This window comes from Lissotriton helveticus, chromosome 4_1, assembly GCF_964261635.1.
Source record: "Lissotriton helveticus chromosome 4_1, aLisHel1.1, whole genome shotgun sequence".
NCBI lineage: Eukaryota > Metazoa > Chordata > Amphibia > Caudata > Salamandridae > Lissotriton > Lissotriton helveticus.
Window position 1 is genome coordinate 2,002,473,986 of NC_136063.1, and position 288,358 is coordinate 2,002,762,343.

The 288,358-nt window shown below is 44.6% G+C and overlaps 1 long non-coding RNA gene across 1 annotated transcript; it reads right to left on the reverse strand.

Annotated features, from left to right (window-relative positions):
* Nucleotides 1–104,637: 104,637 nt before the first annotated feature.
* Nucleotides 104,638–240,506, reverse strand: LOC144827769 (uncharacterized). Its single transcript, XR_013610356.1, has 3 exons — nucleotides 240,402–240,506; nucleotides 236,816–236,984; nucleotides 104,638–105,144 (listed from the first exon to the last, which is right to left on the reverse strand). It is a non-coding gene; the product is annotated as an uncharacterized LOC144827769 (long non-coding RNA).
* Between the last annotated feature and the right edge of the window lie 47,852 nt (nucleotides 240,507–288,358).

Genomic DNA, 288,358 nt, shown 5'->3' on the forward strand with positions numbered 1-288,358 from the left:
GTGAGGAAACAAGAGCAAAAAAGTCAACAACGAGGAGATCCACAAGTGTTGGCAGCAGTAAGCTCATAGAAAGTTATTTCAACGTCTGGAGGTCCGGGGGGAAATGGTAGCTGCCTGCAACTTGCTGGAGGTCAGAACTATGTTTTCCAGAATGCTATGGACCATCTACTTTTGAGCGACCCCTCAGAAGACCTGATAGCTAGCTATTCTTTCTGTCTGGTACGTTGTTTTTATCTGTGGTGTGCAGGGGACTAGTGGCACTAGTCCAGGGGTGTCTGCAATTGTCATGGACTCTGAAAGAGGTCCTTCTGTCCGAGGGAACTCGTCTATAGTCCGAGGTGAATCACAGTTCCAGGAAGGTTGCCATAGGTGCAGTGTATCATGCCTTTGGTTTGTGCAGCTCCTGTTGTCGGAGACTCTGGTCTCTTTTTGAGCCCTTTGTTGCAAATCAGATCAGGACTGAAGTTCAGGTGTCAAGGGTAGCCCTTAAATCCTATAATTAGGGGTGTAAATGGTGTGAGTGGAAGTGGCCAATGGTCTACTAGCCCCAGAGGCTAATTTGACCCTGTGTGTCACTTTTTCAGCCCAGAAACCTCTATCCCGCCTATTTTAAAAGTGGCCAAAACTTTGTCAGCTGTACAAGCCAGGTAAACCAACCTGGAGGCGGGGCTAGCCTTCTGGGGGTGTACACCTTCTAAATACCTAATTTTCCCACCTGCCCAGGTGCAAATATGCCTAAGGGCAGGAAGAAGGCTGTTTCTTACTTTGGGAGGCAACCTGGTTGAACATCAAGGGGGGTGATGGTTTTGAGGCTCACCGCCTTGATGTGCCACTTCACTAGCCATCCTGAGAAGGTTCACACCTCCTGGCAGGCGGTTAGATTCCTGTCATAATGGCAGCAGCTGCGGATTGGCAGCTAGAGCACAAGCAAGGCTGGTACAACCAGGTGGGTAACCTCGAAGGTAGTCAACTGGGTGCATGTCACATCAACATATTTAGTGCCACCATAATTGAGCTGGTGACTTCAAGTTTGTCCAGGTGCCAGCCCATGTTATTGTATGGACTGCTTATCTCTTATAATAGCATTTAATGTTAAAGGCCACTATACTCCCTCACTGTTAATATAAGGCACCCTGCCTCCTGGGCTCAGTAGGCCTTCCTTAGGGGTGACTGGTGTACATTAAAATAGTGCATTGACTTTGTCCCACATGGCGAGGGCAAAGTTGAGTTTGAGCACTTTACACTGCTCCTGCAGTCTGCAATGGCAGGCCTGCTGTCATCTGTGTACTTTGGTCACTTAGAGTAACCCAAACAGTGTTTCATGCCATGATGACTCATTTAACACCCATGCCCTGGGTATCACTGGAACCATATGCTAGGGACTTATAAGGGGGTTAAAGTCCTTGCCAGTGGAGTTGCTAATTCACATATATCAGTTTTAGGGAAAAAGCACTGGCACTGGGGCCTGGGCTGCAGGCTCCATTGTACTTTCAGTGTCACAACCATATGCATTGGAAAACAATGTTGGTTGGTGACCATATAGAAAGAGCACTTTCCTACATCGTCTTATAATTCTTGCATCTAAAATCCGTGCCCCTCATACTAATGTTCTTACTTCACATTCGCATAGGATGTGAATTGAAACATGTCTTTGTCGTCATAATATTGCACAGCAGGTATGGTTATAACGGGGCAAGATGGAGTCAGCGTGAGTCCCACGTTCACGACCGCTCACACCAGTCACCAGACACTGAGACGATCGGCTAGCTGCCCTGCGCACATCGGTGATGCTTGGTTCCCAGGAGCACAGGCTGTCAGCAACCTCGAGGATACGGAGGACGCCGCGGGTCTCGTTGGGAGGTGCAGGATTGCTCAGGACATTTTCCGAGGCAAAAGAGAGGAGCTGGAGAAAAGGGAATTGTCCCGTAGACCTGCGTGCCTCATCGGCTGTGAAAACTGAACTTTCTCTCTCACACGCGGCTTGCGTGCATGAGAGGGAGTCACCCCAGGAGTGCACCGACAGGCGCTGTGCTGAGCTTCAGTCGCTTTTTAAAAAAAATCTGAGCTCTCTGCTCTTGGCTGCTACAGCGCTGGTAACTGCACACGGGCTTTGGGGCCGCCCTGTGAACTCGGAGAGAGCCAGACTCGGTGATTTCACCAACCAGAAATTGAGCAATCGTGGAGTCAAGAAAGGGTTCAAACTAAAGACACCTATTTCAGGGAAGGACCCCCCAGCAGGAGACGACACTGGGAAAACTAAGCCTGACCAGGTCAGTGGGCCTAAAAAAAAAGCTAACCTTGGGAGGACAGGGGCAGGGGTAGGAGCTCTCAGTAAAGACTGTAAAGATCCTGGCTTTATTATTTTTTTTTTTTTTTTTTTTTTATTTATGCATTTTTATATAGCGCGGACTTTACCCGAAGGCGTCAGAGCGCTTCACAATAGGAACAGAAATGAAACATAATGAGAAACATTACACAAGAACAGATTACAAAAGCATACGTTACGTTTCATAAGGTAATAGTGACAATTGTGAGCAAACAAAATACATGAGGTAGTAAAAATTGTGAGCAACCAAAAATACGTGAGGTAGTAAAAAGTGCACAAGAGGAAAAAGTGACAAGTGTGCAGTTACAAGAGAAAACAAATTATAATTTGAGGTATAATACTGCAAAAGGTGCTAGACACTCAGGCACAAAAACAAGCGTTACGAAGGCAAAGGTGGCACTTGTGCAAGTATCAAAGGTAAAAACATGTGAGAGGTAGCAAACCGTGTGATACAAGGGCAAAGTGGTGTGTGCATGTTACAAAAGGGCACCAAACACAAGTACATGGAAAATACTGCAAAAAGGCAGACACTCCAACCACAAGAACACACTGGGAAGGCACTTCCATGGTCATGGAAAGTAGAAATTTTCAGTAGTGGGAAGTCTTCCTCCAATAACATGAGGACGTGAATTACTTTTGGAGGTGTCTCTGGAGGAGGAGAGCTTTGAGATCCCTTTTGAAGGCCTGGGAGGAGGCGGTGGTCCGGAGATGAGGCGGGAAAGAGTTCCAGATTCTCACTGCGTTGCAAGAAAAGGATTGGGCCATTGTTCTCTCCTTCTTGAAAGTGGGAGGTTCAAGCAGTAGATTCTCCGCATTGTGTGAAGGTCTAGAGCCTCCAGAGAGTTTCAGTTTATTCGCCAGGTAGCGAGGAGAGGAGGAGTGCAAGGCTTTGTGGGTGATACAAGCGGTCTTGTAGATAGCTCTAGCCTCGAAGGGAAGCCAGCGGAGGGTGGATAACATAGGAGTGATGTGATCGCTTCTTTTGGCCCCATAAATGAAGCGAGCTGCTGAATGGAAAACAGACTTAAGTGGGGACAGGTGAGATTTAGGGAGGCCAGTAAGAAGAGAATTGCAGTAGTCTAGTCTGGAGAGGACCAGCGATTGCACCAGGGTTATAAGGTCCTGCTCTGGGAAGAAGCGTCGGATTCCCCAAAGAAGGCGCAGTTGGTAACGAGCAGATTTTGCAATGGAATTGATGTGGGGAGTTAGATTTAGTTTTTTGTCTAGAATAACACCAAGGGATTTTGCGCTGTCGACAATGATGGGTTTATTGTTTAGTAGATTCATCTGATCCATCCATGATTGAACCGGGGGAGGAGAGAGTGAGGAGGAGAAGAGGAGGAATTCAGTTTTGGAGGGATTCAGAATCAATTGATGAGTTGCCATCCAGTTTTGGATGGAGTCAAGAGTAGAGCTTAGGATGGAGAGATCATGAGTGGAGGCAACCTTGAGGTAGAGTTGAGTGTCGTCTGCATAGAGATGATAGTGAATCCCGGATTTGCTTAGGAGGTTTCCCAGTGGTTCTAAGTAGAGATTGAACAATGTGGGTGCAAGTATAGAGCCTTGGGGAACACCTTGACCCACCGCCACAGGAGAAGAAAGATTGTTCGCTATTTTGATCATTTGAGATCTGTCAGAGAGGAAGGATGCAAACCATTTAAGCACAGTGCCCTCCATGCCCATTCTCTGTTGAAGGATATTGAGGAGGGTGTTGTGATTGACAGTGTCAAAGGCTGCAGAAAGGTCAAGGAGAATTAGCAGACAGGACCCCCCTGAGTCGAGTATCCTCAGCGCATCATCAACCACTTGCAGTAGGGCTGTTTCAGTGCTGCAGTTTTGGATGAAGCTGGACTGACAATTGTCAAGAAGATCATTGTCCTTGATATGATGAGAGAGTTGTTTAGCTACACATCTTTCTGTGATCTTCGCAAGCAAGGGAAGGTTCGTGATGGGGCGGAAGTTGTTGAGGTCCTTCGCATCAGCAGTGGGCTTTTTAAGCAGAGGGGTGACCTGCCCAGTTTTGAAGGAGACAGGCAGGGAGCCTTGCCAGAGGGAGAGGTTGATCAGAGTGGTCCAATAGGAAAGGGAATGGGTATAGAAGTCAAAGGCAATGGCACAGGGGATAGGGTCAAGAGAATGGTTGGAGGGCTTTGTTTCGCGTATACACTTGAGAAGGGCATCTTCAGATATGGGGTCAAAGCTCTGCCAAATGGCTACGGATTTGCGCTCCTCTGGAGGTGTAGGATGAGCGACCTGATCCACAAGTGATTTCACTTTTTCATCGAAGAAAATAGCGCAATCCGCTGCTCTCTTAGTAGAATCCTCCACCTCGGAGGATGGGGGAGAGCAGCTCGGAATCTTGATGAGATCGAATAGTTTTTTGGGTCTATTTTTGGCGGAGTCAAGGAGGGTTTTGAAGTGCGCCGCTTTCTCAAGGAAGATATGCTTGTGGTACTTGGATCTTGCTGTGCGAAGCATGGCTAAATTGTCTGTGGAGGGCACTTGCCTCCATTGCTTCTCCAGGAATCTTAGCTGCTTCTTTTCCTCATAAAGGGATTTGTTGAACCAAGGTGCTGAGGGAGTGGGCCTTATCCTTTTGCTTTTGAGTGGAGCGACGTTATTAATTTCAGCTGCAAAAACTGTGAGGCATTGGGAGGTGAGGTCGTCAACAGCTATGTTCGGGTCTAGCCTTGGAAGTGATAGCAAAGCTGACTCACAGAGGGGACCGACATCAATATTTTTGGCATCACGGAACCAGGAGATGGCCCTCTTGGGTTGGCCAAGAGTTATAGAGTGTGAAAGTTGAAGAGAGAATGGGATGAGGTGGTGGTCAGACCAATCTACATGAATTGGGGTAGTGGTAGAAAGCATGCCTGCTTTAGAAATAATAAGGTCCAGGATTGCGCCCTTAGAGTGGGTTGGTTCAATGCAGTGTTGGATAAGATCGTTTGTAGAGAGGAAGGTGGCCAGAGAGTTCGCAGAGGAGTCTTGGGGTACGCCCCAGTGGAGATTGAAGTCACCCACGAAGGTCTGATTGTCACTTTGTGTGTATTGGTCGCTGATGAAGTCAGTGAGATCTTCTATAAATGAAGGGCCACTACGAGGCGGGCGGTAAATGATATGGAATCTGAGCGGTGAACGGTGTTTCAATTGAAGCTCAAGAGAAAGGCATTCAAAGGTGAGGGAGGAACTGATTGCAGAAACCTTAAGTTGGAGGGCGTTTCTAAAGATGACTGCAACACCTCCCCCCGTGTTGTCAGTTCTGTCATTCCTAAAAATGGAATAACCTGTGGGTAATAGGAGATCAAACATAGAGTGAGAGGTATCTTTGAACCAGGTCTCTGTGAGGAAGAGGAAGTCAAGTTTGTGAAGGGTGATGGTATCGGAGATTTCAAGTTTGTGTTTTACTGCAGATCTGCAGTTGTGAAGCATACAGCGCAGCTCTGTTAAGACTGTTTTGGTGACGGGGGCACTTGGGCTCTGAAGGGTGATCGGGATATTGTACTTATTTGGGGGTGCTCGGGAAGGTTTAGGTGGATGCTTTGTTCTGACAGAGGTGATGGTTGGAATAGTGTAGATAGTGGGGTTGCTAGGGTATGTCTGTTGAAGAAGGGTGGCGTTCAAGGGCTTGTGTGAGTTAACGACATTTGCAGACAAGAGGTTGAGCTTGGCTGTATTGGGGTGAGGGGGCGAGGTGCATCTCATGGGAAGTTGGGAGGGAGTAGAGGTGCATGGATGGGTGGAGATCTTAGAGCATAAAAGTGAAAAGGCAGCTGTAAGCTGGGAGATGGAGGTGATCAGAGAGCCTAGCGTATTTTCCAGTGAGAATGAGGCAGAGTACGGAAGGTTGGGTGGCTCGATTGAGACCAGGGGGGGTGGAATTGGTGGTGGAAGGCAGGGAGAGGTGGGGGGACAGGAGGTAAGTTGGGGAGAGGTGGGGGGACAGGAGGTAAGTTGGGGTGTGGGGTTCACAGGTCGAGTAAATGAATTGGGCGTTAAGGGAGAGTTGTCATTGTTGGTGTTGCATGAGGGAGAGGAATTAAGGACAAATTTAGAGGGAGAAAGGTGCGGAACACGGCGGTAGGGAAGTAGGAGGGGGGAGGCCTGAGTGGCGTCATGGGAATGTAGGAGGTTTGGGAGCAAAAGATGTGCAGTGGTTGTGGAGGTCCTGTCAGTTAGGAGAGGTGGCAGTGAGGGAACTGTCATCTGGCAGAGTGAGGGGGGTTGAGAGAAAGGGAAGTTGAGGAAAGGAAGTGGTCCTGCTGGGCCCGAGGGAGGGAGATGGAAGGGGTTACTAGGAGGGGAAAGGGGGTAGTGCAGCAGTACTGGAGGAGTAGGAGGGAGGAGAGGGATGCAGTGGGAATGTGGCAAAAACGGGATGAATGACGAGGGGATGAAGCGGTAGAGAGGAGGGATGGAAGGAGGGATGAGGGGAGCATAGGGAAGGTTAATTGGGGGAGAGGGTTGGAGGAGAGGTGGACTAAAAAGGGGGGTGATAGGAAGAAGTATGGGGGAGGAGAAGAGATTGGAGTATCGTGATAGTGCAGATGGGACGAGGAGCGTATTAGCTAGTGGTAAGGCTGAAGTAATGTGGGAGGGGACATACTGTGAGGGGGAGGAATAGGAGATGAGGTAAGTTGGGGCGGGGAGGGAAGAGGGCCGGCCTGTGCTTCTCGGGAGTGCAGCCAATTGGAGTGGGGTGGGGTCGGCGGAGGAGAAAGGGAGTAATGGGTGGAGCTGGAAGGAGAGACAGGGGGAAAACCGGTTGCAGAGGAGGGGAGTAAGGAGGGGAAGAGGTGGTCAAAGAGCGAGAGGCAGGCGTCTTTGCCTTGGATCATGACAGTACCGTTGTTATAGAGTGAGATAGTGAGGTAGCTATTAAAGCACTCAGAGGGGGACATTTTTAGTTGTTTCCCATAAGGGATAGAGGAGGAGGAGGTGACGTTAAGGGAATTGTAAAAACTGTTGGACCAAGAGGGGGTGTCGCGAGTGAAGAAAATGAAATCGTTTTTGAGCCTCCCAAGACAACCATTGTAAAATTGATCAACAAAAAGGGAGTCCGGGAAACGTTCAATAGTGTTATGCTTCAGTCGTTTTATTGTAGCTTTAGTCTGGTCGGGAGGATAAATGATTTTGTAGCAATTGGCTCCAGACTTAACTCGAGAGGTGGCCATGTTGGGAAGATGAGGCGAAGAAGGGTGGGGGAGGGATGAGAAGGATGTTATTGGGAAAGCGATGGTGAGGAGAAATAAAAGGGCAAAAAGGGGGCGCATAATCCAAACGTTTATGGTGAGATAACCCAGTTAATGTGCCGTCAGGGAAGTGAGGTGGGAATTTGTTGGGCCCTTCATCTAGGAGTATGAGGTGCCACCTAGCACTAGATAAAAGTTACAAGGGAAATATTTGCAAATAGTAGGGACCCATCACAGAGCAAATACAGACACAGTAGAACAGAATAAAAATGACTACCCAGTGACCATTGGAGAACACTGAACTTAGTACCAGCCTGCTAATAGAACCATATTCGGTACCAGCCGCCATGTATGCCCAAGTTCTCAAGAGACTACTATATGACCCTAAGCTCCTGTGAGACACTAACGTTAGGGCAAAGAGCATAGGGTGGATCACAAATTGATTAGCAATGTCTAGAAAATGCACAGTAACCTCGTCATCTTCAGACCACCTCTGATGCAGCAGGAGTCATGACTCAATTTGAACTGTCCCCACGGATAAAGTTGCTTAATAGGTGCAGCAGGCACTACTAGATGTGCACCTGTGAAAAGGTCTAAACAATGCAGCTGGCAATACTTGCTGTACATCAGATTGATGGCCTAAACGGTGCAGCTGGCACTACTTGCTGCGCAGCTGTAAAATGCCTAAACGGTGCAGCTGGCACTACTTGCTGCGCAGCTGTAAAAAAGGCCTAAACGATGCAGCTGGCACTACTTGCTGTGCAGCTGTAGGAGGCCTAAACGGTGCAGCTGGCACTACTTGCTGCGCAGCTGTAAAAGGCCTAAACGGTGCAGCTGGCACTATTTGCTGCGCAGCTGTAAAGGTGATAAAAATAAATACCACACAGTTAAAGAGTTTAACACCCCCCCCCCAGCCAAGATTTTCTTGGTAGCCAAAACCCAGGCTGCCAACACTAAAAAACAGTGTAGGAAAAGCACATTATTCTACTTTATTTGATGCTTCTTTGCAGCAGGACAACGCTACTGCCGACAGTGGTTAAACCATCACTAACAGCTCGGGTACTGCTAACGCCCCCCCCTGTCTCCCAGGCAACTCATCATCAGAGCCTTCTCTCTCCACACATACTCCGATCAAGGACCAAGACCACACGGCCGATTCTTCTATGCCCCCAAACCCTCTCCTACCCGTTCCACCCACTGAACTCGGGCATTTGGAGTCAGCTGAAGGAATCATCAGCAACGGGCCTGTGCACTTTCTGAGACTCCCAACGCTAGGGAGCAACCTACAGGGACAGAAGGAGCTATCCGAAATCTGGAAGTCCCCTCTGGCACCCCTACCCCTTAGACCCCAGAAATTGGTCACGAGGATTTTTATTCAGTCTCAGACAGTACCCCGAGTTCTTCTGAAGATCGGGAGACAGAAGACGAGGACCATACCAACAGCGCCAGTGAAGAGGACAGTGAGGCCTCCCGTGTCAACCCTGGCACAGTGGTTCGCCCCAAAAAATCATGAAACAAGACCAAGCGGCGAAGTCAACTCAAATGGGACTATTCGGATTCGCAAATGTCCTACCACCTGGAAGAAGACGAACCAACTCAATCACAATCACAGTGGCACAGCCCAAGAAAACCACAAACAAAAACAACTGAGACAACGGAGCCCTCACTCGCTGCCATACTCACTTCTATCAAAGACTTCCAGGAGGAGGTGAGAGCTGATAATCCGACAGCCAAGAACGCAGCAAAAAAATTACAGGGCGGCCTCAGAAGGCTGAACAAAACGTGTACAGACATCAGCGACCGAGTGGGTATGGTTGAGGCCAGGACGGAACATCTGGAGACCGAAGTAGTGGCAGCCAAGCAGACAATTGAGTCTAACTCTGCTGGCCTTACAGACCTAATGGTCAAAATGGAAGAACAAGAAAATCGACAACGCAGGAACAACCTCCGCCTGCTTGGTATTCCGGAAGGGAAGGAGGGGGAAGATCCCAGACAGTTCATAGTCAAGCTACTGCAAGATTCTTTTCCGGAGCACCCAGACTGGGATTGGAACCGTGAAGTGCAGAGGGCCCACCGTTTCCCTTTTTTTGTGAAACAGCAATATAACAATGGCAATTCAACTGAAGGGCAGCCTCGGGTCTTCCTCGTGTACTTCGGCAACTTCCTCTTAAGACAGCTGGTGTACGATAAGGCTTGCCCTAACTCTAAAAAGGGGGCTCATGGAATGACTTTTTTTGCTAAACCAGACTTCTGCACCGGACTGTGGAGCGAAGGTGGGACCTGCGGTAACTGATCCCTCCCTTTCAGCACCTAAGCACAGAGGTGTATCTTATGAACCCGGCCAGGTTGAAGGTTATTCTGCATGGCACCACTAAGGTTTTCTTGTCCGAAATTAAAGCCAGAGAGCACCTGGAAGAAGCTAAACTCAAGAAGGGACATAAAGACTAGAATTACTGATTGATTGATTATTATGCTTCTGCTTCCCTCTGTCGGTAACCTTGCTACTTACCGATACTTCTCTCTTTTTTAATGGGAGAGAGAGTAATCTCTGATAGACGCAGCCTCTCCTGCGTACATACTCTTTGGTGTAAATGTAAATTGATACTTGTATAGCGCACTACTCACCCGCAAGGGTCTCAAGGCGCTTGTACGAATACCGCTGTAGAACCCATCCTGGCTTTCCCTGTGAGGTGTCCACTCCTGGGCACCCCCAAGGTGGAGGCCAGGCATCCTTAGCGTTGTGGGGGCTGTTGTGGAGATTAAGCAAGCTATTGCCCAGAGTTGCAGAGTGGGACTCCATGATTGGAATAGGCACAGAGGCAAGAATTATTAGGTCCGTGGAATTTTTTAGCTCAAGACCCGCCGAGGCAAGGAATTGAACCCTGGTCCCGGGCTAGACCTCTGCATCAGGGTCTGCCGCTCTAACCATTGAGCCACACTTCTCCACTTCTCTCTCTTTTTTTTTCTCCTTCTCTTTATTATGGATTTTGACTTCTCTTGGTGGAAAAAAAGGGGGAAAAATATATTTAAAAGGAAAAAAGGGGAAAAGAAAAAAATCGGATAAAAGAGGAATAAAGGGGGGAAAGACTGCAAAAATTAAAATAACCACATACTCACACATTTGTATTTGACACTTGACATTTAACTTGAGCATTTCATTTGAGCACAGCATCATGAAAGGCAGGTCCTGCTGCCAATCACAAGACCATAGTCATGTATTCTTTACTCTTCTGCGACTGGCGTGGCTTAGCGGCCGTGGCTCATGACCGATCTCCATAATTCAGGCTTCACCTGATTGCTCACACAAGGGGGTGGGTCGGGAGGACAGGGGGGTGGCTGGGGGGAGGGGTGGTAGGGGAGGGTAGGGTCACAGGAAGTACACTCAGGCGCAAAACACACACAACCTTTAACTGTTAGCTTTGTTTAAAAAAATCATCTCACGGACTCTTAATAGGCTTTTTACTTCCATACCCTCTAGATGGCTAAGCTAGATCCATTACGAATTGTCTCAGTTAATGTATGTGGTCTGAATGACGCTTCAAAGAGGCAAAAAGTGGCTCTGGGTTTGCAAACACTTGGGGGGAACATCATATGCCTACAAGAAACCCACGTAGAACAGTCCCAAAAGCACCTACTAAACACTTTAGGGTTCAAAGCAGTGGGTGCTACCACGCAAGGAGCCAAAACAAAGGGAGTGGGAGTCTTAACTGACAGAAGATTTACTACCAGTAATCCACGGACTAAATCTGATGCGTTAGGGAGGTGGGTCATTACCCAGATTCAACTCCCTAATAATTCCTCCTTTACCCTTTGCTCAATATACGGGAGTAATGTTGACAACCCTGGGGCCATCAATCAGGTCTCTGGCGAGTTAGTACACTGGCCCACACCCGTAGTGCTTTGTGGGAACTTTAACATACATTTACCCAGTGATTGGGCCACTAACACAACCTGGAGCTACAAAGGTAGGAAACCGTCAGTTTTTCAGGCCCTAAGCAATCTTATCCAGACTCACGGATTAATAGACTGCTGGGCAAGCAAAAACCCTTTGCAACCCGGGTATACTTTTTACTCTGCCCCACACCAAGCAAGGAAGGTCTGCCTCAACTGTCCAGCTTCCCTGTTCCCTCGTTAGAGGAATTTGTTATCTTGGCAAATAGTGTGTCATCAGGATCACCGCTTGATCCAATGCCTCATAAGATCTGGAAGGCCTTTCAAGATGAGCTTTTTCCTCCGTTGCACTCCATCTGCTGTCAATCATTGACCACAGCGACAGTCCCAGACAGTTGGAAGATGGCAATTGTAACACCTTTGTTGAAAAAGGCTTCCTTGGACCCTCTCTGTTCGGCTAATTACAGGCCGATTTCGCTATTACCATTCGCGATAAAAATCCTTGAGAGATGGGTCACAAGAACTTTATCCAACTTCCTGGAAATAAATCTCTGTCTGGATGCTGCACAATTTGGCTTCAGGCCAGCTCACGGCACCGAGACGGCCTTGGTCACCGTGTTGGATGATCTGCGAACGCGAGTCGACAAGGGCAAGTCTGCCTTTTTGGTGTTACTTGACATGTCGGCCGCGTTCGACACGGTGGACCATGAAGTATTACTTGGCCGTCTTCGGAATGTGGGAGTGAGCGGTCTGGCCCTAGACTGGCTCGCTTCTTATTTGGACAACCGACAACAAGCCGTGGCATTACCACCATTTCAATCAGCCACTCGGCAGGTGAAACAGGGAGTCCCTCAAGGATCGGCGATTAGTCCAATCCTATTTAATATATATCTCCGACCCTTGGTAGCACTGATAAAGGATTATACCGGGATACGAGGCTGAGAACTACTGTTTAAAATACTGGCGACACTGCAAGAAGGTCAGAATTTAGCGCGTATGAGATTGGAATAGTCAACGCAGATCAGGGCAATACATTTCAGTTCTATTTAGTTTTACTTGAGGAATTAACGTCCACTAGAGATCAGCCCCTGATGAAGGCACACCCTTTGTGCCGAAATGCATTGGGCATGATATGAAAATGTGAAAATCAAGTACCACATGTTTTGCGTTGTGATGATTTGAAAACAAAAATGTTTCATGTATAGAATTGAGAATCACAAAATTATATCTTCAGTTGATTTATTATTGCATTTTGTAAAAACGTTCAGATGATCATAAAAGCATTAGGTTATGAATTAAAATAACTGAAGTTTTTGCTTGGTTTTGTGTTTACATTGATGAGTGTTGGATAACACATAGTGAACAGTGCGCAACTAGCTGAGATTCCTTCTCACCTAAACTAGCATTTAGTCACAGGCGTGACACACCTGATTAGTTGCAGCACCGATTATACAGGTTGAATATATTGTTTATAACGGAGTGCTCCTCACAAACCCATTAAACTTTACTTTTTCACCGTTGTATGGCAGCAACAGCAGCATGGTTGCGAGCCAATGCACTGCAATTCAATGGGTCAAAAACAGAGGTACTATACTGCTCCTTGGACCGAACTTCCCGTACACTTCCGGCCGATTTCTGGCCAGCGTCCATTCCGGGCTCGGTGGAGGCGGCAGTTTCAGCTCGCAATTTGGGAGTTCTATTCGAACCCAATTTGCAGCTTGATGCTTCCGTAAATAGGACGGCAGCGACGTGTATGGGTCTGCTCCGCGCTCTACGGAAAATTCTGCCACTTCTTCCTCGGGGCTCCAGAGCTGAGGTAGTGCGTAGTTCCATTCTCAGTAGGATAGACTACTGTAACGCACTACTTCTGGGTGCCCCAAAGACTCTGGTCCTAAAGCTTCAAAGGATCCAGAATATGGCCGCCAAATTGGCCTTGTCTCGACCGCGGTCTGCCTCTTCATCGGCAGCCCTGGCCGATTTGCATTGGCTCCCAGTCCAGCAGAGAATCGCATTTAAAGCTCTATGCCTTGTTTTTAGGGCCCTGTATGGACTGGGACCAATACCTCTTCAGAACCTCTTTTTCTGGTATCAGGCAGCCAGACCTTTGAGATCGTCTTCGGCGTTCTTGGTAAAAGTCCCTAAAATAAACAGAGTGAGAATGGGTGGTCGTGCCTTTAGTTTTGCGGCCGCCAAGCTGTGGAATACCCTTCCTCTAGCACTGAGGAGTTGCCCTGATTTGCCTATTTTTAAAAAGAACCTTAAGACTTACTTGTTCCCCAGAGTAATGTAGCCTAGGTAACAGATGTATGGATAGGTCTCAGCGCCAGGATACCCTTTGGGTGACAGCCGCGCTCAATAAGAAATAAATACATTACATTACATTACCAAGTTCTAGTTAGACTGGACTACTTTTTCATCTCCGCCTCATTTGCCAACAACTTTACTATTGATATTGCACCCCGCTTTTTATCCGATCATAACCCCCTCATTCTTACCATCAAGGGGTTGGGGCAACCCAAAGAGGCTACCAAATGGAGTTTCGAGAAAGCACTACTGTATGACAGTAACTACGTAACCCACATGCAGTGATGGATTCAGGAGTTCCTGGAGATAAACATGGCTCCGCTTCTCAAATGATAATCTGGGACACGCTAAAAGCAGGGATCAGAGGTGAGACTCTAAGGTTTTCCGTTCAGAAAAATAAAGGGGAAAAACCCTAATTGGGGATCTTCAAGAAAAACTAAGAAAGATAGAAACTAAGCTAACTCAAGCAATTCATGCAGGATTAGACTGCCAGCCAGCTCAGCAAGAAGCAGTTTTGGTCAAAGCTGAAATAGGAGCTGTGTTTATGGAAGAAATTGTGGCTAAGTGGGCAGCGGCAAGGGAAAACATTGGGAACCATTTAGCCGTTAGGATAAGACAACAGGTTACTAGCAGTGAAATTCACACAATCAGACTTTCCTCTGGCGGGGAGGTCACTGATCCTAGCCTTATCCGGAAGGGGTTCCAGGAGTATTATGCCAAGCTATATACGGAAGAAAGTTGCTCCGTGGCCAATGTCTTAGACAGGGAGATCTGTAGCTACCTTAGTGAGATCGAGTTAAGTCAACTTAGTCCAGAAGATAGCGAGCTCCTAGATCTTACCCCTACATGGGAGGAAATTCTGGACGCCCTCACTAGCCTCCCGGATGGGAAGGCCTCCGGCCCTGACGGCATTCCTGTCTAATTTTTTTAAGTCTTTGCCCATCAAATCAAGGCCATATTTACTGAGATAATTACATCCATATTTAACAGAGCCTCCCCTCCGGCCTCCTTTCCATCTTTCTAAAAAAAGATAAATCCCCGCTAGATATGAGTTCTTATAGACCCATAACTCTCATCAACTGTGATTCTAAAATATTCTCCAAGGTGCTAGCTTCCAGAATTTCCCGAGTAGTAGAATCCCTTGTCTCAGAGTGGCAGCATGGCTTCATACCCAAGAAAGGGACCACCGAGCATGTCAGGAGAGTTATTACTCAGTTTGATGCCGCACAGGCGATTCCTTTGGAGGGTAATGGGCAGAATGGGGTTCGGGGACAGGCTTATGCAGGCAACACAGGCACTCTATTGCAATCCAACAGCTAGTGTCACCATAAATGGACAGCTTACCGATCCCTTCAAAATATCACGAAGCACCAGGAAGGGCTTCCCTTGCTCACCTCTACAGTTTGCCCTCTACCTGGATCCCTTCATCAAGCAGATAGAGAAAAACCACAATATTTCTCCAGTGACCTATTTCCATAATAGCTGTAAAATCTTGGCCTATGCAGACGATCTTGCCATCACCTCTCCAGACCCTGCCCATACCATATCGGCACTTGAAGGGGAGGCCCAGAAATTTGGGAGGCTATCCGGATATGCCCTTTTTTAGTTTAAAGGAAGTTTATTTCAAGAAAAGATTGCAACCAGAAAACATACAATATAATCAAAATACAAAATAAACAGCAATCCAATATAGATTAATAAAGCACAATATAGAGAAGGGTAAAGGGAAGGGAAAAGAAAGAAAATAGAGGAAAGAATGAAAGAAAGAAGAAAGAGATAAAGAAAGAAAAGGGATGGGGCAGGAAAACAGGAACAGATCATTATGCAAAATGTCTAAAATATATTTAAAGAGATAAACGTTGCTAAATAAAATCCCTTACTGTAAACACTGAGAAAATGCTTATATAATACAAATATATATTGCTATAGAAACAATAACAACATCATGGTGGTTTAGGGACTTCCTCAATAGCAGGAGTATGCAAGGAACGGGAAGAAGCAGAAACATCAAGAAAATTAGTAATTGGTAGCCATAAGAGGTCATGTTTAATAGCAAGAGATAGGAGGGAGACAGAAGCTCTATCCAATCTGTGATTATAGCAAACACCATACCACCACGCTTGAAAAGAGACGTTTGATGTATCTTTCCAAGATTTAGTGATCTGTTGAAAAGCCACCGCCAAGAGCAGGTCAATAATAGAAGTATTAATGAGCAGAGAGGACCAAACTTCAGACAAGCTACCTAGGAAAAGGTGAGTGATAGAATAGGGAAAATGTGTAGAAAAAATGGAATTAATTTGTTGCCATACTTTAGACCAAAATAAATGAATAAGTGGGCAAGTGAAAAGCATATGTTTGAGATCTGCACATGGATTGGAGCAGGACCAACACGTGGAGGGGATAGATGAGTCAATAGTGTGTAATCGGGCAGGAGTGATCAAAAGTCTGTTGTAAATAAAAAATAAAGTCTGAGTAGTATTAGCTGCTTTAGAAGATCTTCTTATTTTCTTCCATATGTCATGCCATAACAAACTAGAAAAAGTGTCAGCCAAATCAGATTCCCAATCAAGTTCTGTCTTGGATTTATCTCTATCTAGAGGAAACTCATGTATTTTTTTATAAATTTGTGAAGCCGAAGGGGAAGACAAAAGGAAAGGAAGAGTGAGAGAAGAGGATAAAGGGGGAGAAGAAGGAATAGGAAAAGAGTCATAAGACGTTTGGAGAGCCACGCGTAACAGATTATATTTATTAAGAAAGGAATGAGGGAGAGCAAAAAGAGATTGAAGGGACGAGAAAGGAAGGCAAAGGCCATCTTGAAAGAATTGATGAACCCAAAAAAGACCACGAGAATGCCAATCCTTCCAGATAAACGTTCTGTTATGAATTTTAACAGAAGGGTTATACCATACGGGCGATTGCAAAAAGTGAGCTCGATCGGCAAGACCATTACGGAAAAAAGGCAAGAAGAGTTTCCTAGCAATTTTAAGAATAGGAAGAGACATCTTATATGGAACGCGAGAAAGAGAAATAAATTCTTTGAAAGTAAAAGGGTGGAAGAAGGAGGATTCAAGTGCAACCCATATCGGAGGGTGAGGAAAAACCTGACTCCGAGTCTAAGAAAAATGGAGTTGAATGAGAAAGGAAAAACGAAGAGTGGTAGGACGCGAAATCCGGAAAGTTAACTCCACCCAGAAACTTGGGACGTTTAAGTTTGGTAAAAGACATCCTAGCTTTTTTATGTTGCCATAGAAATTTTGAAAGGACAGAATAAATGGTTTTAAAACAGGACTTGGGAAGGTTAACAGGAAGGTTAGAAAGAAAAAATAAAATTACCGGAAGCAACATCATTTTAATAGAGTCTAATCTACCCCACCAGGATAAAAATAGGGGGTGCCATCTAGTCGTGGAGGCTGTTATAGTGTCGATTAAGTTTTTAATGTTTAAAGCCACTGTATCTTTAATAGAAGGGGTAAATTCAAGACCTAAATATTTGATTTTATTGGGACTCCAATGGAAAGACGAAAGCAAAAAATCAGCATGGAAACAGTATTTATTAAGAGGGAGAATTTCACATTTATCAACATTAAGTTTATAACCAGAGACTAATGCATAGGAAGAGACTTCGGATAAAAAAGCCGGAATAGATGTGTGAGGGTGAGAGATAAACAGAAGAATATCGTCTGCATAAGCAGATAGCTTTAATTGTGCGTCTCCATATGGAAATCCAGAGATATCTTTATTTAATCTAATTTTTGACAAAAACGGTTCTAAAGCAAGGATAAAAAGTAAAGGAGAAAGAGGACACCCTTGACGAACACCACGGAAAAGGGGAAAAGAAGAAGAAACAAGACCGTTAGCAAAAATAAAAGACCTTGGAAAGGAATATAGGAGGGAGATGTAAGATATGAATTTAGGGCCAAAACCAAACCAAGAGAGAGTAGAAAGCATAAAGGACCAATTAACTCTATCGAAAGCTTTCTCTGCATCTAATGCAATCGCAGCTAAGGAATGTTTGAAAGTGGGGGACCTGCTAAGAACATTAAAGAAAAGACGAGTATTATCGGAGAGAAGACGTCCCTTGATGAAGCCACATTGTTCCGGACCTATCAGGAGTGGAAGAATTTTATCTAAACGAAGAGCTAAAATCTTAGCAAATATTTTGTAATCTAAATTAATTAATGAAATAGGCCTATAATTTTTACAAAGAGTATGATCCTTGTTGTCCTTAGGAAGGAGACAAATGAGAGCTTCTTGAAAGGTACCTTCGGATTTTTGAGAGGATATAAAAAAGCTAAATATTTGGTGGAGTTTGGGAACAAGAAAAGAAGAAAAATGAGAATAAAATTCTATAGAGAACCCATCAGGACCCGGTGCTTTACCTTTTTTGAGTACATGAATAGCGTCCAAAATATCTTTGGGGAGGATATCTTTATCTAAAGAGGAAAAATCCACATCAGTCAATTGAGGACGAAGAATAGAGGATAAGTAGCTATAAATATCGGAGGGTACAGGAGGAGATTCTGGAGTATATAGATTTTGGTAAAAAGCAGAGAATTCGTTTAAAATATCCTCATCTTTATGGAGTACAGTATTAGAGGAAGAAACAATCGAATGAATTTTCGTTCGTTCTTTTTTGATTTTAAGGTAATTAGCAAGAATATTCCCAGCCTTGTTTTGGGCAGAGTAAAATTTCGCGCTAGACTTAAGTAAAAACAAGTTGGCTGAGTTGGTAGTTAATTTGTTAAAAGAAAGTTTAGCATTAATGAGTTGGGTAAGAACCGATTGAGATTTGGTGGAATGATAAGAAAGCTCCAGTTGTTTAATCTGAGATGTTAAAGAAGATAAAGATTGGTGTGCAAGGCGACGTTTCTTGGCAACATAAGAAATAATAAAGTCCCTAGAAGCAGCTTTAAAGGTGTCCCAAATTAATTTAGGAGAAGAGTGAGGTGTTTCATTCTCTGCAAAAAAGCGTGGTGCAAAGTCAAGGAAAGCAGAAGTAAAAGATGTATCTAAAAAGGAGGGCATTATTAAAACGCCATCTTCGTGTGCCTTTAACTGGAGGGAGTAAATCAAGACCTAATGAAACAGGGGCATGATCGGAAATTAGGATAGCTCCAATGTCAGAGTGAGTGATATGTTGTGTGAGATTCTTAGAAATAAAGAGATAATCAATACGTGATTGGGAGGAGTGGACGGGTGAGAAATATGTATATTCTTGTAAGGTGGGATTGGAAAGTCTCCAGGAATCAACAAGAGACCTCTGGGAAATAGTGGATGTGAATTGAGTATGAACCTGAGAAATGGAGAAACGAGACGTGGATTTCCTATCAATAAATGGATCTACAATCATATTACAATCTCCTCCAAGAATAAAGTAGTCATCATTATAATTCATAGTGGATTGAAGGATGGTGGGCCAAAACAATTTATCAGGAACAGTGGGGGCATATAAGTTGAAAATGGTTAAAGGAATTTTATTGACCAATAACGAAACCACCACCCATCTACCGTCTGTATCAGTATCTTGGGAAATAAGTTGAATGTTTAGACGTTTATGACATAAAATTGCAACCCCGTTACGCTTCCCCGAACCTGGAGAGGCATAAACATGACCTACCCAGTTTGGCGTAATTTAGAAATTTCAACATCTTTAACATGAATTTCTTGCAATAAAGCTATATCAGCCTTCAAATGTGCTAAATGTGAAAGAACACGTTGTCTCTTAATTGGGGACCCCAAACCCTTGACATTCCATGAGATTACATTAATAGACATTTAAGCTTATCAGCAAAATCGAATAACACAATAATTAGCAACATTAACATGAGTAACCAGCATAAAGTACAACTTAACCACAAGGTAGCAGAGGAAGCAAAAGATAAAGGAGTATAGATCAGAAATGTGAAGGAAAATGAAGGAAGAAATTTTGTACAGAAAAGAAGATGATTAAAACATAAGAAAAAGGAAAAGAGCGAAAAAGAGAGAAGAAAGAGAAAAAAGAGAAAAGAGAGAAAAGAGAGAAAAAGGGGAAAAAAGAAATCGAAGGAAAAGGAAGGGTACAGAAGAAAAAAAAGAGAAAAACGTTATATGAAAAACATACCACTGGGAAACAGAAAAAATAGGGATGGTGAAGCCACATGAGGGAGATGGAACGAAAGACAGGAAAACTCCACGACGAGACGGCGGAGAAGGAAACAACCTCAGGAAACATCGCAACAGATGAAAAAACAATGTGGGACCATATACGAAACCACCTAGAAGAGGAGAGAAAAAGGGGAGAAAAAACTTGAGTAACAGGGGAAAACTTACAACGAAACTTACAAAAGGAACACAAGCAGAGCTACAACCTTCGTAAAGGTGAGGAATTACGTCAGACAATAAATATCAACAAAATGAAAGACAACAATCACCAATAAAAGGAGACATTACAAGAGACAAAAGGGGAGCAAAAAAGATGAAAAAATCATGGTGAAAAAATCATGTTGAGGAGGCATCAGACTTCATGGTTGAGGAATGTCCATTGAATCCACTCTGCAGCTATTCAGGAACCGTTGAAGAAGAGCAGGGTCTTCGTAAGTGGTAGTTTTATTGTTATATGTCACTTTGAAAAGGCAGGGGTGGAATAAACCGTATCTCGCATTCAAACTGCGCAACGCCGGCCTCATATCCAGGAATTTCTTACGCCGATCCGCCATAACCTTAGAGTAATCTTGAGCAAAAAATAGTGTAGAGCCATTCCAGATGATTTTCCCTCATTGTTTAGCAGCTTGCAACACACGGAGTAGATCAGTATATTCAAAATAACTCCCCTAGGCTTAGGAGAGGATGTTGAAGACGATGTACTTGGACCAAGACGGTGTGCTCGCTGAATATTCAGAACTGGAGAGTCAGGTAGGCCAAGAAGTGTTGGCAAAAAGGTTTGAAAAAAGGAAATCGGTGTTGGACCCTCCAAACCCTCTACTAGGCCATAAATGCATAGATTGTTACGCCTATTACGGTTTTCTAACTGTTCAACCTGTTGTTTAAGTAATGCAATCTCTTTAGACATGGGTGGAATCTGGTCCGTAATGTCTTGAATAAGATCAACACGATTTTCTAACACTCCAACTTTCTGGTCAGTGACGGACCAATTGGACTCCAGGTTAAGCAAACGCAGATTAGTTTCCTCCATGTGAGGTTTGAGGGCACGGAGTTCTTCAAGAATGAGGTCTGAGGAAGCCAAAGAGGATTATGCAGGAGGTGGAGATGGAGGATTCACCTTGACTCGCTTGCCTTGTACAGAGGATGAATTAGGTACATTAAGGGGCGCTTTAGTGTTTTGCTTAGTGGTCAAGCGGGACACCGAAGAAGCAGACCCCTTAGAAGTAACAGAGTCCGTGAGGGAATCCTCTGTAGATTCTTGTAAGGCATTAAAAGGATTAAAGTCCTCCAAATTTGTTTCCTTTAGCTGAAAAGACCCATTGCGGTTAGTACGTGCCTTAGCCATTATCAAAGTGAACCACTGCGTAGTAAGTAAAGAGAAATTCTGCAGTGTCTGTCTCAAAAAACACCCATGAATGCCATTAATAAGCAAAAACGGCAAAGAGAGGAAGAAACTAACCTTATGGCCGAAAAGTAGAGGGTCCGGTGAGAAATTATGAGGTAAAAGCATCAAGTAGAGGGTCCGGTGAGAAATTATGAGGTAAAAGCATCAAAAAACGGGTGTAAGCGGGAAAAACGCGGACGCAACGCTGCTGAGGAGAGCGGCAGCGATAAACATTAAAATGAAGGGGAACTGCTTACAAAAAGCGATCGTCGTGGCAGCAGGGCAGGCAGCATCCTGTCCGACGTCGGAAAAGACCAAATTCCAGGTCCGAAGATAAAATTGAAGTCCTGGAGGCAGCTCGGACTCCTACGTCCCGGCGGAGCTCCCGTGAGTCGCGGCCATCTCCAAAGGCTCCTAAGCCACCATCCGGATATGCCCTTAATAAGAACAAAACACAGATCTTAGTAAATAATAAAATTACTTGGTCCGACGCCAGGGTGGTGCCCAAGGCTAAATACTTGGGTGTGCTGGTCTCACCCAGGCTGAAGGAAATAGTCACAGACAACCTGGCTCCTCTTGCCGCCCAGACAAAGAAGGCATTAAAGCAAATCGACAATCTACATTTAACGCTAGTGGGCAGGTGCAATGTCATCAAAATGACTTATTTTCCAAAACTACTGTACTTTTTTCACAGTATACCTCTTGAGTTTAGCAAAAAAAGCTGTCTCGAATTCCAGCAAATTTTCACCCAATTTATCTAGGCTTACGCTCAGCCCAGACGCGCATTAAAACAACTCACACTGCCAAAAGAAAGAGGGGGCTGGGCTTTTTCCAATATCACCCTATACTACTGGGCAGCAGTACTACAATATAGCTCAGTACTATTAAGAGACACCTACGGCTCAGCAAATGGGCTATACTTGCCCTCACCTTTTCGGCTCCTACTTGGTGATCAACACTGGGGCTGCTTACTCCGTGAAACAACATACGGGTATTACAATCGGGTACAATTCAAGACACTAATGAACTCCTATAAAGTCTTTTGACATGTCCGAAGAATCTTCGGTATTGGTAGATTTAATTTTTACTCTCCCATAACTAATAAAAACAACTTACCAGCTATTTTTAGTCCATCTTATCTTTCTGAGTGGCATAGGGCCTGGATAGTGAAACTTGGGAATCTCAATACAATCAGGGGGATTGAACCTTTTTCAACTCTTCAAACTAAATTCAAGTTAAAAAGTCATGATTTATTTAAGTACCTGACTATCCACGGCTATCTATCTAGGAAAGTGGGTGGAGCTACTGGGTTCGCTGAAGTTGAAATTGTGCATGCTTTCCGCAACATCACCACCCCTCGCATTGGAGGCATCTATCAAATGCTTAACAAGCAAACCCCAGACGATCTAGAATCCATCTCCACCAAGTGGCATGTCAAACTTGACTCGCCTCAAAGCTTTTTTTATAATTCTCTGCTTTTATCACAACAGATCCTAATATCGGCCAAATTACAGGCACAGCGCTTCAAAACATTTTTTTTCTTTATATGACACCCAGTAAAATTATTAAGTGGGGATCCGGGAAAGGAACACTATGCCACGTTGTTCCGAAGTAGGGGCGGACTCGATACACATGTTCGCGACCTGCCCAACACTTAACCCCACTTTACTTAAAATACAGAATCTACTCAGCAAAATAACTAACCAATCAATCCTAATTAATTTCATTATGTGCCTTTTTAGGGGTTCATCATCACATTGTATTTAATATAGTCCTGAAGATGGTCTTCAATATCGAATAAGAAGACTGAAACGTCGACCGTCAAGTCCATCTCTACACTTTCAATTATTTTTGTACTTGATCCTCTCTATTATTTAAATAGGAGTGTTCATTTTCTATTCATTTTGATTGGACTTGTGTTACTCAAATGTTCATTAGGATAAGTCGATATCCCTTGGTTCATTTGTTTTTATGATTAAATCTGTATGATCGTTGCCCTTTTTTTTAATACAAAAATATAAAGTATAAATTCTTTGGATACAAACTTTCCCCGTGTTGCCTTTTGTTTTAATTTACACATTTGTCAGTGAAATAATAATTTGACAAATAGTTGTAATTTTCAAGAGTAATTGTGCAGATTCCAAATTACGTTGGATCAGAAAAAATGAGATAAATCTTAACTCTGAGTTCTGAGATTCTCTTACAAACAGCACAACATTTATAATCATCTTTCGCTCAAAGCTTCTAGTGCAGATTTCTGACTGTCAACTACCTCACAGAGGCCAACAGAGGTAGAGACACACCGATTGACAGGAAAAATACATGGATGATGACATTCATTCAAGGAAAGGCATATTGCTAATAAATTAATGCTGCACATTGTTGCGGGGATTCTGCTCATACACAGAACTCTGCACAGAGACCCAGGACCTCAGTGAATTGTGGTGGACCAAAAAACTCACCTCAGTACCCAAAACCCCTAACCAACTAGCATCAGTGTCTCATTAGCTCTCCGTCCTAATGCAAAGTTACCAATGATTAGACAACCCAGAACGTGCAACGTTGGGTACTCTCAGGAATGGTGGTAATCAAGAACACTCTTTCGTTTTTATTCTCATACCAGTCCACAACGTGAGTAATTAGAGACATGGAAAAGTTTAAAATGTTTATTTTAACGATGCAGTATTTTTGCTAACATAAGCAGGCATATGATTAAAAATAATACGATCAGCATTGTTACAATTCCATAAAACACAAAGGGAGAAATCATGTTATAATGATAGTGGAAATAGGTCCTGTAGCACCTTGCATACCACCCTCCCCTGCTAGGAACTAGGTTTTACAATATTAGAAGGTCTCTTAGGCTTGAATGGGGAACACCATACCTCCAAGATCAGCAGAAGTGAATCACATCAGGATCTGCAAAGCTTTTTCTCTCTGGAAAAGGATTTTCTCCAAGTGCCCTAATCATGCATGCAGTGCAATATTAAAGGCGCTAGAATTTCAGTTAGCTGCAGCTGTGTGCATGTTGTGTCTAGAGCTTGGGCCGATCAGCCAGAATAACAACTAACATTGTTATGGTATCCTTGGAGGTTTCTGCACTCACTGTACAGATTAAAGTCGCAATGTAAGTTTAGGGATGTTAAAAACAAGCCGTTCTCATGTGAAGCAATTTCAAGCAGTCTAACTTACAACAATAGTTACATACAGTGTTGTGTGCAAAAGCTGCAAAAAGGCAAAATGGTGTTTAAACTTCTAATAAGCCTATGCTAACATAGCAATTTGTGCAAGCAGGGCCCTTCCTTCACTACACCCTCCCTTGATCGGAACATGTACAAGAAGGGAGGCAATTTAGGAAGGCAGAGTTCAAGTTCGAGTGAGACAGAATCAAGTTCCAAAATAGCCATGAGAACTTGAAAAAGCCAATAGGGGAGAATATACTACCCAACCTAAAATAAGAAAAAAAGTAAAAAGTGTTCGAGCAGATGCTGCAGTGAAGACGGACAAATGCCAAATCAATCCAACAGTGTATAGTCACAGTACGTTGCAACCGCCTCCAAGAGGAAGTCATTGTTATCATCAGAAAACATTTCAGCCATCCAATTCAATAATGTGAAGGAACATACATGTATTTCAATAGCCGGAGCCTCTGGCACCATCAGAGGACAACTCGGGTATTCTTCAATATAACTGCGTGCCAAGAAGTAATCTGCAGCCGCACATATATTCCAATTCCCTAGAACTCCATGCGCCACTGCACAGGCCATAATCCTGATGCCAGAACATTCCAACTCATAGGCAACTAAGGGACTCATCAGTTGATCATAATCTGGGTTGGGAGACACCGTATTGCAGAGACACAAATCAAGAACCCATTCAAAACAGCAATTCAGGCAATGGAAAACAGGCTGCACGCATGTAAAGTATGAGAACCGGAAAAATAATCCATACGCTACACTCAAGGTGCCATAGGGTAGCGTTCCATACTATTCAAGCATCCGGTGTCTTGTGACATGGACTGTGCAGCCATTTTTGAGCAAGCAAATCATCATCAGTGCACTGACAGCCAAGGCGAGAATTAACGGTAAACTGCTGAAGAGGATGGAAAAAATAGAATGAGAAAATGCCGGTATCACACCAAATATAGTTTGGAATGAGGTCACAAGGCCAGAACTTACTACTTTAAAAAAAATTGCCAAGCCTGTCGTTGATGAGGCATTGACTATAGTGTGAATCAAAGCACCGAAATGCAGTGGGAGATCAGTATTTAAACGGGCATGCACCTCGGTGCAGGTGTTTGCCACGTGAAAGACAAATATTTCACGGGAAGAAGTAAGGGCAACTTCTTTCAAGGACAATAGAGCCCTTATTCGACTCATCTTGTTGAACTCTGCTTTTAAGGTCGTAATGGAAGGCCAGAGGGACACATCGAGCTTCCCATGCGGAGGCGGGAAAAGCACATTCTTACAGCAGACGACACGTTGGGAGACGGTTACAATGTACAGAATCCCTGCCAGCATATCGCAGCAATCTTCAATATTTAAAAGCAAATAGCTACCATTAGTCAGCAACGTGAAAGTTGGTGTTATAGCTGGCACTGGATTAACCTTTAAAATGTAGGCTAAGTTCAGAGCTAGCGTGTTACAAGAGCCGTGCAATTGCATGTTATTTCAAACCAGTGAGTGATCAGGTGTAGACGTGCAATCTTCTCCTTTTAAATAAACTTCTTTACCCTCCCTCAGACACCTATAGGTAAATGGCAGAGACTAAACTTCATGGAGATAGGCGCTTCCCAACGGTTTATATCTGCCTATGGCATAATGTTTCATGCATGAAACGAATTTAAACAAGGGGAAGGGTAGTGTTATTAACCCATGAATAAGCCACACCGTTGAATTAGATTAAACTTTTCAATATGCAAAAGTGAATATGCAGCATCCTTCATAGACATAAATTGTTGTTTTTCAGTCAAATTAAATGGTAAAAACAGAGAGGATGTATTCATGTAGTCCCAAGGCAATTTCCCAGATTTCAAGGTTTGTAAAGTCCAAGCAAACTACATAATGGAATGTAATTGATTTTGACCATGGTACAAAACAGACACTTCATCCTGCACAATATCAACAACAGATGAAACAATATTATCTAATGTGTACGTTCGGGAGGAAAGGGTATTAATGCTATTATCAACAACTGCAAGCACTTTTTCTAAATTAGCCTGATCAATAGCTCTCAACGAGAAGCAGCTTCAATTTGAGACAGTTTCCAAACTTCGTTGTAAATAGCATATATCCATCTTTTTGACCTGCCTCCTACAGGGTCTTTAACAAAGTAATTCACGTCAACATCGTTAGTCAATTTGGACAAATTAAGTTTAACTGACGCTAACGTGGAATGTTTAAGGCAGTTCTGACATAACTTGCCTATTGAATAGGTAGTAACAGAATGGGAGGTTTCAAAATGGGGACACACCCTAACCTGTGTATAGCCAGGGGTCAGACCCAGTAAACAACGTCGGCATGAATCTGAACTTTTTTTCCATAACAACCACCCTTGGGATCCAAGCTGGAAATATTAGAAGAGGAATTTAATAATAGGGACTGCAAATCATTAATGGACATATCTGTGTGATTGTACCATGTAGGGTATTCACCCAAATCAGGAATGGAAGGAGCAATTAAGTTTTTAGGCGTAGCCAATCCAAAGCAAGTGGTTTGTGAAATAGTCAAATTCAAAAACAGCATATGGTTCGGGATGAGACATGCACGATGCAAAGCCTCAGTGCCTTGCACTTGCCAGCTTTTAGAACCCCAAACAGATTTAAGATCAATAGTATCTTTCCACAGCTTATAGCCCCCTATGGCTAATTTTGATAAAGGACTTCGGATACAGTAATTTAGTGTGAGTGAGTCTAACTTTGGAAGAGGACTTAGTAGTCATCTTAAAATAAAATGTGTCAGGATTAGATTGATTAAAATCAGTACAATAAATAAACTTTTTCAAAAGAGTTTTCGAGCTGCCTTCAACGGGTGCTGCACAATGTTCCCATTGTGTATAATTAATTAATCACATTTCTAAATGTGCTTGCTTTATGCAGAAAATGATTGCCATAGTGTTGATAGCGGAATAAGTCTGCATAATTAACCAAATCTAAGTACAAATCTTCAGCATCAAAAGCAGCATAATATTTCAAATCAGAAAAAAGAGCCTCCACAGCTTGGACATCGCAATCGTCAGAGCGTATGTTCTGTTTTACAACATCCCCTATTGAAACACGAAGTACATTGGGGACATTTATAACCTCTGTAGGGACGTGTATCTGAAATTTGACAGCATCCCACATAATCCCATCTAATACAGGCCAAGCTGTGATGTTAACAAACGTCTGGGCCCTTTTCATTGTCTGAGATGAGGAGTGGGGTGCCAAAAGTGCCATCAATTAACCAAATTGTAGAGCTTTCTTTAACATAATATCCATTTAATAGACGGAAAAATTCAACTACAAATCCAACTGACATGAATAAAAAAATTAAAAATTGCACCAGCCAAATGTAAGTCTGTGGTGGTATTAAAAATTGTCTCTTAAACCAAACAGTAAAAATAGAAACTTTCGATGAGGACCTCGATGTTGCAGAGTCAGTGTCAAATCAAAAGCGTGAATGGTAAACTGCACTTGTTTGCACACCAGGCAACGACACATCAGTTGGGTAAGTATACTCAGTATCATCATTGGGATCACCAGCCTGTGGATTCAATAAAGGATTAGTAACTGTATGCATCTCGTTCGCAATGTCAGGCCCGTTGGTAGTCGCCGGAGCAAAAACAGAATTTCTCAGCATCGCTGGACAAGAGACCGCTGGTGTCATACTAAGAAGAAACAGCCGCTCGCTGTAGTTTGACATTGTCAATGGAGATGTACCTGTTATCCTTGCGACCGGGAAGTGGAGGTAAAATGACTGTTGTTGTGCCCGGCACTCCAAGCACAGGGACTGGTGCATGATATGAGGGCCAAACTCCTTCTTATTCTCCACCTTCTTACGAACCATGTCACAGACTCGGGGTAGCCAGCCAACTACCGGAATCTAAAGAGCAGCATCAGATGTGGGGGGCAAATGTTCCTTTGCAGGACCATCTATGGTCTCTTGTAGTTTCTGTAATACAGCAGAATGTTCACCTACATCAAAGGGTGCGGCAGAAGCCACCGTGTCTAAACCCTCAAGGTCTGGAACAAACATTTTGATGCCAAAGAGCATTTCGTATGGGGTAAGTCCACCCAGAGACCTTCTAGGGAGATTATTAAGTGCACGTTGAACGCTATACAGATGGGCCAGCTAGTTCCTGCCAGTTCCTAAAACCCTAGCTGTCAAGGATTGCTTTAAGTCACGGTTCATTCAATCCAAAACACTATTGCCCTCAGGCCTCTATGGAGACAAAAATTTGATTTGGACCACCAATGAATCCATGGCATTCTTGTACCCCTTAGAGGCAAACTCTGGACCCTGGTCCGAATGAAGGGCACCGCATGCAGAAATTCCCAAAATGACACAAAAATCCCTGATGAAAGTTCGGGCATCAGCACTCTGTTGTGGCCAGAGCCAAATAAAGCATGTGCATGAATCCACTGCAACTAAGATGTACTTATACGAAGTATCTGAGTAGAAAGGACAACCGTGATCTAAATAAACACAGCCAAGTGGTTTATTAGAAATGTACAACTGTGTTTGTGGTGGCCGAGCAGCAGTTGAAGGTTTTATCTGCTGGCATATGTCACAATGAAGGACATAATCACGCATTTGTTTGTACAATCCATGCCACCAGTAACGCTGCTGTAAGAGAGATACAGTCGCCGAAACGCTGGCATGAGCCAAGGCCATACCGTCGTGAGCGGCTGTTATCAAAGTTTGTCTGCGGTCCGCATTGGGAATCAATCTGTCACTAACGTCATTAATTCTCACATAGGGAACTTTATCAGGACTTAAATGCTAAAAGTATTTAGAAGGGAAACCTCTAGGGTAATTACCTCCCTTCTGTTGCAGCAATGGCTGTCAAGATGTCATCATCAATCTAAGTTTTGGAACGTGTAACACCTGCTACTACATATGTTGCTACTGCTACCTTCGCTGCTTCATCAGCAAGACAGTTACCAACAGCGTGTACCCCTATGCGCTGATGACCAAGAGTATGAATTACAAACATGAGCGGCAGCCGTTCTTTAAGCTCTGCCACTCGAACCCATAGCATTTTGTGTTTGATTGTGCTACCTTTGGAATCACGAAATTCATTTTGAGTCCAAAGGAATAAATTGTCATTGTAAGACTGAACACAGTAGTAAGAGTCACTTTCAACAAGAGTAGTCACACAAGGGTTAGCATACTCCAGTGCAAACACCAGAGCACCTAGCTCTGCCAATTGGGCGGTACAGTCCCCTAAAGTCTGTGTATGCACGACATCGGACTTGAACTCTCCATTCACCATTGTACCTACCACTATTGCGCAGGCCGCTGAATAAGCATGCTTTGATGCTGTCGCCGGTTGCGCCAATCCGTCAGTGAAAATGATACAAAGGAAATCATCCAGCGGGCGCAAGGTCAGAGGATCCGGATGAACGAATTCATACTGTAAGTACTCCTGAGTTTGCAAAAAGGAATCAAAAATAAATCCGACATCTGGAGACGTTAAGGGTGTGGCACATTGTATCCAACAAGGATGCAAAGCTTTTGAATTAGGTACACTGGCTTTCGTCACAGTCTCTAGTGCAGAATACAGTGTAACAACCAACATGCGTTTCCCTTGCAACAAAGCTCTCTCCTTCAGAATCGCTAACTGTACTGCCGTCAAAACTTTTTCGACAGTGAAAAAACGCATCTCAGCCGAAGTGTACAAGTGTGACTAGTAAGCAATAGGAACTGTGTCACCTTCATTAAAAGTCAGGTACGTGAAACCCACCGCCCCAGGTACAATTCTTATTACCAGGTTGGAGTGTTTGTCACGAGTCAGCAAGTATTTAGATTCAAGAAGATCAGCCTGCAAAGATTGTAAGATAGCTGAATGTTCAGGCAGCCAGCAAGATTTGGAGAAAGTTGGTTGTACCAAGGCATATGGCGGCTTGATAAGCTAAGCTAATCGGAAATATAAGTACGCCCGAAGTTCAAAAAACCCAGTAAAGATTCGAGGGGCACATTAGCAAGTACCTCGTTAAAATTATCGCCGTTTTAGCAGCAGGAAACTGCAGCTAAAGCGGCAATAATGGGTTTGCTAATGTGCATTATAGAATTCCAATAGAAGCCCGGGTTCGATGTCCTGCACATCTAACCTGAGAATCTATTGGAATTCTATAATGCATATTAGCACGCCCATTATCGCTGTTTTAGTAGCAGTTTTCTGCTGCTAAAATGGCGATAATTTTAACGAGGTTCTTGATATTATGCCCCGTAGTTTCTTCAGAGTTGTAGGAACGTGCAACTGTGCGCATTTCTCCAGGAAGTGAGGTGCTAAACCCTGACCTTCATGTATTTGAGCTTGTAAATGTAAATGTATTTGAGCTTGTAAAGCGCACTGCTACCCGTCAGGGGTTTCCTGGCGCTGTATAACTCTGGGGAACCCGTCCTGGCTTTCCCTGTGGGATGGTCCCTGCTGGGAGTCCCCAAGGTGGAGCCAGGCATCCCCGGAATTGATGGGGCCGTTGTGGAGATTAGGCAAGCTAATGCCCAGAGTTGCCGAGTGGAACCCCTGATTAGAGTAAGCACCGAAGCGAGAATTATCGAGTCCGCTGACCCACGTCCACGACCCTGCCGCGTCGGGAATTGAACCCTGGTCCCGGGCCGACTTCTGCTCCCGGGTCTGCCGCCTCTAACCAGTGAGCCACACCACTCCACTTCATAGTTGAGCTCATAGCCCAGGAACAACACTGTGTACTCTGCAGTGTGTGATTTTGCAAAGTTAAATTTATAACCGAAGTCCGCAAACATACAAATGATGCGGTCAACGCGACACAGATGTGCCCATAATTCATCATCTGTGAGATAAAAATCCTCCACATACGAGCACGCATCTGGGTCGAGTACCTCCAAGAGAGAGACTATGCGAGCGGCAAAGATACCTGGGCCGTTTTTGGAGCCCATGGCTAATCTTTCAAACGGATACTGTTTGCCGCCGGAAGTGAAAGCTGTCCATTAACTACTAATAGAGGACAGGTTATGTCTAAAAAAGCCATTAGATATGTCAAGTGTGGTCTTAAACCCTTTACACATGAGACTATCCACAAGGGTAGAACTGTGAGTGTTCTGTACAGCGCCGGTTCGACGATGAGAGTTCATGTGTCGGTAATCCATAACTAGGCGGTATGATCCATCAGGTTTGGTCACAGCAAAAAGAGGAATATTCATCGGTAACACACATGTTTCAATGACACCTTGATATTACAATTGTTCAAGGATTTCTGCAACAGGAGTGTGTGCTTCACGCCGCATGGCATATTGGGGTTGTGGCTGTGGCATAGACCGCAATGGAATCTCATGTCTGGGCGAAAGTTTGACCCATCCACATTGAGTATGGTACAAAGCTGGTGCAAGCACCGCAGCCCACTCTTCTGCAAAAATGCAGGGCCTGCTCCTTTGGTACAGTGTGGGGGAAACTAGGGAGGATTACTTCCTGCCCTCTCGGAGCGGCCAAAACGAAAGGTGAAGGCCAGTCTGCCTCCCCTAACAAAATGTCTTAAGTAGTAGTCAGATTTTCCCAAAAAATCCCTTTTATATTATGCTGTATGTCGCCTTCAATTACAAGGACTATACCTTAAAGTCTGTCAGGGGGAGCCACTCTAGTGTCAGCTGTTCCAACATCAATGAACGTGTAAGTTGCTTTCGCCTTCAGATACGGACGCAGTGATTCCCGCACTACTGCAATTTCCGCCGCGCTGTCGAGCAGCATCAGCGCCCATGTCAGGTTCCGAAGCTGTGTTCTCACTATCCGTGGCATACCTCGCTGTTAAAGCGGCAACCTTCTTTTTCTGAAACTGGGGTTGTTGACGTTGAAAGTCGTCCTGATTGCCTTTACCCTCCGTCTGGCGGGGATGCTCATGACCTTGGGGGGCACCCTGGCCTCTGCTGCATTCTCCTCCACCTGTTTGTGAGACCGATATTTCCTGCAAAGAACGAGGAGAACGTTAATCAGGAACCCGAAAACTATCAGGTGACTTAATACTAGTGTGGTCCCGCAAATCATATGTGCGCTCCGAGGACTCAGGTATTGGTGATGCAGGACGTGACCCATGGTTCTGTTGCTGCTTCACCTGGTTCTTACTTTTCCAATTCTGTTTTGGAAAGATTGGGCGTTCATCTTTAGTAGATTGTGCCGTTTGAGTTTGCTGCTGTGCTGCTGTTTTAGCAAAAGACTTAACACCCAAACTATTGCTGCCAATGGTCTTATAAGCCTCCGCAATGATTCTCGGTAACTGATGGGGCTTATCGGCATGGGGACATCGCGTGAAGCATTCGACACCTGAAAGTTTACTGCATCCCCCTTGACATTAGCAAGGACTAGATCGGACACTACGTCAAACACTCCAACGAGTCTCATTCCCAATTCAACAGCTGCCTCCGGACCTTGTTGATCTTGAACACGTTTGATCACGGAGGGCAGACAGACATAGACGGCGTGCCAAAGCACTTCGACTAGACTGTCGCAAATACTTTACCCCAGGTCTCACAATCAGCTACCTCTGGTACTAAGTCTTTCTGCAAACTAATGGTCAGAATCTTGTGTTTTTCAACTGGAGTCGTGTTAGGAAACACTGCTTCCAGTTGGTCCAATTTCTCAGCAAGCCAAAAAAAAAGGCATATCGTCCTTATCTTGGGGGCGCTTGCCCGTAACCTAATTCACCATGACGGGACTAATCTTCATCCCGGCCGGTCCAAATGGTTGCGCCACAACTCCAGGTGCCCCCACCTGGATGTTGCGGGAAACGTATTGCAGTAAAGCCTTGAGCACCCCTACTACAGAGGCATAAAGGACTCTCAAGTCCGCAACAGGGTCCTTAAGGTAATGTGTATGAGGAGTAAACCCGGCCAAAACAGGCCATGTAGCCCCAGGAATTGACAAGGGACCCAAATGAACCGCTGTTACCGAGTGGGGTAGGGCGCCATCCAACCAAACTCGATGCTGCCAGCAGAAATTGGAACTTCCTGCGTCCTCCCTGTCGTATACACAGCAGGCACAGCTGTGTGTGTAAGTATGGAACATACCATCATCTGCATTAACTGCAGGAAAGGTAACTCAAGAGTAGAAAAGCTCAAATGGGTGTGTAGGGTCTGCACTCACCACAAAAACAACCGCCATGCCCTCAAGGGAGACCCCAAAAGCTGTCAAGTGATTTCGAAGGGGCACCCAACTAGGCGGGGCGATATCAATATCAGCCATAAGGACACAGTAGAGAAAAGACAATGCAAATGAATTGTAGCACAAATGGGTAGTAATTCAAATTACAAACCTTTTCAAAATATCAAGCTTGAATAAACATATACTTAATCCATACAGGTAGGTTAATCTGTCACAACCGTCAACCGGAAACAGAAGTGAGGGTGTTGTGGACTGTTATAAGCACTACTCGAGAGTCTCAAATATAAGACCACATCGTTAGGAGCGCCATGTTGCGGGGATTCTGCTCATACACAGAACTGTGCACAGAGACCCAGGACCTCAGTGAATTGTGGTGGACCAAAAAACTCACCTCTGTACCTAGAACCCCTAACCGACTAGCCTCAGTGTCTCATTACCTCTCCGTCCTATAGCAAAGTTACCAATGATTAAACAGCCCAGAACATGCGACTTCGGGTACTCTCGGGAATGGTGGGAATCAAGAACACTCTTTCGTTTTCATCCTCATACCAGTCCACAACATGAGTAATTAGAGACACGGACAAGTTTAAAATGTTTATTTTAAAGACATGCTCTAAGATGAAGTATTTTTGCTATCATAAGCAGGCATATGATTAAAAATAGTACGATCAGTATTATTACAATTCCATAAAACACAAAGGGATAAATCATGTTATAATGATAGTGGAAACAGGTCCTATAGCCCATTGAATACCCCCTTCCCCTGCTAGGAACTAGATTTTATAATAATAGAAGTTCTCTTAGGCTTGAATGAGGAACCCCATACCCCCAAGATCAGTAGAAGTGAATCACATCAAGTTCAGCAAAGCTACCTCTCTCTGGAAAAGGATTTTCTCCAAGTGCCTTAATCATGCATGCAGTGCAATATTACAGACGCTAGAATTTCAGTTAGATGCAGCTGTATTCATGTTGTGTCTAGAGCCCAAATAACAGCTAATATTGTTATGGTAACCTTGGAGGCTTCTGCACTCACTGTACAGACTAAGGTTGCTTTGTAAGTCTAGATATGTTAAAAACAAGCCTTTCTCATGTGAAGCAATTTCAATCAGTCTAACTTACAACAACAGTTACATGTAGTGTTGTGTGCAAAAGCAGCAAAAAGGCAAGATAGCGTTTAAACTTCTAATAAGCCTATGCTAACATAGCAATGTGTGCAAGCAGGGCCCTGCCTTCACTACAGCATTATTATAGGTCAACTCTGGTAACCAGGGGCCAGATATAGGTAAATGCATGTTTACGATTCCTTAATAGCAATTTTTAGGGAATCGCTATTAAGGAATGACAAAATACCATGTAGGTAGGAATCGCAATATTTTTTGTGATTCCTTAATATTCGATTCGCAATTAGGAATACCTTCCCATTCATTCCTATATGCCGAGAGGCCTATAGAAATGAATAGGAATTGCTCCCGCAATTTGCGAGTCACCAAGAGGCACTCACAAATTGCGGGCGCAATTTCAAGGGTGCCAGGGCTCCAAAAGAACACCCTGTTGCAACCCTGAAATGTGCATGTATGCACATGTGGCGCACATACATGCCATAAGGGCATAAATGGGTGCCACATGGCACTTAAAAAAAGCAAAAAAGTGCTTTTTTACAGGAAATCGCTAATTACCACCAACTTGAAGCTGGTGGTAATTAGCGATTCCTGAAGGCGAAAGTCCACTTTCTTTTGTGCTACTTACATTGGAATTAAGGAATCACAATTTTGTGATTCCTTATTTTGCTAGTAGGTTTCAACTTACCTGCATTGATTGATGCCAAATAGCGATCGCAAAAGCTGAAATTCTGCGAATTTCAGTGATAGCGCTCGCTATTTGGCCACCTACATCTGGCCCCATATCATCTTGCTCAAGTCCGCTTCTTGTGCTAATTTCTGGTATATCAGATACTATTTATTACACTTAATCAATCTTTCTATCTGTCCACCTGTTTGAGTATGATAACTAGTGGACAGATATATTTCATATTTTATTCCTTACATATTCCTTACATAGAGCAGGTTAGTACTCCAAAATAAAACTAAGATCCTCTATAGGTAACCAAGACCTATGGAACACCATGCAGATGTATACATTGATTCAAAGAGTTACAACAGATTTGTTGTACAACATAGTATTCAAGGCACATATATAAGATGCTCTATTTCAATCAAATGATCCAAAACCACAAAAATGAGTTTACAAACTTAGGAACTCAGTAGTACAATCCATTGATACTGTATACCAAGATCTAGGTAAAACAGGTAACGGCCTAAATAAATAAACAGACTTCTTATGTGAACTCTTAATTTGAGCACAGACGAGCATGTTTGTGCAGCAATGTTAACATCAGAAATATATTATTACTGCATACATGCCATAAGGGCATAAATGGGTGCCACATGGCACTTAAAAAAAGCAAAAAAGTGCTTTTTTAAAGGAAATCGCTAATTACCACCAACTTGAAGTTGGTGGTAATTAGCGATTCCTGAAGGCGAAAGTCCACTTTCTTTTGTGCTACTTACATTGGATTTAAGGAATCACAATTTTGTGATTCCTTATTTTGCTAGTAGGTTTCAACTTACCTGCATTGATTGATGCCAAATAGCGATCGCAAAAGCTGAAATTCTGCGAATTTCAGTGATAGCGCTCGCTATTTGGCCACCTACATCTGGCCCCATATCATCTTGCTCAAGCCCGCTTCTTGTGCTGATTTCTGGTATATCAGATACTATTTATTACACTTAATCAATCTTTCTATCTGTCCACCTGTTTGAGTATGATAACTAGTGGACAGATATATTTCATATGTTATTCCTTACATATTCCTTACATAGAGCAGGTTAGTACTCCAAAATAAAACTAAGATCCTCTATAGGTAACCAAGGCCTATGGAACACCATGCAGATGTATACATTGATTCAAAGAGTTACAACAGATTTGTTGTACAACATAGTATTCAAGGCACATATATAAGATGCTCTATTTCAATCAAATGATCCAAAACCACAAAAATGAGTTTACAAACGTAGGAACTCAGTAGTACAATCCATTGATACTGTATACCAAGATCTAGGTAAAACAGGTAACGGCCTAAATAAATAAACAGACTTCTTATGTGAACTCTTAATTTGAGCACAGACGAGCATGTTTGTGCAGCAATGTTAACATCAGAACTATATTATCACTGCTGACAAAGTCCTAGCGATTCCAGAATGCCAAACCACTTTAGAATCTTGAAGCCAATTCAAATCATGTTGTTTTGTCTGATGGTAAATATTCAGCCTTTAAATTACACAAGTAATCTTTTTTAATGACCATGGGCCAGATGTAGGTAGGCTTTTACCGGGTGGTAACGGCCGAATTCGGCCGTTACCACCCGGTAAAAGCAATTTGACATGTAGGTCCCTGTAATTTACAGACTCTGTAAATTTACCGGTAGGTAAATTTACCGAGTATGTAAAATACCGAGTCGGTATCATTACTGATTCCGGACAATTGGTATGTAGGTGGGACTCTTCTGAGTCCCACAAGCAGTACCACATCGGTATTTTACCATCAAATACTACTTGATGGTAAAATACCGTTTCTGGTGTGCATGCACATGTGTGCATGCACACCTATGCCATATGACAGGCAGACCTGCCCTTAGGGCAGGTATGCCTGCCACATGGCACCCGAGCCTCTTTTGGGGGTGCCAGAGGGTGTCAAAGTGACACCCCCTGCACCCTTGTGACAGTCGGTATTTTCCGATGTGGTAAATACCGACCGGTATATGCCCAATCAATCCTATGGGCTTCAAAGCCCATAGGAATGCATGGGCATTAACTGGTCGGTATTTACCACATCGGAAATTACCGACTGTTTCCGATTCGGTAATTGCACATCTGCAATTACCTACATCTCGGTATTTTTATTTTCCGACCTCTTAAATACCGAGTCGGTGTGACTCGGTATTTAAGAGGTCGGTAAATAAAAATTACCTACATCTGGCCCTAGATCTCTTTATTTCCAAGCTTACTTTCTGCATGTACCTTTTTTGACAAAATGTATTCTGCAATTAATCTAAGCTATGGAATAGTCAGTCAAATCTTTCTGAGGTAAAATAATGGTGGGTATTTGATCACATCTTTTGCATTTCCCAACTGATCATGTTATAATTAGGCATCAGGCATCCCAGTCTTTTGGCCTGTCTTATAATTAATCACAAAACCATAGTCAGAGCAAAAAAATTTCCTTTGAGTAGTCTAGTTGTAGGTTCTTGGTTGAGTTCCAAAACTGTACGTTTCTGTTATCAGTGTATACCTCTTTAGTTTGTTAAACCCGAAACAAATATTGCTTCAATGTCTCCCCAAAATTATTTTTTGTCTCAATCGTATAGTTTAGCTCTGCTGGTAAAGATGTCGCAGAAAAGTAAGCTACTGTGTGAACCTAGTGAGTCTTTGGATTTCTCTTAAACAAAACAGCTGTTGTTAGCCATTTAGACAATAAGTACCATCGGATTCAACAATTAAAGAACACCTCATTTAGTTGCAGCAAAACCTGGGCACTAGATAAATGCTCCTTCATAAAAACAAATTGCCTTATCTGCTCCTTTTGACCAGAGAAAGGGTACTCCCATCTATAATACCTTGGTTATGGGTCATACTTTTTCAGAAAATGAATGAATGAATCACTCAAAAAATGGCACAGCCCAAAAAGGTTTGATTTTACATTAACCGAAAATATAGTAGGCCACTGTAGCATCGCCTCTGCTATATTTTTACCCATCTCTAAACCTGCAGGCGTAATGATATACACTGAAAATGGTATGAAGAAATACATTTATCTATCTTAGAAAAATGAGGATGCTCTCTCAAATGTTTCAACACTGACTTGAAATGTGAAATATGAGCCTTAAAAGTATCAGAGTAAATCAAGATGGCATCTAAGTAAACATATTCAAGCAACAGCTACTATCCTGGTCAGGGTGAAGTACAATAAGTCACCAAAATACCCTCTGCTGTACCCTCTGGTGGATTGGCACAGAAGCTGTATGACTAAACTTATAGGCAATGCATACAGTATCTATGCAGCACACAAAAAGAAAACAAGTGAAAACACACAACACAAAAAAAATCCCACACCAATTTAGAAAAAAAGTAAAATGTAATAAATTATGTGACACCAAAACAATAAAAATTGAACCAGTAGAACCAGATATATGCAATATTAAAGCTTTAGGTAACAATAGTGCTTAAAAGCACAAAGCACCAACTGTAGTCATCTGGTTGCTCAGACAAGGACGAAGTCATAAGCTCAAGCTGACTGCCAGTAAGCATGAGAGGGATACACGGACTTATTTAGGCCTGTGTAGAATTGTACCTTATGCCCTCAATGTGGGGCGTTGTGCTGCAAAGCGGCAGATCCAAGGGAGGCAATGCAGGGCCCTGCATTGAGATACATAGTGCAGCATCGGTTCTGATGAGTGATGCGGGGTCCAGCTAGGAGATGAGTTGCGCTGCATCAGTTCCAATGAGTCCATTGTATGTGAGCTGGGCTCGCATCTTTGAAGTACATGTGTGGTAGGTGACAGCTCTACCCCCTCCTCCTGTCTACACCCAGACCCTCTATTGTGATGTTGTCAAGGAGGAATACACAAAGACCAATTGCCAACTGCATCTACTCATGTGACCCAGGAAAAGGCTACAGGCACCAAGCAGTTAGGAAAAGAAATTGCTAACATTCCAAAAGTGTCATTTTCAGGATTGTGACTTAAAACCTGACTTTACCTTTAAAGATAGCTTTGAATTACAATCCCTCAGACACTAAACATGACTTTCCTACCTTTTAACAATAAAATTTTTACCACTTATTAAATGTAATAAGGTAACACAATGTGATCACAGTGAAGAGGTAGGCCTCATAGTAGTGGAACACAAATGTGTGTGTTTTTCACTACCAGGACATGTAAAATCTAAAAGTGCATGTCCAACTTTTTTACTACAATGCACCCAACCCTACGGGCTATCTAGGTCCTAACCTAGTGGTGAAGTATGTAATAACGAAGTGAGTTTAAAGCTTGGTAAGGTTTTTTTATCTAGGTGAACTGGAAGTTTAAAACTGCTAACAGGCAGCAATGGCAGAACTAAAGCATATTTAAAATGGCTACCCAAGTGGGTAACACAATATGTGCTACAGGACCACTAGCAGCATTTAAATTACAGGCTCTGGGTACAAGTAGCACCACATCTCATAGGAACAGTCCAGCCTAAACTGCCAAGTCAGGGCGTCCCAGATTTTCATGTGGCTGTGTCCAAACTGGTGTGGCGTAGTGAGCAAAAGAAAAAATGGATTTAAACCATATCTCTTGAGTGTGGGTGAATGTTGGATTTATTCAGCATTCCGTTCAGCATTTGTTGCTGCAGCACTGATGTGAGGACTTTGTCTGCTGCAAAATTTTAATTTTAATTTCTTCCACTTAGAGGTTTTTCCACCAAAACCAATAGCTTCAGCAGTAGTTTGTCCAGCAGCTACATGACTTTGAGAGGACTTTGGCAGATACAGCCTACAAATGTACCCTGCTGGAGAATTTAAACTTCGATTTCATAGACCAAGGGCTTGATTTACATCTTAGCATTTGTTTTATCCAGTCTCAGTGACAGAGGTTTCAATCTGTCAGTCATGCTAGTGTTGGTTCTCTCACTAGATTTATATCTGTGTGTGGCTTACCTTGTTCGTTGGGTCGCGCGGTGGTGTTGCAAGACTTCTTGAAGTTTCTCTCCGATGCTGAACTTCTGGCGTAAGCACATGCCTAGAGCCGCTCGGCATGGCTCTCCCCTACATGCTGCCATTTTGCAAGTGTTAAGCTGCGCCTGTAGTGTGCTTTCCTTATGACAGGTGTTGAGTTCGCTCTTCAGGCCCCGGAGAATGTTTGATTTTGTGGCGCAGCTACACACACACTCTGAAGATGCGCCACAAAGGGCTCTGCATCAATATCTTACTACTGCGCTGTGTACTCTGTGTTGGCTTTGGACTGCTACACCACAGAAGGACCAGTAACTGCAAAGCATCTTAAGGCACCTGGGAGTTGTGAGGGACTTCGGGCGAGGAGTCGCTCACCGGAGGGAAACACCAGTCTCCTCCATGTTGTAATTTCTAATGTTAATGCCTTACCGCTTGTTGTGCCCTGCATTTGGAGTGAATATTTTAATCTAATGTTCAATGCTTTATTGCTTGCTGTGTCCTGCATTGCTAGTGAATATTTTAATCTAATGTTCAATGCCTTACTGCTTACTATGTCCTGCATTGACAGTGAATACTTTAATGCTGACCTATGGTCAAATGTTCAATGCTTAAGTGTTTGGTTTTGACGTTTTGCTCTAATTCTTCGCCGGAGCGGGGAGAGGGGTCTGCAGGCACTCCGTTCATTGTTACCTCACAGTCACAAGGAGATTTGTCTGAACTTACAGTTGACCCTTTTGAACAGATATCACTTCTTACGTCTTTTGCAGAGTTGCCCTGCGCACAGCAGGTCGCAGAAGTGATTGATCCAATAGTTGCCCCGCTGCCTGACCCAACACTAGGAGGTGGGAAGGCCACCCGAGAGAGCCAGAAATGCAGGGAAAAGAAACCTGTACGTAAACAAGCTCATAAATCAGCCTCCACTTCGGCAGCTTTGCAGTCGGACCCTGGACCCAACCCACCTCTCTCTGGGCCACCACTATGGGCTACTCATTTGTTAATTGACCTTCAGGCCTACTTGGAACAGCTCATTACCTCACATTTCAAAACACTGTCCTCCAGGATAGATAGGTTAGTGACACTTATTAATAGCAAAGGTGTGGGGAAAGTACAGGCTCCTAGTGTATTGGGGAACTTGGATGCAAGATCAGGCTCTGGTCCCAGTACGGCCACTGTCTCAGATGCTAGGCGGGGTAATAGCATCCTCCCAGCCAACTCTTCAAATCCTCCAGTACATGTAGTAGCAAACAAATCCACTAAACCACCCGCCAACAATGGACCATTATGGCCCACTAATGTGCATCCCGCTGCACCAGGCAGGTCGATAGGTGATCATCTTCCCCCCCTGGTTTACCATGGGCAGCAGCATGAAACCTCTAGCAGACATAAATCTCCCTCCTCTCCCGAACCCCAAGAAACTAGTCAATTAAAGCCTCCTCCTTGCCCTCAGCTTCCGCCAGAGGCAGCACCCTATGTGGTGGTTCTCACAGGCATTCCACCTCTTGATAGCAATCGTGGGGAATCCTATCATGTGTTGAAAAATAGGGTCATTTTTTGGCTAAATAGGCACAGACCCCTGTTGGGACAGGGACAGGGGGAGATCATGTTTGCACGCAGGGTTAAATGGCTGGGTACTAGACCTAAAGATATTGAGGGGGATTGCATTATTGTTAACTTTAGGGACCCCGCAGCTGTTAAGCAAATATTGGGGAGAGGTGGCCCAGTCTTTCCCGGTACAATTGACACTTGTCACTTGGGTTATTTCTACTGTTTGAACCGGGTACCAGCCATGCGAGAACAGCCCTTTCCCCCCTTTGTTAACCGTGTCCCAGAGTTTAACATCCCAGTTGCTAACCGCTTTGGGGCCTTGAGCAGTGTGGATTGACTGTCGTTATCTTTGGGCGCTTCCACATTGACCCAAAGCCTTGGGGTGAGTCAGGAGGTGGAAGGCACCTGTAAGGTGGTAGAGTCCCTGCCACAGACCTCTAGTCTAACTATGCATGGCCTATCTTTGCCAGATAATAACTCTGTATCCAAGGTTGAAGCACAGGCGCTGGACTCCCCCCCCCGCATAACACCTATCACCCTTGGGCAAGCGCATCTTATTGTAGCACCCCTCGAGATAGCGGCCGCCCACTCCACGATGATCGGGTCCTGGAACATGGCCGGACTGGGGCCTAAGCTACAAATCCCAGAGTGGGGGGAGCTGGGGATGCCTTTGACCTTTGCTTTTTCAAGAGACCTGGCTCTTTTCTGCACCTGTGAGGGTAGGTTTTGCTTCATACCATAGAGTGGCATTCCAGGGCCCTAGGGGAAGACCCTCGGGAGGGCTCTGTACATGGGTGGCTGCTCACCTGGGGTGCGTAGTAAAGGTAATTGATACCAATTGTCCAGACATTCTGTGTATAACACTCACATTTAAAGAAGGATTGGTTCTGGCGGTGATTAATATTAACTTACGCCCCGCCCCTATTCAGAAGGGCCTTTTCACCCTGGAGGCCCTGGAAGCGCTCCTTTCTACCTTCCCTTCTTCCTACCATAAAATTATTGGGGCAGATTTTAATTGCCACTTTGAGCCACTTATTGAGATTCCCTCTATTACGACAGAAGAGGACGAGTCTAGTTCTATTCTGGAGTGTTCCATGTAAGGCGCAAAGCGCTTGACGCCGCTGGCACTCGCTGGCAGACTCCCCCCAGATGTACCAGGTGCTCGCACCTTTAATAGGCCAGGGAAATGCACAACAATTGACCACATCCTTGTAAATGTGGATTTTTGGGCACGACTTAAAGCGTTTGTTGTAATACCAAGGGTTGATAGTGACCACAATTTATTGTCACTTTAACTAGTCAACCCTTTGGGGAACCACTCGACACAGGATCAAGTGGGGACCCCATCCGCTCTAGACCTGCTCCAGGCATCGGGAGGCAGGTGGGAGAAGGTGGCCCAAGCCCCAGACACGCTGGCAGAGATTTATAACCTTGTAGCTGGAGCACTTGCAGCGGTTAGTGATTTGAGGAACAGCAACCATGAGTCCTTACACTCTTTGGCCCTGCAGGCTACCCATATCTCGTTATTTAATTCTTTGGCCGATTCTTTTGTAACTCCCAATCGTGGTAGGGTGAGGGCACCCAAGCAAGAGCACTGGTTCAACCAAAGTTGTAGGGAGGCCAAAACTACCTTGATAAAGGAGGTGAAATGGGGCTCTCAGTTGTCCATCAGAAATGCCCGGCTAACCTACAAAAGTCTCATCTGTGCGGCCAAGTCTGAGTGGGAGGCCGACAGATGGGAAAAAATGAGAGACGCTCTTGACGCTCGCGAGTTCAGGACATTTTGGAACCTGGTTCGCTGAGGCTCGGCCACAGGGGTCTCCGCTATTAATCTTAGTGAAGAGGTGTGGCTTGCCCACTTCAAGCCCCTCTATTCATTAGACTCCGAGGAGACCTCGGTTGTTTTATTTGAAGCCGCTGATTCAGCCCCCGCAAGTGGTAGGGACTACGATGGCTATCCTATAACGATCTTAGAAATTAAGGCGGCCAATAGGAGCTTGACCCCGGGGAAGGCCCCGGGTCTTGATAAGATTCCTGGGGATTTGTACCGAAATGAGGAAAGTGTGTGGGCACCATATATCTGTATATTCTTTAATGCCATCATGCAGGGCCTGGACATTCCCCCGACTTGGTTGGGAGCGGTAATTATACCCATTCACAAGAAAGCTTCTCCCCTGGACCCGGCCAACTACCGCCCCATAGGTCTGATTGATGTCCTCCAGAAACTCTTTGCCAGGGTCCTCCTAACTAGGTTGCAGAGTTGGATGGACGACGATCACATCCTAACCTCCCTGCAGGCAGGATTCCGGGCAGGGGTTTCTACGATCGACCAGCTGTTCAGGTTACAGCTGGTATGCTGGAGGACTGTTATTCTTGGGGGCGGTAGCCTGTATTTGATATTCGTGGACCTTCGGTCCGCTTTTGACCTGGTCCAGAGGGACAAGCTCTGGGTTATCCTAAATGAGATGGGTGCCCCGGCCTATCTGTCTGAGCTATTTAAGCATTTGCACCAGGGCACGTACGCTAGGGTGAGGTTTGGGAGGGGAGGGCATTTGACATCCCCATTCCCAGTGGAAAGGGGAGTGAGGCAAGGGTGCGTTCTAGCCCCCGCGCTTTTTTCCCTATTCCTCAACGGTCTTATTGTCCACCTATTGGGAGCGAATAACCTGGACTCCCCTACACTAGCTGGTAGGAAAATTCAGGCCTTGATGTTCGCCGATGATACCCTCCTACAGTCTAAATCATTAGGGGGTATTCAGCGCACTCTAGAGACATTTTCCAGCTTCTGTAAACTAAGGACCCTGGAAATTAACTTCTCTAAAACGAAGTATATGGTGTACAATTTGAATCACCCGAATTGCCCCCATCCGCACCTGGATGGAATAGCTCTCAATCGAGTATCCACCTTTGAGTATCTGGGGGTCACCTTAAATGACAGAATGGAATGGGGCTCGCAGATCACTAAAGCTAATTTGAAGCTTGCTCAGTCCTCGGGTGGCATCCTAAAGGTTTTTAATGAATCTTCTCTCAAACTGATGGGACCGCCTATAGAAATTTACAAGGCTCAAGCTAGAGGTGGCGCACTTTACGGTGTGGAACTATGGGGACATGCAAGCGTGGCTCCTCTATCCCTCACAGAGAATAGTTTCATGAGGCGCCTTTTGCGACTCCCCCGGAGTACCCCCCTTGGCCCCCTAAGGCTGGATATAGGCCTGGGTCCTATCCAGGAGGTCGTCTCGAATCGTCCACTGCTATACTGGAGACGGCTTTGGGCTCCGCCGGAACTTGAGTTATAGGGAGGACCTGCGGGACTTGCTAACCAGAAGGGGCACGAGGAGGATCCCATGGTTAAAGTACATTCAGCACCTCTCTCAGTCTATGGGTAGGGGGGACCTTTGGTCCTCCCCGGAGGAGGCTTGTGCCTTGGTCCCCAGAAAAACCTTGAGTTTGGCGCTGAAAGAGCATGGCAGGGCACTCCTATTATCTAACTCTTCTTTGGGCAGGCTCACTAACACCTTCTTAAAGACCAAGGTCCACCCTAATTTTGAAACATTCCTGGACCACATAGAGCCACCCCTGGCCAAGAAATTATATGTCCAGTTCAGACATGGCTCACTCCCCCTTCAGGGAAGCCACTGACAAGTGGTTAAAAGTCCCAGTCCCTGTGAGCACTTGCCCAGGATGTGAGGGCAGCAGAGAGACAGATCTACATGTTCTGCTCTTTTGCCCCGCCTATTCCAGGGCAAGAGCCAAATGGTTAATTCAATTCTGCAAGTACAGTGGTATAAGGGACTATAGAGAGGCTTTTAGAATTTTTAAAACCGATACGACCTGTCTGGCTGTATATGCAACTTCAAAATTACTTTTGTCCATGTGGTTCACAAGGTGTGCAATATTAAAGGTAAACAAAAAAACATAACATGGGAGATCCCCCCTCATTTTAAACCTCCTAGGCGGTTCAGTAGGAAACCCTTGTTTTTCTGTTGGATACCTACGTATGTGTCTTTTTTTTTCTTTTTTTTGCTGCCTGGATTTTATATTTAAGCACGTTGTCCTTTGTGGTCCTTTTAGCATTTCTTAATATTTATATGTACATAGTATTGCTGTTTGAGAAAGTTTTAACTATGTCTTTTTATTGGTTTTTAACCAATAATAAAAAGCTTTTGACTGACTGATATCTGTGAAGGAAAGACCTCTGTCATCCTATGTGGAGTTTGTTTTCAGTCAAACCTGCGGTACACTCTGTCGGCGGCATACAGTCATCTGCTGTTGGATAATACTCCATCAGCATTAGAGTGGAGGTTTAGCCCACACCTGAATTAAATGTTTCCATCTTATCGGCAGGCTTGCAGGGTGTACTGGTGAAGTAATTATGTCACGGTCTTATTTTACTTTCCTGTATACAAATGTCTTAATCATGGGCACGGATGTCAGTGACCTGGTCTTAATGTGCAAAGTACTTACACCTGCACACCACACTATAAAAACATCCCTTTAAAAATCCAAGCGGGATATTATCAAGAAACGGCATTAAATATATCGCTGCTTTAGCGAACAGGTAGTAGAGCACCCTAAGAAATCCCGTCCTCTCGCTCCTTCTGCATTTTCTGATACCTCCCTTTCCCCTCTTGCCAACTGCATGAGGCGTCGCAACGAAATCCACAACCGTTTCTGTTGCGTGCAGGGTTCAGTCCCTGAAGGGCCTTCACCCAGCCTTTACTTAGGGCCTGAACATTTGGGCAAAGGGTTTAATTTAACAAAAGTATCCTTTTTTTATACATAGTGTATCATGTTCTTCTGCGCTTTGACGCGCTCTGACATAAAATAACAGGAATACATCAAGGTTGAAGTATGGGTAGGTCATGGTTGTACATGGGATGTGATGACTGCTGTCACTTTGCAGACCCTGAGGTGCGTGCTATGGGTTGTAACAAAGATGAGAGGCGTTTCCTGCTGGGTCTCAGATTCATGGACGTCATTTCACCAAACTGTCAGGTTTAGCAAAAGTTGTCGCGGACCCCTAAAAAGGAGTGGGGCCCATAGGCTGGTGCCTACTTCGCTGATTTGGTAATCCCCGTGTCTATACTCATAGCCCGCTGACAGTCTCCTGTTTGATGCTGAGGGGCTACGACCTGGGCAAGTACCAGACTCTAATGAAAATAGGAGGGCTGTTAGCCATGTTAACTCTCTGTTCCTTCAGCTAGCTGCATGGCACATGATAGCAGCACAGAGAGGGCAGGAGTACCAGACAGAAGCGCTGTATAAAATGTTTTTGCAAGACCACTGGACCATAAGAAGGGCCGACAAATAGCCAAAAAAAAAGCACTGGCATAGCCAATAGGTCTCGCCTTTGGGACCCTATAAGTGTTTAGCCAAGGATAATGTGCTGGATAACTAAACACTTATAAGGTCCCAAAGGCGAGACCTATTGGCTATGCCAATGCTTGTTCTTAAATGGTGTAAATCCGTTCAGTAGTTTCTGAGAAATTAAAACAAGAAAAATATTGATATCTTAGCACCTAGGAGCTGCGACTCCTCCCGGGCACAAGCTTCACTCTGATTGGCTGCCAACACTCATAATCAGTACAGCCATGTATTTGTAATCATTTGTTTGTACTGTACTCTGAGTATTTTATTTGGTTGGCTCAGCACTAAAGGGATTAGGACCCTCAAATGAAGCTTAGGATCAACACTCACTTGCGGAATATAGTCACTGGGTTCTAACTAGTTGGTAATAAAAAACTTTTTTTTTTTTAAACTGTATCATCATAAATATTGGCTGCAAACACTCCATACCAGGAAGTGTTGGCAGCCATCTTGTGACTCGGTAACCGGGTCACAAGAAAAAGGGTAACAAAAAGATGAAAAACAAGAAAAGGGGGCAGGGTAGAAACAGCCTCACCTCCTAGGCCTGCTCAGGAGGTCCCACAGGGACCGCAAGGGTTAAAAAATGCATTTCGTTTTTGGAAAACAATCGGCAGAATTCACGCTGGGTGCGCCAATCCTGCTGAGAAAATATTTTAAAAAATAAAGCGCGGGCTCCCACGCTTCATTTTAATGAGCCCCGGGTGGGCCAGGTCCGGGGGCAATGCCGAAATTAAATAGCAGGGGCCAGCTTGCCCCACCACAGCCCGGGGACCGCCACCTCCCTGGGGCAATGATAATTATATGCAGGGGCAAGCGGCCCCCCTGCAGCCCCGGGGAACTCCACCTCCCTGGGGCTTCTTTAATTGGACGTGGGGTGGCTCTCAGGTCCCCCAAGCCCTGGGGGGCCTGAGAGCCTCGGCTCCCCCCCTCCTGCAGGAGGTGGGGAGCTGACAGGACCATGGGGGCATTGGGGCACCCCCACAGTCCCCACCAGCAAACGCACCTCTTGGCGCACTGCTGGTGGGACGATGAGGTTCTCTTTTGTCCATCCCCCAAGAAGCAGTGCGCCAGAAGCTGCGTTTGCAGAGTGGTGTAAAAAGGGGGTGACGACTCTCAGCAATCCAGATGTGTGGCACTTACTAGAGGTACCTGGTGGACTAGTTGCCCCCAGGGACCCTCAGGATTGAAGGGGACTTAATACCCCAACTTAGATTGCCCCAGGAGGTGGGTTTGCAGAGTGGTGGGGAAAGGGGGCGTAGCCTTTGTCCACCTCTCAGCAATCCCACTGTGTGGGACTTACTGGAGGTAAGACGTAGGCTAGCTGGCCCCTAAAGGACCCCCAGCAGCAAAGTGGACTTCAATCCCCATCCAAAAGTGCAGCGGGGAGCACATATGCAGAGTGGTGGGAAAAAGGGGCATGGCCTGCTATGAGAACTGCTGTGTGGGACTTACTGGCGGTAATAAGAAGGGTAGTCGGCCCCCAAGGTTGTATTTGGGGCCAACCAGCCATCTTGTTACCTGCACTAAGTCCCATTCAGGGGGATTGCTAAGACGTCTAAGGAGGACATGCGCCCCTTTCTCCACCACTCTGCAAACGCTCCTCCTGGCAGACTATGGGATGGGGGATGAAGTCCAATTTACTCTTGAGGGACTTTGGGGGCCAAGAAGCACTCTTGGTACCTCCTCTAAGTCTAATGCATCAGAATTTCTGAGCGCTGGTTGAAGGCCCAGCACCCTTTTTCCACCTCTCTGCAAACATTACTACTACTTAAAGAAGCATCTTTCTGCACCTCTGACTGAGAAGTAGTTTTAATCCCCCTGCCCTATTATGTACTAGGGCCTTACAGAGTAGGTCATGCCAATCACAGGGGTACCCCAATGCATAGTGTTCCCTAGTGTATGTAGGCATTTTCACTGTAGTGTTTTTTAGCATAGCACTGGCTCTAGGCCTGGTTAGTTAGAGTCAGTTACCACCAGTACCCATTAGCAAACAGTTGGGGGCACAGGATGACTTTGCAACAAGGCCTCTTTCTGCTCCTCTGTTGGTTCTTTGTGCACATCTCTTGCTTCTTTCTGCACCTTTCATAGATTTCATTCGTACAAAACCAGAGAAATTTGGCGGTTATAGTTAGTTGAGCCAACTATAACTCGCACCCCTGCAACGTTCTGCTGATGACGTCACATATTACATCATTCATGACATGGTCAGTGACATCACTGATGACATATCAAATGATATCACTGACGTGCAAAGCAGGCGCAAACACCTATTGCGCTCTAAGGCTGTTCCATAATACGGCCCTAGGTAGTAGTTGAAAAGAGGCAGCCGTAAATAAGTAGAGACATTCATGCATCATTGTGGGGCAGTTCCAGATTACCTAATAGGCAAAGTAGGCTCTGTGCTATGGACCCCACTCCTTTTAAGGGGCCTATGACAACGAATCAACACAATATTAATTTGATCTTGAAAGAAAACAGCAATCAAGCTTTCTCAGATATTGATAGAAAAACATGAATTAGCTCAAAGAAACGAAAAATTGACATTAAAGACTCTATAGAGAAAATGTGTGGGTAGGCCTAGTGCTCTCAAAAGAAAATGTGCTATGCAAACAAATGAGGGACGGAATGCTGAATAAATCATACATTCACCCAAGGCAAGAGATCTGGGTTAAATCCATTGTTCTTTTGCTCACCATGCCACCCCCATTTAGACCCAGCCATATGCAAATCAGTCTTGACCCTATGCCTCATGGGAACAGTCCAGACCGAACTGCCAAGCCAGGTCCTCCCTAGACCAGAAACAAGCATCCTGGGACAGGTTTCTGGGTATTACCCTTCATCAGCCAGGCTAGCTTGAATCCAGTGGCACAGAGCAAGGGACCCACGTCTGGGCATACCCATCCCACTTAGGGTGAAAAGTGCTACTCAAACAAATGATGGACGGAATGCTGAATACATCATACATTCACCCCCAGTCAAGAGATCTGGGTTCAATCCATCGTTCTTTTGCTCAGCATGCCACCCCAGTTTAGACCCAGCCATATGCAAATCAGTCTTGACCCCCTGCCTCATTGGAACAGTCCAAACCGAAATGCCAAGCCAGGTCCTGCCTGGATTGGAAACAAGCATCCTGGGACCGGTTTCTGGGTATTATCCTTCACCAGCCAGGCTAGCTTGAATCCAGTGGCACAGTGAGCAAGGGACTCACGTCTGGGCATACCCATCCCACTTAGGGTTAAAAGTGCTACGCAAACAAATGATGGACGGAATGCTGAATAAACATGCATTCACCGCTAGTCATGAGATCTTGAAATGGGCCAAAATGCGACGTGCACACATCACATTTTTTTCCAATGAAAACTGACCCTTTTTTGCAAAGTTGATAGCTGGGGATTTTAGGCTGTAGCTCAATTGGCACCTCAGAAATCGTAGCAAACCTGTAAATTTTGTAAAACTAAACACTAAACTGAGTCCAGATTGGGGTGATATGGATGACTCTCACCAGCTTTTCTTACACAGAAGCAATGCAAACCGTAGATTTTGACAACAAAAACCTAATTTTCCTCACATTTCTGTGATGGAACGTTCTGGAATATGCAAGGAGCCACACATGTCATACCACCTAGCATTCCCTGGAGTCTCCAAATAAAAAAGGTGCAACACTTGTTGTGGCCAAGCCTATAGTCCGCAATAGAACATGCCAAAAGCACAACAAGGACATCACATTTTTCCACTAAACCTGAACCCTTTTTTGCAATTCATAATCTGTGGCTTTTGGGCCCTAGCTCATCCACCAAACAGGGAATCCTAGCGACCCTGTACATTTTTAAAAAGTGGATATCAGTGGAAATCCAGGGTAGGGTGACTTGTGTGGCACTCACAAGTTTTTCTTACCCAGAAACATTAGAACACCTTAATCTTTGACTAAAACAAACATTTTCCTCATATTTCTGTGAGAGTCACAAATGTCCTACCATCCAGCATTTCTTCAAGTCTCCTGATAAAATGGCACCTCACTCGGTTGGTTAGGCCTAGTGCTCCGTACAAGAAACTTCCCAAAAGACAACATGGACCCATCACATTTTTCCCATTTAAAATTTACCTTTTTTTGCTATGTCAATAATTGTAGATTTTGGGCCCTAGCTCAATCGACACCTAGGTAAACCTAGTAAATCTGTCCATTTTATGAAACTAGACACCTAGGGGAATCTAGGGTGGGGTGATTTGCATGGCTTGCATCATCCTTCCTTACACAGAAGCTCTTACAATTCTCAAAGTTTGACTAAAAAAACAAATTGGTCCCACTTTTCTGTGATGAAGTTCTGGAATCTGCAAGGAGTCACCCATTTCCTGCCACCTAGCATTACCCAGAGTATCCCCCAAAAAATTGTACCTCACAGTTAATTAATCACTGTCAATTCAGTATTGGCGAATGTTGTGAAGTCGACGTTTTGACCCCTCAAATGTGTTACTAGTCCAATCCTCCCCACTCCAATCCAATCCACCCCAATCAAAACCATTTTAGCCCAATTCAATCCACCTCACTCGATCCCAATCCACCTCACTTAATCCCAGTTCCCTCCAATCCAATCCACCACAATCTGCTCCAATCCAATCCACTCCATACCTATCCAATCCAACATCATCCAGTCTACCTCACTCCAATCCCCCTCATACATATCCAAGCCACTCTATCCCACTTGACCCCAATCCACCCACTCCAATCCAATCCACCACAACCCACCCCATACAATCCAATACAATCCAACTCTCTCCAATCGAATCCCCCACTCCAATCCAGCCCACATCACTCCAATTCACCTCTCTCCCGTCTAATCCATCCCATTCAAGTCCAAGTTCACCCTAGTAGAATCCAACCCAACCCAACCCACCCCACTCCAATCCCATTTCAATCTACTCCATTTCAGTTGAACCCATCCAACTCCAGTCCAATCCAATCCAACCCACAACACTCCAATCTAATCCAAACCAATCAACCCATTCAAATGTATACCTCTCCATTCCAGTACACCCCACTCCAATCCAATCCACCACAACTCAATCCACCCACCACACTCCAATCCAACCCTCTCTAATATAATCCATTTTAATCCACCCACTTCAATCCAAACCACCCCACTCTAATACAATCCAACCCATTCCAGCCCCACCCGATCCACTCAGGTCCAATCCAACCCACTCTAGTCGAATTTAAACCACTCATCCCAAATAAATTCACCGTAAACCAATCCACTCCACCCCACTCCAATCCATCCTACCTCAACCTAATCCTCCACAATCCACCCCGGCCCACTTCAATCTAACCCACCCCACTCCAGTCCAAACCAACCCACTCCAGTCCAACCCAACCCACTCCAGTCCAATCCACCCCATTTCAGACCAATTCATTCAAATCCAGTCAACTCTACTCCAGTCCAATACACCCCAATCCAATCCACCTTAATCCAATCTACTCCATCCCACTCCAATCCATCCTACCTCATTCCAATTCACCACAATCTACCCCACCCCACCCCAATCCAACATCATTATTTGAACCAAATCCAATCCACCCCACTCCAGCAAATCTACCCCTCTAAATCAAATCCACCTGACTCCATTCCAATCCACCTCACTGCCGTCTGCCTGAGCCATATCGATACCCTCTAATCTACTCCACTCAATCCAATTCACCCCAGCCCAATCCAATCCACCCGCCTCAATGCCATTGACCCCACACGAATCACCTCCCCTCTAATCCACCGATGCCCAATCCTCCCAAAACCAATCCAATACTACCCACCCACCCCAATCCAATCCACCTTGCCCCACTCTAATCCACCCCATCTCACTCCAGTCCGCCCCACTCCAATCCAATGACCCACTCCAGTCCACTCTACCTCATTACAGACTACACCTCTCCAATCCACTCCACCCAATCCACCTCACTCCAATCCAATCCACCCCACTGCAATTCATCCCACTCCAATCCAATGCAACCCACTCCACCCCACTACAATCCAATTCAACCCACTCTAGTCAAATCCACACCAATCTTCTTCAGTCCACTGCACTCTATTCTAATCCACCCCACCCACCCTACTCCACTCCACTCCAACCCTCTCCACTCTAATCAAACCCATCCCCACTCTACCCCAATCCAATGTACCCCAAAACAGTTCAGTCCACCACACTCTAGCACAATCCAATCCATCCAGCCCACCCTACTCTAATCCAATCCACGCACGCCACCCCATCCAATCCATCCCCCTCCGATCCAATTAACCTTATTCCACACCACTCCAGACCATTTCAGTCCCTCTTAATCCACCCTCTCCAATCCAATCCATCACGCTCCAATCAAATCCACCCCAATCCAGTTCACCCACTCCACTCCTTCTACTTCCATGCCAATTTAATCCAACCTACTTCATTCTAATCCACGCACTCTAGTCAAATTCACCACAATCCACCCCACTCAAATCCAGCCCGCTCCACTCCTACCCAATCCACCCACTGCAACCTACTCTACAAAATCCATCCCACCCCACTCCTATCTAATCCACCCCAACGCCTCCCACCCCACTCCAATCCAATCTACCACAAACCACCACAATCCACCCAATTACAATCCAATCCAACACTCTCCAGTCTAATTTCCTCACTCCTGTCCAGCACACATCACTCCAATCCACCTCTCTCCAGTCTAATCCACCTCATTAAAGTCGAAGTCACCCTACTTGAATCCAACCCACGCCACACCAATCCACCACATTCAAATTGAACCCATCCCATACCACTCAAGTCCAATACAATACAAGCCACCCCACTCCAATTTAATCCAAACCAATCCACCCACGCAAATGTAGCCCTCTCCATTCCAGTCCACCCCACTCCAATCCAATCCACCACAACCCATTCCACCAACCACACTACAATCCAATTCTCTCCAATATATTCTATTTTAAACCACCCCACTTCACTCCAACCCAGCCTACCCCACTCAAATCCAATCCAACCCACTCCAGTCCAACCCAACCCACTATGGTCTAATCCAACCCACTCCAGTTGAATCTAACCTGCTCCAGTCCAATCTATCCCATTTCAGTCCAGTTCATTCAAATCCAGTCACCTATACTCCAGTCCAATCCACCCCAAATCAATCCACCCTAATCTAATCTACCCCACCCCACCACAATCCAACCTCATCCATTCCAACCAAATCCAATCCACCCCACCCAACTCTTTCAAATCTACCAGACTCAATCCAATCCACCTCACTCAATTCCAGTCCACCTCACTCCTGTCCACCCCATTTCTATCAAACCCCTCTTTTCCAATCCACTAAATCCAATTCACCAGAGTCCAGTCAAATTCACCTAACCAATTCAACCCACCCCACCCTAATCAAACCTGCCCAATCCATCCCACTGCACTCCACTTCAAACTAAGCCACCCCACCTCACTTCACTCCAGTCCACCCCAATCTAGTCCACCCCATTTGAATCCACCCTACTCCAGTCAAATTCAGTCAATCCTACTCCAGTGGCAAAACAGAGCACAAGTGGGCAAAGCAGAGGATAGAAATGTAGCCAGGAAAACAAGCAGAAAGGAAAAACAGAGCAGAAGAGGGAAAACAGAGTTAAAAACAAAGAGGAAAGGCAAATGGAGGGCAAAACAATGAACTTGAAAGACAAAACAGAGGGCAGACAAATGAGCAGAAACATCAAAACAGAGGGCAGAAAAAAGCAGAAAAAAGCAAAACACTCTCTGGCACTGAAATATGGAACTCAACTCCCCTGCACTCAATTCTTCAACAGTCTACTTCCCCTCCTTCAATCTACAACACTGTACTCCAAGAAATCCCCTCTATGTCACTCTACTACCCCACTCCACTCTACAACACTTTACTCCCCCACTCCACTCTAGGACACTCTACTCCGCCATTCCATTCCACTCTACGACCCGCCACACCACTAACGTTTAGCCATGCTGAACAGTAGCCACACTGATGTACAAGAGCACAAAAACACATTGGTAAAGCCTAGCTCTAGTAAAGGGGAGATCTATTGGCTCTGCCAATGTTTGTTTTGCAATCTTGGCAGCTGCAGAATATTTTGCCATTGCCCAACCAGCACCTTGGGAAACCTAGCAAACCTGCACTTTTTTAAAACTACACAACGGAAAATCCAGTGTGGGGTGACTTGCATGGCTCTCACCAGCTTTTCTTACACAGATGCTATTGCAGACCTCAAACTTTGACTAAAAACACATTTGTTGAAATGTTTTGGAATCTGAAAGGATCCACCTCAGAGGTTCCCAATAAAATCGAAACCTCACTTTTTGAGTAGGCCTAGTGCTTGCAACAGGAAACCAGCAAAACCGCAGCATGGACACATCACATTTTTTAACTTAAAACTGACCCTTCTTTGTAATGTTGGCAACTGTGGAGTTTGGGCCCTATCTCCTGGAAAATCTGTGCATTTCTCAAAATGACACACCTGGGGGAGAACTAGGTTGGTGTGACTTGCATGTTACTCACCAGCGCTTTTTTTACCCATGAGCCCTTGCAAACCTAAAATCTTGTTTAAAAACACACATGTTACTTACTATTATTTCTGTGGTAGATAGTTATTCTGCAGGGAGGTATACATTACCTAATAACTAGCATTACCTCAAGCCTCATGATAAAAATACTACCTCACTTGTGTTGGTATGCTTAGTGTCCGTGACAGCAAGCGACCCAAAACGCAAACGGACGCCACATTTTTCAATTTGGGTCCTAGTTTAGCCGGCACCTAGGGAAACAGCAAATGTGTAAATTTTGTTAACACTATGCACCAGGGGAAATCCAGGGTGGGGTGGCTTATGTGACTTTCGCCAGCTTTTCTTACTCCAAGCCCTTTCCAACCTCAAACATTGAGTAAAAAACTGCATTGCCCTCAAATTTCTGTGATGCAAAGTTCTGGAATCCGCAAGGAGCCACACATTTTCTATCACCTACCATTTTCCAGACTCTTTCAAAAAATTGTACCTCACTTGTGTGGGTAGGCCTAGCGCACACAACTGGAAACGCCCCATAACGCAACATGAACACATCACGTTTTTCCATTGAAAACAGACTTCTTTTTTGCAATGTCATAAGTTGTGGATTATGGGCCCTAGATCAATTGGCACCTAGGTAAACCTAGCAAACCTGTACATTTTTAAAAACCCGACATTGAGGGAAATCCAGGTTGGGGTGACTTGCATGGCTGTCACCAGAATTTCTAACATGGGAGCCCGTGCAAACCTCAACCTTTGACTAAAAAAATAAATGTTCCTCAATTTTCTGTGATGGAAAGTTCTGGAATCTACAAGTAGCCACAAATTCCCTGCCACCTATGATCCCCAGAGCGTCCAACTAAAAATGGTACCTCACTTGTGTGGGCATGCCTAGTGCCAGCAACAGAAAGTGGCACAAAACATAACAGTGACACAGCATTTTTCCACTGAAACCTAGCAATCCTGTACATTTTTACATTTTTGAAAGTTAGATACTGATGGGAATCCAGGGTGGGGTGACTTGCATGGTTGTCACCCAGTTTGTCTTCCCCAGAAGCCTTTGTAAACCCAAATCTTTGATTAAAAGCACACATTTTCCTCACAATTCTGTGAGGAAAACATCTGGAATCTGTGGGTAGTCACAAATTTCTTACCACCCATTATTTCCTCAAGTCTCACAATATATATGGTACCTCACTTGTGTGGGAAACAGAAAATGGAACAAAACTCAACATTGGCACATCACATTTTTCCACTGAAAACTGACCCATGTTTTGCTATGTCCGTAGATGTGGAATTTGGGCTTTAACCCACCTGGCACCTAGGGATATCTTGCAAACCTGTCCATTTTTTAAAACGAGACACCAAGAGGAATTTAGGATAGGGTGAATTGCATGGCTCTCACAAGGTTTCTTTTCCAGAAGCCATTGCAAACCCCAAATGTTGATTAAAAAAGCAGGTTTCCTGCAACTTAGCATTGCCCCAAGTCTCCTTACAAAAATGCTGCCTCATTTTTGTGGTTAGGCCTAGTGCCCACAACAGGAAATAGTCCAAACCGCAACATGGACCCATCACATTTTTCCACTTAAAAATGAAATGACCCTTTTTCACAATGTTGGTAACTGTGGAGTTTGGGATCTATATCAGCCAGCAGCTTGAGAAGCCAGAATGGGGTGACTTTTATGCCTCTCAACAGCATTTCCTACCCAGAAGCCCTTGAAAACGTCAAACCTTAAAAAAAACACACATTTTCCTTATACTTCAGACATGGCAAGTTATGGAACTTGAAGGGATCCTCAAATTTCCTATCACCGAGCATTCCTCTAAGTCTCCCTATAATAATGGTATCTCACTTGTGTGTGTAGGCTTAGTGCCTGCAACAGGAAATGGCCCAAAATGCAACATGGATACATCTCATTTTCCAATGAAAACTGTTCTTTTTTTTGCAATGTAGATTTTCAGTTGTAGTTCAGCCAGCACCTTGAGAAACATCATAAACATGTACATTTTTAAAAACTAGACACCTAGGGGAATTAAGGGCGGGGTGACTTTCATGGCTCTCACCAGCTTTTCCCTCTCAGAAACTCTTGAAAACCTCAAACTTTGACTAAACACATGTGAGGAAAACTTTTGCAATCTGGAAAGAGCCACAAATTTCCTACCACCTAGCATTTTCCCAAATCTCCCAATAAAAATGGTACCTCACTTGTGTGGATAGGCCTAGTGTACGTGACAGGAAGCCACAGGAAGCCACCAATCTGCAATATGGACATTTTAGAAAGTCATCCTTTTGCCCTGTTCGCTCCCATTTTTAGCTGAATGGTACTGATGGTAACCAACTCTGACTGACTGTACAATGGGCGCTTGGATTGTGAACTTTCTTTTAAGCAGCACTGTAACATCACGGTGGGTTCCTGCTTCCATGTCATCGGACTGTTGCGAAAGGTCTTTCCTTTGCTACCAGACTTCACCAGGAAAACCTTGGTGCAAGCTCTGATACTTAGTCGTTTTGACTATTGTAACGGCCTTTTGCTGTCAGCCAATGATGGAGTACTAGCCAAATTGCAGATGATTCAAAATACTGCTGCCTGGCTGGTAATAAATGCCCCGCCCAGAACACCGTCTACACCTCTCTTGGATAAACTGCATTGGCTCTCGGTCCGTAACAGGGTAAGATTTCAGACCTGTTGTTTATTACATAAGAGCCTAAACGGACTAGGGCCATCGCATTGGAGAGATAAATTCATTCCATACAACCCGGTTCGGTCCCTTAGGTCCAGCAACCATCTTCTTCTGAGAGTGCCTGTTGCTAGAAAGGCCAGACAGGGAGGCAAAGCTTTATCTGTAGTTGGTCCTATTTTATGGAATAAGCTTCCCCTTGACTGAGGCAATGTTCTGAACATCTAAGCTGTCCTTTTAAAGGCAGTCTTGTCTTTAAAAGTACATTTTCACACTTGGTATTAACACACCCTATAAGTCCATAGCATGAAATAGGGCAAGGGGGTTCAAACTACCTACAAGTCCTTTGAATATATATGGGGAATGGAAGTTTAGAGGCCAAGACGATTTCCTACACTTGCATTTGTGCACTGCTGAGCACCTACAGTCCTTTTAAAGGCAGCCTTGCTTTGCAGACTGTCTTTAAAAGTAAATTGTATGCAAATTTTACTTTGGTGGTTTGGGAACTTTAAAAGTGATAATCTACCTATTATTTTTACATATTAGGCACCCCAAGGTCTCCCCTAGTAGTCCCAGGAGCGAGGGATGTCGAGGTGAGGAAAAACTGCCCATTTCATTTTTCCCAATTGAAGATACTTAGCTCCACAGACTAACATTGAAATATTTTATTTAGTTATAACTATTGATAGGAAAGGGGAGAAAATATAATTCAAAGACTAGCATTGATAAATTCAATAACTTACCACTGTTGAATTTATCATAACTAGTACGAAGGGAGAGTTATAGAACTTTCTCTTCTGTGAGCCAAAATCCAGCCTTCTAGTAGGCTCTGCTGATTGGTCAGCCTTAACCGGCTTAGCCAAGCTGCTTTGATTAGGTGTTTAGTGGCCTGCCCAGAGCAAAAGTTATCTAATGCTGAGAGAGCTCTGAAGCTGAGGAGGATATGTCATAAAGAGGTGACTGTGTAAATCAAACTGAGTGCAAAGAGAGAGGAGATCAGTAAGAAATGGCAGGCATACCTACCACAACATCCTGTACCCGCAGCCAGATGGCAGGCTGAGGACACGAATTTGAATTTGCAGAGGAGTTGGAGAGGAGTGCTAAAGGAAATGAGCCACACTGTAGGTTGGTTTAGCCGGCTCTCTCTCCACTGGAGATAAATAATCCATGTTTGGTTTTGGAAGTGCAGTGCTTTGTAGGACAAGAAAATGCTACACTTTGTAGAAAGTTGTCATGCTTTTGGGTGGCACCTAGCATTTGATTAGGCAGAGCCCCCACGTGTTGCCCTAGAACACTGAATAAATATGTGAGAGCTACATAGTCTTTTAGATCTGCTGCCTGAAACTATTAGGAGAAGAAGGACTGCTCTGTTGGAATCTGAATCTGCATCCAAAGGCCTGCACACTGAATGACTGTGTCTGCTGCACAAGCTGGCACTAGAGGCCTGGGGACTGTTACTTGCTTCAAGAGGGATTAAGGAGTAGACTCCCTGCAAGTTACAGGTTAAAAGACCCCACGTGCATCATCTCCACATCACAGAGACCATCCAGGAGATTCCAGACCGTTGGATTGGTGATTTGGACACTTTGTATCTACAATCAATCAATCAACCATTTCTAAAGCGCACTACATACCCGCGAGAGTCTCAAGGCACTGGGGGGGCGCTACTGATCGAACATCCAGGTCTTGAGTATCCTCCTGAAGGTTAGCAGGTCTTGGGTCTGTCGTAGGCTCAGTGGGAGGGTTTTCCATGTCTTGGCGGTGAGGTGGGAGAAGGATCTCCCACCGATGGTTATTCTTCGGATGTGCAGGACGGTGGCGAGTGAGTGGTCGGCGGAACGTAGCTGGTGGTTGGGGATGTAAAAGGAGAGCCGTCTGTTGAGGTAGGCTGGGCGGTCTTGTGGAGTGCCTTGTGTGCGTGGGTGAGGAGCTTGAAGGATATCCTCTTGTTGACCCATGGTTCTCTAATGCCCTTAGGGAGCACAAGAGTAGGTGCAAAAAGGTGGAACGCAAATGGAGGCTGGGTTATTGCGAAACAATGAAGGCAAACTATAAATAAGCCTTAAAAGTGTTTCATAAGGAGTTAAAAACAGCTAGACGAAATCATATTGCGTCAAGCATCCGAAATGCAAAGCAGTCGAGCAGCGATATCTTTAAGGTTGTTCAATCCTTTTTGAAGCCTCGGGCACTGGAGACAGAAGTAACTTCATCCCCAGCCCTGTGCGATAAGATTGCGAACTATTTTAACAACAAAATCATAAAGGTCTACGAGTCATTTCGGGCCCCAGAGGCCACTGTGAAAGACGATAAATCTCCAATCCGGGGGGAACTACCAAGGCTTAGCGAATGGTCTCCTATTCTGCCACAGGATGCTCTAATGGAAATTCAGAGATGCCATTCAGGAGCCCCAGATGATCCATGCCCGCCCAAATTATGGAAGGTGCTAGCACCCTCTTTGGTGGATGCGTTGCTACATATTTGGAACACCTCTTTGAAAACTGGCATCTTTCCAGATAAATGGAAGCATGCAACGCTTCTCCCACTCAGAAAAAAATGGAGACCCATGCGAAATAAAGAACCTGCATCCTATCTCACTTTTACCCGCTCCAGGAAAAATGCTGGAAAAATTGGTTCAACGCCAATTGACGAGCTTCATTGAGCAGAATGGGATTTTGCATGATACTCAATCAGGCCTTCGAGCAGGATTTAGCACAGAGTCTGCTCTGTTGGAGGTGGCAGAGTCGATTAGGTGGTCACTGGATTCAGGAGCACTGGCGTTGCTGGTGCTCCTGGATCTGTCAGCAGCTTTTGATACTGTTGACAACACTATCCTTTGTGAACACTAAAAGAAGTCGGATTGGAGGGAAATGTTTTCACATGGCTGACCTCTTATTTGAGTGGACGCACTCAGAAAGTTGCCCTCACGCCATATGAATCCCAACCAAAACAACTCTGGTGCGGGGTACCCCAGGGCTCAGCACTGAGCCCTTTACTCTTTAACCTAGCTCCTCTGTTTTTCCTGATTGCCAACTGGGGGGTGAAGGCTAATTCCTATGCTGACGACACCCAGCTGGTTTTCCCCTTTAAAGAGCAGAAGGTGGATGGTTTAAAAAATTTCAAGGGGTACTTACGCGATATATCTATGTGGATAAATTCAAATAAACTAAATCTAAAAGCGGAAATAACAGAGGTTCTGTTTTTTGGGCAAGGTAATGTGCCCGAGTCAGAACTTTGGTGGCCAGCTGAATTCGCAACTCCTCTATCCCCGGCCACCTCTATCCGAAACCTAGGAGTGACATGGGAAGCAAATCTGACCTTTTCAGCCCAAATGCGACCTGTTTTATTAAGTTAAAAAATCTCCGGAAAATCTTGCACTTTTTACCGGAAGATTGCCGCAAAACAGTTGTACACGCTACAGTTACATCAAGGTTAGATTATGCCAATGCAGTGTACCTTGGCCTCCCTAAATATGCAATCCATCACCTTCATATGATTCAAAATGCGGCTGCGAGACAGGTCCGCCTGATTCCATTCCGACAACATGTCTCTCCGCATTTACACAAACTCCACTGGCTACCAGTAGCGAAAAGAATCATATTTAAGGTCAGAACAGAAATTGGCCAAAGTATCTGAAAGAAAGACTTTGCCCCTACAAACAAAACCGGGTGTTGCATTCTAACTCCTTCAACTGGCTGCAGACTCCGCGCTTTGAGAAAGCACGACTGGGTGGAAGAGCATTCACGGTCAAAACAGCCGTACTGTGGAACACCCCCCCAGCCTCTTTGCGAAGTGCCAAGTCAGAATTATGTTTTAAAAAAGCCTTGAAGACATGGCTTTTCAAGACAGCAGCATTGTAGACCTGAATAACGCCTATTTACCTAGTGTTTCTTGCGCCGGGACACCCCTGTGTTGGGGGTAGCTGTCGCGCTTAATACATCACAGTATTATTATTATTATTACTATTGACGGGGAGCCAGTTCAGGTTTCTCAGGTGGGGGGTGATAATACTTTTCTCAATGTGTTCCTTGTTTGTCAGTAGCACGTCTCCGTTTACCCATTGCCACGGGCACCACGAACACCACCACTATTCCAGTAGGTGGCGCTGTTGAGCTGTTACTGACAGTCGTTCGAGGAGCAGTCGAGCCGTTGTCTGGTGGTGGCGGCCCACACCAGCGGAGCAAACGGCGGAGCAAACGGAGCCGTGACCCGAGTCTCGAGAGCAGGAGTGGGAGCTGAGGAGAGCCGTGCGGAGAGCGGTGTCATGCCAAACTGATCTGCGAGGGAGGTCCAGGTGGTTCCAAGCCCCCGTGTTTACACCTGAAGCAGAGGTAGATTTTGTGATTGGCGTGGGGGTGCGGGGCTGGGGCTGTCAGGGAGCGCATTCATGAGCAGTACCCAGAGAACTGTTTATTTAAATATATAAAACAAATTAAAGTCGGTCCCACACGGCGGCGGTGGCAGTGAGACGTATCGGCATTCACCGGAACACACCGAGGTCCACATATCCGTTAACCCACACCTAGCAGGTGCCCAGTGCTAGGAACAAGTCGCCTGTACTGTGAGAGGACTTTGAGAGGAGAGGTGGGGGCGGCGAGGAGCCCACAGCGGAATTCAGCCTTCTTATCGTTCATCCAGTTTGGTCAGTTTGGCCAACTGCCAACCACTATAACCACCTAAACCATTGCGGCGCGGTGGGGCTTCCGTGCATTTCTACACACCTGGATAACAGAGCCCACCAAGCTGTAGCCGTAGCTCACGATACGGTCGCCGCCGTTTTTCTTTTCTTTTTTTTTTTTTTCTTTTTTTTCTGCTCTTCCTTGGCTGCATGTGGTGAAGTAAGGTGAGGTGAGGCGAGGGGAGCACACTCACAATCTGCGGGGCTGTCAAACCCTCAATGCCGCACGATACACCGGTAGTGAAACCAGTGAAGTCAAGGAGCCTACAGGCATGCCCGCTAGGGTAAAGGGCTTTGGGAAGAGCAAAGAAGGCAAAATCCATGGTACAGCATCTGGTAAATTTTAGTATATCACCTTTACTCAGCTTTCAACATTTGCCAGCAGAAATTAGATTCTTTCTCTAGCCTTCAAGCCCTACTCAGTCCACCTGAGATGAGATCTGGTAGGGTGAGGATATCAGGCCCACAAAAGAGAAAGAAAAGTAAATGGAAAACTGCAAAGATAATTTCAGACTCCGACCAGACATCAAATCTGCTGTTGAGCGACTCCGAAAACACAACAGACAGCAGGATTTACATAACCTTGAAGGGTCCTGACAGGATGGCCTGTAAACTTCTAAGTAACCAACCAAAGATAACATCGAAATTTGCCTTCCTGAAAGATGCTGGGTCGGTGGTTTTCTCAAGTAACATGAATATTACGGGCCTCCCAAATCCCCTGAGCCCCCTGGTGACCATCATCAAGGGCATTTCCGGCGTTAATGACACAAATGGGGCGACTTGCACTCCCCAAAGTTGCCATACGTCTTCTACTATTTCTGCTGTACCTGCCGTGCCTGTAGTGTCAGACTCAACTGGAGCCATGGGAAGTCCGTTAATCAAGTCCACCTCAATCCAGCGAGTACGTAGGCACAACTCTGCTCCAACCTCTGTCACCAGTTCCAACGCTGAATACAACAAATTGGACCCCCAAATTGAACCAAATGGAGCTGAAACCAGTAATTTAGATGATTTCAACCAAATCTTTCATGAAGTCAGCTACAGCATCCCGTGCAGTCAAAATGGTAAATCTCCGAACCGTACTATAAAGGATAACCTCATGGACTCGAAGATGGAAGGAGTGGTCACCTCTCTTGGGGACAGCGAAATAGTTTCGGCTCAACATAAACAACATAGAGTGAGAGTACCTGCCTCCGCCGAAATTACAGAGGATGCAGTGCATGTCGAGAAAGAACTCTCCTATCTCGAGTCAGAGGAATAGAAAAAAAATGCTGCATTCATGCGGAAATACTATCCCTGGACTCCCACAGTTATCACCTCCACCAAGACAGGAGAAAAGCGAGGGCCCCCCACAAGAGAAGGCATGGGCCATAGCCCTTGACATTCTTGAGAGGTCAGCTGACGCAATGTCCTATCAAGCAAATAAAATGGATATTCAAATTAGCCTTCTGAATACACTTGCTGTGTACGTAGTCAAAATTGACGACAAGATCTCAAATCTAAACAGCTTAATTAGACGGGCTCAAGAAGCGGCTGACCGCCCGCAACAAGCATGTGACTGTACACCAATAGTGGAGAAACTCAGCACACTCCCAGGGATAATGGAAAAGCTTGTTGCAGACCTAAAAGGATTTGCAAATGTAAAGCCCTCACTTGGGAACGGCACGGATGCCAATTTAGGAGACCCAAGTGGAGATTCTCAAGTAAAAACAGCCACTAATCTAAGATCAAGAGGGGCAGAAGGGTCCAACATCCCTCAATCCTATGATCCATCTGGGTATGCTAACCAAATGAGCGAACAGCAAACATCACCGACTACCAGTAGAGCAAACACTACCCTCCCCATCTCAATCGAATAAGAGCTGGGAGATTCTGTGGGAAAGGGGAAAGACAAAGGAAGCGGAAAGGACGTAACAAAATGAGAAGGAGCAAACAAGATCTAAGCCTCTATCTGTTGTTTAACATCGCCAGAGGTCCTGCAATTACAGAGGGTGATGAGGCAACAAACCCTTTTGAGCCAAGAACTATAATGGAAGAAAACCAAATTATGCAGGAAATCAATAAAAGGAAGAGCGGCACTCCCAAAACTGAAAAGATTTTAGCAATGGCACCTCCTGGAAAAAAGATGCACAGTGGGACAAAAGTGCAAATTACAACCACTCACACGGCTCCTTTACAAATAACCATCACGCAGAAGGAAAATGTACAGTGTCAAACCTTCAGCCACCCGAAAAACCAACTTGATGGCATCATGACTGCAGACCAGGTAACCACTGTAAGCCCCGGTAATAATCAACAGGGCGCAATTCCAGCGAGCGATAATGGCGCCGAGGAACAAGGAACAAATTAAATGTCCGATAGTGAGCATAATGAGGTACCTTTCACTGGTCTCTCGACAAAATTAGCTCACATGCCTAGTGCGCAAACACCAGAGGCAACCTTAAGGCCGCTCAGAACATCGCCGAGTGGTGACTCCCTTTTCATTTTCTTTTACCCGGAATATAAGTCCAAAGGTAGACATGATGTCCTTAATCGTGGGAACATCATAAAGATGATTCGTGCAACAGGACTGTCAAATGTAATTACTTCCCAAGACATCACTTCGATAGAATTTGTTGCACCGTGTCAAGGACACACAAATGAAACTACAAAGGTCACCTGGAGTTCAGCTGAGGCAATGAACATCATTTTAGGGCAAGCTGACACCTTTTAGCAATGGGGCATACTGATACAACCCGGCAGGGAGGTGGGTTACCCCCACGTTTTACAGGCAAATAATAGTGAGGATAACAGACGTGCGAAGAGCGGAGCGGTGTATTCAGTACTCAGGGGCGCATGCAACAAAACCCCCACCATCAACCAAAAACTAAGGATAACAAGAGACAATGGGATCTCACCATCCAGGGACCGGGAAGAGGTCAGCACATGGTCATGGTTGGCAGGCACTCTGAACACAACTCGACTTTTACGATGACAGCCCCACACGGAACACGGCCAAGAAACGCCTCCTCTAAAGATCTATTCATGGAACATTAACGGTTTGACAAACAAACTGGAGGACAAATCTATAATTTCCTACTTTAGGGAATTTGAAATACTATTATTACTGGAGAAATGGCTCTTTGAACCGCAGCAAATAGAAGGCTTTAAAATCCACCACATTCCTGCACAAAAACTGAACCGATCAGGAAGAGGGAGCGGGGGCCTAGCTATCTACATATCAACAAAAAATGCAGTCGCCTCCTGGGACCTTTCAGATTCGTCACACTGCCTCCATTGTGTGGGAATTTCTTATACTACTAGTAAAGGTCAGCATTGGTCTCTGATTCTAATGAATGCCTATGTTCGCCCAAACTCAGCATCAAGACAATCCTTTGCAGAAGAAGTGACTGCGACAGTACTAAGAGTGAAAACAGGTCCTCTCAATCAAGAAATACTTTTATCTGGCGATTTCAGCATGTGGCTAATGTCAGACTTACAAAAAAACGAGGTCACCGAATCACACAATAGCATCTGGGAGTTACCACCGCAGGTCCGGCCAGGATGGCACAAGGACGACTCGAAGGGACGTTCCCTGCAAGGCAACCTAGAAAACCTGGGTCTTAGAGCCCTTAATGGGCGCTTTCCCCAAGACAAGCCCCATCGCTTCTCTTATCTATCGAAAAATGGTGCCTCATTAATCGACTACACCTTCGCTAGCCTCCCACTCCTCCATCTAATAACAGGCTATTGTCTTGGGAGCAGAACAGAAAGTGACCATTGCCTCCAAGAAATATCACTGAGGACCAGTCTTATTCAACACGAAGACGGAAGGGGATTGCCATCCGAGAGCTCCACAATCAACCTAGAACGAATTAAATACTCTCTCAGTAATTTTCAACAAGTAGCAATAGAGGCCAAAGAAATTATCGAGCGCTACAGTAAGTGCACGGATGATAAAATTGCCAACTGGTCAACATTTGTAATCGAACTTATCGACAGATATGCGAAACCGAAAGTATGCAATCTTGTCTGGGCATAAGCAGATCCCCCGCTCAAATCTTGCGATACAATCTGCAACAAGAACTATGAATCGGACATGGCAGGCGCTAAAAACAGATCCAATAGATCCTACAAAAATAACAAAATTGAGAGAGGCCCGCAGCTACCTTAGGAAAGCCAAAAGAGAGCACCCCAGAACACAATGGAATTCGTTCTGGGCTAGACTTCAGCATGATATTAAATCAAACAATTCCGCCAGGTTTTGGCGAACTATCAATAGCATATCAGGGCATGCACCTAAAGTAGCTTCTTCTTGCATATTGGAGTCGTAGTGCGTTGATTTCCTCAATATTCACTTCAATGACCGCAAAGCAAAAATCTTATATCAGAATTTCCCCCTTGAAGTCAATGCTGTATAGGAAGTGGTCGGTTGGGCACTTGACTTGAACATCAAAAATCCCTCAATGAAGGAACCCTTCAACGACGATCAAAAATAGAATCACAAAATGAGTGCTCTTCGACTCGGAGCAGCAAAGAACTCGTAACAGTCCAGGAGCAAGAAATTGAAAAACTGATCAAAAAGGGTCGGAAGGACGGGGCTCCAGGTTCAGGTGGAGTCCCTCAAGCTTTGTTTAAGGAAGATGTACCCTTCTGGGCCGGGAAACTATGCACTTTATTCCATTTTATTTTGCAGAAAAACATCATACCGCCCTCTTGGCGGGGATCAATCCTCGCTCCATTCTTTAAAGGCGGGGATAAAAAATCCCCTGGGAACTACCGTCTCATTGCCCTCATCGACAATGAAGCAAAGTACTTTGCAGGAGTTTTGCTCATCTCACTTAGGGCATGGGCGGAGGCCAACTCTATCATTCTTCCAACTCAAACTGGCTTTACAAGCAACACCGGCACCTCGGTCAACCTCATGACCCTCTCCTGCCTGATTGACGAGGCAGAATTTAGCTCCTGCCCACTCTACATGGGTTTCATTGACTTCCAAGCGGCCTTCGACAACGTGAATAGAGCCAAGCTCTGGCAGAAGCTGTCTAGTCTTAACATTCCAACTGATCTCCTAAGAGCCATACAACTTCTACATCAGGATACATGGGTCAGGATCAAGATCGGGGACGGCTCACGATTATCACGCCCAATTCCAATGACAAAAGGTCTAAAACAGGGCTGTGTCCTGGCCCCGACACTTTTTAACTTATTCCTATCCAACCTTCCTGATGCTCTTAACAGGGTTAATTCACATGCTCCCAATGGAACCGGTCTCTTGATGTCAAACCTACTATACGCCGACAATGTGGTTCTTCTTAGTAAAACAAAGATCGGCATGCAAAGGCTCCTGGACGTTACCTCCGATTACTCTAATAAGAACGATCTACAGATCAACAATAAGAAGACTAAAATTTTGGCAGTTCGTCCAGGGAAAGCTAAGAAACTGTCTTGGACCCTGAACAAGGAAAGCATTGTGGAATCTAAGTGCCATAAGTACCTTGGAGTCATTTTTAACAACAATGACAAATACAAATCTCAGTTAGAAGAACAAAAAAGGAAGGGTGCAGCACTTGCCTTTGCAATTGGATCCATCCACAAGAAACTACAAGGCCCAACTTTTGCACCCACATTACAGGCCGCTCAGGCAAAAATCATTCCCACACTAACCTATGGTAGCGAAGTCCTAAAAGGATTGGACAGTGGTCAATTGGACAAAATTATTACAAAGATCTATAGAATAGTGTTCAAGTTACCAATCTAAACATCACCGGCACAAATTAGGCTGGAACTGGGAATCTGCCACCAACCATTCTCTAGAGCCATGACTTTTCTTGTGTGCTGTCACAAACTGAGATCATCTAAGGAAGGCAGTCTAGCACACCACCTTTGGGACAGTCTCGACACGAACTCATGGCGAGCAGGGAACGATTATTGGAAAAAAGGCCTACCAATCTTATGCCTAAATGAACTTTGGAGCATGCACGTAAGCCAAATGGAATTCAAACAGCTAGCGAAACTAAGCACAAAAAAGTTGTTAATAGTGGAAGACAAGGCTTGCCTAGCAAGAAGAAGTCATGGGTGGTTGACCCTGCAATCCTATGCCCTGTTGATCCCACAGCAGTATCTAACCTTTACTGCACGAACAAAACTAAAATTCCTAAAATTGAGTCTGGGAGTCATTAATTTGTTGGGTCATTTCCCAAAATGGAAAAGAGGTCATTGACGAGAACTTTGTTGACTCTGTGGTAATCACAAAGAAGACATTACGCAAATCTTATGTCTTTGTCCAAAACTGCTGAATGAAAGACGGTCCCTTCTGAAGTACCTTTGGAACACAAATACGATCAGATCGTGTAGAGCAGCAGTCCCGGCATGCTTTGATCCCAGGACCACCAAATTAAACTGTGCCTTGGTAAGGTTCATGGACCACGCAGAAAAAAAAACCTCTGTGAGGGGTCCAAAGTCAGTGATCCTTCGTTGGCTTAATGTTCTGCCAAACCCTACGGGTTGTCCCTTTCCACTTTAGGCTCAACTCAAATCAGACTCCCTTTTTTAAATGTATCTTTTACAAATTTTAAAATGTTGTATTTGCAATGATTTTCCTTTTAATCACGCAATAAAGTTCTTTAACCTTTAAAGGTGGGGGGTGATGTAGCTGTGGTGTGGTATGTTGAGGATCAGTCGTGCCGAGGCGTTTTGGATGCGTTGTAGTCGTTTGATGAGCTTGATCGGGGCTCCTGCGTAGAGGGCGTTTCCGTAGTCTGCTGCTGACAAGGGCCTGGGTGACTGTCTTTCTTGTATCTGTCGGGATCCATCTGTAGATCTTGCAGAGCATGCCGAGGGTGTTGAAGCAGGAGGAGGAGATGACATTGACTTGCTTGGTCATTGAGAGCGTTGAGTCGAGGACCAGGTTGCATGCGTGGTCAGTGGGTGTCAGGGCTGCCCCCAGTGCCATCGGCCACCAGGAGTTGTCCCAGGCTGAAGGGTTGGAGCCGAGGATGAGGACCTCCGTCTTGCCGGAGTTCAGCTTCAGATGGCTGGTCTTCATTCCTTCGCGGAGGTTGGCTTTGGCGGTGATGGGGTCCTTGGTGAAGGAGAGGATCAGCTGAGTGTCGTCAGCGTAGGAGATTATGTTGAGGTCGTGCTTTCGGGCTAAGTGTGCTAGCGTGGCCATGTAAATGTTGAACAACGTCGGGCTGAGGGAGGATCCCTGGGGTACGCCGCAGATGATCTCGGAGGCTTTGGAACAGAATGGGGTGAGGCGGATGCTCTGGGTGCTCCGGAGAGGAAGGAGGTGATCCAGTCCAGAGCCTTGTCTTCGATCCCTGCTGCGTGGAGTCGTGCGTGTAGTGTGCGTTGGCAGACGGTGTTGAAGGTGGCAGAGAGGTCTAGGAGGATGAGAGCTGCGGTCTCGCCATTGTCCAGCAAGGTGACCTTCAGGAAGCCCCTCCTGAGGATTGGAGAACTTTGGAGAACTTTCATGAAAAAACTCCATGATCTGTCAGACCGACGTTGAGAGTCGAGCCGACAACCTTTAACTGCAACCCAGACATGATTTCAGGTTTGTCCTGTTGAAAGCTGTGGAGCTTCAGACTTCCAGGATTTGACAGATGCATCGCAGAAAGTCAAGGCAGTGAACCCTCACCGAATCCTGCCTGCTATGTAGGGTCAAGCAACGCCGAAAGAAAAAGTGTTAAGGGAAAACTTTGACAGAGGCCTTCCGCTAAGTGTATCAAACCAGGGCTCCTTCACAGTCAGCCTAAAACTTTGACTTTGTCCCAGTCAAGTGAGACCAGATGTCCCAGAGTGGCATCATATGTTTTTAAGCACTATAAAATGGTTACTCTTTTAAAATTCATGTCTCTGGTTCCATTGAATTTTTGTCGTTTTGGTGTCTATTTGTTCATAAAAATGTTCCTATTTTTATAAATTGGTGTGGGATTTTTTTTGTGTGTTGTATCTTACGTATTTGATGTATTGGTGTTTTTAAATGCTTTATACTCCTGACTCCTACATTAGGCATGACTGCTCGTTGCAAGCTACCAGGTGATGAGCAAGGGGATAACTTACTAAGACCTTTACTGGACACTATACCATGTTTATGGCCTTATTACTAGTGGTAGGTGCATACTTACCCCTACCAATAACCCAGTTTCCAAACGGACACATCACATCTTTCCAATGAAAACTGCCCCCTTTTTTTGGTCCCTAACTCAGCCAGCATCTAAAGAAACCTAGTGAACCTGCACATGTTTGAAAACAAGACATCGATGGGAATCTAGTATGGGGTGACTCTCTCTAGTCAAAATTACCCAGAAACACACATTTTTCTCACATTTCCATGACACAAAGTTCTGGAATCTTGGATGCCACAAATGTCCTGCTACTCTGACTTTCCATTAGTCTCTCATTAAGAATATGCCCCATTTTTGTGGGTCTTGCTAGAGACTGCCACACAAAAAGGCTCTGATGCACTATGGTGAGAGATTAGAGATGGGGGGTAGCTGCGGTATTTGGGGTTGCGTTGTAGCACCACTCATGCAATCCTATCAATTACAGATATTAATCACAATGCTCTGCCAACCTCAAACTTTCACTAAAAATCATGCATTTTCTTTGCATTTCTGAGATGGAAACTTCTGGAATCAAGAGGAATCCACAAAATTGCTACCATCCAGCATTAACCTGTTTAAAGATCTGCCCCACTTGTGTGGCTGGGCCTAGTGCCCGGTAGAGGGACAGATCAATCCAGGGCCATTGACATTAAGAGAAGTATGGATCCCTGCAGATTCTGAAACTTTCTCACACAGATATGTGAGTAGAATGTGTATTTCTAGCCATTCTTTGAGATTTCCAAAAGGATTCTGGGTAAGAAGACACAGTGACAGCCACAAAAATACACCAGCCTGGACCCCCCTGCTTGTTTAGATTTCAGAAGTATGCATGTTTATTAGGTTTCCCTAAGTGGCAATACGGACTAGCTCCAAAATCCACAGCTACCTAAAATTGCAAAAGGAAAAGTGTTGTTTTCAGTGGAATAATTGATGCTTCCATGTTCCGTTTGCAATAAACAAAACTGGGCTCCAGTTTTGTGTTGAGACATATGGGAACTGGGTGGTTGGCAATTTGTGGATGTCAACACATTCTCAAAATATGCGTAACAAAATGTAGAAATAGAAGTGATCTTTGCTATTTATGCAAAGTCTTACAGGAGAATGAGGGAAAGTGAATGGGATCAGTGCAAGTTACACCACTCTGGACACCCCCTGTTGTTCAGTCAGTTTTAAAAAAAGGAGAGGTTGTTAGTGGACTTTCAAAATAAAACAACCGCTCATGCAGGTTTGTTTTGGCACCTTTAAAAGTCCTTGTTTCAAAGAACAGATACTAATCAAAGTATCATTATATTGAAAGCAAGATGACTGAAGTTGAGCAATAAAGCCACGGCAAGGCGGCAGACATTTTAACGGACATTCACATGACATTCTCGCACAGCACACAAGATTTTCATGCTGCCATTCAAAGGTCCAATCCAACATAGCAGTGCACTCACATCACAATACTGCTGCTATTCAAGGACCCATCCTATTCATTCACAATAGGACACCCTCAATCATTCTAAGGAAGTTCTCTCTGCCTTCTTCACCCCATAGTGCTACCGTGATCCCAAAATGGCGGCTGCCGATCAGAATGAAGAACAATTAGTCCAGGACTCAACTTGCTCAGACGATTGAGGTCTAATCAACAACTCTCGCTAACAGTTCTGCCACTTACTACTTAACCTAGCTTGTTTGTGGCTCTTTAAAAAAAGAAATATGACGCCGCCAACAGGACTGATAGATATGATGCTTGACCCTAAAATGACAGATGAGAGACAATGCATTTAAATTAGAATCAACCATGTATGAACCTTTCAAGAGCTTAAACCCACTGATTCATGTACCAAATTTGGATTTTGCCTCTCATTATTAACTTCAGATGATGCTGCTGATCTATTTTATTAGGCACCCTTGTCTCTATCTTTAGAGAGCTCACCCTGCTCCTAAGAGGTTTATTGTACTGTAAACTGCCATGTGGTCAACATTAGGCACAAGGAGATACTGCATGACAAAAGCTGGCAAAGCCATTGGAGAAGATTTCTGGATTATTATCTATCATTCACCTTTCTTACACTTTCAGATAAATATAGCCCCACATCACTGCAACTTACTGTCAGTAGTGTAGTCTAGTTCTTATATTCCCAATAGGCTCTGCGCATTGGAATATATTATCCTATATATTAGGCATAGAACTGAGGTCGACTAGGTCTCTATTGAATATATTAAACTTAATAGTGAATGCCAGCTAGCTCAGAGATCACTAGAAACTTTCTCGAATTCACAAGAAGGGATTTGTTTCTGACAACCGCATAAACATGACAAATTTGTTTCCCAAGGATAAGAAATGTATCTCTAGAGTCGCGGAAACAATAGATAAGTATTTCACTCAGTCACTCGTGCATGCTTAGTTTCTACAGAGGTGCAGAGAAATAGAGAGACGGGCATTTTCAATAAATGGTTTTATTGAACAGTCTTCTTTCTCATGCAAGTAAAGTGAACTGCTACAATCATAATGCAGGCTGCAAAGTATAATGCGTACAGCGAGAACAATATTATAAAATAATACTGTAAGAGAATTGTATGGTTTCTAAACCATATATAAATACATAGATAAATAACAATGGCTAAAAGTACTCAAATGGTGCTTCTAAAATACGCCTACTCCAATGTACCTAACCTAAGTTTAGTACATGGGAAGGAGTAAGTGTGGTGTAGCATATGTTTAGATTTTCTTTGCCAAGAATGTATCCAAGGTTTCTCTAGGTTCTAATCAGCTCCATACCTTTTAGTTTAGAATGAAGGAGGTCTAGTATCTCAGTCTCGGGACTCGATTTCCCAACACCCCGCAAGGGTAGCATGGAAACACTGGAGCTGGATTCTCGCCAAGAGAAATGCAGTCTCTCGAACAGTGCATCAGCTGGAGGGTCAGCTTCCTTCGGCACTTGCTGTAGCGAGCTGTGTCAGGCAAGTAGATAGTCAAACTGCTCCAAACCACTGTGTCTTGCTAGAGCAAGTGAAAGCATATTTATACCTTGAAGGTGTCTAGTTTGACATAAAGTCTTGGCAGAATAAGGTCAGGAAAGAACCCCAAGGGAATAGTAATTCTTTGTAAAGTACATGAGTTCTCGGACAATTCAATATTCAAGCAGGGGAAGGTCCCTGACTGCTTCAGCCCATTTTCCAAGAAATCGTTGTGACGTTTTTGGTACGGATAGAAATAGTGTTTTCCCTGTGCGAGGGCTCTCTCTTATGCTACTGCAGTTTGAACCGCTGTCAGAATTTTTTCTGTAGAAGTGATTTTAATTTCTGCTTGTGTGTACAAGTGTGATTTATAAGCAATTGGTTCTTTTTCCCCTTCATCAAAGGTTAAGTATGTGAATCCGCATTTTCCTGGAATTACTCTTAATACTAAGTTGCGTATGTTTACGCTTGTTTGTAAATGTGTGGTTGCTAGCATGTCTGTTTGCAATGAACGCAAACTTTCTGTGTGTTTTTGAGTCAAATTACTTTGTTTGAAATCTGGTTTGATTCATTCGTAGAGAGGTCTAACCCTTTCTGCGTAATTTAGAATGTAAGTTCTTCCAAAATTTAGGAAACCTAGAATTGATTGTACTTTTTTCAGCATTTTTGGAGGTTGGAGCAGCACACATTTCTCTAGAAAGTTTGCGGCCAGGCTTTTGCCTTCACTTGATAAATCATATCCTAGGAAAAGGACGGTGAGGTGGGCATTTCTTGATTTCTCGAAATTGAATTCATACCCTTTAGAGGCGAAGCCAAGTTTTATGGTGTTCACACTGTTCAAGTGCCTGTCCAAGTCATCGTCTGTTAGATAGATGTCATCTACATATGATAATGCTTCATTATCATACGTATGTAGTAACTCTGTTACTCTGGCTAAAAATTACCCTGGACTATTCTTGAATCCCTGGGGGAGACGACAGAATTGAACTGTGTCCCCATACTTGAGAAAGCGGTCAAATACCTGCTTTCCGGTGCAATATTTTGACAGAAGAAACCGTTAGAAATATCTAATGTAGTTTTATATTTTTTACGCACAATGTTATTCATTAGTGCTGCACTGTGTGCATTCTGTACTGCAAAAGTTTTGCAACAGGAGTTTAACTGTCTGTAGTCCAAAACTAGACAATATTTTTGTCTGGTTTGGATACAGGAAAAAAGGATTGTTCATTGACGAGGTGCATGTTTCAATCACCCCTTGGTATTCAAGTTGATTTAAGAACACCCTGACTAGTTTTGTAGCTTCTTGCTTAACAGGATACTGTCTATGTGCAGTTGGTTGAGTTTTTAACTGGATTTTATGTTGTAAGGCGCCTTTAAACCAGAGCGCATGCTCTTGGTAAGTTAGTGAAATTTCAATATCCTTAAAAGGAATGTATTCCGTTGGAAGTTCCTTTTCTTTGTAGAAGTGAAACACATGTGTTACTAAATTTGCTTCAGGGAAGATAATCCATGAATAGAATACCTCAGTCTGCTGATATTCGTGTGCCTCCGTCACAAAAATGACCCTACCACCTCTTGATGATAGGTAATTTGTTATAACTTTTATAGTGATGGCTTTACTTACATTTTCTGGGATGATTATAGCATCCAGATCATCTTGTTGGCAACCTGTAACGTCTAAGCCTGGTAGGGCTGCAGCTGCTGCAGCTCCACCGGTTGCAATGTTATCGCTGTTTGGCATTTTGTTGACTGAAAGTTTGCAGAGCAAGTTTCAAGGAAACAAAGATAACGTGCACAATATTTTGGAACACTGTATCCTTCAACGTTAAACAAACCAAAAACTATTACATAGGATTTTTGTCCTACTCAGTTATGGCGGATATTTTATCCTTTTACCTACTCCAGACGTCTTTAGGAGTATTTTACGGGGAAAAGGGGGTCTCTGAGAAAAGCACGACTGAGTTACTTTAGTATCTAGCTTTAAATTAGTACCTTACCAAACGTTGGGCACCATGTAGTGCAGTTCCTATATTCCCAATAGGCTCTGCGCATTGGAATAATATATCCTATAGATTAGACATAGGACTGAGGTCGACTAGGTCTCTATCGAATATATTAAACTTAATAGTGAATGCCAGCTAGCTCAGAGGTCACTAGAAACTTTCTCGAATTCACAAGAAGGGATTAGTTTCTGACAACCACATAAACATGACAACTTTGTTTCCCAAGAATAAGAAATGTATCTCTAGAGTCGCGGATACAATAGATAAGTATTTCACTCAGTCACTCGTGCATGCTTCGTTTCTACAGAGGTGCAGAGAAATAGGGAGACGGGCGTTTTCAATAAACTCATGCAAGTAAAGTGAACTGCTACGATCGTAATGTAGACTACAAAGTGTAAAGCGTTCAGCGAGAACAATATTGTAAAATAATACTGTAAGAACACTGTATGGTTTCTAAACCATATATAAATACATACATAAATAACAATGGCTAAAAGTACTCAACTGGTGTGTCTAAAATAGGCCTACCCCAATGTACCTAACCTAATTTTAGTATGCGGGAATGAGTAAGTGTGGTGTAGCATAGGTTTAGATTTTCTTTGCCAAGAATCTATCCAAGGTTTCTCTAGGTTCTAATCAGCTCCATACCTTTTAGTTTAGAATGAAGGAGGTCTGGAATCTCAGTCTCGGGATTCAATTTCCCAACACCCCGCAAGGGGAGCTTGGAAACACTAGAGCTGGATTCTCGCCAAAGAAAAATACAGCCTCTCAATCAGTGAGTCAGCTGGAGGGTCGGCTTCCTTCGGCACTTGCTGTAGCGAGCTGCGTCGGGCAAGTAGATAGTCGAAGTGCTACAAACCACTGTGTCTTGCTAGAGCAAGTGAAGGCATATTTATACCTTGAAGGTGTCTAGTTTGACGTGAAGTTGGGCATAATAATGTCAGGAGAGAACCCCAAGGGAATTGTAGTTATTTGTAAAGTACATGAGTTCTTGGACAAATCAATATTCAAGCAGGGGAAGGTCCCTAACTGCTTAAGCTGATTTTACAAGAAATCGTTGTGAAATTTTTGGTACGGGTGGAAATAGCCATGCCTGTATTTGGTCTGCATGGGCTATGTCTAAATAGGGGAATGATTTCTATGCCTATATTAGGGCAGTGTGAAATGTACCTATATAAGGGCAGGAATTGGGAAAATGCACATGGAACCTAAAACGCCATACAACGGTAGCCTCACCTTGGCTCCCCTTGTCATGAAGGCCAGACAGCCCACCAATGGATATTCATCTAGTAGATACTTGAGGAAAGCTTACTTATACTCACATGCCCGCTCCCTCTCACACCACTAAAGCTCCAAATTTTGCCTGATCCTCTCTCTTGACCTACAACTTGGTCAGAGTGGCCACCAACTTGAAATCAGGTGGCGGTCCTTGGGAAAACTGTGCTTTTTATTTGCCCATAGTTGGGCCTTTCATAGTTAAGTACCAGCGGCCCCAGAGCCAGTCAACAGCTCTTAATACACTATCAGTCTCTGCTTGTTCACAGGTAGGCCAAACATATGTCCTAACGGCCACCATCTTCGCAGTCAGCCTAGGAGTAACTACAATCACCTGTCCTCACACAGCTGGACAGACACCTGTCCTCCTTTGGAAACATCAGTCCCTGCCTGAGGGCCTCCAGGTTCCGTATGGCCTGCACTGCCACAGAGCCATCTGGAGGTGGGGGGGGGGACAAGCCATCAGCCCCCACATTTGAACGAAGGTTACACCTAGTCCTTAACCCCTGATTAATGCCACTTACTCTTTGGACACTTTCCACATTCCCAAGGCACCTTCCTCTGCGTGACTAGAAGACTTCACCCCCCCAACTACCCAGCTTTTCATATCGAAGACTTTGAGATCCTAATCCTTGTCCCATCTACCTCTCTTCCTAAATCTGTGTAATGAGGTCTCCTTTGAACCCTAAGATCACAGTGTGCTTCGCAAGGCTGTTTGACCTTGTGATGTATATCTTTACTCTAGCAATGGTTGCTTCGGTCAAATACCTATAACTTCATTCATCCTACGACAGGTCAACACCCATTACCATCAGCTCCCCCCTTTCCCCCTTTTCATATCTGGAGCTAATGCTTTCAATACCAAATACCCCCAAATCTTTTCAAATATGCAATGAATAACATGAAACACAGGACCTTTAGAGACTTACCGGAAACCCTATTTCCCCACCAATATCACTACCAGCGCAAAGGCTCCCTCAAAACCAACCTCTTCCTCTTCACACAGAACACTCAGGCCCATAGACAGAAGTACATGTTTAAGGGGATGCCCCTCAACTGTGACTAAACATTACAGCTGTGCTATATAGGTGTATTCTTTCCCAAATACTGAAATACAGGTCGTACTACTAAATACCAACCCCCAGATTATTGTGGTTCAAGACTATCGATGACAGACGATTGAAAGATTAGTCCATATAGGGAAGTATGGATTTACTATTCCTATCTTAACATCTAGATACCTTGAAGGTACATGTATGTGGAATAAGGTAGACAAAAGCTATACTTAAATGTCAATGTTTTGTATTTGATATTCTGTCATCACTATTCAGTTGTATCAATATTCTGGATTTGAAATTCAGGGTGCACATTGTGCGGTTCTATGTGAAGGAATTTATACATTTTTTAAGGTACATATTAAAGTACACTCAATCAACTTTCCACAATCTAACTTTAAATCCTATCAATTATATTGGATTTAAAGTACAGGGGCTTAAAGTTGTAAAGCAGTCTGGCTTGCTGCTGTGTATATTTTCCATGCTGTTCAAGAATTGCAAAACTTACAAAGTTCTTTTTAAAACTATATAGGTTGGCATCATCTCTCAGTCCTCACTCTGACAAATCTTACCTCAGTTGATGCATTTCCAGCCTCCACCAACAACATTTTTGTGCTGAAGGATCACCTACCTGGGGCATTCTACATCAGGAAATTATCTTACCAGGAAGGCCCAAAAGGATAAGCCTTAACAGAGATAAAGTTAGAAAACGTCATTTGCTTCGTAAAGTGTGGAGTTTCTGAATTCCGCCCACCTTTGTAAATGTAGTTTTAATTTAACTCATCACTAATTTAAAATAACTTTAAAGAGTGCTTGGAGCATATCCATTAAAAAAATCGGGTAATTAGTGGCATCCAGTTTGTTTAAAAAATTTCACGCCTACAAAAATAATGAAAAATATACCGGATTTAGATGTCACTTTATAGAGAAAGTTGGGAGGATCCCACAATGAATTTCACTAAAAGGCTGTGGCATAAGATGGATAGGTTTATTACATTTGATCAGCACCAGTCAAAACTGCATGGACTTGAAGCAGGAACTGACGTTGGCATACACTCCTCATACTTACAGGCAGGTGGTGTGAAATGTGTTGTACAATTCGAGACCTTCAGTAGACATCGACCAGCAAGACAGGTTGGCATGGTAAAGGATATGTGATTTATCAGGATGGATCAATTTGTGGTCTGTGGCCTGGTTGGGACACTAGTTCCATCTCCAGTTAGAAGAGCCATAGATGAGCAAGCAGTATAACTGCCTCTAATGGCTTATTGTCGTGGTTTCACGCTGTGCATCTAGGATCCTGCTCCATGGTAACATCTCTCTTTGATGCTGATGCTGTTAGCATGGTGCCCACCATTTGAATGCTACAGAGTCCTTCACTTTGAGAATTGTGGACATTGTGAACACTGCCACATGTAGTACGGTCCTTGCATAGGATCCTTAAGGTGCTGCGCTCTAATTGCCTATCATTGCTTGTACGGGCATGCACTTTTCTGAGTGCTGAATATAAAAATCATGGTAGCCTGTCATGTGTACAAGAAATGGAAAATATTTACTCGCAGAGGGATTGTTCAGCATTGCTACAGGTACAGATAAAAGCAGGTTCATGTAATGAAATGGTTTAGAGACTGCCGTAATTAAATGTACACTAGAAAGCCAAATCACCACTTGAATAGAACTTGGCCTTCTCAGAAAGTAGGTTGTACTTTTCAGTGACTCAGTGCCATGGCTCATATGCATTAAAAGACAAGGCGTCAACATTTCCCACCAAGGGCATACAATAGCAAATAAAATTCGTAAAATGCAGTGTGGATCAAGCAACAATGGTTAGACCATATTAGGACTTTAAAGACCACAATGAAAGGCTATTCTTGGATCTTACACTAGGATCCCTTTTAGAAATAAAGTGCAAAATTGAGCATTGAAATCACACTGGCCCAGGTGTATTGGCCACAACATGATAAGGCCTAAATGTCACTTAAAATCTTCTATAACCTTTTCTCCACATGTATCTCCCTTTCATTTTGCTCCTTTTGGCTCTATTTAACTTTCTCTATACTCGCCCCATCTCCTAATCTATGTTGTCACTCCCTCTTTCAACCTGTTCCTCATGATCCTGTCCTATCATTTCTGCTCTTTCTCTTGCTTTTCTATTTAATCTCCTTTATTTCCCTTAACACTCTCTCCTTTTTCTAGAACAACTTCTCTCAATCTTCTCCTATCTCCTGTCTACTTTTCAATATTTTTTATTTTCCCTCTAGCCCTCTTCTCCATAGACCATGTTTGGCAGCTGAAACTTTCTACTGGCTGTACAAAGCCATTAGCAACACCTGCTAACTTTTATTGAATACAGTGTTTTATACTGTTAACCAGTCCCAGGAGCCTACCAACCTGGGGGCGTCCCATCACTGGAGAACTCCCTTGCGGTCATGGAACAAAGAAGTTAGTGCAACATAGGCATTATATCCCTGCGGCTTGTTGTCAAGGATCCATAAAATTCCTATTACCCTCCCAGTAAAAACACTATTCCAAGTGTTTACCAAGTATTATGCATTTTTATATATTATAACATAGGACCCCATAAGAGCACTTTATTTGCTATGACCATAAATTAGATAAAGATAAAGTAGAAGTTCAAAGGTGTCAATACATTTTTAAAAAGGAGATAGAGTAATAATTCACAGATCTTAAAATACAATATATACAAATCTGAAAATATTAGTTAATGTTCTTCGGAGATGTATAAACAGGTCAATTGCAATACAAATGCTTTCTGCCTCGGATGTAATGATTATGTTTTCCACATTATTTGGTTCAAGAGATAAATCATCAGTGCGTTGATCCAGTTATCTAGCTATTAACCCACTTTTGAAAGATAGTCTGTTATAGCAGCCCTGTGTGACATGACAGGCTATACTGGGTCATTCCAGATTTACACTACTGCTAGTTAGGGTATTTGCACCCCTCTGCAGCAGGCACATTAACAAAACAAACTATCTGGCTCCTGCAAACAAAATAACAGTCTGTAGTGCAGATACATTATCGCACCAGGCTATATTTCACAACAGGCCAGTGCAAGGTGGAGCAATGGCTGTGAAATGTAAGTCGCACCTGACTTTTGTTGACTTTGTCCCAGCACAATAGGCTAATCTAAACAATATAGCATATTGAAATTTAGAATTTCCTGATTGGGCATTGCATCTAAATGGCTGGTAGGTTTAGGTAATGACACCCTTAAGTATCAGGAACAAGAAATAACATGAAAGTTGCAGCCTGAAGAGCAACAATATAACATCAATCCCACAGTTGTGAAATCGTTTCACTCAGCAAATTCTTGCTTGACATACCATATGTAAAACGTAAGAAGGGAGTACAGCTAATGCCCTTTAGATTATTGGTTTCTCAGCTGTGACTGTGAACTAGTGTTGATACCAACTTTCACATCATCTCCTCACACACACCGCTGTGACATTTCTCAGGGGCCCATCTTCTCCCCTCTATTATTCAACATCTACCTAACCCCCTTATCAAATCAGATTAAATCTTTCAACCTTACCCTTTATAAATATACTGATGAGTTCCAAATCATTTGAAAAATGGATTCAATTTAAAACTTGACGACTGCCTCCGGGCCATAAACACTTGGATGATGATTAGTCATATAAAGCTTAATACAACAGAGAGAGAAGATGAGCTGCAGAAAAAGGTAAAAATTCCAGCTCACCGTCATATGGCCTAAGGAACATGAGGCCCGTCCAACAATATCAAGAGGAGTCAGAACCCCAGGGGTAACAGTGGATTCAGACCAATATTTGATACCACATGTTAATAATATTAATCAGAGTGCCTTCTATTATGTTGCATCCTCCCATACCTTGGACACTAACAGAAACTGCAAGCTATACTCACACTCTTACTCTCCAAGCTTGACTATGCCAATAGTTTATACTTTGGCGGACCTGCATTTATCATATGAAAAATACAACTCATCCAAAATGCTGCTGCAAGACGTCTTCTCAGCCTTCACTCGAGAGCGCAAGACTCCAGTCTTGCAATCACTAAACTGGCTACCTATAGCAGGAAAGGCAATGTTATAAGCAGTTTTCGTTGTCCACAGAGTCTCCATGGAAAAGGACTGCTACACCTTAAACTAATTTCGAGGACTCCAGGTTGCACCACTTATCACCACACCACCCTACCATAAGAAATCTGTAGGAGGCACTGCTTTTTCAGTAAAAGCCGACAAGCCCTGGCACTCACTACCAGCCATCATTCAAAGCATCCCGGAGCTTATATACTTCAGAAGACAGTTGAAAACATGGCTATTGTCAAGACAACTATATCCACACCTTCCAGCAATTAATCCTGGAAAATCAGTCATACCCTGAAATTCAGTCTTCAGCTTACTATCCACAGATTGGAAGCAACCCAACCAGCAATCTACTTTCTATGGTCAGGTAAGTTAAGGAGGTCTGATCTATGGTTCGCTAAGGTAATATATAGTTCATATATAACATTTCTAGCCCACACTAATACTAATACCATCACACTCAGCAGTTGGTCAGCTGCCAACTGTCATTTACACATTTTATGTTCACATAACACATATCTTCGATGAGGATTGACCAACACCAGTACTGTGCAACCAATAAATGAACCATCACTAAATGAACAGGCAAGGAGTAACTGAAAAGATCTGGAACACGCTGTGGATCAATCAGAAGGATTTCATTTAGTACAGCATTGCAGGTCCTAATTATAAATACACTATAGCTGCGTCTTTACATCTCACAATGACACTCAGATATGGGATGACAGTAACATTGCACATCCCAGCAGATCTCTCCACTTCTCTCTCCCTTTCAGCCTTGCCAGCCAGGCACACAACTACACACAAAATGTTTGATTGGACAACCCAATGATGTAACTATCTAAGCAGACTATAATCATAGGAAATTCCATGAACGGACCTGTACAGCTGCTCAACGCTGCCAACATACTTAAAAAACATAAATTGTGCATGTGCATCTCTCTCACCATCCACCACACTGCTGCATGCTGCATCCCATAACATGATAAGTGCACTTCGTGGTCGTCATGCATGACATGAACGCACTTTCCACATAGAACCATAAAACAAAGACAACACCCTGTCAACCTCACATCACTCTAAATGGCATAGTTTGCTGCCCGTGTAAGCATGAACTTCAGTGCCTCACATGCTGCAATACAATAAAGAGGAATTCTATATCCCAGCATTTTAATGCTACCTAAGATTCATAAAAATTACAAACATCCACCGGGTGACCTATAGTTGCGGGCTCCCAATCAATCTTACAACCATTAGCAGAGTATACAGATTTTTTCATTAAACCATTTGTTCCGTTGACACGTTCATACACAAGGGATAGTTTGGATGTAATCACACAATTGGAGGGCCTTCCTTTTGATATTCAAACTGATGTTCTTGTAAGCTGGACATCAAAAACTTGTATACAAGCATCCTCCAAGGAAAGGCCTTAATGATAATAGAAGAGACTTTGGAAATGAGGACCCGACCACACAGGGTACCCACTGACTTTATAGTCAATTATGCCAGGATTGCACTTGAACATACTAATTTCATCTTTAACAATTACTTTTTTGGTCAGATAAAGGGCGTGGCTATGGGGGCAATTTTTGCTCTAGATATAGCAAACTTGTATGTGACTGCATTTGAAGACAAAGTAATTCACAAGAATAACCCGTATGAACAGTACATCAAGAAATATCTTAGGTTCATTGATGATGTCTGTTTAGTTTGGCAAGGTCCTGTATCTATTTTACAGGAATTCCATACATGGCTTAATATACAAAATAATAATCTTAGGTTCACTATGGAATTTAACAAAGAGACAATCAATTTATTAGATCTTAACGTGTGGAACAATGAGGGGCAGTTAGCCATGAATTTGTACACTAAACCCACATCAAGAAACACACTTCTGAAATATACAAGTTGTCACCCACGTAATGTACGTGATAACCTCCCTTTTGGACAGTTCTTGAGAATCAAGCGGAATTGTACCAGAAGGGAGGAATATTTTAGAGAAGCCAAAATCTAACAAGCCAAACTTATTAAGAGAGATTATCCTTATCGTCTTGTAAAGAGATCAATGAAGCAAGCTTGGTATTATGATAGAGAAGCATTGCTGCAGATAAAAGAATATCAGAATATTGATCATAATGCTATTACATGTGTAACGACTTATGGCACAGAGTCCAATGACATTAGAAAGATCATTCTCAAAAATTGGCATCTGATAAGCAAAGGTAATTCACAATGGCAGAGACCACGCTTTACTTTTAAACATGGGAGAAATCTGAGAGACCACCTGGTGAATGCATATAATGAACCTAAAGCAACTACGTTACAAGGGGGAACAACGTTTACAACGTAACTTTTACAACGCAATACCCTTACCACGCAACTTTTACAACGCAAGTCGTTACAACGACTTGCGCTGGGGGGCGCTCTAGGATAGGGAATAGTTCATTTACTATCTAAAATCTTCCCTACTATCCACGGGGACTGGAGTTGGAATAGTAAATTAAACTATTCACTATCCAGCACCCCCCAACGCAAGTCGTTGTAACAACTTGCGTTGTGAAAGTTGCGTAGTAAAGGCATGCGTTGTATAAGCATGCGTGGTAATGACATTCATCCCGTTACAAGATATGTGGGGTCTTATGCCAGTAGTAGGTCACCATCCATGTGGGCATTGTGCCGCTTGTGCAACCACTACAGTTGTGAAAACTTGTACTGTGAACAATCAGGAAAGGGTGTTGAAACAACATTCCAACTGTTTGTCAAAAAATGTGATTTATTGTATTCAATACCCGTGCTCATTGTTTTACATTGGGAAAACTACACAAGAGGTGAAAAAACATATTATGCAACACCAGTTGTAGAGCATTATTTATTGATGTCACATGCTCCAACAGACATGAACTGGTTTGTATTAGAGGCTGTCAAGGGTTCTAGACGTTATCATAACGTTAATCGTCTGCTCTCACTGAAAGAAAACAGATGGATTTGGTCTGCTAAGACTGTGGTGAAAGGATTAAATTCTTTTGTGGAATGGTTTACTCTGGCAACAATATATCGATAATGGTCCAGGTTATGTGTTATGGTTTGCAGCTGTTTAGTCTAAACATACTTAGAATAAGTGTATTTGGTGTTTGAGAACTGTGATTTCACATCATGTTTTGTTGTGAGGAAACCAGCAATTTCGAAGTTCCACCTTCGTAATTACATATGATATTTTGTCTCGAGTGCTGAAGTTCCACTTGTTTGATATAATTGAGAAACATCGTTTTGCACGTTTAGGTATTGTCCGTTTTAGCCTGCTGATGGCAGAAACTACTCCTAAAATGGTGACAATGCCACGTACGTAGGCACGCCTGCAGGGTTATAGGTCTGCGTGAGGCTGGCCGTCCACTACGGACTTGGAATGCAAGGCAATCTGCGCTGAAGAAATTGAGTTTTGTTTGATCCGCTTATTTGTGAGTAGAATTCTAGTTCGAATTTTAATTCTAATATTGTGGCCTGTGATAGAATGTATAGATAGGATGGAACAAAGGCGTGATTATTTTTTTTCCTTTGCCTACAACTATGAAGTAGCTGTTCTCAATAGAGGTAAGAACGTCGGCCGACTGGTTTGTTTACAGAATATTGGCGTGTTTGAATCTGTACTCTGCTTCTAAAGAAGGAGGTTTTTTACATAACAGCGACTATGTTTTTTGTCCCTTTCCCAGATTTTTGACTGATAACGCACAGAATGAAGATTACATTCAGTGTATAGATTAAGGAGCTGTGTTTTAGGGTGCCGGTTACGAGCATGATCCTGGGCACGATTTGATGTTTGTATTCGGTCGTAATTGGTTTCGGTTTGCACATTTAGTGGTGTAATAGTGTTTGGAATACTTGAATGCTTTCACTTTCTGGTGGATCAGTCACAGATGTTGGACTGTGGTGTGAGCAGACAATACTTGAAGAACACAGGGTATGAATGAATTGCTTTATTGTATAGTTAATTAAAACACACAATATAAAATTTCCTTCTTACGTAGGGGGTGTTTACTTTAGTATGTATTGTTCTCATTTTTATACAGGAGTTGTTGGATACCAGGAAACGGTGTGTCCTGCAGATGGACTGATGGATCTATTTGACCTACATAAAACCGAAACGGTGACTTACTGGACACCCATTTTGCATATATTTGTCAACAAATTTTGATAGTGTGTTGTACATATTTGTGTAGAAAGAAAATATTTAGGAAACTTGGAATCGGAAATTGTATGTGATTTGTGTATTAAATATTGTTCACAAAAAGGGTGTCACACACTATGGAAATTGAAAAATGTTAGTAGTGACAGTGTTGCCAAGGAGCTGATTTTGATTACATCCCTACTGTGATTTATTTCTATGCCCATTTTTCTGGAGGTATACATAACTGAATGCTTTGTATAATAAATCCTTAAGGTACATTTGTATAGATAATAGCAATACAATATAATACAATATTTATCATGTATGCAGCACCAAGATTTGTTTTGATCCTGTTGAAATCTTTGTTGTTTCCATTGCACTCCAGAATTAGAAACAAAATGTCCTTCATTTCTGCTTTAATAATAGCTGATATACGTTGAAAATTTGCACCGTTCATGTCCCTATTGTTTTTAATTGATGGACCAGAAGAACATGATCTACAGTATCAAATGCTGCAGATAGGTCGAGCAGTATAAGAACTGCTGACCCATCGCCATCTAGAGAGGACGGAATTTCTTCCATGGTTTTTATAAGTGTCTTTTCAGTGCTGTGATTAGTTCTGAAACCGAACTGGCTACGATCTAAAACCTGACTGTCCGCGATGAAGGTAGAAAGTTCTGCATTTCTTGTTTTCTCTATTATCTTTGCAGGCAAAGGAATTCTTGCGATACGCCGATAGCTGGCTGGGTCAGTGGAGGTCAAATTAGTTTTTTTTAAAAGAGGCAAGATACAAGCCTGTTTCCACACAGTGGGGAAAGATCCTTGTTTTTTTTTTATTTTTTTATTTAAATTTGTTTTTATTGTTGCGGTAAAGTATCTCAATACAGCATAAACAGTCCGCCGACGTGGCCTCAACATTCAGCCACGATCAGCTATGTGTGCAACATTTTCTTGCTATATAGAACTGGTACACATAAACATGACTTCGACGAGTCTGTGCATTATAATCACATAAAGGCTCCTGCAGGCTGAGCGGTGATGGGACGGTATCGCCATAGGGGCGATGAAGAAGATCAAATGGGCACTCTCATGCCATAACAGCGCTGGATCTGGATCTGTACCGTGCACATAATAGTGTTACCAGTAAACAGGGGGGTAACAGAACTGTGGGAGGGAAGCATGAAGGCGTTAGCAGGGTCTAGGTAGAGGGAGGACGGCAGCGGATGTAAAGGCGGGGGGGGGGGTGGGGGGGGGAGAAGCCCACAGATGGCCGGACATGCAGGAGGTTGCCCATGACGTAGGGGGTTAACGGGGTCCGACTCTGGGGTGACTCACGTCAGGTGAAGGCTACTGGTCTCCTTGGGTGGGGGGAGGGGAAGGGTCAGGCGGGTCACCAGCCTGCGTGGACTGACGGAAGCTGTGAAGGAGCATGGCCCATTCCATGGAGATGGGAAGTTTGCGCGCGCCCTTGGCTTCTTCCTCCCTTAAAGCGTCTTCCTCCGCTGCCGCCCATTTGCTAACCGCCCCTTTCCATTGTGCTATGGGGGGACCCTCTGGGGATCGCCAGCGCATGGTTATACATCTATTGGCTAGTAGGAGCGCTAAGGACACGAAGCGCCGTCGCACCGGTTCACGCTTAGAGATGTGGAGGATGCCTAATGCACTAGTCTCCCAGGTGGCTAGTGTAGTGAGTCCCGTGAGTGCCCGTAGTGTGTCGTGTACCCCCTGCCAGAATGGCTGAAGATTGGGACAGTCCCAGAACATGTGACGGAAGTTCGCAGCTGGGATGCAGCATCTGGGGCACAGGAAGGGCGTGGAGGGGTAGAACTTCTGTAATCGCGCTGGGGTGAGATATGCCCTGTGTAATATATAATATTGAATATTTTTGAAGCGGGCGTTCCTAGAGACGCGTTTAGGGGCCTCGAGAGCTTTAGTCCACTCTGAGTCGTGCAAAATACGGCCTATATCCTCCTCCCAAGTGGCTCGTAGGGTCGCCAAGGGGGTGTATGAGAGTTCCCGGATGGATTTGTAGAGCCATGTGACCAGGTGGCGACCCACCCCCATATGTAGAATAGTATGTATTACTGGATGCGTGTCTGGCTCGCCATTCTGAAGATTGAAATGGGGTCGGTATCCGTCGAGTAATTGTCTATACCTAAGGAATTGGCCTGGGGAGAGCCCGTACTCTGCGATCAGGCGGTCCAGCGGTTTCAGTTGACCCTCCTCGAAGAGTGATTCCAGGTCTGTGATACCACAGCGGGACCAGTCGGCGAGTAGTGGGGCCGCAAAGTAGGACTCCTGCTTGGGGCCGCCTATTAACGGCAGCAGCGGGGAGTATGGGGGCCTAGCGGGGGATAGCCGGTGTATCCGCAGCATACATCGGCGCGCGATCGTCACCTGAAGGGGGTAAGTGCGCCGTGGCTTGGTGCCCGGAAGGAGCAGACGGGTGAGTTCCGGGGTCGTGATTCTACCAGTAGGAGTAACCGTTTCCTGAGGGTAACGGTCCGCTGTCCAGTAGGATAGCCACTGGAGCTGTGCTGCGAGGAAATATGCCTCGAAGGATGGAGCTCCGAGTCCCCCCTGTGTTGTGGGGAGTTGAAGAGTTTTCAGGGCGACTCTGTGGCGGCCGGCTCCCCAAATGAGAGTTCCCAAGAGGGAATCAACGTCGCGAAAGAAGGACCTGGGTGGTATCACCGGCAGGTTTGTGAAATGGTAGAGGAGCCGGGGGAGCATCACCATTTTAGCAAGGGCTATCCGTCCAATCGGGGCCAGTGGTAAATTATTCCAGAAGGCGACCGTCGGGCGCAGACTCTCGAGTACCGCGCGGTGATTGCCTTCAAGGATGTCCGTCGGAGAATGGTATAGGCGGACGCCAAGGTATCGGGGAGCTTCCGTGGACCATGAAAGACTATGTGGTCCGAGGTCGATGTCTCGGGGGGGTAGGTCCGGGTGTAGGGGGTAAACCACGGACTTGTCCCAGTTGACTTGCAGACCCGAGGCAGTCGCAAAGTCCGCCAATGTGGTCCCTATGGGGGTTAGGTCCATTGCAATGTCCCGGACATATATGAGGAGATCATCCGCGTACATGGACACACAATGGGTCCCATCTGCAAACGGTACTCCCCAGTTCACGCCCTCCCGACGCAGTCGAACCGCCAGCGGCTCGACCGCTAGCGCGAACAAGAGGGGCGACAAGGGGCAACCCTGCCTTGTGCCTCGTCGGACTGCAAACGCCGGTGAGATACGTTTCCCGATACGAACTCGAGTAGTGAGGTCGGTGTATAAGAGGCGGGTATATGCCATGAGCGTCGGGCCGAGATTAAGGCGACGCAGGACCGAAAACAGGTAGGGCCAGGTGAGGGTGTCAAACGCCTTCTCCAGGTCCATAATGAGGCAGGCAGCACGGGGAAATCTGTCGCGTACCTGATCTTGGATATGGAAGACTCGGCGAAGGTTCTGGGAGGTATTCCTCCCGGGGACGAAGCCGCATTGGTCGGGATGGACCAGCGGGCGTATGATCTGCGCATAACGCTCAGCTAGGATCTTCCCCAGTATCTTACAATCAGCTGACAGGAGGGTGATAGGCCGGTATGACCCCATGTGAAGCGGGTCTCTGTGGGGCTTAAGGAAGGTGACAATCACGGATTCCCGTAGCGACTGGGGTAGTTTCCCCAGGTGTAGTGACGCCCCGAACATCCGTGACAGACGGGGAACCACCAGGGGAGAGAATGTGGCGTAGTATTCTAGTGGGAAGCCATCCAGTCCCGGCGCTTTATTTCGGGACATGGCGCGCATCGCCTGGGTGATGTCAGAAGGAATTATCTTGGCGTCTAATGTGCGCTTGTCGGAATCCGATATTGCGGGCAACGTCAGAGGGTCTAAAAACTGATCCGCGGTAAACAGGGTACAGCATGCCGGGGTTTCGTACACTCGTGCATAATGGCGTCGGAACGCTAGGAGAATCTCATCTTGTGATTGCACCAGTACACCCTCCGGGTTGAGAATGTCCGTGATCGGCTTGATTTCGGTGTCCTGCTTCGCCATCCAGGCCAAAAGCGCCCCGGTTTTGTCTCTGTCTTTGTGTACCCGAGAGGCGTAAGCCCTGAAATTATATTTACGGAGGTCAGCGCAGGCGGTTTGATATTCCGTCTTGGCCTCCGCCGTGAGTACGGCGTGTTCCTCCGAGTCGTCAGGCCGTTTGGTGAGAGCAGCTAGAGCCCGTTCCGTCAGTAAGAGCGATCGTTCTAAGGTGCGGCGGACCCCCACTATCTGTTGGATGCATTCTCCTCTCGCCACCACCTTATACGCGTCCCACTCCACTAGTACTGATGACGCTGTGTTCTCGTTGTGTGTAAAGTAGTCGCGTATGCAGGTTTTGTGCGCGTCCTGAAAGACCGGGTCCGCCAGGCAGTCTCTGGGGAGGCGCCAGGTGGGGACCGGTGGATGTGGGGGGCGCCAGGTAAGCCGTATTATGTGGGCATCATGATCCGAGAGGATCCGTCCCAGGTAATCTGTAGATATAACCTTAGGGAGGATCGAAGCAGAGCAGAGGAAACGGTCCAGGCGGACCCGAAGGTTATGTGGAATCGAGTGGAAGGAGTAGATGCGAGCCAGTGGGTGTAGGTGTCGCCATACATCAGTGAGCGCCCAGTGTGTGGTCCATGCCTTGAAGAGGGCCGCCTGCCGGGGGGCCGGGGAGTGCGTGGGGGGAGGGTGTGAGCGGTCCAGCGAGGGGTCTAGTGTGCAGTTAAAGTCACCTCCCAGCACCCATGGGACTGTGGTGAATTGGGCCAGGACGCCCGTAAGGTGATCCCAGAACCGGTCCTGATCTGTATTAGGGGCGTATATGCTGCCCAGAAGTACCCCCTGCCCATCAAGAATCCCCTCTAGTAGCGCATATCTGCCCTCTCTATCCACTACTCGCCGGAGCGCCCGGAAGGGAGTACCAGGTCTCACCCAGATTAATGCGCCGCGTGCAAACGCTGAATATTGTGTGGCGCAGATGGTCCCTCGCCACTTGGCCTGTAGGCGAATGAGTTCAGTAGCGTTAATGTGCGTCTCTTGTAGGAACGTAATGTTGGCCGCCATGCGCCGTATGTAGGAGTATACAGAGTAGCGCTTGCTGGGCGTGTGCAGGCCCCGCACATTTAGTGTAAGGATACTAACGTCAGAGTGGGGGACAGCCATTTCTAGAGTGACGTGGTCGGGGGAGGGGCACCTCTACAGTTCCTGTGTGCCGCCCATGTGTGCGTGTCATGTGCGTTCCTGCGCGCCAAGCTTCCTTAATCGTGGGGGGGGGACTGGGGGAATTAACAACAACTAGAACCTTGGGTGGGCAACTGTCCCAATTCTGGGGATACGTCACTGGGGGTGGCATATCCAAACTAGTGTCCCACTAGGGGAGAAACCAACAGAAATTCGCGGGGGTGGCAGCATGTGTCGCTGCTGGGCCTGTGCGCGAGTCGGGCTCTAGTAGGAGAAGTGTGTATCGCTCGCCGGAGCTCGCAATTATCTAGTAGAGTAGTCTAGGCTTCTAGATATCGCGCATTACAACAGGCAATCATGGAAAGGATACGTCAGTTGACAGTTCAGGTGTTCACGAAGAGGTGGTAGGCTGACTGGCAAGGGTAGCGTCCAATGTGTGTGTCACCTCGAGGGGGGAAGAGACCGGGCCAAAACCCGACATAGTTCCATCACTGTCCCGGTCTTTCTCTGGAGTGAATAGGTGCGGCTGACCCTCCAGGTCCGAAGCCGGAGGTGACGAGTGCAGTCCGGTCACCGCTCGTAGGGCGTCTCGCCGCTCCTTTATGATTTCTGCGAGGTCGGGTGAGCCCGCCTGGGAGGACGCCCGGCTCTTGGAGTGTCCAGATCGCCCACGGCTCGCGCCCCGTTTCCTGGGTCGTCTGGAGTCATTGTTGCGTGTCTTCTGGGGTCCGGGTTTAGGGATCAGTGGGCAATGAAATTCAGTCCAATCCTGCGCGTCCGCTGCCGTGTCAAAAAAGAGGGCTTTCCCTTTGTGGATTACCTTGAGGCGAGCGGGGAACAGCAGGGAATATTGAAGATCGTTAGCGCGGAGGCGTCTTTTGACTTCCAGAAATGTGGACCGCCGCTGTTGGACCTCCCGGGCATAGTCCGGGAACACCATGACGTGCTGGTCTTCCACCCGCAGGGGGCCCGCCGTCCGGGCCGCGCGGAGCACCGCATCCCGGTCTCGGAAGTGCAGGAACTTGGCCAGCATGGGTCGTGGGGGAAGACCAGGTTTGGGCGCCCGGGCTGGGACCCTGTGGGCCCTCTCGATGGAGAAGAACGGCGAACGGTCGCAGTCCGGGGTGAACGATTTAGTCCAGGATTCCATGTATGTCAGGGGGTCCGAGTTTTCAATCCCCTCCGGCAGGCCCAGGACACGAATGTTACAGCGTCTCGAGCGCCCCTCCAAATCCACTGTTCGTTCCTCCAGGGTCGTCACGCGGCGCAGGATCTCCTGCATGTCTGTCTCCTGCGATTTCACCGCTGGTCGGAGTTCAGTCACAATCCGTTCACCCTCTTTCACCCTGTCTGCTAGTTTACGGTGTTCATCCCGAATTAGGCTGATGTCTGTCGTCAGGGTGCCCAATCTCTCCTCCATCGAGAGGCGAGACATTTCTATTGCTGCCAACACCTGGTCCAGCTTCGCTGATAGTGTAGGGTCGGCTTGCGACGTGTTGGTCTGCGTCCATGCTCTCGTCTGTGGCATCTTCTCGGCGGCTGTTTCCGGGACCGCCGTCATCTGTGTGGCTCTCGGCTTCCCCATGGGTGCTGCTTGGAGGGAGAGGGGGGTTCCCTCCGGTCGTTGCGCGTCCCGGGGGAGATAGGTCGTCGCCACGCAGTGCTACCGGGTGGCGGCAGCCGGGTGCAGGTCAGTTTCCCCGGTCCCTTCCAGGCCCAAGGCGAAGTCTGTTCCTCCTCGGGGAGCCCCCACCAGGGGCGTCAGGGGAGGTTTGTGGTTGTCAGGGGCCGGCTGCTCTGACCACGCGAGGATCCTCTCTGCTCCGTGGGGTGAGGTCGTGGCTGGGTCAGGGGGCAGTGTAACATCTGCCGGTCTCTCTTGTCCACTCAGGGCCTGGGGCGGCCTCCTCTCGTCTCAGGGGACGGGCGCTAAATCAGGGCAACAAGGGCGTGCGGGTCTCCCTCGGCGTGTGGCCCAGCGTTAGTAGCAGCCGGTAGGGCCGGAGGACAGATGGTGGAAGTACGAGGGGGTCCCAGTGGTGAGGCTCGCGCTGTTCGCAGTGTTCAGGCCTCCACGGGCGCCATCTTAGGGTCAGGCGCTTGGGGCCGATGGTCGTTGCGGGGCTGCGGGGGCACCCTGAGTCCCCGAGTTATCCAGCGGTGTGATTCGCAACCATATGCCGAGCCCCCGAGGTCGCGGGGGGGGGCTACAGGCATCAAGTGTCTCGGGGGGAGGGGGGGGGGAGAGGCGGCCACTCACCGCCGCTGCGCCGATACGCTTGCTGGCCCTGGGATGGCCCACCACCACACCGGCAGCACGTCCGCCGATCCTCCGCACCCCGTGGCGGCGGAGCGGGCGATGGCGGAGAATGTTTAGGCCCCCGGTGAGGTCGCAGCGTCTGTGCGGTGGAGCTCCGGTGCGGCGGCTGCCATCCAGCGCACCGGGGTGGCGGATCAGGTGAAGGGGCCGTCTGGCGTGTACCTCGGGAGGGTTGGTCTCGCTGTTGCACCGGGATCTCCCGCCGGCGGTCGCCGGTCCCGCCTCCTGGAGTCTGCGGTCACTGGGTCGGCTCCCGGCGGTGTACGCTCTCGCCGGACGGAGCTGCGCCCGCCATCTTGAGTTGAGGCGCCCGGCTCCGACTTCTGCGAATCGGCCTATGTCGCCCGTCCGCCGCCGTCTGAGGTCGTCAGAGCGGTACCCCAATGCATGTGCATGTGGGGAGTCCCGGGTGTTTTTCCTGTAGGCTGAGGCTCCCGGCGATCTCAGGAACTGGGCTGGATGCTAGCCCGATCGCGGAGCCTCAGCAGGACACAGCCGCCATCGTGGCCTGCTAAGCCACGCCCCCCGGGGAAAGATCCTTGTGACATCATCTGATTAAACATCTTGGACAGATAAGGTCCCATGATTTGGCCGATGCTATGTAAAATTCTAGGGGGGCAAGGATCTTCTGGTAATCCTGATTTGGCCATAAGAATGAGTTTAGCTATTTGAGTTGAAGATGTAGCAGTAAAATTAAGAAAAGACACTTTGGCAATGTCTTCTTGCTCTTTAGAATTAATGTGTGACTTAGAGTGGGCAAATTGGTCAAAGATTTGATCCACCTTAGATTTTTCCACCTAGACTGTATTCATTCAAATGTGAATGCAGTTAATACAAACGGATTTTAAACTGAGGTTTTCATGAAAACTGTGGCAGCTGCCTCCTACATTTGAGGGGGCCAAAGATGAATATGGGCTGACCCGGTCCCGAAATGCTCCCCTTGGCTATGGCCCTGACAACACTGACTTATCGATCAGAATCTTCTGCAGTTTTCTCCCATCTTCTTCTCTCTCTATCATCCCCTTTGGGCACCAACCCAAATGCTACTCCCCCTTTGCCCTCTTAGACAAACTTTCTATATCAATTTACAACAATGGGAAGCTCATGTTCCAAGTCAAAGACATAATCCTGGGCTTTATGGACTTAATTTATCTCACCGATTATGTTCCTCCACAATCCCCTTCTCCATCCACCCATAACACCCCTGCCCTACACTTCCACTGTTCCGGTCTACCCAGACAATATCTTTCACCCTGTACTCTCAAACAATTCGTTATGCCCCCCACAACCCACAGCTCACCACCAATTCCAGACCTTCATCATCGCTCCTATAGACCATCTGTGCACCAGTCGTCTCCAACCTTCCTCAAACAATTGAAAGTCAACAACTTGTCCCTGAACTGCATGCTATGCAGTTGTCGATCCGCTGTCACTGTCTAGAGATATCAGTCTCGATCCTGACCCATAATCTTGACATCCTGATCCTTACAGAAACATGGCTCAATGTCTCATCTAACCCTGCTATAGACCTTCTTCTTCCTCCTAACTATTCCGTTTTGCATCGCAACCAGGAAGATAGACATGGTGGAGGTCTTGCACTCATTTACTGAAACTATCTAAGATGCTGCACCCTCCCAATGGCTAACTTTCAGCCCTTCAAATGCATGTCAGTGGAACTGTCCACATCCAATACCTCCAAACTCACATGTGATATACCAGCCACTGCGTCAAAACAGCACCTTCCTTGAGAGAGGCATGGATTTCTTCTCCTCTCAACTTGTCAGTTCTGTCAACAATATCTTCCTTGGAGACCTCAGCATCCACTGGAAAGACGTTGGCAACAGTTATATGAAATGAAATACCAGCATTTGTAAAGTGCACAACTACATCCGGAGAGGTGTCCCGGCGATGGGGGCCGTCAGGAAGATTAAGCAAGCTATTGCCCAGAGTCACATGGTGCTGGGCTAGCCTGCCACCGGTGGCAGGGATCGAACAATGATGAACCCCGTGGTCTGGAGTCAGGCACCCTGGCCGGAGAGCCACTGGAGATTCAACCTCCTTTTTCAATGCCAACGATCTCCAACAACAGAGCCATAAATCTGCACACCACAAAGGCGTCATTCTGGATTTGAAAATCTCCAATTTCTCCTACCTAAAGACATATGACCGCATCCCAGTTGACTGGTCGCATTATAACCAGACCCCATACTCTCTAACCAGCTCATATACCGAAAACATATAGGCATGCAAGAGAGAGAAAATATGTTTCAGAGACACATCCAATCTTGACACAGAAGCTATAACCATTGTGACCTTTCCCACCCTGATTTTGATTACACCTCATCTTAACATTAACAAGGCTACAAGCAAGTACAACTCCTGCACCCTGGAAGTGCAATTTATCCAGGCCAAAACCCTCTAAGCCCTGGTTCTCAAAATAACTTTATAAAGGTTGAAAGCTTTTCAGGAAATGAGAGAAAGAATGGAGGCAAGCATCATCTCACCTGCGTATGACTAAGTTTCACAAAGCGAGAAAACAATACAAAGACCAAACCTCAGAGCTAAATCCTCCCATATGCCTCTGCATAGACTGCACATCCTATTCAAGGACATTGCACAGTCTACTAAACCCTCCATCACTTCGGCTCCTAAGTTATCTATGGCCAGATGCAACAACTTCATGGATTTTGTTTATTAAAAACATTTGAGCAATCTATATATTGCTTCCCATCAATTACTCGCTTGAAACAGTTAAGTCTTTACCATGCAAGGCACTACAGTAATGGTCTTTTTTTATCTTCAGTCTCCAAACAGGGACTTCAACAAACTATCTCCAAAGTAAAACCTCAAACCATCATCAGAAAATCTCTTGTCACATATCCTCTCCTCATATGAACCACCATGGTCAAATACTCTCTCTAACAGTGCCTCTTCCTGGAATGACAAAAAATCAGTCAAATCACTCTGCTCTTGAATAAACAAACTCTCGATATCTGAAGAACTACTGCCCAGTCTTCTCACTCCCATTTTTCGGCAAAGTCATTGAAAATTTCTCAGCATCCCAACTAGCATCACACATTAGAACAAACCACCTCCTACACACTTTCAACAGAAACTGGGATCCTCCAAAAGGTCAATGGCTCCCTTAGAATCATCGACACCAGGGAACGTGGCTTGGCACGTCAAGATGGCGGTCGCACTTTAGTAGTGCTCTGGACCCCTTCGTCATCCGTGCCATGATCCGTTGCCATCGGGGACTTCCTTACCTTCAGCGCTGCAGCTAGCATTCCCAGGCAGGCTGCCTCAACGTTTCCTAGTCCTTCTCGACGCCGATGGCCCAGTTTAGCCGTCCAGTGTCGATCTCATGCAGAGCCTTGCACAAAATGGTGGCCCCTGCCTCCTGTGTCCCTGGGTCCTGAGCGGCAGCCCACTGGTGCGGTGGATCCTCTGGGCGATGGACATCGAGGCTATCGCCGGAACCGCCTCCGCAAGGAAAGAGAGACCAGGGCGTTGAGCGGTCGAGGACGGGGCGGGACTCTGAAGGTGCGGCTCGGCCTGCGGCCTCTTCCCGGCGCGCCATCCCCCCTCCCCTGGTTGGGCCTTGATTTGCTAGAGGAGCCAAACCTGCATGGCGTGGCCCCCAGGATCGGCTGTCGGCTCCTACAGCGGGCGGCCCCGCGGCGGCTGAGTCCGGTGGCGGCAGACGAGACCTTGGCACACCGCATTACCCCCTCTCTGGTGAGTGTGGCCTGATGACCCGCAGTGGAGTGCGGTGCGGCCCCGCCAGAGGGGGGTGGTTTAATTGGCTGCAGCAGAGGGGTGGCGGGGGCCTCTCTCCCCCTCATTAGTGCTGGGACGTGCTCGTGCTGCGGTCGGCAGCAGTCCCTGAGGTCCATACTTTGGCCGCTGCTGAGGGCGGCGTTTTCCACACTTTCTGTTCGGGGCTAGCCCTATGCCCAGGGGGAGCACTATCTTGCGAAAGAGCCCCCTGCTTGCTGGAGACCTGGACTGTGCTACTCAGGCAGCGGACTGCACAGAGGGGACTCTGCCGTCCATTCCTCATTCCTTGTGACCCCACTGGTTTTGTAGAGACCTGTAACTGTGGCCCCCCTGGAGGGATTGCCTCTGGCCCCTGTTCTTTCCAGGGGCTCCGTGGCTCTGCTGCTCGCAGGGGGGTGCCGCCTCTGCTGCTTGCCCCCTCGCAGTTGCTCTGTGAGGAGCCATGTGAGCCCAGCCTGCCGAGGGTGCCAGAGCCCTACTGCTCCAGGGTCCTGGCGTTGTTGGGGACTCTGAGAATCCTAGTGTATTGTGGGCCCTGCTGGCGGTGAGCCTAGCAGAGGGGCTGGGGCCTTTTTCGGGAGGAGCTCTCAATGGTACCTCTGGGAGGTCGGCTGGGTCTGCGGAGCTGCGGCCCATGCCTCATCCTTGGGCAAACTGAACTAGTGGTGGACACGCTAAGAGGCCTCCCTAATCCACATCTGCCCTGTTGGATTTGGAGTGGGGGTGGCCACTGCGGGGCCCACCGGCAATCAATGAAAGACCTACGACGAGCTCCAGTGCCCGGAAGTGGAGGTACCGAATGGGGTGCCAATGTGCCGTAGTTGGGGTGGAGGACTCGGCCGTTGTTCGGGTGGCAGGGGGCCCTAATCAGTGTGGTCTCCCTTGGATACCCCGTCTCCTCCCCTCCCCCACACTCCTGGCGCTCTATCTACGTTAAGTGGCTGAGGTGGTCCTACCAGGCTGAACCGGACGCTGGGCAGAGGTGCATGCCTGGAGTCATCTGTCACAACATCCTCGGACCTTCCGCTCATCAGGCGCCCACTAGGCGAGGTCCGAAGTGGGGCCCGGCTGGAGGCTCACTGGGAGCCTGATCCTCCCTGGGGTCGGATCATGGCCAGAATGGACAGGACCACGAAGGTCCCCATCACCCACCCTCTGCCCGCCGGGCTTAGCTCCGCGGCCGGAGACGGCATGTAGATCATGATCTGTTTCCAACCTTCCCGTTGATCGTTATCATTAAGCATCCGCTCTTGAGGAGGGGTCCTCCACGCTTCCCTGTTCCCAAACGTTTTAGTTTGGTTGTTCAGCCGGTATACTGGGTGTTATTGTTGATTGGGGGAACAACAGATGCTTCTGTTCCTGAAGTGTGGGGTGGGGGTGAGGGGTGGGTTCGGGGCGGTTTTGTCCATTATTTTGTTCTGTTATGTATTGTTTTTTGTTTCAGTCAGCATGGACTAATGCACAGCACCGGTGGGTGGGGCGGGTGTGTTCCAGTGATACGTACTCTTATGCAATACCCTTGGCACTTGGGCACAACTGTACACTCGCAGCCACGCGCTCTGCCTAGACCAAGTGCACTCTACCACGACAGATAATACCTCCCCGACGGGATCCCTCCACATTTTGTCGTGGAACGTCAACGGTCTACTCGACCACCACAAAGGTACATCTGTTTTAAGGTATGCGCAGCGTTTCCACATAGACATCCTCCTGCTCCAAGAAACGCACCTTTTGAGTAACTGTTGCCCCTTCCTGGCTCGATATTGCTATGACAGGGTTTGGCACTCTGGCTTCTCCAGGGGCTCACGTGGGGTGGCAATCCTCCTAAGGCGTTCCCTGCCCTTTGTTCTTTCTCAGGTGGTGCATGACCCCACGGCTCGTTTGTGGTGGTTTGCAGGTCATTGTCCGGTACATCCTTCACTCTGATGTCATTATATGCCCCTCCCTCCTTACTTGCGACCACCCTGACATGCACTGCTTCCTTGCTACACAAACATGCCTGCAGGCAATATGGTCATTTCGGGCGACTTTAACGCAGTCATAGCCCCAGCCCTTGATACATCGGGTCCCCCCTCGGTGACCAGCGTGGCGAATGCAAAGCACTTGCGAAAATGATCTGAGTACCTGGGGCTTTTTGATGCGTGGGGCACGTGGCACCTGAATACTGTTCAATTCACGCACACATCCACGGCCCACCACACCCAAGCCCGCATAGATGCAATCTTTGTCCCCGCGCTTGACTGTTCTCAGATAGTGGGTGTCCGTATCCTCCCTAGGGGCATTTCCGACCACCCCCGATACTTGTTAGTTCAGGGGCTCCCCCCCCGGTGGCCCGCAAAACATGGAGGATGAATGCCTGGTTCCTCCAGGATAAGGATTTTAAGAAAGAGGTTGGGAAAAAACTCAACCCATACTTCGACACCAATGATGGGTTGGTGGCATCCCCGGGTACCCTGTGGGAGACGGGGAAGGCAACCATTAGGGGCTTTGCAAAACGGAGCTCAAAATCCAGAGGCAAGCACAGCTGCAGGAAATTACGACCAAGGAAGCACAGGCATTTCGATTGGAGCAGCTTCTCTCCGTATCAGAAGACGACTCCAAAGCTCGACAACTGGCCCTTATTCGGGGCGACATCAGACAATTATCCTTGGATGCGGCCAAGCTCCTCTGGCGGTCCTCGGTGGCCAGAGTTTATTGTTGGGGAGACAAGAATAGGACGATACTGCATAGGCTGGCCACGGACCCCAGGGCGAACCGCATCATTCCGGAGGTGGTTGACACAGCTGGAGTGGTGCACCGTGCTCCTACGACAATGGCGACTACTCTTGCTGCATATCATATGCAATTGTACATGGCTCGAAACTCCGGGCTGACCGTCGCTGCTCTCCTTGAGACGGGCGGAGTGCGCCATCCCATGTTGGATCAGACAGCCCAGAAGGACCTAGACCACCCCATCTCCCTGAAAGAGATTGAGGAGGCAATCAACCTGGCTCTATCGGGCAGGACCCCTGGCCTGGACGGCTTTCCGCAGGAATATTATGCAGCCTATAGAGGCACCTTGGTTCCTCACCTAGCAAACTTATTTAAAGAAGCTGTAGACCAGGGATCATTTCCACCGGAGACGGACATCGCCACCATTGTGGTTATCCCAAAGTCCCAGCCTCCCTCCCGCTCCTGTGCTGAGAACCGCCCCATATCCCTAATTAATACTGAAATCAAACTCTACGCCACCATTCTGGCCCAACGGCTGAAACCTTATTTACCCTACTTGGTACACCCGGATCAGTGCGGATTCACCTTGTTTTCTCTTGAGCATTACATATCCACCGTATATCGATTGTACATTCTAAGAGTAACACTAATGCTGTCTCCAAGTTATTCTTGTTCCTACTGTGAATACAAACTGCAATGTTTAAACCTTGGTGTTTCTCATTTTCCCGCTATAATCCTTTTACCCTTTGTAAATAGGTACTTAACTATTACCTGGTGAAACATTGGTGGATTCTACTTTTAGAAAGTTGGCAAGTCCTGCCCTACACCATTTGGTGCCTGCAGCTGCCCCTGGGCCACATGACTAGGTGTAGTTGTCAGTTAGCAGAGTCACACAATAAAGGGATTAGGTGTATCTGTATGGGCCATCTGCTGGCAGAATGTGGGGTGGCCGGGCACAACCCCACTTGCAACTGACTAGGATGTGCTCTGCTTTCACTCAAAGGGCTTGTTACTACTACACTGTCCTTGCAGCCATTTTGGAGCCACGATAGGGGAGTCTGGAAATTCCAAGCAATTAAAGAGAAACCTCTAGAAATGTCTTCCAACATCAAAGAAGGCACCAAGTATAAAGATATGGTACTCAGGCTCTCTCTTCAGTTCACTGGACCTGTGGAAGGACTCTCAAGGGACTGCCTGCAGCTGTGACAGGCTGTGTACTTCACAAGACTGCTTTGCTGCACCTGGAAGGACTGCTTTTCTACCTGGGGACTGCCTTGAACCCTCAGAAGCTAGCCCTGCTGTTTGAGTGCTGCATCTTCAACTGAACCCAGAATTCCCAGAATGACTCTCAGGGCTAGTTTTATAGACTTTTGTTCAGAGCTACAAGGACATGAAAAGCTCCAGCCATCTTGAACCTGCATCTTTACCCAGCCTGAGTAACTCCTAGTCTTTGGTTGTGGTGCTAAAGGTGCCCAGATAGCCAAAATCCAAAATTTGGAACATTTTGTCTAAAAACTGCTCTGAGATCTGAGGGAAGACTGGGACCAACCTGCTCGTCGTTCCACCCAAGGTCCATCTTTGGTCGGCCTGACTTCGCAGCTGCTCCCACTAAGCTCTTCTCAATAGCAGCAAATATTGTTCAGTGTTCCTTTCCCAAAGGGGTATCTGACCTTTTAGAAGTGCCTTTGACTACAGCCTCCTGCCTCTTCCCGCTGGAGATTTTGAACTTCCAAAAAAGTGACTAAGTCCTAATGTAATTTTTTTTACTGTGACTTCATCCAGTGCCTCCCTGACCATGACACCTCCTCCTCAAACACCACCTGCAACCTTGCCACACTAAAATGTTCTATGCCAAAGTTAAGCCCCAACTGACCCCAATCCACTTCTTGTATCTGACCAGCACTCCATCGTAGTTGGCAATATTTTTTGATTTTTTTTTACCTACTTTTGCGTGACTAGATGTCTGTAGTGGGCACTTTGATCTTTTAGGCACAGGTTTATGCTAAAAACTTTAAAAATTAATAACTTTGGTTCTACTGATTGGATTTATTTTACATAACTTGGGTTCTACTAAATGGATTTTTGTTATTTTAGTGTCAAATACTTTATTAAAATGTACTCTATTTTTCTAAATTGTTGTGTGATTTTTCGTTTGTTGAGTTTTCACTTTATTACTGTTTTTGTGCTGCATAAAACCTTATTGTAGAAAACAGTGCTTCACTAAGTCATAGATCAGTATAAACAAAAAATTAAGGAGTGGATGAGAGAAATTCTCCCCAATTGAGCAGTAATGTACGAGGCTGATGTAAGAACAGAGAAATGTTGTTTTTAAGGCAAATAATGTATTCAATGCACACTTTCTATAGCATATATATTCCTTAGCTAATATAAAACAATCTCCAGTACTCACATTTTTGTAAAACAAAGCGTGCAGTGATGAGGGAAAGATAAAAACATGCATCAAAAACACAGAAAAAGAAGTTTTACGTCCATGAATTATTTTTACATAATGTGTAAAGAGGAGTCGATATGTTTACAGTCAACGGTGAATCAACTTCTTTAAGTGTGAGGTGATCATCAGGATCTGAACACCAAGTATCTAGCAGGAACGAACATAGAGATCAGATGTATATCTAGCCGGGGAAGGCCTGAATTACATGACCTAATTAACTTGTGCCCATTTGCCTGGTGTGCAAAGGGGGTATTCAATCAATCAGGATAAGGGGAGAACAAATAGTGAGGGTAGGTTGGTCGCTCTGTTAGGAAGAAGAAAATGACAATGATAATGAGGTAAATGGAATGAAGAACAATTCTGCCATCAGAATCACCACAGAGCAAGACAAATCACCTATGGAAATGGAAGAATCGGCAAAGAGAAGGGGAATTCAGGAGATTCTTTTGGAGCGTCCAGCACCTGTGGCCCAGTAGACTTAGCAACAGCCATTGTGCAGCCTGTGAATTTACACAGAGAGGCTGAAACAATTGGAGACAGTTTAAGGAAAAGGATTAGGAACCCCAATTGAGTAAGTGCACTTTGATCAAGGCTAATATCCAAGTCAAAAACCAATTTCCCACAGGAAATAATGGGCAAAGGATTATGAAATGTAGCCATTCATAAGCGATCAACAGAGCAAAATGTTTAGCAACAAAGGAGAAGTGTTACACCTCAACACCCAAGTACACTAGTAGGTCATGTACAAAAGCATCAGAGACACCATTTTTAACATAGAAAGTTTAAGGAACTTTGAGTGGTATGTACCTAAAATTGGCAAGCAAATGTGCTTTGCCATAATAAATCTTAGAGCCAGAGCCGGACTGGTTGTAGCCGGCATTGGGCGTTTGCCCTCGAGGCTGGAAGGGTGGGGGCTGTTTTTTACGCATTGGGGGACAGTTTTGTAACTAGGGGCTGGTTTTGCAGCGATGCTGCACTCTTGGCCCCCACTAACAAAGGCAGCAGTGCTATGAGGCAGGTTGTGTTAAGCAGCAGTGCTTGACCCTTGCCCCCCCCCCCAGTAATGTAAATAGGTAATAGTTTTTAAGATAAGTGTGTGTTTTAGGGTTTAGTGTAGGATTTAGAATTAAAAGGTGGGTTAGGTTAGTTAGTTGGTATTAACCTTCAATTAAAATGTTTTGAAATATTAGAATAGTGTTGATATTTAATATTTTGAAGAATAGATACATTGCTTATTTTAAACATTACAACCTTACTTTATTCTATAGAATAGAATTAAAGGTATGATAACATATGGGAAGTATTTCTGCTAACTAAGCATATGCCACAGATGTTTTACTGTACTTATATCCTAATTTTGAAAACATTAATATAATGCAAATTCTGTCATCATTTTTATTCTATTTTCTTCTAAAAATATGCTGTTACATGATTCAAAAACTATGGTGTTAACAAAATCTTTACTATAATAATACATAAAAGTATTTTACGGCAACTAAACAATTTTTGTACTTTTTTGGCAGTGTAATATGTTTAAGATTCTTTTATACATTTTCAGATTTTCTTCTTCAACTCATTTCTGTGACTGAGTTAAAACATGAAATATTTTACAAATTATAATCCTCATTCGAAATGTTCCAATCCTTATCCAATATTATAAAAACATGGACACTGACATTGTTTAATACGGCTGATAACACAATTAGTTTACACATCATTTGAGGAGTGTAGGGACACCTTCCCGCAGAATGATCAAGACAACAAAATCTTGATTTCCAGATTTCAAAACTTCTTTTGATTCTACCTCTGGTTTCCTGTGTGCAGAATTGTATCTTTTTTCAGCTGAATTTTTGGGAGTTCCCATTGACTCTATTGTCCATGGCAGTAGGGCATGGCCGTAATCACCTAAAATAAAAAAAAATAGGCAATACATATTCAAACCTTGAATAATTGTTAAAAATAAAGCAAACATTTATTATTTTGAATTGTGCAGGACAGTAACATCACATTAATGTATCTTCCCATTCAGACAAAGTGACAAAACTTAAATATAAAACATTTTCCATTTTTCATGTTGGTAAAAAATAAAATAAAAACAAAAAACATAGCTGAAAGTTATGAATTGATATAACAAAATATTGAATTTTGAAATAAATTGAAAGAGTTCAAAATATTTGCTAAATGTAAAATTCAATCATAAAACTACTGACAAAGCAAAAGGCTAACTCCATGAAGGCTACTCTCAAAATTAGGATTGATGGTACAGTGCTGCAAAATGTATGAATCATATGCACTCCATAAATATGTTTGTAGACAGTATTTAAATCAAAAAAACCTGCACAGTTATGGAATAAGTCTGTTTGTGATTTGTATACCTGTGAACAGTTTCTGCTGCTGATAATAAATTAACATATGTACAAATCACCATCCAAGACCAATTGGGAAATGTGCAATTTGATAAGAACCTATCTTCACCTATTTTTGTTCTTGTTCAGTTTTTGAAAATATATATTTGTTGAGGAGTCATTCTTTTAAAGTACATTCAGTACAGTTTGAGGAAAGATGGGAGAGCACTCTGAAATACCAGCCACTTCGGCACATGTGCTCTGAAAGAAACCAGAGCCAAGAAAATGGAATACAGCTAAAAGCTTCACATGAGATGAATGTTATGGCATATTGAGAGGCTATGCTGTATCCAAAATTGATCCTATTTGTTCAAAAAGAGCCCTCATCATCTCTCTATTAAAGGCCCTACAACCAGTTTGGTGGGCCGACCACCCAAGAACCGCATTGTTCACAACACCGCTGCACCAGAGATCTACCGTGTTGTGAGTTATGCTGTCTGAAACACCATCCACGGTGGTCTACCCGGCGGAACCGAAGCAGTCTGCAATGTCAGCGGTGCTTCCAAAGATGTTGCCAGCGTAATACAACTACACAGTTGCATTTGCTGTGGTACACATCAGTACACCCAGTCTTCCAAGCTCCACTTCAAGACCCAGATGACTTGCAGTAGCCCTCCCAGTGCACAATTACAGGTCTTGGCCATCATGGATACTGAGTGCTTGGCAGTTATAGAGTGGGGTGTGGACTCTGACAAGTTACACTTCAATAACTGCCACAATATTGCAATGTCCTGTTTGCTTTCAACTCTGCTTTTGCTAATTTGTTGCCTTTCTACTTTCCCAACATGCAATATTCAAGGTATCGGAGATGTTTTTTGGTCTGTGGCAATGTGTATTGATGCAATAAGAGCACATGTATCAAAATCCATGACATGCCCCATGCTGCAATGCTGTCTGTAAGTGCACTGTAAACAAAATATCAATCCAGGACCCATGATATGTGTCAATGTGTAAATTTATGATCCATAACAAACGCACGTTTCCTACAGCAATGGAACACTAATCATGCATCAAGTGTTGCCAGCTACCATGAGGTCTTCTCACTGCAACTCTAACCAAGAAGCTAGTCGGTTTTTTGCCCCTTATCACTTGTTGCCCATCTTACCACTGATCTACATTATTCATAAAATTTTCAATGTACAGTAAATGCTGCACTCAAATATAAGTCTGAATACTTTGCTTGATGGTGTTTCTGGATCTATAAACTGAAACTATTGATGGCATGAGTGACACTATAACAGCAGTGTACCCCTAATAATGTCAGCCATGAAGGAAACTCAGCTTATTAGCACTGCCATGTGACCCTTTGACTCTACACTTCTCGTATGATGAACAATGCTACATATACAAAAAAGCTGGGAGTTTCCTGAATTAGGCACAACTAGGCCTTGATATGGACAAAAATACATGGTATGACTACAATGTGTTGGTAGCTCAGTTTTGAAGTTATCATGTCTATACCTAAAGCCAAAATGCCACAGAGCTTCACATCTAATAAGCTGATGAGATCTAATACTTTGAATGTCTACAAATGTCTAGTAACCAACTTCAACTCTATGCTAACAGCTGACAATACTAATCTGTAACTACCTAATTTGTTCCATTATTGGTACCCATTATCTTGACAAAAACAACGTAGTTGTAGATACCTCACTTCCACCATTAACAATACTCCCATTTCTCAACAGGTTAATAAACCATGCAACAAAATCTCTGTTGGAAACCAAACAAAGTTCCTCTCCTCCCCAGCAAGACATACTCAGTAATCACAATGCGCCTGAAGAGGCGGACTTGGATGACAGTCCTGGACTATCTGGTCAGTCTGGACAGATGCCAACACTGGGGCTTAGCGTGCCCACAACCAAACCCCCCCACCACAGCTAAGACAACACCGTCAACGATTCCCCCCCACCTGTCCACCTAGCACAGTGACTACCATCCTGTGCCTCTCAGTCATGATTTCTTACCCAGCTATCACCACCTAAGTCAAGGGGTGCAGTTTGTGCCAAGGTCACAACGTCAGGGGTAGGCATCGTGGGAGGGTTAATGTGGACACCAAGGCTGCCATTACCTATATCCTGGGAGTTTTGCAGGACTCACAAAGTGTGATGGGCCAGATTTTTACAGAAATCTAGGAAATGAAGGAGCTACAGTGGAACACATGCCAGGAAGTTTCAGACATCTACATTGCTGTGGCCAGCATCCACACTGAGGTGGCGGCATCCACACAGAGGTAGCCTGCATCCACACATAGGTGGCCGGCATCTGCACAGAGGTGACCAGCCTCCTCACCAAAGTGGCCTCCCTGGTCGTGGGTCTGAGGAACATAAACACCACCCTCTGCACTGCTTTTCCACCTGCATCTACCCCTTCCTGTGGCCCAAGTACATCTGCTCCATCAACATCTGCCACAACCACAAGAAGGGAGGCCCGCCAGAGAATGATATGTTTTAAGTGTCCCTGTCTCAACAGCTCCAGATCTCCCCCTCTGACTAACCAAAGGAACATCCATGGAACGAGCCAGGAGCTCAGGATGGCAATACCCCTAGCAGTGCCAGTAAGAAACCTCACCCCTAATGCCATTCTGTGTGTGCTACACATTCACTTTTCCATATCTGATGGGAGAAGTACATTGGACTTTGGAATCCAGAACAAATGGATTCTATTGCAATGGTTTCATCCTCCATGACTGGTGACTTCACATTTTTTGGTGTCGCTAATTAATTTTTTACTTGATTTTTTGGGCTTGTGCGTGCACATTGAAATGCACATCACCAAAGCATTGTCTCCTGTTGTAATTCTTACATATAACATAGTTATGCAATATTAATTAGGAGAGTGACAAAATAATAATTAGGAGCCTCAGGAAGGCCTATAAACTTGCAGTTCAGGTAATGAAGAGGCAGATAAGGGAGCAGGGTTGGGAGGCACTCAGTTAAGCTAGCGCCCTGGCTGACAGCGCCAGATTCTTGTCGGTGGTTAACAGTCCTCTTTTTTTTATATGCAAAACTCTAGCAGAGACTGTAAAATACCTGCTGAGCTCTGGGTGCAGCATTTTGGTAACATCTATAGTGACGTAAATCTAGAAGACCCTGAGAGAAAAATAGCTCCCGGCCCAGCAAGCATCCCCCTCCATTTCAGCATAGACAAGGTTTATAAAGCTATTACTTCAATATCGGGAGGAAAGGACCCTCGCCCAGATTTTAACTCATGTTTTAATGCAGCCTGCTCCTGTGGCTTTCCCTCATCATGGGCAAAGGTGGTTATCATCCCCATTTTTAAAGAGGTCACCTAGGACGACCAAGCAAACAATTTGGGGAAAGTAATATTGGATCGCCTAACAGTTTGGCTCTATCATGCCAACATTATTTCCGATCTGCAGTATGGCTTCAGGGAGGGGAAAGGGACTCTGGACCAATGCCTCAACCTGCATTTAGTGATTGGGAAGTATACCATCACTAGGAGGGGAGTTTAACATCTGGCCTTCATGGACCTAACCTCATTATTTGACTATGTTAATAGGTCTAAGCTGTGGTTGGTCTTATGCGATCTGGCGTTAGATGTGGAACTGGTCTCTTTCTTGCACACTGCCCATGAAAATACCACGCAGTAAGGTACAGCGCAGATGGCAGTCTGACAGAGTCCTGGGAAGTAAGAAGGGGGTCCGGCAATGGTGCATCCTGGCCCCTTTGCTGTTCAGGTTATACAGTAACAAACTGGGATATTCCCTAACATCTAGTTGCAAAGACACACCCAGAACTAGCTCCAAGATGATCCCTGCATTCCTGTATGCTGATGATGCGCTTCTACTAGCCAGAACCACATTGGGCTTTCAACGTCTTTTAAATTGTTTTATAGCCTTTACGGACTTGATAGATCTAACCATAAATTTTAAGAAGTCACATCCTATGAAAATATGTCACCGAAAGGCGGCTAAGGCCAAGTTTTATTGCAAGGGGGCCGAACTAACCAAAGTGTCCACGTTTCCATACTTATGGGTACTTTTAGAAGAACAATGATCCTGGTGTGCGCAACAATTATTTAAAAAGAATATCTTAGCTAGAGCAGCAGGGGTCACCCTGGATTTTGCTAAAAGATTCGAGTCAAAGCCCCTTTCCGCACTATTGAAGGTCTATAATGCAAAATGTTTCCCAATGGCCATGTATGGGTGTGACATTTGGGGCAACAAGGATATCCAGGGGACGGAGAATAATTGTATGCGCAAACTCCTTGCAGTCCCCACTGCAACCCCTGTTTTTAATGTAGATGAGGAATTAGGGGTGGGTTATATCTCGGATCAGATAGAGGTCGTGCCACTGTTACACTGGCTTAGAATCTGGGAAAGACCAACCCCCAACTTAAACCACCTTATAATTACTGATTGCATTGCATTGGAGGGGGTGCTACACATTCCCTGGTTGAAATACATAATGGAACAGACTAGATGGCTTGGCCGTCCTGACGTGTTCTTGAGCCCCGAGTCTCTGGGCAAGAATGCTATTAGAGATTTCTAACAGCAGTTTTGGGAAATGCAGCAGGGGCTTAGGGAGGAGATGGAACTAGACAAGCCTTCATTGAGAAGGTTTGCCATATTGAGCTTGGGTCCACAGATGTAGCCATATCTAACCTATGTTAAAAAAGCATATTGTTTTGTTCTGACCAGATTTCATTTGAACCAGGTTCCCTGGGTTTTTGCATTTCCCCAAGTTATTCGAAACCTGGCTCATTAAAACCCTGCACCTGTGATAAATTTTCAGAGCAGGATACTCTCCACTTTATGTTTTTCTCCGCCTACTATGATTCCTTGCACAGAAAACATATTTTACCATTACTTAGAGATCATCAATTTGTTCAAGTCAGGCCGGCTCTGTTCTATCTTCAAATGTTATCTTCTCCCATGGTTCGCTTTGGGGTGGGAAGTATTCTAATAGGGGCCATCAGACATAGGAAAAAGTTGCTGTCACAGTAGCCACCTTGTTTCATCAGCCAGTGCAAACATGCTTTCCCAAACTATATTAATATGCACTCTATGAGATAATGCCTATAGCTTCTGGCCTAATGCCTGGCACTGTTGCACTTTATTTGATGTACTCTTTGTAGGTTTCTATGTGAATACTTTTATGTGACCTAAGCGTTATATATAAAATGTATTTTAATGAAATGCTCCTTTTTAAAACTGTTTGTTTTTATGGCTCTCGGCTGCCGAATAAAGTACTTTTCGACTTGACTTGGGTGCAGTCTGTCCCAAGGTCACAACTCACGGGGGTAGGCGTCGTGGGAGGGTTAATGTGTACACCAAGGCTGTCATCACCTATATCCTGGGAGTTTTCTAGGACTCCCAAAGTGTGATGGGCCAGATTTTAAAGGAAATCTAGGAAATGAAGGTGCTACAGCGGAACACATGCAAGGAAGTTTCAGACATCCACATTGCGGTGGCCGGCATCCACACTGAGGTGCCGGCATTCACACAGAGGTGGCCACCGTCCGCACTGAGGTGGCCAGCCTCCCCACCGTAGTGACCTCCCTGGTCGTGGGGCTGAGGAACATAAACACCACCTTCTGCAGGGCTTTTCCATCAGCATCCACCCCGTCCTATGGCCCAAATACATATGCACCATCAACATCTGCCACAACCACAAGAAGGGAGACCCGTCAGAGGATGCTACATTTTCAAGTGCCCCTGTCTCAGCAGCTTCAGACCTGCCCCTCTGTCGAACCAAGGGAACATCCATGGAACACATCAGGAGCTCAGGATGGCAATACCCCCACCAGAAGCAGTAAGAAACCTCACCCCAATGCCATTCTGTGTGTGCAACACATTCACTGTTCCATATTTGAGGGGAAGAGTATATTGGACTTTGGAATCCAGAACAAGTGGACTCTATTGCAATGGATTCATCCACCATGACTGAAGACTTCATATTTTTTGGTGTCAATATTTAATTTTGTACTTGATTTATTGGGCTTGTGCACGCAAATAAAAACACACGTCACCAAAGCATTAGCTCCTGTTGTAATTCTCACATATAACATTGTTAGTGTACTGACATGTGAACATTGCTATGTGAAAATTATGGAATACTGGAAGAAAGGATATGTTGTCTGTTAAAATCAGCATCTCTACCATGTCACAACAACACATACATACAAGTGTCTGGGATTACAACATCTTTATTCCATGGTTCAAGTTGTAGGCTGACATGATGTCAGACAGATAAACAAGACATACTTCAGTTATACTGGGTCAGTCATCACATAATCACTTTCAGACTCTCACAACTTGGAAGGAAGAGACAGATCTGACAATATACCACACAATAGGCAATATCAAATGAGAACTAAATGATCATCTGGAGCCATTTTAACGACCTTCCAAAAGGAATTCTACATCAAAGTAACAAACAAAGAGACACATCAGTACAACGGTTTCTGACCACAGTGTCCTTTCAATCCAGTGTTACTTGCAACTGGTGTAATGTCACAAACAAATGTCAGTGATGTGATAAAAGCACTTTGCACTACAACGAGGAGAAAAGCTACATCGAGTTCATAGACAATGAGGAATTATCCACTCTGAAGACTGGATAGCATGATTTGGGCACAATAGTGAGGCACATATTGTAAGACCAAAGCATCACAAGGAACAAGTCCAATGGAAGCCAGGTAACTTCTATCCTATTGCTGTGCAAACTGTCTTGGTACTGACTTTGTACAATCAAACTCTGTGACACAGATTCCCATGGAGAATCCATGTCCAATTCGTACATTTGAACAGTATTTTATTTCTTACTAATGTCAGAACTCTGAAATCTCCAAATGTAGCTTACATGGTGAAGGTGCCTAAAAAAGACTAACACAGAGAGATTAGCTAAGAAAACACACATATGACAAACATCACATTGTCAACTTCTAGATAACTATTTTAAGTGGATTTTAAATCAATTCTGTTGTTTGAGTGATCCACAATATACATAGTTCATCAGCAGTAACATTATGAACACACATTAGTGTCATGCTTTCACTCCCAGCAATATTCATTTCCCAGCCACTGGCAATAATGTAATACCAAACAAGACTCATCTAATATTGACAAAGTGTGTAAGAGTTGAGGATTCCACTGCCTCCTCTTGTAAATAAGTACAATCGAGTTTGGAATCCTTGAAAGGATGAGTCCAATATTAGTTTGCAAATCAAGTATAAATCCTTCACCTAAAATGTTACCTAGAATACTTTTCTGAATCCAGTAAGTCTTTTATAAATCCAGACAGAACCAGTATGAGTACCAATCTCCTGGCAATTTGGTTCTAGCTGCTTCAACTATTTATTGTAGGTGTCTAACAAGAAACACTTGGAAATACTAGGAATTTATAATCTATGGCTCTAAGATGACTGCCTCAGTTGCGAGTCTTTTTTTCGAATCCTGTGGCACTCTGGGAAGTGTAGCTACTTTTGACTCCATATGAGCAGAAAAATTGAACACTACTGAATTTCACTGCAGCACATTACTGGACCTGGCTGGCATACACAGCGGAGCATCCAAGGCCTAATTGGATGGCCTCCTATATGAGCTACAGGGACATAACAAGCTCCAGAGACCTTGAACACTGCACCTTGCCTCTGCTGGAGTGAGTTCTAACCACCAAAGTGGTGCCCCCTAGGTCCAGGAATCTTGGAAGTGGTGTTACAGGTGATGCTCCTGCCTAACCCTAAAAGTTGGTTCTTAGAATAATTTTCACAAAAATGTGCCTGAAGAACCGACAGAAGACTGGGACCTACTTGTCAGCTGATCTGCCCAATATGCATCACCAGAAGGCCTGACTTTGCATTAGCTCTTACCTTCATTTTTCTCCACATCAGTAAATCTTGTTCAGCTAGACCTCTTGGCACTGATATCCGGTCTTATGAATCCCTCTTTGACTGCGGATTTCAGCGTCATCCCTCTGGATGTTTTCAGTTTCCAAAATGCTGTCTAAGTCCAAAGGTAAATATCTTCATTGGGCTTGACGGGGACAGGCTCCCCATCAATGATGATGACCTCCTCCACCTGGAAATGGAGATTTTCCTGCTCTGAGCTTTTTCCCACAATCCTCAATGGCTTCACTGAGACTTCATCCAGTGTCGTGTAGTCCCTATATTGCCCATACAGGATCTGCGCGTTTGGATAACATAAACTGTAGGATTGATGGCAGACTAACTCTGAGCACCCCCACCGAGTATGTTAGCCTGTTTGCATTAGCTAGCTCACAGTGCCACTAGAATCTCCTCTTATCGGGAGGAGAATAGTTTCTGGTAACCTTAGACCATGACAATCCTGATCCCTCAGAATCATTGAAACAATATACTACTATTCGCTCAGTCACGCATGCTCATTTATTGTGTCTCAGAGAGTTACACAGAAGAAAAAGTTGGGCATGCTACAATAAGTATTTATTGCACATTTGTTCGTCTATAAAAGTGCTAAAACAACAGTTAGACAGTAGCAGATATATATGATCAGCAGTACAGTGAATATAACAGGATAGTACAGTTCTACCATCCTGCAATAATCATGAATACATACATGAATATAAAATGCAGGATAAAAGAAAGCGCACGTATTCCTATGATGCCTATCTAGATGTACCTATGTGTACCTAGCATGTGAGTAAGTGTGAACCCAAGAATCCCTCTAGGTTTAGTCTAACCCCATTACCTAAAGCAAGAGAGTGTGGGACACCGTCCTGGTCTCGAGTTGCACACCCCGCAAGGGAAGTGTCAGACCACTGTCAGCTGGAGCGCCTGCATGCAGGAGCTTCAGCATCTCTGGTCAGTATGTCAGCCTGGAAGTCTCGGTTCCCTCCAACGAATACTGGCAAGAGCTACTGTATTTATAAAGAAGAGTATCTAGGGTTCCTTTGTCCCTTGTTTCTTGTATTAGCCCTTGCTGGTTTTGAGGATGACATACGGGATGAACCTTGTTTGTAGTTATTGCGCAGGTGGATGTAGCCCCAGCCTAGTTTCCAAGAACCCTTTTGAATATTCATTTATACTGTGTCAGTCTAATGATGACGTCATAGAACGCTATTGTTTGGGAAAAACCCTCCTTCTGTGCCCAGGACTAGAACTAGGTAAGGTTCAACCCTAAAAGGCTTGTAGTGTAGGGGAGGTAATGTAGGTGAAGGGGCATGATATTACCCGAGACTATGTTGGGGTACCTATGTGAAACATAACAGCAGTGGCTCACCGACATCAATGGTTGGTGAGTCAAAAGCAAACATCTATCCCTTCTCTAGCACTAAAGTGACATCCGTAAATAAGCATTTCAGAAAGAAGGGTAAAAGGTATCAGCACGTGGAGTCTCCCTAAGATGTCTTTCCACAATCAATGTGTCAAGTAACCTGAAGCTACAGAAAACAGAGCTCGTTCTAAGATGCTCTCTTCCTGAAGGCGGGAAGAGTGGTTCACTATCCCTAACTTCAGCAACCAATTATTCGGGGATAATCTTCCCATGGTACAGTTCGGGTCGCTGAAGGTAACTTTCCACAATGTCTATGGTGTGTCTTCCTCAATACAATTTGTCCTAGGTGACCATGCCGTCTCTTGTGTGAAGTTCAATGGCTTTCCTTTATCAACCCAAGACACTCGATTGTAACTTCTTGTCTTCTTGCCTAGCTTACTAAAACAAATTCATTACTTTTCCTAAAGAATGCATTCCACACTGCAATGGAAATGGAAGAAAGAACAGAATCTGCAATGCACATGAAATTCAACTATTAGTTTAATTTGAAAGTTTCAAGGGACTTGCATTTCAGGCCTACATAGGTCAGCTAACATTATGTGTGTCTCTTTTCCATCAGTGTGATTTCCACAACCATTATTAGCATTTCAATTATTAAATTCATCTGCGTGTGAAATAACATAATCAATAAGTACATTCGATATATGTATAAGTGTCAGTTGCATAATACGAGTACTCCGTGTTAACATTTTCTGCTAGTTACATTTATTTTCTACGTTAATTCTCCAGAACATTTATCTGTAAACTAAGGCATATCACACAATTGTGTTAATACGTTTCACAATTCTAACACCTCATGTTAATGATAATTTCATGATTATATGTGGGTACGTTGTACGTGTGATTATGATGCACCCCTGACATTTAAATGAGATTACGGCTACATCAGTTCCCCCCTCTGATGACTTTGAGTCATCAAAAAACTTCCAACACCCTCGTACAGTAGACTGATTTAAACAGATGTCGTAGTTGGTCTTCTTTGTCTGAACTCCTCCGTTTGCTTCACATTCTCATAATGTCTGTGCTTAAGCCTTTCCTTCCTACTCTCTCTTTCCCTTAAGGAGTTCCCAAACGTCCTTGTCTTGTGCCACTTATACACTCTTATTATTCCTACCAGGACAATGGTGCAGATTATAACAATCAATATTGGCTTTAAGATGTATCCAAATAATCCACTTCCCAAATATGCAAACTACTTTCCTACTGCTCCAAACCCTTCCCCAACATTATCCCAAACTCCCTTGGCTGCCAAATTCTGCCTCTCATGATGAATATCAGTGATGTTATTAATATATTCCCTAAGAACTTTATTCCTATCAGGGAAAAAAGTACAAGACTGTTGTACCTTCATCCTTCAACATAACCGGCCTTCTTTTGCTAGTAATACATCTAATGCAAGACGGCTCTGCATCATCATGGCTCTCATCAAGACCATTTCTGCATTCAGGAGTAATAAACACTGAGCTTTGTTAATAGACAACTTATCCACGATTGTAGACAGCCTTCTGATCTTGACTTCATTTAACACTATTCCTAAACCAGGTATTATCGCTCCAAATATATCTCCTAGAGCCTCTTCTGCGCTCAATAACAACAACGACAGTGAAACCCCTACCGAAATTGCACCTATCCTGATATCCCCAAATATATAATAATGATGGAAATATCCCAAATGTGTTTGTGTGCACACAGTCAAAGTGCAGTCCTTAACTAGAATCAACAATTTTGCAATTAAAGTCAGACGGTGCACCACTGACTTATTGCATATTAGACAACAATAAACAATGACAAAATTCAGTGTCAGAAAATATGTTATGTTATGTTAAAAATATTTATACCGCGCTCGGTCACAAAACGGTTTCATGGCGCTCATAGACAATTGCGGGGGGAACAGTGCAGCAGAGTTACTCAGTAGGCTAGCTGGAAAAAGTGAGTTTTGAGTAATTTACGAAAACAAACATAACTGGGGCAGAGTCTGAGGGAAATAGGAAGGGAATTCCACAGTGTGGGAGCCAGGAAAGAAAAACACAAGCCTCCATGCTTTTTGCGTTTGTACCTTAGAACAGTCAACAGGTTGTGGGAGGTGGACCGGAGATCTCTCGAGGGGGCGTAACGCTGAAGGCTGGAGGTGGTGAAGGCACGAGCTTGATCAATAAGAGCCTTGAAGACAGTACAGCCAAGTTTGAACATGCAGCGGTAGGCCACAGGGAGCCAATGCAGTCTCCTCAACAGGGGCGAGACATGTTGATGTTTGGGCTGATGAAAGACCAGTCTTGCCGCCTGGTTTTGCACCAGCTGCAGCCGGTGAAGATGGTAAGCAGGTATTCCAACATAGAGGGAGTTAGCGTAGTCAATACGGGAGGTAACAAGAGCCACGATGACGAGAATGAGTGCCTCGGTGGTAAGGAACCTACGAATTTTGCATATCCTGCGCAGATGGAAAAAACAGGATGATGCAACTGCATTAATTTGAGGCCTCATAGACAAGTCACTACATATGATTACGCCTAGGCTCTTTACCGAATTGACAGGGCAGGGCGAAGTCCCAAGGGAGGGGGGCCAGAAGCTAGAGTTCCAGGGATTAGCTGGCCCACCCATCAGCACTAACTCTGTCTTGTTAGAGTTAAGCTTCAGCTGACTATAGTGCATCCACTAAGAGATCGCGAGCATGGTGATTGGAAATTAGCACAGGAGGAGGGGGTGGGATCGAAAGTAAAAATCAACTGTAAATCATCAGCATAATTAAAAATAGTAACCGGGGTGTGACGAAGGGAAGCTATAAGGGGTTGCATGTAAAGGTTAAACAAAAGTGGCGACAAAGCAGAGCCCTGAGGGACTCCACAGGAAAGGGGGGAATAAGAAGCGGAGTAAGTGGACAGGTGGACTGCCTGGGAACGCTGGTGCAGGAAGGATCTGATCCATGTAAGGGCCATGCCTTGGATGCCCGCGTTGTTGACACGGTCGATCAAGATGGCATGATCGACCGTGTCAAAAGCAGCCGACAAGTCCAGTAATACAAGAGCCTGGGCAATATTCTTGTCGGCGCCTTGCCTCAGCACATCCATCACGGCCACAATAACAGCTTCGGTAGAATGAGCTGGCCGGAAGCCGGCTTGCTAGTTATCCAAAAAGAAAGAGCCCTCAATGAATGCACTGAGACAACGAGTAACGTAGGTCTCCAAGATTTTTCGGTCGAAAATTACTCATGTCCGAAGGGTCGGCACCGAGCTTCTTTAGTATGGGAACTACAACCGCCTGTTTGAAAGAATCTGGGACCGTGCCAGTGGCAAGCGAGTTGTTGAGCAATGACAGCGGGGGGGTCAGGGCAGGCCAAAAACACTTCTTTGAGGATTTGAGGGGGGCAGCAATCATTAGGGGAGCCCGAGCTCACCAAATGTAACAAGGAGATGAACTCGGTCGGGGAGATGGGAGGGAAAACAGCCAAACGACGGGTGTTTATAAGGGGTAGAGGAGGGGGAATGGTGGAAGAAGGAGGGGGAATGTTATTCTTGATGGTGACAATTTTTTCAATGAAGTATGAATTCAGAGAATCACAAAGAGCTTGAGTAGGTAATGGTTGAACAGTGACACGGTCCGGCAAGGTGAGCTCCTCAACAATAGAAAAAATGTCCTTAGCCTTAGAGGCTGAGTCCATAATTTTCTGAGAAAAATAAGAGGTTTTAGCCAATAAGATAGATTTTTCATACTGTTTCAATAGGTCAACATATCCGGTTTTAGATGTTGGGTCGTAGTTGCGCCTCCATCGGCGCTCAGCTTGGCGGAGGGACAATTTATCCAGTTTCAATTGATCTGTGAACCACCGCTGAGCGTCATGGGGACGTTTAGTTTTTATAATTTTTAGCGGGGCCACTTAATCACTGTCGGATACCAGCCACTGCTCGAGATGACAGGCCTGGTCAATCAACGGGGCCTGGTCCCTAGGGGCTGTAGAGGCTAAGATGGCGTGGAATTCTGCAAGATTGGCACGTTTCCAGTTACGAGCAGTAAAATTGGTTATAGGAATAGGATGGACAGGCAGAGTGAGGTTGATGGAGAACGAAATAAAAAAGTGATCAGACCAAGAACAAGGATACACTGAGGGAGGGGAGATGTCAAAGTTGGTCGTCCAGACTTGGTCGAGAATATGACCTTTGCTATGGGTAGCTACTGTGATATGCTGATTGCAATTCAAACCGAGTAGAAGGTCGGTGAATTCCTCAGAGAAATTACTCTCGCGAGGGTCTGATGGCCAATGATGAGAATTTTGGCGGAGTTAATGATTAGCTGGGAGACCAGGTCACCGAACTGTTGGGAGAAGAGGGGCATGTAGTCAGGAAGTCTATAAACAAGGACACAAATAAAGGAAAACCTAGGAGAGGTAAATTTAAAGGTAAGACAGTCAGTTTTAGCAAGAGTGAAAGTTTCGAGGATAGTAAACTTATGCTGGGAGCGAATTATAGCTGTAACCCCCCCTCCTGCTCTCCCGCCAGCCCTATTAGATTGTAGGATATAGTAGCCGGTGGGGATAGCCGCAAGGATATCCGGGGCAGAGTCTTCAGTGAGCCAAGTCTCAGAGAGAAGAAGGATATCCACTTTATTATCGTCCAGCAGCTGAAATATCTCAAGCTGGTGTTTCACCAACGAGCGAGTGTTAAGATAAACTACCACCAGGGACTGTGGTCCAGAGGACCCTACGCCAAGTAAAGTTGTAGATGAATCACAGTAACGTGTCAGGGCACTCAAATCAGATGTACCTAGCAGGGAGCCCTGGGAGATAAAAATACCACAATTTTGAGCGGCGCCAACAGCACGAGAATGCAGGGGCCCAGAGTGTTGGAGGGCGAGAAGGTCCGCGAAGGAATAGGTAGTCCGATGGGCATAATGGATGGCCGCTGGCCGCGACCGGCCGCGGACAGGAGCAGACGGGCTTAACTTTGGCGCAACTTCGGCGGCAAGTCGGCGTGCCCGCTGCGCTTTCGCCTAGTCACCATCTGAAATACGCCTAGGGGAGGAAACAACTAGCACGCTAACCTGCGTGGAGAGTGTGGCAGGCAGGAAGTGGTGTGGGCGTGTTGCTCACGAGGAGACCTTCCGCTCGATCGGCACACAGCCGCGGCGGAACGGGGTCAGGAGCAAGAAGAGCGTTATTAGGCGAGTAAAAGCGGCATTAGATCAACAAGTGTCTTAAATCACACAGAAACAGTACATATTAAAATGGCATTAAATCATCAGGTGTCTTAAAATCACACGGAGACGATAATCATGAGGAAATACAAGAACGCTAAGGAGGCTGAGCGCTATGCGTACTCCGAGCAGCCTGGTCGCCGCTATCATCACTGGGAGCACGGAGCTCGCCACTAAATATAGCCTTTAGACTTCACTGCAACTAGCACGCTAACCTGCGTGGAGAGTGTGGCAGGCAGGAAGTGGTGTGGGCGTGTTGCTCACGAGGAGACCCTCCGCTCGATCGTCAGAGAGCCGCGGCGGAACGGGGTCAGGAGCAAGAAGAGCAAGCAGGTAAGTAGCGTTATTAGGCGAGTAAAAGCGGCATTAGATCAACAAGTGTCTTAAATCACACAGAAACAGTACATATTAAAATGGCATTAAATCATCAGGTGTCTTAAAATCACACGGAGACGATAATCATGAGGAAATACAAGAACGCTAAGGAGGCTGAGCGCTATGTGTACTCCGAGCAGCCTGGTCGCCGCTATCATCATATGTTCTCTATGTCTTCTTTTTTTTCATAAATAGTTCAGATGTGACATTCATTATGTAGTGAAAAATACCTCTTCTGCACTCAATCCACATATTCCCCAACTGTTCGGCTTCATTCCAAACTCTCTCAACCCTCCATATGGTATATGTTTGGAATCACGACAGCCAAATAACATGTACCATATCATATGCTCGGTAAATGGACATGCATTGTTTCCACACAAAAAATACACTCCTGGCACCATTTCAAACTGACTCTTGCAAAAACATCTTTGAGAAGATATGATCACACACACTCTGTTCCACAAACACTGTATCATATCTAATTGCAACTTGACGTATGAATAGTTTTCCTAGTTGTTCCCAATCTAAAGCTATAGAACCAGAACTTCCCTTAGCCTTGTGAGAGAACTTCTCCTTGACCCATTCAGAATTCTAGTTCTTGTTGTCAGTACCAACAACCAATCTCCTACATCTATCTTCTACAAATTTATTTTCTATTTCTGTTAGGATGAATGTTAGGTTATGTCCATGCGCATGAGCAGCACCTAATATTACTTTAGGTGTGAAATCATTTTCCATTCTCTCTATTTTTTTGTAATAATCATATGTGTTCAGATGTTTGTGTAAGGGAATTTCTCCGAGTACCACATCATAAATTAAGTAGTAGTAGAAGAAATGGCCTTTTGTATAAAACATACTAAGAAGTAAGGTACAACTAATGCCATAAGCCAAAGGTAAGTGATGGTATCAAATTCCCTCCTCCACTGAGGCAGACATTGCATGCACACATTTCAATCTCTCACTTCCATAGTATCAAAATACTTGATGTAGCGGAAACAGCATTTTATCTATAGGGGTGCCTTATAATCATACGTGTAGAGCGCATCCACATATAATCCTTTGTTGTATTAACATGAAGTGTTAGGATTGTGAAATTTAATATCATGAATTGTGATGTGTTTTAGGCTATTGAATGGTACAGTGGAGAATTAACTTAGCAAGTGAATGTAACTAACAGAAAACATTAATGTGAAGAACTCATGTTTTGCAATTGGCGATATATTAACTGAGCATGCCTTATTTTCGCTGCAATTCTGTGAAGCTCATTTGCTGTTTTCTTGTAAGCCTGGCTGGAAATTTCCCTGGACGTAAAATGCTTTAGAATTAGCAGTTTGAATTTTGTGTGTGCTGTGAGGCTTGCTCGTTGTCATGTTTTGTGTTGCAGGTTGAAGAAGTGCCTTTTTAGCTAGAATAATGCCTTTGGTTTATTATTTAGGAAAGGAGAGAAAGAGATACAGGGGCGAAGTCGATAAGAGTAACTGTTGCGTTTCACATCGGAGAAGGCCTGGGAATCCAGGTAGGTATGTTGCAGTTCGGGAACATCACTATCCGATGGAAAGCTACCTATGAGATCATGCTCAAAGCAGATGGCATGACCCGGAAGGGCTCTTGTGAAGATGCCTGTAATATTGGAATGTTGTAAGTAGGGAAAGCGCCACATTTCTTCTCTGCCTTCTGAGAAAGAGCATCTGAGAATGAGCTCTGTCTCGATAGCTTTATGCTAACCGACCCATTGACGGTAAAGAGACTTCTTTGGGAAACTACACGGACTGACACCTTTATGGCTTGCCCTGGAAGATGCTTAAGTAGGGATGTCATGGTAGTGCTAGTGTAGGGATAGATTAATGTTTTATACACATCAACTGTCAATGCAGGGTAACTTGGACTCATGCTTTTTGATTTTCTGTATACTACTTTTTGAACTGATTGTTCTACTTTTGTTTCACCACCTCCGAATGACACGCAGATTTGGCATTATGCTAATTCAGATGTATTGTTACACTCTCATATTGAGGTGTCTTTATGTCCAGGCATTCTAGGCTTAGTAATAAACTAACTAATCGTATGTAATTGTCTGTGGTTACTATGTGTACAGAGAAATACAGAATTAGTAATTGATTGTCATTTATAAAGAAGTTCTTCCCTCTGTGCTTTCATAAAAAGAACCATCGGATCATAATTTTAGAATAGATCCAGAACCTATGAGCTCGGCCCTTTCATAATCATACAACTCCGTAGCATAAGCATTCAGCGTGTAATCACCCTTATAAAGGTCTACATGAAGAAAGCTGCTATTTTGTTCCATTAAGCCTTTTTCAGATCCTAATGTACCCTCGCTTGGAACCGCTGTTGTAGATATGAATGTCCCTTGCACCCCCACCCCATGTTCCTTCGTTTGGATGAGCTCAAAATAAATTCTACAATGACTGCTGCTATAACTATAACTACGCCTACAATGAGTGTACCTTTAATACATTTGTGCCCACGATTCAAATTTCCAGACTCCATCTTTAACTAGCGCGATCACAGTTCGAAAGAAGTTCACACACAAAGTCTCTTTTCTGCGCCTCTCTCCACTTCGAATAATTTTGAAATCTCTGAAAGTTTTTTCGAAATGTCTCTGTTTTGAAATATATACACAGCCTTAAAGATTTACCTAGCCCTCTTTCTTCTTCTTCTTCTAGATGAAATCCCTAATTTGTATTCTTTTTCCACTTGGGCCTAGGTTATCTTCTTCAGAGCAATTATTTACAGATCAAAGTTCAGTTCACATCCCTAATCAAATCAGAGCCAACTACCTCAATGACATATTGCAACAGTTCAGCTTTCAATGCTGCAATTTCTCGAAGTCTGTGGTGCTCCAAAATTTGGAATTTCAATTTCCTCTAAAATCAGAGTACACAAGCCACTCAATCTTGGTGGAAAAGGAACAGTCAATGACAGAAGTGCATTTGCTTCAATTCCTGGAACTTTTAACAAGATCTTGACAACCAGTATTGAAATCTTGGACCTCAATCTCCCTGGCATTTGTAGCCAAATAAGTCCACCCTGAGAGGAATATCTCCAACAAGGCACTCAAGCTCTCTTGGACCTTCTCACACCTTCTGTGTTTGGCTCTATTTCACTTAGATCAGACTCTGAAGATGTATCTATTGGTGCAAGTTCTATCTCAAATGCAAGTCTAAGATTTCTCTTCTTCTGTCTCATATGCCACCTTTTACCTGCAATATCCTTCTTTCTGAGCTGCTCACCACCATTTGTCACACCAGTCTCTTCTTCTGAGTCAGACTCTCTGTAACTCGCAAACGTTGTTGTCTCCCTACGGAGTCTATACTAGGGACTTGGTGTGTGTCCAGCCACTTTAGGTGCCTCTGCAGCTGGGCTTGCCCTCTCCTGCGACCCCTCAGTCACGGCTGGGAATACTTCTGGGAGAGGAGCTCTACATCAGAGGGACCTGAGACTCATTGCGTGTGAGAAGCATGAATCCAGTTCAGCACTCCTCCACACTTCACATCAGTCGTAGTTACTAGTATCACTTGATATGGCTTACACCAACGAGAGTTGGGACAGTAGTTTTTCCTCACATGATTCTTGACCAGAACCCAGCACCCTGGGTTCAGGTTGTGGCAGAAATCCCCTGAGGTCTGTGCAGTCGCAGATTCAACCTGATGAGACAAAGAATGAACCACGTCAGCCAATCCGTTACAGTATTCAAGGACCAAATCATCTGTGATTCTCACTAGCATTAGCAGGTAAATGCATTTCTTTTCCTATGAGTATCTCATGTGGTGACAACCCAGTTCTCCTTTCAGAAATGCTGTGCAAACTCATCAGCGCTAGAGACAATGCATCAGGCCATTTCAAAGATGTCAAAGCGCACACTTTAGCCACCTTGCTTTCAATGTCCTGTTGACTTGCTCCACCATACCAGATGCCTCTGGCCTGTAACTACATTGTAGTCTTTTATACACACTTAAGGTGGTGCACAACAATTTCATGATCTCGTTATGGAAGGATGTGTCTCTGTCTGACTCCAATGTAGGTGAAAAAATCAAATCTAGGATGTGCTCCCTCAACAACAACTTTGCTACTGTGAGGCTATTGCATCTCCTAGTTGGTTGAGCTTTAACCCATTTGGAAAAGATGCACACAACTACCAGAATGTACCTCAATCCATTACACACAGGCATCTCAATAAAATGCAAATGGATCACATTAAAGGTACCCCCGGATCTGCAAATGTGACTCAAGCCAACAACAGTCTTCTTTCAAGCATTCATTGGTTGGCACATGACACACCAATGACATACAGCTTTTACAATCGCTCAAAACCTAAAATTGAATCAAGTCTGCCTATACAGTCTCACCATGGCATCTCTCCCTATATTCACTGCTCCATGAACTTGCCTCACCATCGGGTTTAACAAGCAATCTGGTAACACCGCCCTACCATCAGCGGATACCCAAATGTCATCCTTCCTTTTCTCACAAAAAGCTTTGATCCAACCTGCTTTTTCCCAGTCTGCAGCTTCCGATTGCAACCTCTTCACCTTATCCCATGTATCAGTGACAGCTAGCATCATGCTGAGCTCTGTCTGCTCTGTTCTCTTGCCAGTATATTTGCCATTGAAAATACATGCATAGAAAGCACGATAATGTGCAACTTCATTTGCCTACCTATTTCCTGTGCTGAGAAATAATTTCCCTTCTATGGACTGTGCACTTGATGACGGCCACTTCCTTGGCAATTGTACAGCTTCAAGCAGTTGTTTTACTTTTTCCCCATTCCTGATTGGGGATCCTGATGACGTTAGAAACCTTCTTTGTGACCATAGCTTTCCGGAATCATGAACCACACCGAAACCTTACTGGCTATCGGTATAGACTGTGACTCGGATTTGTTCAGAAACAAGGCATGCACAGGACAAAGCAATGATTTCAGCCACTTGTGCAGTGTACTCCCTGTAAATATTCAAATTTCACCACTCCAGAGATGGTACAGACAGCAAACGTAGCTCTCAGATTACCTTTATTGTCTTTTAGGCATGAAACATCAACAAAAAAGGACTGAATCGAGATCAGGCAGTGGGTAATCCTGAATGTCTGGTCTCTGCTTCATGCAAAGCCTATTCACATCCAGAAGTTCATGGTCGTCACAATCGTCCCCATCAGCATTTGGATAACATGCACCTATCCTCCACTAGGCACTTACCATAACCGATATGCCTCTATTCCCTGCGTTCCCTCAGGTGGTGCCTCGTCACCGACTCGAATCAAATTTGTCACATTACTTCCCAAAAAATTTCAAAAGCATTTAACCCATTTCATTTTTACAATAATTCAATGCTTCAATTCCATAAACGTCAAATTTCTTTCCCCTAATCCTGTTATAGTTTAAATTCTTGAAAACTCTTAATACTTGAATCATATAACGGACCTATCACAGTACGGCACACTCTGACATCACTCTCACTCCGCACACATTCACTCTCACAATGATGGTGCCGAGGACCCGCTAAGCAGCGGTGAAAAAACAATTATCATGCAGGTATGTGGGGCATTCACTAATTAAAACTATATTCAGCAACTAAAAAGACAAAGTCCCTACAATAAAACAGAATGCCACAGAATAGCAATAATTCACAGCGCAGCTGCATGAAGCGCATTTACTCAGAGCCTTGTTCGTAAAGTCAGTTACCTTGTACAGACCGGCCCGCAAATGTGACCGTCTTAAATAGGCGTCTTACGTGACCGCCTGACAACTCGAATGTTGTCCAAAAATGGCGCCCGCCAGGCATCCAAACTCTCCCCAAGCCAAGATGGCGTCCGAGAAAGTTCGTGATGGTGCCGAGGACCCGCTAAGCAGCGGTGAAAAAACAATTATTGTGCAGGTATGTGGGGCATTCACTAATTAAAACTATATTCAGCAACTAAAAAGACAAAGTCCCTACAATAAAACAGAATGCCACAGAATAGCAATAATTCACAGCGCAGCCGCGTGAAGTGCATTTACTCAGAGCCTTGTTCGTAAAGTCAGTTACCTTGTACAAATGGCATAAGATTGATAATGCATTCCTGAGAGACATCTGGCACAGGCAACACCTTTGCACCTTCCGATACCTCTACCTCCACATGCACCTGTCCCAAACCCAATTTCAGAAAAATTTGCAAATCTGCCATGCCCTTTCTTGTCAATAAACCACACAGACTGCTTTACTTGAATACAACCCCCTCAAAGACAATCTCCTGCTGAAGGACATTGGAAAAGGTGGCACCTCTCAAATATACTGCACACTCATGACTAATGCCCTCGACTGTCTTGTCACCCTCAGAAGTGGGAGGGATAGGTGACTTCCCCTAGAAGAAGGTGATTGGCAGGACGCTTGTACGGTGCCCCAGGAACTCACTATATCATCTCGACTCCAGCTTATCCAATTACATCACCTGTGTACAAAATATTAGTCCTTGCATACTGGCAAAATCCCTCAACCCGTCTGTTACCACAGCACTTGCCTATAAAACCAATTTCTTTCTGATGGCCTGGCAATACCCCAAAGTTGCAGATTACTGCCACCGGAGTGGAGATAGTCTGTCCCGGATTTTTGACTGTATGATCAAATTGATGTCCTAAGTTGCATTACTGGGTATCATGGTGGGACGTGGCAGCAACCAAAGTGATTGCATCATGGTGGGAATGGGCACTTTAGTCGTGAAGAGAGACATTGCATGGAAGAAGTCTGTAGACCTTCCTGCACTTTCTGACTGGCACAGGGGTGTGGATTCATATGCCCAACAGGAAGAACATATTCATTGTGCCAGGTGATGCTCTCATAAACATATTTGGGGTAAATAATGGGACTTCCATGGTCTGGAACTAAGAAATCTGTGTACTTGATTTATTTTTCGGATGTGGAAGGATACAACGCTTACATACTGTCTGACTTACTGGCTATCACTAAAATGCACTGTTCTGTTCCCAAATTGTTTATAAACAGAAAGAAAGAAAAAGAAAGAAAAGCATATCCGGATTTTCGGTCTCTCTTTTGTTGTTTTTTTCACCTTCAGATAGCCTATAGGTCTCAATGGAAAAAGGCAGACATAATATGGATGACAAATTCCCAATGTTTACTTTTCAGATAATGATGGAAGTATTGTCCCAAATGCCCCCGGTGTGGTGTTATTTGTAAAGGAAATAAAACAGTGATACAAAACAGTGAGAAAACCAGTATACCAATTTTATTCTTAAAGGTAATCATAGTGATGCCTACACAATGTATTTGATCACTGAATTAAACCGAGCTAAATTACCTATACCTCTGTGATGCCTTGATGTCTTATTTTGGCACACAGATGGCCAGCAACATTTCACTATAATCCATGCATAAATAACTCAAATGAATTTCAGAATTGACTCTATCCCTTTTGTCCACCATAAGTGGTAATCTCATCATTCTTGCTAGGTCCAGCAAAGGATTCAGTCATTTAAATTTGAGCTCAACCGTTGGTAGCTATGGCAAAAGACAAGCTTAACTTAAGAAAATGTGTACACCATGTAGCAGTACCAAAACAGTGGAAAAGTTGAAAACCTAACATATAAAATATCCTACTCCAATTTAGAACAATAGAAAATAGTGAAATGGACAAAATGACACCAACATCACACAAATCCAATAGCTGAGACGGAGGATATGAAGTTTTAAACTTTTAAGAAAAAATAGTGCCAAAAAAGGTTACGCAGCAACCATAGTTATCAAGTTGCACTTGACTGGTACTTAATTATATACATCAGAGATGGGGCAGGGTAAGTTCTGAACATAATCCTATCCCCAAATGTTTCAGATCATTCAGTTTCAAATGGTGCTCAAAGGATTCAAGTGGCTACTCTACGCTTCCAAAACTAAGACAAACTGCCTCCTAATTATATTCAATATTATCCTGAGCCCCAGTGTTCAAATTTCAAATGTCCAAACAATTCAATGCTGTTGTTATCTCCTCTTTATGTCCACAAAATTTAATGCTGTTGTGATCTCCTCTTTATATCTAATCTTCATACGAGTCCAATTAAATCCAACTTGAAAATGTAACAAACACGTCTTTTGTCTTATGGAAAGTATACCATTGACTTCATCAGAGCTACACATTAAATGATCACTAACCTCAGTAATATTCCATTATTGTTCTACCATGTTATTAAATATCACCACAGTGATCAAGGCCATAAGTGGAACAAACCCCAAACCACAAAGCAGACTTGAAAAGTAATGAAATGTTAGTTCTCAGTGCAAATATGTTGTACTTCCATAGTTCCACCAAAACAACCTTCATTTCACCATTGTGAGCAGGAGGTGAAACAAAGGATCTAGTTAAAATAAGAAGTTGGACGAGCAAGCGTATTTCCATGCTTGGAGCGTGGTTTTTCACATTGTTTTTTGTATCTAGTACTAGCTTACCTGTTGCGCGTTGCTGCGATCTTAGAAGAAAGGAAATTCAAGGAAACTCGTTATGACAACATTCAATTTACATTGTGTCATTTTTATTGAAACTTATTAATTTTAATATGGAAAACATTTCAAAGTGTCGTTTTAATTCTATTTATTTATTCGAGTGCTTGTGGATACACGATTTATTGTTTTTCCGTCTTGTGCGTACATCAGTATTCGAAAGATTATGAGGGCTCTGGGGGGCCGATATTTAAAACATGTTTTTGCCAGAAACCTTCGCAGGAGTGTACTCAACAACTTCCCAAATTTTCCTGGCGATCGGATGAATGGTGTGGTAATTCTACTTATTTATTCGAGTGCTTGTGGATACACAATTTGTTGTCTTTCCGCTGGTGCGTACATCAGTATTCAAAAGATTATGAGGTCCCTGGGGGCCGTTATTTAAAAATAATTTATGCAAGAAACCTTCGCGGGAGTGTACTCAACAACTTCCCAAAGTTTCATGGCGATCGGATGAATGGTGTAGTAATGCATAAAGGACAGACAGACATTCGTTTTTATACATATAGATGTAAAACTGTCCATTAATCCGCTATACTTTCCCAAAAAGAATCCTGTTCAACTCAATGTTTCCAACAAAAAACCTCAAGTACAGGATCCAGTGTTTATTGCTACTACCTCATTATATCCTATATGCATAAAGAAATATATTTAGTAGTCTAAAGCCAGCAAAAATCGTATGTTTACTATTATTAATGTTGTATTCTTACCATATCCCTTCATGGGGCTGTCAACCCGTATATCGGGCAATTCATCTGGTTAAAATTATATATATTCCTCTGTAACAAAGTAATTGATTCATATCTTCATTGCCTGTCTTCACTATCCCAACAGCCAATTATACTAAGTATTTTTACTTTCCCTTGACACACCACCCCCTTTTGTACCACTTTGTTCACCATAAGTTGACAGGGTATGCTCAGACGTGAGTCCCATGCTCACTTTGCCACTGGATTCAAGCAAGCCGGGCTGAAGACGGCTGAAATGCCAGAAACCGGTCCTCTGAAGCTTGTTTCCGGTCCAGGGAAGGCATGGCTTGGCAGTTCGGGCTGGACTGTTCCCATGAGGCACAGGGTCAGACTGATTTGCATATGCATATGTCTGAACTGGGGTGGCAGAGTGGGCTAAAGAACGGTGATGGATTAAACCCAGATCTGTTGACTGGGTGTGAGTGTTTGATTGGTTCAGATGCTCCGTCCTTTTGTACCACACAATTTATAATGGCATATCGTACAGTCCATGTGTATCCCTACCTTCACTTTTTATTTAAAACTGTATACATCTAATTTCGACATCATTCTCTCTACAATCAATAAAGCATGTTACTTTAAATATCTAAGCTATGGGTTAAGAACATCCCACAATGCGTAACGTACTTACGTTATTATGCCTGAACGACCCAACATCTAAAATACTTGATTGTCTTATGTTGTGCCCATAGATACAATCCATAATAGAGCATTGCCCGTGTCATTAGTAAGGAATCATGTATTTTCATCTCTTACCCATAACATCTTGTAATTTCTAAGAAAGTACTCTATTCAAAAATACTGACGTGCCACATCCATGCAATCTTGTGATATCTATTTATGCTAAGAGCAGAATCGTAAACATTGAGGACGAACTTCAATGAATGTCCGCATTCTTCACCAGCGCCATCTTAGTATAGATAAGGGCACCCAAAATGTACAGCTAAAGGAAAACAAGGAACGTCTACTTCAATCAATCAATCAAACAACATTTGTAGAGTGCAACCCTTTCACCCCTAGGGGTATCTGGCCACCATGTCTCCATTGAAGCGCCAAGTCTTGAGTCTCTGACTCAGTTGCAAAGTCATGAGCATCTTCTTATTAGACGGACTACCTTAAAAGTATGCATCCAACATCAGCAACATCTTAGGATAGATAAAATCACCCAATAGATACAACTTTAAGACAAAAGGCAACATCTACTATAATCAATGTCATGAACATCATGCAAGTGCTACTCTGCATCACCGCTATTTTTATATGGATGGAACTATTACATATACAGACAATATTTAAGGCTGGCTTGATGGAGCATGGGTCAAATTCAGAAAGCAGATTCAACCCAGTCGGAGGTTTTGCCTTTGCACTAAGCCCAGATTTACCAAACTCTCACACAAAGCAGGGAAAAAAGCAACGTTGCTGCTCTGCATGACAGGGAGAGAGCAGGAAAGCACTATAGCTACGGAGATATGCCCCTATTCTTCTCTCTCCCTAGCACTGGCACATAATCAGGTGGACAAGCACTATGCACAAATATTTGCAACTAAGTGGAAAGGTGTCTGCATGAATCTAGCATAGGTTTGTACTAAAAGGGTACACTTACAGTACAAAATACTATGCTTAGACTAACTTTAAAACTTTTATAACTTCGGCAGTGTGCTGCAGACTGCATCACACATGAAAAGTGGGAAATAGTAGGAGAAATAAATGCATTTCTCTTTTTTACGGCCTGTTACAAAGTGGTGTTACTTTTTGGTGCAAAGCTGAGTCTACTATTGTTAGTAGATGGGATTGTGGACCTAAATCCATGAGTGGTTGCATGGGAACACCTATTCACCACACATAAAACACTCCCTTGATGCAGAGTAATGCGAAATTTGCCGTGAAAAGTAAATCCAACAAAAATAACTTTTCATATGAATGTGACAGTTATGGGTCATAGACCAGGGCAAAATGTTTGAAAATCTGTCTCTTAATCCTTAAAATGCAAGTCAAAAACCCTCAGTGGGGCAAAGCAGCAGGCTGTGGCAGAGGAGGAGTCCACAAGGCCAGATAGCCATCACACTAGGTCCCAGTGAAGCTGCTGACATTTGGTGGGAAAGCTTGAAGTGAGAGAAATCCAAACTTTACACGTAATGAAGGTCCCACATCTTCAACTGGTGAAGATTTCTATTTCCAAACTTAGTAACCGATTTGGCATTTGGATTCCTCCAGCAGGACAAGGCTGCATGCTGTGGCAGAAAAGGGGTCCACAAGCCCAGATACCCACTTTGTGATGTTTAGCTGAAATAGATTTTCTGCTTGGTCAGGTCTTTCAGCGGTCTTTGGATCAAAAAATTTCTAGATTTATCAGGAGATTAGGAGAAGTACACTTTTACACAGTCAACGGTCCAAGGACCTCAGAAACAGCACTGAGGGTTCAGAACTCACTCTAGCGTAAGCCATGTGCAGGGTCCAAGGCAGGTCCAGTTGGAACTGATCAGCTGAGCTCTTCAGGAAAAGGGGCTGGCTACTGCGCGTTGTTTCCCTGTAGCTTAATAAGAAGTCAGCCAAGTGATTCTTGGAGTCCACTTCTTTTTCTTGAGTAAAGGTGGGTACGGGTCATGTGTAGGAGAGTAGGGTCTGCCTTCCTACGGTTACCCCCACTTTTTGCTGTGTTTCACTGGTTTTTCGACTTTAGTATGACTGTGGCCATGCTAATCAGGCCCACAGCCTGACTGTTCTCTCTCTAGATTTATACCATGTACTTTAGGTAAATACCAGTTTGGTTACTGGGTCACCCTTGTGAGCCCCTGTATATGGTACCATAGGTACCCAGGGCATAGGTGCACCCTAGGCCTACCAGGGGCTGCAGCATGTATTGTGCCACTCCTGGTTAGCCTTCCAAACTGACTCCACAGGTTTGCAATTGCAACCTGGGTAAGGTGGTGTATTCACGCCTTACTTAGATATAGTATATATATATATATATATATATATATATATATATATATATATATATATATATATATATATATATTACCTACTGGCGGTCGCCAGTAGGTATATATAGTTAGGATTTTTTCTCTATGGGTTTTTTGAAAATTCTATGTCTAATAACTTTGGCGTTTGTGGACGGAATCGGCTGAAATTTTCAGGAAAATGGCACATTTTGTTTCTGAGCAGCCCTTGAAAATTTGGGGGGGGTTCGTCCAGTGGGGGCCGAGAAAAAAGGGGGGTCCCAAAACGTGTTTTTAACATTGAGTTTTCCATAGGGCGGTTGGCCTCACTTTTAGCCCGAACGGCTGAATGGATTTGCACGAAACTTGGCAAAATTGTAGGGACTGGTAGCCCGATGTGCCTTTTGTAGGTCTCAATATATGTGCTCCAGTGGATTTTGAGAAATTAACGTTTAAAAAAAGATATATATCTGTAACAGCGGACCGGTTAGCGCTCTGGTTCGCGGACTTTTCGCGCAACGGAGCTTTGTGAAGCGAAGCTGATTGGTTCTCCGGCGTCTGTCAACATTCCAAACAGTCCGTAGCGGCCGCCATCTTGTCTCTCGGTAGGATCGAGAGACAAGAGGAGGTCAAAACAAAGGGGGAAATAACTATAAGGGGGCATAGTAGATCCTCGCTGACCCCCTAGGTTTGATGTGGAGGTTTTAAAAGGGCCCCGCGGGGCAAAAAAAAAACAAAATAATAATAATCGAACGGCTGAATGGATTTGCACGAAACTTGGCAAAATATTAGGGACTGGTAGCCCGATGTGCCTTTGCTAGGTCTCAATATATGTGCTCCAGTGGATTTTGAGAAATTAACGTTGAAAAAAAGATATATATCTGTAACAGCGCTCCGCTTCGCGTACTTTTCGCGTTACGGAGCTTTGCGAAGCTGATTGGTTCTCCGGCGTCTGTCAACATTCCAAACAGTCCGTAGCGGCCGCCATCTTGTCCCTCGGTAGGATTGAGAGACAAGAGGAGGCCAAAGCGAAGGGGGAAATGACCATAAGGGGGCATAGTAGATCCTTCCTGACCTCTTAGGTTTGATGTACCATTTTGCCAAGTTTGGTGTAATTCCGTTCAGCCATTCAGGCTGTAGACGTATGTAAATGTCCTATGGAAAATTGCATGGGGAAAACACATTTGAAAGTGTTGAAATTTAGAACCAATTAAAATGTTACTTTGGTTTTGTATTTGTGTGTGATGAAAGTTAATTGGTTATGTATATATGTCAAATGAGAGGAAACCACAGCCATTTTGTGATACTACTGTCTGAGGTACATTTGTGAGGAATTTTTGGTGGTGAATTTCTGGTGTTTGATTTACACAGTACTAACACTTCTGCTACTTTTAAAAAGGTGAGTTGTTAATTTGTAAGGGGAACTATGTTGTACACTTGAAGATAATTTGAAAAATGTTTTCTGTTATTTATTTGCAGTCCTTCTGTTATACTAAATACTTGATGAAGTTAGTTTTATATTATGTATTACTAAAAACGATAAATGAAAGTGATTATTTTTTTCTGCAATTTACAGCAAGCAATTTCAAAATAAAATGGCTCACAATGAAGAGACCGTGGCAATTTCTTTTGAATTGTCCACTACATTGATTGAAATTGAGAGCACCAATAATGAAATATTGTCACAAGGAGGACATGACTTGTATGATTCCATTAGATTGATTGAAATGGACAGCACCAAGAATGAAATATTGTCACAAGGAGATGACTTGAATGATTCCACTACATTGATTGAAATTGAGAGCACCAATAATGAAATATTGTCACAAGGAGGAGATGGCTTGTATGATTCCATTAGATTGATTGAAATGGACAGCACCAATAATGAAATATTGTCACAAGGAGGAGATGACTTGAATGATTCCACTACATTGATTGAAATTGAGAGCACCAATAATGAAATATTGTCACGAGGAGATGACTTGAATGATTCCACTACATTGATTGAAATGGACAGCACCAATAATGAAATATTGTCAGAAGGAGGAGATGACTTGAATGATTTTTTTGATCAATCTCTTGATGGCGAATTTATCGAGTGTTTGGAGACCATAGAGTTACAAGAATCATCATTGCAGACTTTTAATGAGGAGATTCCAGATGAGATGATTGAAGAGGAAATTACTGATGAGGACATGTTACTAGTTGTTTCAAATTTAGAAAATTCTGAAGAATAAATTTATATTTAGAAATCAAAAATTGTTTGAGACATTATTTATTTTTATTTTTAATTTATGAGGTTGTAGCGAAGTGATTGTAGTATAAAATGAGACTTATAGTATAGAGTGCAACATTTTTATGTTACATGGTAAGTTTACTCATATTTACTTCCCTTCTGCCACTATATTATCTCCAATGTGTATTTGACATGTCTTCTTCATCTCCGGCCTCCTTTCTCTCACTGTGTGTCTCCGATGCATCTTATCGCTGGTATTTTGTGTAATTACAGAAGAGAGTAAAATAAAATAGTTCGGAACGTGAAAAGGGGGCAAAGTAGAGTACTCCTCACCCCCTAGGCCTTTTTAGGCGGTCCCAAAAGGATCAGTTTCTGCTTTCCTGAGAGATTATGGTATGAGTTCCATATACCACAATAACTTGCATTACAACATGCAAGATATCTATCTCCTATTACCAACTTTTGGAGATATTCGCGCTAAGCGCGAATATCTCCAAAAAGTAACACCTGCCCTGAGCAGTTCTTAGCCATGTTATCCAATGGGAGGTGGATAACATGGCTAAGAGTATTAGCTCGGTAATGCATGAATATCGCTGAGTTTTTAGCGATATTCATGCATTGCGGCCGTTTATTATCGCATTTGCGATAAACCTTGATAATAGTAAGGTTTATCTTCGATAATTTCTGACGATGCTTAGTGGTAAAAAATTGGTTGGTAAGCATCGTTAGCGATAAATATCGCTTAACTTTGGTAATATGCCCCAACGTCTGTTAACGTTCGATTCGAAGGAAATGAGGAAGTGTTGAAAAACATTGTCTGCGCCATCTTGCCTTTTTTGAAATGCCACACTTTTGTCGTGCACGGCAGCCATTTTAGATGTCTTGACCAGACCCACTCTCTGCACGCTGTCGATTCGTAGCATGGCTCCTCACCCTCGTAAGCATCTCCCCCAGGCACTGGTCACCACCGCTCTCTGTCTTATGCATGGGCAATAAACCTTCCCCCATCTGCGCTGCTCTTCCCTGAGAATCACACTCTGTGCCCGCCCGACACCTCCCTTTCGCCCTATTCACTACCGCACCCTCTGACACTCCTCTTCCTCTGTGTCCGAATGTCCAGGCCGGTCCTAGGCTATCAGCTAGCCCTGCAGATGTAGTTTATGGCCCCAGCTGTAAAGAATCACCCCTCTTCAAAGGAGTTATAGTAGATCAAGGCCAACACCCGATGTGATCCGTCACAGCACACGCGTTCCTACTATCTGAAAACCATCCTGTATTGTGATTGGGGAGGGGACCGAGCCTGAAGCGGAAGATTCCAGGAATGACTCTTTGTACATCAAAGTTTTTACAATTATGTGTCACATTAAAAATATATAGCACTCCAACAAAGTAGTAGGAATATAAAACTTTAATAACATATAAATATATACAACAAAACAAAAACAGTAAAAACATTTAAACAACGAAGAGACCGTGGCAATTTCTTTTTAATTATCCCATAGATTTATTGAAATTGACAGCACCAATAATGAAATATTCTTGTCAGTAGCGGTCTGTTGTGCGAATAGTTCCAAGGCAGCAGAACGCGCTGAAATCTAGATGGCACGAAAGTGATGTCTAGTAAGTTGCCGCCCAGCAAATAACGGCGTGGGGCGCCGCGGGGGTGAGTGAGTCCAGTAGGCACCACAGCTATTCTTACCGGCATTGCAGAATTACTGCTGGGGACAATGCCTGTGCTGTAGCAGGGTCACAGCAGAAACAAAAAGGATTCTGTTGAAGATGTTGTTGGTTTTCAATTTGAAAACAGTTCTGGTGTCAACTGCTATGCTAATGTAGTGGTTAATGTTTTGTTTTCTCTAGAAAATGTAAAAGAGGGGGAGGCAGTCCAAAGTTCCGTTAAAAGGGCAAAGGAAAGGATCGGTGGTTTGAACTATCAGTCAAAAAGGGGAGGGGGTGCAATAATTTTTCCTACCGGGTCACACTGTGCTTTCACCGGAAGTGAGGTCTGCAGGATTGTAGTAATTCAAAGTGAGGCTGGCGCCAGCATGGGAGCGCCGACGTCCCGCGGATACAGTTTCGTCACTCCACGGGCGATCATGGCAGTCATTCCCCATCGGGGGTCCGAGACTCCCGCGGCTCCTCTAGAATCTTCAAGGTCGTGGAGGACTACGGTGGTGGAGTCAACCAGTGACCGGGCCATTTCTTTATGTTGGGCCCGCTCTTGCCAGGTCGACCGCCATTTTGAGAGTTCGGCAGCTACCGGCGATCGCGGGGTCACATGAGCGGACGGGCTCCACCCTGCCGGGCGAGACGTTGCAGCATGGCCACAGTGGAAGAACCGTTATCTAGGTCGTTCCGAAACTGTGCAGCACTGTAGTTGTTAGGATGCCACCGCCTGGAGCGCTGAGGGTGCAGCTGGGAAGCCTCCACCTGGGGAGGCGGGAGAGGTCTGTTCGCACCGTCTCTCCCTCCCAGTGCACCCCACGGCGTCTCGCTTGAGATTTGTTATGGCCGGACCAGGCGATGAGGACGAGGGGGGGGGTCGGAGGCATGTGCAAGACATCCCCCTCCAGTGTTGTCGCAGCCATTATAAAAGAAAGAAGTGTCCCGTCCGTCTTCGGGCCGGGCTTCCGGTGGATGTCGGCCGGACGCCCCTGGCTCTGGCCCCATGAACGGGTTTCTTGGTTTATCGGCTGCAGCCGGATCCCGTCGGCCTCGGCCCCCCGACCGTTGGTGGTCGGACCGGAAGAGCATGTGGCGGGACTACCTGCAACTCTCAAGGGCCACCGCGGCCGGACTGGGAGAGAGAGGGGAGGGTCGAGGAGACATTCCCCCCCCCTGCAACTGTTCAGCGTTGTAAAGGCAATCCCCTGGCCGGGTCCCGCTGGTCTCGGCCTCTCCTCCGGCTACACCCTACGTTAGGATCTCCTGGCCGAGGCGTGGCAGCAGGACCTGCCTTATATGGGCTGCTCCCGGCTGGGCGTAGCCGGAACCCTGCCCCACCTTGGAAGTTTCCAGAGTGGGGGTGGATGTTCTACTGACTTGCATTTTCCCTAGTCTATCGATTTTTTTGGCGTGGCAGGCGGTGGGACAGCGAGGGGTGATTTGGTTTCTCTTACTGTTTTTCTGGTCTCTCACCACTGGCATATTTTAACGTTTTCTTGTTTCTAGGACATTAATAGGTTTTATCATTACGTTATGTTATCGTTTCTTTGTTCGTTGTTTAATAAAAGTTCATGTTCATCAGTGGCCTACTGATTTTCGTTTTCCTATTTTTTTCTTTCCAGGTTGTTTCATGGTAAAGTTTCTGTTAACAGGATACAGTGATCACTTCGTTATTATTGCATATGTCCTTTTCACTAGGGGTGCTCTCTGGTCGGGCCAGATGACGTATCTCTAGTAAATAGTCCGGGTGAAAAAGGTGCATCAATCAGTGGGGAGTAGATAGGCATGACAGATTACAACGGGGGAGAACGGTCCGCATTACGTACCCTTTCACTACTTGCAAAGATTTTCCTACGTTTATTTGCAAACAGGGAATACCTCCAAAAAGAACTAATTCCCAAACAGTCAATGTTCGGACAATCAATCAATCAATGAGGAATGAAATAGGTACGACGTGTTAAAGGCTTGCGTTACCTACCCTTCACTATCTGCAAAGGGAGATAGAATATTCCTATTCTTCCTCGTTTGCAGGTAGAGAAGATCGTTAAGAGAATTAACTTCGAACAATTCAATGCTCGATTGAAACAATCAACAAGGGGTACTGTGAACACAAATGAACGCCGCTTATATACATACGCATTGCTATTTTCAACAGGTTGTTCCTAATGTTTCTATTTTAGCGAGGTCAAAAGAGATCCCATTAGTGGCCTACTGATTTTGCTCGATTCCTTTTGTTTTTTTACACGATTTTTCGCTATCTGCAAAGACTAAACAGAGTATTGCGACTCTGTGCTTGTTTGTAAATAGAGAATGAACCAAAGAGAACAATCAATCAAATGGAGAGAGAAGCAGGCACGACGGATTACAAAGGGGGAAAGGGCTGCGTTAACTACCCTTCACTATCTGCAAAGAGAGAGTACTCCTAATAGAAATGAGGGGTGGGGGGCAGCAATCAAAGCAGATCAGTGTGCATAAACACGAAAAAAAAAATTCTTACCACGTACTTGACATTCGACAGCTTATGATATTTGCTATTAAAAAACCATTGAAATTCACTGAAAAAACCATAGGTTATAGACCATATATAGTTAGGAATTAGCATTTACAAAACCTTGAAAATTCACTGAAAAAACCATAGGTTATAGACCATATATAGTTAGGAATTAGCATTTAAAAAACCTTATTTTACTCACACAAAACCATTGAAATTCCATATATAGTTAGTTGCACTAACTATATATTGCGCACCCGCAATCCACTGCTGATGATGTCACATATTACATCATTCATGACATGGTCAGTGACATCACTGATGACATCACTGATGACATCTCAAATGACATCACTGATGACATCTCACTTGACATCAATGATCACATCACTGATGATATCATTCATGTGACAATACAATGCATCTCCTCACATTTTAATATAACCTCTGTTTCACCCAGTGTTAAAAACAGAGTATAATTTTGGAAACCATTGACACACCAATACTAGTTACTACATACGTACTCACTGATTCCTACGTCTACACACACATTCACTCATTCACCCATACAATCATTCATACATACAATCACTCATGTTTACAACACAATCATATGCACTCATACACCTATACAGACACTCACACTCTGCCACTCATCCATGGAGTTACTCACACACCTAGTCAGTCCTGTAAAGAATCAATCACACTTCCATTTTCTACTCTATACAGTTAAACATAGAGCACCTTACGTTTTCAACCATATACTAACACATACTTACTCTCTTATACAATCATTGATACAAGTACACATTGATCTGTACAGAGTCACACACCTCCCATCCAGCCACACACACACTCAGTCTCCCATGCAAATACTTGGGCAATCAATCAATAACCCATATAGTTACTCATATAGCTACTGATCAACACATGCAGCAGTTTACAGAACAACAGACATAATGATGCACAAATTAAGACAGTTTAGTCACTAACCCATGCACTCAGTGAGACACATTTAATCACTCACTCATACATTCAGTCATGCACCTACTAAATCCTTCGTCCAGACACTTATACATCCACTCATTCTTCAATATGTAAGACATATTTTAACTTTACAGAAACATAGTCACTGGATGTTGTCATCAGTGATGTCATCAGTGATGTCATTTGAGATGTCATCAGTGATGTCATCAGTGATGTCACTGACCATGTCATGAATGATGTAATATGTGACATCATCAGCAGTGGATTGCGGGTGCGCAATATATAGTTAGTGCAACTAACTATATATGGAATTTCAATGGTTTTGTGTGAGTAAAATAAGGTTTTTTAAATGCTAATTCCTAACTATATATGGTCTATAACCTATGGTTTTTTCAGTGAATATATATATATATATAGATAGATAGATAGATAGATAGGTAGATAGGTAGACAGGTAGACAGATAGACAGATAGACAGATAGACAGATAGATAGATATAGAGAGACATATTAACCTATAGGTCACTCTTACGGCAGGCCTTGACAATCCTGGAGGCAGAGTGCTTGGTTTTGTGTGAGAGGGTGCCCTAGCATGAGCTGAGCCCCTCTGCAGATTTCAGAACCATCTCCTTATAGCTGTTCTATGATATAGCCATACCATATACTCTTTAGTGCATTATAATCCTCGCGGGTAATGCTAACCTTTGTTTGGCTTTATCAAAACATGTTGTGTAAGGTGTCAAACACTTTGGAATACTACCACCCCCGCCAGTTCTGGCGGTGGGGGTAGCATTTCACCCTTCTAGAGGAAGAAGACATGTAGTTACTGGTAAACCCGGTTAAAGTTAAACAGAGCCCCAGCATCACAGAATTGATGCTGCAGCCACACACACGAGTCTGACCTCCTGCAGCTGGATGAACCTCCGGCAGGGGAGGCCTGGACAATGGATTTCCTGTTCCTCCCCAGACAGGCTTTAGTGTATTGGGGCAGGGTGGGTTGCATTCAGTGAATGCTTTTCAGATGCTGCTTGGGGCACACAAGGTGTGCCAGGCATTTCCCAGTTCAAACCAGTTGCTGGGGCACTCAGCCCCAGCTCAGGTGCAAAACTGGACAAAGGGGGATGGGTGTAACCACCCCTCCCCAGGTCCACCCACAGGAGGGACCTTAGAGTTAGTCCAACCCCTAAACTTGCTATAAGAATATTAGCCCAGTCCCTGAGACTTTAGATTACCCTGGACGAAACTCTGCAACATATATCTTGGACCTTCGACATTCCATTTCAACTGGAAGATGGTAGAAATCTCCCTTGTGGTGAAGGAGTGACCACCCTGTTCAAACAGGCACCAACTGCATCTTTGCCAGTCTGCATTTTTGAGGCTCCCGCCGGATCCGGAAAAATCTGCAAAACAGGACACAGACTTTCCAGACATCTCTGCTGCTGACCTGCACTCCCAGCAAAGCTGAGACCTGTAGTGGACACGAGAGACGTTGGAATGGAACTCCTAGACATCCTGCATCTTTGCAACTGCACCTACTTCCCAAGGTATCCTGAAATTGTGCATTGGGGTATTTGAAGCCCCTGCCTCAAGCACCTTTTGCACTGAAGCTCAGAGGCCTACACTCCAGGAGTGTCGCTTAGGCCCACTTTGTGCATTTCAGCTTGAGGCCTCTTTGCGGGTTTTAGTCCGTTGGCTAGCGAACCCCCACGAAGGGCCATCTTTGATTTCTTGAGCTTTCATGGTTGCTCCAGACTTGTTCCCACTCCTCTTCAAAGGAGGCATCCCTCAGACCTTTGCTGGTCTGCACCGAAGCCAATCTCGACATCTTGCGTGGGTTGCCGTTGCCAAGGCTTGTTGGGTCCAATTCAAATTCCGACACTGCAGTCAACTAGATCCTTTGTGGGACAGCTTGAATCCAGCTCCTGTTTGTCCTCAACACCTCCAGGGCCTCACGGCTGAAGAGACAAGCTTCACCTCTTCGGCTGGCATCTTCTCCTCGCCATCCTGACCCAGACTCTGTCTCCTCTGCTTTCAGGTTCTTCACATCTCCGATCCACCTTTGGATCCACCCGCACTCTTTTCCTCTGGTCGCCTGCAGCATTTCTTCGCAGCTCTCCATTGGAACTGACGACGGAACACCGACACCAAAAGACACCTATGCACCCGGCTTCCCTGGGTGAGGTAACACGAGTAATCCAGTGCTCCCGTGGGTCTTGACTCTCAAAGTGTCCTAGTCTGAAAGGGTTCCATCGTAGTTCACCTAGAAGTGCCCTTAATCTTTAAAACTGCAACTTGTTCGTTCTCCATAGAAAGTCAATGGTGATCTGTGGCTGTGTTTAGACACTGCATGCTTCCCCTGTGGGCCTCCTGCATCCTAACCTTTAGTGATTCTAGGTAGCCCCAGCGGTTCTGCAGGCCCTAGCCCTGCTTTCTAACTCTCAAGTGGTTCTTGTACCACTATTTTATTACATGGTTTGTGAGGCCCCTAGGGCATAACATATACTGTGCAACTTATCGTATGCTAATTAAGTTCCTTGTATTGTACTTTTAACTCTGACTGCATAAAGCGACCAGAGGGGTTGTGTTTAGATTAAATACATATATATTTTATATATACCTTGTGTGGTGCGCTTTCATTTGGTCATTCAAGAGATTATAATAGGTAAAATAACTTGCTTAACTCGCCTCTAATTCTTAGCCTGAAGGCTGTTATGTAATTACCATAGTTGTCATTTTTTCCCATTTGTCACTATAGTATTCAGTATTGCCCGGCCGGCATGGCGTTGCTGCGCCTCATGGTGAACACCGAGGTTTGTTTGCTAAATATGCCAAGTTTACGTTGTGTATATGCGATGACTGTATTACAACGCCTGTTTGAATTGCACCGTCATTTGGTTTATGGGGATGGGCTCTGCCTCACCAGGGATAGGGTGACACTGGGTGGTGATAATCAGATAATCAGATATTGCAACACAGGTTAATGGTACATGGCGCTGGGTTGGATTGAAAAGTCACATGCTTGTTGTAATATTTACTAAATGGCTCAGTTAGGCTGGCAGCCCGGTCCTTCCGGGATCTCTCTGATATCCTGGAATGTCACGGGGTTGAATAACACACGAAAAAGACGGCAAGTTCTCAATTATATTGCTAGATATAACATCGACATAGTGTTCATGCAGGAGAGGCACTTGACCAAGTCTGATACACCACCTATGGCTATGAGTTGGGGTCCCATAGATATTTTTCTAATTACAGCAGTTATGCGAGAGGGGTGGCCATATTTATCCATAAATGGGTCCCTTTCTCTCTGTATAGGGTGGTAGCTGATGGGGAGGGGCACTTGTTGATAGTTACCGGATCTCTGATGGGACATAATGTTGCTCTGGTGGGGATATATGGTCCTAACGTAGACTCGCCTGAATTCTACAATGCGTTACAGGTGTGCCTCCTGGCTTTGGATCCTTGCCTATTGATAATGGGAGGGGATTTTAATTTGTTGTTAGATCCTGCTAGGGATAGTACCTCCTCCTCACCAGACTCTAAACACCGCTCACGCCTCACGCTACAGGACAGCTGTGGGCACTTCTCACTGGTCGATATTGAACGCACGCATCACCCGTACCTCGCATCACACACACATTATTCTGGGTTCCACAACACCTGGACTAGAATAGACTACTGGTTGGTCTCACCGGGAGTCGCTGGTTGGTTCAGTGGGTTAGATACACTACCACGGATGTTCTCAGACCATTCTCCGGCCCTGCTTCGACTCAACATTCCGAGGCCTGGGGGATACGAGAGACAATGGCGTTTCCCTGGGAAGGCAATTCAAGATCAGGTATTTCTTGAGGAAGTGAGGGAGGCCATTGAGGACTATTTTGAGATTAATTAGGGGTCTGTGGATACTTGGGCGGTGCTTTGGGAGGGTTTTAAGGCCTATGTCAGGGGGGTTTGTATAGCTAAGAATGCAGGGGTCCTGAGAGCCCTACGATCCACTTTAAGCCGCATTGAGAAAGAAATTGCAGCCCTAGATTTGGAACTGCTAAGCCTGGGTCAGAGGCTAGCAAGGCTCGACGATAAGCTTTGATGATGGAGTTTCGGGATGCCGCTGAGCGAGACCTTTTGTACCTCAGCAAACAGCACATTGCCAGAAGGTATGGGGAGGGCGAACGGCCCGGTAAGATTTTGGCACACACGCTCCGCCCTCCGCACAACAAATCCTATATCACTGAAATCAAAGGCCCGAATGACCAGGTGTTACACTCCACTCCGGAAATATGTGACACTTTCCTCTCTCACTTTAAAACTTTGTACACCTGTAGACTCACCGGGGACCTCCGTGAACAAGGAGAGTACCTCGCGGAAATTGCTCTGGTTTATCTTGAAAGGCATATGCAGGACTTCCTTGCCATTCTCATATCCCAGGAGAGTGTAGTGGAGGCGATTGATGCGCTTAAGGGGTCCTCGGCGCCGGGCCTTGACGGGTTCTCCGCAGATTTTTACAAAGCATATAAAGATATATTGGTTCCGAGGTTAATAGAGGTGTATGTGGAGGCACTTGAAGTAGGTATCCTTCCGACAACTTTCAGAGAGGCTGTCATTATCCTTCTCCCCAAGCCTGGCAAGGACCCTACACTCTGTGGCTCCTACCGGCCATTGTCCCTGCTAAATCTTGATTATAAAATATTAGCCAAAGTGATCGCCATCCGGTTGTCTTTATTGATGGAATACATTATTTCACCGGCACAGTCTGGCTTCATCCCCCATAGGTCCACCTCGCTCAATTTGTGGACCTGATTTACAGTGTTACATAGGATAGATCCCGATACACCGTCTTCTGCGGTGCTCTTTGACGCTGAGAAGGCATTTGACTCCCTTGAGTGGCCCTTTTTTCTTTCGGTGATGCGCCGTATGGGAATGCCTGAATGTTCAGTCTCTACGGCCGCTCTGCTTTACACGTCACCCACAGCTAGACTGTGCCTGAAGGATACTATCTCCACGTCTTTTCGCCTGTCCCGCGGCACCCGTCAGGGCTGTCCCCATTACTTTTCGTTTTAGCAATGGACCCATTGGTTCGGCATTTTCAGGAGAAACATTTGCACCGTGGTTTGAGGTTTCGTATCGGCCCTATTTTGGTGTCACTGTATGCCAATGATACTGTTCTGTACGTTTGGCAGCCCCAACTTAACCTTGAACCCCTTATTAGGGAAATTATTCGATTTGGCAGGTTCTACGGTCTTAGTGTTAATTGGCACAAATCTGTGATTTTTCCGTTAGCAAACAGTACGACTGCATGGGAATGGGAATTTCCGCTGGAGTGGTGCCAAAATGCTGTTAAATATCTCGGGGTTTATGTACTCTTAGATGCAGCTACTATCATTAGATTGAACGATGGCCATGCGATTAGCTCGCTGTAGTCACAAGTAGAGAGGTGGTTGCGGCTGCCTTTGTCAATGGTGGGTAGAGTGGCCATTATGAAAATGGTGGTCCTTCCAAGATTTTTATGTTTTTTTATCAACATTCCTATCCCTCTCACCCAGACTTTTTTTTTACAGCTGAGTCAACTTCTTTTACGACTAGTATGGGGTGACAAGAGACCACGGGTGAGCTGGCAGACTCTGACACTGCCGTATGAGTGGGCGGGTTTGGAGTTTCTGATATGTATCTATACTATTTGACTGCGCAGTGTTGCCATTCCTATGCCTGGTACCACCCAGACGCACGTATTCCCTATTTGAATCCAGAGGCGGATTTGGTACTTCTGCAGAAATTGTCCTCAGTTTTACCTAAAGGGATCACGCGAGACCCGCGGGACATTCAGACGGTATCAACCACTTGCTGGGCATGGGAGAAGTTACGTAGACTTTTGGGGTTAGACCTATTGCATTCCATTCCCCGGCATTGCCACTTCCAAATCCCCCATTGCTCCCCATTACAGGTGAAACTTTAGTGCAGCGTACATTGGCGAAATTTCTAATTCACATGATAGGTGACCTTTTCCCCAACAACCATATTTTCTCAGTCTCGGAGGAGGTGCGGTTCCAAGATTGCTCCTTTATGGATGTCTTTGTGCTGCGACGAATGCATTCCATGTTACGGGCTGCCTTCCCTTCTTTTCCGGTTGCTCCTGAACCGGCTCTCCCCTGTCATTAATTATAGAAAGTCCAACTGGTGCTCATTTGATTTCCAAACTGTATAAACGATGTGTCATGGATCGCCCCTTCTCCGAAATTAAAATTCGCACAGCATGGGAACAGGATTTGGGTCGCCCTATTACTGATGATCAATGGGAGCAATGCTGCAGGGTCACGAGGGAGGTGTCCTTAAATAGTAGGCATAATCTGCTACATTTCAAATTTCTCCACAGGATGTACCACAACCCGGCATGGTCCCACAAGATCGATCCTTCTAGCCCTCACCAATGCCAGAAATGTTCTGCTCCACATGCTGACTTTGCGCGTCTCTCCCTGACCTGTCCAAAGTTACAACATTACTGGTTACAGATACACGCCACACTGGGAGACATGCTTTCTATGACACTGGTTTCTACACCTGAAATGGCACTGTTGGGATATATGGATAATTTCCCCAAGAAGTTTCGCAGCACTTGGATTTCTGTTGGCCAAGCCGGGAGGTGGCATTATTATGGGGTAGTAGGAAAATCCATACCTTACAGGCATGGCTTCGCAGGTTGGCGTTTTGTAATGTGAACTGCGGGGAATATGCAACCCTCGTGCCCAGTTCCTCATGGCCTGTGGATATATGGGGCCCGTACAGAGCAAACATTACCAAGAAACGTAGTGAGGCGGATACGCAGGTCGCAAATTGACTTGTTCCCGATGGGGTTGGCTAGGAATGACGTAAAGAATTGTATTCATATGTCATGACTATTCTTCTGTGCTATGCATGTATGCCACTGTGATGTGGGACGAGGTCGGGTTTGGGGTGGCCTGACTACGATTGATGCTGGGATAGACCTTTAGGTTGGTTGATGATATGACTTGGCTTGCATCCCTGTTCAATTGCTTACTGTTGTCATGGGTTCTAATATGTAACATATATTGCGTTACACTTGTATATGAAGACTCCTTCGCTATGTACCGCTGTGAGCATTGCTTATTTACATGTATGTGTAAAACTGAAAAATAAAGATTTAAAGATAAAAAAGTCCTAACCTGAAGGCCACTCTCCACAGCTACCACTAGGACAGCTTTCTATAAGGTTGACTTTACAACCTACCATCAATAAGGGTCGTATGGACTGGTGCAAGGTGCCCACTAGAAAAGTGGACATCATATACCAGGCCAAGTTCTCACATCCTGCATATAGGGTCTCCTCACAATTCTCAACAGAAGGTGCAGTCCTTCTTCTGTCTTCCACAAGTACAGTAGTGTTTTAAATAGGGTGCCCATGATTGCCACATGTATGCTTTGAGCAGGATGTCTCTTGCCGCTCCCTAACCAATTGGAAAAACGTTTGCCGTAGTTACGCTATCCACTTTTGCAGCAACTCTTGTGTGCCCTACTGCAAATAATCCCATAGTGCTCCTCTCTGCCCAAATCTAAGATGGTGAAACCCTTCTCCTCTTGTACAGAGACTGTGTTACCATGGTAGAGGTATGGTCAGAGAAATGAGCAACTCCTCCTCTATGGTCACTTCAAACAGCTTTTCTCTCACTGCAATTACTTCTTGGGGGAACAAAGAATGGCTCTACTCAGATGTCAACTAACATTTGATTGTGACTGGGTAGCCCTCTATAAAGTAAACCAAGTTCCTGGATGCCTCCCACATGGTCATCATATTAGAGAAACGGGACACCTCCATACACCTAAAGTCCTTGGTCCTGCTCTGTGGACAGTTTTCATACCTCATCAAGGGGACTACTCAGCTGCCAGGCAGTAGTTGGAGCTCAAGCAAATGGGCTCCACTGCTGTGGGCAGGGAAAAGGTATCTTTTAAAAGTACCTTTCACAATTGTATTATACATCTGAATTCACCAGCGAATTGAGCTCGTCAGTGTTTTGTCAGAGCAATAGGACTTCAGGAATGTGAGTTTTCTTCAGAAGTGCTCTGTTATTGCTATGCAATCCTGGAAGTGCATGCCTATTCTACAAGTGGCCAACCAGTGCAAGAGTGAGTTTGTGAGCTTTTGCCAGCAGCACTATAGTAGCGCAGTAGACCTCAATGTAAGCTTTCTCTTGCTGTTTCCACACAGTCATATATTACTCTGGAAGCAAAGGCCTATTTCAGCAGTGCCATTTCAGTGCTATAGCATCAGATTTGCGAGATTTCACCAACAGCACCCTGTTAGTACAATAGGACACCAGCTTTCTCTAGCAGTGCACTCTCAGTGCTCTATCACTCTAGAAGTATAAGCATATTTCATCACTTCCTTTTTAATGTTAAAGCATGAGCAGTGTGAGCTTTCCCCAGAAGTGCTGTTACAGCACCATGGATCACCAGCAGTACTTGATTTCTCTGTCAGAGCTGTTTTACTGCTATGGAACTTCAGCTATGTCAGCTTTCTCCAGTAGTGCCTCGCTAGGGCTATAGACATCCATAAGTGTAAGCCTATCCTAGCAGTGTTGTTGTCGTTCTATGGGACATTTGTAATGTCAAATTTCAACATCCGTGTAAACCCCAGCACATTATGATTTCTCTGCATTGCTGTATCATTGTTGCAGGAACTAAGCAGTGTGTGCTTTCTCCACCAGTACCTTGCCAGATCTACTTTAACTGTGGGGATGTAAACTTAATCTAGGAGTCCTCTATCAATCCCATAGGCACCCCACAGTGTATGTCAGTGCAGTAGAATTCTAGAAATGAGAACTTTCTAAAGCAGTGCCATCCAGTGCTATGTAGCTCTAGAAATATAGGATTATTTCTGCAGTGCTTCATTAGTACTAAATAACTTCAGCATTGCGAGCGTTCTGCAGAACCGCTCTCGCAGTGTTATCAAAGCACAACAATGTGCTACTTTTTCAGCTGTGCCAGGTGAATGCTCATGCTAGAGAGCTCCAGCAGGAAAGGCCTTCCCAGCTTGGCCCTGTCACTGCTATGGATCTCCAACAGATGGAGCTTACTTCAGGAGTTCCCTGTCCCTACTATATAACTCTAGTAGGGTAAGACTATTCCAGTAGTGCCCTATCACTGCTATTGAACCAATACACTTAAAGATGTTACCAGCGGTGCTAAAGAACTTGTTTTGCAGAGTGGGCTTCCTTGGGTAAACATTCCAATCCTTATCCCGTTCAAACACTGAGGATATGATCACATAAAGTAAGCACTGGAGGCATCCACAGGTGTGGGTGACTGTTGTCCTAAGTGTGTAAAGAAATGGGGCAACGCTATTTCCACATTAGAAAGTGGTAAATGGTTGCTTGTCATAGAAGGTAGCGTAATGCTTTTGCCTGGAAATATAGCAGTTTTTTTTACATATCTCAAATAAACAACTGAACATAACAGAAGGCAAGACATGGCACATCACAACAAAAGTTTCAAAACATAACACAACTCAAAAACACCAGTACATAAAAACAAAATCATACTGCAATAATGAAGTGCAAAAACAATAGAATAAATCACAAGCACCACAAAATGTCACATGAAAAATGTGCACAAACATTCTTGTCACACATTATCACCTTCAGAATTCTGTTTCCATAATATTGAGGTAAATGGTACTTAGAAGAAGCAATATCTCAATAGTGCTTCTCCAAACCTCCTTTTGGTCAATATCTCTTTTTGGTCAGCCAGATGGTGGTCATCCAGTCTGGGAGACCTTCCAGTCCCAGTGCAGAAGGTGAAAAACTTAGAGTTCATTTTCAATGATAACCTAACCTTCAAAAACCAGATCAGTACCCTCACTTCAACCAATGTTTTCATCTTACAGATAATCAGGAAAGTTCACCCGTTCATCCCACCAGACACCTTAAAAACATTGATAAAAGCATTAGCCCTGTTCATATTGGACTTTGGTAATGCTCTGTACATGGGTATCCAAACACAATATCTAAAAAAGCTACAGCATCTCCAAAGTGCAGCTGCAGCAGCTAGACTGCATCTGGATATCCCCAAATTCCAGACAGTCTCCCACTGCTTTCTCCACTGACTCCAAATGGTCAAGAGGATCACATTTAAATCCCTATGCCTAGTATACAAGGCATTGCAGGGAGCCAGTCTTCATTTCCTGAAGAAACATCTGCAATGGTACGTACCTTCCAGAAATCTAAGATCTGCACACAGCAAACTCCTACAAATGCCCAGATTCAAGAAGGCTCGATGGGGTGGAAGAAGCTTCTTGTTAGGGTCAGTTAAAACCTGGAACTCACTCCCTGCCAGCTTAAAGGATAGCCCTACACTGTTATCTTTTAGGAAATCACTAAAAACCTGGCTCTTTACCAACTAACATTGTCATCTACTGTGTTTATTGGCAACCCTACTGGATTCACTGGTACCAGTGCCTAGACACACTAAGGCATTTGCGTGTTATATACATGCACAAATCAATTCAAAACAAAAATATTTGTGACCCAGCCATGAAACTTTCTGCAAATGCATCAATAAAGTCTTGAAAGGGAGCAAAATATCTGAGATGGTGGACTGACACTTCTGTGGATTCAGCATCAAACTTTCCAGGCAATTAACCAAGTGATGGCAGCTGTAGAGGTGCATGGAGGTGGAAGTGGAAGGCTGTATTCTTAAAACAGTGATGCACAAACACTAAAACAAATGACATCGAAGAGAGATATCTTTTTTGAGGAGTCACAAAACGAACACGATTTTGGCAATTTCTTTCTCTGCCCTATCATACTTACGCTTCCCCCGGGCCGTTTGTGTGACTTCTACTTGCCCTTCTCTCCTTTTCACAATTGACCCGCACTCTCCCCTATTTCCTCACATCTCGGTTTCAGTGAACCTGCTGTTTAAAACGTTTTTCTCTTTTAGAAGCTCCCATACCTGGTTGTTATTTTCTTTCCCTCGCGCGTGCTTACAAAAGATGCCCTCCCTCCTGCCCTCAGCTCCCTTTCTCTCTGTCTCCATTCACTAACGCGGGTAAGGAGGTTTATTCACGAAGTATTGGATGGGATGTTTTCTTCCTTTAAACTTTATTTTGAACATAATGTCCCATCTCCTCTTTGCAGTCAGGCAGTGTTGCTGAGCTGTCACCAGTTACATTATCAAATTGCGTTTAAAGCGCACATTAACGAAAATGCTCAGATTTGCCTCCTGCTGCTTCAGGAACCTGCTCTACTGAGTTTAACAAATATGCTCCTCGTGTGCAGAGCAAAACATTGCACTTGAACGGAGATGCAACTACGTACACACACGCAGAAGCTCAAAGGTGCGTAAAATATCATTAACCGCAGACTGCACCGCATGCTGGGGGGAACAGATGTCCCCGGCGGATGCAGAGACATGAAACAGAATTCATTCGAGGCATCAGCATGAACAAAGCTATCAGGTGGCGAAAATAAGTGCCATCTTTTACGATTCCTCATGCTTGCAAAACAAGTTCAACCTACTCTTTCAAGTGCACATTATTCTGCTTGCAGGATCAGCGCACTTGGGAAGCTCAGCAGCCCGGTTCTTTGATCACAGTTTGATAGCAATAGCGAGCCCAGCAGCTCTCCTCCATATGGGATAAATACAGCCTTTCACCGCACCAGCCGCACATTCAAGTTGTCAGTAAAAGGAGGAATAGAAGCCATATATTAAAGCAATTTCTGTCATACTATTTAGAAAGTTCAAGGACTACAGAACTATGTGAAAAAAGGCAAAAGTAAAAGAGTTTCCTACTTACATAATATAAAAATATCATGTTACACACACTCCTAGAAAAAGCAGATTTGTGCAATTAATTTTAATTTTTCGTTATATTGCGATCACATTTATCTGGATTTACTGAACGTTTTCCTAGGGGAACAGATGTATACCCCTATTGTAAAATAATCTGTCTGAAGTCGACATGTGTCTGTCAATGTCCCAGCGCCCGACATATTTTGTGTCGAAATAAAGCAGGCAAGGCAAGGTGTGCAGCATTCTTCACCTAGAGGACATGTTTCCAGAGAAGGTACGCAGGTATAACAAATAATGGGGCATATTATCAAGGGGGTTTATCTCCGCTTTTTTGGCTTTAAAAGCCAAGAAAGCGGAGATAAAATTATCTCCCTATTACCTAGCTGTCGCTAACACCAGTTAGCGACAGCTAGTAGGAGATAGCGACCATCTTGGGCCCCACTTTGCATGTCAGTGATATTTATCACTAATGACATGCAAAGTGGGCGTGCCAAGATGTTAGCGACTGGAAACAGTCGCTAACATCGCTATCTCCTATTACCAACTTTTGGAGATATTCGCGCTAAGCGCGAATATCTCCAAAAGCTAACACCTGCCCTGAGCAGTTCTTAGCCATGTTATCCAATGGGCGGTGGATAACATGGCTAAGAGCATTAGCTCGGTAGTGCATGAATATCGCTGACTTTTCAGCGATATTCATGCATTTTGGCCGTTTTTTATCGCATTTGCGTTAAACCTTGGTAATACCAAGGTTTATCTGCGGTAAAAATCGCCGCAGCTCAGCGGTAAAAAATTGTCTCTAACCAAGCAATAGCGATAATTATCGCTATTGCTTGGTAATATGCCCCAATGTTTTAGATAAATGCGATGATCAAAGCTATCAAGTGGTGATAGTTACATTAATAATTGTAGCCTTTCCTTTATAGTGTATACTAATGTGCCTTTGAACAGGATCGCTGGTGATGTCCATTTGCTTTAAATGAGGTAATGCACATTTTAACCTAGAAGCAAAGCTCTGCATTTCTCAGAATTACTGAAATATGGCAATGCTTTTAAACAATTAAACAATAAAATGTATGTATTATAAGAAGACTGGTCACGCGATGCAGACCAGACAATAGTATTGCATACTTCAAAGACTACAGACTATCAGGATAAGAAATGATCTCTTGTAGGCGTTATACACTAAAAAAAAGAACATCAACAAATCTTTAGCACCTGGCCAAGAGGAAGGGTGGTCCTAAGATTTTTTCTTGTGGATTTTTTAAAAAACATTCTTTATTTTCCATCACAGGTGGAGCACCACCAACAGAAGATAAAATGTGCACAATGCAAGTAATCGAACCAGTGATCCCATCCCAGTCAGGATCACAAACGGACCCATCTACTTCAGTCTGCTAGGATCAACTAATGTAGTGTTGCAGTGTGAATATCTGACAAAATATTGGTTACAAAAATATCTACCTACCAAAAAATCGCAACAAAAATATCGATTACAAAAATATCGCCATGCTATCTCTAACAAGGTAAGTACAAAAATATAGAAAAAAAAATATCGATGTCAAAAATATCGTTATAAAAAAATATTGTTTTTTTAATTAAAAATATGTAATATAAATAACATACTTATAAATGTAATAAACACAGTTAAAAATATGTTATATTAATTAAAATTAATATATATTACATAATTTAATGAAAAAATAATTAATAATATAAATATAATACATAGTATATACTTCCTTGATACTAACTTTTTAAAATAATTTTAATAACTTATAAATAAATAAAAATATTATAAATCACAAATAAATTTATACACATAAAATAATAATACAAATAAAAATGAATAAAAATGTAAAACAAATTTAAAAAGTAAGTAAATGTTGAATAGCGTAGGGGTAAAAATTACTATTCCCACTCCAGAGAGTGCAACAGTAGGGTAAGTGTTGGATAGCGTAGGGGTAAAAATTACTATTCGCACTCCAGAGAGTGCAACAGTAGGGAAAGTGTTGGATAGCGTAGGGGTAAAAATTACTATTCCCACTGCAGAGAGTGCAACAGTAGGGAAAGTGTTGGATAGCGTAGGGGTAAAAATTACTATTCCCACTCCAGAGAGTGCAACAGTAGGGAAAGTGTTGGATAGCGTAGGGGTAAAAATTACTATTCCCACTCTAGAGAGTGCAACAGTAGGGACTTGTTGGATAGCGTAGGAGTAAAAATTACTATTCCCACTCCAGAGAGTGCAACAGTAGGGAAAGTGTTGGATAGCGTAAGGATAAAAATTACTATTCCCACTCCAGAGAGTGCAACAGTAGGGAAAGTGTTGGATAGCGTAAGGGTAAAAATTACTATTCCCACTCCAGAGAGTGCAACAGTAGGGAAAGTGTTGGATAGCGTAGGGGTAAAAATTACTATTCCCACTGCAGAGAGTGCAACAGTAGGGAAAGTGTTGGATAGCATAGGGGTCAAAATTACTATTCGCACTCCAGAGAGTGCAACAGTAGGGAAAGTGTTGGATAGCGTAGGGGTAAAAATTACTATTTCCACTCCAGAGAGTGCAACAGTAGGGAAAGTGTTGGAGAGCGTAGGGGTAAAAAATACTATTCCCACTCCAGAGAGTGCAACAGTAGGGAAAGTGTTGGATAGCGTAGGGGTATAAATTACTATTCCCACTCCAGAGAGTGCAACAGTAGGGAAGTGTTGGATAGCGTAGGAGTAAAAATTACTATTCCCACTCCAGAGAGTGCAACAGTAGGGAAAGTGTTGGATAGCGTAGGGGTAAAAATTACTATTCCAACTCTTGAGAGTACAACAGTAGGGAAAGTGTTGGATAGCGTAAGGGTAAAAATTACTATTCCAACTCCATAGAGTGCAACAGTAGGGAAAGTATTGGATAGCGTATAAGGTAAAAATAACATACTTATAAATACATTAATAATTTAAAATAATAAAAAAATTAATTATTAAATAAATATAAACTATTTACAAATACCAATTCATAATTATTAAAAACATGATTAGCAATAAATAATTAAGTAAAAATAAATTAATAATAAATACCAATTAATAATAATAAATTACAAATGAATAATTAATTAACAATAATATAATTAACAAAAAAATGAATTAAAATAAATTATTACTTAATTACATTTAAATTACTTCCCACCCTATTCCCCTATAAACCCATAACCCACTAAAGAACATAAATATCAATTAATCAATTAATTAAAATTAATTAGCAATTAATTACAATTAAATACCAATTAATTAAAATGAATTTGTATTCCCTAAAAATTTATAATTAATTTTGTGTAATTAAATTACTTCCCACCCTATTCCCCTATCAACCCATAACCCGCTACAGATCATAATTATCAATTAATCAATTAATTAAAATTAATTACCAATTAATAACAATTAATTACCAATTAATTAAAATTAATTTATAATTCCTAATAATTAATAATTAATTTACTATAATTAAATTACTTCCCACCCTATTCCCCTATAAACCCATAACCCACTAAAGAACATAAGTATCAATTAATCAATTCATTAAAATTAATTACCAATTAATACAAATTAAATGACAATTAATTAAAATTAATTTATATTTCCTAAAAATGATTAATTAATTTTGTATAATTAAATTACTTCCCACCCTATTCCCCTATAAACCCATAACCCACTACAGAACATCATTATCAATGAATCAATTATTTTAAATTAATTACCAATTAATAAAAATTAATTACCAATGTATTAAAATTAATTAATAATTCCTAAAAATTAATAATTAATTTAGTATAATTAAATCACTTCCCACCCTATTCCCCTATAAACCCATAACCCGCTACAGAACATAATTATCGATTAGTCAATTAATAAAAATGAATTACCAATTAATAAAAATGAATTACCAATTAATTAAAATTAATTTATAATTCCTAATAATTAGTAATATTTTACTATAATTAAATGACTTCCCACCCTATTCCCCTATAAACCCAGAACCCGCTACAGTACTAAAATACAAAATGTACTTAAATTACATAAATACAAATTAAATACATAATAAATACATAATAATATACATAAAGATCATACATAAATCGATATTAGTAACATTGATATTACTAACATCGATATTAGTAACATAGATATTACTAACATCGATATTAAACATATCAATATAACTTACCTTCTATATTATGTCCCTTTGATATTTAAACATCAACATTATTGTCGATATTTAAAACTCAATATTTTGTCTGCCTACCTTGCAGTGTAAAGCCTGGTAAGATTTTAATTATATGCTTATTCTGCTTACTACTGTAACCGTACTAGGCCCTTTACAACTAGACAGTCTGAAGCGTTTCCATTTACCACAGAGGCAAGGATCCTCTGATGAATCTTTCTCTGTCGATAAGAGGGATGGAAGTTAGGGTGCCCTGTAAAGGCATTTTGGCAGCTCTGTGAAGGCAGTCATGGCTTTGTCACACCGGGGTACCGGATATGACATGTCTTTGTGTGTTAACCTCTGAAAAAATTTTGCTGAAAGGGAAAACTGTGAAATCCATGTCTCCAATAGCCTACCATTCCTAAGAACATGCAAGCTTCCTTGTGGGTAATTGGAGGATTCATGTTAAGAATTGCTGAGATTCTTTCCTGCGACACCTTCCTCACTCCTTTTTCAATGTGATGTCCTAAGTACGGGACTTCAGTTTTGCAAAACTGTGTCTTAGTTGGGATACTTAGGGGGTCATTAGGGTGACGGGTGGACTTAGTCCGCCCGCCATCCTATCGGGACTAGGGACCACCCGCCATAAGGGCGGGGGTCCCGTGGGTGGTATTAGGATGCGGCTGCCACAGTGGCGGCCGCATCCTGCATTTATAACATTGTGGCGGGCGGTGCTTTCTGCACCGCCCGCCACAATGCCATAAATGCATGTATGCATTTGCATACACAATGCGGCAGGCACCGCGCGGTGCCTACCGCATTGTATATGCAAATGCAGGGGGGTACCACAGGTACGCCCCGTGTGCACCCCCCACCCCTCCTTCACTTTTACCGCATGCCAAAAAGTGGGTTACTGTTCCTATAGGGACACCATTACTGTCCACAAAGTCAAAGAATAGGGGAGAACAAAGGGGTCTAGGTTCTGACCTTACAGATAGAGACAATCACACATATTGTCTCTTGTTGCCCTCACACATACCGAGGGATGTCATGCTTCATCATTTGGTGTTGCTCCTCATCAGGCAGGCGCTGCAATGCCCTACGAGTCCCCCGGAGGGTCACTTTGGCGGAGATCTTTTAATTGCCCCATATGATGAGTGAGGGTGTGAGACTTACCAGTGAAAGGGAGGGTGAGTGACTGACTAAAACTAGGGATACCCTAAATGCTACTTAATATGTTGGTTCTCCTGACAGACTTAAAAAACCATAGGTTATATGTTAGTGGCTAGGTAATGATGTACCCCAGTAACGCTCCGGGAGACCCGTAGGGCATTGCAGCCCCAGCTCGACGAGGAGCAACGCCCAATGAGGAACATCTGTAATTGTCTGTATCTGTGAGGTCAAAACCTAGACCCCTTTGTTCTCCCCTATTCTTTGTCTTTGTAGACAGTAATGGTATCCTTATAGGAACAGTTACCCAACTTTTTGGTTCTATACTACTACTCGTAGCATGGATACTGGACCTCAAATAGCTCCTAACCCCCCTCTACTTTATGATTTATAGTTATTTCCTTATTGCCTCTGGAGAGGCTGCACCTGTTCTAGAATCACTTTCTGGTTCTCACTCTGACCAATCAACAATAATCTTACATTTAGCCCCTAAATATGCTAGAACCACAGTTTCAAATAAAGTATTCAAATCAATCCACAAAACCTTTGAAATTTTCCCAAATCATTCAACTTGTCTGTACAATACCACTGGATTTTCTCTCAATTTAGGGAAATTGTTCATAAATGACAAAATATTTTGTGTTCCATGCTACGTAGGAAAACAAGTTACTTACCTGTAACTTTGGTTCCCCAGTATTGGTAACTTTCATAGATTCCCATGCTTTGTATCATTCCCCGTCGTCGGACTGGGAGTCTCGGTCCGAGACTCCCAGTCCAACGACGGGGAATGATACAAAGCATGGGAATCTATGAAAGTTCCAATACTGGGGCAAGAAAACAAGTTACTTACCTGTAACTTTGGTTCCCCAGTATTGGTAACTTTCATAGATTCCCATGCTTTGTATCATTCCCGTCGTCGGACTGGGAGTCTCGGACCGAGACTCCCAGTCCGACGACGGGGAATGATACAAAGCATGGGAATCTATGAAAGTTCCAATACTGGGGCAAACATAACCTCCTCCAGGTACTTCTCTCATAGGGAGCATTTGTACATCTCCTAAACTGCCACCAAAACAGTCAGGTGGTGACTGCACCCAAACTCACTTTGTTTGCTCCTTTTTTGACCATCTGCCTTCCCATTGTTCTCTTCCTTCCCATTTTCTGATTAAAGTCATTAGCTCTTTATATGTAATTTCCTTCCTGGTACTCTCATGTTTTCAATGTTTTGTCAATAAACTCCATCCTGTAATGTTTATTCAACTCTGTATTTCCAAACAATTACCCAGAGAGGCCTCCCTGGGGCCAAAACCAAAAAACAAATCAGCAAACATTTCTGCAATCCCACGGGACTATTTTATAGCCATGAGGTCCTAGGAAGCCCATCCACTGGTCTGAAATGGTCCACAAATGGGAGGGTGCTGAGCACCCCCCCCTCACTCGCCGTTAAAAGGACTCCAACCCTGGGACGCTATCTACAATTTAAGTGGAGGAGGGTCATGCAACCCCCTTCCCAGGGTCTTTTATGCCCATGGGGATCCCATCCCCTTGAGCTGGCTCACCAGGGATGCCCCTGGGACATAGCTATTTACCTGCCTGCACCTATATTTGCTTCCGCTTGGCAAGAGCATTATTGAAACACAAAGTCTGCTCCCAGAAGGTGGGAGCTTTAAAAATGCTCCGAGCAAATGGAAGCCGACTTTTAATCTGCTTCCCTGCCTGCAGTGATGTGGGTAGAGAATCAAAATATTGCTCTCACCTGGAGGGTGCAACATAAGTAGCTGCTCCTGGGTGTAGGAGCAATACCGGCTCCCACTGCATGCATGGTGGGTGCCCTAGGGGGGCACCAGTGTACCTACCTTTAAGTATTGTGGGCCCTGGAGGATGGGGTCCCCAGGGCCAATAATGGATTGGGGGAGGATCCTAGTTCCCTATCCTTTATTTTAATTAGGGGCCATGGGGATGAGTTACCAGGGCCTAATAAGGTTCAGGGAGGGGGCCATGCAGTCACCTTAATTTTTAAAAACACAGCCCAGCCCTGGGGATCCCCAGGGGCTAATTGAGCTCTGGGAGGGGGACCATGTGGCCCCTTCCCCTTTATTAAAATAAAAAAGACCTGGAGAATGGGTTCCCCTTAGGCTAAAGAGACTCAGGGAGGGGGGCATACAACCTCTTCCCCTTTTGTGTAAGTCTTGATCTCAAGGAAGGGCTCCCCGGGCCTGTAATGGCTTGAGAAGGTGGGCCCATAGCCCCCTTCCTTTTATAGAGATATGGCTCTGGGGGATGGGATCCCCAGGGCCTTTCAAAGGCTTGGAGAGGGGTTCAACATGGCCCTCCTACCCTTAAAAAGTTCAAAGGCACTTTGGGGGAGATTTGCTACAGGGCCTGGCTGCATGGAGATGACTTTAGGTATGGTAATAAATTATTACTTTACCTTAAAAAAATAGAAATTCTCTGAAAAAACCAAAGCTTAAAATAAGGTTATAGTTAGGTGAACGTCACTTGTTCTATGACATAATTTATGACATCACTGATGACATAAGTATACAAAAAGGGGGGAGAACAGGATCTTGTCCGATCTCGAAGGGCATGATTACCACTCAGCTGAGTGGAAGGTCCAGCCACAATAAACCCCCGTGGCGATACAGTTTTTACAAAGGGAGAACTGGGCTGTTCCTGGAAATGTGTGTGTGGAGGGGTCACAAGGGTGTGAAGTTGAGGTAGAGGCTCGTGTGAACCTACCAAGGGGTATCCATTTTGTTGGATATAGTGGCCTCACACACCTTTGCATGTGTCATGATTCATCATAGGCAATGCTCCTCGTTAGGTAGGCGGTGCAATCCCCACGGGCGACACCTCAAAGAGGGGCTCTTTAGCGGAGATCTTTTAATCCAACTGCCTATGGGTGAAGAGCGGGTGAGGGTCCAGGAAGTTGTAGACGGAGCAGTGAGTTAAAATGAGGCACAGGGTACCAGAAAACAACTTTATTCGGGTGGTGCCTGGCTTCAATTAAAATCGGAGACTAGTCTGTACTTGCTGGGAGATTAGGTTTCCTAGCTCGAGATCAGACTAGAAAGTGAAGGTTGTGGTCGACATGTTTCTTGCTAGAAGCACATTGGCACGCGATTCATCAGGACCTAAATAGAGGTGAAAACTGTCTACAAAACATGATCTCTCTAAGTATCAGTGAATCATTACAGTCTATGGAATGAAGTACCTGTGTAACACTGTTCCTTGCCTAGAATGGGAGACAATGGAGACATGTAAATACCAGGTCAGGTTCGGAAATCATACTCACAGTGACCTTAAACACACTGATGAAATCTCAAATGATATCACTGATGGCATCACTGATAGCATCATCCAAACTTCTTATGCATAGATTGCTCTATAAATGGGTATAGCCTTAGAGCTGTGAAAGTAAGAGCAAAATAGCTTAGAATAATATGAAGCATCATTACTGCTATCATACATACAACCTCAAAGCTAAAGCAAGCTTGTGTTATGTGCAACATTGACTGTATGCAATACACTTTATGGGTAGCCTTTTGTCCATTGCATATATACACTTCTTGTAAATTATTATTTTTCAGAATAACCATCTGTACCGCATTAATATCACTTTTCTATAATTAGCAATAGTTTAGCTTGGCTACAGTTAAAGACTCTGCATTAGTTTGAGTGACAAGAAGCAAAATCTTTGGAGCTGACCTGAAAAAAAGTTTGATTAATTCTAGCGTTTCCAAGGTTGTGCCCTCAAACTTCTATTCATTACAAATCATTGAAGCCCTCTTTGGTGCAAGGTGCTTGAATAAGAACTGACACTGAGCCTTGGTCTTTTTATCTGTCACAAAAGAAAATAATCAAAAAGTCAGATAACCTATTGCACTCTCATCTTTGGTACACAGTGAAACCGACACATTGCATCAAGGTTGTTCACTGAAGCAATGACAAAATGTCTTTGTTGTTCTAGTTTTGTATGGCATAAAGATGCATCAACAAATCTATACACGTAATTTGGAAGCATTTAAAATCCTTACATTTCTTTATAAGTGCATATTTCCAAATTGATTTGAAATCAATAAAAGAGAATTTCAGAATGAAGCATTTTATAGCGTATAATCCTAAAATGTTATCACCTTGGCGTGGAATAATTAGTTTTGCTCGTTATACCTACATAAAAACCTTTGAACATCACCTATTTATTAGATATTTTGTAATAGTTCAAGGCTTTAATACTCGGGACAGAATAGATATATGCTTGATGGTGTCATTCACATAGTTTCTTCTAATAAACAGTCTGTGATTTAGTTTTGCAGGAGACGTAATATTCCTGTTCCTTTGATCTTCAGGTCATGACCTAATTGGTCAGATTTTTAAAAAGTAATGCAGCCTTTTCTCGATTACAGAGGCAAAGTGATCGCACAGCATGTGCCAAGAAATAAGCAAGGTATCCCCATTGTAAATTGTTAGCAGCTCTTTTTGTTTATGATATGGTGCCAGCAAGATTATGACTAGATCCCAAACACCATGACATAAGTAATTTCGAAATTGAGTGCGCTTCTGGAATTGTTGACAACAGGTATAAGAACATTCTTAGGCTAGATTGATATCCAACGACCAATTACTACCCCATGACTACTATAACAAAAGGTCTCCTGCTAATGACCTCAAAACACAGCAGGACTTGGAGAAGATAAAATAAATTGGGGCAGATTTAGAAGCCCCTTGCGCCACTTTTACGTCACTTTTAGCATAGGAAAAGTGACGCAAAAGTTGCGCAAGGGGCTTGTAAATCTGCCCCATTATATCCTGCAGCCTGTGTAACAATGTAGAGGACCAACCCCTGGCTAACTTTACCCAGTACCCAAGTATTGGAAGTTCTCCTAAGGATCAGACCAGCTGACTTCAATTAGTCATGTGAGGATAAAGGACACACATGACATCCTGCTAAAGAGGCAATAGCCTCACACAACTGTCTCTGTCCTGGTACCCAGCATGCTGTTGAATGCACTCTGGGTACTTGAGGAGTGGCCGGAGAATAGGCTTCAGCCTCCAAGAATATTTGGGTCTTAGAATAAATTCTACCTCCAGAGGACCTGGATAAGCTGCTAGAGCTAAAAAAAGAAAGGAGTGAATTTGACAGGTAAGATTTGCTGGCTTGTCCCATTCAGAACATTTTGCTGCAGGAAATGCAGCCTCAGTGGGATCTCATGCAGAAGGTATTTTATTTATTTATTTGTGTAGCGTGGCTGATGACCTGGGGAGTCTTGTAGCCAAACTGGATTTGGTTCCCAGTAATGTTTCATTATACGATTTTGAGTTCCATCATTTTGTTGAGGACTGAAGGTAAAATGCAAGACCTGGAAAAGGCTTAAACCGATCCCAGTGATGAAGAAACATTGGTGTCTAGTTTTTTGGGAAATTGCCCTACTCAGAAATGTTGTCCCCGAAATTCAATACTTTTTTGGGACAACACATTCATCATACCTGGTCTCATCCACACCTCTCTGGATACAGTGTCTTGTCATGCCCTGAAGGGAAATGTTTACTTCTATAATGCTTGTATGTCTGAATGTAATCAGTCGACTGAAGTGAACCTTCGGGCTGCATTTCAGCCATGCTCTAGAGTAATTTGGCTTGAAAGGCATAAATTGTGGCTATTAAATGTGTGTACTTTTGTTAGAAATGGGAACTCTGGTTGCCAATGGTTTGCACACTGTTTAAGCAAGGACCCTCACTCTAGTCAGGGTAAGTTCCACTCTCATAATAACCCGCGCTCACCCCCTTGGCAGCTTGAGAAGAGCAGTCAGGCTCATCCTTGAAGGAAATGTGTAAAGTATTTGTTCACTCACACAGTAAGTAACACAGTGACAACACCACAAAAGTAATCCACACCAGTTTAGAAACATAGCTAATATTTAAAACAAGTAAGTAAAACAAGACCAAAAATCTAACAGATACCAATCAATTTATGAATCTTCAAAGACTAAATGCAGTTATAATGCTTAGAAACACAATAACTCCAACTGGGGCTATAACAACGCACTTGATGGAGTTGAATCTCAAAGTTCGGGGCAGAGCGCAATGGAGCGCAAACCGGCTACAGAGTTATACAGGCCCCAGTTACAGTACCTTGGACCCAATGACAATATCAAAGACATTGCAAGATGCCGGGGAGGTGAGGCGTCACTAGGGCTGGTACAGCATCAGTTACATACTGTCGGTGCAGGATGTTGCATGGCACAGGTAAGGTAATGCAGCATTGATAGCAAGGTGGCAGTTCCAATGGCGGTCAGGTTGATGAAGTGTTGAGAGTCAAGCCATGCAGTGTTGATTTTGTAGTGTCAGTGTCACACCACCGGGCCATAGGTGCGGAGTCAGAGTCGGGCACCACAGACTTCGGGGAGGCTGTGCTTGGGGCTCCCTATGTGACAGTTCTTTGGAGGGTCTGCAGCGGTGTCGGGCCTGTGCTGCATGTCACGGTCGTTGCATTAAGCAGGCATCACGCTTCGGGTGCAGGAAGTGACACAGTGTCAAAGAGCAGCGCTGGCTCCGAAGTCAAACATAACATTTCTCCTTGTTGAGCACATCAAACTCACTTCCAAGGGCCCTAGAATTGGATTTGGCACCAAATTGACATAGTGGGGATCTCAGCAAAAAATTCCAGATGCTACAGGTGAAGTTTGTTATGGCCCTAAGACTTCAAACAGTAGAAAAGCACAAGTCAAGCCTTCAGAGAAACTTGGGAAGCAGGATGTAGAAAGCAAAGTCCAGTCCTCTCACTCCCAGGACAGAAGCAGCCACAGGAGGCCAGCACAGCAAGATAAAAAGAAATGTGACAGTCCCTCCTCACAACAACACAGCTCTTCTACCTCGTAGAATGTCCTCTCTCCAGAAATGTTCCAAGTATATGGTGTCAGAGGTCCAGTACTTATACCGATTTCTGCCTTCAAAGTAGGCAAACTTAAAAGAAAGATTCAGCCTTTTAAGTAGGCAACTATCAAAGAAAGGTCTTTATATGCACAAGATCCTGCCCATTCTTGCCCTGGCTTCAGACCCACTACGGGGGTAGATACTACTCTGAAAAGGGACAAGCACACCCCTATTCATATGCAGGTCAAGCTCAGAAAGACCCAGCAATCTGGTGACAGGTCATCAAGATATGCAGGTCAGACCTCAACTCCCTTTGTGAGTGAATGTCTAGAGTGAATTAACAAAGCTCAACTGTCATCCAGCCAAGACATGTATTCAAAGACAGGCAGAGGCACAAAAGGGTTAAAGTAAGAAAATACAAATGTTCTAAAAGTAGCATTTTCAGACCTGCGATTTAAAAAACAACTTCACTAAAAGATGTATTTTTTCATTATGAATTCAGAGACACTAAACTCCAATTTTCTATCAGCTCCCAATTGGAAGATACACGTGGAAGATGTTTCAAGGCAGCTTCAATGTTAACCTATGGGAGCGATAGACCTTGCTGTAGTGAAAAACGAATTGGCAGTTTTTTAATATCAGGACATCTAAAAGTCACCAGTTCATGCCCTACATTTTAAATACACTGCACCCTGCCCATGGGGCTACATATGTCCTACCTTTGGCATTCTTTGCACGTAATTAAAGGGAACTTAACAGGCCAAAACGGCAGTTTAAAACTGTGCACACAGAAACTGCAGTGGCGGGCCTGAGTCATGGTTGCAGGGCTACTCATGTGGGTGGCATAGTCAGTGCTGCAGGCCCATTAACCTTGGGATAGTTAGGGACCGAAGGTTATAAGCAATTTCAGGAACAAAGGTCCCTAAGCATAAAGAAATGTTTGATAGTACTCGTGGAAAAAACAGAATCATTGTCATGGGAAGTTCCAATGACTAGAACATTTTAAATGTATTTCAAAAATACATTTCAACAGAAAAACATATACACATTACCCCATCGGAGTACATTTCAAACAGGTGTTAGAACTAGACAAAACAAGACATTTGTAAAACATGCTGGCAAGAAAAAAGAATGTTGTGACCAATAAACATAACTGCAGTAAGTTCACTAATTAGAAATAACAGCACAATTCTGCACCCAAAAGAAAAAGAAAAATCATGATTTGATCATTCAGAGTGTGTGTTGATGGTGTTTCGATCCCTTGAAAATATGGGATCATCATCAGGACTGCCAACCAATTGCCTGAGACAAGACTAAACAGTATAATACATTAAAACACCCGGATATATTTCATAAATATGTGAACTACCTGAAATGTAAGGGAGAAAGAAAAATAGTAAACAGATGAATTCCAATTTTAGAAAAAATGAAACAAAAATACATTTAAAATAAAAGTCCGAATACAGACCATGCAACAACGTGAGGAGGAATGTGAGGCTGCTAAGCAGTTTTCAAGTTTTTACGTGTTGTGCACCGAACTATTGGCCATATGTAGGTAGGCTTTTACCGGTTGGTAACGGCCAAAATTGGCCGTTACCGACCGGTAATAGCCTTTTCCTATGTAGGTGGTATATTTACCGATTCGGTAAATAACGAATCGGTATTTACCGAATCATCATTTACCGATTCGGTATTTACCGAATCGGTAAATCAGTAAATGAGATGTAGGAAGCACTTTAAAGAGTGCTTTTGTGCTTTAAGGATTCGTTATTTACCACCAACTATTGGTTGGTGGTAAATAAGGAATTCCTGTGTAAATGCAAATGTGTGCATTTACACCTGTGCCATGTGACAGACATACATACCCTTAGGGCATTTATGTATGCCACATGTGCACACCAGCACTATTCAGGGGTGCAACAGGGTGTCAAAGTGACACCCTGCCACCCTTGACTATTTCCCTATTTTACCGAATCGGTATTTACCGATTCGGTAATTGACATTCATTCCTATGTGCCTCCAGGCCCATAGGAATGAATGGCAATTACCGAATTGGTAAATACCGATTCGGTAATTACCCAATCTTAACGATTCGGTAATTTTTACCGAATAATTACCTACATGGGATTTACCTATTCTAAAATACAGAATCGGTAAAATTCTGTATTTTAGAATCGGTAAAACCTATTTACCTACATCTAGCCCTATATGTGTGTCAAGCTCAAGCGGCGTCTTTGGGTAAAAGTTCCATTGCAGATAATGTGAGACAGACACTGTCAGCTATTGTGAAAAAGACCCATGCACAGTGAATTATTGGTGGAGGTAATCTGCATGCATTTAATATGGATCTGCCTCATGCACGGTGATTTTATGGCAAAAGGACTGTATGCTAACCTGATATAAGTGGTAGCATATGAATGGAGATTGCAGTGGTATTGTTAAGTCAATGCTGAAAGGGAAACAAATAATATGATAGTCATCGATAGTTAGAGAACTATAGATTGTTGGAGTACTGGTTACAAAAGTTCACAATAAACCGATGTAACATTTGCCTACTTCATTGAAGATTTAAAAAAATCATGTTGTTTAATCCATTTTTACTCGTTAAATGATTCCAGCCTGGTTTCGTCATATTTCAGTATTAAGGGATTACAGGGTCGAGTCTACAAGATGAGTGTTACATCCCATATTTCCCATAAACCAAGGTCTCTCTTGGATTTTGTTATTCCTTACATGTACTACAATTTGATCGCGGATCATCTAGATTTTTCCAAAATTACAGTGAATACTTAAAGCGCACAAAGCCATTACTATGAGTTATGATAAGCAACCTGTATCAACCTTAAATTTGGCAAGAGCAGTGTCAACAGACAGTAGCATACTGTAATGGGCGATGCCCGGTGCTGGATGTTTTCTTACAGCCTTGCCGCATCAGGTGGCACAATGCTCGAGTATAATTAAATTGGTGTTGTAAAGGTATGGGGCACAGATTGTTGATGCGAGAAACAAAGAAAGTTAATTATTTACCAGAATCGATTTGCCGGGTCAAGAGGCTAGAGCGTCAGCAGGGAAGCGATGCAGCAGTCTGTGTGAGGCAGGCATATGTACGTGAAGTTAGAAGAGAGAAAGAAGGAGAGGGAGTACAGGAGCACTTGAAGAATACATAATAGCACAGTGGCTATCTTAGAGAGTGAATGTGGGCCCTATGCCCTGAGAAATATCCAACACTGGGAAAAATGACAAGAAATGGACAACAGAGACAGATCTAAAATCTTAAAAATACAATCGGAGGATACATAAACTAGTCATATTGCAATCTATAGTAAATTGCATGGCCAAGATTTAGGAATCATATGGACCATTATTAGTAGGACAGTGTACATTATCTCAATTCAATATATTGCAAGTACATTTTGCCCACCTTATACCAAAAAGTGGCCACCGCTTCAAGCTGCCATTTTACTGGGATTAAAGATTTACACACTTGGAATAATACCTGAAACATAATGGGTATGCACTTAGTGGTTGAAAACGCTAAAGAGAAAGCATATCAAGAGTTACAAGGCCCATTAATAGTATTGGACTTAAAGGCCCTAGGCACACCTGGTACACTGTACTAGGGACTTATTAGTAAATCAAATAGGCTAATCATGGAGCAACCAAATTCCATTACATTTTAGACAGGAAGTACCTGCACTTTAGCTCTGGTCAGCAATGGTAAGCATAAACCAGCACATAGCCAAAAACAGGAGGGTAGATACAAAAGGACAGGGAATACCATGCCAATAGATGCCAGGCCTAACACATACCCACTCCCCCCCCCCCAGCTGAAAGTGGGGAGAACTACCCAGCTCCATGGGAGTTCTCATTCATAAGGCGTAAGAATCTGGAAAGACCATCATAATTGGTGTGTTCTGTTCCAGGGTGGTGATCTACCATAAAGTCCATTCCCTGTAGGGAGATGGACCACCTCAACAGTTAAGGATTCTCACTCCTAATCTGCATTAAATATCGGAGGAGCCCGTGGTCTGTCTGAACCCAGAAGTGAGTCCCAAACAAGTAGGGTCTTGGGGCCATATGTATCAAGCCGTTTGTGAATCGCAAAGGCCGAAATTCACAGAATTTCGGCCTTTGCGAATTGCAAACGGCCTTTTTGCATGTTTTGGTATGTATGTAACATTCGCAAAATAAGGAATAGCAAAGATTTGCAATTCCTTATTTTGCCATAGCATTTAAGGAATCGCAATTTTGCAATTCCTTAATTCGCAAATTACCACCAACTTGTAGTTGATGGTTACTTGCGAATTCTTCAAAAAATGCACAATTTGGCATTTTTTAATGTGGCATGTGATGCACACACATGCCCATAGGGCATGTATGTGCGCCATATGCACACACATGTACATTTCAGGGGTGCAGCAGGTTGTCTTTGAGACAACCCTTGAAATAATTCTCAAATTGCGATTAGCAAACTGCGATTTCGCAATTTGAGAATTATTTCGCAATCATTCCTATGGGCCTCCTGGCCCATAGGAATGCATTGGAAAATATTCCTTAATTGCGAATTCGCAAAATTTGAATTCGCAAATAAGGAAGATTAAGGAATCGCTAAAAATAGCGATTTTCTTCATACATACCTTTTTGCAATTCCTAAATAGCGATTCCTTAAAAATCGCTATTTAGGAATCGCAAAATAGTTTGTTGATACATATGGCCCTTAGTTTCTTCACATCCCAGACCACAGCAAAAGCTTCCCTTTCTATTGTGCACCACCTCGGTTCCCTGGGAAGTAAGCTCCTACTAAAGAAGGCTCCGTTTGAACTAGACCCTCTTCGTTTAGCTGTAAAAGCACAGCTCGCGTACCATGTTCTGAGGCATCAGTCTGCACCACAAATTCCTTGGAGAAATTAGGAGCCAGGAGCATGAGCGCCGTGCACATGACCTCCTCAGGATGTCAAAAGTGGTCTGGCATGCATCTGTCCAGATCACCTGACGGGCTGCTTCTTGAAGGTCAGCTAGCTCTATGGGACAACAATGGTGCCATACCCCTTGACAAGTCTCCTATAGCATCCAGTGGGACCTGAAAAGGCTCTCACCTCCATCTAGGTTCGGGGGGTGTCCAAGCCAGAATGGTATCAATCTTTGACTACAGGGGCAGCACCTTGCCACTCCCAACCTGCTGTCCCAAGTACAGCAGAGACTCCTGCCCTAATTGCCACCTAATGTCCTTGATAGTGAGGCCTGTGATCTGCAAGGCCTTCAACACCTCGTGAAGGTGGTACAAAGTGTCCTCCCAACTGGAGCTGAAGACTGGAATGTCATTCAGGTAGGCAGCACTGAATTTCTCCAACCCAGACTGGACCTGGTTGACCAACTTCTGTAATATGTCAGGGGCGTTCTTCAACCCAAAAGGCATAACCTGGAGCTGATAGTGCCCCTCTGGTGTTAAGAACGCTGACCTCTCATGAGCCCTGTCGGTCATGGCAATCTGCCAGTACCCAGACATTAGTTCAAACTTGCTGTGAAACTTGGCAACTCCATGCCGATGAATAAACTCATCAGCTCAGTGGATGGAGTGATTGTCAGTCTTGGTGATGACATTGAGCCCACGATAGTCTACACAAAACTCAAATTTAGGTGTCACGCCAGGTGGGGCAGCCTTGGGGACCAAAATCACAGGGTTGGACCAAGGACTGTTGAAGGGCTCAATCATCCCTAACTCCAACATCTTGGAGACCTCCTCCTTAATGCTGTTCCTCGCCTTATCAGACAACCTGTAAGACTTGTGCTTGACAGGCAGGCTGTCCCCAGATTCAATACCATGGGAGCACCATTTGGTGACTCCAGGGATGAGCGAGAACAGAGAGTCTAACTGTCCGAACAACTGGCTACAGTCTCTCTGCTGTTCTAGGGTCATAGTAGAACAGAGGATCTGCTAACCCATCCTGCTTTTTTGGGAGACAAGAGGTCAGAGAGAGGTCCAATCCCCTTTTCCATCCCATCATTTGTGATCAAGAGCATGGTCAACTCATACCTCTCAAAATATGACCTGGTGTATCTGCAGACTAGGTGTCAAGGTTGGGGTTATGCATGGGCCGCTGTCCGCGCAATGCGTGGCATTCGGCAATCATTTCTGTTGGAACCACAATTCCCAGAGGGCCAGGGGGTTACTCTGCGCAGGACGTCAGCCACGCAGCCCCGGAACTTAAGCAGTGAGGCGGAGAAGAACGGTGCGATAATTCTGCCGAGTGTGAGCCGAGGTTGGTAGTGGAGGAAGAAACGGAGAAATCGTGAGTACCTACTTTCCGTGTGGTTGCCGGTTGGAGGCACACGGACGTATTGACAAGCGGGACTATCGCTGTGTCATTTTGGGAGAGAATCCCGGCTGTGAGTATCAGTCGCACACGAGTACCTGACTTTTTCCTAAAGAAACTTCTGTTTGTTTTCCCCGTTTGTGAGGAGTGCGGCTGCATTCTCGTGCGGGGGTAACCCTTGGGACACACGTGTATTGGTGAAATCAAGTCAGGATATATACGAGCGAGTTGGAGTGCAGTACTTTTGGATGTCATAGCCTCGCTCTCCAAATCTCAGCAGTTTGGGCTCAAACTGATATAAGGGGATACAGCACTGAGATTCAAGACAGAGATATACAAACTCTTCCGTGTTTATAAAGTATACAGTTTGAATGCTGAAGAAGACATGAGATGAAGGTGTAGTGAACCTTCCGAATTTTGCATATTATTTGTTTGTCGACAACATCTTTTGTTATCTTTTCTACGGTACAGGAGAAAAACTACAAGGGGGGTGCCTAATCGAATTGAAGGTGCGGCTCAAGACAGAACACTGACAGAAAGTGGTAGGTGAGGTACTGGAAGAAGTTTATGCAATCAGTGAGGAAGATACCTAATCTTATACTGTTTCTTGTTCTTTCCAGTTGGTTGCCGTCACAGATAGGACCCTAGCCTCTCTCTCTCTCCTGTAGATAAAGATTTAGCATTTTCCTTTTCAGGTAGGCTTGTGATTACATAAAGAGTTGTGTATTACAGCACTTGTAGTGTCTAGGATTCTAGTGTAGATAGGGAGGGGGTGCGAATCTAAACATCTTGTCTTTGTCATTTCAGATCTCCCTCCCCGCTGTCCCCTTCCTTTCCCGTGCTCACGGAATCATTCTGTTAGTCTGTGGTTTGCAAACCGGGCAGCAGGGTGGTTGCGTGGGTATAGGTCTCTCAGCACAGCCCCGAGGAGTATTGTGGCGGAGCCTGACACTAGGAGTCTGCAAGTCCACCAGGTAGGTGATGTCACTCTTGCGCTCCTTCACCTCAAATGGCCCATATAAGTAGTCTCTGGTTCAGCCTTCTCTCAGACAGTTGGAACTTCCGTAGAGGTTTTTCCATGCCCTTTGTTCTGTCTCTTCCTGACCGGCACCTGGGCCACTGTTTCAGGCTCCAGGACCTTCTGGTTCCCCTCTCTGCCTGCCATGGACTGTGTGGTCAGGCCCATCCATTCTGGCAAATCTCAATATCTCCAAGAGTGACCTAAGCTCCACCTCCTTCCATGTGGTATGCTCCAAGCCATTGCCCGGAAGACAATCAGCAGGCATGGATGGACTCAAAGCTACCCTCAAGGAACCTTAGACCGCCCCACTCAAAAAGAACCTGAGCTACCATACACTGGTGCTCACTGTTGTCTACAGCAACCACATTAGGGACTACATGCTCTTAAGACACCAGATGACCGTGGACAGTTGGCATACTGACTCCTGTGTCCTTCATAACCTCCTCCCATTGATGATCACCCACTGCCTGTACTTCTTAGTATTATCAGGCATGAGGGTTCTCTAGACCATCTCACTGTCCCGCAGGGAGACTAAGGCCATCTCAGCTGACTCCCCACCACTGACTGCGTTCATTTCCACCCCAAGTGCTACACTCACCATCCCCAGTGATTGCCCACCGTTGGGACACTTGCGATCCCACTTGAAGTGCCCTTCCTGATTACATGCAAAACACTTCAGGGGTCACTTCCCTGCAGACATCTGCACCAGGAATCAATTCTTTTCCCTGGGAACCAGTTAGGGACCCTTTTGAGAACTACTTACTCTTACTATTCGTGTCACCCCTCCTTCTCCTTTTGCAGACAGTGCCCACCATTGGCTAAGTCTCCCATATACAACCTCTTGTGGACCTTGGTGCTGAGCCAGCTGTCCGCCTCCTGACCAAGCCTCCTGGGGTCAGTAGGCCTACTGCCAATCAAGTGCTGGCACAGCTCCAAAAAATAAAGACTAGACAAGTGCTCCCATACAATCAAACTGTACAGCCCCTAAAAATCTTCTACCTTACTTCCCTTCACCCAACCATCTAGTGCTCTGCAGAAGGAATCAACACATTCAAGTCATGTTTGTGAATCAAGATTGGTGCTCTTCCTAAACTTGTCCCTGCACCTCTCTGGAGGAAGCCCATATGTCTTGATCAAGGCTGCCTATATGCTGGAGAGGGTGAGATGTTCTGCGATACCTAGTGCCAACAGGGTATCCCGCCCCTCCACTTCAAAATGCTTCTACAAACCAGAAACCCAATCTCTATCAGTGACCTTGTTCATTTATAAAGCAGCTTCATAGCCCTAAAACCACCAATCTATGGTAATCTCCTTCGTGTAAGCATCATTCATTAGGCCCTTGGGAATGTCCACTTTCCCCTCAGACTGTACTGAGGCTACACTGCTACCATCTGTGCTGGGCTCAGCCCGCTTGGCTTTTAGATCCAGCTCCTCCAGACTGGGCTCATGAGGCAAAAGAGTCTTCTCCTCAATAACTAATCTCTTTTCCTGCCATGATTTCCTTTTTTCATGCTCAATCCTGAGCTTTTCAGGCTCCAACTTGAGCTTCCTGGCTTACCGCCTGTCCTCCAGCTTCTCTGGGAACAATCATTTTGAAGAAACACTGCTGCTTGCCCTGGAGGGTGGCTTCCCCCTAGGTGGATACTTTTTTATAAAAAAATCGCCATGCAGGCTCTGTTTCTTCACCTCCACACCAACCTTCTCATCCTCCGACTATTGGACTTAGAAGGAATTTAGAGGAATAATGGCTAAAAAGGTAGAGTTCAGCAAGGCAGGGTGACCGGCGGTGACTAAGGAAGAGGTTTAGTAGCTGAGGACCTGTCGGACGAAGTCACAGTAAAGATTTTTACATTCGGACATTTTCACTTTTTTGGAAATCAAACATCTCCAATAGGAGAAAGCTGCAGGATGTAGATAACAAGACCTCCACGAGGATAGATACCCCTTCTCCGAGGAGTTGCTGAACATGATTTGTTGCTAAGAGAAGACCGTAGCAGGACCTACCGCAAAGTCAGGCTGACCAGTAATGCACCTAGAGTGGATGCGCAAGGAGATGAACCCCAGTCTCCTATGGGTTTTCGGAGCACCTTTTGGCTGAAAATGTTCTAAGTCCCAAGTTTTTTATTTTGGCTCTTTGGCAGCTTTAGCACCACTTACAAGTGTTCAAGACTGGGTGGTCATCACTTAGAAGGTAGGACTTACTTCAGGCAGGGTCCAGGTGCAGGGTTCAAGTTGTTGGAGCTGTTGCTGTCCCTGTAGTTCAGAACAGGAGGCCAGCTAACTATCCCTTGGAGTCAGGGTTCAAGCAGCAAGACAGTACTCAAGAAGCAGGGCAGTTCTCTGAGGTGTCAAGGCAAGCTTGAAGCAGTGGGGTAGTCTTCTGGGAGCAGCAGGGCAGTCCTCTAAATTACAAGGCAGTCCTCAATCAGGTGGGCAGTCCTCTGAAGAACAGGCAGGCTTTCTGAGTGTCCTCATAGATTCAGAAGTGAACTGAAGATTTGGTCTGTGGGATCCTATTTTTATGCCTGGTGCCAGCTTTAAAGCTGAAAAACGTCTGGAGTTTTCCCACCACAGATCGTTCAGGAATTTCCTTACCCGCTGAGGCTCCAAGGGGTCTGGAGTGACAAAAGGCTAGTGTGAAATTATTTGTGAGTGTGCTGAGGCAGCTTGTTTGAAAAGTAAGTGGGGCAGGGAACTGTTTTTCCCAGCACATCCTAGCAGATGGCATATCCTGCCAACATCTAGTTCCCTTTTGTCTCAATGTCTGGGAGGAATACACACAGGATAGCTGCCATGCTAATCACAGTGATGTGCCCCAGGACACAGACTGAAGGCGTCAAATGGTTACAACAAGAAAATGGCAACTTTCTAAAAGGGCCATTTTCAGATTTGTGAATTAAAATTCAACTTTACCTTTAAAGAGGATTTTAAATTACAATTCTCTATAGGCCAAACATGACATTTCTAAGTGTTCTCAGACAATCTTTTTTTACTTAATAAATGTAGTAAGGTAACCCAATGTGTTGGAGAGGTAGGCCTCACAGTAGTGAAAAATGAATATAGAAGTATTTCACTACTAGGACATGTAAAACTTAAAAGTACATGTAAAACCTTAAAAAAACAATGCATTCTGTCATATGGGCTGTTTGGGAACTACATTAGGGGCGGGTTGTATGTATTAAAAAGGGGGTTTTAGGCCTGGCAAAAGGTTTATATTTCAAGGTTGAATGGGCAGTTCAAAACTGCACACAGGCTGCAATGGCAGGCCTGAGACATGTTTGAAATGGGTTTCCTAAGTGAGTGGCACAATAAGTGCTACAGGCCCACTGGATCAATGACATAATATTGTTGCACACAATATGGATTCACATTAAAAAAAAAATCACATCATACACAAAAATACTGTACCCTTTAAATCAACATATAAATAGTCAAAAATATCACCAAGCACAATATTGGCTACATTAAAATAGCCAAAATAAATATATTGTGATTAAAAAACAAAAACATAAATGTGCATTAAAACATGAAAATAAACATTTAAAAATATATACACATATTTTAACAACATTTTAATGATTTTACATAACAAAAAATATATAGATCACCCAAAAAGATAAACCTAAATACATAACATAATTAACACAAAATTATTTCAGCCAATAAAAAAATGAAATTTTAATTACAATAATTATAAAAAAATGAAATATTGATTACATTAATTATAAATAAATGCATATAAATATAATACAGCCAAATTAAGTTATTGAATTACATATTAAGCATTATGCAACAAAGAGTGCCTACCATTCACCATAAAAGGGTATAGCTAAAAAATATTTTAAATGAAAAGTAAACTTAGCAATAAAAACAAACTTAACCAATAAAATTGCACAATTAAAATAACAATATATACGGCACACAAAATTTCAACTTACTACTCCAAAAACTACAAAATCTACTTGAAGTGTAAACGCTGCTGGATTTTCCAACCAGAACCTGAAAACTAGAAAAATATATACAACTGTTCAAATTAAAGCATAAAATCGATTAAACTGAAAAATATAAAACAACAAATAGCTAACAAAACACTCTCTAACTTGTTCCTGTTTACGTTTGTGGGACTATTAAGAAATTACTATAACATTTCAAAACTGCAAATCTACCAAAAAATTATACCATTATATACAGAAGTAAATGTAAAATACTGAAACAGGAACATACCCTAAAAATGAGGTGAGTGTGTCTTACTGAGATGGTGGTGGTGAAGCTGCTGGAGGTTGCCAGGACTTGCATCGCAAAGCATGGCCGCGTGCTAGCACTAAGATGTGTCACAGTGGAGTCGATGTGCAGCCCTGTGTTGGAGCTGCGAGGAGCTGTGGGGCACTGGAACGGTTGTGAGCATCTAGATGTATCAACCTGGATCAAGTTTGTGGAGTTGTCAAGGTGATGTGTGGTCATGCATTGAAAATGTATGGTGCTTATAAGCTTATTGTGTCCCTGTGGCTTGAGAAAAGGAGGTAAGCCATATGACCTTTGAAGATGTTGGAGTCCTGGAACACATTGGAAGGCTGGTATCAGCAGAGCAGCTCACAGTAGAACAGTCCTGGTGCAGCAACAGCAGTCTGTGGGCAGCAGAGCAGTCCTTGGGTAGCAAAGCAGGGCAGCGGGACAAACTTCGCAGCTGGGCAGTCCTTCTTCCTGGCAACAGGTCCAAAAGTGATCTGAAGTGTTGGAGTCCGAGGTCCAATACTTATACCTGGTGCCCACTTTGAAGCAGGGGAAACATCTAGAGGTTTCCACCCCAGAGGCGCTTGGAATTTCTTGACTCCCCGCCATGGCCCAAGATTGTCTGGGATCACAATAAACTAGAGTCAAAACCCTCTGTGACAGTGCTCACACAGGACCTTTGTGATATGCAAGTGTGGTGGGTGACAGGTCCTTCCCCATGTCAACTCAAAGTTGCCCATCCTGCCAATACCTATCTTCCCTTTATCATGCGGCCTGGGAGCAATACACAAAGACCAGCATCCAACTATGTCTAGTCTTGTGATTCAGGATGCAAGGAGCCGACACAAAATGGATGGGACAGGAAAATGCCAACTTTTTAAAAATTTTATTTCCTGAATTGTGATAAAAATCCAATTCTACCTTTAAAGAGGGCTTTTAATTTCAATGTTATAGCCACCAAACTCGATCTGTCTACCTGCTCTCAGTTGCCAATTATCACTCATTAAATATGATATGGTAACCCAATGTTATCCTATGAGAGAGGGAAGGCCTTACAGTAGTGAAAAACAAATTTGGGAGTTTTTCACTACCAGGATATGTAAATCTTAAAAGTATATGTACAACTTTAAATGTCCTATTTTTTAAAAAACACTGTGCCCTGTCCACTAGGCTGTTCAGAGCCTACATTTGGTGTGATTTATATGTATTAAAAAGGAAGGTTTGGGCCTGATAAAGGTTTATAATGCTAGGTCGACATGGCAATTCAAAAACCGGACACACAGGCCCCAACAGCAGGCTTGAAACTTGTTTAAAAGGATACTTCAGTAGGTGGCACAATCAGTGATGCCGTCTCACTAGTGGTGGTGAGTGTCTGAAAATGTTCAGTGTTCCATTCATCATCTCCTTGTGTTTGCGTTGTTTGCCCTAGGTTGGCAGGGTATGTCAAGACGTGGTTTCCTTGCTCACTTTGCAACTGGATTCAAGCTAGCCTGGCAGATGAGGGTTGTGACCCAGAAACTGGTCCCAGGATGTTTGTTTCCAGTTCCAGGAAGACCTGGCTTGGCATTTCGGGCTGGACTGTTCCCATGAGGCACAGGGTCAAAACTAATTTGCATATAGCTGGTTCTGAACTGGAGTGGCGAAGTGAGCTAAAGAACGATGATGGATTCAACCTAGATCTGTGACAAGCGGGAAGGGTTGTCTGAAGTTTCATCGCTCTTTCCATCATCCCCTTGTGTTTGCTTTGCAGTAACACCAGAAGCATTTCATTTACGTGGCCCTACGTACATGTAGTACTACTTTACTAGGGACTTATAAGTAAATTAAATATGCCAATTGGGTATAAGTGAATGTTGCCATTTATGAAGGCATGAGACTATGTACGTTAGCAGTGGTAAGCAATGGTAAACTGCACAGAGTCTTAAGGCCATCAAAAGCAAGATCAGAAAAATAGGGAAGAGTAAGGCAAAAGGTTTGGAGGAGGTTCACCTAAAGGCTTACAGTTCTAATACAAAGGGTAAACAAAGTTGTGCATGGAATGCCCACGTTAATTTGTAGAATGTTACCAGTTAGATGGGACCATTATTATTTCAGGACTGGGCTCCAATAAAGGATGCCAAAGGTGAACATTAGTATTCCAGAATGTCCACTATGTGCAAGCAATGCCCATGATTATGCACAGGTCACCATTATACCAGAGATGGGCTTCTGTGCAGCATTGATGCTGACAATATGCGATGAATACCCATCAGCATGCCAGGAGTGGGTATTGTCATGTCATAGATGCAAAATATATGCCTTGAATTGGCATTATTTCGTCAGGGTACCACAAAACTGAAGTTGAGTTTTATCATACAAAGTATCCATAAGCAAAAAATGGTAACCATTGTGCAATGAGTTGGCCCCATCATGCAGAATGATGGGTATTATTGATAAAGGATTATGGTATTAAGAATTAGTTGTAGGTAAAGAAAGTATGAGTGGCTAAAGTAAAGTGAGAGTGAATTTTAGGAATGTGTAGCTAGATCTTTCAAGTTTGTGGAAGAGTGGTGTTGCGTGGATTGGTGCTCAGCAGTGTGGTGTGCAGCAGCATTGCTTGGAGTGTTGTTGTGTGGAGCGGAGTGGCACTGAGTAGAGTGAGTGGCACTGCATGAAGAAGAGTGGCATTCCATGAAGTGGCATGGAGTAACGGTGCATGGAATTTCGGTGCTTGGAATGGGGTTGCATTGTGTGGCACTGTGTAGAGTGGCGCTGCATGGAGTGGGGTGTGGTGTACAGTTGTGTGGAGTGCAGCGCCATGGAGTGGTGTTGTGTGGAGAGGTGTATTGTGCCGTGGAGTGGTGTTGTGTAGAGTGGCTTTGCGTGGAGTGGAGTTGTGTTGCCTGCAATAACGTTGCGTGGAGTGGTTGTGCAGAGTGGTGTTGCCATGAGAGCCGCTGTTTGGAGTGGTGTTGCTTGGAGCGGCATTTCATTGCATGGTGCTGCGTAGAGTGGCAATGCGTGGAGTGGTGCTGCGTGGAGTATTACTGCTTTTATTAGGTTGTGTTGTGTGGAGCTGTGTAGAGTGGCTTTACGTGTAGTTGTGTGGAGTGCAGAAGCGCAGAGTGGTGTTGTGTGAAGTGGTTTCGTGCTAGACAGCGGAGCCACATGCAACATCATGTGTGTATTGGAATATGAGAAAATGGAAGTAAAGACAGCGCTGGCGCCATCCAGAGTTGACGTCTTCACATGGGGATCAAGAAAACCAGTGATGAACATGGGAAAATTTACAGAGACACTGATATATAAAGGCCAAAAAAGCAAGGAAGATATACATGTACTAAAGGGTGACATTCCCGCACCATGCCTACTGAGCAATGTCACGGCACAGGTAATGGGCCTCCTCGCAATGACGTACCACATGTCAGAGAAAAAAAGCATCCTGTGGCACTATCCCGGAATCCTACATGGACTAGGGAAACTAAAAGGACAACAAATAACACTGCACATCAATCAAGCAGTAAAACCAGTGGCTCAGCACCAAAGGCGAGTGCCGATACACTTGCAACCACAAGTGGAGGAAGAAATAGAAGCATTACTAAGTCAGGACATCATAGAGCCGGTGGAGGGACGGACACCATGGGTGTCGCCAATAGTGGCAGTGCCAAAGAAAAACACATCCAAAATTTGCATCTGTGTTGACATGAGAATACCAAACACAACAATTGAATATGAAAGACACCTTGGACCACACCTCGACGACATGATCAGCTGCTTGACAGGAACATGCCGATTCTCAAAGCTGGACCTGTGCAAAGAATATCATCAGCTAGAACTTGACCCTCATTCCAGATATATCATAACATTCTCCACGCACATGGGTCTTTTTCGATACAAGCGACTAAGCTTCGGAATCTCATTGGCAGCTGAAATATTTCAAGAAAAAACAAGGCAAGTAATAAGACCGGTAAAAAACAGTCTGAACTACAGTGATGACATTCTGGTGTTTGGTAAATCGGATGATGAACATGACAAAGCATTGCGAGACGTATGCTCTCAGTTAGAGCAAGCAGGGCTGACGCTAAACGAAGACGAGTGCGAAATTTGGCGAGATGAACTGGTGTTCTTCGGACACATTTTCTCCAAAACAGGAATGCGACCAGATCGCAGTAAAGTAGACATGCTAGAAAAAGCAAAATATCCAAGCGACCTTGCAGAAGTGAGGTCGTTCCTTGGGCTTGCCAGCTACTGCGCAAGATACATAAAAGACTTTGCCACGGTAAGCACACCGCTGAGAGAACTGTCAAAACAAGGTCAGACATTCATGTGGACAGAAAACTGCAACAAGGCGTTTGAGGCCATCCGGCAGGCAGTGATAGCGGTAGACCACCATGAATACTTTGATCCGCTGCTATGCACAGAATTGACGGTGGACGCCAGTCCTGTGGGGTTGGGAGCAATACTGGCACAACACAGGCCAGGCAAAGAATCACCAAGATGCATAGTGGCCTACGGAAGCAAAAGTCTGTCCGACGTTGAGAGGGCGAGCTCACAGCCTGAGAAAGAAAGCCTCGCTGTAGTATGGGCATGTGAGCACTATCACATGTTTATATATGGGAAACCATTCACAAATCATAACAGATCATCAGGCCTTGGTAACGATCTATGGAAATCCTAACGCGAAATACCACCCAGAATAGAGAGGAGGGGCATGCGACTCATGGACTACAATTTCAAGATCGTACACAAACCAGGGAAAGAGTACAACCCGGCAGACTACATCTGACGGCACCCAATACCGCATGGACCAGAGGCAACGTCAATGGCGGAGGAATACCTGAACTTTGTACTAAAACACAATACTCCAGCATCAATAACGATGGAAGAGTTGGAAATAGAAACAGAGAGGGATGCCACAATGCAAGCAATCAAAACAGTGACCAGACAACAGAGGTCGAGGAATGTCAACAACAACAGCATCATGGAAAATGGGGTGATCAAAGAGGAAATGCTGGCATTCAAAAAGATTCAAGAGGAGCTCACAGAAACCAAAAACGGAATAATAATGAGAGGAACAAGAATAGTGATGCCAAGAGCGCTGCGGAGACAGACGGGTGAATTCAGCGCACGAATCACACAGAGGCATGGAATCAACCAAAAACTGCTACGGGAGAAAGTGTGGTTCCTGGGTTTGGACAACATGGTAGAAGCCACAGTCGCACACTGCCATATCTGCCAAGTGACGGGGCAGCCAGCAAGCTCCCGAAGGCAGTGTCGACCGAGCTAGCAGCAGATTTCTATGGGCCCCTGGAAACAGGAAACTACCTGCTTATGATAATTGATGAGTTTTGGAGGTTTCCCATTGTGCAACAAGTGTCGTCAACATCAGCCAGCGTAACGCTGCCAGCCATGGACGACGTTTTTGTGGCGTGGGGCTCCCCGCAAACTCTAAAGACAGACATTGGTCCACCATTCTCAGGGGAGGAGTTCAGAAAGTTCATGGACTATCTAGGGATCCGTCACTGGAAAATAACGCCCCTGTGGCCACAAGCAAATGGCATGGCAGTAAGATTTATGGGAAACATAAAGAAGGCTGTACAAAGAGCCAAACTGACGCAGATATATGTAGGGCAGGCTCTGTGCCAAGTACTAAGAGACCTCAGAAACACTCCTCACAGTTCCACAGGATGGTGTCTCGCTGAGCTAGTGCTGGGACGATCAAGCAGGACGAGGATACTGCAGCTGCAGGCAAAGATCAAGAAGCAAAAGCGAAGATGAAGAAATACGCAGACGCAAAGAGACACGCCACTCAGGTGCAACTGAAGCAAGGAGACACAGTGGTGGTGCGGCAGCGGCAGCTGAGGAAATCAGACAGCCCATTCTCAAAGGAGCCGTTGACGGTGACTGAGGTAAAGGGGCCCATGATAACAGCATCAGCAGGACGCTATCACATCACACGAAACAGCTCACACTTCAAGGAACTGAAGATCAGGGAAGAAGACGGAGGAGCAATTGCACCAGGAGGCAGCAGACAGGATGAATGTGCACGGATTAGTAAAGGAGACACACGGCAAAGAAGAGAGTGAAAAAGACTAAAGAGACTAATTGAAGAGATGTGATGTGATGATCTCTCTCTCTCTCTCTCTCTCTGACAACTGTAGATGTCCACAACAGCTCTGTTTGTTTTGCAACAAGGGAGGAGATGTCATGACCAGAACACAGGGCACTAGGACCCTGGACAATAACTGGTGGGAGGGGGCAAGGAACCAGACACCAGTTCCGGTCAGGGGATGGACAAGGGGCAGACCAACAGGAACTGGGGACGAGACAGGACGTGGGTCCACACGCTGTAACACAAAGAATAAAAGATACCTTATCTAAGTTGATGACCCCTGTCGTGCTTGAGGTCCAACGACACGACAGAAGTGTTGTATCAATTGAAAACAGTGATGTCTTCTTTACGCCCTCTACCCAGACCAACAGAGTTTGAGGCGCTACATGCATGGATCAGAGCAGTTCATGACAGGAAGAGAGAACGTAGTCAGGAAAGGGTGAAAAAGTCGATCGGGGCATTTCAAGATGCAAAATAGGATGCATGGGGAAAAAGGGGGGAGTGGAAACTGTTGAGGGGGTAGGCTATTCCCGTTGATGGTGAAGGTGGGAGACACCCTGAAGAAGAGTGTTGCAGACAACGATAGTGACACAGATGACAGCTTCTTAGAAAGGCTACTAGTGGAAAGACCACCTCCATACAATCCAGAATCAGTAGAGGGAAAGACAGGAACCAGGGAGGGAAATGGGGGATTGCAGATACAACCTAGTGCGACTGTGGTTGGGAGAATCTCCACAGGAATAGAAGGTATGGGAATGCAGACCTGGTACAGAAAGGTATGGAGTTACAGGTGCCACCAAGTTGTCCGGTGCTTTCACAGTACTGGTACCATTGGCCCCATAGTGTCAGTATATGATCCAGATCAAGTGAGAAATGGGAGTTTGGCACAGTCAGTAGCAGGAGAGGGAACTGGCTCTGGAGGGAACGGCACAGTGAGTGGAGTAGCTCACCTACCGAGACCAATATAATCAAGTACGCCACTGCCAGCCACTGCAGACTCCTCAAAGGGACAGGTAGATGTAAGGACGGCTAGACCAAGATCCTTGGCCGATTCAAGATCCAACCTCAGGATGTGGGAACCGCCAGTGAGGAATCAGAATGACAGGATGACAGGAGACTGGGATCAGGGGGAGTCAGGAAGTCGACCAGTCTTAGGGAATGTAGTAGAAGAGAATTGATGTGGAATCCAGAACTGTGACAATAGAGAAATGAGCGGGCGTCTAGTCGAGGGACCTTGAAAATGACTATAAGAGCAAAAATGTTGGACGTACTGAGGTTGAAAGCTGAGGTAGATGAGATCATTAATGGAAATTTGCCTTTGGAAAGAATGGAACTGTACGAACCTGACAAGTTGCTGTTTGTAGCGAAAGATGTGACTGGCAAGGCAAGATTGGAACATGTCAAACTAACAGATTTGGCAAGAAGATACAAGGTAGTCCAAAACAAAGATGTTGCAGGGAAGTCATAGGTTGCAGTACAGTGATCAAGAACTGGAAGAGAAAAATGTCATAGGGTTGAAAGCACATACTCGAGAATTGGTCATAGCGATATGCGCATGGAGCATGCTTGATGAGTGGGAAGTAATATGACCCAAGAAGAAGACTACCAAAAATAGTGTAGGAGAGACACCGCCTCCCAGAGGGGGAATGGTAGGAGTGGAGAATTACCCTTTAAGAAATGTATCCAATGGAGGGTATGTGCATGTACCTTGGAGTAGAGGTGATTTGGCAGCATTTACAAATAAATTTCCTCTGCTGAGGGAGAAGCCGATAGTTGATCAGTTTGTTAAAATCTCGAAAGTGTTGTGGATTGAGCTGAACACATTATTTGACATTGTAGTGCCGAGCGATTTCTGGGCAGCTGGTAAAGTTGCAGTTGGTTGGCCAACTTCTGAACCAGACAGAGATTCTGTTACCAATGGTCCTTCACCTATTGGTATGAAAACTTATGAGCAGGTGATCACATGGTTGAATTCAATATTTCGCCACAGGACATTGTTTGTGTTAAAATAGATCGAACAATCCAAGAACCGAAGGTGACACTGAAAAAGACCACTGCATGTCACCTTTGTCACAAAATCAGGCATTGGAAACGCGAGTGTAAGTTGAACCCAGCCAATCAGGTCCAACAAGAGGAGGAGATGGTGCAGGTACTGGAGGTCGTGAATACAGTGACAAGACCCAGGTCCAAGCAAGGGGGGACATTGGCACCTCAGGTGTGAGTTCTACAACCTCTGAGAATTCCACAGGGAGGTAGAACGTACAAGCAGATGCCCTTTTTTGGGAATTATAATGAGTACAGCTCAGACCCATTGAAACGACGGTGCCTGAGGGGGAGGAAGACTGCGCTCTTGGGGAAGTCTTAGAGGTAGACCAGAGGGCACCCTTTGTAGAGGCAGATGTTGACGGTCATCCTACCACCTTTTTGGTTGATACTGGTGCTACCCATTCTACTGTGAGATCTGCAGTAGTTCCCAACCTACCCCTCTCGGGAAAATTGATCCAAGTTGTAGGAGTGGCAATTAAGAAAATGACTAACCCATTGACTGACCGGTTTCCTGTGGGAATAGGGACTTTTCGAGATCGACACCAGTTTGTGGTGTGCGACTCAAGTCCAGTCTGCCTGTTAGGACGAGATCTCTTGTGCAAGCTCAATTGTACCATCTATTGCACCCCCAAGGGAGTGGAATTGCAGACCAATGATGATGATGTCATCTTTAAAGTTGCTAATCAACATTTGTGCATAGAGATGTACCCCGTGTTAACAGTCGAAGAACTTCCACTTGACTTGAGAGATTATTTCTCACTAGGCGTGTGGGACTTTAAAGGAGAGGAGATTGGATTGATCAAGGGTGTGGAACCAGTTAAGATCCAGATTAGGCAGAATGTTGAGTTCCCGATAACACCCCAGTACAATCTGTCATTAGAGACAATCACAGGCATCAAGCCCGGAATCGATTATATGATCAAGTAGGGAATCCTAAAGGAGATAATAGGTAGTCCATGCAACTCACCCATTACAGGATTACAGAAACCGAGCAGGAAATTCAGAATCATGCAGGACCTGCGAAAGATCAACACGATTGTGATTCCATGTTGTCCAGTGGTACCGAATCCATCAGTGATACTATTCCAGATTCCATTCAAAGCAGAGTGGTTTACCGTGATTGATCTGTGTCAAGCATTCTTTTCGATACCTCTCTTCATGAGGAAAGCCAATTTTTGTTTGCCTTCCGGCTGGAAGACCATATGTTAATGTGGTGTTGTATCCCTCAAAGGTGTAGGGAGAGTCTATCGATCTTTTATCCCTACGCTATCCAACGCTTTCCCTACTGTTGCACTCTCTGGAGTGTGAATAGTAAATTTAACCCTCTCGCTATCCTACGGAAAAAATATTGTATATGTTTTGTTAATAATATGTAGATATATATATATATATGTAGTGAACAAGGCGGACTTGTCCGCCGAAACGCGTCTGATCGTTTTTATTGGCAAATAAAAACCTTTGATCTTCATCCACGGAGTCGGTGCCTGTTCTTTTGAATAGCTAAGCCAGGATTGGAAAAATATATATATATATATATATATATATATATATATTTTTTTTTTTTTCAAACTTAAATCCCAACGTCGATAAAAGAATGCAGATTTACGAGCTTTTTTTATTTTAGCTCCACTCGACGCGTTTCGAGATAAACTATCTCTTGGTCACGAGCGTGAGTGTTAGTGTATTGGTGCTTTAAATCTGGTCACATGTGAATGGAAATGATAAACAGACTCCCAGGTATGCTTACAAGAGCTATCTGGCACATTTGAAATTTACAAAATGTTTAAACAAAAATGTAAACACGACTTCGAGGCAGATGCATATATTGCAAACAATTGTTGAAATGTCAAAATAAACATTAAAGAGAAGGCCAGCGCGAACGCATAATGGCCAGGGACCAAAACAGGCGTAATTCATACATTTAACTGAATTCAAAGTAAAGCCCAAGTGGGCAATTATCATCCTATGCTGATTGACAGACAAAGTAAATTCAAAGGTATAGTCACCACCTAGGGACTATACTCACATCCACCCATGTGGGTAAAATCCATGATTCAAAACAGAACAAAAACCGCCCCAGTGGGCATACTGTCTATGTTCAAAGTTCAGCCCCAGTGGGCACAATCCAAAAGCATACTTGTTCAGGCACAATCTTCGCACCAGGGTGATGGACCGCCTGTGTCCCAATGCATACGTGCTCAACTGCCATACATGTCGAAAATTAAAATGCTGGTGCAGTGAAATCTCTTGTGCATCCTTTCAGAGATCTGGTGAAATAAGTGAAACAAAATGTGATCAAACATTGAATCCAAAAAGGGTTTCTCAGTCAGATATACAAAACAACAAACATCTCACATACTATTAAAATCTAAAACAGCTTGATGGACCTTGTCATATACCATGTTACACTCATAAATATATCACCTACCCCAGGTGCACTTCTAGCTCTTCATCCAGATTGTGTCCCCCAGGCTGCATAGTGTGATATTTAATGATTAGTCTTGATTCAAATCTGCGTAATTCCTGGAGTCTATCTCCTCCCCTCTCTCTCTGAGGGACTGACCCCAAGACGCAGAAGGACAACAAATTAGCATTACTCTTGTGGTTTTCTTCAAAATGTCTGGCAATAGGGTAATTCTTGTCTCTATTCGTGATAGCCCTCAAATGTTGCAATACCCTGTCTTTGGCTTGAAGTTTCGTGCTGCCAATGTAATTCAATTTACATGGGCATGTGAGGGCATACACAGCATAGTTAGTATGACAAGAGGTATGGGACATGATTTTGAAAGCCTCCATTGTTCCACAAAGTTTAATTGATTTGGTGCTAGAACTGTGTTTGCAGGCCTTGCATCTGCCACAGACGAAAAATCCTTTGACAGGATTCCGTGTCGTTTTCTTAGGAATGGTACTAGTACAGATCATGTCTTTTAGAGATTTGGCTCTCCTATAAGTGATCTGTGGGTAACAACTAATGCTTGTGGCCAGGTCTTTGTCCAATTTTAGGACATTCCAATATTTATCCAGGGCTTTTCTCACCTCTCTCGTCTGACCATGATAATCAGTAATGAATCTGGTGGTATTGATAGCTTTGCCCTCTGTCACTTTCTTTTCTAGTATAATGTTCTCCCTTTCTATTGTCATGGCTTTCGCACTAGCTGTCAATAAGCACTTCTCGCTGTAGCCCCTGTCTTTGAATCTTTCTGTCATGCTTTTGACTTCCTTGGTGAAGTCTCCCTCTTCAGAGCAATTTCTTTTGGCTCTAAGAAATTCACCAAGCGGTATTGAATTAACCAAACTTTTTGGGTGACAGCTCCTGGCATGCAGAAGACTGTTCCCTGCGGTTTCTTTTCTGAAAAGCACAGTGGTAAGTGCATTGTCGACCACCTTGATTTTCAGGTCGAGGAAGTCTATTTCCTGGCTATTGGACTGGCACGTGAAGGAGAGGTTAAATTCATTCGTGTTCAGCGTGTCTACAAATTTAAGCGCTTCCTCTTCACTGCCATTCCAAATGACGAAAATATCGTCAATATATCTAAGCCAGGTTATGACTTTCGTTTTGAAGTCATGAGACTGTTGTACCACCTGTTCTTCCCACCAGCCCAAATAGAGTCCAGCGAAGCTGGGGGCAAAGCAAGAACCCATTGCGGTGCCAAGGAGTTGATGATAGACTTCTCCATTAAAAATAAAATAATTCTGGGTAAGGCAAGATAGTGCCATATCCAGAATCATTTCTGTGTGTCTCAAGTGTGAGATGGATCTCCCCCCTAAGAAGTGTCTACAAGCTTGTATCCCCAAATTGTGTGGGATACACGTGTAGAGACTATTGACGTCTAGGGTCACCAGTTGCCACCCTGGTGCCCATTTGATGCCATTGATTCTCCTGAGGAAATCACCCGAATCTCTAAGGTATGATGGGAGATTCTGCACAAGCGGTTGGAGGAAGAAATCCATATATATATATATATATATATTACCTACTGGCGGTCGCCAGTAGGTATATATAGTCAGGATTTTTTCTCTATGGGATTTTTGAAAATTCTATGTCTAATAACTTTGGCGTTTGTGGACGGAATTGGCTGAAATTTTCAGGAAAATGGCACATTTTGTTTCTGAGCAGCCCTTGAAAATTTGGGGGGGGTTCGTCAAGGGGGGGCCGAGAAAAAAGGGGGGTCCCAAAACGTGTTTTTAACATTGAGTTTTCCATAGGGCGGTTGGCCTCAATTCAATTCAATTCAAAATCTTTATTCGATTGTAGATTTTACAATCATAAAAGTTCATTTTAAAAAGATCAAAAATACACAGTTAAAAACAATTACACACAATTCATTTTCAGAGGCAAAAAAGACACAGTAAACAGTACAATATCAGACAATAAAAGCATGGGCAATATATGATTAAAAATATAAATATCTGTAAACTTAAAAAGCACCAGCACAAATTTTTCAGCATGGTTAGCCATCCATGCTTTTCCTGAAGCAGATGGCTTTTTTTAAAAAATTACAAATAAACAAGGTACAGTCAATATTCAGTAGTTGTAAGTAATAAAGTGCGGGTTTAATTTGTGTAAAACTCATTTTTTTAAGGCACGGTTTAAGGTATAATTTCCGTGGAGTGGAGTAATAAGGGCAAATAAAAAGGAAGTGTGCCAGATCTTGAGGAGACTTTCCGTCGCAGCCACAAGCTGGCAACACTTCGCCCCGCTGAGCGCCACTTGGGAATGCCAAAAGGAGGTGATAGAGGTCAAAACGGAACCTTATTAGCAGAAACCGATCATAGCTAGACATAGGCCATGTCAGGTAAGGTTCTATTTGCAAGCATGTTTTTAACAATAGATGTTTCCTAATACTGACCTTCTGTATCTCAACCTCTTCTCTGTCAGTACATCTTAACAAAACTAAGGCATTCTTGACCAGGTTCACATCAGATTTTCTAATTGTATTTGGGGCATAAAACAGATCATGTCGGCCAATTGCCGTTAAGCTGTCCTTTATATACTTGACCCACGGTACCTTAAATCTCCCATCTAACTGTAAAGCTTCTTTCAGTAGGGCATGTGTTAATGGGATTTCATTGTTTAGCCAACATTTCAGCCAACATATGATTGGGCTTACTGCTAATCTGTCACCTAGATAAGGGACCCCCAGCTCCTCATGTACTGAGTAATTCCCAATACCCCTAGGTAGTCTTAGGATCTTTTTTAGGAAATTATTTTCTGCGACCTCTAGATCTTTAGCCTTGCGATAGCCCCAAAGCTCGCTCCCATAACAGGCAACAGCAACGCTTTTTGCCTGGTACAGTTTAAGCGATGCGGCCAACGGGCAATTGCCGATTTTTTTTGCAAAGCCAAGGATGGCCGCATTGACCCTTGTAGTTTCTCCCTTCTTTTTGGAGACTGCTGGGCCCCATGATAACTTATGGTCTATCAGAACCCCGAGGTAAGAGAAGGAGTTGGTTGATGGAATTTTTTCCCCATTTATACTGAAATAGCCAGGTTTCAGAATGCCCTTGCCTGCCTTCATAACGAAGGACTTGGAGTTGTTTATACTTAAACCACGTGACTCCATAAATTTGTGGAAGGAATTTAATAATTTCTGAAGACCAATTGCTGTTCTGGAAATAAGAACAGCATCGTCGGCGTAGAGTAGTACAGGTACCCCTTTGCGCTCGACTAAGGGGTAGTCTGCTTCTACAAGTAAAAGAGATTCCTCCAGTTCATTAATATACAGGTTAAATAAAAAAGGGGCCAAGATACAACCTTGTCGGACACCCCGATTTATTTTAAATTCATCCGTTACATTAAGGTCTTGAGAGTAACGGACATTCGCCCTTGTGTCTGTATGCAGATCGGCGAGAAAATTAACGAGGTTCCTCTCTACGCCCATTCTCAGCAGAGTGGCCCATAATAGACTTCTGTCTACGCAATCAAAAGCGGATGACAGATCCATAAAGGCCATGTAGACGGTACCTTGTCTCGCCAATGTATACTTGCTTAGAATAAGGTATAGGTTCAGACACTGCGTAATAGTCGAGTGATCTGGTCTAAACCCATATTGTATGGGTGAGAGGATTTTGTTTTCTTTAGCCCAAAAAGATAACCTGTTAAGAATTACACCCCCTACCACTTTAACTACTGAATTCAATAAAGAAATTGGCCTGTAACATAACGGGCTACTGTGATCGCCCTTCTTAAAAATGGGAACTATGGTCGAGAGACCCCAAGTTCTTGGGCAACCAGTTGTCACCGCTGCATTGATTACAGCCGTGAGAACCGGGGCCCAAAGCGGGATACTAGACTTAAACAGGTCCGGCGGCAATCCATCCGGACCCGGGGCCTTGTTGGTGGTAAGACCCTGTATTCCCCTAACGGTCTCTTGTACTGTGAAACACAAAGGAATCACAGCTGGAGTTAAAAGGTCAGAGACTTCCCGTTGCTCATTGCTCTTAAAAATTGTACTGAAATGGGACACCCATTCCCCCTCTGGGATGTTTGTTCCAATAGCTGTGTCATTTGGGTTTTCAAACAAAGGTTTATTAATTATTTGCCAAAACTTACTGCTATTCCCCAACACGGATGGATCTAGGAGGGATTCAATAACGTTTGCCTTGATTTCCTTTTTTCTAATGGCTATTGCTTTCCTGTAAGCCATACGAAGATTTTTAATCAGTTCAAGATCTCTTGGTTTGGTTTTTAATGCAAGTTTCAGATCCCTGCTTGCCTTTGAGCAATTATGATCAAACCATTTAGAGTTATTCACACTATGTCCCTTTGTTGGCGCTGTGAGCATGGAGCCAATTTTAGCGACCAACCCCTCGAATCTAAACAAAATGTTCGAGGGGATTGAGTCAGATGAAAGACAAACAGACAGCTCCGCTTCACATGCGCTGGTTATATTAGTGTACAAGGTGTCTTGATTTACCATTGACCATTTAATGCGACGCCTGCCATTTACGCACCTTAACGTGCCAAGATCGAAGCGTGACTGACGTTTAGCAACAAATGGACCGCCCAAGTCTATAACAAGGGGATTATGATCACTGTATATACTAGCGAGAATAGAAAAATGCAAGACCCATTGAACAGCATCTGAAGAAATTAATATGTGATCAATAAAGGAACCCTGCCCATGCCCTTTAAAGGTTGGGGTGTCAAAGATTTTAGTATCAGGAGCCAACGACATTGCTACAATCAAATTGTGCTCGTTCGTTAGATCATTTAGGTACTCACCCCCCCTGCCATGGGAGAAGTGAAAGCCTTCCTCATTATGGCACCCTAAAGACCCCATTGGCGTGCTAGCTGGGTTACCGCATGGTTGAACGTTAAAATCACCTGCTATCAACAAGTGACGTGAAACATTGTAAACATTTTTGCTCAGAATATCATTTAAAGAGGCAATATTGCAGGTTTCATTATTACTATTAGCATTGTAAAAATTAACCAGTGTTACCACAATCTTCCCATTTTTTAGATCAATCTTCTGTAAATTCAGATTTACACTATGGTAGTTGCTTATGTTACATTTCAGATCTTGGCTAATGAAGATGGCCAAGCCACCTTTGGCTCTACCCCTGGTCGAGGCAACTGCTGGGGTAATAAAGCTTAAAAAGCCCTCCATATGCACTTTAGTTTCCTCTATCCAGGTCTCTTGGAGACACACAATACTACATTTTCTTATAAATGATAGCCATACTGGGTCTCGTAACTTATTTGCCAAACCCGCAATGTTCCAGGAAATTAATTTTGTACTGTCATTAAGGGCAGGACTAATAACAGCCTCTCTGATTGATTGTGAGGAAGTTGAAATAGGCGACATTACACCTGCCGCCACCAGGCCCACAGTACGCTCTGCATGTGTCTCCCAAAGCTCAGATGTATCACTAGTAGCTAGCCTTGTAACTGATGGGAGTGTGAGGGGCACCTCATTTTCCCCTGGGAACACTGTGGGTAGTGCTTTATTGGGACTACTGTTTTTAACAGCCACACTGTGTGAGTTTTTTCCATGACAGCAACCCCCTTGCTTCTCAGATGACCTTAAGTTACATGAAGCACTTGCCCCACCCCCCGTTGCTTCTGCATTCTTTAACCATCAATCGCAGTCCTCTAGGCTACTAAAAGCCATAAACCTGTTGGAAAGCTCTAGGGGCGTAAATGGTAACAGGTTTGACATGTTCCCATTGAAACCAGTTTTATGATTAAAAGGTATGGTATTCCACCCGTGTGTGGCTGATGGTAAAGCCGGTTGGTACATGTATACGGGATTTAGAGCCTCGATGTTAGGGAACTGAGAAGAGAAAAAGGTATTGTTGTTATGGTGTTGTGGAGGGAAAACAACGGATCTGGGGTAAAAATATGTCAGGGGGCGTGGTACTATACAGTTCTTTTCATTTCCGTAAGGCCAATTCAGGATATGTTGTACGGCTCTCCTGTCTCTAAAGTTTATTACCACAACATCACCACCAATGTCCTTTGCTCTGCCCCCCAGCCAGGACAGGCGCCGGACATGAACTATCTCACCGTTAATCGCAATGGGTTTAGGTCTATAAAGAGAGAGACAGTGCATTATTTTGTTTTTTAACTGTGAGTATCCCTCTCTTTTCCCAATGGGCAATTCTGGAACCCCGGTGAGTATAACCACAAACGGTAATGCTTCTGGGGGAAGTTCTGTCGGTGGTGCCCTAGACGGACCCCCTCTTCCCCAGTTATTCTCCTTCCCTTCTAGTCTAGGGGATCTTCCCGGGAAAGTATTGGGTTCCCTAGATGGAATATTTGCAGAACTAGTTGGTAAAGAGATAGTAGGTTTACCCTGTATGTCAGTTGAAGCTGTTGTTAAAAAGTTTTAACAACTATTACCGCCAAGTGCTTTCGGTGCCACATTTAAGGGATTAGGAGTGGCTGAAGTTGCTACAGCAACCTGGCTAATACTTGTACTGGGTTTAGACGGTGTGGGACCCACAGCGTTATTTAAGAGGGGTTGGGTTAATGTGGTGACTTGTTGGAGCTGTACTTTGGACTGACCTTGTAAACGAACAAAATTTCCTAACACAGTCAGATCCCCCTCAATTTTACCTAGACGTGCCTCCATCCCCCTAAATCTGTCTGACAGAGCAAGCATGTAACTACGTATGATCAACTCAATATTATCCAGAAGCGACTTTGGAGTAGCGGGTTGCAAGTCCTCCTCCATCTGGATAAGGATGGTATCAGGATCTGTAGGAGCTTGGGGTAAAGGTAACGGTGAAGTGGGGCTGACTGTTATAGTTTGGTTTGCATCAGAAGGTCCCATTAAAGGTAGTATAGCAATGTTCTTCTTTTTACCAAACTCAGTGTGACTTGTTTTGGGCTTGTTGATTGATAAAGTTTTTCTTCTTCTTTTAGGTGGAGGTGGCCCATGCGTTTTATCAGTCACTGGCCTCGGACTTTTACCTCGTTGGCCTCACTTTTAGCCCGAACGGCTGAATGGATTTGCACGAAACTTGGCAAAATTGTAGGGACTGGTAGCCCAATGTGCCTTTGCTAGGTCTCAATATATGTGCTTCAGTGGATTTTGAGAAATTAACGTTCAAAAAAAGATATATATCTGTAACAGCGGACCGGGCAGCGCTCCGGTTCGCGGACTTTTCGCGGTACGGAGCTTTGTGAAGCGAAGCTGATTGGTTCTCCGGCGTCTGTGAACATTCCAAACAGTCCGTAGCGGCCGCCATCTTGTCTCTCGGTAGGATCGAGAGACAAGAGGAGGCCAAAGCGAAGGGGCAAATGACCATAAGGGGGCATAGTAGATCCTCGTTGACCCCCTAGGTTTGATGTGGAGGTTTTAAAAGGGCCCCGCGGGGCAAAAAAAATAAATAATAATAATAATCGAACGGCTGAATGGATTTGCACGAAACTTGGTAAAATATTAGGGATTGGTAGCCCGATGTGCCTTTGCTAGGTCTCAATATATGTGTACCAGTGGATTTTGAGAAATTAACGTTCAAAAAAAGATATATATCTGTAACAGCGCTCCGCTTCGCGTAACGGAGGTTTGCGAAGCTGATTGGTTCTCCGGCGTCTGTAAACATTGCAAACAGTCCGTAGCGGCCGCCATCTTGTCTCTCGGTAGGATCGAGAGACAAGAGGAGGCCAAAGCGAAGGGGCAAATGACCATAAGGGGGCATAGTAGATCCTCCTTAACCTCTTAGGTTTGATGTGGAGGTTTTAAAAGGGCCCCGCGGGGCAAAAAAAATAATAATAATAATAATCGAACGGCTGAATGGATTTGCACGAAACTTGGCAAAATTGTAGGGACTGGTAGCTCGATGTGCCTTTGCTAGGTCTCAATATATGTGCTTCAGTGGATTTTGAGAAATTAACGTTCAAAAACAAGATATATATCTGTAACAGCGCTCCGCTTCGCGGAGATAAAATTATCTCTGTATTACCTAGCTGTTGCTAACACCAGTTAGCGACGGCTAGTAGGAGATAGCGACCATCTTGGGCCCCACTTTGCATGTGAGTGATATTTATCACTAATGACATGCAAAGTGGGCATGCCAAGATGTTAGCGACTGGAAACAGTCGCTAACATCGCTATCTCCTATTACCAACTTTTGGAAATATTCGCGATAAGCGCGAATATCTCCAAAAGCTACCACCTGCCCTGAGCAGTTCTTAGCCATGTTATCCAATGGGAGGTGGATAACATGGCCAAGAGCATTAGCTCGGTAATGCATGAATATCGCTGAGTTTTCAGCGATATTAATGCATTGCGGTCGTTTTTTATCGTATTTGCGATAAACCTTGATAATAGCAAGGTTTATCTGCGATAATTTCTGAAGATGCTTAGCGGTAAAAAATTCGTTGCTAAGCATCGTTAGGGATAAATATCGCTTAACTTTGGTAATATGCCCCAACGTCTGTTAACGTTCGATTCGAAGGAAATCAGGAAGTGTTGAAAAACATTGTCTGCGCCATCTTGCCTTTTTTCAAATGCCACACTTTTGTCGTGCACGGCAGTCATTTTAGATGCCTTGACCAGACCCACTCTCTGCACGCTGTCGATCCTTAGCATGGCTCCCCACCCTCGCAAGCATCTCCCCCAGGCAGTGGTCACCCCCGCTCTCTGTCTTATGCATGGGTAATAAACCACCCCCCATCTGCGCTGCTCTTCCCTGAGAATCACACCCTGTGCCGCCCGACACCTCCCTTTCGCCCTATTCACTACCGCACCCTCTGACACTCCTTTTCCTCTGTGTCCGATTGTCCAGGCCGGTCCTAGGGTATCAGCTAGCCCTGCAGATGTAGTTTATGGCCCCAGCTGTAAAGAATCACCCCTCTTCAAAGGAGTTATAGTAGATCAAGGCCCACACTCGATGAGATCCGTCACAGCAGACGCGTTCCTATTATCTGAAAACCATCCTGTATTGTGATTGGGGAGGGGACCGAGCCTGAAGCGGAAGATTCCAGGGATGACTCTTTGTACATCAAAGTTTTTACAATTATGTGTCACATTAAAAATATATAGCACTCCAACAAAGTAGTAAGATTATAAAACTTTAATAACTTATAAATATATACAAGAAAACAAAAACAGTAATAACATATAAAATTTTTTAGGGAAAAACAACGAAGTAGCGGTCGGCTGTGCGAATAGTCCCAACGCAGCACAACGTCCAGATTTCACTGATTTCGGAATCCGGCGTGGGGCGTCGCGGGGGGTGGGTCATCAGTAGCAAACTGGTGTGCGAATAGTTCCAAGGCAGCAGAACGATGGCACCAAGGTGATGTCCAGTAAGTTGCCGCACTGGTTTTGGTATCCTACAATGCTGCTCCGAATAACGGCGTGGGGCGCCCCGGGGGAGGCGGCGTGAACGGGCCTCTCCAGGTGGAGTCTCGTCTGTTGTAGTGGGGCGCCCCTTTACCGTTTCAGTTGCCATTCCGTCCGCTTTTGGTCCACTGTGTCAAAAGCCGCAATTCAGCTGAGTTGCGCCCACTCTTGCGGTGCAGCGATAGGCGGCTGTCACAGGATTCTCAAAATGGCGGCAGGCTGTTTCCTTTTTGGGCCTGGTCCACTGAAATGGCCCTGGGACACCTTGGAAATCGGACGCTTGTCTGCTAGGTCTTGGACCCCATTCTCGAAAGCGTCCCCTCCGCCTTGAGGATTCATCAAAAGTTTTGGGGGCCCCCGACTCCTGCAGGCTTCTGGTGGGGAGCGGCTGCCATGATTGCTCGCGGAATGACTACGACGGAGCCACGAGATGGTGGTGCTTTCATGGTGACGCCAGCTTCAGTCTGAAACATCCAGAAACAAGGTGGGGCTTTCATCGTTTGGGGAAAAAAAAAAGTTTTCATCCAATGAAAAGTGTTGTTTTTAGGTCATATGATCAAGCCTTCCATCATTAGGAAACCAAAAGTAAAATGAACCAATGAAAAGTTTTATAAACAAGTCACATGACCTGTTATGCGGCATAGGGTATAAAATGCGGAGAAAATACGTTGGCACGTGAGGCGGCGTCAGTAGCGGACCGATGTGCGAATAGGCCGAAGGCAACACAACGCGCCAAGATCCGGATGGCACCGAGGTGGTGTCCAGCAAGTTGCAGCACTGGTGTGGCCATCCTACAATGCTGAAAGTCGGCGTGGGGCGCCCTGTTGGCCTGTGAGTTCGCGTCAGTAGCGGACCGATGTGCGAATAGGCCGAAGGCAGCACAACGCGCCAAGATCCAGATGGCACCGAGGTGGTGTCTAGTAAGGTGCACTGGTGTGGCCATCCTACAATGTTGAAAGTCGGCGTGGGGCGCCCCGTTGGCCTGTGAGATGGCGTCAGTAGCGGACCGATGTGCGAATGGGGCCAAAGGCAGCGCAACAATGTTTTCTGAATAGAAGACACCACAAGGCGCTGAGATGCCAAGATCCGGATGGCACCGAGGTGGTGTCTAGCAAGTTGTGGCACTGGTGTGGCCATCCTACAATGGTAAAAGTCGGCGTGGGGCGCCCTGTTGGCCTGTGAGATGGCGTCAGTAGCGGACCGATGTGCGAATGGGGCCAAAGGCAGCGCAACAATATTTTCTGACTAGAAGACACCACAAGGCGCTGAGATGCCAAGATCCGGATGGCACCGAGGTGGTGTCTAGCAAGTTGCCGCACTGGTGTGGCCATCCTACAATGTTGAAAGTCGGCGTGGGGCGCCCCATTGGCCTGTGAGATGGCGTCAGTAGCGGACCGATGTGCGAATGGGGCCAAAGGCAGCGCAACAATATTTTCTGAATAGAAGACACCACAAGGCGCTGAGATGCCAAGATCCGGATGGCACCGAGGTGGTGTCTAGCAAGTTGTGGCACTGGTGTGGCCATCCTACAATGGTAAAAGTCGGCGTGGGGCGCCCTGTTGGCCTGTGAGATGGTGTCAGTAGCGGACCGATGTGCGAATGGGGCCAAAGGCAGCGCAACAATATTTTCTGTATGGAAGATACCACTAGGCGTTGAGATGCGAAGATCCGGATGGCACCGAGGTGATGTCTAGCAAGTTGCTGTACTGGTGTGGTCATCCTACAATGCTGAAACTCGGCGTGGGGCGCCCCATTAGCCTGTGAGATGGCGTCAGTAGCGGACCGATGTGCGAATGGGGCCAAAGGCAGCGCAACAATATTTTCTGAAGAGAAGACACCAAAAGGCGCTGAGATTCGGTTACCACCGAGGTGATGTCTAGCAAGTTGCCGCACTGGTGTGGCCATCCTACAATACTGCTCCGAATAACGAAGTGGGGTGCCCGAGGGGGGGGGGGGAGGCGGCGTGATCGGGCCTTCCTAGGTGGAGGCTCGTCTGCTGTAGTGGGGCGCCCCTTTACCGTTTCAGTTGCCATTCAGCTGAGTTTCGGCTGCTCTTGATGCTACAGCGACAGGCGGCTGCAACAGGACTCTCAAAATGGCGGCTTGTTCTTTGGATTTGGGCCTGGTCTACTAAAATGGCCCTGGGACACTTTAGAACTCGGACGCTCGATTTTTTTTCTTCCTTTCCTGTACATGCAAAAAAATGTAAATGCCCGGTACGTTACACGCTTCATCTGCCACGATGTACTCTCCAGAGGAACCGAAAAAAAAATATAGTTATGGTAACTATACCATGCATCGTCATATGGAGAGGTGGCACCAATTAATTATAGTGCTGCATAAAAGAGAGATTTGGAGGAGAACCCCCGACCTGCCAGTACATTCATCAAAGAAGTGGCACTGACAGCATCAGAGGCAAGGGAAATGGTCCCAAATATTTAGAACTTTGGAAAGATTAAAATGACATGTTTAGATTGTGGCAAATTAATTTCATGTGGACAGATGAGTGTTACTATAAAAAATACAGCATATGAACATCATCATAGTCGATGGTTGGTAGAGACATTTTGACTATATCCTGGACCTGCCCGTCCTCGCCCAAAATGGCGCCGGAATAAATGGGACTCGTAACTCCTTGTTGTGTACTGGTTGCAGAACCTTGAAATCACGAGATACGTATGCAGTTTTGAAGCATATGGCGGGCGGGGACGAGAATTGATTGAATATTTCGACATCCCTATTGATATTAAGTTCTGATGTGTTATTGATTACTGTACTATTGAAAGTTCGACTTAACGTCACCCATGGTACTTGCCCGCAAATGTATATCTAGATAATTTTATTGTAACTGGCCCTGTCGTATTTTAATTATAAAATGTACGTCCACCGATTCCGCAACTGTTAGACACCTTAGTTCTTGCAACCTAATGGCCCGCCCGTTACGTTCCTCTACAGTGTAAATGTCTACTCATCATATACGATTACAGTTTGCTCCGTGGCCGGCCCACGTGGTTATAGGCTCGTATTTGTATAATGAAATTTTCACAATAAAGGTTTTAAAAAGAAAACATGGTAGTAGTATATACATTGGTAACGTTTTTAATAATAGTCACTGTTTTAGAATCATTAAAAGGCAAGTGAAATAAAGCAGACCAATTACATGAAGGGTAAAAGGTATAATACGCAGGAACGCAGTAAAGATAAATGGTCAAGGGCTGTTGTGTTTTCTACTCCTGCAACATAAAGTGATCGATAAGAATCTCATATTCAGGCGTATCGGCGACTAAGACAGCAGGTCGACCCTCTTTTGCTCAACGGCTCCGTCATGGGACGAAGAAACGCTCTTTTTCTCGAAAAAAGAATATATTTTACTTGCAGGACAGTTGTAAATTTTCCGGGAAAGTACATTAGCCTGGAACATTATAACATATATTTAAGAAAAAATAATGTTCGGAAGTAATAAAAAGCGTAATTTTTAGGTCATATGACCAAGCCTTTCATCATTAGAATAAGAAAAGTAAAATGAACCAATGAAAAGTTTTATTAACAAGTCACATGACTTGTTATGCTTACGTTACGCGCTGCGCGTCGCGCCCCGGATGACTTCCGGATGCGCTAACGCGGCGCGTCATATGACGCATTACGCGACAACGCAGGTCCAGAATATAGTCAAAATGTCTCCACCAACCAGCGGTCGGAACACAACCCCTTTCAGCAGGCTAAATAGTTCTGTTAAATGACAACAGAAGGGACAGGCAACAAGAACCATCAGTCAAAGAGGGGAGGGCTAGTTCTTCTCTACCGGGTTACATTGGGGCGCTACCGGAACTGATCGAATTGGTAGTCTACAGTGTTTCTGGATGTTTCAGACTGAAGCTGGGGTTAGCATGAGAGCACCACCATTTCGTAGCTCCGTCGTGGCCATTCCGCAACCAATCATGGCAGCCGCTCTTTATCGTTATTTTGGGCGGGGTGGGTGGCGGAGCCGAGCTGTTTTGCAGCCATCATTGTGTGGAGTTCAGTTCATCTCACTAGTTTTGTATTTGTCATGAGGGGTTGTTCCTAATGTTTCTATTTTAGCGAGGTCAAAAAGAGATCCCATTAGTGGCCTACTGATTTTGCTCGATTCCTTTTCTTTTTTTTTACAAAATTTTTCGTTATCTGCAAAGACTAAACAGAGTATTGCGACTCTGTGTCTGTTTGTAAATAGAGAATGAACCAAAGAGAACCAATTCTAAAACAGTAAATGCTTGGATAACAATCAATCAAATGGAGAGAGAAGCAGGCACGACGTATTACAATGGGGGCAAAGGCCTGCGTTAACTACCTTTCACTATCTGCAAAGAGAGAGTACTCCTAATAGAAATGAGGGGGGGGGGCACCATTCAAAGCAGATCAGTGTGCATAAACACGACAATGTTTTCACTTACCACGTACTTGACATTCGACAGCTTATGATATTTGCTATTAAAAAACCATTGAAATTCACTGAAAAAACCATAGGTTATAGACCATATATAGTTAGGAATTAGCATTTACAAAACCTTGAAAATTCACTGAAAAAACCATAGGTTATAGACCATATATAGTTAGGAATTAGCATTTAAAAAACCTTATTTTACTCACACAAAACCATTGAAATTCCATATATAGTTAGTTGCACTAACTATATATCGCGCACCCGCAATCCACTGCTGATGATGTCACATATTACATCATTCATGACATGGTCAGTGACATCACTGATGACATCACTGATGACATCTCAAATGACATCACTGATGACATCACTGATGACATCTCATTTGACATCAATGACCACATCACTGATGATATCATTCATGTGACAATACAATGCATCTCCTCACATTTTAATATAACCTCTGTTTCACCCAGTGTTAAATACAGAGTATAATTTTTGAAACCATTGACACACCAATACTAGTTACTACATACGCACTCACTGATTCCTACGTCTACACACACATTCACTCATTCACCCATACAATCATTCATACATACAATCACTCATCTTTACAACACTATCATATGCACTCATACACCTATACAGACACTCACACTCTGCCACTCATCCATGGAGTTACTCACACACCTAGTCAGTCCTGTAAAGAATAAATCACACTTCCATTTTCTTGGCTATACAGTTAAACATAGAGCACCTTACATTTTCAAACATATACTAACACATACTTACTTTCTTATACAATCATTGATACAAGTACACATTGATCTGCAGAGAGTCACACACCTCCCAGCCAGCCACACACACACTCAGTCTCCCATACAAATACTTGGACAATCAATCAATAACCCATATAGTTAATCATATAGCTACTGATCAACACATGCAGCAGTTTACAGAACAACAGACATAATGATGCACAAATTAAGACAGTTTAGTCACTAACCCATGCACTCAGTGAGACACATTTAATCACTCACTCATACATTCAGTCATGCACCTACTAAATCCTTCGTCCAGACACTTATAAATCTACTCATTGTTCAATATGTAAAACATATTTAAACTTTACAGAAACACACAGTCACTGGATGATGTCATCAGTGATGTCATCAGTGATGTCATTTGAGATGGCATCAGTGATGTCATCAGTGATGTCACTGACCATGTCATGAATGATGTAATATGTGACATCATCAGCAGTGGATTGCGGGTGCGCGATATATAGTTAGTGCAACTAACTATATATGGAATATATATATATATATATATATATATATATATATATATATATATATATATTACCTACTGGCGGTCGCCAGTAGGTATATATAGTTAGGATTTTTTCTGTATGGGATTTTTGAAAATTCTATGTCTAATAACTTTGGCGTTTGTGGACGGAATTGGCTGAAATTTTCAGGAAAATGGCACATTTTGTTTCTGAGCAGCCCCTGAAAATTTGGGGGGGTTCGTCAAGGGGGGGCCGAGAAAAAAGGGGGGTCCCAAAACGCGTTTTTCCCATGTTAATTTCCATAGGGCGGTTGGCCTCACTTTTAGCCCGAACGGCTGAATGGATTTGCACGAAACTTGGCAAAATTGTAGGGACTGGTAGCCCGATGTGCCTTTTGTAGGTCTCAATATATGTGCTCCAGTGGATTTTGAGAAATTAACGTTTAAAAAAAGATATATATCTGTAACAGCGGACCGGGCAGCGCTCTGGTTCGCGGACTTTTCGCGCAACGGAGCTTTGTGAAGCGAAGCTGATTGGTTCTCCGGCGTCTGTCAACATTCCAAACAGTCCGTAGCGGCCGCCATCTTGTCTCTCGGTAGGATCGAGAGACAAGAGGAGGTCAAAACAAAGGGGGAAATAACTATAAGGGGGCATAGTAGATCCTCGCTGACCCCCTAGGTTTGATGTGGAGGTTTTAAAAGGGCCCCGCGGGGCAAAAAAAAAAAATAATAATAATAATCGAACGGCTGAATGGATTTGCACGAAACTTGGCAAAATATTAGGGACTGGTAGCCCGATGTGCCTTTGCTAGGTCTCAATATATGTGCTCCAGTGGATTTTGAGAAATTAACGTTCAAAAAAAGATATATATCTGTAACAGCGCTCCGCTTCGCGTAACGGAGGTTTGCGAAGCTGATTGGTCATTCTGTCACTGGGCTATAGTTGGGCTACATCTGGCTGATATTTGGGCTACATTTGTTTTTTTGTGTGTCTGGCGGCCATCTTTGGGCTACATTGGGCTACATTGGGCTTCATTGGGCTACATTCGGCTAATTAGCAAATAGCTCATCGCAAACTAGGAATGGTAAAGAATCGCTATTTATTCCTTAAAGTTCGCTATTTAGGAAATGCAAAAAACTTTGATGATACAAATGGCGGTTCATCTCTAACAAGATAAGAAGCATAGGGATACATTTATGATGACTGGCGCATCACCAGGGATGTGTTAGTCATTCTGTGCCGCTGTTCCGTCACCTATGGTGTGCTGCATTTACAATGCGGCGCATCATGGGGCAAAAACAGCACAGATGCGTGATGTATCTGTGCCGTAAAGGTGGCGCATTGCTGGAGTTGTATCGCAAGTGTGATGAAGCTCCAGCAAGGGTCGGGGGTGCCCCTGTCGCAGGGTTTCTGTTCTCACACAGAACTGTGGACAGAGGATTGGAACCTCGGCGAATGCATTGTTGGAGTTGTATCGCAAGTGTGATGAAGCTCCAGCAAGGGTCGGGGGTGCCCCTGTCGCAGGGTTTCTGTTCTCACACAGAACTGTGGACAGAGGATTGGAACCTCGGCGAATTAGGGTGTCCCAAAACTCACGTTAGTAATCAAAAACTCCTTAGCAAGCTAGGTACAGTGTCACATTGGATATAACAAACTCTCAATGTTTAGACAATCCAGAATATGAACTTATAGTACCTCAGGATACGTGGAACTCATGAACAGTCGGTCGTTATAGATTTCTTAGAAACCAGAACATGGAGTTAAGAAGAACAGATGTGTATTTGAAATGTTTATTTACTAATGCCGTCTTCTCAGGCGTAGTACCTTAGATAATAAAAGTACACATATTATCAGTAGCAAAATTACCAGCATAGTTACTAGTACATAAAAAGTGAATGGTGATAGTATGTTAACATGCTGTAAATGAATAAGAGTTAGCAACACTTATAAGCAGCCGCGGGCCGTGGAGGGAGTCACGGTGAGGCAGGGAGGCGGGGAGGGGGAGAAGCAGGGTGGAGAATACAAGTACACATATTATCAGTAGCAAAATTACCAGCATAGTTACTAGTACATAAAAAGTGAATGGTGACAGTATGTTAACATGCTGTAAATGAATAAGAGTTAGCAACACTTATAAGCAGCCGCGGGCCGTGGAGGGAGTTACGGTGGGGCAGGGAGGGGGAGGGGCAAGGTAGAGAGGGCTCCACCCTGCTTCTCCCCCTCCCCGCCTCCCTGCCCCATCGTAACTCCCTCCACGGCCCGCGGCTGCTTATATCTCACCCTCCCTAATACACATATTATATTATTTGCTAAGAAGGTCTCTTTGTGTTGGTTTAGGGCGTGCCCATACTTTAGTGTCTTAGATTTGAAGGAATCACATCAGCATACAGCATGTCATTTGAGATGTCATCAGTGATGTCATCAGTGATGTCACTGACCATGTCATGAATGATGTAATATGTGACATGATCAGCAGTGGATTGCGGGTGCGCGATGTATAGTTAGTGCAACTAACTATATATGGAATTTCAATGGTTTTGTGTGAGTAAAATAAGGTTTTTTAAATGCTAATTCCTAACTATATATGGTCTATAACCTATGGTTTTTTCAGTGAATTTTCAAGGTTTTGTAAATGCTAATTCCTAACTATATATGGTCTATAACCTATGGTTTTTTCAGTGAATATATATATATATATATATATTACCTACTGGCGGTCGCCAGTAGGTATATATAGTTAGGATTTTTTCTGTATGGGATTTTTGAAAATTCTATGTCTAATAACTTTGGCGTTTGTGGACGGAATTGGCTGAAATTTTCAGGAAAATGGCACATTTTGTTTCTGAGCAGCCCTTGAAAATTTGGGGGGGGTTCGTCAAGGGGGGGCCGAGAAAAAAGGGGGGTCCCAAAACATGTTTTTAACATTGAGTTTTCCATAGGGCGGTTGGCCTCACTTTTAGCCCGAACGGCTGAATGGATTTGCACGAAACTTGGCAAAATTGTAGGGACTGGTAGCCCGATGTGCCTTTTGTAGGTCTCAATATATGTGCTCCAGTGGATTTTGAGAAATTAACGTTTAAAAAAAGATATATATCTGTAACAGCGGACCTGGCAGCGTCCCAGGACGCGTACTTTACGCGCAACGGAGCTTTGTGAAGCGAAGCTGATTGGTTCTCCGGCGTCTGTCAACATTCCAAAAAGTCCGTAGCGGCCGCCATCTTGTCTCTCGGTAGGATCGAGAGACAAGAGGAGGTCAAAACAAAGGGGGAAATAACTATAAGGGGGCATAGTAGATCCTCGCTGACCCCCTAGGTTTGATGTGGAGGTTTTAAAAGGGCCCCGCGGGGCAAAAAAAAATAATAATAATAATAATCGAACGGCTGAATGGATTTGCACGAAACTTGGCAAAATATTAGGGACTGGTAGCCCGATGTGCCTTTGCTAGGTCTCAATATATGTGCTCCAGTGGATTTTGAGAAATTAACGTTCAAAAAAAGATATATATCTGTAACAGCGCTCCGCTTCGCGTAACGGAGGTTTGCGAAGCTGATTGGTCATTCTGTCACTGGGCTATAGTTGGGCTACATCTGGCTGATATTTGGGCTACATTTGTTTTTTTGTGTGTCTGGCGGCCATCTTTGGGCTACATTGGGCTACATTGGGCTTCATTGGGCTACATTGGGCTACATTTGGGCTCCAACATATATATAGGCCAATGTAGCCCAATATATATTTTTCAAAGTTAATTTTCGTAAAAACCACTGGAGCATATATCTTGAGACATAGCAAAGGCACATCGGGCTACCAGTCCCTACAATTTTGCCAAGTTTCGTGGAAATCCATTCAGCCGTTCGAGCTAAAAGTGAGTCCAACCGCCCTATGGAAATGAAGGAAATGAATGGGTAATTTGTAATTAGCAAATAGCTAATCGCAAACTAGGAATGGTAAAGAATCGCTATTTATTCCTTAAAGTTCGCTATTTAGGAAATGCAAAAAACTTTGATGATACATATGGCGGTTCATCTCTAACAAGATAAGAAGCATAGGGATACATTTATGATGACTGGCGCATCACCAGGGATGTGTTAGTCATTCTGTGCCGCTGTTCCGTCACCTATGGTGTGCTGCATTTACAATGCGGCGCATCATGGGGCAAAAACAGCACAGATGCGTGATGTATCTGTGCCGTAAAGGTGGCGCATTGCTGGAGTTGTATCGCAAGTGTGATGAAGCTCCAGCAAGGGTCGGGGGTGCCCCTGTCGCAGGGTTTCTGTTCTCACACAGAACTGTGGACAGAGGATTGGAACCTCGGCGAATTAGGGTGTCCCAAAACTCACGTTAGTAATCAAAAACTCCTTAGCAAGCTAGGTACAGTGTCACATTGGATATAACAAACTCTCAATGTTTAGACAATCCAGAATATGAACTTATAGTACCTCAGGATACGTGGAACTCATGAACAGTCGGTCGTTATATATTTCTTAGAAACCAGAACATGGAGTTAAGAAGAACACATGTGTATTTGAAATGTTTATTTACTAATGCCGTCTTCTCAGGCGTAGTATCTTAGATAATACAAGTACACATATTATCAGTAGCAAAATTACCAGCATAGTTACTAGTACATAAAAAGCGAATGGTGATAGTATGTTAACATGCTGTAAATGAATAAGAGTTAGCAACACTTATAAGCAGCCGCGGGCCGTGGAGGGAGTTACGGTGAGGCAGGGAGGCGGGGAGGGGGAGAAGCAGGGTGGAGAATACAAGTACACATATTATAAGTAGCAAAATTACCAGCATAGTTACTAGTACATAAAAAGCGAATGGTGACAGTATGTTAACATGCTGTAAATGAATAAGAGTTAGCAACACTTATAAGCAGCCGCGGGCCGTGGAGGGAGTTACGGTGGGGCAGGGAGGCGGGGAGGGGGAGGGGCAAGGTAGAGAGGGCTCCACCCTGCTTCTCCCCCTCCCCGCCTCCCTGCCTCACCGTAACTCCCTCCACGGCCCGCGGCTGCTTATATCTCACCCTCCCTAATACACATATTATATTATTTGCTAAGAAGGTCTCTTTGTGTTGGTTTAGGGCGTGCCCATACTTTAGTGTCTTAGATTTGAAGGAATCACATCAGCATACACCAGCTCTCTCTTCATGTGAACCGCATCAACTGTTGTGTATGTGTGTTCGGCAAAGCAATATAAAACCCGCCTCATGCCCAGAATTGGCAGAAGTTGCACTTATGTTATGAGTATGAAGTCGTGGAGATCAGACCTCATAACAATTCTGTATCGTGTTGTTCTTGAAACTTTAGCACTCGCTGTACAGATATAGTTTAACAAGCAAAGCAGATAGTAGAGCAATAACATATTATTCTCATGTAAACCACGATGAACTACTAGGTGGAAAGCTAAAGCAACAACTAAGTGTCGTGTGCAGAAGTTGCAAAAAAGGAAAAATGGCGTTTAAACCGGTAATGAGCCCATGCTAACTTAACACGGTGTAAAGATATCCAGGACCTAGATGACACCTCCCCATGATCCGGAAACGAACTGAATAAGATAATAGAAGTGCCATCTCATGAGAGCAGATTGCAAGTTTATATGTGGACGGTCCGCAAGGTAAAGCATTAAAAACTAGGAAAATTTAATGCTAAAGAAAAATAAAACAGCCAAGTACTTTATCGAGTCTTAAGCCAATAGGCAAGGTAAATAATAAAAACTTGACAAATAAGTCAATGAATTGTCAATGAAATGCTAGTACTCAGCATATCAAACATGAAAAAGGTCTATGACATAACTGTGTATGCAAAATAAGCTGCAACAGCCTCCAATAGGAAGTCACTGTCTTCATCCGAAAACAGTTCAGCCATCCAATTTAAAAGCGGAAAAGAACATACGTGCTCTCCCAGCACCGGATCCTCTATCACCATCAGAGGACAGCTCGGTGGGTTTTCAAGAAAGCTCTGTTCCAAGAAAGACTGTGCTGCCGCCAGTAAATTCCAGGGACCAAGTAGTCCATGCATCAATGCCACAGCCATAATCCTTTCGCCAGGACAAACCAACTCGTGAGTAATGATAGGAGTCATCAGCTGATTAAAGTCGACGTCAGGAGAAACCGGTCCGCAGAGACACAAATCAATGGCCCAATCGAAATCACAGGTCAGGCAGTGAAATACAGGCTGGACACAGGTGAAGTAGGAGAATCGAAAAGATAATCCATATGCCGTGCTTAATATCGCCAACGGCATTGTGCCATAATATTCTAGCATGCGATTGCGGAACAGTGTCAGCAGCTGCAGGGTGGGAGGTTGCATAGGAGGGACATCCATATTTAAAAATGTAAAAAAGCACAAGAGCGTCCGCTGGTAATGCAAGTAAAAATGCCAATCCACGAACCAGAGTGGAGAAAATAGAATGAAAGGAAGCAGGGATGACTCCAAAGATTTTCTCAAATGAAGTCACGAGACCACTGGTAACAACTTTAAAAAAGTGTGCCAGGGTCTTTGTGGAGGATGCGTTAAAGATAGTCGGAACCATCTTGCTGAAATTGAAAGGCAAATCTGAATTGAAAAGGGTCTGCACCTCTGTACGGGTGTTCGCTATGTGAAGCACGAAAGTTTCACGGGCCGAACTCAAGGCCACCTCTCTCTGAGACAAAAGAGCTCTTATTCTTGCCATGCCGTTGAAATCTGTCCCAAGGTTGGTATTTGTGGCCAGATTGAAAACTCCCTATGTTCATGTGTGGGAGGAAATAGAACATTTCTGCAGCAAATAACCCGTTCACTTACTGTTACGATAAAAGGAATACTTTTAATTAACTCAGAACAATCTTCATTATTGAGCATCAAATAACTACCATTTTCCAACAACTTGAACATGGGGATGATAGCAGGAACTGGCGTGCCTTGCAACACGCAAGCCATATTTGGTCGGTGTTTGTTGCATGAACCGTGTAACTGTATGTGCCTACACATTAGTGAATGATCTGGCGTCTCAGTGCATTCCTCTCCATTCAGATAAACTTCTTGATCATCTTTGAAACATCTGTATGTGTATGGAAGCGACCAGACCTCATGAAGAAAAGCACTACCTAAAGGTTCATAACGACCTATTGGTATATATTTCATACAATTTGAAAACTTATATAAAGCAAAAGGCAGCGTTATTAAACCGTGGATAAGGCACGTTGCCAAAAAACCCGCAATCCTCTGCTGATGATGTCACTGAGCATGTCATGAATGATGTAATATGTGACATCATCAGCAGTGGATTACGGGTAATAGTATCTCTAGTTTACTCCCCTATAGCTGTCTTTCTTTTAACATAAGTGTCTGTTTCCTTCCCTTATACTTACTGTTTTTGGTTCGCTTCTGGTTCGCGTACCGGCGAGCGAACTGGGAAGCGAACTAAGAGAAATAGAGGTTGGCACAGTTCCAAATATTGTACCAATTTTTTAATAACGGGGAGGTAGTTCTGAAAAGAACTTTTTTTTTTATTGTTTTTGTTGTTTTATATTTTTTTTATTATTTTTCGGAACATTTTTTTACTTTTTTTGAATTTTTCTGAAGTTTTATATTTTTTGGGGTTTTTCTTGGAGGGGGCAATGAAAACGATTCATTGTAAAGGGCTCAACAGGAGCAACAAAACAAAAAAAGAAGTATTTATTATTTTGGGCGTTTCGTACAAACTTGCATATGATAGTCAATAGCTCTGTTGATCAGAGTGATGCTTTTTTCTCCGTAGGAAATGAATCCATCGCAAAATACGCAGATGTGTTTTACTTCACCAAATTTCATTTGTATATTTGGCACCATCTCCCTGCCCTCTGGTCCCGTTACTTCCGGTACAACAGATCTTCTGGCCATAATAGGGAGATTATCTAGGTCGTTCCGAAACTGTGCAGCACTGTAGTTGTTAGGATGCCACCTAGTCATATGGCGATGCATTGTGTAGTTTCCGAAACTGTATTTTTTCTCGGTTCCTCTGGACAGTCTATCTTGACATATAAGGCAAGTTACGTATCTTGCATTTACTTTTTTCTGACCTTTGGGAATTTTAAAAAATTGCCAAATGAAGTTTTCTTTCCGGTGAGACGTCCTGGGCTGCTCAGGCAAAAACTGCCTCTCTTCGTGCTCGTCGTCCTGTTCCCCTTCTTCTTCTTCTTGTTGAATTATAACTTGAGCAGGTGGTCCACTCTTCCTTGGATGTGGTGGAGGTGGTGGGGAAGCACCAGCTGAAGCTACTAAAGAAGCCATTGCTCAGTGATCACAAAGGGTCTTTCTCTCACAATGATGAAAGTCAGAGTGAGGAAAGAAGGAGGGATTTTCATCATTTGGGAAAAACAAGAGTTCTCAACCAATCAAAAGTGTTCATTTTAGATTATATGACCTAGTCTTACATCATTAGGAAACCAAAAGTGAAATGAACCAATGAAAAGTGTTATTACCAAGTCACATGACTTGCTGTGTTTACGTTAAGCGCTTTGCAGGGCCTCCCGGTTTGCTTCCAGAAACCTGCGCTTTGCGACTCGCTTCGCGTACCAGTTCGCTAACGTAGCACGTCATATGACGTATCACGCGACAACGTGAAACGTCATGCGGACGGGAGGCGTCACGATGTTGTTTTCTAACGCGGCACTTGCGGTAAAGAAACGTTTACCGGCTCGCGGTCTATTTCGCGGTATCAAGGTCAGCTAACGGGAAGCTTCCCGATTCGCGAAGCGGGAACGAAGAAAAAAAAATATTTAAAAAAAAAATTATTCATAAACATATAAAATATATTTTTGGATTTAAAGAAGAATACATTTTACAGCTACAGATATTAGCTGTTAAAAAACCAATGAAATTCACAGAAAAAACCATAGGTTATAGACCATATATAGTTAGGAATTAGCATTTACAAAACCTTGAAAATTCACTGAAAAAACCATAGGTTATAGACCATATATAGTTAGGAATTAGCATTTAGAAAACCTTATTTTACTCACACAAAACCATTGAAATTCCATATATAGTTAGTTGCACTAACTATATATCGCGCACCCGCAATCCACTGCTGATGATGTCACATATTACATCATTCATGACATGGTCAGTGACATCACTGATGACATCACTGATGACATCTCAAATGACATCACTGATGACATCACTGATGACATCTCATTTGACATCAATGACCACATCACTGATGATATCATTCATGTGACAATACAATGCATCTCCTCACATTTTAATATAACCTCTGTTTCACCCAGTGTTAAAAAGAGAGTATAATTTTTGAAACCATTGACACACCAATACTAGTTACTACATACGCACTCACTGATTGCTACATCTACACACACCTTCACTCATTCACCCATACAATCATTCATACATACAATCACTCATCTTTACAACACTATCATATGCACTCATACACCTATACAGACACTCACAGTCTGCCACTCATCCATGGAGTTACTCACACACCTAGTCAGTCCTGGAAAGAATCAATGACACTTCCATTTTCTTGTCTATACAGTTAAACATAGAGCACCTTACATTTTCAAACATATACTAACACATACTTACCTTCTTATACAATCATTGATACAAGTACAGATTGATCTGCACAGAGTCACACACCTCCCAGCTAGCCACACACACACTCAGTCTCCCATACAAATACTTGGGCAATCAATCAATAACCCATATAGTTACTCATATAGCTACTGATCAACACATGCAGCAGTTTACAGAACAACAGACATAATGATGCACAAATTAAGACAGTTTAGTCACTAACCCATGCAGTCAGTGAGACACATTTAATCACTCACTCATACAGTCAGTCATGCACCTACTAAATCCTTCGTCCAGACACTTACACATCCACTCATTCTTTAATATGTAAGACATATTTAAACTTTATAGAAACAAAAAATCACTGGATGTTGTTATCAGTGATGTCATCAGTGATGTCATTTGAGATGTCATCAGTGATGTCATCAGTGATGTCACTGATCATGTCATGAATGATGTAATATGTGACATCATCAGCAGTGGATTGCGGGTGCGCGATATATAGTTAGTGCAACTAACTATATATGGAATTTCAATGGTTTTGTGTGAGTAAAATAAGGTTTTCTAAATGCTAATTCCTAACTATATATGGTCTATAACCTATGGTTTTTTCAGTGAATTTTCAAGGTTTTGTAAATGCTAATTCCTAACTATATATGGTCTATAACCTATGGTTTTTTCTGTGAATATATATATATATATATATATGTTTTAAAATATTCTTTTTTTTTAAGTTACATTAAATATTTATTAATTTTAAGTTCATTTAAGTATTTTAAGTATGTTAAAATTAATTATATTTATTATTATATTACTTTAAAATTACTTTTAAGATATTTAAAAAATTCGATATTTTGACTGTCTATACTTTTTTCCTATCGATATTTTGAATTCGATATTTTTGTACTTACCTGTTTGTAGATAGGAAGTCGATATTCTGGCATTCTATATTTTTACCTCGATATTTTAGCACGTCGATATTTTGACTGTCGATATTCTGTCAGTGATCCGCATATGCCTTCACGACGCCGGGATCCAAGAGAAAGCCCTGGACTGGACCACCTCCTGCCTCTCTGGCAGAACACCAAGGGGTCGATTCCGATTCGGGAAAAAACGCTCCGAATAGCCGTTCGGAGCGTTTTTCCCATACGAATCGTAGCCTGCAACGCCCCCCGTACGTACAGCGAAGTACGATTCCTACCAGGAGCCGTACTCCGTACGAGTCGTACAAGACACCGTACGACTCTAATATCCGTACGATTCTCCCTCGGAACCCGCTGTACGCGACATCTGTACGGTTCGCGGCTGGTTTTTACGACCCAGCAAGTACGATATGTGTCGGGTACGCACCGTACGACCCTTTTTCTACGGGAGCTGAAAACAGCCGTAAAAGCGGAGTTTGCGCCGAAACAGGTACGGAACGACCCCCCCGGGTACAGTGTGTACCCCCCATGATCGCAGGGGTACGCACCGTACCCCTGCGATCATGGGGTGTACGAGCCGTACCCCCATTGTACGATCGGTGTACGAGCCGTACCCCCATTGTACGATCGGTGTATGAGCCGTACCCCCATTGTACGATGGGTGTACGAGCCGTACCCCATGTACGATGGGTGTACGAGCCGTACCCCCATTGTATAATGGGGGTACGGCTCGTACACCCATCGTACATGGGGTACGGCTCATACACCCATCGTACAATGGGGGTACGGCTCATACACCCATCGTACAATGGGGGTACGGCTCGTACACCCATCGTACATGGGGTACGGCTCGTACACCCATCGTACAATGGGGGTACGGCTCGTACACCGATCGTGCATGGGGTACGGCTCGTACACCCATCGTACGGCTCGTACACCGATCGTACAATGGGGTATGGCTTGTACACCCATCGTACATGGGGTACGGCTCGTACACCGATCGTACAATGGGGGTACGGCTCGTACACCCATCGTACAATGGGGGTACGGCTCGTACACCCATCGTACAATGGGGGTACGGCTCGTACACCCCATGATCACAGGGGTACGGTGCGTACCCCTGCGATCATGGGGGTACGGACCGTACGGTGTGTATGTGTTTGTGTACTTTTCCGTATGACTCGCCCTTACCTGACGTGGACCGTACGAATCGTGTCCTCATACCCCGGTCCGGATCATACTCGTCGGGTCGTACGGCATGTGTACGAGTCGTACGGTATGTGTACGAGTCGTACGGTTCACGGTTACAGCCTTGCAATACGTACGGATTGTGACAATTCGGACGGATTCACGGAATACGGATCGTACTTCGCGACTCGGACGGACGGGTACGATTCGTACGGAGAGGGCTCCGGATACAAATTGTACGGACGTTTTTTTTCCCGAATCGGAATCGACCCCAAAGTGTCCGCCTCCCCCTCTTCCGCTCCGAAGCCACCAAGATCATCTGCGGCATACCCCTGAGCTCATCCCTCTGTTCAATATCTACATGACACCGCTCGCCCACGTCGCCCAACTGCACGACCTCAACATCATCTCTTACGCCGATGACACCCAGCTGATGCTCTCCCTCACCAAATACCCCCACAATGCCAAAACCAACCTCCACGAAGGAACGAAAACCGTCACCGAATGGATGAGGAACAGCCAACTGATGCTGAACTCGGACAAGACGGAGGTCCTCATCCTCGGACCCACCCCAGCCTGGGACGACTTCTGGTGGCCGACTGCACTGGGAACATGCTGCTGGCATGCAGCTCCCCGTGTGGAAAAGCAATCTGATTTTGATTTTAGAAGAGAGAGCAGGTTTCCCTGCTCTCGCTTCCAAAATCCAAAGCAGTGTTTGCTATGACAGGGCGGGAGCCACACAGCTCCCACCCTGCCATAGCAAATAGCATTATCCCAGGGGAAGGCCCCCCGGGACACTTCAGGAGCCGGCCCTGGGAGTGGTGGTCCCCAGGGCAATCTAGAGCTCCTGGAGGGGGGCTGCACGGCATGTGGGGGTCTGTGTGCCCTGGCAAATATTTCAAAAAAGCCCCAGGGGTGGAGGTCGCTGGGGCTTGTGTGGGCCTTGGCGGTCTCCCCACAAATGAAAAAAGCCCCGGCGGTGGCGGTCCCTGGGGCTGTGGGAGGGTCACGTGCCCTCCCACATATTACAACGATAGCCCCCAGGAGGTGGCAGTCCCCGGGGCTAAGGGGGCCCCCGCAGGCCCCCGCTAATATTTTATGGCAATGCCCCCTGGACCTGGCCCACCAGGAGGCCTCAATTAAATTAAGCGCGAAAGACTGCACTTCATTTTTCACAAAAATTTCAGCGGGATTCACGTCCCCATCTTCTTTAATAAAAAAAATCAATTTTTGGCCCTGGGGGTCCTTATGGGACCCCCTGAGCAGGCCTAGGGAGTCAGGGTGTTTCTACACGACCCCCTTTTCTTTTTCTTCACCTTTGTTTTACTGTTATCTTGTGACTCATTGTCTCGGAGTTTTCAAAACCAGCCCGCCCTATGACTAATATATATACAAATACATATATATATATATTCACTGAAAACACCATTGGTTATAGACCATATATAGTTAGGAATTAGCATTTAAAAAACCTTATTTTACTCACACAAAACCATTGAAATTCCATATATAGTTAGTTGCACTAACTATATATCGCGCACCCGCAATCCACTGCTGATGATGTCACATATTACATCATTCATGACATGGTCAGTGACATCACTGATGACATCTCAAATGACATCACTGATGACATCACTGATGACATCATCCAGTGACTGTGTGTTTCTGTAAAGTTTAAATATGTTTTACATATTGAAGAATGAGTAGATGTATAACTGTCTGGACGAAGGATTTAGTAGGTGCATGACTGAATGTATGAGTGAGTGATTAAATGTGTCTCACTGAGTGCATGGGTTAGTGACTAAACTGTCTTAATTTGTGCATCATTATGTCTGTTGTTCTGTAAACTGCTGCATGTGTTGATCAGTAGCTATATGATTAACTATATGGGTTATTGATTGATTGTCCAAGTATTTGTATGGGAGACTGAGTGTGTGTGTGGCTGGCTGGGAGGTGTGTGACTCTGTGCAGATCAATGTGTACTTGTATCAATGATTGTATAAGAAAGTAAGTATGTGTTAGTATATGTTTGAAAATGTAAGGTGCTCTATGTTTAACTGTATAGACAAGAAAATGGAAGTGTGATTGATTCTTTACAGGACTGACTAGGTGTGTGAGTAACTCCATGGATGAGTGGCAGAGTGTGAGTGTCTGTATAGGTGTATGAGTGCATATGATAGTGTTGTAAAGATGAGTGATTGTATGTATGAATGATTGTATGGGTGAATGAGTGAATGTGTGTGTAGACGTAGGAATCAGTGAGTACATATGTAGTAACTAGTATTGGTGTGTCAATGGTTTCAAAAATTATACTCTGTATTTAACACTGGGTGAAACAGAGGTTATATTAAAATGTGAGGAGATGCATTGTATTGTCACATGAATGATATCATCAGTGATGTGGTCATTGATGTCAAATGAGATGTCATCAGTGATGTCATCAGTGATGTCATTTGAGATGTCATCAGTGATGTCATCAGTGATGTCACTGACCATGTCATGAATGATGTAATATGTGACATCATCAGCAGTGGATTGCGGGTGCGCGATATATAGTTAGTGCAACTAACTATATATGGAATTTCAATGGTTTTGTGTGAGTAAAATAAGGTTTTTTAAATGCTAATTCCTAACTATATATGGTCTATAACCTATGGTTTTTTCAGTGAATTTTCAAGGTTTTGTAAATGCTAATTCCTAACTATATATGGTCTATAACCTATGGTTTTTTCAGTGAATTTCAATGGTTTTTTAATAGCAAATATCATAAGCTGTCGAATGTCAAGTACGTGGTAAGTGAAAACATTTTCGTGTTTATGCACACTGATCTGCTTTGAATGGTGCCCCCCCCCCTCATTTCTATTAGGAGTACTCTCTCTTTGCACATAGTGAAGAGTAGTTAACGCAGGCCTTTGCCCCCGTTGTAATACGTCGTGCCTGCTTCTCTCTCCATTTGATTGATTGTTATCCAAGTATTTACTGTTTTAGAATTGGTTCTCTTTGGTTCATTCTCTATTTACAAACAAACACAGAGTTGCAATACTCTGTTTAGTCTTTGCAGATAACGAAAAATCGTGTAAAAAAAAAAGAAAAGGAATCGAGCAAAATCAGTAGGCCACTAATGGGATCTCTTTTTGACCTCGGTAAAATAGAAACATTACGAACAACCCCTCATGACAAATACAAAACTAGTGAAATGAACTGAACTCCACACAATGATGGCTGCAAAACAGCTCAGCTCCGCCACCCACCCCGCCCAAAATAACGATAAAGAGCGGCTGCCATGATTGGTTGCGGAATGGCCACGACGGAGCTACGAAATGGTGCTGCTCTCATGCTAACCCCAGCTTCAGTCTGAAACATCCAGAAACACTGTAGACTACCAATTCGATCAGTTCCGGTAGCGCCCCAATGTAACCCGGTAGAGAAGAACTAGCCCTCCCCTCTTTGACTAATGGTTCTTGTTGCCTGTCCCTTCTGTTGTCATTTAACAGAACTATTTAGCCTGCTGAAAGGGGTTGTGTTCCGACCGCTGGTTGGTGGAGACATTTTGACTATATTCTGGACCTGCGTTGTCGCGTAATGCGTCATATGACGCGCCGCGTTAGCGCATCCGGAAGTCATCCGGGGCGCGCAGCGCGTAACGTAAGCATAACAAGTCATGTGACTTGTTAATAAAACTTCTCATTGGTTCATTTTACTTTTCTTATTCTAATGATGAAAGGCTTGGTCATATGACCTAAAAATTACGCTTTTTATTACTTCCGAACATTATTTTTTCTTAAATATATGTTATAATGTTCCAGGCTAATGTACTTTCCCGGAAAATTTACAACTGTCCTGCAAGTAAAATATATTCTTTTTTCGAGAAAAAGAGCGTTTCTTCGTCCCATGACGGAGCCGTTGAGCAAAAGAGGGTCGACCTGCTGTCTTAGTCGCCGATACGCCTGAATATGAGATTCTTATCGATCACTTTATGTTGCAGGAATAGAAAACACAACAGCCCTTGACCATTTATCTTCACTGCGTTCCTTCGTATTATACCTTTTACCCTTCATGTAATTGGTCTGCTTTATTTCACTTGCCTTTTAATGATTCTAAAACAGTGACTATTATTAAAAACTTTACCAATGTATATACTACTACCATGTTTTCTTTTAAAAACCTTTATTGTGAAAATTTCATTATACAAATACAAGCCTATAACCACGTGGGCCGGCCACGGAGCAAACTGTAATCGTATATGATGAGTAGACATTTACACTGTAGAGGAACGTAACGGGCGGGCCATTAGGTTGCAAGAACTAAGGTGTCTAACAGTTACGGAATCGGTGGACGTACATTTTATAATTAAAATACGACAGGGCCAGTTACAATAAAATTATCTAGATATACATTTGCGGACAAGTACCATGGGTGACGTTAATTCGAACTTTCAATAGTACAGTAATCAATAACACATCAGAACTTAATATCAATAGGGATGTCGAAATATTCAATCAATTCTCGTCCCCGCCCGCCATGTGCTTCAAAACTGCATACGTATCTCGTGATTTCAAGGTTCTGCAACCAGTACACAACAAGGAGTTACGAGTCCCATTTATTCCGGCGCCATTTTGGGCGAGGACGGGCAGGTCCAGGATATAGTCAAAATGTCTCTACCAACCATCGACTATGATGATGTTCATATGCTGTATTTATTAGAGTAACACTCATCTGTCCACATGAAATTAATTTGCCACAATCTAAACATGTCATTTTAATCTTTCCAAAGTTCTTCTAAATATTTGGGACCGTTTCCCTTGCCTCTGATGCTGTCAGTGCCACTTCTTTGATGAATGTACTAGCAGGTCAGGGGTTCTCCTCCAAATCTCTCTTTTATGCAGCACTATAATTAATTGGTGCCACCTCTCCATATGACGATGCATGGTATAGTTACCATAACTATATTTTTTTTCGGTTCCTCTGGAGAGTTCATCGTGGCAGATGAAGCATGTAACGTACCGGGCATTTACCTTTTTTTGCATGTACAGGAAAGGAAAAAAAAATCGAGCGTCCGAGTTCTAAGGTGTCCCAGGGCCATTTTAGTGGACCAGGCCCAAATCCAAAGAACAGGCCGCCATTTTGAGAGTCCTGTTGCAGCCGCCTGTCGCTGTAGCATCAAGAGCAGCCGAAACTCAGCTGAATGGCAACTGAAACGGTAAAGGGGCGCCCCACTACAGCAGACGAGCCTCCACCTAGGAAGGCCCGTTCACGCCGCCTCCCCCCCCCCCCTTCGGGCACCCCACGCCGTTATTCGGAGCAGTATTGTAGGATAGCCACACCAGTGCGGCAACTTGCTAGACATCACCTCGGTGGTAACCGAATCTCAGCGCCTTTTGGTGTCTTCTCTTCAGAAAATATTGTTGCGCTGCCTTTGGCCCCATTCGCACATCGGTCCGCTACTGACGCCATCTCACAGGCTAATGGGGCGCCCCACGCCGAGTTTCAGCATTGTAGGATGACCACACCAGTACAGCAACTTGCTAGACACCACCTCGGTGCCATCCGGTTTTTGGCATCTCAACGCCTAGTGGTGTCTTCTATTCGGAAAATATTGTTGCGCTGCCTTTGGCCCCATTCGCACATCGGTCCGCTACTGACACCATCTCACAGGCCAACAGGGCGCCCCACGCCGACTTTTACCATTGTAGGATGGCCACACCAGTGCCACAACTTGCTAGACACCACCTCGGTGCCATCCGGATCTTGGCATCTCAGCGCCTTGTGGTGTCTTTTATTCAGAAAACATTGTTGCGCTGCCTTTGGCCCCATTCGCACATCGGTCCGCTACTGACGCCATCTCACAGGCCAACGGGGCGCCCCACGCCGACTTTCAACATTGTAGGATGGCCACACCAGTGCACCTTACTAGACACCACCTCGGTGCCATCCGGATCTTGGCGCGTTGTGCTGCCTTCGGCCTACTCGCACATCGGTCCGCTACTGACGCCATCTCACAGGCTAATGGGGCGCCCCACGCCGAGTTTCAGCATTGTAGGATGACCACACCAGTACAGCAACTTGCTAGACATCACCTCGGTGCCATCCGGATCTCGGCGCCCCACTGCAGATGAAGTGCCTCTCAACTATGAAACCACCACGGTGACATCCGGATCTTGGCGCGTTGTGCTGCCTTCGGCCTATTCGCACATCGGTCCGCTACTGACGCCATCTCACAGGCTAATGGGGCGCCCCACGCCGAGTTTCAGCATTGTAGGATGACCACACCAGTACAGCAACTTGCTAGACATCACCTCGGTGCCATCCGGATCTTGGCATCTCAACGCCTAGTGGTATCTTCCATACAGAAAATATTGTTGCGCTGCCTTTGGCCCCATTCGCACATCGGTCCGCAACTGACACCATCTCACAGGCCAACAGGGCGCCCCACGCCGACTTTTACCATTGTAGGATGGCCACACCAGTACAGCAACTTGCTAGACATCACCTCGTTGCCATCCGGATATTGGCATCTCAGCGCCTTGTGGTATCAGTCAGAAACTATTGTTGCGCTGCCTTTGGCCCCATTCGCACATCGGTCCGCTACTGACGCCATCTCACAGGCCAACGGGGCGCCCCACGCCGACTTTCAATATTGTAGGATGGCCACACCAGTACAGCAACTTGCTAGACACCACCTCGGTGCCATCCGGATCTTGGCATCTCAGCGCCTAGTGGTGTCTTCTATTCAGGAAATATTGTTGCGCTGCCTTTGGCCCCATTCGCACATCGGTCCGCAACTGACACCATCTCACAGGCCAACAGGGCGCCCCACGCCGACTTTCAACATTGTAGGATGGCCACACCAGTGCGGCAACTTACTAGACACCACCTCGGTGCCATCCGGATCTTGGCGCGTTGTGCTGCCTTCGGCCTATTCGCACATCGGTCCGCTACTGACGCAAACTCACAGGCCAACGGGGCGCCCCACGCCGACTTTCAGCATTGTAAGATGGCCACACCAGTGCTGCAACTTGCTGGACACCACCTCGGTGCCATCCGGATCTTGGCGCGTTGTGTTGCCTTCGGCCTATTCGCACATCGGTCCGCTACTGACGCCGCCTCACGTGCCAACGTATTTTCTCCGCATTTTATACCCTATGCCGCATAACAGGTCATGTGACTTGTTTATAAAACTTTTCATTGGTTCATTTTACTTTTGGTTTCCTAATGATGGAAGGCTTGATCATATGACCTAAAAACAACACTTTTCATTGGATGAAAACTTTTTTTTTTCCCAAACGATGAAAGCCCCACCTTGTTTCTGGATGTTTCAGACTGAAGCTGGCGTCAGCATGAGAGCACCACCATCTCGTAGCTCCGTCGTGGTCATTCCGCGAGCAATCATGGCAGCCGCTCCCCACCAGAAGCCTACAGGAGTCGGGGGCCCCCAAAACTTTTGATGAATCCTCAAGGCGGAGGGGACGCTTTCGAGAATGGGGTCCAAGACCTAGCAGACTAGCGTCCGATTTCCAAGGTGTCCCAGGGCCATTTCAGTGGACCAGGCCCAAAAAGGAAAGAGCCTGCCGCCATTTTGAGAGTCCTGTGACAGCCGCCTATCGCTGCACCGCAAGAGTGGGCGCAGCCGCCTATCGCTGCACCGCAAGAGTGGGCGCAACTCAGCTGAATTGCGGCTTTTGACACAGTGGACCAAAAGCGGACGGAATGGCAACTGAAACGGTAAAGGGGCGCCCCACTACAACAGATGAGACTCCACCTGGAGAGGCCCGTTCACGCCGCCTCCCCCGGGGCGCCCCACGCCGTTATTCGGAGCAGCATTGTAGGATACCAAAACCAGTGCGGCAACTTACTGGACATCACCTTGGTGCCATCGTTCTGCTGCCTTGGAACTATTCGCACAACAGTTTGCTACTGATGACCCACCCCCCGCGACGCCCCACGCCAGAAATCTGGACGTTGTGCTGCGTTGGGACTATTCGCACAGCCGACCGCTACTTCGTTGTTTTTCCCTAAAAATGTTTATATGTTATTACTGTTTTTTTTCTTGTACATATTTATAAGTTATTAAAGTTTTATAATCTTACTACTTTGTTGGAGTGCTATATATTTTTAATGTGACACATAATTGTAAAAACTTTGATGTACAAAGAGTCATCCCTAGAATCTTCCGCTTCAGGCTCGATCCCCTCCCCAATCACAATACAGGATGGTTTTCAGATAATAGGAACGCGTCTGCTGTGACGGATCTCATCGAGTGTGGGCCTTGATCTACTATAACTCCTTTGAAGAGGGGTGATTCTTTACAGCTGGGGCCATAAACTACATCTGCAGGGCTAGCTGATACCCTAGGACCGGCCTGGACAATCGGACACAGAGGAAAAGGAGTGTCAGAGGGTGCGGTAGTGAATAGGGCGAAAGGGAGGTGTCGGGCGGGCACAGGGTGTGATTCTCAGGGAAGAGCAGCGCAGATGGGGGGTGGTTTATTACCCATGCATAAGACAGAGAGCGGGGGTGACCACTGCCTGGGGGAGATGCTTGCGAGGGTGGGGAGCCATGCTAAGGATCGACAGCGTGCACAGAGTGGGTCTGGTCAAGGCATCTAAAATGACTGCCGTGCACGACAAAAGTGTGGCATTTGAAAAAAGGCAAGATGGCGCAGACAATGTTTTTCAACACTTCCTGATTTCCTTCGAATCGAACGTTAACAGACGTTGGGGCATATTACCAAAGTTAAGCGATATTTATCCCTAACGATGCTTAGCAACGATTTTTTTACCGCTAAGCATCGTCAGAAATTATCGCAGATAAACCTTGCTATTATCAAGGTTTATCGCAAATACGATAAAAAACGACCGCAATGCATTAATATCGCTGAAAACTCAGCGATATTCATGCATTACCGAGCTAATGCTCTTAGCCATGTTATCCACCTCCCATTGGATGACATGGCTAAGAACTGCTCAGGGCAGGTGCTAGCTTTTGGAGATATTCGCGCTTATCGCGAATATTTCCAAAAGTTGATAATAGGAGATAGCGATGTTAGCGACTGTTTCCAGTCGCTAACATCTTGGCATCCCCACTTTGCATGTCATTAGTGATAAATATCACTCACATGCAAAGTGGGGCCCAAGATGGTCGCTATCTCCTACTAGCCGTCGCTAACTGGTGTTAGCAACAGCTAGGTAATACAGATATAATTTTATCTCCGCGAAGCGGAGCGCTGTTACAGATATATATCTTGTTTTTGAACGTTAATTTCTCAAAATCCACTGAAGCACATATATTGACACCTAGCAAAGGCACATCGAGCTACCAGTCCCTACAATTTTGCCAAGTTTCGTGCAAATCCATTCAGCCGTTCGATTATTATTATTATTATTTTTTTTGCCCCGAGGGGCCCTTTTAAAACCTCCACATCAAACCTAAGAGGTCAAGGAGGATCTACTATGCCCCCTTATGGTCATTTGCCCCTTCGCTTTGGCCTCCTCTTGTCTCTCGATCCTACCGAGAGACAAGATGGCGGCCGCTACGGACTGTTTGCAATGTTTACAGACGCCGGAGAACCAATCAGCTTCGCAAACCTCCGTTACGCGAAGCGGAGCGCTGTTACAGATATATATCTTTTTTTGAACGTTAATTTCTCAAAATCCACTGGAGCACATATATTGAGACCTAGCAAAGGCACATCGGGCTACCAGTCCCTAATATTTTACCAAGTTTCGTGCAAATCCATTCAGCCGTTCGATTATTATTATTATTTATTTTTTTTGCCCCGCGGGGCCCTTTTAAAACCTCCACATCAAACCTAGGGGGTCAGCGAGGATCTACTATGCCCCCTTATGGTCATTTGCCCCTTCGCTTTGGCCTCCTCTTGTCTCTCGATCCTACCGAGAGACAAGATGGCGGCCGCTACGGACTGTTTGGAATGTTCACAGACGCCGGAGAACCAATCAGCTTCGCTTCACAAAGCTCCGTACCGCGAAAAGTCCACGAACCGGAGCGCTGCCCGGTCCGCTGTTACAGATATATATCTTTTTTTGAACGTTAATTTCTCAAAATCCACTGAAGCATATATATTGAGACCTAGCAAAGGCACATCGGGCTACCAGTCCCTACAATTTTGCCAAGTTTCGTGCAAATCCATTCAGCCGTTCGGGCTAAAAGTGAGGCCAACCGCCCTATGGAAAACAATGTTAAAAACACGTTTTGGGACCCCCCTTTTTTCTCGGCCCCCCCTTGACGAACCCCCCCCAAATTTTCAAGGGCTGCTCAGAAACAAAATGTGCCATTTTCCTGAAAATTTCAGCCAATTCCGTCCACAAACGCCAAAGTTATTAGACATAGAATTTTCAAAAATCCCATAGAGAAAAAATCCTAACTATATATACCTACTGGCGACCGCCAGTAGGTAATATATATATATATATATATATATATATATATATATATATATATATATATATATATATAATCATATCAGTATAAATAATGTAAAATATGTGTATTAATTATTGTACACCATATATACATGTAAATATTTATACAAATACAAACACATTTATATATTTTTGTGTGTTTATATAGGTATATATTTACACATGGTAATGAATATCAGTGTAATATATTAAATTTACATTATATTGAATTTCTATATTAAAATATTTAACATTTGCTGCCTTAAAATCTATTATTATTGAAACATCGATATTTTTATGTTGTTTTGGGATATTAGTGTAAACAATTTTTTCCCCAATATTTTTGTGCTTATCATTATAAGTATATGAGCACCATTTTGTGATAAACATATTTTTTGCCCAACGTTTTTGTCAACAATATTGTATACAACAACATTGTGTGAGTTTGGGTGTAAATCAACGGCTTTGAGGAACACACATTCCCAGTGATGCTTGGACAGCTGCACTACTCACAACTTCCTATGCATATTACTGGGAATGTCATGTGACATTTGCTAATTTCGCTATGTAGACTTATACTTTTTTCCACAAGGAAATATGTTTCCCCATTCCCTACACCTCAATGCAGCGTCTAGTTCTTGAAATCCTCCTGTGATGAGGAGTTTATGTAAAAAAAAACTATCTGACCATTTCTAAATTGGAAATGGGTGAGAAAGGAGCTTGTGAATGCTAACAAACTCACCCGTTTCTGGCCATTCGCAAACTCAATTCACTTGAAAAGTCTTTTGAGAAAAGAAAATGCGTTACAAGTTGGGGAGGTTGTCCAAAATCCAAAATTTGGTTAGTTCCAAAACTCAAAATCAATAAAGAACCTTGGCTTAACCCAAGGTAGCTATGGCACAGAGCAGACAGGTTTAACTTGAGAAAAAGTGTGTAAAGGATTTAGAAGTATCAAAACAATTAAAAAGTCAAAACACGCCCCAATAAAAATCTCACAACCAAATTTTAAAATCAATTTCTGAAAAATAGAGAAAACGTTAATTCAATAAATGACAGCAAAATGATTTAATTCAATAAGGAGAACTAGAGAGATGATTGTTTTTAAGTTTTAGGGCAAACAAGTCGCAAAAAGTTGAGCGACAATCAGAAGTCACGGATACCTTTTACACTATCACCTGTCAAGAATTCTACCTTTGGACTTTTGGCCTGATTTAGAGTTTGGCAGCTTTGTTACTCCATCAAAAATAAGATGAATACCAAGCCCACCTTATTGCAAGTTGTGTGTGTAATAAGATGGGCAAGATATCTGTCAAGTTCGTGACAGTGTATGCCATCTGCCAAACTCTAAATAATGCCATTAGTCGCTTTCTTGTAGCACAAAATCCTCCAGCGGGAAAAACCTGGAAACTTTATCTGATAAAGTCCTCCCGAAGTTGAACACCTTTACCACGAGATCCTGTTGATGCTCCAGAGGTTCTGGAAGTCCAAAAGATTTCGAACTGTCAGACTTTCTGGAGCAGCTCCTCTTAGTCACTTCCAAGGCTCCCAGGACTTCTGCGACAGCACTTAGGGATTGAAACTCACTCCAGCAGAGGCCAAGCAGGGTTCAGTCCTGGTCCAGTTGCTACTGTTCTGCTGGCTCCAAGAAAAAGGCCTCTTGAAACCTGGGTATCCCTCTAGCCACACGGGAGTTCAGTCAACTCACCCTTCAAGTTGCGTTTTTAGTATTGGGTACAAATGGGAGCAGGTTTAGTCCCTCAGCTCTCCACACATGATCACAGACAGCAGGTCCAGTTCTCATTGGTTCTTCCACAGGTCTAGAAGTGTGCTGATAAGCTGTGGGTGAGGTTACGCTTTTCTAGAACTCACTAGCCAGTGGGTGGATGTGACTTCTGGACACTTCCTAACTAATGAGAAAACCATTCCCACTTTTGAAGCACATCCCTTTTGCCATAGTGCAACTATCCCACAGACTTTTCTAAGGCAGATTTAATATGACAGCACCCTTCTTCCCTTCGATGCTGCTGGTGTGCGACTCAGGAGTTTTTAGGGAAATGAGCTATCCCTTTCTGCTCAACTACATCAAGTAAGTTTTGGAACCAGCTCCCGCTCCCACTGGTTTGGTCGCAGTTGGTGGTATTAATTCCAGGTATTGGCGCCACAAAGGAAAGTACACCTGTGTTATTTGCAACGGATAGTTGTTTGGACGGTGCTAAAAGGAGAAGAGAACCACACTCTCTCTTCTAATTCGGCTAGGGCCATACAAAACTGAAACTCCTTAGCACACGTTAGATAATTCAGAATATATATATGTAATTTTCATCATACAACAAAATACATTCTTAAATAATTGGATCCTTATTAGTCAAGGTGTTCTTTGGTGTTGTTTTATTTCAGGATACGTCACAGCCAACACGTGTTTCGTCGTAATGGGAATGTAACCCACGACTTTCTCAAGGCTAGTCTTCTTAGTGATGCTGTTTAGTAGTTGAGGTGATATTTCCAACCCTCAAGGGGTTCTGTTAGGGGACCTTGTTCGTATCACGCGGTTCTTGGTGCAGTATTCAGTATTTAGGTATTCACAAAGGCAGCTTTCGCTGTTACATCTAGTTCGCGGACTCCGTCCCCTCTGCTGAGTATAGGAAGCAGAGGGGACGGAGTCCGCGAACTAGATGTAACAGCGAAAGCTGCCTTTGTGAATACCTAAATACTGAATACTGCACCAAGAACCGCGTGATACGAACAAGGTCCCCTAACAGAACCCCTTGAGGGTTGGAAATATCACCTCAACTACTAAACAGCATCACTAAGAAGACTAGCCTTGAGAAAGTCGTGGGTTACATTCCCATTACGACGAAACACGTGTTGGCTGTGATGTATCCTGAAATAAAACAACACAAAGAACACCTTGACTAATAAGGATCCAATTATTTAAGAATGTATTTTGTTGTATGATGAAAATTACATATATATATTCTGAATTATCTAACGTGTCCCGCTCCCACTGGGTTGGTGCCAAGCTTGATGAATGTGGCACATGGTTTAAAGACTTCTCCTCCCCTGGTCTCCCTTTACACATAACTATGAATGGATATGCTTAACCTGGTTCCTTTCAAGTTAATGAAGTTCCTGAAGACACCTAGTTGCCTTTCCTGAGGTGAAAGGAGTCACAAACCTCACACCTAGATCTTCCTGTGAAATGATATGACATTGTTTCTGCACTGTGAGACATTTTCACACCTCCTTAAGGAGAACCACTGGCAGGCCCCAGTTGTGGTATGATAATGATGATTGGTCACTGAAAAAGTAAGAGTCAAAATAGGTGACGTAATATGGATCTCAAGGAAAGTTTCAATGAATAGGGGTCTGAAGCAAGGATGTGTCCTGGCCCTCCACCTATTTAACCTGTTTATGAGTGACCTGGCGCAGAGATTGGACCGAACCAACACGCAGCCCCCACTTTTAGGGCCGCTATCTGTGTCACACTTATCCTACGCTAACAATGTACTTCTAATGAGTCTCACGCAAGTAGGTCTCTAGATGGCGCTGATAGAAATGCAGAATTACCTAACCGTAAACAAATTGGAAATCAACACAAAAAAGATGAAAACCATGCTGAGACAAAACAAATCTAGCAGCAGACTCAAGATCTGGCTGAACAGCAAGAGGTTGGAGGAAGTCACAAACTACAAATATCTAGGAGTCTACCCACACAATAGATTTAACCCACAAGCACAAAGAAAATATAGGAAAAAAGGGCAGGTGCATGAGCATTCACATTCAGCACACTAGCAAAAAACCTGGCGTGTCCATCGTTCAAGCCACTACTAGCAGTGATGGCAGCATGGTTCCTGCCAACTCTAACTTGCAGCAGCATAACTCAATATGGAACAGATTCAGCATTAGTAAACGAATTGCAGATATCCACTTATAAATGGATATTCCAGCCGCCAAAAAGCGCATCACCAGCTCAGGTAAGGCTGGAATTGGGATTAATAAATAAAACCTTTGGAAGGATGTATGCAAATTTAAAAAGTTGGTATAAATTATGTCTTAACTGAAAATATTGTAAACTCTGGGAAGCATTATTGACGGAAATTGAGAAAGACATCATCATATTATAATTTTTATCCATAAAGCCCTTGAATACACCAAGACAGAAGATCTGTGGAAAAAAGTTTTGACCTTTTTAGAATTTCGTATCACCAACAAAATGGTAAGATTCCAATCACTACTAGAAGATAAAACACTATTTAGTAGACGGACACATGCATGGATGGTAATTAATAACTACGATTCCTTTAAACAAGCACCCTACCTAAGTGCCACATTTTCTGTCTTCTAAAGGAAATGTCTGATGCCTCTCTGCGTTGGTGACTTACCAATGACAGCAGACCTTCCAAGCTGGAAATACAAAGGTCCCATAATATAGGATTTTATTGTCTAAAAAAGGAGGGCTTCTTCCATCTGATCTGCATTTACCCATACTTTTACCCAGCACAAGACACTTTACTGCAGCCAGACCTGAATAAAAGGCAAATTAGGACATGTAGAGCTACTATAACAAAGTGCCTTAACCACTTCAGGCACTCAATTGAATTGCAAGCCATTAAAGTTTTTAAAGAATTGTGAATCAACCTTAAAAAGCACATCAATTTAACGGACAATATAATCAAATTTCTTAGTATCTGAATTGTAATTTTAGCCCTCATTGAAGGAAGTCAAATGTGGTTTTTACTATGTTTAAAACAAATAACGTTTTTATGCAACATTTTTACATTTTTAATTAACTAAAAATAAAGGTTTTCAAGTCCAATGAAAGTTCTGGCAGAAAAGTGTAATTTTTTCAAGTTGCTTCTCCTAAATGTTTATTAAAATCCATCTTTACTGATGGGGCGTGGCTAGCAGCCAACGGGAATGGCCGCTGCCTAAGTGAGCTCCTGTTTCCCCGACCTATATCCTGCCCTATCCGTTGCCATCCACGGCTAAAAAACAAACGACGATTGCAGTGTCTCGTTCCCTACCCCTTTTGGGAAAATCGGCAGGAGTTGCAGCCTGAGCGGTGAATCCGGCAACCCCTTTTTGGCGTCCCTGCCGGAGCAGTAATGGCAGCTTCCCGATGCCAGGAGGTGGAGGTCGTGGCCGGGAGATGGTGACGGTACTTTAATTCCGGGAAATCTAGTGGGAGTCCTGAGGTGCCCCATACAGGGTAGAAGACTTGGTGGTGTCTGAGGTGCGACGAGTGCAAACGCGAGTCGCATTGCTGCCTGAGTGGGGAAGACCCGATGAGTGCAGCAGCTACCTAAAGCCCCGACATAGCGGCCTGGACGTCTCAACACGCCGCAATAGAAGCTAAAGGCCTGGCGGGGACGGGGTGCGGAGGCTTACGGAGATGAGCCAAACGAGTGCGGTGGCGACGTGGGGTCCCTACTCTGGAGCTTGCTCGATTTATACTGCTACGATCGATGCCGGAGGCCCGAGGAGCAGAGGGGGCACGGCGGCCCTATACTCGGAGGCATCAGCATATTGTAGCTAAGTTCGGCCTAGGAGGGAAAATGTGCATGGTACGGTGACGGAGGCCGGGTGACAGACGGTGAGGCGGCGGCCTTTAAAGCTGGAGAAGGGCACTCAGAGACGGCTTGCCCATACTGGAGGGAGCTGAGGAGTTGCGGTTGGCGCTCATAAGGTGATTGACGACCTGCATCCTGCCGTGAACGCCACCCTTAAGCCTGAAGGGGACGAAGAGGTGGGTCTCCATAATTGATCCCTGGGCCTGAGGGATCACCTGGGCCCCGCATGGCTGCTCCGAGACTGGTAATACCTTCTGGAATTTGACCGGAGAGAGGTGGCCTGGCTGTCGACACTGGCCGGCGATGCTCGGAGAATACAAGCAGGACTAGTGCCTTGTGATCAGGCACTCTAATACAGCGAGGCCGACGGGAGCTGCGAAGCAAGATCTAGGTTTGGGAAGTACCACCCCAAAGGCCTACCAATCCTGAATCGGAGAGGCTCTGGGAGTCACTAACTGTATCCCGTATAGCAGAATGCAGGCTCTCCTGCATCTAACTACTGGGTTCAAACTACAGCTTTGTGAGCCCTGGAGTTCCGCAATTGGTAATGGACTGGCTCATGGTATTGGCACTACAGCTTGGGCCTGCAGGAAAAACCAGACCCGGGTTGTACCGTGAATTGTGAGTGCAGTGAAATCTGCCCAGTAGGAAGCACTATACCCTAGTGGGAAGGACAGAGTGCGGGGGCGCCTCTTGGAGGGGGTCGACACCAGAGCTGCACCACGATGCTGGAGGGATACGAGTGGTGGAGGGGTCAAGCTCGAAGGACCTACACCCAGAGACACAACGGAGAGGCTGCATCGCGATGGAAGACACCTATAAGTCTTGTCACTTTCACTAATGGGTTGCAGGTGACCCCCAGTGTTGCCCCAGATTCTCACCTGGTGCATCAGCTGCCAGCCTGCATACATGGCGACAGGAGGGAAAGGTCCTAAGGCCAATACTCAGAAGCAACTAGCCAAATTTGCCTGGTCCAAGCCGGGAGACAAAAGTGAACCGTCGCAGATGGAGAAAGAGAGGGGGCAGCTGCCTCTAAGCAAGGAACGGAGCCAACCTTACACAATGTTATGGTGGCGATCAATGGTGTGCGTGCCTCGCTGGACACAGTTAGGGTGGAGGTTTCCCTCATCAGGGTAGACGTCCGGAAGATAGATGAGAAAGTCAAGAAGATAGTCACCGGCGCTCTGCAGATGGATACGTCAGAGCTTCAAACACAGATGGTCAAATTGCAAAAGAAACAGGAGCGGATGGCACAACAGCTTAATGATTACGAAGGCTGGGCACCCCATAACAATCTCCGCATTCTAGGCATTCCGGAAAGGGCTGAGGTGCCGGCAGCGGACCTGTATGTAGAGGACCTTATTACTAAACATCTAAAGCCTAAGACCCTGTCCAGCTATTTCTCCATTGAAATGGCCCACAGAGTGCCAGGAGGCAGGCCAAAATCAGGAGCAACCCCGAGGCCTCTTATAGCCTGTGTGTTCAACTATCGAGACATCATCCTGCAGACTGCAAGATCTAGTCCCCCACTGAAAATAGATAACTATGAGGTGGCCTTTTTTCCTGACTCTACGGCCAAGGTCCATGCCCAACGTCGCAGCTTTCAGGCAGTGCAGAGGGAACTGCAGGACCGTGAGGTAAAATACGCAATGCTCTTTCCAGCAAAGCTGAGAGTGGAATCGGATGGTAAATCATGATTTTTTGAGTCACCGGAGGCAGTTTGGGACTGGATGGAAGGTTGGAGAAGTGTGGCCGGCCACAGAAGAGATCGCCCTTGCAGATCTGGTCAGCACAGAGGTAGCAGTACAGAAGCCAGAAACAATGGTCCAGCGGAGGAGGACGGTCAGATGACCGAGCGGGAACAACAACCCCTGGGGACAGTTGCGGAGAGCAGGTGCTTCGCTGAAAGCGCAAGTATGGGGGGAGAGACAAGGTTCATGATACCCATTTGGGCAGGACATTGAGGTTGGGACCTAGTGAACAGATCAAGACTTATGTGTTTAAAAGATGTGATTTGAATGGAACTAGACTAATTACAATTAGTGGATGGCTATAATTCAAAGTAATTGTGATGTGTATACGCAGGGATGGGAGTTGACTAACCCCGTGCAATTTCAGCATTTTAGGGGGGAGAGAGGCTCTCTGCCATGTTTGGGAGTGGGTAGTTTTAAATCCACGGGCAGGGGGGCAGAGGTGGGAGGGAACTGAGGGTTCAGGAAGAGGGGGGAGTTTAACTGTTCATTGTTTTATTGGTATGCAATGTGATTCTGTGATCCTAATGCGCAAAGTGGCCATACTGAAGATTGTACGAACAAAGATGAGTGGGCTAGTACAATTCTTTTCTCCGTTTGCATTGATCCGTATACTTGGGAATTGTGTAATGAACAGCTATGGGGGGATAGTGATCGGATACTTTCTGTACTGACTTGGAATGTCAATGGTGTTGGTGATAAGATTAAGAGAGGGAGAGTGCAACAGTATTTAAAGGGCATTCGCCTGATGTGGTTTTGTTTCAAGAAACGCACCTCGTGGGACAGAAAACTAAGGCCCTCACTAGGTGGGGGTATAAACTCTTGGTTCATGCAGATTATACCAGGGGATCGAGGGGGACAGCAATCCTAGTAAAGAAGAATACACCTCTTATAGTTCACAAGACATGGGCAGACCCGGGGGGAAGATTCGCAAGGGTAGAGGCCCAGTGGGATGGAAGAAATATAAATATAATCTCAGTGTATTTACCGCCAGCTCTGGGTAAGGAAGCATTGGGGACCTTGGAAGTAAGCTGACGGAACTCCGAGAGGGCATGTTAATCATACTGGGGGACTATAATATGATGACATTGGATGACACAATTGATTGCCACCCGCCGAAGTCTAGAGCGAAATCCAACAAACTGATGGCTGACTTTACGAAGGCAATGGGTTTGACAGATGTAGGTCGAACTGTCCAACCAACTGACAAATTATTTCTCTAATGTGTACCAAAGTTTATAGCATATTGATTATTTCCTTACACATTTGTCCTCGATAGGTAACTTTGCCCAGTCTCGAGTTCTGCCCAGAGGCATATCATATCACTCCCCAGTCTGGGTAGAATATACACACTGGGAACGGCAGGCACGCACCACCATTGTTCTTACCAGACAATGGGGAGAAACTCCACACACAAACTGAGAACTATTTCACTGAGAACTTGGGCTTGGTTGAATCCGCACAAACAATTGGGAAGCATACACGGTGGTTCGGAAAGGGCAAGCTTTATCTTTAAAGACGGGGTATATCGCCAAGAAACGTGAGCTTCTGGTCCAGGTGGAGACGGACCTCCTTGAATTGGAGTGAGAACATGCACAAGATCCCTCACCGGACACTAGTCATAGACTCTTAATGAAGCAAGACGAATATCGGATAAAAACTAGGGAACAAATAATGGCTAAGTTTCGCACCACCCAACACAGACTTTATGAAATGGGTGATAGGGCAGGCAGAACACTAGCGTGGTTGGAGATGCGAGAACAGGGAACGAGATGGGTACACAAACTGACAAAACCAGGGGATAAGGTAAGGTAAAACTTTATTTGCATAGTTACTTAAAACCATTGCAGTGCATACAAAAAATACAACCATATTTAAAATGTTCCATATTTAAAATGTGCATGCTCCCTCGTGAGCGTCGCGGCGTGAACTGCAAAAGACATTTCTGTGTCGTTACAGTTTTAATGTCCCGGCTAATTTTGTCTTTACTGCCTCTGGAAAGGATGCAGTCCGCTGTGGGAGTTATCCAAACACTTAATGAAATTTCCCCCGTAGACCGATTGTCGGCAAAGTGAGGATCAGTTTGGCATATTTGACCGAGCTGCTTCGAGAAATTTAACTAGCCTAGTGTTCAGTTGTGGTAATGAGGGATCAAAGCATGCCTGGACAGCTTGTCTCCTTATCCTGATGCCTCTTTGATTGAGGGGAATTTTTAGCAGCTGTCTCCTTTCTTGACACAGCTCCGTGCAGGTGCAGATGGTGTGTGTGATGTCACCCTGATCCTTGTTGCACAGGCTACAAAGAGTAAAAGCCTGCTCCCTTTTCCAGGGAGGGAGCTGCTGCGTGGTTGTTAACACTCCTAGCCTGAACTTTAAAAAATGTTGTTTCAGTATTTTTGAATAAGCCAAATTAAAATAATGTTATGGGGCTAGGGACTTGTATGTGGCCAAAGTCATCCAGGCATGCGCTCTAAGCGAGAAGGTCGCCTTATCCTCTAGCAAGGAGTGTGTCTTCAGCGTCTTCTGCACCGTTTTTTTGAACGCCGAATGGAGGCAGTGTGTGTCCCATAAGGGGAGAGGCCTGTGATCGTCAAAGCCTCCTTAAGATATTGACCTGCAGGTGAGTTCTGCCTCTGTTGGATCTCTTGCCAGAGGAGATGATTTAGTGTGTTAGGGTTTGCTGACCTGATCTTGTGCCAGCAGTTGATGAAAGCTCTGTAGCTGGCCCAGGTTTGCTTTATGAGACCAAACTCCAAACGAATTTGTGCCAGTGAGGTGTAGGTCGGGAGGCTGAACATTGTTCTATATGCTTTGACAAGTGTTTTATCCAGAAGATTACTAACTCTCACGCACAGTGCCTCAGTGCCGTAGGTAAAAGAAGGTAATATTTTGGCCCGGGTTACCATCAAGAGTGGATTCAGAGTGGGGCCAAGTAGTTTGGCTGAAACTCCTTTCAGAGAGAGTGGGCGAATCATTCCTTTCCTTTTATTCTCCTGTTGCTGGCGGCTGATTAAACCTTCTTTGTCTATGTATATACCCAGATATTTGTAAGCCTCTGCTAGCTCAATGTGTTTATTACCCAGGTACCACTGATGGGACTTTTTTTGTTTCTTGTTAATTGTCATAGTCCTTGTTTTGTTTAAGATTATTGAGAGACAATTTTCTTCTGCATAGACCTCTAGGCAATTCAGGAGATGTTGCAGGCCTACTGACGTGTAGCTGAGTAGGACAACGTCGTCCACGTGGAGTAGATTAGATATTGGGGAACCCCCTAATCTGGGTGCATGCAAGTTGCAGTTGTTAAGTGCCAGGGTTAGGTCAGCCATGAATAGAGTGACTAACATGGGAGCCGGTACAAAAGGGGGTGATGATGGACGGAGCATCTGAACCAATCAAACACTCACACCCAGTCAAAAGATCTGGGTTTAATCCATCACTGTTCTTTAGCCCACTCTGCCACCCCAGTTCAGACATGGCTATATGCAAATCAGTCTGACCCTGTGCCTCATGGGAACAGTCCAGCCCAAACTGCCAAGCCATGCCTTCCCTGGACCGGAAACAAGCTTCCGAGGACCGGTTTCTGGCATTACAGCCGTCTTCAGCCCGGCTTGCTTGAATCCAGTGGCAAAGTGACCAAGGGACTAGCGTCTGAGCATACCCTGCCACACTTAAGGCGGCCAAAAGCGGTACAAAAGGGGGTGGTGATGGACGGAGCATCTGAACCAATCAAACGCTCACACCCAGTCAAAAGATCTGGGTTTAATCCATCACCGTTCTTTAGCCCACTCTGCCACCCCAGTTCAGACATGGCTATATGCAAATCAGTCTGACCCTGTGCCTCATGGGAACAGTCCAGCCCGAACTGCCAAGCCATGCCTTCCCTGGACCGGAAACAAGCTTCCGAGGATCGGTTTCTGGCATTACAGCCATCTTCAGCCCGGCTTGCTTGAATCCAGTGCAAAGTGAGCAAGGGACTCACGTCTGAGCATACCCTGCCACACTTAAGGCGGCCAAAAGCAGTACAAAAGGGGGTGGTGATGGACGGAGCATCTGAACCAATCAAACACTCACACCCAGTCAAAAGATCTGGGTTTGATCCATCACCGTTCTTTAGCCCACTCTGCCACCCCAGTTCAGACATGGCTATATGCAAATCAGTCTGACCCTGTGCCTCATGGGAACAGTCCAGCCCGAACTGCCAAGCCATGCCTTCCCTGGACCAGAAACAAGCTTCCGAGGACCGGTTTCTGGCATTACAGCCGTCTTCAGCCCGGCTTGCTTGGAGCCAGCACGCAACCCTGTTTCAGCCCTTTCGATGTTTTGATTTTCCTTGAGAGATGCGTTCCTGAGCCCGGTTTTACTTGAACCCAGGTGTTGGAATTTAGGAGCATGATCAATGATTGAAGATTGTTGGGAATGCCCCATCTGGCTAGCTTCTATCATAATTTGGGCCTATTCCACATTGTCAAACGCGGCACTGTAGTCAATAAAACAGGCATGGAGCTGCATGTGCCTGGTTTTTGCCATGTCCATTAACAGTGACATTGCCATGATGTTAGTTATTGTACCGGAGCACTTTCGGAATCCTGTCTGGTTTAGCGGAATTATTTTGTTGTTTTCTGCCCAGATTGACAATTCCTCCAGCAATGTACCCGCAAAATATTTGGCTTCATTATCGATCAGGGATACTAATCGATAATTGGCTGGTAAATTCTTGCTGCCTGTTTTGTGGATTGGCACGATTATCAACCCTTTCCATGAGTCTGGAATTATGCCCAGATGTTGTACTTACAGAAATAGTGAGTGCAGTATGTTTGCCCAGTCCTCCGGTTTTTCCTGGAACACTGCTGGTGGAATACCGTTCGGCCCTGGTGCCCCTCCTTTTTACCCTTCTTGATCTGTTTTTCAATTAGGAGCTGTTCAGTGGCGGGTGCACATTTGATGCTGTATAGCTTTCCTCCAGCAGGTTGAGATGTGCTAATTGCCTTGAAACATAAACCAGCATCATGGTTTGCGGGAGGGGAGCTAACGCTTTCCGTGCTGCAATTGGTGGTATCAACTTCATGCTCGGCTCTTTTGATCTTCCCCGGCATTGAGGTAGTGAAACTTGGCTGTTAAAGTGGGACTTTAGATAGCTTGCCCATGTTTCCTCTAGTATGAAGGAGGTAAGGGCCACATGGTTCGGGTGTATTATCTTATTTACTGTTTTCCAGAATCTATCACTGGCGTTGTGCTTGAAGTTATGCAAGAGTTTGGCCCAGAGGTCCTGTTCATTGTTGTTGTTAATGTTCCATTTCAGCCTCTTTGATTTGGTTCTCAGTTCCCGCATCGGGTCATGGCGTAAATATCTTAGCAAGCCGTTTATTGATTTTTTAAGTCCTTTTACATGTATTCTTTGGCTCATAGATAGATTAGTCGGTTATGACTGTCCATGAGAGATCCTTGGTTTAGTAGCTGTTGCCTTTAGAGCACTCACGGTGCTTGTAAAGCATTCCCAGGAATTTACCTGGTTCTCACCAGGTGTTTGACCCGATATAAGTCTAATTGCTGTATCTGTCAAGGTCTTTATGGATTCTGTCGAGAACGTGATCCTCTTATAATTGGTTGTGTAACTTGAACCTAATTGTAAAACGGGGAGGATGCTGTTCGTACCCGTACCCGCTAGGGAAGCCTCCTGTTAGGATATGTTCCAGACAGACAGCCTGTCCGCTCTCATACCATTAGTTTTGGTCATTATTGTGTTATTTGCCCTTTTGTTTTAGTTCTTTGATTGGTTGTCAACTTTAGAGATTTCAAAATGTGTAAAGAATGTAATCTTTAAAAATAATCTCACTCCTTGTTGCCAAGGTTTATGTATGCAATTTATTTCATCTGTTTAACTGAATTATGCCACTAAAATTGCACAGCAGATACATGCATCCTTGTTTGGGCCAGATAATCTGAAAGGGCGTTGTTTCACATGTAAATGGCAAAACCGTTTCTGACTCATACACGTGATAGCATTCAGGAACCCCACCCAAGGCCGACTATAAAAGAAAGCGAGGAACACGGGCATTCGCTTGTGTTCGTTCTTCCTTCCCTCCTCATCTGACGATCCAGCCTACCTGATTCGGGGACCTTCGGCGCTCTTCCTCTCCGCTTCCTTTTCGGCGGCCTCGGTCCGGATTCATCTTACTTCCCGCTTCTTCTGGTTAGCCACGTCCAGCTCCGCATCTCTTCCCTGTTATTTCCGGTCTTCGGCGGCTCTTTGTCCTGGAGGTAATCTTGTCCGTCCTGCAACAAAAACAACAGAAAGAATGGTAAATACATGTTGAGCCTCAATGAAAATCAAGTACATTTTAAATTTATTACCGAAAGGAAAAAACGCGCAAAGAGGAACTTTTGAGATTTTAACATCAAAGACAGTCTACTTTTGTTACGAAGCCCCTCAAATACCTTTTGTGCTTAAAATGATAACACAGGAAAGAACTTGATGACTATTTATCCAGGACTACACTCATGGATCAGTATCATTGCAAAAAGCTGTGAAATATTTGCAAGTGTATTTTCAATGCGGATGCAGTCGACTTTTTAGGATATTGTTTTTCCCCAAAAGAAATCACTATGGATGCCAAGAAAGTAAGCGCTATCAATCACTGGCCTGAACCCACTTCAGTAAAAGAAGTTCAGAAATTTCTAGGGTTTGCAAATTTTTATAGAAGGTTCATTACTCATTTCGCAGACACAATGGCTCCTTTTACTAAACTGTTGCAAAAAGGACAGCCCTTTGTTTGGAATCCCCTAGCTGCTCAAGCATTTCCATTTTACCTGGAAGCAGATGCTTTGCAAGTGGCTTGGGAGGGGTTCTCTCACAACGGAATCCAATAGACGGTCAATTACACCCTATCGCCTTCTATTCCCAAAAATCTTTACCTGCCGAACAGAATTATACTGTGGCAGAGAGAGAACTTCTGGCCATAAAGGTAGCTTTTACAGAATGTAGACATCACTTGCTTGGTGCAAAATTCCCCGTAACTATTTTCAGTGACCATAAGAATTTGCAATTCTTTAGTTCCATAAAAGCCTTAACTCCACGTCAAATGCGCTGGCTCAATTTCTTTAGTACGTTTGACTTTGTAATCACCTATAGACCAGGCACACAGCAGATTCAATCCGATGTTTTATCTAGCTATGGTCATACTACTGAAACAAAACAAAGAAAAGATGATTTACCAATCATAGCACCTCAAAAAATCTTAGCGCCTACACTTCAGAATGACCTCATTAAGGAAGTATATGCAGAACATTTATAGGTGCAATCACAAGATTGGTTAAAAGACTCACACAACACTATTCAACAAGGTATGTTATATCATGATTCTTTATTGTATATACCAACAACAGAATTACAAACTCAATCAATAACTTGGCATCATACATCAGCATTAGCAGGACATCCAGGTTGGGAAAAAACCCTAGAAAACATACGTAAACATTTTTGGTGGTCCTCAATGAAGAAAGATATTGAAGCTTATGTACTTGCTTGCCCAACATGTGCTCGGCAGAAAACTTTACACAAAGCTCCAGCTGGGTTATTACAACCTATGTCAGCTCCTGCCATCCCGTGGCACACTGTTAGTGTCGATTTTATGGTTGGCTTACCCACTGTAAACAAATGTACCACTATTTTAGTGGTAATTGATTATTTATCCAAAATAGCACATTTTGTACCTTTACGAAAGTTACCCACTTCAGTTGAATTTGCAGATATTTTTTATAAAAGAAGTTATACGCTTACATGGACTGCCAAGTAAAATAATTTCAGACAGGGGTAGTCAATTCAACTCGAAATTCTGGAAGACATTATGTAAAAAGTTAAAATGAGAAGTTGCTCTTTCATCAGCTTTCCATCCAGAAACAGATGGCCAATCAGAAAGATTGAACCAAACTTTACTACAAACCATACGATGTTTATTGGCAGAGTTCACTAACAATTGGGTAGAAGCGTTGCCTGTTGTGGGGTTTGTGTAAAACAATACCACTCATTCCACTATTCATTGCACAACATTTTACTTTATGCAGGGCTATCATCCAAGGGCTCTACCAATTGTATTAGATTCCTCTCCTCTCCCAAAAGTCACTCAACGCTTGAAATCGCTATTGGAAATGCAAGAGAAAGCTGAATATAAGACACGTATGAAAAAACAAGCAGATAAACATAGAACAGAGGCCCCAGTATATCAGGTAGGGGATAAAGTCTGGCTTTCCACAAAAATTTGAACATAGAAGGGTCGCGAAAATTACAACCTAGATTTATTGGACCGTTCTGTATTACAGCACTCGTAAATCCAGTAACAGTAAAATTAGAGTTACCTATTGATTACCCAATACACCCTACTTTTCATGTCTCATTACTCAAGCCTTATAATCCTCAAACTAGGCCGGAACCCCCCCTCCACCTATTCCGATTCAAGGACATTTAGAGTAGGAAGTCCGTCGTATTTTGGATGCTAAAATAATTAATGGATGACTACACTATCTAATAGCCTGGAAAGGGTATGATGACACTGAAAATTCATGGGAACCAGCATCTTATGTGTATGCTCCGAGTCTACTTAGACAATTTTATGTCAACAATCCAAGCAAACCACGACCTGTGGGGGGACCTTTGAGGGGAGCGACTGTTAGGATATGTTCCAGACAGACAGCCTGTCCGCTATCATACCATTAGCTTTGGTCATTATTGTTTTATTTGCCCTTTTGTTTTAGTCCTTTGATTGGTTGTCAACTTTAGAGATTTCAAAATGTGTAAAGAATGTAATCTTTAAAAATAATCTCACTCCTTTTTGCTAAGGTTTATGTATGTAGTTTATTTCATCTGTTTAACTGAATTATGCCACTAACATTACACAGCAGATACAAGCATCCTAGTTTGGGCCAGATAATCTGAAAGGGCATTGTTTTATGTGTAAACGGCAAAACCGTTTCTGATTCATACACATGATAGCATTCAGGAACCCCACCCAAAGCCGACTATAAAACAAAGCGAGGAACAAAGGCATTTGCTTGGGAAACATCATTTTCAACGAAGGCTTTTCTACGCGTGACGTTTACTACGAGGCACTTACCTCGCAAACGTCTTTTCCACGCGTATGCCTTCAACGACAGTCTTTACCACGCATATACGTTCTGGCTAGGGGGAGGCGTGGAATTCCTTCCAGTCGTTCAGCGTGGGATTGGGGGGTTGGCGGGGGTCGGCTGGGGGAGGGGCTGGGGGGGCCTGGGGGGGTCTCCCCCCCAAAAATAAACAAAGGAGCGGGTTAATTAAATTTAAAAAAAACGCACTTCAGTACCACCGAGGTAAAAGGAAAGTGCCTCCCCCAAAGACGTGCCGTTACGTCAAAATAGTAGTCCTTTTTTAATTTTGGCAGACGTGTTTTGACGCTTGTTTCGATGGTGGATGGAAGTACGGGCTGCTCGTGAAAGACGGGAAGGTGTCAGGTAAGAAAATATTCTTTATTATTTGTGTTTAAACGAAGGTTAAAATGCGTGGTATAATCCTTCGTTGCAAATTCCAGCGTGGTAAAGCCACTTGCGAACTAAAATTCGCGTGGTATTGCCATGCGTGGAACTTGTATTCGTGGTAACATCATATATTCCATTTGCTTGTGTTCGTTCTTACTTCCCTCCTCATCTGACAATCCAGCCTACCTGATTCGGGGACCTTCGGCGCTCTTCCTCTCCGCTTCCTTTTCGGCGGCCTCGGTCCGGATTCATCTTCCTTACCGCTTCTTCCGGTTTGCCGCGTCAAGCTCCGCATCTCTTCCCTGTTCCTTCCGGTCTTCGGTGGCTCTTTGTCCTGGAGGTAATCTTGTCCGTCCTGCAACAAAAACAACAGAAAGAATGGTAAATACATGTTGAGCATCAACGAAAACCAAGTAAGTACATTTTTAATTTATTACAGAAAGGAAAAAACACGCAAAGAGGAGCTTTCGAGATTTTAACATCAAAGTCAGTCTACTTTTGTTAGGAAGCCCCTCGAATACCTTTTGTGCTTAAAATGATAACACAGGAAAGAACATGATGACTATTTATCCAGGACTACACTCATGGATCAGTATCATTGCAAAAAGCAGTGAAATATTTGCAATATAAACATTTTGGAGAAAAGAGCTAATGACTTATTCGTGTATATTTTGAAAGATGTAATTCAAAGACATTATATGCAATTGTATGCATCGAGGACAAATATTGAAGGATTCATTTATTTCCTTGGGAATATTTTATGTTAGCAAAGGACAATACAATTATCCTAATAGTGTTTGTAGGACTGTGAATATGCATGTTATATTTGCTCTTTTCCCTTTAAGATTTGTATAGGTCTCAGAACCGCTTCTATAGAAGATTTCAGACCTTATCTGGTGAATTAGGAGACGCCAGACAGTGGTTATTGTGATTTTGTTATATGATGCTTAGACAACAGTGAGTTTATAACAAATAAGTAACATTGGTGTTAATTATTCCTTGTTGAAGACGTTCCGACCAGACAAGCTCCTGCTCAGCACTTCAGAAGCCAACAGGAGCAGTGTTTCTCTCTTTTATTATTTTATCCACTTCCCTTTCCCTGGAACTTCTTTTCTTCCCACATTGTTCTTTATGATGGTGTGGCGGGAATAGAGGTTTAAGAGAGGGTGCGAATAGTCCTCATGTCTTTCCAGCAGAACTACCTGGATCGCCCATTTTGAAGCCTGTTACATATGGCCACAGTGGAAGGCTAACAAACATGTAGTCTATAAGCGAGCTTGTTATCTCAGTGTGGTAGCTTGCCGCTGGAGGAGTGTCGTTGTCTGATCTTCCGTTAAGGGCCCTGAGGTTTAGATGTTCCAGTTCTTCCAGAAAGTGGCGATTTACTTTGTTCGGCCTCCCATGCGAAAAGGGGCTTTGCTGAGGTAAGTTGTAATGTAGTGATTGGTAACAGACTTCCTTTGACTCAGATGTTCCCATTAGAAATAGATTCATGTCCCCTGATAAAATGAAGTTTGAGACTTCTGAGCAGTCTGCCTGCGAGGATACTAGTTCTTTTAATTTTGCTGTGTCAGTTGTTGTTGGTTTCGGTTGGATGTAAACAATGAACAGGATTACTTCAGACTTTGCCTCTACCCATGGGAGAGTGAGTTTAACTGATAATGCTACATCATTTTCCGACCACGTTGCTTCCGCTGTTAGTATGGATGTTATTGAGATATAAGTCGCCAGCCCCCCTGAAGGTGGGCCATTTTCCTCCCCTTAATGGCAGGGCGCGCGAAACAGTGGAAACCTTGGATGTGCAATGGTTCTATAAGCCATGTTTCCTGTAGCATGATGATATCAAAGTTGTTGAGATATTGAAGGAAGTCTAAATCCTGAGATTTTGCTGCCAAGCCGTTTACATTCCATGAGCAAAGGCGAATTGTTGATGCTTTCGGCGTGACTTTATCCTGGGCTACGTAGTTGGTATGTCATTGTGACACTGTTGCAAGAGTTATTGTTCTGACACATTGGTCGGGAAGACCAGAGTTCTGTCTGCCTGAAAGTTCCGCCCGTAGCGGCGAAAAAGGTTTTACCTCGATTAGCAGCCCTTCTAGGCTCTGAATAATTAAGAGCCCCTTTTAGGACCGAGGCGGAAGGCCGAGAACATTTTTGTTGTACTTGGCTTGGGCTCTTGATTATTAGCGGTGTCGGGTAAGCTGGAGGATGATAGGGACTGATTTGAATGCCCCAGTCCTTAAAGATGGTGTAATGATCTAGTACTTTTTGTGCTGTAACCGCTGATTTCCATAGTGCCCTTATTTTTTCCGGATTTGCTGGGTTGTCTGCAGGGAGGAACTCAATTGCACGCAAATCTGAAGTATTTAGATCATTCAAGGTGGGAATTGCCCGAAGTAGTTTTAATATATTCCCACGGTTCAGCAGATCATGACGACATTTCGTTATGTATTCTGGTTTGAGCAATATGTAGCTCTGATGCGACATCTGATCATTTGACGGATGAACTATGCTTTCCCAAGTCCCTGTTTGGTAGGGAGCAATATTTTGCTGTGATTGGTGGTAGGACACTTTCTGATCTTGTTGCACTGCTAGGCATAGATAGTTGGGGGCACTTCCCATAAATGTTGTCGAGATTACGATTACCGGAGGTATCTGAGCTTGCCCAATGGGAACGGACTGTAAAATTTGGTCGGGAACTATCCTCGCATGGGTTTCCTCTGCCATTGTCTGGGATGCGCGGAGCTTTCTCTTTGCCAATTCATTGTGTCCAACTGTGGCAGGTGTTATTTCCGGCTGGGTCTGGTCGTGCCTGAGGAGAGGGAGCTGATTCAGCTGGTCCGGGGTTGTCCTTGCGTGATTCCCCTCTGATGCGGATGCCACTATCTGTGATGTGCCAGTCCTCATTTCCCCCATTGCTTTGTTGCCTGCTGGGTAGGTGATGTTTTTTATCCCAATTTCCTGCCCGGTGCTCACATGGGGAGGATTCTCATCTTTGGGCGTTAGTTCCGATTGCTCAGGCCAGACAGCGTGGCTATATAACTCACAACTGGTGTTAAGAAACGGATGGCCACAGTCAGTTGTATTAATTATTTTTTCATATGCTGAACCTGGGTCTGTTTCATCTCACTTAGAGGGGCTTCCTTTGGTCTTGTTGGCTTACCAACTGGGTTAAGGGGTGCTGCTGTGTGAGGATGTGAACCTGTGAGGGTCGTTTTTCCTTGTTCCTTGCTTGCCGTCCCCTTTGAATGAATGAATGAATGAATGAGTGAAACTGGTTTTTATAAAGCGCAGCGTTCACTCCAAGGAGCATCTTGGCGCTATTGGACAGAGACCGAAGGAAAGACAGGGAGGGGAAAGGTGCAGAAAAGAGGCGGACTGAGAAAAGGATCAAATTAGTGCTAAGATTTCCTGATCTGAGGTGCTAAAGATCCAAGTTTTTAATAGCTTTCTAAACATGGGTTCGTTGTTGGTGTGTCTTAGTTGGGTGGGCAGGTGATTCCAAGCTTTTGCTCCCAGTGTGGCCAGGGTTTTCCGTCCTCGAGTTTTCATTTTAAAGTGGGGGTTGGTGAGCAAGTTCTAATTGGAAGACCGGCGGGTGCGTTTTGTTTTATAAGGTCTAAGATGATTTCTCAGATAGTGTGGCCCACTTCCAATAGTGGCCTTATAGGTGATGGTTAGGATCTTAAACAAGATCCTTTTATGAATGGGCAGCCAGTGGAGGGTTTTTAGGGCATCGGTCGCGGATGACCGTTTGGGGAGTCCCAGTACCAGCCTAGCGGCGGCGTTTTGGATCACTTGTAGTTGTTTTATGACCATTTTTTTTGTTCCTGCATATAGACCATTGCCATAATCAAGGCGGGATAGAATCAGGGCCACTGCAACAGTTTTTCTAGCGTGCAGGACGAGCAGATCAAAGAATTTCCTCAACATTCTTATGATTTGAAAACAAGTACCTGCGACTGTGAGTGCCTGTTTGTAGAAGGAAAGCGAGGGGTCAAATTCAAAACCTAAGTTTTTGGCCGTATCCACATGTGGCGGGCGGAGGGTCTGAATTACTGGGCCACCACAGGGTTGGGTTAAAGTTATTAGCTTTCCCGAACAACATAATCTCTGTCTTGGAGCTGTTGCACCTGAGATGGTTTGACTCCATCCATTTCATGACTGAGGTGGGGCAGTGATGGAATTTTTCTTCTGCCGCAGTAGAATTTCTATCCAGTGTCAGAATCAATTGGGTGTCGTCTGCGTAGCTGATTGCTTCAATGTTGAAAGAGTCAATCAGTGTGAGCAAAGGGGACATATATAAGTTAAAAAGGGTCGGACTCAAAGAGGATCCCTGTGGGAACCTCGAGGACAGTTGTTTCCCTGTAGATTTGTACCTACCCAGAGTGACGACCTGGTTCCTGTTTCTAAGAAATGCGGTTAACCAATCATGGGCTTTATCGTTTATTCCTATTTGTTTTAGTCGGTTTATCAAGATGTTGTGGGAGACCGTATCAAAGGCCGCGGAGAGATCCATCAAAATCAGCACCGCCTCCCATCCCTTGATCTAGAGCCCATTTCAGGGTGTCTGTGGTGTGGAGCAGTGCTGATTCTGTTGAATGCCCTGCTCTGAAGCCTGATTGCTTGGGATGGAGGCAGTTGGAACTTTCCAGGAAGTCGTTTAACTGTGTATTCACCAATTTTTCCACTATTTTACTCAGACATGGGAGAAGGGAGATGGGTCTTAGGTTGGAAAGTATGGTGGGGTCTGATAGTTTCTTTTTCTGGAGAGGTTTGACCGCCGCTGTTTTCCAAAGGTCAGGGATTTTTGCTGTTTTAAGTGTAGAATTAATCATTTGATTTATGACCGGATTAACGATCTCAATTAATGCGTGAAGAATCTTGGGCGGGCAAGGATCGAAAGGGGACCCTGATTTGCATGATAAGATAGCCTTCTTTGATTCATCTAAGCTAATTTCTGTGAAACATTTGAGACCTGGATTTTGGGCTAGGGGGTCTTGAGCTATACAGTCAGTAAAATTGTTTTTTAGCTCAATGATTTTGTTTTCAAAGTAATCTTCATTTTGCAAGGTGTAATTAAGTTTGAGCTATGTTTGGTGAAGATTGGATATGTCTGTACTTGCTTAAGTGGCTGTGATTTCTGGTTGCGACCTTTTCTTTTCAGCTGGCGGCGTTTTTTAGCGTTTAATATAGTCGCTCCCAGGGTTGTCTTTATTGCCTTTGGAGAGTCGCAGCTGCTGTTCGAAGTGCTTACAATTTGCAGTGAGCCAGTTACAATTAGTTTGCTGGGTTGCTAGGTCATTGTTTCTGCTATCGAGAATGCGTTGCTGTCATTAGTGGGGCAGTTAGCTCTGGGAGTGCCGGATGATTTTTCCTTCAACTCCTTCACAATGGTAGAGAGCATTCCCGGGAGGGTTGAAAGCTTATCCACAAATTCGCTGCACCCGCATTGGAGATATGATGCTGTTTGTGCACTTCTTATTAATGAGTTAAGATCCCCCAGTTTTTCATCAATCCCTGATGTTAACACTGCCAATGTATTTAGTAATGTGAGCTGTTTGTCCATCTTATCAGATTGATATTGTAGCGCCTCCACTGACAGCTGCATAGTTTTTAGACGGGAGACCCAGACGCCTCCGTCTTGCGCATTTGGGTCCCCCTGCCCCTTAGAGCCTCCTTCCCTCATCCTCCCAACGGTTGAGAATCTACTGCTTCAATCTGTGGGTGGTTCAGCTTCGACGGGGAAGGGTCCTGATGTTGGACTGGGGAATATGCTACCAACATGTCCTCCCATTCCTGAGTTCCTAAATATGACAAAGCAGTCCTATCTTCCTCCTGCCTTGAAGTGTTTGAATTGGCTGGCAGGGGGGTGGGCTTCTGGTTTACTTGGCTGGTGAAGCTAACGTTATCGGCGTCGCCACATAGTATGACAGTCCTTTCATCATTATGAACCTTCGAGGTCTCGTAACTAATGGCCACCCCTTCGGTGGACCCAGGGGAGTCCTGATAAGTCTGCTTATTGTCCAGCGTGAGAACTGTTGAACCCGTCTGGTTTCTCTGGTTAGCCTCTAGATTTATTTTGGTTGGCTGGCCTTCTCCACTTGAGGACTTCAGGGCCTGAGTGGGTTCAGGAGTTTCTGCTGGTATCGATAAAGTTGATGCCAGTGTAGTGCTGGCTGCTGAAAGTGAGTGCTGTTTTGTCAATTGTAGTGGGAGCTGCAGCTCCTTGAGTTCTAATACGTTTGTTAATGCCTCAGGATCTTTTTGGGTTGGGCCCGTAGGTTTTGCATCTCCTATTGAATTTATATGCTGCGCCTTGTGATGTGCCGAGGGGCTGACTGAGGAATTGGGTGTTGGGGGCCCATCTTTGTATTGGTTTGGCGATTTCTCAGTGTTGATTTTGGTTGAAGGCCCTTCCATTGTGGAGACCGTCCTTCTGGGTGAGATTGTATTGGTGAGCAGAGCAGTTGTTAGATGGAATGAAGGGGGTTCCAATTTGTCTGGCACAGGGTGATTGTAAACTTGATTATGTACTTCTGCGATAGTTTGATGCTTCTGTTGAGTTTGTAAATTTAATTGGGTAGACTGCCCTTGCAGTGGTACTATATCTAGTACTTGTTCTGGTAATAAAGGTGTCTGAAGGCCTTTCTCCATGTTGATACTGGAGTACAGGGCGGCCCCTACATCCTTTATGAAGTTACATTTTGTGTACATTTTTGGTTGGACCAGTGGCGGTTTAGGCTTCTCTCAATGTAACTTTTCTACCCTTGGCTCGTTTGCTATCGAGATTAACGATGATTCCTCGTTGCTTTGGTCGGAGGGTCCAAAGAGGGGTCTCCTTTGCCCTTTTTTCTCCGAACTGCAGTCTTCGGGTGACCGGTCACCCAAACCCGACCAGACCTCATGATGAACAAGCAGACATGCAGACAGCTGCATTGCCAGATCAGGTGAGGGGGTAAAACTGTGCTTTGGGATTAGCAGTACCTGTTGTTCTTTTGGGTCTTTGAACAGGCCAGCTGCTCTGTGGTAACCAATACACCCCCAAATGCCCAAGGCTCTTGGCCTGTCCCCCTCTTACTGCTGCTGCTGCTGTAGATTCAGAGGAGATTGCTCCTTGATTGCTCAATGCTCCTTGAGCCAACTCCCCAAGCCTCCGCTGTCCGCGCAAAGGAGTATGCTCATGAGGCGGTGGTCTATAGAGCAGGCGAGTGGGGCACGCACGGCAGAACAAAGGCCACTCCCGACCTAGTCAAGCCGCCTCAGTTGAGTCTGCCATGGGCACACACTTACTGGCCGCCCCTTGGTGACGGCCGTGCTCGCCCAGCCCTGACCTAGCTTGCCCTTTTGGTCCCAAAGGAGGATGCTGGGTAATGCCAATTGGGAGGCCGATAGGGAGCTGGCTGAAAAGACGGGAAAGACCCCCGATGGCTGCAATTGCTGTTCACCCCTCAGCTGCCGGCGTGTCACGGTGGGTTGGCACTGCAGGGCGCTGGCAAGAAACAGCGAGAAGCGGGGTGCCGCGGACTGGCAGCTAGCAGCCAATTAAGTAACCCTCCTTTCACCCACGGCGCATCGCAGGACTCCTGGCACACCTCTCATGTTAGCGAAGGTAGCAGAGCCGCCTCCCGGCCGTCCCGCGGTGCGACACAGTGCCACGCTCGCTGAACTCACGTGGCCTTTCTGGGCTGCTCAGTCTAGTAGCCAGAGCCGCCGCTTCTTCCCATCCTTCAATCCACTTGCGGTCCGCTCTCTTTCCCGCTATGTGGTCCCGATGGTTAGTCAGCACTGGGTTTGCGCAGGGCTCACAGTCCAGATCCACTGCCCACAGTCCCGGTCTTGTTCCTGAGGAGCTCCTCTCCGCTACCACTGCCGCTTCCTCTGCCACCACAAAGCATGCACAGAGCCCCCGCAGGCCCCTGTAGGCCCCCGCAGAACAACGAGACTGCCGGCACAAGACTACCGGAGCCGCCGCCACCGTCGCCTCCTCTCTCCTGCTCGCGGTTCATGGCTCCCGGGCTCACAGTCTCGATCTTCCTCGTTTGCTGCTCTCTGCTGTCAGACTCCCACAATCCTGGAAGCGTCCTACAGGAAACAAGAGCAGGGGGTGAAACAGTGACGCATTCATGAGAAGTAGCGGAGGAATTCGCTGATCACCTGGAAAAAGTGTACTCCTTCTCTACCCACTACACGGCTGACGATTCGCGTCAGCTCCTCCGGGATAGTGACATGCCAGGCCTCTCAGATGTAGAGAGGGAGTCACTGGAGGGAGCTCTCTCGAATGAAGAAATTAGCAAGGCCTTAGGACAAATTAAACACAGGAAAACGATGGGGCCTAACGGTATACCGGTTGAGTTTTTAAAAGCCACTGCCTCTCGAACTGTGCCACACTTAAGGGCCATGTTTGAGGAAAGCATGGAGGTGGGTAGGCAACCAGTGGAACAATGGCTAGCCACCATCGTAGTCATCTACAAGTCGGGTAAACCAGTGGATAGATGTGGCTCCTATAAGCCAATTTCGCTGATTAATGTGGAGGCAAAGGTATTGGCGAAAGTCCTGGCAAATAGGCTAGTGACGGGTATTGCTTCACTGGTCTATCCAGATCAATCTGGATTTATGCCAGGGAGGAATACGGCCCTTAATATACGACCTCTACAGAATGTGATGACTCTTAGGAAGTATATTGAGGAGGACACGGCGGTGTTGTCTCTCGATGCCTCAATGGCATTCGACTCCATAGAATGGCCGTATTTGTTCGAAGTCCTGGAAAGGGTGAGATTGAGCCCTAAATTCATAGCCTTGGTGAAGCTGCTATTTACGGAGGTGAGGGTTAACAGCTACACGTCCCAGACATTCAGGTTAAGAAGAGGTACTAGACAGGGATGCCCGCTATCCCCGCTGATATTCTCCCTTCTGCTGGAGCCCCTTGCGGCCTGGGTGCACTGAGATGTGATCGTGCGAGGAATGCGTTGGGCAAACGCTGTGGAAGATCGTATATCCTTGTATTCGGATGACATACTGTTATATCTTGCCTCCTTGTACAAATCAATTAGTGTAGTGCTGGACATCTTCACGAATGTTGGCAAATATTCGGGGTATGTGATCAACTGGCATAAGTCCGTTATGTTTATTTTGCGGGCCAAGTCCCCCGACTTCCGGCTGAATGCACCATAGCGGTGGCTGAGGAGGGGTTTCGATATTTGGGGGTCTTGTCACATCGGATCCAGCTCTTTTTTACAGCTTTAATCTAGCCCCACTACTGGCTAGACTACGAGCGGATGTGAAGCACTGGAGGTCCCTGCCTCTCTCACTGTTGGGGCGTGCTGCACTCTTTAAAATGTTGGCCCTCCCTCGTTTTCTGAACATACTCCATAATTGCCTGCACAGAGTCCCAGACTCGTATTTTAAAACAGTTGAGGGTGAAATTCGCTTGTTGCTGTGGGATGGAAGGGCCCCCAGGGTGGCACTAAAGAAACTGAAAAAAGGCTGGTACGATGGAGGCATAGCGCTGCCTGACCCGCAACTCTATTACTGGGCGCCACAATTGGTGACTGTTACCCAATGGCTATATCACTCCCCCCGAATGACCCAGCATATGCTCCTGACCATTACCAAACTGATTGCTCTGGTTACCTGGGGGCCCTGTACACTAGTGATAGGAAGAACAAACGGAAATTCTTTGGACCTACCCAACATACATTAGAAATATGGCATATAGTCAATTCTCGTTTGGGGTGGGCGGGTGTCCTCTCAAAGGTAACGCCGCTATGGTATATACAGAAGCTGGGCTGGGTATGCTATCAGCCTGGGTTTGACAAGTGGGACCTCATAGGTATCTCCACAGGGAAGGACCTGGTTAAGAAGGGAGCTATACTTACATTTGGTGACCTTCAGAGTCAATATCACCTGGCTCAGGGAGAAATATACAGATATTTACAAATAAGACACGAGATACGGGCGGCTTTTCCGTCCCTTAAATATATACCGGAGTCCTCACCACTGGAGGACCGGCTGTTAGATGGGCCACTAAGTTCAAAGGCAATATCTCTCAAATATAAAAAGTTAAGCAATAACCTGCCAGACACCTTTCCAAAGCTTAGGGAGCCATGGCAAGATGACCTAGGCCCGATAAGCGACTAGGATTGGCAATTGGCTCATATGTCCCCTCGGGAAGCGGCTATCACACTTAAATTCAGGCTGATACAGCTTAGGATACTTCACCGATCATTCATGACAGGGAAAACTTTGGCGAAAATAGGATCTAGACCTGACGACCTCTGTCTGAAAGGTTGTGGACAGCAGGCCACCTTTTATCATACTCTGTGGAGCTGCCCAAAGATACGTGCCCTCTGGGAGGGAGCTCTGGGGCACATGCAGGCAGCCTTGAGAAAGGAGGTAGTGTTGACGCCACAACTGGGACTGTTGAATGTATGGGGGGCAACTGATCTCACGGAAGTCAAACAGCAATTCACAACAGTGGGGTACACGTTAGTTAAACAGGAACTGGCGAAGGGGTGGGGGGGAGCAAACCTGCCGCCCATTACTTTGTGGGCAAGAGAGCTGGATAGGTGCATGTTGGCAGAGACGGAAGTTTTTGTAGCTAGGGGGTGCCCCAAACAATGGGATCGGAAGTGGTCTCAGTGGAATAAGTATCGAGGAGATCTCTGTGTGTCCCCTACGGTGGAAATGGAGATGCACAGACGTACAGAACATGAGGGTAATGCTTGATGTGCAATTTACAGTAATGTTTGCTCAGACACTGTATTGGCTAAAATTGAAAATGTCGTCCAATAATGTATGTATGGCTGTAATTAGAACCAATAAACACATTTAAAAAAAATCATCTTTACCTGTGAATTTGATTTTTAATAATTATTACAGATAGTGGTTGAATAATGCCAATATTTTGTTGCAACTCAAAGACAGCAGAAAATAATATTTTTTCTGAACATTGTTTTTTCTCACAGGTGCAGGTACAACCTCATACAGTGAAAATAGCTTTTAGTGACTGGTCACTGCAGATACAAGCCATCGTTGAATTATTGCAAAAAACACTTTCAAATACTAGCCATTCAACCATCTGAGCTGTAAAACCCACTTAGATGTAACTTTTTTAAAAACTTAAACATAGGGGTCTTTCCCATCAAAACGATTATTCCGACAGGTTCTCCTGTCGGTTGAAAAGCTGCAGCAGTCAGGCTATACAGATATTCCTGCCATATTTTCTTTTTCAGCCAAATGGATGGAATAACTTGTGCTGCATTACACAGGTAAGATGAAACTTTTTATGTGCACTGGTGTTTTTGTCCTGCACCATATGGTATGGTCTTACTGAAAAGTTTAATATGCCAGTTAGGAATTAGCCAATTCTGTCATTTCTGAGAGGTCCGAGCACATACACTGAGGCTTGGACTTTAGTCCTCCATTATCAAGCTAAAAAACCAGCCGCATCAGTCTATTGTGGGGTTGATCAGGAAAAAGAGGTACGCTTTCATATGCCCATTCCCCACTTTTTGCCTTGGTTTTTCTACTACATAAATTGTATTATGTTGGGATGTACAATTCTGCATATCATTAACACCTAACAGGTATCTTTTTCTGGATTGATGGAGCCATTTCTAACTGTAAATGTATGTTTATAGATATGAATGGCTTCGTGAATGGGGCTCTTAATATTTTTATCAATGTTGCCATGTCAATGATAGTCCAAACTTGTGATAGTTGTGTAACCTGCTTAAATGTAGTATGGATTTAATTCTATTGTAGTTGCATTCATATTGCACTTTATTCTCCTCACAAAGCATAACAGTCAATTGCAGATGGGTTGCATTTTAATCTGTGGCAATATTTAAATAGAACTGTAAGTATGTTTGTCATTTGACTTTTAAATAATTGTGTTTTAGTGTGTTTGTGTTTGAGTGAAAACCAGATCTGTGTTTCTATCATGTTTTTGTTGCTGCACTGTGTATTGAGGCAAAATAACTAATGGCTAGGACACTTGAGAAATAAATGTTAGTGTATAGATGGACAGAAAATGTGGCCCATGTGCGTAGTGTTTGGGTTTCATGTGTATACGGTATAGACTATTCATATGGCATTGCATTGAACTTATAGTTGATCATAGGTTTGTGTGTAGCAAGAAAGAATAAGAATACATAACGGTCTGCATGTGGACAACAATCATTTTTGTAGTGTAATTTATCATCACTTCAAACCACACTAAATATTAAACAAAAGAAAATAGCCAAGAGGTGATGAATGTTGTTCTTAGGAGGTGCAATCTTCCATCCTTAATACTGCATGCTCTGTCATGTTAAACCAGGAGAGGTAGAGGAAAAACCCAGACAAGTGGAACAATAAACAGATAATCATAGTAAACAGAACATGGCAGCCATAGTATGTTGTCTGATGAGTCAATCCGAGAGCAGCAGACGAGCAACACATAGGAATGAACAGTGTGCAACCAATCGCAGTGTGCTCTTTGAGGAGCCTTGTCATGTTGACAATGGTGCATCATGTAATAAGTACTTGATCTAAAAGGGGCTATGTGTATTGATTAGAATGAATAGAACTGGAGTATAATTATTTTGGTTGTAAAAGGAGTAGAAGGAAAGAGTACTGGAGAGGTGTTGAAAAATTTAGAATGCGTCAATGTGTTCACACAGGAGCTGCCTGGTGAAATCATGAGGAGTTGATAATCTTAGGGCTCAGGTAAGAGTTGGTTGGTGTATAAACCATTGGAAGAATATAGTTACATTAGGAGAATGAAAGGGAGTGACAGGAAAATGGAATAAGTGAAGGAATAAGTAGTTCTGCCACAATACCCTACCTGGCCCTAATTGGACCAGATAAAGAAGATATCACAGGAAGACACATTTAACCTTTACACCCAGCATTTGGAAGTACGGGCCAGGAAATACTAAGAGAAGAGATTAAGAATGAAGCAGTGATCTTTTTGCATGGTTTGGGAAGGTCACATGACCTTAGTGCTGGCAAGAGGCCCGAAAAGTGTGAGAACTTCAAAGGAAAGGGACGTAGTGGTAGCCTAGCAAGGTGAGAGACGAGATGTCACAGAATAGCCTTGGGTGTGGAAGTAGTATCTGAGGATAAGGCAAGGAATCTTTGAGCATGGAACGAGGAGAAAATTGTTATGGCCCAGGCATAGTTTTAATAATAGTGAAATGGCTAATGCAATCACTTGTTCAATGCAATTTCATCCTTAATCCATCCCTCGCGGTGCCTCGGAGTACAATCGGCTGACCCAGCAGAATTCAACCCCCCCCCCCACAATAATTCTGTGTTCACAGGTGTGATGCAAATAGTGAGTTTGGATGGGAAATGCAAAGTAGATCTTCCGTTGTAGATAGTCAACAGTGGTCCAAGGTCACAGAGTATTCCAACCCTTGGTGATGAGGAGCAGAAGTCTTACGACGAAAAAGCCTGAGAAATATTGGCAGCTTGATATAAAATGTACAGAGGATCCACCCTAAACCTAACCCTTTGGTTGTCCTCACATACCTTTTCTTGACCATATTTGAAATAAGATATCAACTTTGAAAAAGCAGCAGAAAGGCTAATAGCACTAGAGCACAAAACCACTGCAGACCCAAGCCATTATTGCCCGACTCCTCTCAAGGTCTGCTTGACTTCACAAACCTTAGTACATTACCTTTGTGGAGTACCAACAAACCTTTCTTCTTTGCATGTATAATTGTTGAAGCTTTCTGAGCACAGAGTGGAGGCAGTGAGACGTGAGGGGGGAGCACTGAATTGAGGCAGGAGGAGGAGGCCTTACAAGGTATTGATCGGAACACTTTCACCCTTACATGCACTAGGGAGCGATGAGCATGTGCATTACAGACTTCCAGCTAATTTAACCACTTTTTGGGAGGGGTGGTAAAAACATATTATGGACATAATTTTGAACAGTGTCAAACATTAATATATTAAAATCCTCTGCACACATTTAAAAGTAAATACATAAAGTTTCATAAAATATCACAATGATGCTTTTCTCCGTATTTTCAGATGTCTTTAATTCAAGATATTAAGCCTTCTTAGCCAACACATGTTTCGTCGCTGTTACAGGGGATTACCCCGCGACTTCTTCGGGGCTGAGGGCAGTTTCAAGTAGTCTTTTAGTTCCGGTGATAATTCCAACCCAGAAGGGGTTCCTATAACGTTTGCGCCTGGAGAAGTAGGCTATTTAGTCTTGTGTCCGAATATCTTAATGAAGAACTGCCCCATCCAGCAGTGTTAGGTAGAACCCATTGGATCTGCTGATTGGCACAGCAAACACGCCACAGCCTGAAGATCCTAGGGGTTCTACCTAACTAAAACTGCCGGATGGGGCAGTTCTTCTAAAAGAAACTCCCTTACTCTTGGAAGCACATTAGGATATTCGGAAGCAAGACTAAATAGTCTACCTCTCCAGAGACTACTTGAAACTGAACTCAGCCGTGAAGAAGTTGCGGGGTACTTTATGTATTTACTTTTAAACGTGTGCAGAGGATTTGTATATATATATATTAGAGTGGTCTTCTGGCCGCACGTTCTGGGGATTTGGTGGTTTCTCCCTACCTTATGCACCATGCCAGATTACATAACATGATACAGAAAAGGGGGTGGTGATGAACAGAGTGTCTGAATTAAGCAGACCACTCTTACCCAGTCCAAAGATCAGGGCTTGATCCATTATTTATCTCACTGCCCCATCCCAGCTCAGAACCTGGCTATATGCAAATTAGTCTGTCCCTGGCCCAGTGCATCATGGGAACAGGGCAGACCAAACTACCAAGCCAATTCTTCACCAGAAAGGAGACAAGCTACCGGGGACCGGTTTCTGGCATTTCAGCCTCTTCGGCCCGGCTTGCTTGAATCCTGATGGAGCAGTGAGAAAGGGACTCATGTCTGAGTATACCCTGCCACACCTATAGTGGCCAAAAACGATACAGAAAAGGGGGTGGTGATGAACAGAGTGTCTGAATTAAGCAGACCACTCTTACCCAGTCCAAAGATCAGGGCTTGATCCATCACCGTTATTTATCTCACTGCCCCATCCCAGCTCAGAACCTGGCTATATGCAAATTAGTCTGTCCCTGGCCCAGTGCATCATGGGAACAGGGCAGACCAAACTACCAAGCCAATTCTTCACCAGAAAGGAGACAAGCTACCGGGGACCGGTTTCTGGCATTTCAGCCTCTTCGGCCCGGCTTGCTTGAATCCTGATGGAGCAGTGAGAAAGGGACTCATGTCTGAGTATACCCTGCCACACCTATAGTGGCCAAAAACGATACAGAAAAGGGGGTGGTGATGAACAGAGTGTCTGAATTAAGCAGACCACTCTTACCCAGTCCAAAGATCAGGGCTTGATCCATCACCGTTATTTATCTCACTGCCCCATCCCAGCTCAGAACCTGGCTATATGCAAATTAGTCTGTCCCTGGCCCAGTGCATCATGGGAACAGGGCAGACCAAACTACCAAGCCAATTCTTCACCAGAAAGGAGACAAGCTACCGGGGACCGGTTTCTGGCATTTCAGCCTCTTCGGCCCGGCTTGCTTGAATCCTGATGGAGCAGTGAGAAAGGGACTCATGTCTGAGTATACCCTGCCACACCTATAGTGGCCAAAAACGATACAGAAAAGGGGGTGGTGATGAACAGAGTGTCTGAATTAAGCAGACCACTCTTACCCAGTCCAAAGATCAGGGCTTGATCCCCTTGTTGTAAATAATTTTGACCACCCTAAGCGTGGAAGGGTATACTCAGATGTGAGTCCCTTGCTCATTGCACCATCAGGATTCAAGCAAGCCGGGCCGAAGACGCCTGAAATGGCAGAAACCGGTCCCCGGAAGCTTGTTTCCTTCCCAGTGTAAGAATTGGCTTTTGTAGTCTGGTCTGCCCTGTTCCCATGATGCACTGGGCCAGGGACAGACTAATTTGCATACAGCCAGGTTCTGAAACTGGGATGGTGCAATGAGCTAAAAAACGGTGTTGGATCTAGCCCTGATCTCTTGACTGGGTGAGAGTACTCTGCTTAATTCAGAGACTCTGTCCATCACCACCCCTTGTTGTAAATAAGATTACATAACATAACATGGCGTCTGAGAGCTAGACGCTCACGACTGCAGGCTCCTTTGGGAGGAAGCACTATTGGGAGAGAGCCGCAAGAGAGATGCCAGAAGAGATTTCAGAAAATAATTAATTAAAACTTACTGCGTTGCGGAATGTTGCAGCCAGGCGGACTTGCTGGGAACCGGGACCGATTTTTGGACCTCCGGGGACGGGATGAATGGAGGCAGCAGTGGATCTCCGACATTTTTGGGAGGCTGGCGTTAGGACTGGGGCAGAGACAGAACAAGTCTAGCCTGCCAGCAGCCCTCTGAGGAAGTGAGGAAGACGGCAGGATACCAGAAGAGCACACTAGGACATGGTAGGGGGGAGCTGTGCGAGAGAGTGGGGCAGCCCTCGCATTTAGAGACAGATACTACTAAGGAAGCTGAGGCTCCCTCCAGTTATACACTTTGAGGACCAGGAACACTGGAGGTAAGACAAATTTTGTACCTATTCCGTCTGATACATTTTCAGGATCAACGCAAGGAGCTAAAGTAATCATTAAGGCAAAGCGGGGGCGACATGGAGGGAGTCTCCAGAGTAGGGAAGCAGGGAAATCACCAGGAAAAATCAGCTATGGTAAAAATAAAGGCAAAACTGTAAACACGCCCACCAAAATAAAAATTACTCCCTCACTTAAATCTTTTTTTTGTGTGCTTCCAAGTATGCAGAAATATGGTGCAGGCGGTGCAGGTCTCAATATGGAAGTAGCCACATCAGGTAACAATGGTAATTCAGAGGAAACCGCAATAAGTACGTAAAAGGGTGCAAATAGCGTTGACGGTCCCTCACAATTGAATGAGGCGAGCTTTAATACCATGGCACTTCAAGATGAAGCAATTCCTGTGAGCAACAAATTTACTGTGCTGACACTATCTGATGAGCTAGGAGCTCCTGTTCAATCTCAGAAGGGAAATAGACAGAGCAGATTGGATGCAGGAATATCTGAAGTGAGCCAGGGGAACTCAGAAGCCTCGCTGGCAAGCATTCTATTGGGTCTGAAAAATGAAATCAAGCATCGATTTGAGGTCTCAGAAGCAAATCAGTTAGGCATACAAGCATCCTGCTTGGAGTTAACCCAAGAACTGGATGATGTAACCCTTCGTAAAAAGAAATTAGAGGAAGAGGTGGTCATTGTAAAGCAGGATGTGGTAAAGAACGCTCGGAGATCTCTAAGCTAGCAAGGCAAAACAAATCCTAACGGAAGACATCGAGAGAGTGGAGAATCATTCCCGAAGGAATAACTTTAGATTTCTGAACGTCCCGGAAGCCGAGGAAGGGTCGGATATGAAGGCTTTTATCATCAAGTTGCTACGGAATGCAACCCTGAAGGGCAAGGAAGATATAAATATTGTGCACGAAATCCAAAGAGCGCACTGAGAGCCTTTTCATCGCAACCCCCAATGGGCCAAACCTAGGAAGATCCTTCTGAATTTTCTCTCTTATACCACCAAAGAGTAGATACTTAGGGGGCCCTAAAAAACGGCTCATACCTAGTAGCTAGCTATTCACTGCTAATTAGGTCAGACCTATGTTTAATAGCAGTGGGAGCTAGGAAACAAGATGGAGGCGCTAGTTGGGAGAGAAGGTTCAGTTAAAATTACCCACAATGCTGCGTATTATGTGGGATAATCAAATGTACAATTTTCAGACAGTAGAAGATGTTGAGTCACTAATTGATAGGATCAAAAAGAAGGGAGATACCGCCAAGTGACAAACTTTGGACTACTGGGATAGTTTGCTCTCTTTTATATTGCTGAATTAGTTCAAATTCCCCCAATGGTGCGCCCAAAGGCATTGTTATGCCTAAAAAGAGAGAGAGGGTTCCCTGGGGGTAGGGCGGGATGGTGGTGGGGAAGTGTGGGCACAGGTGGGGTGCAGTGGGTTAAAAAAACTAAACAAGTCCTCAGTACCTCCTGCACGGGAGAGTTTTAATAAGCAAGTAATGAAGCAGGAGGTGGAATATGAGAGGAAGTATTATGGACAGGATCCCAAGTATTGACATACTTACATGGAATGTGAATAGTCTTAGGTCTAAACCCAGACAGAGGAAAGTGCTGAAGTATTTAGAAGACAGTCAGGCACAAATTATGATTTTACAGGAGACACACTTACTAGCAAATGAAAGTAAGGAGTTGTTTGGCGGGTGTGGCTGGGTCCAAAATGTCATTGCCTCTGATCAAGCACAATGTTGTAAGGGGGTTGTAATCTTAATTAGAAATGGCTGTAGGATAGAGCTTAAGTCGTCAAGTACAGACAGCTCCGGTAGATGGGTTGTAGCTCGAATGAGATGGGCGGATAGTGAATTTACATGTGTCTGGTTTTATGGACCCAATGAGGACAAAACACAGCACATTATAGATTTGGAATTGAGATTAGTAGATAATTCAGCACCTGCAATTGTTTGTTGGGGACTTTAATGTACTGTAGGATCCTATAGTGGATCGTTCAATGTGAAGGGAGAGTGCTCTTGTTCTCAGAATTAGGAATGCATTGAAAAGTCTGATGCATGATCTAGACTTACTAGATGTCTGGAGGCATCTGAGAGGGAAGGTGAGAGGGTATACTTATCATAGTAAAAAACACCATCACACTACTTTTTGGTTGATAGATGCTTTGCAACCAATATTAAAAAGATTGAGCATCTTCCAGCCCACATCTCGGATCATTCAGTAGTCATCATCACTTTAAAGGCTCCAGGGCCGCAGCCCTGCAAGAGATGGACGCTACGGCGTGCCCTTCTCCTAGATGGGGGAGTGGAGATAGCTTTGAAAAAGGCTGCACTAGAATACTTCATTAATAATAAAGATACTGCCTCCCCTGGAATAGCATGGGATGCCTTTAAAGCATATATGCGTAGGGTCCTAAAAAGCCTGGCCTGCGTGAAAAGCAGAGAAGAAAGGGTGGAAATAATAAACATCGAAAACGAAGTGGGGAACCTTGAGGAAGCTTTGTATTCTATAAGTGTGGGAGAGGGAAGGGAGAGGTTGGAAAGGAGGTTAGAAGAGGCCCAACTAAAATATAAGATCAGGTTGGAGTTAAAGTGTAAGGCAAGGTGGCAAGCTGCAAATGTGAAGGAATTTGAGTATGGAGAAAAAGCAGGGGCTCTGCTGGCCTGGAAGTACAGGGTCGAAAGAACTAGAAATGAGATAAAGGAGCTGAGGCGGGAGTTAGGGGAGGTGTTTGATAGCAGGGATGCTATGCAGGAACATGTAGTGATACTCTTTTCACAGCTCTATAAGGAAGATATTACCCCAGACCCTCAAAAGCTCAAAAGTTGGCTTAGCATGCTTCGTCGCCATGTTCTGAATGGTAAAGGGGGAAAAATGATGGAAGCTCCAATCACTCAGGAGGAGATTAGGGGGGCAATAAAAAGAGCTAAGAATAGGAAGCCACTGGTCTAGATGCCGTCCCCTCAGAAGTATATAAACTTTTAATAGTGGAAGTACTGCCTGTCTGGAAAAGCATGTGTAATATGGTATATACAGGGGAGACACAGGCCCCAAAATCATGGAGAGAGGCCTCTATAGTCCTGATATTGAAACCAGGCAGGGACCCGGCGAAAGCAGAGTCATACTGACCGATATCCCTGCTAAATGCAGACCATAAAATCTTTGTTAGCATTTTAGCAGGGAGGTTGGTTAGATTTGCCCCATAGCTCATACATGAAGATAAGAAGGGCTTTATCCCTGGGAGGCAGATGCATGAACTGACCCAGCAGCTGGTTGGTTGTTTCAACATAGCTACATCAAGGTCGGTACCCTTGGCAGCGGTCACTTTGGACGCCACCAAGGCTTTTGATCGTGTTTGCTGGGAGTACTTATGGGCAGTATTGAAGATTATGGGGTTTGGGACACATTTTATAACAATACTAAAGGCTCTATATAATTGCTCTACAGCTAGGATACTCATAAATGGATTTGGTGGTTTTTCCCTACCTTCTGCACCGTGCCAGATTAGATGCCATAGGACCTTGACCTCGGTCACAGGCCCGCACTCCCCTGACAGCTCCTGCGAGCCGCTGCTGCCCCTGGTCCCTGCCTCATAGGTTCCAAGTTGCTGTGAGCCTCTGCCAGTCTTGCTCGGATTTGTACTGTTTTGCTGACTAATTTTTGTGCACGTTATTGCTCTATTTCTGCCTTTTCTCTGCTTGACTCCATTGTCTCGCTCTGGTTTCTGGCCCCCTCGCCACCCACACCCCTCGCTTCCCGCCTCTGCTCTCCCGGCACTGCCCCTCTCCCTGCGCCCGTTGTCCCGCCCGGTTTCCCGCCTCCCAACGGAGCGCCCCTTTCCCTCCCCTACCAGTATAGACCGCTGCGGAGAGCGCTCGTGAGACCTTGACCTCGGTCACAGGCCCGCACTCCCCCGACAGCTCCTGTGAGCTGTGCTGCCCCTGGTCCCTACCTCGTAGGTTTGAGGTTGCTGTGAGCCTCTGCCAGTTTTGCTTAGATTTGTACTGTTTTTCTGACTATTTTGTTTGCCCGTTATTGCTTTATTTCTACCTTTTCTCTGCTTGACCCCATTGTCTTCCTCTGGTCTCTGGCCCCCTCGCCGCCCACACCCCTCGCTTCCCTCCTCTGTTCTCCCGGCCCCTCCCCTCTCCCTGCGCCCGTTCTCCTGCCCAGTTTCCCGCCTCCCAGCTGAGTGCCCCTCCCCTCCCCTACAAGTACCGACCTCTGCGGGGAGCGCTCGTGAGACCTTGACCTCGTTCACAGGCCCGCACTCCCCCGACCGCTCCTGCGAGCCGCTGCTGCCCCTGGTCCCTGTCTCGTAGGTTCGAGGTTGCTGTGAGCCTCTGCCAGTCTTGCTCAGATTTTTACTGTTTTGCTGACTATTTTGTGTGCCCGTTATTGCTTTATTTCTGCTTTTTCTCTGCTTGACCCCATTGTCTTCCTCTGGTCTCTGGCCCCCTCGCTGCCCAGACCCCTCGCTTCCCGCCTCTGCTCTCCTGGCCCCACCCCTCTCCATGCACCCATTCTCCCACCCGGTTTCACGCCTGCCAGCTGAGCGCCCCTCCCCTACAAATGCAGATCGCTGTGTTGTCGCGAAGCTGGCGTGCCAAAGGCAAGCCCGTCTGCGCCCGTCCGCGCCTGGACTGTGCCAGCACCAGGGCCCTTGGACCCCGCAAACTCCACAACCACAGCGACCGCCTCCGCTATGACTCCAGTGCCCTCCACGCACTCAACACTGCACGATCACGCACCTGCTGCCTGGCCGCCTCGAATCACACGGATGGACCCTTCTCCTGCCGGAACTGCAGCTTTACCAGCACCAGCACCCGGCCCGCCAAACCGCCAACCAACGAACCCAACTACCTCAGATGCATCCTTCTCAACACCCGCTCTGCCCGCAAACACGCCATCGAACTCTAGGACCTACTCGACACCAACGCCCCGGACATCGCCTTCCTGACGGAGACCTGGCTGAACCCCTCCTTGGCACCAAACTTCGCCATAGCCATCCCAGAAGGCTATAAGATCACCTGCATGGACCGTACCAATGCCGTAGGAGGAGGAATCACCATGTCCACAGGAACACCCTCAAAGTCTCCACCAAGACCGACGACACCCTCAGCACCGCCGAACACATGCCGAAAACTGGAGAAGAACTGGATCCGCAAACAAACACCGGACAGCCACGCAGCCCACAAGGACGCCACCCGCAGACACCATCAACTCATCAGAGCCGCCAAGAGGGCCTCATTCAAAGACCTCCTAGATAACAACGCACACAACAGCAAAGAGCTCTTCAACTTCGTGAAGGAAATCTCCAATCCCAGCTCCAACGGCATCCCGCCCTCGCAAGACCTATGCGACTCACTGGCCACCTTCTTCCACCGTAAGATCGCCGACATCAACAACAGATTCAACGCCACGACCGCCCCATCAGCCACCACCCCCACAAACACCACCTGCACCAACCGCCTGCTGTCCTCGACTAGCACCAACGACGAAGACACCAGGGACATCATGAACTCCATCCACTCCGGCTCACCGCTAGACCCATGCCCTCACCACATCTTCAACCAGGCCTGCACAGCCATCGCACCCCATCTCCGGAAAGTAATCAACATCTCCTTCGAGACAACAACTTCCCAGAAAGCTGGAAGCACGCTGAGATCAACGCCTTACTCAAGAAACCCAAGGCGGACCCCAAGGCCCTCAAGAACTACCGACCCATATCCCTGCTCCCATTCCCGGCAAAGATCACCGAGAAAATCGTCAACAAACAACCAACCCGCCACCTCCAGGAGAACAGCATCCTGGACCCGTCCGAGTACGGGTTCTGCAGCAACCACAGCACCGAAACTTACTGCCCTCCTTGCTGCCACCGAACCCTGCTTGACAATGGAGAAACAGCTGCCCTCATCCTCCTGGACCTATCAGCCACCTTCGAAGCAGTCTGCCACCACACACTGCGAACACGCCTACACGACGCCAGAATCCAAGAGAGCACCCTGGACTGGACCACATACTTCCTCGCCGGCAAAACACAGAGCGTCCGCCTCCCCCTCTTCCACTCCAAGACCACCGAGATCAACAGCGGCGTACCCCAGGGCTCCTCCCTCAGCCCGACACTGTTCAACATCTACATGGCACCCCTCACCCGCGTCGCCCAACAGCAGGACCTCAACAACATCACCTCCTACGCCGACGACACACAGCTGATCCTCTCCCTCACCAAAGACCCTCACACCGCCTCAGTTCCACCCCTTCAGCCTGGGACGACTCCTGGTGGCCGACAACACTAGGAACTGCCCCAACACCCTCCGACCACGCATGCAACCTAGGGGTCATCCTCGACTCCACCCTCTCCATGACTAAGCAGGCCATCTCCTCATCCTGCTTCAACACCCTCCGAATGCTCCCTGGATCTTCAAGTGGATCCCCACCGAAACGAGAAAAACAGTCAACTGGGCCCGCGTCACCAGCAGGCTGGACTACAGAAACGCCCTCTACGCAGGAACATCGGCCAAACTCCTGAGACGACTGCAACGCATCCAGACATCCACAGCACGTCTGATCCTCGACATCCCCCGCCGCTGCCACATCACACCCCACCTGAGAAACCTGCACTGGCTCCCCGTCAACAAGAGGGTAACCTTCAAACTCCTGATCCACACACACAAAGCTCTCCAAAACACCAGCCCAGCATACCTCAACAGACTACTCAGCTTCTACACCCCTACCCGCCAGCTCCGCTCTGCCGGCCTCGCCCTCGCCACAGTCCCCCACATTCAAAGAACGACGGCCGTCGGCAGATCATTCTCCACCTCTCTGCCAAAACCTGGAACACCCTCCCCACCAACCTACAGCAGAATCAAGACCTACTGACCTTCAGAAGACTCCTCAAGACCTGGCTCTTCAATCAATAGCAGCACCCCCCCTCCCCCAGCGCTTTGAGTCCCTCACAGGAATGTAGTGCACTTTATAAGTGCTTTGATTGATTGATTGATTGATTGATAACTGATTTGTACTTGTGATAGACCTTAGAGCGCCATTTTGCCTACTGATGACCACCGACTGTATACCTAATATCAAACATTCAACCCAGCACAGAGATCTGGGCCTAAACCCATTGTTTCTTTGCTCCCCATGCCATTCCAATTTAAATCCAGGCATATGCAAATCAGTCTTGACCCTGTTTCCCATGGGAACAGTCCAGCTGGATCTGCCAGGCAAGATTTTCTCTGGACTGGAGAACAAGCATCCTAGGACCAGTCTCGGGGTTTCACCCCTCATCAACCAGGCTAGCTTGACTCCAGTGGCATGGAGACCACTTTGGGAGGGAGCATGAATCACACCCTTGTTCAGTGTATGGGTCTATGCATCACCACTTTCAAAGTACACTAAGGGTCGTATAACAGATGACTGCACTGGCGCTAATTGTCGATGTGAGCCAGAATATGCGCTCAAAGGTATTACTGAGGATCGGTCTGTAATGCGCCGTGATGTTGGCGCAGACTCTGTGTTTATTTGCGTTTGCGTCTGAGCGTATATTATATTAGCGCACAGATGCAAACACACAAAAACCCAAATATACTCTGGCGCACAGCGACAATTAGCACCGGCGCAGTCATCTGTAATACGGCCGCAGCAGTCACGCCACCCAGTATCCACAATAGCCCTGCTCAAAAAGCTATTTGCATGTGCGTGTTTGCTTTATCATACACAATTTAGGAGCGCAAAACTCTTTCTCTAATCAACTACAGGCGGCCTTGCGCTCTTAAAATGGTTTGGGCAAACAATGATTTTTGTGTGAGTAAGTCTGTGTCCAACGGGATAATGATCGTACGGATATGTGTTCATATTTTCTTAAACAAATTAGTGGCATATTATCAAGAAGGGCGTTAAAATTATCGCCGCTTTCGCGGCAGGAAACTGTCGCTAAAGCGGCGATAATGGGCTTGATAATATGCCCTTGAGAATTCCCATAGAAGCCCATGTTCACACCAGAGCATGGGCTTCTATGGGAATTCGCAAGGGCATATTATCAAGCCCATTATCGCCGCTTTAGCAGCAGTTTCCTGCCGCCAAAGCGGCTGTAATTTTAACGCCTTTTCTTGATAATATGCACCTCTATCTTTAGTAGAATATTGTAACGCTATTTTGTGACTATTTAACAACAAAAATATTTGATAAACTTAACACTTGTATCGAAAGAATAGAGTGTGAACGTGTGAGGCGACTATGTGATTGATGTCGCTAATTCAACGAAGAAATATGTGGATAGGAGGTTTCCCTTGGCCTGTTTACAAGAACAGGTGAACATGGCAAAACATGGTCTGAGCGTTGCTGTGGTGGTTCACCCCTCACACAACTTTAATTTACTCATCAGAATTTAAAAACCCTGCCGACTTTTAGTTATTTAGGGGCATATTATCAAGAAACGGCGTTAAAATTACCACCGCTTTAGCGGCAGGAAACTGCTGCTAAAGCGGCGATAATTGGCTTGATAATATGCCCTTGTGAATTCCCTCAGAAGCCCATGTTCTGGTGTGAACATGGGCTTCTATGGGAATTCTCAAGGGCATATTATCAAGCCTATTATCGCCGCTTTAGCAGCAGTTTCCTGCCGCTAAAGCGGTGGTAATTTTAACGCCCTTCTTGATAATATGCCCCATAGTTTCACCGATGGCAAAACGATAAATACAATTCCGCCATGGAACAGATTGCAATAAACCACCTTATATCCAATTAACGTTTAAACTGTCTGGACCGAGACGACATGACAGTGGACGCTTTGTTTTTCATCTACTGAAATACTGAAAAAACGACACTCTGCAGCTGGTGATAAACTTGTTATTTGAAAATCAGAAATCTACGGCGCTGTCTGTGAAGTAAACAATTTTTATAAACCGGATTATAGCAGTCCCATGAATTGCCGTTCTTAGATACCGGTAAAATAAAGTATCCTGGACTAACCTCGGACAAGACTTTATCTTCTGTCAGTGATGCTTGCTTGCACTATAAAGAAGCCAATTGCACTTTTCCCGCCTGTAAACTACCGAGCAAGCCATGTAGGTTTATAGCTCCGACTCCTCGTAAATGGATCGGCGCAGCTCCCACGCTAAGACAGGTGATTACAGATAGGGCTGTGTTTCTGTTGCTGCATTTGTAGCAGCTGTCCATGATTAATTAGACACTGTCCACAGTGTTGTAATTGAAAAATACAATTTTAAGTCTGTTTTACAGCACAGCTGGGAAACAGATTTATTGTTGCGAGTAATATATAAGTAGTGTGGCTTTAGGTCCGCCCTTTGGACCATTGAATTCTTTGGCCTGTCTCTTTCAGCCATTGGCTTGAGATTTTGCCAGTCATCTCTTCGTTCTAATCAGTGGAACATTCATCTCCTACCTATTTCTACCGTATCCTTCTCGCTACACTCTATTTAGTGCTTGCAATGAACTGCATGGGGGTCTACTTTACAACTATAGCCTTTTTTCTGTCCAAATTTTCTGGCTCCTACCCATGTTTTTCGGTCTTCTATGCTAACACTCAGTGGCGGAGCATTGCCCCACTGCCTGGCGCAAATCCAGCAACCCAAATATAAAACTATGTACTAGCATTGTTTTATTTTCGTTCGCTGGCTCTAAGCCAGCTTCAGCAGGGAGGGGCTAGGCATGGGAGGGGGGAGGAACGCTTGTGCACGCCCTAAGTACCCATATGTGTTTGGTCGTCTGTCTCAGGCCGACCAAAACACACATGTACACTTAGGTTTCTCCAGTCCGGCTGCATTCCCACAGACTCCATGACCCTAGCGGAGCGTGTTTCCTTCCTGCTCAGCAGCATAGGGTTTTGATGGAAGTCTTCTCTAGAGGCTGCTGGGACCAGGAAGAGGACAGCAGGAGTAACACGATGTGTGAGGCAGCTGGTGGCTTCTGGTAAGTTTTTTCTTATTAACACGCTTCCTGCCACCCCCCCCCCCACATTACCCCTCCCCCACCTCACCATCCTTTGTTAGTGGTGGCCGCCACTGTTAACACTGCATACTTTACAAAATTATACTCAGACCTATTGGCTTTGCCAGTACTTGTTAAGAATGGGTATTGGATTGCATATTTGTGCATGACAAAAACTCTGTGTCTATTCTTGATGATAACATATGCTGCTGCATCATGCATTGATGAATTCTTTAATTAACAATTAAATTAAGGTTTATTACAATTAATGTCAAAGAAATTGTATATAAGTATACTATGACGGTCGTGCTAACTGGGGTCTTTTGCTTTTTCAGGAATAAATCATTAAAAGGTCAAGTATTTCTTCAGTGATGCAGCGATTGGCATGATAGCAAGGGGCACACCTACCATCTTAGTATCTGTAAATAGAGAACAGCTTAGCTGATCATGCTGTTGTTTACCAACGTTTTTTTTTTTTTACTGCAGCCTTCAATACAGTGGCGGCTGCCACTAACAAAGGGTGGTGAGGCGGGTGGGGGTGCGTGGAGAGGGTTTGGGGGAGCGTGTTAATAATAAATGTAAAAAGTACCTGAAGCCACAGGTCCCCTACTGCGTCGCTCCTGCTGTCCTTTTCCTGGTCCCTGTAGCCCCTGGGACAGACTCCCATTCAATCCCCATGCTGCAGAGCAGTGCAGTGATTGCCCTCAGCGGGCAGGAATAACGTTCCGCTCAGGTCATGTAGTCTGTGGGGTTTCTCCAGCCCGGCTGCATTCTGGAGAAACCTAAGTGCGCATGTCTGTTTTGGTCGGCTTGAGATGGCCGGCCAAACACATATGCATACTTAGGGAGTGCACAAGCACTCCTACCCCCCTCCACGCACCGCCCCTCTCTGCACAAGCTGGCACAGAGCGGGTACACAAAAAAATAAAACAATGCTAGAACATCATTTTTTTTTTTTGCTGGCTTTGTGCCAAGCAGTGGGGCAACGCTACTCAGCCATTGCGGCGGAGCAGCCACGGCTTAAATGGACTTTATATTTGGGTTTAAATAAAATACTAGAGAAAGACCAATAAGCAGGCTCATTCACAGAAAACCATACATATCTACATGTATACTTTACAACAGGGTGAGATTTACAACTTGATTACATGAAATCTATACAATTTTGTAACTTTCCTGCCATATTGTTGTTGCTACCTATGCGTTTGTATTCCCAGCACTTTGAAAAACGCACATATATAGTTCGGATATTTGTGAAAATATGCAAATATCTGCTTTGTTTACCTAGAGAAATGTTTTACATGTGAATATCTCCCTATCCTCGTATGCCCATCTTTCATTTGCATGTGAGAAAAGAGTGGCAACAATAATGCACACGTTTTTAAATATCCACAAATTCATGCCTCCTTGGTTGATTGCGTCGGTTGCAGGGTCACTTCACTGGTTACATTACCCCAAACTTATCCATTCAAAAAACCTACAACTGCTGACAATTCTGCATATCTTGTGGAACGTCTGTGATTGTAAGTGGCTTGTCAACGAATCCTCATTTTTTCGAGCTAGGAGTGTGCTAACAATATGCAAACCTTAACACACATGTCCTACCTTTTAAATACCATATACACTGCCCTAGGAGTTGATGATTCCTACTTTTAGAGTGACTTCGAAATATTTGAAAGGGAGGTTTCAGCCTTGAAAAAGGTTTATAGTGTGAGGTCAAAATGGCAGTGTAAAAGTGCACTACAGGCTGCAGTGGCAGGCTTGCAACATGTTTTACATGTAAGACTTAAAAGTAAATTAAATGTGCCAATGAGGTATTGGCTATTTTACCATGTTTGTGAGAGAGAGCCCAAGCACTTTAGCACTGGTTAGCAGTGATAAAGTGCACAGAGTCCTAAAGCCAACAAAAGTGAGTTCAGCAAGCAGGAGGGGTGAAGGCAAAAAGTTTTAGTACCACCACCAAATTGTGTCAGATCTAACATACATGAAAGAGGTTTATGTACTGGCAAATACGCCTGATTGTTACTTGCGATGACAATTGATAAAGTACAATTGGAATTACTGTAAATTAGAGCTATCACAATCTCACTAAGGGGGAAGTGTAGCACAGAGTCTCCGCAGATTTCCTCGTTGACAACTTCAAATTGGCCAAGGACTCAGTCATTTCATTCTGTTTCCTCATGATTTGGAAAGGGTTGTCCCTTTCAGGCACTGTAACATATCTGCTTCTGTGAATATGTTTAAGTCTGTAATATAAAAACTACAGCTGGCTTCAAATGTGTATTTCCAATTCTGTATTAAATCATTCCGATAGAACACGAACAATGTATTGTTTCTTTTTAATCAGAAATCTGGACACATAAGAAAGGCTGGCAAACTTTGCTGAGTTTTTTGCAGAATATAACGTCTGAGGCTTTTCCTTTGGCTATGAATAATGTTGATAATTCCCTTGAGATCATATGTAGAGAATCACGTTTTTGCAGAATTTCTTTCACAAGAGGATATACATCTGTAGTATTGAAATTGGACATAAAAGATATAAAAGAGATTTAAAAATGGGTAAATTAGCACAAGTTACTAACAGGGCTGGCTGCAGTGAAAGGGAATGCAGGGCGTCACCCTAACACCCTGGGGAGAAACACGAGGATGAGAAGAAACGCTAAGCAGCTACAAATAGGTTATTACTGCTGCTCAGTGACAAAGTTGTCTGATTCGGTGTATTTCTGGTGAAGGTGGAGAGGGAGGACCTCCTCTGCATGTGTTGGCCACGTGGGATCTACTTTGTCCTGGGGCACAGAGGGCAGAGAAGACACAGTGGTTGGCATGATGTGTTTTATTGCTGGGTATAGATTTTTGGGGGGCATCTATTTGAACAGCCCAGCTTGAGAATGGAAGACTACCATTAACCTGAAGGGTTGGAAGTGGTGATGCCCAATGGTGATAAAGTAAGAGAGAATGTGTCAGTGACCTCAGCCTCCTCCACTGACCCTCAGCAGCTGCTATATGATTAATGCTCTGGGGCCTGAGGGAAGGGCTCAATAGCTCCCTTCTAGGTTAAAGAATCTGCTATTGTGTGGATTTGTAAGGGCAGTCTAGCCCAGTTACGATGGAGGAGCAGCTGCACCCCTTTTTGAGGCCTCACCTTTCTCTTTCGTTACATCTTGGAGCACAGTAGCCAACATAACTCTAATCAAGACTGTCCATGCCATGGGGGACAGTACCCTCCTGTCCGTTGCTGTTGTCATGGGCAGGCGAAAGAATCCTGGGTCCTCGTTGTGGAAGCAACCTATTGAACTGGGCTGAACCAGCAAGACTTCTGCTCTATGATCATATTTGCTAAACTGCAGACTGCTGCCTGCCCAGGCTCAGGTCAGTGTCGACCCAGAGTCTCTCCCTTCTGCAGCACAGCCAACTACAGAGTCCATGGAAATACCACAAAGTACAGATTCTTGGAGACTAAGGCTGACTGAGGCGGTGACACCACTCCCTCATCTGCTCTTACATCACAATTTGCCACCAGGAATATTAAGACAGCGAGTAGTGAAAGCAGTTGTCACTTAGTTCTCAGGCCGCAGACAGACTGCAATCGAACTGTTCTGAGTGGACATGGTGTACAGTGTTTTAGTTCAAAATGTCATATTCATTTTGATGCACTATAACATTGAAAAAAAGCAGTGCCTTGGACACATATCAGGGTATTGTTTTTTGTGCACCTCCCTCCTTTACTACCAGCCTATGTCTGTGAGATGGTGTGATCCTAGGTTCCCTGTAGTGCCCAGCAGGTTAAACTAATGACATGCTATAAAGATCCAAATACAGGAATAATTTTATAGGAAAATTCAATTTATTAGTAGAGCACAGTACATCCATCCAGGCCAAGGATTTGAGCTGAATGTCTTCTTAACAGATTCCAAATGATGTCATACAAACAGAATGGCATGTGCCACCAATTAAATAGATACAACATCTGATATAAAGGGCAATGTAAATAAAAGGGAAATGCAGAATGTAACACATCTTTCCTCTTTTGAAATAAAGAAATACATTTACATTTTGAAAATTACATTTTTACATTTTGAAATACGTCTAACATTCCAAACATGTCCGTCTTGTGTAATGATACTATTACGATTGACTTTGATAACTCTCACAGGTTTACCAAATTTATTGTCACCTTTACACAGAATTCCTGGCTTTTTAACTCTAACAAACTCCCCAATTTTAAATTCAGGAATTTTGACTTTCATACGGTTGTCATATAAATCCGTGCTCTTCTGTTGTTTTTTGTCAATATTTCCAGACAAAACTTCTTTATCAACAAAAGAATGATGATGCTTCACACTCTTTTTCAACCACCAAGGACACAATTTAGAAATTGGATCACGCCCCTTGAGTAAACGAAAAGGAGAGACCTCCGTAGTAGAATGAGGAGTTATTCTGTACATCCATAATTTTTCACTCAAATTATCTTTCCAATCAACTCCAAAACCACGAGCCCACAATATATCCTGTTTGAGCACCCTGTTAAACCTCTCTACTTGGCCATTACTTTGTGGTTCATAAAGAGACGTAGTGACATGAGTAATACTATGGCACTTAAGAAATTCTTCCATTTCATAAGACTTCAGTTGTACGCCATTGTCAGAGATTAAAACTTCTGGTGTTCCCTCCTGAGCAAAAACTTCTTTCAAAAATAGAATAACACTTTTTGTATCAATCCGTGGAACCAGCTTGACTTCCGGACATTTTGAGTGGTAATCTACCATGACAATGGCAAATCTACAATCTTGTGGCAAGAAATTAAAAGGACCAGCAATGTCTAACCCAACTTTTTGCCAAGGAAAACTAGGCTATCTGACAGGAACCATAGGAGCAGGAGAACATTTAAGAGACTTTTCACTATTTACACACTCAGTACATTCTCTCACTACTTTGTCCACATATCTATCCATTCCCGGCCACCAAAATGTGGATCTAATAAGCCTTTTCATTGATGACATTCCCAAATGTGTTTCATGACTGAGAGACAGAATAATTTCGCGTAAAGAACTAGGAGGAATACATTTACCATTCCTGTATACTATATCACCTTCCACCACAATTTTTTCAGATATTTTCCAAAATGGATGTAACTCCTCAGATATTTCATTCTTTTGTGGCCACCCTTCCAATGTACATTTAATGACTTCTTGTAACAACTTATCCTTCATCCCATTAATCCATAATCCTCAGAAATAGATCCAAATCTCCCTGACAACAACTCTGTGATGTTGGAGATAATCTCCTTAGGACACAATTCCTCAGGAACTTCACACGGTAACCTCGACAGGCAGTCTGCAACAACAACAAAAGGGAAATGCAGAATGTAACACATGCCTTGATTCATGTTGCTTTTAGATGGTGCGACTGGGCATGGGTGGGGCAGATGAAATGAGGGCCGTTTGACTTTCCTGTATTTGCTGTGTCTGTACATGTGTTTGTATGTTAAATGTACTTATGAAGGCGACACCAATGGCTTTCCCATCATCAATCTGTACAGTAAGTGACACCACTGGATTTCCTATCATCCATCTGCACAGGAAGTGACATCACCAGTTTCCTGCAAACACTGTCTTCACTTAATGAAGGCTGAAGCGTTGGCTCATACTGGATGTGTGTAGTAGGCACAATGATGGGACACCACTAGTGACTCACTGGCAAGCGAAAGCTAGTCTGACTGCACCTGTTCACGCCTGCCCACTCCCACTGCCAGGACTCTTGGTCCTCCCCCCATCACCAACCATCGCTAATTATTTCAACTCTCCACTCTCTGAGACCCAGTCGCATCTCCTGGTGCTGCTGCCCTGCTTCACTGCCCTACACTGATGGTGCACCACTTCCATTTCACATGCACACTGTCAACCCATCCCACTCTCAAAATGCACCTCAGACACCAAACACACTCAGTACACACAAACACACACCTGATCCCTCCACACCACACTCCTCCCTGTCCTGCATACTCATCAACACCCGCTCCCTTCCTTAATTCGCCACTGCTCACCGGAACTGCTATTTATGATTGAAAACTGTCTGCCTTGTCCACCCAATCTTCACCACGGCAGTCACTCCTTGATACAAAATCGGAAGACAGTACAGCACAAACAGACTCAGAGGTGGAATCACTATCATCTTCAAAGAATCCATAGAATGCTCCAACATCTTAGGAAACACCATTAGCAATAAGGAACACTTGACCTCTCACTCCTCATCTCTGTCAACTACACCCTGAGTGGCACCCTCATCTATCACCCTCCTAGATGATTCACCTAGTTTGATCGCACCACTGTGGATTTTATTATCCACCTGATGCTCAACCCCAGCACCTTCATCCTCCTCAGTGACATCAACTACCATCTGGAGGACCTCACCGATCCCAACACAACCAACCTCCTTAAGGTCCTGTCAAAACCCGGACCCACCCAATGAGTGGAAGGCCTCACACATGCTGTGGGACACCCAGTGGAGTCTATCATCACCAGCTTCAGCAACCCACATCAGACAAGCTCACACCAATCACCTGGTCTAACCACACCTTCATCCACTTCAGCATATCCATCCCACACCTCCTCAGAAACACCATCACCAAATCATGGCTGGAATAAGATCTCAGAAGCATCATTGTCTTCCTAACTCCTATAAAACCGTCCTCAACACAACAACAACCTACAGAATCCATCTCCAACTCTAATACTTAGATCAACACACCTGCACAAATACTCTGGCTTTTCACAAAGCAAACAAACAAACAGAACCACACGCACAAGGAAGAGCTCAGACTCTCCAAACACCACTGCAAGCAACCTGAATACAGACGGAGGCAATTTTAGAGCAACACCAGCAAAGGCATCTACAAATATGCCCTCAGAAGCTAGCATCAGTAAATTAGAAACACCAAATGCTTCATGCTCACAAACCGCATCAAAAGTAGCAGAAATGTTTGACATAGTAAACTACTTCAGCCACAGGTAGGAAGCTCAACCAGCATAACCGCCTCTCATGACCTCTGCACCCATCTGTCCCTATTCTCCAGCAACATGGTCACCAGCACCCATACAAAACTTTGAGCCCAACCAGATTTTTCACACTTGCAGCCCTCTTGCTCATTTCTACCAACACCAAGAGGTCACCCTGACCACCTGGTCCACCATCACCACTGAAAAAAGCACAATTACCATACATTCCATACACTCTGGAGCACTCTCGCACCCCTGCCCTCACCACCACGTCTCCATCAAAGGACTGGACCCCTTTAGGGCAGTCATCACACTGATATTGAATGGCTCAATCATCACAGTCACCTACCCAGATTCCTGGAATCACACCATAGTACTCCCCCTCCTCAAGAAACCCTCACAGACCAGAAAGCGCTAGCCAATTACAAACCTATCTCCCTGCTACCCTACCTGGCAAAAGTCATGTAAAAGATGATAAACAAATGCCTAGCTATACAGCTCATGACAACCACCTCATTGTCACCGCTTAATCTGGATTCAGGCCTAGCCAGAGTACAAAGACCACCCTCATTGCTGCCACAGACAACTTTGGATTATTATGGAGAGAGGTGAAACCATGTCCCTCATTCTACTGTATCTTTCTACAGCCTTCAACACCGTCCCCCACCCCATCCTTATCCAACAATTACACAAAGCTGGCATCTAAGGTCATGCATGTTGCTGGATTTGCTCTTTCCTTTTAGGCCACATCCAGCTTGGCCCCTTCACCTCAGACAGTATGAAACTTACTTGCGGAGTTCCGCCAGGATCCTTAAATAGACACATTCTGTTTAATGCCTACATAACCACTCTCACCAGCACCATCCGCGCCCACACAATCAACATCATATCATTTGCTTATTGCACCCACCTCATACTCTCCTTTTCTGGAACAATTTGTCTGCCTAAATGACCGAAGTTTCAGAATGGATTAAAACCACCTGCCTGAAGCTCAGCACATGTAAGACTGAAGTAGTAATCTTCGTTAAAGACATTCACTGTTCAACTCCACCTGGTGGTCTGACAAACTTGGACCCACACCCCTTCCAGCAACCCATGCAAACAACCTCAGAAAAGTAATCAGTAACCAACTCACTATGACCGGCCAAGCAAATTCAGTCTCACTCTCCTGCTCACACACACTCAATATGCTCAGGAAGATCTTCAAATGGCTCCCTACCAACATTCACAGAACTGTCACCCAAGTCCCCAGCACCAGCAAGCTGGACTACAGTAAAGTACTCTATGCTGGAATATGCGTAGACTGAGTATCGCTGATGCGTGGTATGCATGCCTCGCACATTAAGTGTGAGGCTTGTGGTGGTGCCTTTATGTGCCATCGACATGCATGCGGGTCAAGAGGGGATGAGGGGTGCTTGGACTGCCCTGTAAGCCTCGAGTCCTGATGCACCCCTCGGGTGCCTGCGCAGTTTGGACGCTTGTGCAATCATTCGGTTGCGTCGTAGCGGGGATACAGTGCAGTGTAGGTGTGTGTGGTGGGAGGGAGAGAAGAACTAGGGTGGGGAAGAACAGCCCCAATACAGGGGACCTATCGTCAACGGCGATACATCCAAACTACCTCTTGATTGGTGTGAGAGCATGAACCTTTTGTGGGGGTGGCAGTGCGTGCCCGCGAGGTATCTCAACGTGTGGGCTATATATGCTATCTATGGTCGCGGATGTCGCTTCACTGTCAGGAAGGATGATCTTTGTATTTGGACGGCTCGAGAGTAGTCTGGGAAAAGCATAATGACTTTGTTTTCAATTCGAAGTGGTCCAGCCTTACGGGCCGCTCTCAGAACCGCATCCTGGTCTCGGAAGTGAAGAAATGTTACCAGCATTGGACGCGGTGGAGCACCTGGCAAGGGCCATTGCGCAAGAACGCAGTGGGCCCTTTCTATGGAGAAAAACTATGTACGTTCTGCATTAGGACTAAAACACTTCAAGCCTCCATGTACCCCACCGCGTCATTCCTTTTGATTCCTTTGGGTAGGCCAAGAACCCGTATGTTACAGCATCTCGACCGTCCCTCCAGGTCATCAATGCCCTCTTCCATGGTGGACACACGGCCAATCCGAGTTTGTAGCGAGTCCTGGTGTGCCTGCACTTCGGGCTGCAAGCATTTCTTGTTATCCGAAAACTTTTCAGCCAGTTTACGGTGGTCATCATGAAGGAGGCTGATGTGCGTCGTCAGGGTGCCCAACTGTTGCTCCATGGACACCCTAGAGTGTTCTATGGCCGCCAGCACTCTGTCCAGCTTGTCTGAGAGGGAGTGGTCTGTCGCTGCTGTGGTGTCTTTGGAGGTGGTAGGTTGAGAGCTGGTGGGAGCATCTGAGGTGGCCCTCTGGGACACTGCTGGCGCTCTGGGTTTCCCCATGTCAGCTACAGTGTCGTGGTGGCACTAGGCGAGCGCTATTGTCTCTGTGGGCATCACGCCTCCGCACTGTGTGGTCGGGCTCTATCTTGTGCCCCCTACAAGAGGGAGTGGATGGGGCAAGGAGGCTGAGTCCCAGGAAGGAGGAGTCTTCAGGTGTAGCTGAGGGATCCTGTTGGGTGGCCTTGTGTAGCCTCGCTGGGTACCGATGCACCTATTCCAAGTGGTCCTGCCCAGTATCATCCACGGTCCCTGCACCTACCACGCCCCTGTATTGTTGCTGCCCCCTGTTGTAGGCACGTTCCCTTTGTCAGTGCAGGGGGGGCCTTCTCCACCCCAGTAGAAAACCAGGCCCTCGTGGGTTCCCTTCGTGTTCAAGGCAACCTCTGCTTCAGGTTTCCACCCAGTGTGTACCTTAGTTGTCTTTAAGAGTTATGTGCTGTGGGTGCCATGCTGAGGTTGGCAGGCCTCATGTGTAGTCTTCGCGGGCTCCAGGTGATGTTGCGGGCTCCTTCAGTTCTGTGATGCAGAGATGGGGCCAAAAATAGCGGTCGGCAAGCAGGTAGGGGAAGTCCAGGCCACGAGCACTGGGGCTCAGTCACCAGGGCTCAGGAGCAGCACATAGGCACGATCTTGGGGTAAGGTCAGCCGTTCTGTTTTTCCCCTCTCTTCTTTAGAACCCAGGCACAGGCAATGCCCTTCCTGCACTAACTAACAAGTGCAGCGAGGAGTCCTCTAGGCCTCACCTGCCCATGCGTGTCATTGGTGATATCTTCTTGCCGCAGCTGGGAGATCCGCAACGCCGATGCATCCTGGTGATTCCTGCTTACCGGACCATCACCTGTGCCAATGGGTTTGATTGCGGCACCAGCGGGGGCTCCATTGGGGGAATGGTAGAGATTTGCATCTTGTCGCCAGCCTCGGGGCCTCTGCGCTGTGGGTGGGGTGGAGGGGGCTCATCCCTCGATGCCTGTCCCCAGGCCCCGAAGCCACGGGGCATTCGAACTGGGGCTGCGTTCCTCCGCCCGTCTCCCCCAACCTCGGACCTCTCGTTTGAGGGAACTGCTGGGTGCCGAGATCACACCAGCAAGGGCTTCAGGGCTGCAACAGAATGAATCGGTGAGGCGGGAGCCCACAGGGGGAGCGAGCGCCATCTTGCTTTCTGTGCTACTTCACTGCCTTGCAAGGCTGCTTTCTGACTCTGCGAGCCCACCATTTCCACCTTCGAGGTCCGCACCGAATGCCCCTCACATCCCGGTGTCAATTGGTGCGTGCAGGTACCAACTGGGCGCAGCTTAAATGGGCGAGGTGACAGCCCGTACACAGAGCCTCAGCAGAGAACGTCCGCCATGGCAGCCATCTTGGCCATGCCCCGTCACTATCTTGAATCATGACAGTGCCAATTTGTTCCAATGAAATGGCAGCTGGTGTGCTTGATTTCACAATATAATTTATGTAGGCTTCAGTTGTCTTGGAAGGGGTACCATGACACTATGGAGGCACTTGTGCGAAGTAGTCGCGATGGCTATGATCCTTCCCTGGCTGTTGCACAATAGTGTAGCTGTATTCTTGTAATCATAGACCCCAACGTTCAATGCAAGGAGTCATCTTGGCATTTGGATTACCAAAGATGAACAATAAGGGTCAGTGGGCCAGATGCATCAAGCATCCATTTTGCGATTCCTTATTAGCGAAAAATAAGGAATCGCTAATAAGGAATAGCAAAATGGAATGCATCAAGCAATCACTACAAAAATAGCGAATCCTTAGAATTCCTTAATTGCGACTCTCAAATTGCGAGTCGCAATTAATGAATACCTCCCCATTCATTCCTATGGGCCCAGAGGCCCATAGGAATGAATGGGAAGACAATCTCAATTTGCGAATCGCAATTAGCGATTAGCAAATTGAGATTGCGAGTTCAAGGGTGCAGTGGTGTCCAAAGGACACCCTGTTGCACCCCTGATTTTGATCTGTGCACATATGTTGCGCACACACATGCCCTTAGGGCATGTGTGTGCGCAACATGAAACTTTAAAATATGCACAAAAGTGCATTTTGTCTAAGTTTTTTCAAATTACCACAAAGTTGTACTTCGTGGTAATTTGCGTGCCCTATTAGCGAATTCACTATTTTTGAAACTTTCATGCATTGCATTTAAGGAATCTCAATTTGAGATTCCTTAAATGCAAACAATCGCAATTTAGCGAATTCTCTATTAGCGATTTTTGCATTTGGGATGATGCATCCCAAATGCAAAAATACCGGTCGCAAAGGGGCAGATTCTGAGAATCTGCCCCTTTGTGACCGGTTTTTAGCTTGATGCATCTGGCCCAGTGATCCATCACAAGCGTCAAAGGCTTCTCATATCAAAAGATATGGAAACCTTCACAAGACCACACCACTGCTAAACTTTCTTTCTGAGGATGTAAATAATCACATTCAATTTGGGACACACTTCTGCTGGTATATGCCACAATATGTATTCATAATAGCAACAAGGTGTTTGGCCCTAGGTGGCTGCACAGTGCCTTGGTAAACTAAGAGAAAAGGGGGTGGGGTTTTGTCCTAGCCATCACATTCAAATGGTGCAAAAGCAATTTAACAGACTAAAAGCAATCAATTTAATTGATATGGACTATAAGCATTTATTTGTTACTTCGTTCTGTGCACTTTACATTTAATCATGGGTCAGGTAAGTGCGGATACTTTTCAATCAAGAACAAATTATACATATTAAGGCAACAAATAAAACAAAGACATACAAACTTTGTGATGAAACAATAATATGTAACAAACAATACATGAAGCGTGATCCATTTATCTAAACATTATAACACCAGTCTTAGTTCACATACGGAGCAGTAACTAGGACAACCTTTAGCATCCACATTGTGTAACAAATTCAAGAAGCTCCTACCCACGCGGAAATGAGAAACATTAGACTCATTAGTGAGACAATTCAAATAACATTTCTACCAAGAAAAACGTAATTAAAAGCTAAAGTCCCTGTGTTGTCTAATGCCGACGCATTTCGATACCAAAGGTGGCTTGTGGGAATCTCTTCAGGGTGTGAACTGGTTTATCTAAGGAACAAGAAGGGGGTATGAATTATACATGAGGAGGGACTCTAAACTTCCCAATTACTCAAGTTATGCGGTGATTTCTCAAAAGTACCTGATTGAATTTAGAAATAAATTCGCACATTACAGGCGAGAAGAGGCAGGTTAAAATTTGGATGGCACGATGTAAAATGAGAATGGATCCACCATCAGTCATAAACATGGTTTGGTAAATCTAAATATTCTGTAACTAGAAGAACAAGAAAAGACACTTACTTGCGCCAGATGGGCGGTGCTTTTACAAAGGGTATAAGAATGCTTGCTGTCGGTTAAATGGAAACCTAGTTATACTTTGGTTTGACGATCTATAAACAGAAATGAGTGCTACATCAATAGAGTATCTAAGTAGATACATTGTAGCTTTGTGGGCTAGATGCAACACTTATTTTTGTCATGGCGGCAAAGTTTTCTTTAATGATTCCTTTCAGCTCTCAGTCGGTTCAACATATAGCTTGAATAGGGCCGCACAGCTGCCAAATTCACAAATCGTCAAAAAGAGGTGCTTCCTTAAAAGTTCGCACAGAAATGGACAGCATCCAGTCTCTCTGTGTAAACAGAAAAGGATGTGTCAGCATGTGTCTATTCTACAAAAAAGAATTTAGCGTGCCTGTGTAGTGAAAGTTTGCATAGTCTTACTTGCAGTTGGCTGCGAAGGTCATCTAATGGTGTCTCATTCCTAGTTTCTCTTTCGAGAATGCTTCCGGGTCACAGGAAGTTAATGAGTGACCTGATCCCATTGTATTATGGTAAAGCGAGTTTGTGAAGCTATTCAAAATGATCTGTGCAATGAGAAAATCATATTCTAAGGGAAAGATAGAGCATATAGATCTTTTTTAAGGTTTGTGTGTGGCTTGGTATTAAAAAATATATACCTGTTTCCAAAAATATATGATTCATGGTGCAGACTAGAAAGGCAAAACATGGACTGGAACTGTTTTATCATTTACCCATTTCTGACATTTAATTCAGTCCTTTTGTGATGCTTATGAAGCAAGCTATCATGTAGACTTCTTTTCTTATCAATTAAGCCTCAGCATCACCCCCTCTTGGTGATGGTGTAATGACTGATACCACAGTCCATTTAAACTCAAGTTCATGGTGATTGGAGTCAATGGAGTGGTTCACCATAGGTGCTGATACAACTATATTTTTTATCCTTTATCTTTGATCGGTGCTGTGCTACACGTTGACAAACCTCTTGTGTAGTTTTGCCAATGTAACTTCTTGGGCAGGGACAAACAATTGCATAAATGATGTTTTTTGTCTTACAGTTGGAAAATTGTTTCGATGTCCACTTAATGTCATTACGTATAAAGTCAATACCCACTATCATGTTACTACAATTCATACAGGTACCACATTTATGGTGGATCGTCAACGGCTTTATATTGAACATAGTTCTGAGATCTGTCTTTTTACTGCTCTTACAATTCTTTGTCCAATGCTCATATGCTTCTTCATAGCGAAGAGAGGGACATCAATCCCTGGTTCAGAATTCTGTATAAGGTGCCAATTTTTCCATATAATTGACCGGAATGCATTCATTTGTGGTCCATATGTCGAGACACACACCAACTTCTCCATCTTGGGTTTGACTCTTTTGAAAAGTGAAGACTCTCTTGGTGTATGCCCATTTAAATGCATGTTTCAGCAATTTTATAGAGTACCACTTTTCCTTCATCTGCTCGCAGAACGCCTCTTCATGCATTAGGAGTCATCATTACGGGAGCAGTTCTTCAGATCCTGAGAAGTTGCCTATAAGAAAGGTTATCTTTGAGGTTTCTAGGGTGGAAACTGTGATAATGCAGGATGGCATTCTTGTTTGTCACCTTTTTGTGAAGCGTAGTAGTAAGTTTGTTCTGATAGGGAAAGACCTCTATGTCTAGAAAAGTAAGTGTTGTACTACACTTCCTTAAGGTGAAATGGATGTCTGGATGTTTTTCTTTTCCCAGTGGGCAGCAGCTCCTTGAATTTGTTACACAATATTGATGCTAAAAATTGTCCTAGTAGCAGCTCCGTTTTTCAACTAAGACTGGTGGTATAGTGTTTAGATAAATGTATCACTCTTCATGTATTGTTTGTTGGATCATATTGTTTCATCACAAAGTTTATATGTCTTAGTTTTATTTGTTAACTTAATATGTATAATTTGTTCTTGATTGAAACTTATCTGCACTTACCTGACCCATAATTAAATGAGGAGTAAAGTGCACAGAATGAAGTAGCAAATACATGTTTATAGTCCATATCAATCAATCAATCAGACCATTTGTAGAGCACACCACTCACCCATGAGGTCTCAAGGCGCTGGGGAGGGGGGGAGAGTGCTGCTACTGCTCGAACAGCCAGGTATTGAGAAGTCTCCTGAAGGTCAGCAGGTCCTGGGTCTGTCGTAGGCAGAGGGGGAGGTTGTTCCAAGTCTTGGCGGCGAGGTGGGAGAAGTATCTGCCACCGGCGGTCTCTCGTTGGATGCGGGGGACGGTGGCGAGGTCAGCGGAGCGAAGCTAGCAGTTCGGGGTATAGAAGGTGAGTCATTCATGGAGGTACGCTGGTCTGGCATTGTGTAGTGCTTTGTGAGCATGGGTGAGGAGCTTGAAGGTGATCCTCTTGTTGACGGGGAAACTGTGCAGGCCTTTCAGGTGGCTGTGATGTGGCTGTGGCGGGGGATTTTGAGGATGAGGCGTGCAGAGGCTTTCTGTATGCGTTGTAGTCATTTCTGGAGTTTGGCTGAGGATCCCGCGTAGAGAACATTGCCCTAGTCCAGCCTGCTGCTGACGAGGGCCTGGGTGACTATCCTTCTCGTTTCAGTGGGATCCATCAGTAGATCCTGCCGATTGAATTGATGGCCTTTAGTTTGTTAAAATGGTTTAGCAGCATTTGAATGTGATGGCTAGGACAACCCCAACCTTTCTCTTACAATATGTATTCAGGCATTTGGGTGTCCACTGTGCTGTGCTAGGATTGCGCCTAACCCGACTGGGCAAGCGTCCACAATAGCCTCTGTATGAAGCTTTGGATCAAAGTATATGGCATTTTAGTAGCATTCTCAATAGCATGTTTGATTCTCTTGAAACTTTGCTCACATTCAAGTGACCAATGAAATGAAACATTCTTTTTCATCAAGTCTCTCAACAGAACACTTTTGGTGGAAAAGTCTTATATGTATCTAGAACAGTAGCTAGCCATGCCAAGGAATGACTGTAACATGGAAGCATCTTAAGGGGGACTGGCAGTTGACAACACATCCATTTTAGCTGGATCAGGTGTCATACTCCTATCAGAAAAAGATATGGTCAAAGAAATTAAGCTTTGTCTTATGGAACATTTATCAGCATTCAAAGTCAAATCTGCATCTGCAAATAAATTACACACTTGCATGAGAGCTTTATCGTGCTTCTTCTGTGTAGCTCCGGAAACCAATATGCCATCACTATAGTTAAACGCATTCATGCCAGGCTGAACGATATGTGGAATGACATTTTGTAACAGCTGTGCAGCTGTTGACACACCAAAAACACATTGTTTTTCATTTGAACAGACCAATATGTTTAGAAAAGTTTGTAATGCTCCTGCATCTCTCTCCCAGTTCCAGCTTGTTAGAAATGGGGGTCTCTAGTTGGCAAGGGTTTGTACCTTTGTCCAAGTAGGGACCCTTCTTCCTAGTCAGGGTAAGGGGGATACACTTCTAAAATAATCCCTGCTCACCCCCTTGGTAGCTTGGCACGAGCAGACAGGCTTATCTCAGAGGCACTGTGTAAATCATTTGTGCATGCATACAGTAACACAGTGAAAACTCAACAAATGGACACCGCACAAGTTTAGAAAAATAAGTAAAACTTTATCTAAAACAAAAAAGACCAAAAACAACAAAAATCCACAATACTGTAAACTAGTCACTTTGCAAGATACCCTTGAAGTAGCTGAAAAACACAGTTCCTCTGAGTCTGTAGCTCTGTGCGGTGCTACTGCGATGCTTAAAATGACAGAGTTTAACAATTCCAGATGACGGCATCTGTGAGGGTGAGCTAAAGCAAAGTAAGACTCAAAGACAGTACCTATCTCGTTGCAGCCAACACGATGGTATGAGGGGGCAAAAGTTGTGGTTGCGTTCCAAACCAATGGAAGTGGTGCCGCTGTCATGGAGTCTTGTGATTAGTGTGCAGTGGGAGACAATGTAAAAGGTGGCCGAGAGGTCCAGGCGGATGAGGGCTGTGTTTCACCCCAGTCGAAGAGGGAGCGGATGTCATCGGTGGCTATGAGGTGTGCGGTCTCAGTGCTGTGGTAGCTTTGGAATCCAGATCGAGAGGTGTGCATGACATGGTTCTCTTTGATGTTTTCGGAGAGTTGGGCATTGATGACCTTCTTGATGACCTTGGCTGGGAAGGGGAAGAAGGGAGATGGGTTTGAAGTTCTTGAGGTCTGTCATGTCGGCAGATGGTTTCTGCAGCAGGGAGTTTATCTCGGTGTGTTTCCAGTCAATGGGGATGGTGGCGGTTTTGATGGAGCAGTTGATGGCGTAGCAAAGCTGGGGACATTGGAGGACGCTGCTCTATGGAAGATGTGATACAGGCAAGGGTTCAATGGGGCTCTGGAGTGGATCCTCTTCATGGTCTTGAGTGTGTCAGCTGTGGTAAGCAGAGTCCAGTTGAGCAGGATCTTTCTGGATGCAGAGTGATTGTGTGCAGTGCTGACGGGCATTGTGGCCAAGTCTTGGGTGTTTGAAGCTGTCATATATCTGCCTGATCTTGAAGAAGGTGCCAAGTTTGTTGCAGAGGTCTTGGAAGGGTGAGATGTCTGTTGTCTCATTGCTGGGCCTGACAAACTTCTTGACAATGGCGAGGAGTTCTTTGCTGTTGTGTCCATTGGTACTTAATCTGTCCTGAAGGGCCATTTTCTTTCTGGATTTGAGGTGAAGGGGGTGTGCGTTGATTACAGATTTGAAAGTTGCGTGAGTTTCTGGGGTTTCGTTGTTCCTCCATCTATTCTCAAGTCATCGGAAGGAGCATTTAGACTTCTGGAGGGTGGGATTGAACCTGCTGGCTTTCTTGGAGTGTTGCTTACCTGGTGTCTGCCAAGGAGGTCGACAAGACGTTCTTCAGTGGCCTTGTTCCAGCTGCGCGGGGGGGATGAGGTTGGTGATGTGCTGCGGGCATGGTGAGAGCAAGGCGCACGCAGTGGTGGTCAGTCCAGAGGAGTTATGTGGTGTGGTTGTAGGGGATGTTCCTGCTGGTGGAGAAATGGGGTCGAGCGTGTGTCCAGCAGTGTGGGTCGGTGTGGACACTAGCTGCTTGAGTCTGATGTTGGTGAGGTTCTTTAGTAGGGAGGCGGTGTTCTGGTCACTTGGGTCTACAATGGTGTAGGGGAAAGTTGGGTGGGGGCCATGGGGCATGTAGATGAGGGTGCCATGGAGGTAGGTTTTGGGATTGGCCTGGAAGTGGAGGTATTCCATGGTTGTCATTGAGTCGTTTGAGTGTGTGGTCAGTTGGAGGGTGCTCTTGTGGCATTGCCTCCTCCTGGTCAGTTGGTTTGTTCCTTGTGGGTGATTTTGTAGTCATCTGAATGGCGATGTACGGTCCAGAACTGTGGTTGGTCCAGGTTTCTATGAGGAAGGCGATGTTGGGAGAGGCGGTGTCAAGGAATCATTCCACTCATCACTTCTTTACTCTCTTCAGGGCACCATCCTAAGAGCACCGGGTGCACCTAGACCTCGGTCCTGTGTTTGCTGTGCCATAGGAGTCAAGCTGCACCCTACTGAGAGGCTGACATAGGCTGAACGTGGTTTGGGATTGCGTGTGTTCAGAGTCCGAATGGCCCTGGCCTGGCCGTTTCTGCTGGACTATTCTTATTGGACCGGGGCCAGGCTGGTTTGCATATGGTTCTTTCCTGTCTGAGGTGGCATGCTGGGTATAAATAACGGGATGGAATATGGTCCTGAGTAATTATCAGAGGCTGAGATTTATTCAAGCATTCCATCCATCACTTTTTTGCTTTCTGCTGAGTGAGATTTATTCAGTCGTTCCATTCATAACTTTGTTTTCTTTCTGCAAAATCTGCTGTATCAAGCACTAAATAGAACACAACATTATATATTTGTTAAATGGGACAGAAAAAATGTCATGGCATTCACTGGAGCTTGTCCTCTGGCCTGCCTGTTACTTATAGGATTGCTGTGACATCCCAGCCTTTTACAGGTTCCATATTAATGCCATTCCCAACACACAGTGAGAAACATCTGGTGACAGTAGAGTGCTTACCGCTTGCTACTGACAGTGTGTTGTTTCATTCTTCCGCTCAGTCCAGCAGTCTTGATGCTCTGTCTGCCACCATTACTATGTCCCATCTGGCAGCCTCCCTTTGCTTTGAACTATTTTGCTACCTCTCCTCCCACCTGCCAGTCAGTGTGGAAATATGGAGGCATGATTTCTTGTGAATTGATAAGTTACAACTGAATAATTTATACTGGTATTGATTTGGTTCCTTTTATTCATTGTATGATTCCCTGTGGTTTTTGTGCAACATTTCCTCTGTCTTTTCTTTCTCTTTCTTTACCTCTACATTTATTTTTTAAGAACTTTGGATACAATACCTATTGTATATCTTCCTAAATAGGTAAATATGTACATTTATAAATATTTATATTTATAAAAGAAAGAAGGAAAGAGAAAGAGAAAAGTGTGGAAATTTAGGAGAAAACAGAGATGAGGGAGAGAAATAGCAAGGCACGAGACCCACTGGGAAAAGGAATAGAAGGCGAATGAGGATCAGATTCGGTAAAAGACTCTTGAGTCTTTTGGTACTTTTGAGGGCCAGCATATGGTGGACTTACAGCAAGTTGAGGGTGTCAATGTAAAGGTGGAGGCCAAGTACAGGGAATATTTAGTGGCTGAACTCCAGCAAAATGAGTCTGAGCACTAACATAGTGGGCCTGGATGTCAGACGAGGATGGATGAGTGCTGGTGAAGGTTAAATACCAGATCTTGTAGCATGTCTATAATTGCTCATTCATCACTGTTTATCAGTGTCGCTATGGTGCCATTTACAAAGTGTGTATTTTCTCTAGGGATTGCTTCAAAGTTTTTTGACTAAAGCTTGGTGAACTTCCATCTATAAAATAACCCTGGGCGTAGTGTGAATAGTGGGGCTATGCTGAGGTCCAAGGAGTTAAAAACAAACTCAGTAGAACTCCACTCCGCTACACCACCCGCCTCCACCCCACCAATCATAAAAAGTAATGAACATTATTAAAAAATCAATAAAAAAACACTTACCGGGCATGCAGTGGCCCGGGCTGCCCTTCTCTTCTCCTTCGCCGTCTCGATAATCCTTGTGAGGAGTGAGCATGTGTGCACGCCTGCACCTGTGCATTTCTTGTGAGTAATGCGCAGGCACATGCGCAGTTTTTACAAGGATTACCGATAGGGCAAAGAAGAGGAGGACGCTGCATGCCAGGTAAGTGGTTTTTAATTTATTTTTAAATAATATTTAATTACTTTTTATAATTGAGGGGTGGAGGCAGAGGCAGGCCAACTCCACTCCGCTGTGGAGTGTGCGGAGATTTACCTTCTCCGCAGAAAGCGGAGAAGGCAAATCTCTGCACACTCTGCGGGCGGAGCTGAGGTCTCTGCCAGGGGTTACTATAAAATACTTTGGGGCAGATTTACTAAGGGCTTGTTTTGACTTTGATTTATGCAAGGTGATGCAAGGTAACACAAGTCCTTAGGAGGAATTTAATAAGTCACTCAAAGCCACCTTGCATGAATCTGTGGGGTTTAGCACATTGCTGCCTTGCATTTCTCTGCTACAAGAACGTTTGCCATGGGTGGAGCAAGGGCCTTTCAATGCATCCATCCATGGATATTGACTAAGGTCATTGTAAACCTGTTATAACATCACATGGCATGCCTTCTCAAGCCAGGCGTAAAGAGGAGAAGTATCTTTATTTCTCCAGGTTATTTCCTCTTTCCATGTATTCTGCAGCACATGTAGAAAGAAGAACATGTCTCTAAGAATTGTTTTTGTGAAGGAAGGTATCGCTTCTTGCACAAAAACTATCCTGCCAGTAATGCAGACTTCCTTGCAGTATGGCGCAAGGGTTCTTGCATTGGTGCTAGGCAGCCCACAGTGCGCCAACGCAGGGACAGAGCAGAATTGCATCATATCTTAGTAGATATGGTGCATTTCTGCTCTCTCTGTCATGCAGCACCCCGATTTGACTTCCAGTGTTGCGTTGTTTGACTTTCTAGTAAATCTGCAACTTGGCCTCATCATATCTTTGCTTATTATGGAAAAAACAACTGCCTTCCACAATAGGTTAATCATACTTCCCTTTTCATTCTTTGTGATTATGTTAAACTCTGAGATACCAAAATTCAGAGATGCCAGCACATCTTTCGCATTAGCCTAATCAGGGCAATCTCAATCCTTCATGCTACTCATTCATTGACAAAAATACATATACAGTCTGTTGTGTTGCTTTGCACCACTTCGTGCAAATAAGTCATTAGGCCTTAGTCATCGACTACAGTGGAGAAAAGGAGAAACAATGGGTGGTAGGAGCGATGAGGAGAGGAAGAAGTTTACTATGCTACTACTAAAGCAATGCTCAGAGAAGTCATATTTCATGATCCTTATGCCACACACAAACATTCCAGTTAAAATGTCACCTATGGACTGCAGCACCCGTTATGCTATCCACTAGCATGACAGGGAAAATATGACTTTTGGATCGTAGCAATGTAGTCTGACTGCAGCAGTTCAAACCTCCAGTCCGACCTTTCAAATTAGAAAAACATCACTTTTTAAATATTGATGATTTACCTCGTTGAAGGCCTTGTAGCCCACAAGGTAGGATGTCCAGTATTTAAAATTGGGACATACAGAAGCTTAATGTTACCAGCCTATACTATAACGAAAACTATAGTACAGATTAAAACATAATACTACTTCAAAACTTCCTTGAGGGGATGAAGTTTTAATATCTTCTAAAAAACGTTTGAAGTCCTAATAGGTTGAGACTAATGCAACTGACCCAGTGCATTTTGAAATGCAATATTCCCACTGATTGTTCCTGAAATTAAAACAGTCATTTAACATCCT